The sequence below is a fragment of the Atractosteus spatula genome, chromosome 17 (genome assembly GCF_055471065.1).
Source record: "Atractosteus spatula isolate fAtrSpa1 chromosome 17, fAtrSpa1.hap1, whole genome shotgun sequence".
Taxonomy (NCBI): Eukaryota; Metazoa; Chordata; class Actinopteri; order Semionotiformes; family Lepisosteidae; genus Atractosteus; species Atractosteus spatula.
The window spans coordinates 11702847-11991204 of record NC_142722.1 but is presented as its reverse complement, the minus strand read 5'-3'; the positions used below and the strand labels follow the sequence as shown (position 1 = coordinate 11991204).

The 288358-nt window shown below is 39.2% G+C and overlaps 6 protein-coding genes, 1 long non-coding RNA gene and 2 other non-coding genes across 21 annotated transcripts; 8 read left to right on the top strand and 1 right to left on the bottom strand.

The window, feature by feature from the left end:
- The first annotated feature begins 3362 nt into the window (after positions 1-3362).
- sfswap (splicing factor SWAP) lies at positions 3363-76424 on the top strand. 4 transcript variants are annotated; one of them, XM_088935542.1, is made up of 18 exons: positions 3363-3659; positions 5761-5924; positions 7171-7302; positions 9162-9238; positions 11513-11738; positions 13490-13590; positions 15839-15998; positions 21861-22107; positions 23248-23385; positions 24398-24491; positions 35168-35306; positions 36078-36290; positions 40501-40691; positions 55241-55509; positions 61276-61416; positions 67486-67659; positions 69729-69801; positions 75591-76424. In XM_088935542.1, the coding sequence occupies exons 1-18, from the start codon at positions 3472-3474 to the stop codon at positions 75654-75656; spliced, it is 2793 nt and encodes a 930-aa protein (XP_088791668.1). In that variant the 5' UTR covers positions 3363-3471; the 3' UTR covers positions 75657-76424. The 4 variants fall into 4 exon arrangements, with proteins under 4 accessions (XP_088791668.1, XP_088791666.1, XP_088791669.1 ...); XM_088935540.1 differs by having other exon boundaries at positions 3364-5335; XM_088935541.1 differs by lacking the exon at positions 3363-3659 and adding an exon at positions 4953-5335 and having other exon boundaries at positions 21864-22107.
- Positions 76425-119353: 42929 nt separating this feature from the next.
- On the top strand, positions 119354-178762 carry mmp17a (matrix metallopeptidase 17a). The gene is made up of 10 exons (XM_088935906.1): positions 119354-119450; positions 151562-151694; positions 152739-152874; positions 159349-159635; positions 167515-167691; positions 170414-170513; positions 171486-171568; positions 173276-173428; positions 174777-175034; positions 176500-178762. The coding sequence occupies exons 2-10, from the start codon at positions 151655-151657 to the stop codon at positions 176820-176822; spliced, it is 1557 nt and encodes a 518-aa protein (XP_088792032.1). The 5' UTR covers positions 119354-119450; positions 151562-151654; the 3' UTR covers positions 176823-178762.
- Positions 176856-185193, bottom strand: LOC148819131 (uncharacterized). The gene is made up of 4 exons (XR_016094351.1): positions 185092-185193; positions 182572-182624; positions 177242-177399; positions 176856-176989 (listed from the first exon to the last, which is right to left on the bottom strand). It is a non-coding gene; the product is annotated as an uncharacterized LOC148819131 (long non-coding RNA).
- Positions 185194-185737: 544 nt separating this feature from the next.
- LOC148819130 (serine/threonine-protein kinase ULK1-like) lies at positions 185738-228780 on the top strand. 3 transcript variants are annotated; one of them, XM_088935727.1, is made up of 28 exons: positions 185738-186386; positions 187096-187188; positions 187280-187321; positions 194219-194251; positions 195454-195490; positions 200093-200266; positions 202548-202621; positions 203604-203705; positions 205106-205164; positions 207653-207735; positions 208285-208335; positions 209553-209641; positions 210291-210444; positions 211181-211241; positions 211570-211659; positions 213043-213168; positions 213872-214026; positions 214599-214673; positions 216046-216284; positions 216886-217073; positions 218091-218206; positions 218878-219000; positions 220298-220485; positions 221517-221692; positions 222088-222206; positions 222724-222881; positions 223264-223399; positions 224884-228780. In XM_088935727.1, exons 1-28 carry the CDS (start codon positions 186297-186299, stop codon positions 224937-224939), a joined length of 3087 nt encoding a protein of 1028 aa, XP_088791853.1. In that variant the 5' UTR covers positions 185738-186296; the 3' UTR covers positions 224940-228780. The 3 variants fall into 3 exon arrangements, with proteins under 3 accessions (XP_088791853.1, XP_088791852.1, XP_088791855.1); XM_088935726.1 differs by having other exon boundaries at positions 210288-210444; XM_088935729.1 differs by lacking the exon at positions 211570-211659 and having other exon boundaries at positions 210288-210444.
- Positions 228781-232863: 4083 nt separating this feature from the next.
- On the top strand, positions 232864-237881 carry pus1 (pseudouridine synthase 1). Of its 2 annotated transcripts, none has more exons than XM_088935710.1 (6): positions 232864-232935; positions 234431-234690; positions 234829-234966; positions 235716-235818; positions 236222-236919; positions 237296-237881. In XM_088935710.1, the coding sequence occupies exons 2-6, from the start codon at positions 234475-234477 to the stop codon at positions 237329-237331; spliced, it is 1191 nt and encodes a 396-aa protein (XP_088791836.1). In that variant the 5' UTR covers positions 232864-232935; positions 234431-234474; the 3' UTR covers positions 237332-237881. The 2 variants fall into 2 exon arrangements, with proteins under 2 accessions (XP_088791836.1, XP_088791837.1); XM_088935711.1 differs by having other exon boundaries at positions 232887-233303; positions 237296-237877.
- A 1011-nt stretch (positions 237882-238892) lies between these two features.
- ep400 (E1A binding protein p400) lies at positions 238893-274976 on the top strand. 7 transcript variants are annotated; one of them, XM_088935507.1, is made up of 54 exons: positions 238902-239087; positions 240271-241595; positions 242306-242416; positions 243258-243339; positions 243549-243668; positions 245583-245833; positions 246625-246684; positions 247552-247737; positions 247868-248008; positions 248277-248355; positions 248631-248689; positions 248795-248852; positions 249230-249319; positions 249868-249969; positions 250312-250505; positions 250682-250859; positions 250948-251084; positions 251202-251371; positions 251639-251813; positions 252551-252687; positions 252786-252972; positions 253325-253494; positions 253905-254065; positions 254527-254832; positions 256183-256356; positions 256791-256955; positions 258251-258342; positions 259500-259798; positions 259894-260096; positions 260491-260660; positions 261115-261311; positions 261465-261576; positions 262155-262430; positions 262551-262640; positions 262888-263022; positions 263875-263919; positions 264020-264173; positions 264611-264846; positions 265130-265303; positions 265559-265606; positions 265745-265881; positions 266364-266420; positions 266506-266584; positions 266995-267222; positions 267510-267558; positions 267659-267768; positions 267895-268087; positions 268262-268377; positions 268685-268897; positions 270200-270353; positions 270698-270870; positions 271297-271464; positions 272765-272845; positions 273167-274976. In XM_088935507.1, the coding sequence occupies exons 2-54, from the start codon at positions 240300-240302 to the stop codon at positions 273443-273445; spliced, it is 9057 nt and encodes a 3018-aa protein (XP_088791633.1). In that variant the 5' UTR covers positions 238902-239087; positions 240271-240299; the 3' UTR covers positions 273446-274976. The 7 variants fall into 7 exon arrangements, with proteins under 7 accessions (XP_088791629.1, XP_088791631.1, XP_088791633.1 ...); XM_088935504.1 differs by having other exon boundaries at positions 246385-246684; XM_088935500.1 differs by having other exon boundaries at positions 245583-245992; positions 246385-246684.
- LOC148819128 (small nucleolar RNA SNORA49) lies at positions 257978-258112 on the top strand. The gene has a single exon (XR_016094380.1). It is a non-coding gene; the product is annotated as a small nucleolar RNA SNORA49 (small nucleolar RNA).
- LOC148819127 (small nucleolar RNA SNORA49) lies at positions 260702-260832 on the top strand. Its single transcript, XR_016094378.1, has one exon. It is a non-coding gene; the product is annotated as a small nucleolar RNA SNORA49 (small nucleolar RNA).
- A 1558-nt stretch (positions 274977-276534) lies between the features above and the next one.
- On the top strand, positions 276535-283856 carry noc4l (nucleolar complex associated 4 homolog). The gene is made up of 15 exons (XM_088935762.1): positions 276535-276700; positions 277077-277200; positions 277787-277893; positions 278331-278438; positions 279044-279193; positions 279522-279621; positions 279785-279819; positions 279905-279955; positions 280134-280245; positions 280548-280608; positions 280893-281003; positions 281378-281541; positions 281916-281998; positions 282706-282819; positions 283627-283856. The coding sequence occupies exons 1-15, from the start codon at positions 276545-276547 to the stop codon at positions 283741-283743; spliced, it is 1593 nt and encodes a 530-aa protein (XP_088791888.1). The 5' UTR covers positions 276535-276544; the 3' UTR covers positions 283744-283856.
- Positions 283857-288358: the final 4502 nt, after the last annotated feature.

The window sequence follows — 288358 nt, the reverse complement described above, 5'->3', positions numbered from 1 at the left end:
ATCTAATAGCAGCCTGTCAAACGAACCACAAAGCTGAACCAAGATGGAACTTATTCGTCGGGACAGAAAGGCCTGATTCCAAGTCTCAATTTTGATTTATTGGTGATAAATCTTGCTGCCATCTCCAGCACTGACAAATACAAATTGCCTCCCCCTGTCCAGTAAATGGGTAGTTACCTCTGTCATTTCCAATCCATAGCCTGTGTTCTACTGACGTCACTGTTCACTCTGAAGCTCAAGATGTCATATTACTCATAGGTTATTCATAGGGAGAAAAAAAATGCACATTCAGTAATTTAATCTCATCAATCCTTTCAGTCAACAACTGGCTGTATGCTGTGCACAGGTCATAAATAACATTCAAGTGGGACACAAGTTGAGTCTACATCTCAGCTCACAGCTGGAAGAATAAATGTCCCCTATTTCTTTTCTTTATTTCTTTAAATAATACAATTGACCTGCTTCTCTTGTCTGGCTTAAATATAATTGTCAGGGGACAACCGAATTGCTACATTGTGTTAGTTTAGATATTTATCATTACTTTATAATAGTCATTGTAAAAGCTTATTTTTTCAAAAATCTCTTCTTTTACTTTTCTACATGTGTTTGACAAAGTGTAAATACATTACTATTTTCTATTTAATGTACCATTTTTTCCCCAAGGCTGTAACAAAATGAAAAAATCAACATCAGTTTCTTCTTCTCCACTGCTCATAACCTTCCGGATTTTCTGAGTTCTTGATTTAGAAACTGAATTAATACATTATTCATTTAATTGAACCACTTTAACTACTGTAGTTTTAGAAATTTAAGGTGTTAATGCTGTGAAAGACTTTAGGACCTTGAACACTGAAGGCCAGAGATGAGAAAATGCAAGTGAAATCACTGCATTTTGAACTAGCTTAATTTATTAAAAGTGGACATTTTTAAAATTGACTTCATTTATTTTTTTCAATTAGATTATAAAACTGCTAAGATTTTTTTTTGTTTGTATCTTATTCCAGTGCTTTTCTTTTATTTATATTTTATTTATATTATATTTTTTGTCTCAAAAAAAAGATATATTTGCAGTTACTGCTGGAGTCGACCTTGTTTATTCCATTAAATAATTTATTCCTTAGTCATGTCTTAGCTAATCCATCTTCTGCTAAGACTAAGATGATTTAATCATTCTTCTGTCATAACCATTTGCCCTTTACTGAACTGCCTCCAAACTTTAAAAAACCCTTTTGTGGGTAGAACGGAATACTGTATTCCATATAAAAATCTATTGAGGACGATGTACAACCACAGTATAACCCTTCCTGACTTGAATCATTGCTTTATTATTGTTAGTTCTTCCCAATTTCTTTTGAACTTGTTGGCAGCAACATTCAGCCATTCATTTTCTAACAGCTTCATCCAACTCAGTGTTGTGGGGGACCCAGAGTCTATGCTGGAAAACAAAGGGTTCAAGGTGGGGTACACCCTGGACAGGATGCCAGTCCATCACAGGGCACACGTAGAAACAAACACACCCGGGATAATTTTCACAAAACCCAATTCACCAGCTTTGGACTGGTGGAAGGAAACTAGAGCACCCAGAAGAAAACCCATGCAAACTCCATGTAGGTAACACCCCAGGTCTGGAAGTGAACCCAGAGCCCCAGCCCTGCTGGCCCTGCTAGGGAGCAATGCTAACCTCTGCACCACTGTGCTGGCCCAGCAATAACATCACAAGGGTGAAATATTTTGTTTGTACTGGATGGTATAATATTAAGAATCAAACAATATATAACTCATAGTTTTATGTCATGTCATTTGCCAAACCACTTTATACCATATGGTGTCTTGGGAAGCCGGAGCCTATCCGGCAAGCAGCGAGCGCAAGGCAGGGTACACCCTGGACAGGACGCCAGTCCATCGCAGGGCCAGTGCAAGCCAATCATACACATGGACAATTTGGAGGCCATGGTAAAGGCTGAGGCGGGAAATTTGGCCCGGACACCAGGATAACTTCCTGCTCTTATTGGGAAATGCCCAGGGATCTTTAACGACCCCTGAGAGTCAGGACCTCAGTTTAACGTCTCATCTGAAAGATGGAGCCCACTACAGTATAGTGTCCCCACCACTATACTGGGGTATTAGGACCCACACAGACAGCAGGGTGGGCACCCCCCACTGGTCCCACTTACACCACTTCCAGCAGCAACCATAGCTTCCCAGGAGGTCTCCCATCCAGGTACTGACCAGGCTTAAACATGCTTAGCTTCAGTGGGTAGCCAGTTGAGATCTGTAGGGTGATATAGCTGCTGGCACTCATAGTTTTATTTCCAGCCTAAAATATCTTATATTAACTGATCATAATACTTTTGATTAATGTAATTGTGAAAAATAAATTCACAAAAGATGCATTCAATATTCATGTTGGGCTCAACGTGACCTTTCTACAACAGTATCTGTGGGTAATTCAGAATATTTTGTTTGCATTTTTCTTTGGAGTAAGCATAATGCAACTATTATTTTACTCTATGTCTGTCATAGAAGAATAGGCGCTTTTTAAACAACTCTGAATAACTCACCCCAGGATTCCTGCAAGGTTCATAATTAGGCCTATTGTATTTTACAATCATTTTCAAGAAACCTCTCTTTTCATTTGTTCAGAAAAGCAATAGGAAATTTGTGATTCAAAATAAGTAAACATAAAATACAACACTAAAAAGAAACTACTGCTGGTAGGAAAACAACTATCACAACTGTTACCACAGTATACAGTAGATATTTTATGATTGGTTACTATTCACATTTCTCCATTATGCACAGCAACATACATTTCTAGCTGTTCATACCCCTAAGGTATTTTACTTTTCTTACTTTAAGATGCTGTTTTTTAAAAATATGCGTTTATTAGTCTCCATATTTTGATATGAATTGAGTTGCAATGTGATGCCCACAATGGAAACTACTTAAAATGTAATTACCAGTTTTTTTACGTGAATATCATGTGACCACATGATATTCACATTCTTACAAATCAGTAATTTGGTTTAATATATGTCGCTTTAGTTAAAGACCTTAGCAGAATATCAATAAAAAGTACAAATAACGAAAAACCAAACAACAAAACCCACCCTATCAGAACTCAAAATTTACTACGCAAAAGTAACTAGTACCGATTTACCACAGCACTTTCAACACAAGAAAAAAATAGCTTACAAAACAAAATCAGAATATCTCTTTTTAAAATAATAAAATAAATAAATATGTAAGAACTAAAATAAAATCGTCAATAGTAAAAAGAACTTTAAATTAGATTATTTAGTATAGACGAATCTGCTTATCACAGCGTGGAATGAATATACGTATTCCGCCATATTGGTATGTACTGTGTGCTCACGAGTGGTTTCTGATATGGTTGTGGTGAAACGGTGCGTTTCCCTTTTAATAGAATAACGGACTTATTTTGTTAAATCTGCTGAATCCCCTCTGGAGATGTATCGCCGCGGTGCAACCAAGGAGTCCAAGGCAGCGAAGGAGGAGAGTGACAGCAATAAATACGCCGAGCTGCTGGTGTTTGGCTATGCCTGCAAGGTGTTCCGGGACGATGAGAGGGCTCTCTTCCACGAACAGGGCAAACATCTTATCCCATGGATGGGGGACAAGAAGATCATGATTGATAGGTCGGTTTAACAAACGCGAAAGGGAAACATTACCTAACCAACTAATGTCTTCCGAAGGGACCGCTTGGATTTTCTTTTGTTTTCTATTAATTCGAGAAGGGATTCTGTAATATAAACCACTTTGCAGCGGGCCAACTATACCAGTGTCTGGCCCTGGCTTTTAAACAGCCGAAGACGCAGTGCAATAATTACCCAAACGAAAATGTACTATCATCTTAAGATGCAGCGTCGTTTTCTATCTCTTTGAGCTACCGGGGTGACCTCCATAATGCCATCTCTCCTTGTTTTATTTTGGCCATGATAAAACTATCGCTGTGATTTCGGAGTTTTTTCTAAATTGGCACTCTAAGTTCAGAATATTTGTCCATTGTTTGAAAATGACTCTGCATCTTGCATCAAAAAATTTGCTCTGATAACATCAACATTAGCCCACCCTTAAATGTATTCGTATATCCGTTTTTCCTTATTATTTTCCTCCGTTTTTATTTCTAATACAAGGTGATTACAAGAATTTAATGTAAGAGGTTGCGTTTAAATAACGCCATCATATACTAAATAGAACACAGTAGACAGTATTGTCTGCAGCTTTTAAAAACCCTTTTATTCCACTTGAAGGCGTTTCCAAATACTTTATTTTTTTATTTTATTTTATTGGGCTGTGTTGAAATGTAACCAGATCAAATTTCCCAAAGAAATGTTTATGAAAACTGTAAATTAAGGTGGTTCACTGACATTGCAAATCTCACCTGAGGTGTCCATACACTGTGTTTGACTTTCAGTCAAGACAATGACACCCTTATCTGGTTCGCTCCAAAAGGCAAATGAACAGTTGCTCTGATGTCTGTGGCCAGTGATGCCTAAGTGCCGTATTAGAATGTATAAACATTTTTATTTGACTTGGCAGTTACCTACCAAAATCATCCTAAAGGTGTGCAAAAGACTGGCTCTTGTAGTTTGCCTGAATATTGATCATTCTTATTAAGTGTACAAACTTGTTTTCAATAAATCACTTCTGACAAAGTAATATTTTTTGCACAGGATACACTTTTCTTGCTCTTTTATAAGTTGGGTTTTGCATCTGAAAACCTCACTTGTTTCTTCCCTTGACTCTCTTGACTGCTCACTCGCAAGTTCTAGTATGACCCAAAACCTTTAGGACTGCTGGCACCAGGACTGGTTATTTGGTTGGTGCCAAAAATACCATTCGACAGGCCACTTGCTGTAGTGGCAGTTGCAGAAATTGTTTGCTATACCTGTAAGGTAAAGCTAAAGTCAGCGTACTCAAATCAGCTTGGCATTTTACACCACGACCTCATGACCGCACTTAAAACTCATACTGGCGCAAAGGGTTATGAAGTTGCATATAAATATAATAATGCAACGTTAGGGTCCAACAGATCAGCAGAAGTTTGAATGCTGTGTTGGAATTGTTTTCCCTTTACAGTAGTGAACCTTCTTAATCTGCATGGTCCTGTACCTGTTTCCAATGTGTATGTGTGTGTCTCTCTATCACATGATCCAGACCTTATTTCCTCAGCAAAATGGCTAGGGGTCCAGCCTAGCCCTGATTGCCACTCCAGCGCCTCCTACTTTCTTTTGGCGAAGAACTCTGGACTGAGAGGTGGAATAGCGGAGCGAACGCAGGAAAATTTCGTCCGTTTGGTTCTTACGGATAGGTATTTATGTGCTCGGGCTTGTGTGGATGTACATTTTTTCAGTGGTAGAGGAAAGAATATCAGTTGTCTCAAGTAAAACAGGAATGGTTGATTGAACCATGTAAGGTAAGAAGTGAGATGTTTTTTTATACAGGGTTACTGAAGGAAGCAGATTCTCTTAGAAGTCAGTTAATATTTTACCCCTACGACAGTAAATCGTACTATTCGCACTTGCTAATGTACTACTGGAATTCTGAAATTAGGTTTTCTGTCTTGCGCTTACAAGGGATTGAATCGTATGTATCTGTAACATCTATTTCGTTTGAAAGTCAGCTTATTTTAAGTGGTATTTTTCTCATTTGTTCTTTTAGGATTCCCTTAGGGTAAGTATGTCTCTTCTGAACCCGGATGGATTCCCATCGTTAACCCTTACATTCGTATTCCAGGTACGATGGGCGCGGTCATTTGCATGACCTGTCGGAGTACGATGCAGAATCCTGGAATCGGGACTACAAGCTGTCGGAAGAAGAGGCCAGGATCGAGGCTTTGTGTGACGAGGAGAGGTATTTAGCCTTGCATACGGACTTGCTTGAAGAAGAGGCAAGGCAAGGTACTACAATAAGAAATTAATTTCTTGCATGTCTTCTTTCCAGCAAGAGATTCATAAAAGTATTATGTTTCTTCATCTGTTTGTCATAGCATTGACTGATGTACTCACTTGTTTGTGATCTGTTAACAGTAGCCATTGGGAATGGGAAGGAGTCCTTGCAAATCCCAGTGGACATCAGGATTTTGTTTTTTAGGCAAAGCAAGCCCTCCTTCTGCTGTAGCAAGAAAAAGGGAGTGCTTTTGTATTAAATACTACTTATGATAATACGGTACTCCACATTTCTTTGTTTGACTAAACCTGTGCGGTAATAAGAACTGGTAAGCAAGAAAAATGGTGTTTAGATGTTTAACCTACCTGTACAGGATATCCAGAAGATGTAGGCAGGCTCTTTCTCAAGTCATATTGGTTCTTAGAATCTACTTCTAATTTCTCTGTTATGAACATGTTTTTTTTTCTCCAGTAGAATGGCAATAACTTACTACAAAGTAGAGAGAAACAGTCGAATCCATCAATAAGAAGTCTTATACCCACAACAAAGTTTCAATTAAAATAGCCTTTGTTTCTTAATGGCGATTGCGGGATGTTTTGACCTGTTTTCTCTTCTTGTAAAAGTCTTCGGCCTGTGTCGTTGAGTAAAAACAGTGGTGTTCCAACCTTTGTAGCTTATTTGCTTGATTCATCATGAAATATAACAAATATTTCCTGCATTTCAGGAAAAATCGCTCACTTGTACAAGAGGTTTGTTAAGCATTCTTAAAGTGAAGAACAGATGCATTTTTCCACGGAGCAAAAAAAAACTGCACAAAATGCAGTGAAGCTGAATACACACATGGCTTGTATTTCCATTTTGTATCATAACTTTGTGAAGCAAATGGGTTTTATAAACTCTGTTTCTGAACTGGCTTCTCTAATTAGGAAAAAAATATTTAATGGTTAGGTGTCTTACAAACGGGTGCCTCCATCACACTATGGAGTTTTGTAAAGGAGAATGCACTGATACTGAGCAGAGTAGCCATTTTCAACCTGGTATTTCCTTCAGGCCCACTTTGAGAAATGTCATTGCTCAGTCATTTATCAGCCTTAAAATAAATATTGGACTAAAATGTGGTGTCTAAATTTTATTCGGCAAGTTTTCTCAACACGTGAAAGACATTTTGAGCACTTTCCGTTTAAGTTGACCTTCCAGGTTGACTTTGTGAGTTGCTGGTTGAAGTTTCTGATGTTGATGTTTCCTTCTGATTTCAAGAGGAAGAATACAAACGTCTGAGTGAGGCCTTGGCTGACGAGGGCTCCTACAACGCAGTGGGCTTTCGGTATAGCGCCGATTACTACGATCCTTCACAGCCCACGGAAGAGGAGGAATCGTTAAAAGAAACAGGTTTGGAAAGCTATGAAATACACATACCCTCGCACTCTTATAGACTTTTGACTAATGACTTCAATACCCCTATCAGGTATCATCTTCACCGTTGCTTAAGAAGAGCTGGTGTTTTCTGCCCTTCCCATTTGTTCTAAGACTACTCTAAGTCTAGAAACAGTTTTCATTGTGAGTTACCATGCGGTAAAAGTACATACTATTTAGGGCATTTTAATACCTGAAATTCTATGAGAAAAATGCAGTGTTTTGTCAGGGACCGTATTTTATTATAAACCCATATTCACTGAACAATGTTGCATAATAGGGGAACCTTTATGAGATGGCTGGAAATCAGACGTTGATGGAGCAGCTGGACAAATGCCATCAACATAGAGATGGTTTTGGTTAAGCCATTCTTCGTTTGAATAAATATTGAATAGCTGCAGTAATTGACAAATGGGGGAAATTGTCAGTGTTTCTGAGATCTCGAAATAGGGATTAAAATTGTATTTTTGTTTCAGTAGCCTAGCTCACAGCTAATGTAATCATTGCACAACCAATAATGTGCATTTGTGCTAATTGAGGTATTAATTCTTGGATATTTTCTGAATAATTTGTAACTGATTTAAATAAGTAATATTCATTAGGACAATAAAAAGTCCCTTAAGAGCTATGAAGTAGAAACCTTTGACATATCTTGAGTCTTTTCATGGTATTTATTACTTTTGTGGTAGGTAATTAAAACTCAGTAAGCAGGATAAAATAAAGCTTTGTACGATTTGGGTTTTGGCATTTAGTGAATGTTATTTAAGTACAGGAGTAATGGACTTCTTCAAGCTTTTTGAATTTTGATATTTAAACAGCCTCCACAATCGCCATTAACGTTCACACAGTACGTCCTTCAGAATTTTTTGGCACTTATTTGAAGTAAGGTTCCCCCTGCCCCAGCAGCTGCCACCTGAAATTTTAATTTCCACCCATCTGACCTGTTTTGAGGTTTGGACAGGAAGAGTTTGTAGACAGTGACACTCGGGTTCCAGTCCAGGTCATGTCAGCAGTCCGCTGGCTGTGACTCCCCAAGCAGCAGCGCACCAAAGGGAGTACAGTGGGTGTGATCAGCCATGGCGCTCGCGAGCCTCGGCAGCACGGTGACCCCTGCACCCCTCCTGGAGGCTTGTTGTGCTGTTGGCAGTCGGCGCCGAACCTCCAGCACAGGGCTGTGCTACCTGTGTTTGACTGGCTTCATGGTGGGCCTGTCGGTCGGCTTTCGCTTCCTCATTCTCACGCGTGTTGGTTTGTCACTGGGCGAAAACCACAAAATTGGCCAAATCAAAAACCGGGCTGGGTGTAATAGAAATAATTGACAATTTTCTTTGATTGATACGTGAAAAGATATATGAAAAACGTCACAAACGCCTACCTAAAAATGTTTATACACGGGCCCATCACAGACATCTAGTCAGGTATTAAAATATGTATTTATTTATGATTTGCTAAAGGCTAACATTTGTTCTTATTAACATAAACTGTTGGATGTTTTTTTCCTTTTATTGTACATTTGGTTCTTAATGCTCTATTTGTGTAAAAATGCAGACAGACAGAGAGATTAGGACACAAAGAAACAGATCGAGTTTTGTGACATATCTGGATGAAACATAAGCATCCCTGCATTGGGATTGATGATTAAAAGTAGAAGAAGGAAGCAAAAAGAGAGAGAGAAGGAACAGGAAATTGTGCTACTGTGTAGGGAATAATCGTGGTGATAATGGTGGTGATGTTTTGATTGTATGCATGTGTTGTGTGCACTTGAAGTCGTGAGCAGACTTCCTTTTTTATGAGCAGTGTTGCTCAGCGAGTTGTTTGTGAACTTGTATCCACAGGGGAGGCCGACCAGCCGGAGAGTGAAGAGCCATTCGTTGCTCCCCCTGGGCTCAGTGTGCCCCCTGATGTGGAACTGGTGAGTGCCCGTTGGCTTTTAGTTCGATCTGCTTTTTTTCCCCACATTGCACATTCAAAGAGCTAAAGATATCGTCACGCAGTCTACATTCTGGCTTTTTTTAAAGAAAATATTCGGTGAATCTTGAATTTTCCTTCACTTGTCGTCGGTCTTTGTCTTTCCTTGGATTTCAGTCTCATTTAGGTTTTCAACAGGCATACCTTGGGACTGTCTAGCCATTCAGAAAAAAAGATACTGATAGTGGTGTTTCATTATTTCGAAACAAAAGTCCTTGAGGTATTTGCCTCAAAACATAACTTTTATAAAAGGTTACAGTATTTTCTCCTAGTTCATTGTAACAAAATGATTTGTGGTTGTTTTACACAACAATTATGTATTATATTTCATTTGTTCCTGTCATGTTTTGAATAATCAGATGTAGAAAGGTGTTCCGTAGCCATAGCAAAAGCTATTGTGAAGTACATTTTCATTTTGTTTACAACGTTAGAACCTTAGTTAATTCACCCATTTTAGTTCCACAAACTTTGATCTTCGTCAGCTGAGCATATCAGGGAAGTGTTTTTCTTCAGTTGGTTAATATTTATTTTGGCAAACAGTGTGATCTTGTTCAGAAGATTTGAGGCCTTGGAAAACCTGTTTGTGTTTAATCTTCGCTGTGATTAGCTAGTGTAGCAATATTTATTAGGAAGGCAGTAAACAGCTGTGCTATCCCATCTCTCATAGGGCAGATGCAGAACCCTTTTATGCTCGATGTTCAATCCACAAATTAAAACGTGTAACAGAAAAGTAATCATAACGCATAAATAAAAAGTATCATATGTTTTACATTTGTGTTGAATAATTTTGGGTATATGAAATTAGGACCATAGGTTTGTGCAAATTATATGAAAAGTAATTAATCCTACATATTGTTAGAAATGTAATTGTCTTTATTCTAGTGTGGGGAGAAGTATTCCTGGGCCATTCATGCATGATAAATTAAAACTAATTGGTATATTTTTTATTTTTTATATTCTGAAACAAACCTTTATAATTTAGTTTATTAATCGTATATCATCATTAATAGTATATCCAATGTTTTTCTTCGTCCAACTCATGTCTGTGTTTTAGAAAAGTTGCTTAAATATTTATGGAAAGTCATACCTCTGTGTATAAATGATTTAAGGATGCCTTTATAGCCATTAATCCTGCTTCACCAACATTGTTGCATAAAGTTTGAGAAACCTATGACCATGTTCTTAAGGCATCTGCACCTTTATCACAGCACCATGTCGAATTTTATTTGTGGACTTTTCTCCATAAAGTTCAGGCCCACTTCTATCACCTTTGCAGTCAACCCAATTTCAGAACGCTAAACTGTGTGGAAATCTTCATGACAAAAAGCACACAAAGTAAACCATACTGCGATTTCATTTTTACTTTTGCTTGCTTGTTAGCTTTTCGTACCTGATCAAATTTAAATCTGGGATTTGCTAAATACACCCCAAGGGATCAGTCCTAAAGGAAATTTAAGCCTGAACTGTTGATCTTACCTGCAGTTCTTATAATGGGATTTTGATAGTAGCTGTAGCAACCTTCAATTGCCATACTTGAAACATCCAATTAGTAAAGCTGGTGAGATTCTTTAGATGTCTGCTATGAATTATTAATGTACAATTTTATAAGGCTTAGAATAAAGAGAAGCACAGGAATAAAAGATAAAACGGGTTGCACATTTTTATAATGAATAATGAAAAAGTATGGTTTCAGTATTTATCTTCTTAATTGTGAGGTAACAGGAGCTAGGATAGTAATACAAAGCCATGGCAGTCTGTGAATATAATCAAGGTTCCCGGCTACTTGAAAAAGACTGGGATTTTAACGTGGTGGTGTTTTTGAATCACTGTAATTCTGCACTTTTTCCAATGTCCTTCAAGGCCTGAATGAGTTTTGCTAAAGATGATTTGAAGTTAAGATTTTTGTGCCATCATATCAATATGGAAATACACTTTACCCATGTTTTTGTTTCATTCTGTGACACTTTTTCCTGGTTTAGTACAAGTTCAGCACAAGCCATTAGTTTATTTTTACAAGAAATAGTTAAGTGTAAATGGGCAATCATTTTATTTTGTTTAAGTAATCTCTGTCAGATGATCATTGCTGAAATAATTTCTTGTTGCTTATTTATATGTACTTTTTAGGCGGAAAAAATTTTAAGGTGATAACTTCAAGAAGTTAAAAAGTCGAACTTAAACATTTTTTAATTGTTTTTTTTTTGTTTTTCTCCTTTTATAGCCTGCAACAACGAAAACGCATGCCATCATTGAGCGTACAGCCAGCTTTGTGTGCAAGCAAGGGGCCCAGTTTGAGATCATGCTGAAAGCCAAACAGGCAAAGAATTCCCAGTTTGATTTCCTGCGCTTTGATCACTACCTGAATCCTTATTACAAACACATCCTTAAAGCCATGAAGGATGGCAAGTACACCTCTGTCTCTGAGGCTAAACCGGAGGACAAAGACAGTAAGTGTTTTTTCAGCTTTGGCTTGATGACTCATTCCTGCTACCCATCAGTAAAGCTGCCAATGAAACTTAATATTCAGCTTTTGTCTGTATTTTGTAATCCGTTGGCAGTCAGTTACACTTATTACAGTTGTGTCCTACATTGTGTTATCAGAGTGGTATACACAATCTGGTCAACACAACAGGTAATTTGTTCATCATTAGTTCCCCAGTATATATTATAAGCACATTTTACAGTTAAATTGTAGGTATTTTGATTAGAATGCATTGGAAAAAGTAATGATAGTTTTTTTTGTAAAATAAATACTATGTTCCAACATAGTATACTCAGGGTCTTAGGCATACCGTAGGTATTTAATAAAAGTAAAGCAGATATATATTTTTACACAGACAGGGTGCGTGAACTGACAGAAATAACAGAGAAAATCAAATAGTGTAAGTGCTTCATGTCAACAGTGCACAGAAAATTCAGCTTCTGAATGTGAGGAGAGCTTGTAGATGATGCTAAATGCCACAGCATGCCATCTGTTAAAGATGTTTTTCCCTGCTAACCAGACAGCGATTTAAGTCAGACCAGTCATTTAAAAGGTGTATTCCTTCACATTTTGAGACTAAGATGGTGTTTTATATGGCTTCAGCTATTCATTTGCACTTAGCCTTCTGCACATTTTTACATTTGCCTGTCAATGTGGCTCAGCAGAGAGAGTCCATTTTTCTCTCAGTGCTGTGTTAACATAATTACAAATAAAATCCCGCAACGCGTTGCGAAGAATAAAGAGGTAATTTTCTGCTGTGAATCTGTTTGATTATTGAAAGAATTTTGCTTCGCTGCAGTGTTAAATCATATAGCGTATGTCGCTGCGATGTCTATTAAAATGTCATAGGTTTTTAATTGTTTCTGAAATTGTCGCTGTACACTTTTTAAATATGATACAAAGATATGACAAAAGCAAGGAAAATTTCTCCATAGTCTTTTGTCTGCGATACAAAATACTTTAAGATTTTTGTTTTTTTGTACAGTCATGTAATTATGAATAAATGTAACAGTTTAAAAATAGCTACTTATTACACTTCAGGCGTCCTTGTTCATATCAAATAGGATTTTGTCCGTTGATTAAAAAGTAAAAATCATAGCGTACTCAGCATGCACGATGAGAAGTATTTTCTGTGATTTAAAAAACCCTGGAAGGACTGGCAGCATACTTGCTTAAAAGCAAATTGGCATACCATTGGAAATAGGAGCTCTACATGGTCACTGCCACTACAACAAATAAGATTTTCTAGGAATTTAATAGTGCTGTCATGGGGAAAGAGTCCTCTCTAGTTTAATTAAGATATGAGACAAACAGGGAAACAATACGGTTCTGTCACTTGTGCATATACCAGATGATGTTGGCTAAATTTCAAAAATGAGTTTGATTGAATTTTGTCAATTGCTTGACAGTTATTTTTATAAAGTGTCATCCAGTTTCACTGTATTGTCACACAAAAGAACTGCACATTGAGAAGTTCTAATATCTGCTTTTAAATAGGCTTTTTTGCCCTACTGATGTTACTGAGAGTGGAGGCATTCTTTTCTGTTTTCTTGTTCTTACGTGTTATTTTTTAACATGGTAAAACTTACTCAGTGTATTCTCTTTTGGCAATAATGCACTTAATTTATATGTAAACTAATGTAAAAGTCTTTAATTTTAATAGTGATCTACATTTATATAAAACCTTTTGTGATTTATCTCTTTAAAAAAAAAAAGATTCTGGATCAGAAGATTCGGATGAAGATAATGATGGAAATTATCTTCACCCCAGCCTGTTTGCCACCAAGAAGAGTAGCAGGCTAGAAGAACTCATGAAGGTAACGAATTGAGTTAACTTCAATTACCTCTCTTTGGATTCCTGCTAGTAGTGTAATAATTCATCAGTATGCATTGCATCATCTTCATGGATCTCTCTTACATATCAGCATACATTGCATTGTGAGTCTAACAATACATCAAAAAGGAAGTGTGGGATGCATTGTGATACAAACAAAAGCAGTTAAATGATCCCCTTTTTGATATTCTTTTGATATTCATTTCTTATTTTGCATTTTAATTTCAGTAAATTAAGCATCCAGTTTGTCCTTATTATAATAGTGAACATATTTTTCAAAGAACAACACAACTTCATGTAGCACTGTGTCCTGCTGTTTTAAAACACTTCCCTACTTTAATGTATACCTGTCATATTGACCACAGCCTTTTATGACTTAAATAGATATTTTTGTAAAGCAAAAAATAATTTCTGACACTTCTTTTTAATGCCTTTTTAATTTTAAGTTCTTTAATATTTTGTGGACTTTAGTTTTAGAATTTATTGAAATCACATTAAGTTGCAGGTCAAGCTAGATATTTTCTGTTGGTTTTAGTGTATAGCAAAGATTGTACCTTATCCTGTACCATGTCCTGTGCTAAATAATACTGCCATGCATGGTATCTCTTACAATATAGGACAACTGACTCTTAACTGCAGCAAACAATGGTCGATTATTTTTTTTCTTGTAGTCCGTCCTGGCACTTTTGGTGTCACAATCTAAAACATTGACTTAAAAAAAAAAACTGGGATGAACAACCTGCTTTGGAATACAATAATCCAGATAAATGAAATAGGTTTAAAAAGATAATACTACGAGTAATAAACCATAACAAACCATAACTGCCTGTTAGTGTGACATTTCATTTTTAAATTATATTTTAAAACAGTTTTGGAGAATGTGGAGTTATTTGAATTGGGTGGAATGTTATATAGCAATGTACAGTGATGTGAAAAATAAATGTGCGATTCTATGGTTTCACATATTAAGACGTATCTGACCTTTATCTAATCCTCATCAAGTCCTAACAGTAGATAAATCCAACCTTATGTAACCGATAACACTCAAATTTTGCCTTTTCATAATTTATCAAACAAAACAATCAGCCTACATTCAGTAGCCTTGTGTGAAAAAGTGCGTCATTACTGCTTCCATGTCATGTAAGAAGGTAATGAGAATCAGGTGCTGCTACACAAGTGCACATGATTAGTTGATCATTAGGAAGGGTGTACTTTCTTTTTCACATCACCATAGATTCATCAAATAATTTGATCAGGTGAATACTTGAAATCAGTATATATTTAGAGTGGTTTTTTTCTCCCTTGCTGTATGCTGTCTGAGACATTGACTTACAAACCTGTGGTACTTAAACAATTTTGTTGAGGGTTGCAATAAAAATAGTGCTCTCCATTTTTCCTGAAAAGTGCAGTTTGACTTTTTAGATGAGAGGTATAAATGATTAATGTCTGTGTTTTGTTAAATGTGGCAGTAGAGTTTTTTTTAGTAGACATTTCTGAACATGTGATTTTTTTTCTTGCTACTGTTGCCTTTTTATGACATGTACATAGCATGATGTGTGTTTTAACACCACACTTGTACTATGATAAAAGTATCGCAGTCAGGCAGGCAACATATCTTTCTTGCCTCCATTGTAACATCCTAATGATTTATAGTCCTTTAAGTAGTCCTTATAGTCCTTTAAATAGTTGTATTGCTTAGTATCGTTAAGCCTAAAATCAAGCAGGATTACATCATAAAACCTCCTTTTGGTGAATATAAGCTGCAGTCAGGTCTCAATGACATTTTTGTGCTTTTAATAGGCAACAAAAGTTTTAATTCATGTCATTTAAGGATGCTCTTGTGCAACTAAAAAAAAAACTTAACTTGGTTTGAAAATGTTCAGAAACTCTCCTTTTCATACTTTTTGTCAGCTGTAAATCTTGAAGGAATCTGTATGATATGCTTATTAGCTTTTTGGACACTTTTTAGAGTTTAAACTAAATCTTCAAGTTTCCATCAATCTACATTTTAAGACCTTCTCAAATTGTATCGAATTGTTTATTTCAGGGTACTTAGTTTATGGACAAGGGATAAACTTGATGGCAATTCTTACGGTTGTAGGATTTTTACCCGTCAGAATAGTAGGGTGTACATTTAAGTGAACAATCTTAAAAAAATTACCAATTTTGACATTTTTGTCCCAATACTGGATCTTCGGCAAGTAACACGTACATATTGCATGTATTTTTAGCCTTTGCAAGTAATGGATCCAGATCACCCTCTGGCAGCGCTGGTCCGGAAAGTCCAGCTGGATAACAGAGCAGCAACCAAGAAGGTAGAAGATAGTCTAGCAACCGGAACTCCATCTGCTACATCAACCTCTGCAGCAGCAACAGAACACCCCACGGATAGTAAGTGCCTCATTGTTAACTTGCCCAGCCGGAGGATGCAAAAGAGATGCAATCGATAAAAATATCTAGTCTTCTTCAAAGAGCAAACCTTTTTTGAACCATTTTGATAGTATATTTACTTGTAGGAAAGTTGTGAAGGAAAAACTTACTTTTATTAAGTTGCAGTTTTCTCACACTGGTATAATATAGACAGACACCTCCCGGTTGTCATCATTTTTGTAGCACTATCACCATCTAGATTTTAATTTTTTTTGTCCAGTAGCGTTTTGTAGCTTTTTTAATTGATCAAAATGTATAAACATGATGTATGTTTGAATCTTTAATTGATTGAATGTCGTAGTATTTGTGATTTTGTTTGTTTGGTCTCCTATTCCTTATTCTTATCAGAAATCACAGATCTAACATTTGGTTGTGTCTCAGTAGCATTATACAGACAGTAATTTATAATGTTATACAGTCCTCTAACCTGGAATTAATTTAAATTATTAGATACCTGAGGCTTACATTTAAGTTTATAGCTATTTTCAATCTTTTCTTTTTGTAGTTGTCCTTTGTGTTTTAAATTGAGTTAATTACTTGAAAAGACTCTTCTATTATGTATGAAACTGTCAAATTGGTGCTCCTCAGAGAGGTAAGAAAAAGCTGGACAAAACAAGATGATGAAATTTTTACTTTCAAGCTGGATCAATTTGATTTTGCTTTGCCTGGTCCTTTTATGAACTAGGATTGATTTTTTTTTTCCTCCCTTCTAAAAATCAGTGACTGTGCAGAATGTCTTGCCTGATTGCAGCCAGTATGAACCCACCACAGGCACAGTGAAATAGCTTTGCAGAGATTTTAGAGCATTAAGAATATTGCTTTTTTTTCTATCAGTGGTTTCTTGAACAACAGACTTCCATTTATGAAGGTATAAATATGAAATGCTCACTATGGGTTAATTCATCTAGAAAATCCAAATCTGCTCATACCACTGGATTTTGATGTGAGACCTGTAAACATTTTTAAATGAGCATGTGTAATCCATACATTTCAAATTTATGTAATCTAAAAAAGCTTTTTTTCCCCACTAGTCTTCATAGTTGATTTTCAAAATTTGTGGCTGACAGGTTTTTTATGAGATATAAATTGAATCTTTAGGCTTAAATATGAAAGTAATGCACATTAATCAAACCGCAGATTTAAGTGGGACCAAGAAATGTTTAAAACCAAAGTGGCAATACACTAAAGAAAAAAAAAAACGTAATAGTTTAACCTGTGAAATTTGTCAAACAGGACTATATGAGGAAGTTCTTCTTAATAGAAATAATTTAATGCAAGTTTGAAAAAGCAGATCTTGAGGTAACTACATAATGCCTTCATCCTTAAGGGTGGTTGCTCTCAATGGAGGGTGGGTCTGATTCAGATACTGTGAATTGAAGCTGTGCCTGGGATTCTCTTAAGCAGCAGTCCACAGTTTGCAAAGGGCCTGTCAGCTGTGTGATTGTGGTTAGTTGTCCAGGGCCGTCTGTGCTTTCCAGTGAACAGTGACACTTGCAGGCTTGCAGTGATGGCAACAAGAGACGCACCATCTGTACAGTGTGGCTCTGTGGAGCTGATGGCTCGATGGGTCGGCAGGGTCCGAGCCGCATGTCTGGGCAGTACAAGAGTTGTTACTGTGAGCCAAGACTTAAAGAAGTAATCTGCAGCTCCAAACCACGTGTCTGTAAAAATAAAAAAATAAAAATCAGCAGCATTTGTTGCTTAACAGGCCCAAACATCCCATAGGATGCTGATATACCATTTCACAAATATACTCAAGCTATTATTCCAAATATTCTTAAATCTTTGCTTTTTAAAAAAAAACTTTTTGGAAGTCATTTCTTGAGTGTTGTCCAACTTATGGAATTATTTTGTGCTTAAAATGTTTGAAACTGATTTACAAAATTATTACATAATGTATATAATATACATAATATTTTGTTTTTCTATTGGGAGGACTTAGCTTAAGTCTTCTTTGCAAAGATTTTCAAAAACTCTTAAGATGGATTGTTGGATTGCTCAACACAAAAGAAAAGCTTAACATGCTCTTTTATCCATATGTTAATATATTGATTCCTCCCTAGAAATGTCATCACCTAAATGGTAATTGAAAAGACAGAAAGTTATTTGCAAGTGATTATCTTTATTGCAGTTTTTAAATGACAAATTCTAAATTAATTCTCATACATAGGAGGAGTTTTAAGGCGTGTGAGATTTAGCTTGTGATAGTGTCTTTAGTCAGAGCTCTGCTATAAACATGTCCCAAGATAATGATAAAATCTTTGTTTTAGTCTTGCAAAACTGATTTGCCTTCTAGTGCTGTGGAAAATGATTCCATGAATTTTAAATCCAAAGGGTGTTGATCTAAATTTCTAATTGAGGCCCTGCAAATTTTTATCTGGTGCTGAGAAACATCTTAAGTTTTGATTTCTTCTGAGATCATAACCAATGTCTTAATGCGTGTCTTATCCTTCCTGTACACAAAAACAAAGTGGGGAAAAAAACAAGTAAGCAAAACACAGATAACATGTTTACCCGTTTTGGTTTGTCATGCAGTGACATTATTGTTTCATGTATGAACTATATTACGAGCTGCTTTATTTTTATTGAAACATTTATTTTATTGAAACTTATTTTTCTGAACTTACTGTATCTCATCCTTTGAATGAGGCATGAAAATAAATAGCGGGGGTTTTAACCCCCGTGCCCTGGCTAAATTTCTCTCTAGGCCGCGGTTTCATCTAGTTAAAGCCTCCCCCTCATTTAAATTAATTTCTCTCACGTCTCTGCTTCAGTTGCTGTATTGTGTGGGTGCTGTTCTTCAGTGGTGGGTGAAGTGGGTCCCCTCCTACATGTGATCATTTTGTGATTCTTTGGGATGGAAAACACTATACAAATGCACACAAATTATTGTACAGGTTAAAGAGAGGTATTTGCTAGCCTTTGTACCAGTTGTTCCAATAGAAGCAGTCAGCCAGTTAAAGTTATTCAAGTCTGAAATAGACATTTTTTAAGAGCAGCTGCCCTTGGAGGGCTGATTTTGCTGATTTTTCCAGAATTCAGTAGTGCAGCAGACTTTTTTTTTGTAAAAGTAAGAATAGTTTAACTGAGAGCTCAGTATTGAAAGGTTCTTTTGGCTTGTTAAGGTGTGAATTTTCTGCTGCTGCTTTAAACACTTTTTCTGTTTGTACAGTGAAATGTATGACAAATGACTCTAACAGAGGAGTCAGATAATAGTCAGCAGCATTTAAACATACTGGGCTGTTCACAAGCATTCCTGCTGTTGTAAATGAAAAAACAAACACGTTTTTATCATAACTGTCAAATGGTAATAGTAAATGAAATCGCAAACATCAGACATTGTAAATCCGCAAAGACTTTGTTAAAATGGAAAATGCTGAAATGATTTGAGTCTTCTGTGTCAGCCTTTGAATCCCATTTTCTTTCTTTTTCTTAAACATCACTTGAGATAAGTAGCCCCTGGAGAGCAGGCTTCGGCCTGTCTTGAACGGTGCAACATGATTTTAATGGTGGCTTACCAAAATAAGTTGGCGATGTGCTTTGCATCCTACAGTGCCTGAGCTCCCGCTCTTGACAATGTGACATTGTATTTCTGTACTTAGCAAATTTGATATCGATCTATTTTGTATTAAAACCAGCTGCTCTTTTCATCACTTCATTGATTAAGGTAGATTGCCTAAACATGTTGAATACAATCTCTATAAAAGTCATTCTTCAAAATCTGTATGTAATAGGAAACGCAAATTTCTCATTGCATTTACATTTGCAGCAATTCCCAGGGTATATTTTGAAAGCTCTTTCTACAAAACTGGTTAATTAAATCATTTGAGACAACAGATGATTTGTTTTCATGTTATTATGGCTGCTTATTATAGTTTATTGCAGAGCCTGTAACTTTTGGAACCCTAAATAATGAATTTATTTTCTTAAATATTGAGAAGCAAATGAGCAATGCAGAATCCCCATGATCGCAGATGTGGGCTTGAATGACAATCACTCTATCTTGGAGCATTAGAGGTTGATGTCAGTCAGCACAGTTTGTGTTCCAGAAAGATTTCCATCAAGCTTAAAAATAGCCATCAAATATCAATCCTAAAGTGAAAGTAAAATATTATATTTTTTTTATAATATTTTGAGAATTGAAATGCAACAATTTTTTTTTTTAGGTTAAATGGCATGAAGGGAATAGACCTTGACAAAAAAGGTTACCACTTTAATGAGGCATGAATGATGACTTGGAAGCCCATTTAATTAGTTATCCAAAAGGAAACTGCATTTGATTTAAGCAGGTTACGATCTTTGTCTTTGCAGTTCTAGACTTTAGTATTTCTTATACCAAGATATTTGGTACGTAACTTGAGACGCCGGAAAGTAACCTGAAAATATTTTGTTTTTTTGTCCTTTAAATGGACACACACAATGAAATTAATTCCCTTTGAGGCTTATTTTGGCCAGACAAGCTTGATCGATTGAAACCCAGAGAAGCCAGGCGTGACTGACATGATTCTTGAGCTGTGACGTGTAAAGGTGAGAATCATCCTGTGCAGAAAGAAATAGATTGAGATTCTTACAATGATTTTAAATTTGTATAACTATCAATTCTCTATACTAAGAAACTGCATTTATTTTGCTATTTATTTTTCGCAAGCCTAGGTATAATGAATTACTTGAATAGTCTGGATGTTAGAAGCTACAGAAGCTTTACTGAAAATATTCCTTTTCATTTTTCAGCACAGAAATAAAACATAGATTTTATAGGCTTAATAGATTTCACTAGCAAAAATAACATCCATTTTTTCTTTCATGTATTACAGCTTTATAGTTGGCGGTGCTGTTGGTTATATTGTCCCTCAAAACCTTTTCTGATGAGGTTTAATGTGCATTACCACATGAATAATCAGGAGAGCTATTGGTGTGATTGTTCTATCACTTTAATGTGTTTTTTTTCACATTTGCAGTAAGGGCCAGTTTACCCTTCTTGCAGACATCTGTTCTGTTTGGTTTTCATTATCATTGTTGCCTTTTAATAAACCCAGTTTTTGTCATTAACATGCAAAGGTTTAATGCCCTTGCCTCTGGAGGGGAGCTTTTAACATATCTCAGAGGTATTGCACTGGTAACATTTTGTTTTCTGATAAACTCTTGGATATACGTGCCTTTAGTTAACCTTTATTAATTGGATAAGATGTCTGGAATGTCTGTATTTGGACAATGTTCATGAAATACTGTTTTGCAAATAAGCACTGCACTGACTAATATCACCTACTGCTTGTCAGAATGTATTGGCATAAACTGCTTCTGTAGATGGATCAAATCTGTATTCTACTGTGCTTTGTAAGATACCATAGCGGTAAATGTCAAATAAGATCAAACATTTATTCATATTTATTAATGAACTCAAGTAATGAATCTTAATTAACTGATTTCTTATTCAGATTCATAATCATTAATCTTCTGCTTTGCCACTCCTCTGCATTTAATTTTATCCCATTATTGATGTTGGTTTATTTTTTACCAAAGTCTCTCATCAGGCTTCTCATTTAAAGCAGCCTTATGGTATTTGTTGAAGTTTGGAAAATAAGCTGATATTTTATAAGGTTTTGTATTTTTTACTGCTTAAATATTCTTTAAAATATTTCCCATTCATTTTATTTATTTTATTATATTATAATTTTTATATTATTTATTATTTAATAATAAATTATTTAAATTTTACATGGACACATATTGTGTGTTTTACTTTCTTAATTATTATTATTTGCTCCTTTGCAACTCTTGCTCAGTCTACTTGCTCCTAAAAATGATGGTTTTGGTATTTTCCAGCAGCCGTGTCTACAGTGTATTACGGTTACTACATGCTGCCTGATGGGACCTACTGTCTAGCTCCGCCTCCCCCAGGGATTGATGCCAACGCCTACTACAGCTCCTTGCCCTCTGGGATATTGCCCACCGCCACTGGTGCAGCTGCCCCGCCCCCTCCTGGGACCACCCCCCCACCAGCGTCAGAGGCAGCCAGCAGCTCTAGCAGCCAGGGGTCTACTGCAGCAGGAACCACCACCACCACCACAAGGTGTGTCACTGGGAGGGCAGGGAGCACGAGCACTGCAGGGGGCAGCCAGCACTGCCTTTGCTCAAGAGAGAAAAATAGAGAAGCTTGCTTCTGGAGAAGGACAAGAAGACAAAGCCCTTGCAGGTCTTTAGATAGATAGATACTTTATTGATCCCGTGAGGGAAATTAATCTAGGTGCAATTGGAATTACTGTATCTGTAAGAGTTCTGTTCCTCTTATTGGTGTGAAATAACATGGCTCACATTTTTATCATTGACATACAGCAGACCGTCTTGGAAGCTTGAAATTTTTGTACGCATGTTGACATCGCATAAATCAATCAAATCAAGTCACCATCTTAATCTAAACACTATCTTTCCTTGAGTGAAATGACCTTATCAAGAGGCTACAGCACAGGGCAAAAATTAAACAGTATTTGTTTTATTATGGCATTTTTAAAATTCTATTGATGATGCGTTAAGGAACCCTTTTAATTCTGTTTAGTTCTATAGTGTATTTTGCTAAGATTCTTTTTTCTGCACGGGTCATGTGAATCACATATACAATCTCAAAATTCTTTAGAGCTAAAGTTTTGCTTTCTCTACTGGAAAAAATAAAAAAGGCACCAATGATTTTTGGAATCTTGTAGAAAAACTTCTGCCTTATAACTACAATAGGCATAAATATGTTAGCATGGCTTTGGAGGTGAGGAAAACTGACTTGAGGAGCAGTGCCCTTGTTCAGTGATAGCTGACACGAAAAGGTTCACAGATAAACTAAAGAGCTTTTTAAGCAGATTCAGAAAAAGATCTGTCCATCTCTGGGGAAATCTTTGTGCCAAATTTTTCTGAGGTTGTAATAATCCACTTTGAGACACTAGGTACTCTCAAAACAGCATGTTTAGTTTGGCAGTTAAATTCAGCACCACTTGAAAAAGGTCAGTGTTTTTAAAATATAATTTAGGGCCTCATTTTCGAAACATCAGATATTGATGTTTCCAAAAACATCAGATATGGATGAACACTGAGAATGTTATAAACACTTGTGGAAAGAGATCGGTAATGACATTCATGGACTGAATGTATGTATAAATTCATGAGATACAATTGGTGCTGTTATCATACTTATCCCTATTTCTTTTCCATCTATTTGTGTCCTTAGTTCCCATTCTCAAGTTCCTGTTGCTACAATTATTCCTCCACCTCCAGACATCCAGCCTGTCATTGACAAGCTAGCTGAGTACGTTGCTAGAAATGGAATAAAATTTGAGACAAGTGTCCGTGCCAAGAATGATCCAAGGTAAGGATAACGTTTGTCCGTTTGTAAATACTTCTTTTTCTCTAATGGCAGTTCAAGAACTGGGGGGGGTGGTAAACAACTCCCTTTCTCGATTTGCAAACAGGAGCATTCTCATTGACCATAAATATTGCTCAATGCCAAACAACTGTTTCTTTACTGCCAGTTTTGGCAGTAGTTTTTCTACTCCTGTATTAGTGATCAGTGCTGTTGTGTAAGTGTGTTTGCTAAATTTATATATTGCAAAAAAATATTTGCAGCACTGGAGTCCCACTTAAACATAATTAGAAGGCAAAGGGCCATGAGATTTTTGTCAGAAGATGATTCTTAAACACACAGATGGATATTTCAGGAAGGTTTCCTTTCAAAGGGCATCAGTGCCTTTCCTTTTTTATTTTAGCAAGGGAAAAGCATCCGTACTATGAATCGTTTATCAGAACTCTTATGTAAACAGTAGCTCTAAAACTGAGCATTATAGTGTTACTAACTGCAAAGCCACTTGTTAATGTTATACTAAGATTTTTTTAATGAAAATTTACACTCTTGTTTATCCTACAGAATTTATTTTATAAGGAGTATGTAGTCAATCTTGGTAGTGTACCATTCATTTTAGCTCTAGTTTTGCAGTCACTTCATTGTAACTGTGATTAAAGTTCATTGGTAAAAGGATTTAGATGTCATTGGATGCTTTTAGCACCTTTAATCTATACCATGCTGTATTTAAAGTCAGTGTTACCAGTTAATAATTGATGGCCTCTTGCTCACAAACTGTCACATTTTGCAATCTGTGTAATGTTGAAAATCGGATTGATATTCTTATTGCACTTATTGTAATAATTGCTTATTTGCATCCTGTTTTTTTAATTAAAATGTATTCACTTTTGGGCGATTTATGGAAATGAATTCTGGATATTGTTCTTTCCATGAAGAAAACCTGAGCCTTCAGGAATTAGCCCTGTTCTACACGACAAGCTTTTTCAGAGGCTTCACACTATTCTTTTTTGTCTTTCCTTAGGTTTGACTTCCTGCAGTCCTGGCACCAGTACAATGCCTATTATGAATTCAAGAAGCAGTATTTTGTACAGAAGGATGGAGGCACCATCGCAGAGGTATGATCAATTTTATTTCTTTGTGTTATCAGTTTCGCTGTGTCTTGCCTTGCTAAGGGAAACGTGTAAGTGGTTCTGTCTCCGAGCACCTCACTCGCATCAAGTAGGATCAGTGCTTTTTCCTTATGTGTGTTATAATTATGTTGCAGACTTGTAATCCTAGCCCCCTAAGATACACAGCCACTTAGATACACTGGAATATGGTTAGTATAATCTTTTGCATAAACCCGTCATGGCCATGGATGCAGAATTTGTTAATTTTACTTGGGGAGGTGAAAACCATCCGGTGCTGATTTGGCCCCTAGGACAATTTTATCTGTTTTATTTTTGTAATTTTCAGTATTAAATGTTAAAGCTTTTGTGTGAAACCTTGATAATTATCTAATTACATCTGTGCACACTCTCATTGTTCAGAGTCTCTCGCAGTACAAAAATAATACAGCACTGTAAATTCCAGTTCTTATCCTTCTGCTTCATATTGTTATTGCTGTCTTTACTTTCATGCATCATGCCTTCTTCAAATTAAACAAGACAAATGGATTATTTTAAGATTTTATTTACACGGCTGTATTTTGGATAAAGCAGTTAGAATATGGATGGAATTAAATTTGTGATGTGTCGTGGGGCATTTAGTGCAGAATGGCTGTACCATGTCACCCAGCATGTGGGTGAAGTGTTTCCTTTCCTATAGTGTAAAGAGCTTTGAGATATTTTGGAATGACAAATGCTATACAAATGCAAGGGATAATCTTACAAGCTCTGGGAACATTTGATAAAAACGGTACATAACCGGTGATTTCCCTTCATCTGTTTGGATTCAAAGATTTGGGTACCTAGGTTTAACTTTATAGTTCTGTGCTACCGCTCTGGAGTTAAAACTTCATTTTCAGTACCATTTTTTTCATATGATTCTGGTATTCTGTGTACTATTTTTTACTGCATATATAGGAAGGCTTTTACTGCCTTTACAGGCTTATTTTTATTTTTCTAAAAAAATAGAAATGTTAGGTATTAGATATGTTTTTAGTAACATATAGAGCTGTCCAATGTATTGCTGTAGGGCAATGTTAATGCATGACAAACAAAATGTAGGCATTATTAACTTTTGTCAACTTTTTATTTTGCCAGTAGGATTTTGTTTTCCATTGTAGAAGTGCCTTATTCAGTTCTGTAAAATGTATTGACAGTGTTGGTCATCAGAGCCATGTCATTAAAGTCTCATTTTTAAAGGAACCCTTTTATTACTTATAAAACAAGAAAGGCTGTTATTATACTTGTAAAAGAAAATAAATACTGTACGCTACAGTATGGGGAAAGATATTGTTTAAGCTCTTTTGTGAACTGCAGTAAATGACTGTATTTTTCTTATAAGGAGTAAAAGAACAATTGGGCCTATAAATGTAACTGTGAGCAAACTTCCATAAAAAGAGATCTGCTAATGTAAGCAGTTTTGTTTTACAATTTTTTAACTTTGAAAATATAAACTCAACACTGCATAATTAAATAAACTAATTCAAAGATTTCAACATTCCTTACAAAGACATGAAAATACCATTAGGAGTATCAGCAACAGGAACTGAATGGCAGACAAATGGTAATGACTGGCTCTTATCAAATTTGTAAGAGCACCTGCAAGGAAGGATTAATCTAGTTTATTCAGTCAAGACTGAAACTGGACAATAGAGGGGACTTAACTATTAGGGAACTGTGATCAAAACAGTGTGCTTTGAGGTATATTTTAAAACTGTAAAGGTAGAATTACCTATTACTACAAAGTCTTGTAACTGTAAACTGAAAGTTTATTAAAACAATAATTAGAATTAAAGTCCTAGGAGACAGTCAGTGTGCTCTGAGAAGAGATAGTCTTCTATAGATAGCAATGGACATGCACAGAGAATACACTGTATTTTAAGCTTCAGAAGCTTTGAAAAAGTTCCTAATAAAATAATAATTCTAAAATTGCAGACAGTAGCCATTCAGGGTAATGTGTGTGTTTGGGTTGAGTGGTCAATGGACAGAAAACGGAGAGTACAGATAAGGGGCAAAAGCTCTGGTTGGAGTGATATAGATCCTGTAGTAGGACCACGGCTCTTCTTAATATACTGTATATCAATTGATCTACATTCTGGTAAAGTTGGAAACCTACTGAAGTTTGCAGATCTCAAAATACGAGGATTAGTTAATACTGAGGAAGCAGCAACTGAACTTTAAAAAGATACAGAATTAACAACTGGACTGGGCAGTTTGAATTTATGTGGTGAGCAATGTGGCACAAATAGTTTGTTGCTAAGCATATCTTTACTTGCTAGATTATTTACCTGTTAAGTTGTGGAGTTTGACTTCAAAGAATGTCAGCACAGTGGCATCATTTTCAGTCATAAGGGAATATGTTAAACAACCATATTTTTTCATCTGTCTAGCTTGCTACGCTTTCAAGATACAAAGCCTGTAAAAATCTTTTGCACTTTAGCATTTCCTTTAACACAAATCAAGACCTTTGCATAAGAATTTGAACAATTTTGCCTAAAATGCACAATTTCATGTAAATTATTTTAGACTTCTATTCACCTCTATACATTAATACATTTGACAGAACAGTTCTATTTCAGCCCAGGTGCAGAAAATGTGCACAAGACCATGTTTTTTAATAATGGCAGCAGATTCCACCACCTTCATTTGACATTTTATTCATAAGTTATGTTTTTTTCAGGAGATCAAGGAAAGCTTTCATGTGATCTCTCAGGTAATTGGAAGTGAATTCTTGAACTAGAACCATAATAATCTTGTTCCCCGTTTGAGGGTTAATCATACAGTGTATTGCTCTGGGCTCTTTAGAGCTTTTTGTCCCCTCTAGGATATTCTAGACCTCAGGGGAAGAAAACATTACCTTATCAGCTGCACTTCAGATGCACATTTCTTATTTTCTCTCTGATTGTAATTCTGGATTAATTTTCTAAGCTGTTTTCTATACCTTCACACCTCTTGCCGAAATGCACTTGATCTATAACCAAAACCTTTCCTATAGTTAGAACCCCCAAAAACCCTTCGTTCTGATTCTTAATGGTCTGATTTATATTTCCTGCTAGTTTGGTTTTCAGTAAATGTCAGCCTCGAATGTATTATCTTCTTTTATTCTTGTTTATCTGTGGGGTTTGAAATACGAATTATATGTCTGAATGATCACCAGTTTCATCAGAGGAGATGCATTCCCCTTTTTTGTAATGTTTGTAATTGTTCCTTTTTTAAATGAACAAGCTATTCGTGTTCTGCTGAAATTGGTAATTTTCCTCCCGATCAGGGCATTTATAGCCTAATGCTCACAATTAGCTAATTAATTTTGAATGCCTCTAAACTTTAATTAAGCATCCAGTTCAATTAAGTGATGTGTCAACTGGATACCAATCATGCAGTTAGTTTGATTCATAGTACCTATCCTCTGGCTGCTTTGTCTTCCTTTGAGGTTTGAAAGATTGTTTATTGGCTTATTAAAGTAATGAGTTCAGCTTTTATTTGGAAATTCAGTTGCAGTTGTAGATTCCCGGAATACTGTACAAGTACTATGCTCCAAACATTTGTTTGATAGGAATGGAATTTGTTTGGGAATCACGTGGATTCTGTCAGGTTATATTAGCTATGTGTTTTTGGATTCAGTAATAAAAATATTCCATGGGTGTATTGGGTGATGGTTTTAATGGGAAGTAAAAGGTACAGGACTCCAAACACGGAGGTGTTTGTTAATGTATTTTGGAAAACATCAAATTGTTCCCCAAACTGAAGGGTAGCTATCAGGGTTTATTTTTCCCTTTTAACTCCTTATATTTTTTATAGGTAATTTTATTATTACCTTTATATGTAATAGTAGGTGTCCTGAAATCTTTTTCTTGCTAAACCTTGTGGTATTTAATGCACCTGTGGCAAATGTATTCTCCAAAACTAATCTTTTTGTTGAAATGTTGCATTAAGATCTAATGTCAGTCCTTACATTGTAGAAGTAGTGCTTAGATCAGCCACCAGACAGGGAAGAAAGATCAAGGCCACGGTTGCCTAGAAAATGTTCTCTTTGAGGTGATGAAGTAGCACTACAAGCCATTACAACCAGAAGGCACAGAAACTGAAAAGGTAGAAAATTTATAGGTTTCCATTTACTATTGACACATCTGTACTAGAAACAAAAGCCACCAGAGACAGAAGGACAAAATCACTGACCTTTGACACCCAGTAAAGAAGAAGGATCTCGGTACGTTATTTCAATTGATTGAAGCTTGGAATTCATTTGGTTTCTCAGGAAGTTTTCTTTTCTGATGACACTCTCAGATTAAATTGTTTCTATTTCTGGTCATTTCTGGAAGACTGCCTTAAATTCGTATTATAACTGCCATGCAATTGTTTTCCAGGGCTTTTACCTTCAAAATTGATTGGTTTGTTAGAACTGGATGGACTCGATTTAAGGGATTCGTTCTCACGAGGGAGTGGATTTTGTCTAAAGGTGACTGTTTAGGCCTTCGAAGTGTTGTTCTGTTATGGAACTTGTGCAGAGAAATCTCGTTTTATTGTATGACTGCAGTGTATATGTTGTTGCTAAGTAACGGGAAGGCCCTTGCACTGGATCATAGAATAACAATTGTCAAAAACGGTGCTTCCATTACGAGTGATACATAAATTAAACTCATGAGTATTTAAGTATTTTTGGTGGGTTTCAGCAATGTTATTAAGTGGGCTTCAGTGTTTTGTATGAGACTGATAACTACGGCTACCAGTTATGGCTCACATTATAACTTATGCCTAGAGCCTTGTATAAATTATATTTCTGAGGTTCTGGGCTTTTGCAGTTTAGTATCAGTAAGGGCAAAGTAAGTAGACGTGGACAGGTACTGTTAAAGTTATTTAATTAAACGGCTTCTGCATTCCAGGGTTAAGCACACAACCTCAGCCCCCTCCTTTTCGGAAATATAATGTCGGTCTTTCCGAAAGGATTTTCTTATTTGCATTTCCTGCAAGTAAGAAACAAATTGTTTGTCATCCTTCTCTCCTTCCAGTTAGATTTATACATGGTTGGGGATGATGTAGGAGAAATCGCATTTCATACTAAAATGAAAAATAAAATTATTAAGCTGTTTGATGCTTTTTAAAGCACCAAAAAATAGTGAGTATATTTTTTTCAAAAATTGAAATGAGGTGAATAATATGAAATCACAGTAATTTGATGGTTGTCATTAGGATATGGAGTACTGTTTTTTTTAGATTTTAGTAGTTTTTCTGACACTATTACCCAGAAGTATGTTCACAGTCTGACATATTTTGTATTGTTTTAGTGATTGCTTACTTCTTTCTAGAGAAGCTGCTTGGAAGAAAGAACTAGAAAAAAAGTTCACATTAAAGCATAATACTAAAATCTGAATGTTTTGTTTAACAAGCTTTTTAGATGTATTTGGAAATACAGCTGTAAAGTAGATATCTCTTGGGGTATATTACCATCTCAAGAGCTTGGATTTATTATAAAATGAATATAATTATGCTAAATCTTTTTGGAGGTTCTGCCTCAGAAAATGTACTTTTCTCGTTCTTTGTAAGCTTGTGCTTTGCTTTGTTTTCCTTAATTATCATTTATTCGCTCTGCACCTCTCTTGGAATGATAAAAGGATCATCTGCTCGGATTAATTCATTTTTGAGAACCGTACAGTGTATGCTAACATTTCACCATTTTGAAGAACCGAGCTGGAGTTCTCTGTTAAGCCGACCTTATCCCAACGCTAGTGTTACAAAAGGAAGGGCTATCTTAAGGCCAAATCTGGCATAGCAGAATAATGTTATTAGTACAGACAACCAGAGCAGATCAGCATTCACAATATGACAGAAGCAGTTGCTTGGAACACCATTGCTGTCAATGCATTGATCTCCAGAATGGAGGCGGTGCAAGTTTCAGACATGTTGTGAATTTGTTATTGTTGTTTTAAAAAAAAGCCATCAATAGAAGAAATTGAGAACTTGCTACATGAAACCGAGATCAACTAAGCATTCAAATATGGCTTCTGTACTCTTAATAGAACATATTTGCTTTGGTCCATCCCTGGAAAGATTCCAAATCCAAGTTTTTCCACCTCATTTGATGATTTGCATTTGAAAAAGTACCATTTTATTGCTAATAATGCCAGTTTACTGGGTATATCATTATTATTTAATAAAGATAAAGCCCTTATTCACTAATTTCATTTAAGATTATTCACTATACTTACAGGGCTTAGAAATGCTGCTTATGAGCTCCTTTTTAATTTGAGCTGCTGCTCCTCACTTTCTTTTGGCATTTCATCAAAATTATAAAGCAGTTCTCCCATTTGCCATTAGCCTCTAATGCAGGATTAACTCAGAAAGGGAAAGTCTTCTACTTTGTTACTGCTGCAGGTTTCCTGTTTTCGTTATCTGAGAAATCTTGTTTGTCACCTGGGCTGTCTCTTAAAAAAATTAAAATTTGAGAGTGTTCTTCACAAAAACTATATTTTTAGTATTGAATATGTTTGTGGCTTTCCCTCATCAAAGTGGTCCCTTTTTTTTTAGCACAGCATCTTACTTGTCTTCAATGACTTCGGACAACCTAAAGATTATTAAATTGCATTTCTTCTAGGATCTATCATGAAATTGAATTGTTCCTGCAAAAACTTAGATTTTTTTAACCACTTTCATTAAAAATATTTGTTTTTTTCACTCCAAATGCAGTGTAGTACCCTCCTGAATTACAGACAGATGTTAACTTTCAGTTTCTGTTCCAGGGAGAGAGATTAAGGTCCCTTGTGGTTAACAAATATGCAATATGCCATGCTGATAATCACTTCATTAATGTAAATAATTATAGGAATATGGGGCCTTCAGCAAAACATTTTGGTTTATTATGTACAGCAAGTAATAGCAAATCAGTCTGTTTTTATTACTATTTTAATGGATTTTTTAAACATATTGTTAGGTAATAAGTGGTTTTGGCCTTAAAGGTAAGGCACTGCTTTGAGCCTTCTGATATTGCTTCTATAAGTCTTTTTTTACAGCACTTTTCGAAAACAAGTTGTGGTTCACATTTAGTTTTTTGTTCCGCCTCATTGTCTCTTTTCCTATCTTTTGTATTGTTTATTGTCTATTTTTTTTGTTTTTTTTGGCCTGTTTTTTAGTTCTTTTTATCTTGGGATTTATTTGCTTGATTAAGTGTTGTGTTTGAGTTGTTTGTTGAACAGAAGATAAAGAAAAAAAAGACTTTATAGTCTATCAGAAATAGTTATGGTTCACATATCACCAGAAATACACAAGTCGGTTTCAGTTCGAAGGTTCATTTGTTGTCTTGTGTAAAAGTGATTGTTGGGGGTGGTATATTTGTCAGAGTTTCTACCAAACATTGTTTATTAACAGCTTATAAGGAGGTATGTGGTAAAATCTGAAAATTCAGCCATTTCTGTACTCTGAAAGTAAAAACTGGTTATGTTGGGTAAACAAAAATCAATCTGGCATAATCATGAGACCATCACAATTCTGGATCTGGATGATTGTTGTAAAGAGTCTGAGAAGACTTGTATCACATCAAGCCACTAGAAATCTTTTAAGGGTTGTCAGTGAGGATTCCATTGTATTCCCTTCTAAGTGACTGGAGGGTTGCTTTCGTCAGCTGTTTCAACTGGCATAGCACTTTTATGCAATATATAAAACATTATTTCGTCTTAAGAATGAACTGCTATGAATATTTTTTTTTTCCATAAAATAAAAAACTGTTCAAAGAGTGAAATAAATACAGCAAAGCACAATACCTTGGCAGATAGTGATGTTGGCTTATAGCTCTTGGGTCCAGAATTTGATTCCTGAGTGAATTTTACACGTTATCCCCGTGCCCATGTCCAAGTTTTCTCTGGGGGCTCCACTTTCCTCTCACATGCTGACTAGCTTAAATGGTATTTGTAAATTGCATCTGGGTGATTGTGTCTGCCCCCAGAGATTGACAAGCATCCCTGTCCATGGTATAGTCCAGCCTTGCACTCTTTTCCTCAGGGAAGGCTTTGGGTTTTTGCAACCCTATCCAGGAAGAAGCAACTTTCCGATAATAGATGAACGGATTAATTAAATGTCCACTTATATATTGCTTAATTGTTGTAAATTGTTAAAATGTTGGAAGGGTATGAGGTTAGTGAATGATATTTAAAAGGAAATAGATAAATGCTTACTAATTAGTACCATCTGATATTTTAAACTGAAGATTCAGGCTGAAAATGTGAGATTAGTTAATTTTTTTCATGATGCTACTTTTGTGGTTTGACTTCTCCCACACAGAATTACAGTAAAGGTAGCCTACTGGAAAACTGCTTAATAAATCTAATTTTTATTTGGTGGGAGTAGGGGGTGGTTTTGTACAAGCTTTGAAAATCTTGTATAAAATGAGTCACATCTCTACAAAAAAATTCCATAATGTTCCTTGTTCCAAAGTAAAAACAATGCAGTAGTTATTAGGGTGAAAAATCAGGAGTAGTGACAATGCCAGTGACAGCAATGGTATTTTTAAATTGTGTTTGTGATGTAATATTTCGTGATGGTTAACAAGAGAATTAATGTTTAGCAGGACCTGCATTATGGAGTTCTACACAAAAAGCAAAATGGGAATGGGTTAAGCAAGTTATTTCTGTAATGTTCAGGGTGTGCCTTCGAGAAAGGAAGAACTGATATCTTTTATGTTGAGAATAATCAGTTGCATGCTGCCTTTCACTGCTTGAGAAAAGCCTTATTCATGGAAGATGCAGGGTTGTCCTGTTACTTATCCAAGGTTGGCAGATTAAATGGAAATTAAATTAAAGCTTATACAAATGCTGCTCAAGTCAATTGTCAGATCCTGTAATTCTCATAATTCCCATGACATTGTGTTTCTCAGAAGGTCACTGAGACATTGGCTATTGCTTGTAGAGCACTGGGCATTTCTTATGCCAAAACGAATGAAGAATCATGTTTTTTCCAGAATCCTTTGTTTTTTCTTATGATAGAGAAAGATCTGTAATGCATAAGATCATCAATGGAGCCTGGGAGAAAAATCCAATGCATTATTTTGCACATTGGCTTATTTAAAAAGCAATTTAGCAACATAGAAGTAATTATCATTTTTTAAAATGTACATAATTTGTCCCTGTGTCATGGTGTTTTTTGGCTATTTTCCCAATACTAACCCACATTTTTATGGAAACTTTCTAGAATTTGTGGCCTGGATTCACTAATGAGTCTATAAATCCGATCAAACTTTTTTTTTATCCTTTACCTGGGTATTTATGAAATTATGATAAGTTTCCTTAAAGCCTTTTTTGCTCTCTGTGTGAGAGATTTAGGCCATTTGGTGGATTGCTCCTTTTACAGAAATCACACTTTTAAATGTTCTTACAATATCATAGGCCTTAAGGAATATAGAAATAGTGTGCAATCTGCTTTGCATTTTCAAATTCATTGATGTATGTGAACAGTTTATCAGTGTGCAAAATCACTTAGGCAGCTGGCACAGTTATTGCTGTATTTGTTGCTTCTACAACTAAACTTTAAACTCTGCAAGCGTGCCACTTGAAGTCTTTCACTGTATCAGACTTTTCATGGTATCATTCCCTTCATTGGCTGAGTGACTGGGATTTTGTGTGAAAAGGCTAGATATGTACTAAAAAGTATTTCTGAAAAGGTTCGTCCTGCATTGTCTTTTAACATGAAGATTAAGTGTGAAAACTGTTGTGTTATCTAAAATGGGCTGTGTAATGGTTTAGTGGTATCAAGACACAGAAGTACGATGATGTACCTGCATTTTTGCAGCTCTGAAATGAAAGAATTTTGAACTTGATAAAGCGATTCCTATGTTATTAAGTTTTATAGGACCTTATATAATGTGTGCAAGGGTTTTTTAAAGACTGTCCAGAATTTTTGAGAAAAGGTATAAAATCATCAGAAGACATTTTAATGAATAGAATAATACTAATAACTTTCACTAATAAAACTGAAAACTCTTCTTTCTCACTGTCCTTATTAAAAGTGCTTATTTGCTCTGGTCATACTTTAGTAGCCACTGAGGAATTGTTTACAAAGGTATGTTTATAGAATATTATGTTATATATTGCATATGCAGAATCGATTTTCATATCATGCATAACATTTTACATTAACTGATGAGCCATCATAATTTTTAAATTAATTTCTTGCAACCACAAAGTGCTTTGAATGTTGAGTACTTTGCGAAACTAAGACAGCGATACTCAATTCACTATCCATCTTTTTTCAGTTGGCTTCTCTTCCATCCTTGCTATACACAAAAAATCAAGACTTGAACAGGCAGTGGTTCTCAGTTCGAAAAGCACATCACATTTTCGGTGCAGCAAATCTTTTTACAATTACACTCATCAATCAGTGTCTGTGTTGAATGATGTGCAGGCAAGAAAAGTCTTCATTGTTTATTGAATTCAAATTAGCAAGCAACAGTACAGATGGAGAAAGTTCCACATAACTCAAACCACATTCAAACTGGAATAAGTTCTCAGAAAGTTAACTTTTCGTTTACGAATGTCAACTTTGTTAGTGATGCATTAGGTATCCTAAAATGTACATCTTAGTACTTAAAAGCACTTCGTTATTTGTCTAATCTGATTTTTTCTTTTTTGTATGTGGTATTGACAAGCAATGTCTTAATTTTCCAGAATCTGTCTTCTTCAGAAGCCGGAAAAACAAATGATATGACTGCTGTGTCTCAGGGTTCCTCAGAAACGGAAACCTTGATAACTGAGGCAGCAAACAGCTCCTCTGACAATCCTCTAAATGAAGGCAGACTAATTAAAGGTAAGAATGTGAAGTTTTATTTGAAAACTCCATAGTGTGACTTACTTTCAAAAGTTTTTAGTCCTGCATTTTATCAATGTTTTTAACAATGTAGGATATCCATCTTCTCTTTTCATTTCACTGTCATTTATCAAAACAACCTTTCGGTTTTTTGTAGACACATCCTAATAAAACGTTTCTGAATGCTATTTAATCTTTGATATAACATGCTGTGGTCTTACTTTGTTTTCAGTTGCACTTTGTAAATTTTGAAATAAAATTCTTAACAGCTTTCATTTGATCAAGACGCAAGTATGTTTGAGTACCCAGTCCAAACAACTAAGATTAAGTGAATCTCACATTGGCTTGGTGTGGTTATTCTGATTAAATTGCTATTTGCACATATGTTCATTACTTGAATTTTTGTTGGCTTAAATATTTTTTAAACGTTAATTTTTGGTGGGATAGATCCTAATTTTAACATATTTTTAAAACAAATGTTATTCTTGCGGTCTCCCACCTGTTTTATTGTTAGCTTTTTCAATTCAGCTTTTGTTTTTGTTCTGCAATTACACTTCTTTTTAACTACTTACGTCAGAGACAAAGTTTTAACTTTGAAGTACACTGCCAGTACTCTATTGGATCTGCCTCACTTAATGATTTTGTAGTTGGAAATATTGACATTAAGGTACACATAATTCATCACGTTGTTTCAGAAAGTAGCTTTTTTGAAGCAGACTCGTACAAAATATAGGTGCACTGTTGATACGTTTTTTTTTCCGTTTCTTGTAGCTTCCTTTGCCCCAATTTGTTTTGCGATCAGAGCGAAAGAGAATGACCTCCTTCCTCTGGAAAAGAACCGTGTGAAGCTGGATGACGACACGGATGAGGAGGAGAGGGAAGATGAGGAGAGTACTAGCAGTGTTGCAGTCAAGGAGGCTGTGGCCCCAGTGCCTGAGGAAAAGAAGCCCCAACTGACTCAGGAGGAGCTGGAGGCAAAGCAGGGTAAATAATGAGAGCTTATACTGTCATATCCTGAGCACTGTGCCAGATATAGTTTCTGTGAACACAGGGAATTATAAGTGTACCAGCTTACCCGCCACTGGTGTGGAAGTCCTTCCAAAGATGATCCGGTGGTTTGGATTCCTTCCAGTGCCTGGTATTTGAAGGCTAGAAGGAACAAGTCTTCATATTTTCCTAAGAGCCTTTGTGCTGTTTTGAAGTGATTTGGGTGGAGATGAAAGAATTACATAATGTTCTTAGGAAAAGCCATTCTTTTCATTCTTCAGTACTCATCATGGTAGTTTGTTAGGGTCAGGTAGACACTCCAGCTTAATTATTTAGGTCTGCAGTAAGACGTATAAACATTTCACTGTAGTGATGCTACATTTTCACATTTTTTTTCTTAACGGACAATGAGAATAAGGCAACTGAGATCAAGAAAGTTGTTTTATCTTGTCTTGAAAGTAATCCCTAGTGTTCTGAAAACAAGTTCCGCAGGGAAATCATACAAAGTCTTTTCTGTTCAGTAATTGGAACTTGCTATGCTGTGACCTGCTACCAGCCACGACTTCAAAAGGGGACTTGTGGCATTTTTTATACAATTTTGTTTTGTTCTGCTCAGACATATACAAACCTTGTAAATCCACTGCTTATCTGATTTTCCTTCCCCTAGAAAAGTCTTTGGGATGTCTGTTTAGATGAGTGATGAATATCTTCCTTTCTGCAGAAAAACTTGAATTCAAATTAGCCTAACAAGTTAGCACTCAGTACCTCTTTAAGGTAGTGCTGTGAATATCACTTTAATGTAAGTATGTGATAGTTGCATATTTTTCTTGGAAAACAAAAGGGGTGCAATCGCAAATTTCACTAGTCTCATTCACAATGGTATTGTGCAATTACAGATATGATTAACAGACTTTGGGGGTATCTTATTATTTTTAGGTTAGCATGAAAGAATGTATTTCCTAGATAAGCCCTGATCACAGATCCCTATAAAACACCAAATTACTGAGCAGTTTGATTTCATTGAACACTGAAAGTTATCATCCACCAAACTGGAAATAAAAAAACATTGGTTATTAGAAAAGATGGATAACTCATATAATGCTTTAAATCTTAATTTTGTAGATGATCAGTTTATTTTAAAATACATTAACAATCGAAATGATATTGATGCAAGGTATTTTCCACATTTCTCTCTGTAATTACAAAAACTTGCCATGTTTCTTACTTCATTTTTTAAAACCGTAATTTAGATTTGATTTCTAGAATAGGTATTTATTTCTTTTTCTTTCACTGTCAAAGATTAGAATAAAAGTACAACATTCATTTGTTCTTTTTGTTATTGATTTGAGCATAGCTCAGTGAATATCCCATTAATCATTTTCTGACTGGATATGTACACTTGATATTAAAAAATCAGGAATAAAACCTAGCTGTTTTTGTTTTTAGCGATGCTTGTAAAAATGCAATTCTTATTGCTTTATTTTAACCCTTGTAATTCATCATGGATGTTAGCTAAATACATCAACAGTAATGTGACTAACAATAAAATATGCATTGGAATAACTTGAGCTCCCACCATACAGTACAGTAATTGAATGCTGTATACCTGGAGAAGAAAACAAGTACCAGCATAGTGTATGCACAATGCAAAGAAATAAATACTCTTGGCAGCTTTTTTCTTATTCATAAATGTGCCATAGCTGATCACACATCACCTGTGAAGTACCTTATTAATCTCCTAGAGGCAGGCAGTGTGTGGGCAATGGTAGAATATCACAGCACTAAATGCTGAGGTGAAAAATATTGAATCATTCTGTTCCTCTGGGTACAGGCATTATGGTAAGACTATAGATATTATATTTTGGTATATTATTGTTACTTGTCGTAGTATTGCTAATAATGTGTAAGTTAGAAATGTGAATTTTGCACTTGTCTCGTGCAAAGTTTAAAATGTGTTTTTGTCATATTGAAACGTTTTCTACGTAGTAGAACCGACACAACTCTGGATCTTTATTATTAAATAAGTGGAAAGACATTGAATTTCATAGCAGATTGATATTATCATTAGTTAATTATAATTGCTGTGTTCTTAATGAAGGGATTAGCTTAACATTTATTTTTTAGGGAAAAATATTTAAGAAGAAATATATATTTAAAAACAAACTTAACACTTTTAGTAAACTGATTGTCACTTTTTGATGTGAATAATATCAAAACATCTATGCAGTTAGAATGATAAAATGAGACAAAGTAAAGGACCTCAATACCTAAAATAAATAGCATTGCGGCAGTCATTTACTCACTAACTCAATTAGATTGTGTGGTATTGATCCAGGACCCAAAATCTAATCTGTATTGATGGAGTTTAAAAGGATTAGAGGTGCTTGTTGTGATTACAGATGCACTTTTGCTTTGATATAACGAAGACTCTTAATTCAAATGTTGACCAGATGGCCTTTTTACCCCCACTACAAAGACATGGTGGGCTGTATTATGTAGGCTATCCATCAATTAAATATGCTTCACTCACTATAGGAATATCTTAAAATTAAATTGCTTCTGTGTCTCCTAAAAGCATGTTCTTCCTTAGAGTTACAGGGATACTTGCTCCAGTACAGTAAATCTGTCTTAAAGGTTGGAAATTTTCATTGTTATAGTAGAGAATATGGGTTGCTGTCTAATTAATGTAATGGCTTGCCAAGACTTCCTGTGACCCACTTTGATTAAGTTGTCTACCAGTTCCTCTCTGTCTAAAATGACAAAGCATAAAACGGTGATCTCTTAAAAATGCAGTGGACTGTCTAGTCACCTTGAGATGTAGACCCCTGACTCTTGAAAATAAGGTCCATTTAGATAAATTGCAGTAAATCAATGTAGACTTGTAGTTTAAAAAACATCCTACAGATCTGTTTTAGTTAGTATTTTTGTCACTCTACATTTTCCCTTCCTGTAGTGGTACTGGTGAATGCTGTATATTTTGTAATACAAGTTGTGATGACAAATTTTGATAGTTTCATCACTGGTTACTTTGTACAATATGGCTGGGGAAGCTCCTATGAAAACTTTTATGATGTTTTTTTTAATTCACAAGTGAGTACACAACCTCTCATTACTGAAGTACATTGCTAATAACAGATTAGAAAGGAGACAGCTTTGCTTGTATTTCTTGGCACAATATCCAAGTAATGTAGTTATAATTTAAATAGAGGTACCTGCAGCCAAGCCAACCCAGTGTGTTTGCTTGCTCAATAATCAATTTGTTGCCAGTTTTGAATCTAGCTTGATAATTGCTTAGAAACCTACAGAATATTATTAAATATATATATATATGTATACTGACAGATGGACAGCTTGCAGTAATAGAAAGTTCTAACAAGACCTTGAATGAGTCAAAATCTCATTGTGTTCGTTAATGATTGTCTCAGGATAAAGAAACTTTACTTTTTTAAATTAGAAGAATAAATAGCATTTGACTGTAAGAATACCACAACAGTAATCAAATCTAAGCATTAAGATCTCAAATGTATATTGTGATGGTGATTAGTCTGTAATGCTGAAATAGTTCCCACTTACTGCAGTGATTAGCAATTCTGTCTAATGTACATGAGGTGTTGAACTAAGTGGTAAATTGTGCTCTTGCATAGATTTTATAGATTTCTGATATTTTTGTATGTGCCCCTTCCACCTAAATGAACGGTCTTTATCTCCAGTATATTTTTAGTGGTTAATCCATGTGTTCCTTTTCTAAGAAAAAAGATCTTTGGAGTTTGAGGCGTAAGGGAATTTCTCTATGACCTCTTCACAGCACATCATGTCAAACTAAAGAAACAGCACTTGGCCTAAAGGCCTACCACAGTATTCACCCTCAGAATTTTTTTCAGCCATAATTATGTTAATTGTGTTAAATGTTTTTTTTATTTCTGAGGATGAGATGAGTTCCACTGGGCAGAGGTGTGAAACATGAACACACAGTAGAGTTTTGCAGGCATATTTCACAGAAAGCGTCGTGTTGATAAGTGGGTCATGATGACTAATAATGGCTTCAGTAGTTGGCTGTATGGGATCCTGTTGTCCAACTGTGTGTGAAATGAGTTTGCCACACTGAAGCCAAGCAAAAAAGCCTGCAAGGTTTCTCAGCAATGCTTTGTTCTAGTCTGAGTTGTCAGCGCAGTCATAATAAATAACAAATCATGTGTTCTTGGTGTAGCTAAACAGAAGCTGGAAGACAGGCTGGCGGCTGCGGCCAGGGAAAAGCTAGCCCAGGCCTCCAAGGAGTCGAAGGAGAAGCAGCTGCAGGCGGAACGCAAGAGGAAAGCAGCTCTCTTCTTGCAGAACCTCAAACACCCGCTGGGGGAGGCGGAAGCCAAGAAACTGGAAGAGATGCCTTCTCAATCAGAGGTACCAGATCCCTTGCTTTTGGGCTTTAGATGCTCAGCTGCAGTGCTTTCACCTCTCACCATCAATCCACCTCTTATTCTAAGCACCCATGGGTTAAGCAACTACAGAAAAAAAAAACAGTAACCAGACCCCTTTCATTACATAGTTTTATACTAGTTGATAACAAAACCTGTCAAATGTCTCCTGGGCATTAAAGCCTAATATGAGTTATTCTAACACATTATTGCCAAGGGGAGCTTTTAACAAATACCTCTATATTTCCTTTGCAAGCTGTAGGCCTGTATCTGGTTTGTTAAGTTTGAATTCTGTAACCTGCTGCTTTAGGTGAGGAGGAAACTGTTCTGTGAGGAACACGGTTTGCCTTTGCGTTTTAGGGAGTTGAATGTGGAAAAGGTAAGTCTGACACTAAATGAAACGCTGTAAAGTTTTTAGCTGCTATTTGTGGAGAACGTTGACTGTAAGTCTTTCTATACCTCTGTTGTACAAGGAAAATAATGGAGTATTGATCTCCAAAGAGCAGGGCATCCGGACAGAGAGTGATGGTGATCAGCATCTATATTGTCTTCATCCACCTTAAGGCAATGAATTGTATTTTTTTATGTCAATGCAAACCCAAACTAGACTCTTCTGAATTTGGCAGGATTCTCCGATGGTGTGTTTCTGATCGATTTAAGCTAAGTATCAAATTGGGATAATTTTTTTAATAAGTTTTAAAAAAAGTTTTAATAAGTTTCTAAATGAAAGTTGCCGGCAGTATAATTTAGAACATTTATATGTGCAATATCTTCTATTTTGGTCAACATATGAACATTTATTGTGGGTGTATACATCTAAAAAGTGAAAATCATTTCTGAAACCCATAATACATATACATATTTTCATGCTCAATGAATTATTCTTTGCATTGATTTGGAAGGTACTAGGAGCCATTAAATTTGGTCAAGATGATGTTGTCTTAAATTGTCTCTTTATTGGCTAAAACAATTGAATTGATTTTGTCCTTTACTGCCGATTTATAATTGCCTTTGAAACGTGGAAATGTATTGCCATCTCTTCTCCTGGGAAACCTCCCTGGAAAGTCAACAAAAAAACTAACTTTTCATGTATTTCAGTGACTCGTGAATCCTATTAATTCCAACTGAATTATAAACATCTAAAAAAACAACTATCTTTTCTATATTCATGCATTTAAGGGTTCATCATACGTCAGATTAGCTGGGTTTTTTTGGTCTCAGTATAAAGCTTTCACTTGTCCTTGTCCACATGCTACTTGAAACAGAATCAAGGAAGTGAATGAGGCACCTCATAGAAACATGGTAAATGAACAGTGTTGAGGTACAAATATTTTGCTCATTGTGTAAGTAGTTTATCTTCTGCTCACAGCTGTCATGCAATATGTTATATCCTGTCTTTTTGCTGTAGGGAGTGCAGACTTGTCGTTGAAAATTATTGGAAAGTTGAGTGTTTTATGAAGACGATTCATGTGTGTTTTTTAAAGCACTTATTTGATGTTTTATTTAATTCACAGAGGGAAAACTTACAGTGCTTCTCTGTAATGTAAATTATTGAGAAGTATACTATTGCAAATCAAGATTTTTTAAAACCATTTCCCAATAAAATATTTTATTAGTGATTTTTTTATTTGTTCCAAGAAGATAATCATCTCTATGGGGATCTGCATATAAAACATGGTTATTAGGAAAACAGTTATAAGACAGATTTAAATTAAAATCATCGGCAACTTAAAATTCTATCATAAAATGTTTCACTGACTATAAATAATGCTAATGTATTATCAGATAATTTAAATGTACTGCATCTTTGCTATGTTGCTGACACCACCAGTTATTATCAGTACCTCTTCAAATTGTACTGTTGTATCTTGTAAAAAGCATTTTAGAAGACATTAGAAGTTGTTAGTAATACAGAGCCTGTAAAATTGATGTTTCAAACTTAACTTCTATAGTCTTTGACTATTTTGGTGTCAACTGATAAATGTTTTGCAAACTCCCCCCCCATTTACTATGACTTAATCTTATGGAAAAAATAAAACCATTATTACACCCATTTTTTGCATTTTCATAGTGAGCTTCTTTTGGTTTTGTGTTCATAGCGATCATTTTTGCCTAGAAGAATAAAAAAAGTTAAAAGTTGATAAAACTAGGGTGGAACATACATCTGGGATTTAAGTCAAACAGGATGTTGACAAAAACTCAGAAATTAACTTTTATTTGAAAAGACTTTGCAGATTAAATAGTGCAATCTGTTATGGAAAATCTGTCCTGTTGGTTCCTTACAGGATAAAGCAGCTGTGGCAGATAAGACCTCTTTTAAGTGGAAATAAGATTCAGAGAAGCTGTTTGAAGTCTATCATCTTGTCTGGCACTTTTAATGGCATTGTCAGGTCTTTCATATGTGTTCCTAAACTTCTGACTCCCGCCTTACTGTTCAGATGAGGTATAGCCAATTAATCTTTCAACAGATGTAAGGAATGGACCTTTTCTGCATATTTCAGTTTATAAAAGATTTTAAACTGTTATGATAACAAACATTTGAATCTACTGTTCCAACTCCTGAAAGCTGCATTACTGTGGCAAAGGCACAGTTAGTGGACAAAGGATTTTACATTGGCATTTAAATTTAGTTAATAGAACATTCAACCATTAGGTGTGGCCAGTATGGCCTATGTATGCTGTCTACAAACATGTTATAGTATGCCACTGTGTCATAATTTACCAACATGTATAGTTATGTAGGTGGATGCATTTTTCCACAAGAATCTCAGTCACTCACACAATGGAGTGGAAAGTCCTGTCTTAGGTGTTGTATCCCATAAATACTTGATTAGGTTCAGATCTGGTGAGGTGATGGAGAAGACCATTGTATATGGATGACATTTGTGTCATGCTCGACAAACCATTGGGCGACCACATATGCTCTATAAATGGGGGCATTATCATCTGGGAAGATAACCCTCTCTGCAGGAAAGAAATGCCAAAGATGACGAAATTGTGCAGATGATCACTTATTCTCTTGGAAGGCAATGTTAATGCTTGCTACTTAATGATACTAAGTGCATGCAAACCATGACAGGAAAATACACCTGACGATTAATGGAACCACCAGAATCCTCAGTGAAGACATGTTGAAGGATGATTCATCTAACCATACTGCATTTCTCATGAAAATGGTCTGTCTTGCCCCTGGTTGCTTGGTTTCTCATGCCCCAGGTTGAAATTTGCAGTCTATTGCCTGTTTTACTTTCAACTTTGAATTAATGCTCAGATATCACAGTCTTGGAGGATGCGCTTTCCCTCACTGTTGTCCCTGGTCTTTCTCGCAGGGTTTCGTGCTGACATCACCTCAGACTTTGCTGCTTGTGAAAGATCAGCAGGTTGATCACTGAATCCTTGCAGATTTGCCTCAACAATTACCCCTCTTTCAAGGGTCAAAGAGATCTCCAGTAGCTATGCTAACCACAATTACCAAGTGAAACCAAGTGTCACTGTTTTATATGTGACAAGTACACCAGGATGTTATTTGTTTAATTAATGCATGAGTAGCACTTCCTTCACTTACCTACAGTAGGTATTTGCATCTTTTTGTATCCTACCTATACCATTATATGATCCAAGCAAAAGACTAACAGTCATCTTTATAATTTGACCACAGCGGGTTGCTTGTATATATGCAGACAACACTGCTTATTTAGTGCAAATAAGTATTTCTGTTATTATTGGTGTTCATTTAGTTCCTAGACTTTTGGGAGTGTAAAATGGTAAAGCTAAATATATTTCTGCATTGATTTCTCTCAATCCCATTATCTCAGAACTCAGTTTTTTTAATTAAATGAAGATAATTAAAATGTTTAATCAGTGTAGTTAAAAGTCCTGTGTGCTAAATGAGTCATTGTACATTGCAGTATCTATGGAATTCAGCATGAGTTCAGTGAGGCTGAGAAAGGAAAATATGTGTAATTAGGATGTGTATCAGAGCTATGATTTTTTTTTCCCTTTGTAATGAGAGTTAAAGTATTGCTGAATGACAATTCTGAATGCTGCTGGACTTTCAGATTGTAGAATTCTTCCACATCGCATTCTGGTAAATTGTATTTGTAGATTAAATGAAACAGTTACATCTGAGTCAAATAGTCTGTGTTCATAATGATTTCATAGTTTTTTCCCTTTTACCCTATTACCTTTTAGCTTCTCCCCACCTTTATGTGTATATACAGCAGTAATGTAGAGGAAATGTACAGTAATTCACTACTTAACTAGAAACTCTACAGAGGAGAATAATTCCAGTGGATTTATTTCACTATCTGGGAGAACTGTTCTGCAGCACTATGTTTGCTAGAACTTTGGGAGAAGACTTAAGTTATTTGAAAACGGTCAAGAGAGTATTTCTGGTAATGGCCTAATTATAACTTCTGTTTCAGTGGATCTGAATTTCTCTACTTTTATCCTGAACTTCCTTTGAACTTGGGAGAAACTGCAACATGTTTACAGGGCATTAGAAGTCCAGAATTGTAATACAGGGTTTTGCCCCTCTATTTACACTTATTAATTTAGTAGGCTTTTATCTAATGTGACTTAAATCACATTTAGAAAAGATGCAAAGGGTACAGTAGCTTAAAACCACAGAACACGGTTAAATATTTGACATTTACAGGATAATAGATAACCTTTGTATTTTCTGTTCATTTACTTGTTTAAACGTTTCTTGGGTCAAGGAATGTATGGACATTTTATCTTCCAAGCAAAGATCTGTAACAAATGATTGTTTTCTTTTATCTTTTTAATGTGGGTTACTGCATTTTATTAATAAACTAAACTAGCTCTGTCATGTTTCTCAGAACTTTAATTATCAGAGTTTATTTTTTATTTTTGAAGCACCACTTTTCTATAGACTTTTTTGTGGTTATGTTTGCTTCTATCCAGAAATTGAGGATTGCTGCTTGTTAGAACACAAAGCTTGAAATGCCAGCAGCCATATCACCCTGCAACTCATGACTCATGGCAACCCACTGAAGCTAAGTGGGTGTGAGCCTGGTCAGTACCTGGATGGGAGACCTCCTGGGAAAAACTAAGGTTGCTGCTGGAACAGGTGTTAGTGGGGCCAGCAGGGGGCGCTCACCCTGCGGTCCATGTGGGTCCTAATGCCCCAGTTTAGTGACGGGGACACTATACTGTAAACAGGTACCGTCCTTCGGATGAGACGTAAAACCGAGGTCCTGACTCTTTGTGGTCATTAAAAATCCCAAGGCGTTTCTCGAAAAGAGTAGGGGTGTAACCCCAGCGTCCTGGCCACATTTCCCATTGGCCCTTACCAATCACGGCCTCCTAGTAATCCCCATCTATGAATTGGCTTCATTACTTTACTCTCCTCCCCACTGATATCTGATGTGTAGTGGATCCAGGTGGATGCTGCACATTGGTGGTGGTGGTGGAGGGGAGTCCCCATTACCTGTAAAGCGCTTTGAGTGGAGTGTCCAGAAAAGCGCTGTATAAGTGTAAGCAATTATTATTATTGAAAGCATGAATAATTTGACATGATGATAAAGAGCTTTCAAAGTATCTCAAAACTTTACATACAAGCACACAGCTGAAGTGCAATACCCACCAGGATGCCACACAACAGTCATTACGATCCAGCTGCCCAAAAACACAGTACATTGCAGGAAAAGTAAGAAATTGTTTCACTGATTGAATTAAAGGAGACCTCTTGTGTGTAACCTAAAACAGAACACCAGGGTTCTCACCCCTACTTTTCCAAAGTCGCGTTGCTTGTTCCTAAATCTTATGGTACTAAAGTTACTAAGACTAATCATACCTTATTGTATACTTTATTTAATATTTTTTTCCTGAGACAAAAAGGTTTCTCTGCTAGGTAGTATACTTTTGGTGACATTTTTGGAACGAGAGCTGCAGAAGCTAAGTTTGAGAGATATACATGAGATGCTCACAAGAAACCGTAGGAAGAAGATACTTCATTTAGTATCTTTCAAAGGCCAGGTTTTGTAATTATTCTTTTTTTTCCTCTTTTTTACAATGTGTAGGAGTTTGGGGAATGAATTATGATTCTTCTTATTGATGTATTTTTTTCTGACTTTTATCTTGAAAAAGACATTGCAATTAGATATATTCCATGCCTAGCAGCACTTATTTTTGTTTAAAACTATTTAACAATGTCTGTGCTCAGTAGTCAAACCAGAATTAAAAACGCATTGCATTAATTTGCAATCTAGGATCTTTTAACAATATTTGAATCATGTTAAAATATTAAAAACAGACATAAAAACCCAAAATGGGAGCTCACAAGAAACCAGAAAAATGGATTTATTGGATATTTTGAAGATGAGAGAAAACGCTGTCATTGTTTTGCCACTTGCTAAATGTATTCTAGCCCTATTTCTGTTAAGAATCCAATTTCTGCAAATGAATGCAGCCAAGTACAGTTTAAGGTGCATTCCCCTCTTCTCCCAGCCTTGTAAATAGATTTCTAGTTAGACCCGCAAACAAAAGACAAGGTGCCTGAAATCGAAGACTTGGTGGTGTAGTCAAAAATATCTTGTCAGATGGCTGTTGACTTTGAAAACAGTTGACTTTGCTCCAGGAGACTAATGAGTTTTTGAGGATTGGGTGGATTGGAAGGAAACTAGTCCTGCTGTTGGGAGTGGAAAATAATAGATCCTGGAATAATCGGCTTAAGAAGCATTTCTTCAGTTGCTCATTGTGAAGTGATACCAGCCAATACAAAATTAGGAAAGACCAGCCCTCCAAAAGCTTAATAGTGTTTTATGTTTGTCAGTCAAATCTCCGTTTGGCTATTCCTCCAAATGGAGCTAGTTATCATAGTCTGTTTGTTGAAGGTATTGTGGTGGGAGTGATCATACTCGCATTAAATCTGATGAAATTTAGGTGAGATTTTAACATACAAATAAGTGTTGTAATCATTTTCCTGAAAAATAAGGTATATTTCAAATGATAATCCCAGTAAAATGCATCTTTGCATATTGTATTTTTTATTTACTTTATAGAAAAAACTGAAAGAACTGTGTAAGCTTAATGTTCCATCTTTAAAGATTAAAAGATGTGATTTCCTTTTTTACAGAAATGTAAATTACATTTTGCTGGTCACATCAAAGGGTCATTACAGTAATTACAATCTCTAGCATCCGGTTTTCGTACTATAGCTTTAACCTTTAACCTTTGCTTTAATCCAAACCAATTTATCTGTCAAATCAGTCACTGTGAAAATCTACTGTAAGACATGGAACTATGTGCAAATTGCAGAGATTGTCAGAAAAAATCATAAAAAAACCTTTCATTTTAAAGTAGCAAAGCTGTTTCCCAACACCTCCTAAAAGGCATTTTTATTTAACGGTAGTTCCAGACTGTCATGTTTCCCCGTGGTGATTGCCATCTATGTCATAATCTTCAATAATGCCCATGTTAACCACAGGCTTAACAAGGATTGAAGACTTTAGCACAGATTACAATTAAAAACCATTCCCTCAGACTTCCTGTTGGAAGGAAAATGGCCCAGGAAAGAAAATCACTAAGTACTCTTTCACTAAAAGCTGTTTTAAATTAAAAAAATCTCCATTCAGTGAACCTAGAATAAAAAAAAAACATGTCAGTTTTATTGCAGATAGAGGGGATCATTTTCATTAGACACTAAAAGAAAAAAAACTAGCTTTATTTTGAAAATTGAAAAGAAAATGTGTTTTTCATTAGCAATGGGAAGTGCATTTCTATAAAAGGGACCATAAATTCTTATAAGCTTGAAAGTGCACAGTGTTTCATGAGAGAACGTTGTAATTACATCAGATTCACCGAGAAATTCTGTAAATGTTTAAATACATGTGGTGGTACAGCAAAATATAAGTGTTCATTGTTTCATACCACAATTGAAGAGGTCTGCAGTAGAATGAACTGTAAGCAATTCCTCGTCTCAAATACACCTCACCTATTTGTAAAACGCTCAGAATGAATATCTGTACCTCTCCAAAAAGTATTTTTTGAATTTTGAAAACAGAACAAAGCTGTTGAATAGCACTAGACCCGAGCCTTCAGATATCCATACAAAAGTGTTTTTAGTCAGTTGCCTGAAGAGGTTACTTGAACCTTGTACCTCTGCATAAGTAGAATAGCATCAACAATATTCATTGTAAATAAATTAATTGTGTTCATGTTTAAGACTTTGAATATTTTTAGGAAGAGCAGATCTTGCTTATCATTTAAATTTATGTTCTGGATTTAAGGTTCCTTACTAAAGAGGCAGCAGGTGCACAGCAGACCTGGCTCTGCTTAAAGCCTGCGCAGCTTCTCTCATTCCTGGTTTGATGGAAGTAAATAGCCTGTGTGCTGTGAACCCCTCACCTGTCTCCTGTTGACCTGGCTCTGACAGCCTGATGAAGAGCAGTAACATCAACCTACAGAGGGAAACATTAGAGGAAATGAAGTGAGGCTTTGTCTTCCAGGTGTCTCCACACAAGTAATCAAGGGGATAGCTCCCTTGTGAATATACCAATTAGCACAATATCACAGGATTGGAGACATGTGACGGTTGCTTCTGTGGTTTTCTTCCGACATTCTGACAAGTGTTTTTTTTTTTAATTCAATGTAATTTTTTTTTTTTTATATATATATACACATTTTACATTTTGCGTGCACGTGTGTGTATAGTGTATTCACATGGTTGCCTTTGAATGGAAGCTTATGATCTGGAACTAATACATTTTTAAACTTTTTCGTATTTTAAAGGTCTTTCAGTTAAAGTCAAGTTACCTGAAATCTGAATCTCTTCACCATTCTGAGATGCAGAACTACATACGTCACTAAAATATAATGACAGAATAGAGATTTTTTTAAACGAATGGAGGAAATGCAAGAAATGTAGCCATTTTCTGAGTGGCTGATCTTCACAGTGAGGTAGAAAATAACTGTCAAGCATTTCAAGGCCTGCTGGTTTATTTTGATGTCAGCTCTTGCATTGACTTCCCCAATTGCCGGAAGCAAAACCCGTTTTTGTGTGCTTTTATTTTGTTGTGCTATATAATTGATTTAGGTCTTTTGTCTTAGAATCGCCAAGTTACTTTTAAATGTAGTTCCTCTAGTGAGCTTTTTTCTTCTCATATCATTTGGTTAAATGGCAAATAGACAACTTTTTTTTCCTCAGCTGGGTAGCGAATGGGAGAAAAAAATACCCTTTTCAAAATCTATTATATTTTCTATGTGTGTTATGAACACTGCAGTGTCTGAGCCTATTTAATCTTTACAAGGTTAACTATTTTTTTAGAACCGCAGACCATTTCATAATATTTTGATTAGTGCTTTGTATTGTAATTTGCTTCACAGAATTAAAAGCAGAAACTTCTCGCGCTTTTGTTAAAGCAGTGTTCCCCTGTGGAGATGTTTTAATAGCTAATTTCTTCTATTACACATAGGTAATTTTAATACAGCAAAGAAAGCTTAATAATCCGTGCCACTTTCTTTTATCTCCTTTTCTATTTTAAACGCGTTTTAGTGAAGGATAATGTACATGTTATTTAATACTAGAGTAGTAATGAGAAATCAGTATTCCTTTGGATTTAGCATATTATTAATGGCTATTGAATCCTGGTATGTGTTGTGTTATCTTACTGGATTTATATCCAACTGGAATATTAAACTACTTAAACATGAGTATAGTCCTTTTAAAATAGAATGCAGAAACAAAAATAAGTCTTATTGTCCTTTTGTTGTGGAAAAGCATTTTGATCCATTGACTTTAATTGCTTCACAAGTACAAGCAACTTTAAATCTTTAATGATTTCCCTGTTTTACTGTATAATTTTACTTAATTGTACTCAAGCCTGCATGTAGAAATAGCTCACAAACTTTCAATTTTTCCAATTGCTTTGCAATTGGATTTTAATTACAGCTATTACTTTTCCAAAGCTCTTATTGAATTTATGTAGATATTGCACCACAGGAAATTCTTACTGTTTGTGTTGTCCTCTTTTTTCATATTTTAAAGGGATCTAAAATAAGATTGTATTACAGTACAGAGAGGTTGAACTGTCATCGGTGAAGCATTTACCTATCAAACTAAGCAAGCACCATTAATTTATGTTGCTTGTTTAGCTGTGATTTTTGCATTCCTTTCCCCATTTTCTGGGATGCTGCTCAACCTTGAGCTAAGAGATCTGCCAATTGCTTTGAACCTTTTTGTCCAGTGGACATCCTGTTCAGTGCCCCATGAATGTCCTGAATATCTGAAAGTTTGCACGGTGTGACATGTCAGATTCTACATGCCAGCTACGCATTTCGCCAGTTCAGCCAAGAAAACCACAGAAGACCTTCCCAATAAAAAAGGTGGGTGTTCAGCTGTCCGTGTGAGCTTTAGGTAACATTTCTACAAAAACTGGCTGCTGAAATAAATTGATAGTTATATAATAGCTGAACTTATTAATGAAGTCCGTGACTCAAAGAGAATTTTAAGAGGGTTTCCTCTGTGTCTTAAATGACAGTCTTCTTAGATTCTCTCTGCCTACTCCAAAAAAGATCTTGCAACACAAGCTTGGACCTGCTGATTCGAAACAGGAATTTTGTAATTCTGGTATTGGACCATATGCACAGTAATGGAAGTTTAACATGCAAGCTTTCAAGACCCTGCAAATCCCTTCGTCATCTGGCGCTCTAACTTAACACGTGTCCCATTCCAGAGAATAATATCCTAATATTCCGAGTTAAAACCAGATGAGATTAAGCTCTCAGTGCTGTCTTTTATTTGTAACAGGTCAAAGAATGATCTGTCTAAATGCCTGACCAAATTTGTGGCTCTTGCCAGGTGCAGAGAAGAAATGCTTATGAAAGTCAAATAAGATGATGTAATCTTATTCAGTGTTTTGCTGCTTCAGCTCCAAAGTACATCTAATATATTTTTGTAAAGCCCTATTCGTTTTCTGGACACTTAATATGTGATGGTAAAAGAGTTAATGTAATGTGTCTTTGTGCAATGCTATAGGAGGAGATGCATTCCTGCAGTGGTATTCGAAAGATTGGCAAGGCTGCATGCTTTCTGGTATTATACTGTTGTGGTTGACTTGTTTCAGAGTTAGATTGGCAGCTGTGCAGGTCACAGTCCAAATCCCAGGGCAGAAGAGCTGGAGTCTTAAGGAGAGGCAGTAATGAAATTATGGAATCAGTTCTGATAACACGGGTCAGTTCTGGTGCAGAGGAGAGGTTTTGAAATCAGGGAAGCCGACATAGCAAAGAAGAATAAAGATTAGTTCCCTCTTGAATGCATTTCATAATGCAAAATGAAGCACTTTTTTTCAGACGTTTCAGGAATATATTCAGAAGTCTAGGTAAGGTCTTTTTAAAAGGAATATAAATTTCAAAAGCTCATAGCTATCTTCCGAGTTCTTACTTCACAATGTATGCAGAAACATTTTAATGTGCTTTAGACATTTATTTTCCAGGAAGAGAGTTGCATCAATTTACTTTAAGCCTTTTAATATCACATACTTTATAATGTAAAAAAAAATAGTGGAGAATGCAGCAGATGAATTCTCTCTGCATTGCACAATGAAGGGAGAAAATATTAAATCAAGTCTTTTGGGCTTTTGTGCTTTGTCCTTTGTCTGGTTTGGTTCAGCTCTCATTGGAGTGCTGAGAGACAAAATGAGATGGTCTTAGCTTAGTTCCCAGTGGGCATTCCTCATCCTTTTTTTTAACTTTAGAAGCAAAGAAACTGGTAAAAGAAGAAAAAGCCATACAGTTTAACAGGTAGATGCATCGTTACAAATTCGCCGCCACACTCTTCCTCACCCCTTGGCCATTTCAGCAGTTTGTGTTGGTAGATACCGAGACCAAGTGCAGGAGTTGAGTACTCACGGCCTCTCCTGGTGCGATTCCCAGCTGTAGTCAGTCACTGTTCTTGAACAGAAGATTCCCTTCCACTCAACTCGGTAGCACTTACCAGAAGAATGTTGAACACTGTGTGTTCCAGGCATTGCAGGAGCCCTGCATTGCAGCGACTGATCCCAGGGGTAGCTCCTGCCTCTGAATAGTTTTGATGACCTTGGATATCTTGCACAGCCACCCTGCAAAGTGTCCTCATTTGCCAAGTCAATAGTGAGGCTGTAGCAAACTGAGAAAGATAATGATAAATTAAAATGATTCAAATTGAAGATATTTTTACATACTGTTGATTTTTTCCCCTAAATTGGCATACTTTGTTTAATATTTAATTACTTTTACTCTTTCCATGACAAGTGGTTTATGTATATTTGTCAGTTTTGAGAGACCTGCAGTAAACTTTAATTTTTCTGTACAATCAATTTCTGTACATCCATTATGTATTTTATTTTAAAGATGCATTTATGTAGTTAATTTCAGAACTTTAGTCCTTAACAGTGTGTAAGCTTAGAGGCTTGAAGAGTCTTCTAGCTTGTGCAAGTACTGTATTTCTCAGGTTAGAGTATTTAATTAGCTCTTTAGTCAAAGAGTCCTCCTAGTGCTGTGTTCTTCAAGTGTTTTCATGTGAATGGGATTAAATACATGCAGAGTCATGGTCTAAACCTGAGTCCGTACTGTAGCTCATGAAATGTCAGATTGATGCTGTACATAATAACTTACCACCCAGACTTTCGTCTTCAGTGCTGTAACTGAGTATTACTCTTTGTAGGGTTTTTTTTCATATTGCCTTCATGAATCTTATGTTAAGAAGGTAAGAGCTGGTGGATTCAGATATCTCATCTGAACAGATGTGGGGAATCAACATGTTTCCTATAGCCTCAGGGATAAGCCTGACAGTCTTTACAGTTATTTTTAACTGAAAGCTTTTAAAATTGAGGCTCAATTATCTGCTTTAAAACCTATATAGAATATGGAGAATATGAGAGCTGTTGTAAAAGAAAAGTTTTCCAGAAAACAGATAGCGTTTTTCTTCCTATTTTTTGCAGTATAGCACTGTTAATGTGTCACATGGGGAAGATGAAGTCATTCCCACTACGATATGTGAACTGTGTGAAAATTTAATTGGGACAAATGTTAAAAATCCAGCGTGGCAGAATAGTACTGTAAGTTGGGACTCACGGGAGAACTTACAAGTGCTATGAGAAAATTGCTCGCCTTTGACATTTAACAGTATTTCTTTTCCTTGTTAAGATGATTTACAAAATGAAAAATTATGTTTAGTTGTTTCTTAAGTTACTTAAGTCCTGCTTGTCACAGAACACTAGCTCTGTGAGAAATCCTTAACCTTAACACTTAACCTGTTTGCTCACAATAAATGTCAGATAAACACAAAAGATTGCAAAATGTGTGTTTGATTCTCGCATAAAAAAAATAATAATACCCCCTGAAGGGAGTATCTGCCTTGCTGCCTGCTGGATAAAGCAACCAGAGATTGTCTGATGATGTCTGAACCACATAAATGCGAAAGGTTCTTCTCATGCAATGTCTTCCAGGGTTGGAAGAGTGAAAGGAGATAAAAGAAGGGATTCGCAGAAGAGTACAGAATCTAATTTGGGTGCTTTTCCTCAGTAGAAAAATGGTTCAGTTATTCACTTCAGTAGTTTATGGAACTGTATAAGACCTGTAAATGTTTCATTAGCTACAAACATGGAAACAGTGGTAAACTCTCCTCCCTACGGAGGCCTCCCAAGTGGTTCGGTTGGTGAAGGTTGATCACGAGTTTGAGCCTGGGTCTCGCACTGGCCAGCACCTGGCAAGGGTGCTATCGAGGTGCTGTTGAGGGCCGGATGTGGTTAGTTGCCCCTGGGCCTCGCCACTCTGCGACCCCTGTGGCTTCCCACGCGCTTGCGTGCATTGCAGTGCTGTGGGTGAGGGGCTCAGTCGGCTCCAAACCTCCGCTGCGTAGCCCATGACGCGTTAAAAAGACAAACGGCTCAAAGGTGGGCCGAGAGGAAGAGTCTGTCTCCACTTCCTCGGTCAAGGGGTTTGTAGCTGTGAGCCAAGACATGTCAAACACACAACTGACTATTGCACACTGGGGTGTATATTAAATGTTGATCCTAAATTTAGAAGAATTGTGTATATACACTGCCCCATAGATAAAATATTGCCAAGCGTGTGATGGATATTTTCCTAACATGAATGTATTAATACCTAAGTTAGCACATATTCTTAGATACTACACAGTTACTGTGTTCTGGTGGGTGAATTGGGATTACATAGTAAATGTGCTATTCAAAGGACCTGTGATGTCTTTGAATGTTTTGCGGGTAAGTTAAATTGGTAAACCAGCAAACGTTTCGCCTTTTTTCACATGTACAGTGTTAGAACTCTTCTGTACAGTTAGGTTTGCTGGAGCAGCCTAGGTAAATTGTTTGTGTAGCAGCAATTTTTGAACCTTTGATCCTTGAGTAAGGGCTCTGGAGCCTTGGCCACAGTTCCTCACTTCTTATAATAAATCCCAATATTCTGACAGAGTATGTTTTCTGCAATTTCCTTCAATACACATGTAGGTTAATCCCTGTTTGTTTTTGAACTGAGCTCTAAAATTGAATTTCATGTCTCTTGTTTCTTCGCCAGTTGCCCGAGATCAGCATTGTGCCTACTGCCACACCTGTCACCTCAAAGGTATCCACAGTCTTTGAGTCAAAGGCCTCTGAAAAATCAGCAAGCAAAAGCCGCGAGTCTTCCGATGCCCACGACAGGGAGAAGAAAAAGAAGAAGCACAAGAAAAGGTCCCGTTCTCGGTCGAGGTCCCGTACGCGGCATCACTCCAGATCTCGATCCTGTTCACGCTCCAAAGCCAAACACGCCCTCCCCAGCGCCTACAGGACAGTCCGAAAGTCAAGGTGAGTCCAATTCCCCTCAAACTAGAGAGCCAGCTGAAGTTAAACTTCATCCTTTTCAGTTTTTTTCTAGGGGAGCTATCAGTGCACAGGTCCGTGCTCATCCATCATGCAGGAGACATTCAATCATCTTGTCTGCAAAGGGAGACTAACTCGTTTGTTTAGAATATATTCATTTTTGGTCAAGTGTTTAACATATGTATCAGGTGATAAAGCCGGAAGGCCTCACTCACACAGACGGCAAGCAACCTTGTCTTGACAAAGGATAAAGCAGATCTTGTTTGTATGAGGTCGCTCAAGGTCTTAAGCCTACAACAGTGACACCTTCTTGGGGATCCAACTGAGCTTTTAATGACTTAAGTGAATCAATTATATCAATTAATTGCTCGCTGTTCTTTCCTGTTTTGTTGAATACATAGTAGATGCTGACTTTTTTTTGTTGCGTTTTTGCTGCAATATTTTCACTCACACCATAATGTCAGATTCTGCTATGTCATAATATAGAGGGAAAGCCTTTTCTGGTAAGCTGGGATGTAGAAACTTGTTTTAGTTTATAATTGTGGGTTCATAATAGAGCTGAATGCGTTAATTTCAGAGTGAAATCCTATTTACTTTGAGCTAAATACCCCAACATTTATTTTTGTAATTTTTGCCATTTGCATTTAATTATGAACAAATATGCACACCTTAAACATACCTACTGTTGCTCCATTCTTCTGCTTGTGCTTTCAGCTCCTGTGCAGGATAGTGAGCAACAGTAGTGCGGACCTTATTCATATACTGTATCCGTCATGATGGACGCAGCTTGCCAGGGTAACAGTCCTGGCACTTCCATTGTTGTTCAACAGAATTCAACCATTTAGGTTGTTTTTGCTCACACCTGAGGGAAAAAAAAATCTGCTGTTTTTATTGTTTTCACTGCAGTGTATGTCGCAGAATGTTTAATTCCATAGATTGTCTTTGAGTGAGACTGGAGGGCCAAAAATACACCGCAGCTAAATGCAGCATCATGATATGCAAGCCTGTGCTTTTCCAGGAGCAGCAGTAAGGATCACTACACCATGAAATCCTGTTTGCACGATCATAGTTGTAGATCGATATTTGGTTCCTCCTTTTTTCATTATTTTTTCGTTCAGCTGCTAGAGAAGTGGTAATTATTCTGTGTATATATCAGCCCAACTGACTAAAATGTAATTTGCAAAGATTAAATTATTTCCTCTTTTTTGTTGCTTAAGTCACCTATGTAATTAAAAAAAGCTTAAATTGAAGTAGAATCTGTATCTGTTTCTGAGATAAGATTGAAATATTTTAGAGTGCTTAATGCATTTGCTTTCTGTGATATGGTCTGAATTTAATTGCAAGATGGAAAAAAAAAATTTGAATGGTGGTCTTCTCCATCTAGAAAAGCTGAAATGAATACCTTAATGATGGCAGGATACATTTTCCCCAATGGTACCTGTCAATATTTTGTGTTACTGCAGTGTCAATGCAGTAATCATAAATGACAGATGTTTTAGAGATTCTCCCAGAATCTTGTAAATAATTGGTTGAAGAACCATTAGGGATCAAGTGTTAGCTGGTGAGGATTTGATGAAGTCAGAAGGTTAGATTCCATCACAATCACTGATCCAGCATTTTACTTTTGTAGTACAGTAATTATTAATAAATGACAAGCTTTTGCACATATGATTCAAAGAACCCAAGCTTTATTTCTTCGAATTAGTATATCTAAATGCCTATATCATTTTCAGATTTGCCAGTAACCTAATTTCCATTTATAACCCAATTGTAGACTGTCATTTTTCAGCTGATTCTGCTTGATATTCATAACGTATTCATGCTGTTAAATTACATGTGGACTTTGTAGCCATCAAACTGAAGAGAAACACATTTCTTTTCATCCATGTTGGCACCTGGCTAATAGAAGCTTAAAGATGGTCATAATCTGAGAATTGTTCTCACATGCAACACTAAATGCTCAATTATTAACTTCAAGCAATAATAAGCAGGAATTCCTTAATCAATACAAAACACATGTTCTTGAGTGAAACCATAGCTCATTTTAAAAGATAAGCTAAGCTATTTTCAAACATGCTGACCTTGTGAAGTATGATTTAAAAAAAAAACATTTCTTTTTCTGTCTGTTATGACAAGCATTCTTGTTTATTTTCATTTATCTTTGCATTAAAGTGTACTTTACATAAACACTAAGAATAGCATTATACATGTTACAAAGCATCATTTTTCTTAAATTAACCTTTAATTTTCCTTCTGGCCTGGTAGTGTCTTGGAACTTTATTTCTTTTAAATCTTGATATCGAGAGACAGCCTCAAGATTAATGAGGGCACTGTAAAGACCATGACAGCTTCATATATTAATTGATCACGATGCAAACTTTGTCAAAAATACAGCATTACATCCCACGTTATGCTGACAGTGTGATAATGGATTTTTCAAGAAAGGGTCTTTGAACCCCATTTTCAAGGGTCAGTTTGGTTCAGGAGTATCTACAACTTGACTTTAATTTCTTAATATAAACCTCATAAATAATGACAGCCTTATAATGGCAACCTCTGCATATCCATTAGAAACCAGAGCTGTATTAAAATGTCGCGTCCTGTTCGGGTTTTATTGCTACGGGTTGCTCTTAGGCCAGCGTGCAATGATTAAAATTAACATGTAAAAGGGAAAACATCACGCACAGACAATAATGGAGTGGACTCAGTCACACGTGCAAACTGCTGAAGTACTGTAGGACAGGCTGACAGGATGCGAGTTGACCTGTCCTCTTTCAATATGAACATGTGAAGCATTTAGCTTGGATTTGGTTAAATATACATGTTGATTGTCAGTCTGAGTCATACATGGACTTGGCTTTTGGAATAAAGATTTTTTTGTATTAATTTAAGAACTAAATCAATTTTCCTTTCCTTTGGAAATTGTTTTAGTATAAAGGCAGCTCTGTTAAGTATGTTTAAGCACAGGGATGGTTTATGTGAAAGTACTGATTATTTTGTCATTTCCATGAAATAAGTGTACTTGGAGTAATTTTTTCAGCTGCCTTTGTCGGGTTTTTAATGTTGCCTTTGATACATTAGTGTGTAGTCCAGGGTCATTAATGTTTTTGGGCAGAGTGCCATTAAAAGGCACTGTCTGGTTTTTAAATTGTGCCTTGCTAAAGAAGGAGGTGTCATGTCAAATACACGGGGCTGCCTCAATAAACACTAGTTGAATCTTTCAAATATCTAACCCATATTTTTATTGACAATAATTAAGTACACATGTGCCAAACAACGTCTCCATGTGCCACACTCTGGCATGTGTGCCAGGGCTGCTGAACCTGTAGTAGTCGATCTCTTGCTCAAAGGTTTTTTTTTCTCCAAGTATTGCTTTGGAGTATTGCTTTGCTTTGAAGAAACGATAAGTTTGTTATACTATCATTTGTCATTGTTATCATTATGAAATATGAAAACTGAATATGGTACAGATGTTACCAAAAGCCTCTGAATCAGTGCTCAGTATTGCATGGTAGACAATTTAAGTTGAGTAGTTTAGAATCTGCATTGTGCAAATTCAAACTCCAGCGTGACTGAATGTCCAGTAGGCTACATCCTCACTCTGAGACGAGCGTTCACGCTCATGCAGGCTAAAGCTGTTGTGGTCAGGGTGCCTTTGTCATCTGTGTAATTCACTTAAGGTTTCTAAAATGCAAGTCACAGCTATGGCTCATGTGACCAAATGAAAAATGTCCCTTAGCCCATCTGATTAGGCATTTCAGTCCTGGAACTTCTTAGATCGGTCTCCGAGTCATCTTAGATCCCTATCCCCGTTCTACACTTTTGTTAGGAATAGTGTTAATCCTCTTTTTCCTGTCCTGTTGTTTCCTCCACTTCTTAACTTCGAGTCGCATATATCAAATATTGTAATATTATAACCCTGGTTTTCCTCTTCAGAACCTGGAGCACCTACAGCAGTGCTAGTGCTGAAGAGAGGCAAAGGGAGGTTGAACTAACAAGTTCACAGTTCACAGTTGTGGGAAGCCAGGGAGGTCACTCTGGATACAGGATAAGGATGCTATGATTGACCATATTGTCTGCTTCAGCTGCACACAGCCATTTATGCACTGCTGTTTGGGAAACCCTGGACACAGTCAGCTAGTGGCATAGCCCAGGCTCATTAAATATGAAAAAAAGAGGTTTGATCTGTCACAGATAATTGCGAAAAACCTCAATATGTAAATAAATTGTCCCGCCCCAAACTGCATTATGGAATCATTGAGGAAAAATATGAAATATTTTTAGATCAAGCAATGACAACAGTGGTAAATAAGTTTCTTATAGGAGAAGACCATGACTGTGTAAAATCTATAGAAAAATATCAACCCTCAAGCTTTTAAAAGAAACATAAATGAAAGATACTATAATTTAGTTTTGAAAGAACTAGGAGGAAGTACTCTTATTTATAAGTACACTATTTTACCTCACACCTTAGATAAGTGTTTTTCTCATTATAACCACATTGCAAAAGCTCCCATCTCAATTTATATAACCTTGAGTGATTGCAGGCACTTAAAAATAAATCTAAGCTTTAGCGGAAAACTGTTCATACAAAATAAGTTAGTTTATTTATATTCATCGCTAAACTAATACTTAAGGGAAGAAAATAAAAAAATGTTTTGCTGCAGAGATGACACTTAACCCTTTAGGTCCTGTTGGGACTTGAAGGTCTTGCCAGTAGAAAACCTCTCTGAGCTGAATGAATCTGGGCTTCTGCCCTGGCAGGACTGCAAAATGTCAGAAGACATGAGACTAAAGAATTGAGGTGGACAGTGGACAAAGTTTGTCTCCTAAAGTGAATTGTGGGACACTTACAAAATTTAATCTCAGCCACATTCATGATGAATGCTCTGTAAAGTTTTCCTTAGGGTAAATTTAAAAATAACTGATTTTTACATTGAGATATTGGTTATAGATGAATCATTACTTATGAATGTATTGCACTGATCATCCCTGGAAATAATAAAACAATCATTTGACGAGCTAATAACGTCAGAATATTCATGGGTACATTCAACACGGGAGCAGAGAGACACCTAATGGGACTTCAAAGTCCCACTGCCTGTAGATATTGTTATACAGCAATGAATAAATTTAGGATTAAGAAACAAGGGCATGTCACTTGGAAAATACATAACTCCAAGAAGAGCCACAGATTAAAAACTAAACACAGCATTACCATCTTCTAAATGATTTTGTCAAATCTTGGAAGCTCATCTAGGTTTGGCCTGGTGAGTACTGGTACTGGAGATCTCTAAGGAAAGCTAGGTTGCTGCCATAGCTCTGTAGTAAGGGGACAGTAGCACTGCGCTGTAGGAGGTGCAGTGGTTTGCATGAGATTAAATGGTTAAACTGAGGTCTTGGTTTGGTCAGACACAGATTGTAATTGTAGATATGTGAACCGCAGTGGCCTGGCTAAATTCCGCTCTGGGCTTCTACAGTTTGGCCTTCCTGATTTTTGCCTTAATTCAGGTGGTGATGTAATGTCTCACTTCTCCATCAAATCATCAGTACATTCGGGATGCTATCCATGCATAATGTACTTAAGTAATGGATGGCAGGGAGTCTCCTGTATGTGAGATTTTTTGACATCCTTGGGGATGAAATGCACTGTATGCAAATGATGTACATTTTTTTAGGAGGTTAAGGTGTTTGACATTGAACACGCCAGCCCAAGAAGTCAACAATTTCACTGTATATTTGTTTGATTAGATCTAGGTCGAGATCACCCAGCAGGAGACGAGCTCGTTCTCCAGAGCGAAGACGTGAGGAGAGGGAGAGAGAGCGCTATGTCCCAACTGCATATCGGATCAGTAACAACCCCAGCTTTAGTAAGAAACGGTCGAGGTCAAGGTAAAAAAAAAAGGCTTTTCCTTTTTTCATTACATTTTTGCAAAGCTGTGGTCTCCTTGGTATGGTCTTGCACATTTGACAGTACGTTCATCTGGGTTTTAGTTCCTTTTAGTACATAGCATCTATGACATTTTTTAAATCTTCATAGGACTGAAATGCTATAATGCTTTTGAAAATTTAATTCATTTGAAAATAAACTGAGACCTTTGTGAAAACTTAGTTTTTCATGAAGATATTTCACATGAAAACGCATGAAGAGTAAGTCCAAAACAGCAGAAAATGTAGACATGTTGAATAATGATTTTGCTATCTGTGCAACTTCAGTTATTCACCTGTGAAATTACTAGGAAGCACTTATTTTTAAACATTTTCACATCTCCTTTTTTCAGTGCTAATTGGGCTATAAATGGTCTTTGTGATGTGAATGCTAAAATGTACTTGTAAAGCTTGTTTTACGTCAGTTGAGACAAATGGATGCACATCGTAAGATCAGCACTGGGCTCACTAAATGAGATAAGGGCACTTGTTTTTCACTTATATGAACTTGCTATGACGTTATCTCTGTTTCAGTGGTGCACTGTGAAATGGATTTAAATCTAGAATTCTTGGAATTAGGAATTGATATCCCTAAGGATATCAGAGTATCACCTTCTCTGAGCACTTTCAAATCAAGACTCAAAACCTTCTTTTGAAGGGCTTTTATTTAATTGGTTCTGTGTCTGGCCCTTTATATTCCTACTGCATTTCAAATGCTGGTTGTAATTGTTACTTCTGCTGTCTTCCCTCCTTGTGTGCTTTGAGAAGCCACTTTAAAGGGTGCTACATGAAATAGTCTATTATTATTTATTACTAAACCATTACAGCTGACTAAGGGGCGGTTTTCTTGGTGCTTCTTAAAGTCTGATTCCCCCATGCCCATTCATGATATGAAGGCGTTGAACTAAATTAATTTTAATATGTGGAATTTCACAATTATCCCAATTATTTTATTATTGAATGACATTGACATGAATTTGTCAGAAAGTGTCCAATTATGGTAAACAATCTCTAAATATCAAAATTAGTTACAGATCTTTAGCAATGTGGTTTCTGTGATTGCACTATATAAAGCTTTTTCTAGACAATATTAGTTGGTTCTTAGTTTTAAGTTTCAGAGTGATTTTAAGTTTGTTTCAAATATCATATTATAAACCTATTATAGAGTGAGTGCTTCTCAAGATGAAGAATCCTCTTAATGGCCTAATTCACATTTTCTGTTTTGAACAGTGATTGAACAGGAGACTAAAGCAGGTCTCAGTGCAGGTCATGCTTCAGAAAGCTTCAAGCTTATCTGTAAAGAATTATTGCTGGCATTTAGAAAACGTCAGACAAGAAAATTATATGCATAGACTAACACATTTTGCTGTATACTGGGCCTGGGAGTAAAACCATAGAAGAGACTCATTGTAATCTCCAAAAGTAAAGATGAATGGTGCTGGGCGCCACTTTTCTCAATACTGAACAAACATAATGTATGTTTTCTCTACAGCATGTTTACTGGAAAGTCTATCAGTCCATTTTTTGAAGTCAGCTAAAGGTTGAATTTAGTTTTCTGTTTTCTTCGGATAGTTTGCGAGACAAAACAGCTAACTGGCAGACCAAAGAATGAAATCCTTCTTCTCTTGAACCTCAGAGCTTTCTGTGTCTGTTTAAAATAATGCTTCTTAATCTGTGCTTTAAAGCTAAACACCATCTTTCATGGTTCACGTGTCTTATGCATAGCTTATTAAGCTTTATTGTACCACGTTTAAGCAAATAAACGTTTCCAAACTCTGTTTTAAAGTTCATGTAAACCTTAGGATCTGTATTTCAGTTAGGGACATATTTCACTAACACAGGAGAACTCGTCGTAAAGCATTTAGCAAGGTTTTGTTTCCTGATGTACAAAAGAATGCAATTAACAGGTTTACAGGTTGTACTCAGAAAGCTTAACCTTTGCTTGGAACACAATACCTTCTTGAATAATATAAGCCAAAAAGCAGAGAAATTGATTTATAATAGTTGATTAATATATTATACTGATTATAATAGCTGATGTGTGGGCTGCCATTACACCATCCAGGTGGGGGCTGCTCATTGGTGCTAGTGGAGTGGAGTCCATATTACCAGTAAAGCGCTTTAAGTGGAGTGTCCAGCAGAATGCTATATAAGCGTAAGCAATTATTATTATAATATGTAGTCACTGCTCCCAGAAAGAACAATTCCACATAAAAGCTTTTACTTTTAAATGTATACATGCATGGTAAGAATTTTGAATGTATCCTTTCAAATTTGGGTGACTAGTATGTTTTGTATAGACACAGAACTATGTGGAACACGTATATATAGTACTTGATGTCTGACCCAGTTAGCAATGGAAAGGACCTGCAAAAAGGTTAATAATGTGAAAATATTCATTTTCAAACACTTATTTGTGTGTTTGATTCCTTAAATCCACTCAAGTCAATGATATTTATACCTGGACTATTTATGTTAAAGTGGGCTGTGGTCATTTCTTGATGCTAGAGCTTGCTTGCAAAGCAGTTCCATTTGACTGTTTACTCTTAAGAGAGGCTCTAATTGTGTGTTTCTAACTGAAATACTTTGTTGCCATTTCTGACAGGGTGTATAAAAAAAGCCTGAATTAATATCCAATATATGTGCTTGCAAACATTATATTTAAAAAAACAGGCTTTATTACAGCATCTTTTGGCTTGTGTTCCACACAGACGCTCACTAGCTGAGTTTCACCAATTGATTAGCAAAACAAATGTAGGTAGGTATCCATGATGAACAATTTCTTTTTATACCTACCTCAATGAAGTGCATCTTTTTTATTTCAGCTGTTAAAAGCCTTGGAAAATTACATAATATGGCTAATTGAGCTTGTAATTAGAACTAAACTCACTAAAAAAAACCATGTAGTCCTACAGGAAATGGTTTTGACACTGCTATATTTAATGTCTTATAAAAATAGAAATTTCAGGGTCCATTTCTTTCTGGCCTTTACTATTGCCGTAAGAACAATGTGTTGAGAAATTGGGTGAAAGTGTGTTGCGTCCCTGTTTTGAGTGACTTTGAAATGTGTTGGCTCGGGGCAAGGATCTGCGGAGAAGTTCAAAAACTTTCAAACAAGAGGGTATGCCCAACGAGGCCGGGGTCTGATCCTTTTTACAAGGAGCCAAAAACAGAGCAGCCTGGGGAACAGCAGTGTCAAAGCATCAGGTCATTAAATACTTATACCCAAGTCCGAGGACTACTGCATTAGGAGCCAAATACGAGAAACGATTCAGCCGCTTCAGGAAGAACAGAAAAGAACAGAATCTGCAGGAGATTAAATGCTGAAATTGGGATTACAGAAACACAGCCAGCCGAGAGTAATGGAGACAAATTCTACATCAGTGGATGCACAGCATTCCAAAGAGAAAGGAAAGATGGAAGAGATGCAAGCTTAGCTCTGTACACCCAAAAGCACATTTTAAGCACAGGACATTAATCTCAATGAATCTAGGGTCTCAGAATCCGGAAGGGTCGGACTTGCAGAAAAAATCCTTCAAAGGGCCTAGTGTTTGGGATCTGCTACAGACCATCAGATTCAGATATTAATTACAGTGCAGTCTTATAAAATGTAATACAGAACATATGTGTAAAGGAAGTGCTTATCGTTGTTTTTTTTCCCCATTGTAATAATGGAAAATCCATTGGGGATGTCAGTAGCTGAGACTGAAATGGTAGATATAGCTAACAACTGCTTCTTTCAGTTTGTCAGAGCACCTGCTAGAGGGAATGCCTGTATTGATCTAGTGTTTTGATACAAACAAGAAGATACAGGGAGGAAAGAAGAGGTGAGAGAACCTTCAGGGAACTGCGATCATAATATATGAGGTTTTGAGGTATATTTAGAAACTGTTCAAGTAGAATCTCAAACCATATAAGTTTATAATTTCAGGAAAACAGGCTATGAAGGAATGAAAGGGAGTTGAAGAGAAGTAGAATGGGATAGGATAAGTATGGATTTGTTAGAAAATGGATGGCAACATTATAAAGATGCTCTGCCTGAGGGAAAGACCAGATTCATTCCAGGGGTAAGTAAATACAATGATAGAAAGTGACCTGAATGGTTTAAGAAATCAGTTAAGAAAAATCAATGCAAAAAGATAGCACTTTTTAAAATGCCTAAAAAAGAATGGGATGCAGTCAAAGAAAATTAATATAATAAGGGCGGACATGGGTAAAAATCAAGACCAGGTGCAAAATAATGAATATTACAATACAGGCTAAAATATTTATTTCTGACACTAAAAAAGCAAGAGGACAATAAAGGATAAAGTGAAGCGTCTCAAATAAAAATGGGGAAGTTTTATGATGAGAAATGTCTGAAAAAATTACTTTTTAAATCTGATGAATACTAGCATCAAGAGGTAGAAGTGCTAAAATTATTAGAAACACTTGAATATCTTGGGCCCGGTAGTATTAAGAGGCAATTGTACTTAAATAGAACTAAGAGATGGTATTCGTAAGCCAGTTCTTACAGTCATTCAAGATAATGGTAGTAGCTATTGACAGCACAATTGCTAATATAGCACCCATCCTTAAAGGTTGTCAACTGAATCAAGCAATTATTCAGCAGTTAGTCATACTTCTGTTACGTTAAGACACCTGTGAAAGCTGAAATTGGGGGTAAACTAAAAGAGTGCACAAATTATCCCAAAATAGGGATTAGCTAACAGTACTGCTTCTGCAAAGGTCATTTTTGGTTTGGCAGAATACATTTAATATAAAAAGTGTATTACATGCAGGTAGTATATAGTAGAATCTAGAGTTCAGTTGTGGTCACCACCATCCAAAAAGTACAGCTATGCAGTGTTGCATTTAGACGTGAAAAATCTAAAACTAATTCTTTACACAAAAGGTTGTGGGAGTCTGGAATATGCCACTCAGCCATTTTATTTCTTATTGGAGCTAATACCATCAGTTCTTTCAAGAAACAGCTCTTTGAGATCCTCAGATAAGTTAGTTACCAACAGCTATGAAGTTGCATGTGCAGTAAACACAACTTACATAATTGTGCTATTACATAATTTCTGCTGTCTCTGAAGAGGAATGAATCCAATTGTTTAAATGATCAGAAAAATGGCACAGGTAGGTATTTTATTTGAAACGAGATGATGTAGGATGTCGCATCCCACATGCAGAAAATTCTGTCAGTGCCCCTGGAGGGTGGAGAAAAAAAGATTTGCATTGCAGTGTGTTGCTTGAGGTTTTCCTTCTCAATAAATGCTTTGTAAATCAAAGCAACGCAGTATGATGAGAAAAGTAAAATTCCTTCCGATAAGCCCTTTGTAATATGCCTGTTTTTCTTCAGTTGTTTTCCTCTCACAAAAGACATTAAAGTAAATGTCAATTTCTTCTTACAAGATACTGAATTGTTCTGAAAGTAATAGGGCATTGAATGGATCAGTGAATTCAGAACATGGTTGGGAACTTGTCATCTAAGGTGTAGGTACTCAGTTTATGAATGAGCTTTTTGGTGAAAAGACTAAATTAAAGGTGACAAGCTGTACCACAAATAAAAGGAGTATAATGTCATACTGTCTTAATATCTTTGGTTCTGATTGTCAATGTTAGCTTTGCAGTTCTTATTTTTATACATGTACGAAGGTCCACATTATCACTTTCTTTTAAATGCATTCATGTCATTCCTTGTGTTTGAAATTGGAAACAAGTGGGCACGATGGTGCTTCAGGATATGTGGCAGATGGAGAGAACTGTAAATTGCTTTGGACTTTAATGACTTTCATCATTCTGCTTAAGTATCTGATTTCTAGGAGTAATGTCCACATTTCACACACCTTGGAAATTCAACAGGCAGAGAGTCAAAATGTCCTTCATCTGGAGTGACAAGACATCAGAAACATTTATATTAATGCGCATGGTGAATTGACCATCAAGAATATAGCATTTTTGTCTTTAATGATTTGATGCTCATTCACAAGATTTTTTCCAAACTGCCTTAAGTTTAAAGCTTTTTTTCCCCCACCGTTTTATCAGATCTCCACATGAAAAGAAGAGAAAACGAAGTTCAAAATCTCAGATAAAATCTAAAGCCCAGTCCTGCTCACCTTCATCTTCACCTAATCAAGCTTCACACAAGAAGCCAGCATCAGCACGTTCCACCAGCATTTCTCCGGCAGGCAGCAGGGATTCCAGTCAGGAGCGATCCAGGTACAGCAGGAATCAGCCATTCTTTCCATCTTGAAATCACACAGGCATTTCTGAGATCTTCCATAGCTCCCAATCGTGCTGTAATTGTGGATCTTATTTCCCCCCTTAAGGCTTGAAATGTTTTTTCTTCAGCTTAGTGAATCTTATTAGCACCTTGTTATCTAATTTTCTCAGTTCTCTTGGAATTGAAGCTAGTACTGGGATAGGAGACCAGTAGGTGACACACTTCCCTCATGATCAGAATTTCTACACTGATGCCTCAGTGCCGTCCTGCAGAAGAGATGTTAAACCAAGACGTTGATGTACAGGTAGTAGATAAAAAAATGGAAACACTTGGGTAAATGAGGGACATCAAGTATATGGAAAGCAAGGGCTCCCACACAGGTATGGCTAATGTTATTTAAGCAAATAACATCCGAGCATACTTAGGGTCATATATAAAAATAATGGGCAAGCCTGGTTGCCTGCAATTTTATCTGGTATGGCAGCACTAGGAAACCTCAGTGACTTTAAACAAGGGATGATTTTTGGGGTATGTTTGGCAGAAATGTCAGTGACCAAGACAGATCAACTTGCATGTACTTCATAAGCAACTATCTTGAAGGTGATGGCAGCATAGAATACCGAGCCAAAGATAATCCTCAGCAAAGGGCAAGAGTGGATAGAATCACACACTCCAGGACTGTGCTTTTTGAGCATGAATTCTAAGAGCAAGGCAAAACAAGCGAGCCACCTGCAGATCGGTTTGCTGCATTTTTCACCGTGGCTAACCAGGAGCAAGTTTTATCAAAAATGGTCTGCCCAGATCCACAGGCTATGCGTACAGTGTACAAACTGTTCATCACAGCTGGCGCAAAGAGCACAGGTGGTGGACTGCTGAGCAGTGGAGAGATGATGGGATAGGGTCAGATGAATCATCCTTCAGCGTGTTCCTGGGGAACTCTGTAACCCCGTATGCATTTTTCCAGCAGTAAAGGGTTCTGTAATGTGGGGCCTGTTTTCCTGGCATGGCTTGAGTACCCTCATTCCTTTAGAAGTCAAGGTCAATGATCATTTATACTTAGTGATACCGGATGATCAAATTTACCCCACGTTGCAGCATTTGTTTCCTGCCAGGAGCAGTCTCTTCCGAGATGACAGTGTCCCCATCTACAGGTCAGGTGGTCTCTCAGTGGTTTGATGAGCAAGATGTTGATGCTTTCTGTGCGTCATGACATTCTCAGTCGCCAGATCCACTCCTGAGTGCTTTCCATTTCCACCAGCCAGGAATGAGTTAGTTGACTTTCTCAAGGAAGAATGGTGTCACATCCCTCCTGCCAACGTCCAGACACTTATGGATACTATGCCATCTGCAACGCCCTATTCAGTGATTTTACGTTAGTGTTTCCATATTTTTGTCCATGACCCGTACTTTGTCATTGGATCCCATGGTGCTATTCGGAACAGTAGAGGAGTCGTTCCTAAATCCAGGCTAAATTCCTCTTCAGGCTTGAATCATCTGACCTTCATTAAATTCCCTCCAGTGTAGTTGGAGAAGTCATTTCTCACTTTTCCACCTGATGTGCTATGCATTGGGGCTGTGCATTTCAGCAGTGGATGAAGTGGGTCTCCTCACACGTGTAAAGTCCTTTACAAGAAATTCTTAGTATAATTACCATTATTATTATAATTGCTATTATTAGTATATTATGTACAAAGCTTACAAATTAAAAAAAATGTATAATTTCAGAAACAGTAAGACATGGCCTTGTTGGATTCTTTAAAAAAAAAATGAACGTATATAACTTATCTGCACAAAATATCATTTTACATTGTCAGCATTCAGCGTAAAGAGATTAAATCGATGAAAACAAAACCCTGTGAATGTTAAAAATTATAGAGAGCATGCAAAATGTGTCCTTTCGTTCTTCCCCGTTATGTGCCCATGTTTAGACCTCAGTATGTCTGCTTTCAAGCCAGTTAACCAAATAGCATTTAGTTGTGAGTCATCTGTTTTTATTCCACGGTCGAGTGCTCAACATAAATAGTTCATGAAAATTCTTTTTGAAGTGTTTTTTTATTTTTTCTAGGGGAGGCTCTCGGGAAAAAGACAAACAAGTATCTTCCGCCATTGTCTCCTCGGTTCAAACAAAAATAACTCAGGTATGGAGGATGGATCTGACGGAACCATTGTATTCTGACAGAGGTGTTACATTGTTCAGTGTATTTGCTATAACAGGTTGCATCTATAACTGTGGTAATCTGAAAATCTATAGGGGTACTAATGACTGGTGGAATTATTTAATAGGTGCATTGATGCAAAGAGTAAGTTTAGATCCTGAGTGTTCCGAGTACAACTTTGTTGTGTTTTTAAGATAAAACTTTCTTCTCTATCCAAAAGGGTGGGAATATGTCTTTTTACAAAAGTAGAGAAGCTTGATTAAAGTAAATGTATCAAACCTGACAATTGATGGGCAAAACCAGAAGACAAACATAGCTTCCATTGGGTTACATGTTTTTCTTTGCTGTAGGCTGTTACCTTTATTAATCCACTGCCCTTGTAGCAGCAGGAATGCCGCAGTTATACGACCGTTCTGTGCAGCAGTTGAAATTCACAGTTAATTCATAGATGTGAATATTTGTTTTGCAGTGTCTGACTTGTATTATGATTCTTTGTACAGTTACCTACTGTATGATTCCAGAGCAGGTGCTGTTGTAAAGTGTTGCCACCAAATGAGTGGATGAATATAGCTAAGGTGCCTATGGTTAAAGATTTATTATAGCCTGTTTTCTTTCTTGAAAGAAGCCAGGTCACTGGCTTCAATAACATGGCTGCTCCAGACTCTCACCATCCTTAGGGTAAAGAAGTGCTTCCTCGGTTTTAAATGTACTTTCACATAGTTTCCACTTGTGTCCTCTATTTCGTGTTTCTGTTCTTCAGCTTGCTCTGAATTAAGCTGCTCAATTGACTTTGCCACTGCCTTTGGAGGATTTTGAATACTTGTATCACGTCCCCTCATACTCCTCCTTTTCAAGACTGAAAATGTTCGAGTCCTTCAAATTGCCAGTGTAAGACATTTCCTTTAGTCCCAGTTTGTACCTGGTTGTTCTTCTCTGGACTAATTCCAGTACAGCCATATGTTTTCTTTAACGTTGTAACAAACATTGTAAGGATTACAGTGTGCTGAGACCTACCCCAAATGGCCACGCAGTATTTATGAGTTTATTTTACAACACCAGTCCACTGTGGTGTTCTTTGTTTCATGCTCAGTTTCTCCTCTGATGTATAGAGCTAGTCACAGGGCTCTTCCCAGATGACTGCAGCAAGTGGAGGCTGAAGGCATTCCCGTTTCAGGTTTTTCAAAGAACGATAGGAACTTTTTGTAAGTTGTAAGATTTTGGATTCAACTTACTCATTGTCACAAACAACCTCAGAATGAAAAACAAATGCTCAAACAATTCTGAAAAGTAATTGCAAATGAAAATAGAGAAACGTGGTTTGGATAAGTGTATGTAGTAAGCTTGTTTTGTGATTTGGAAGGCTATTGGTTACTCCTGAGCTAATTGACAGTTGCTGTTACTGAGGAGTGTGTACACTTATCCAACCTTTTTTTCATTTTTAATTACTTTTCAGAATGTTTGAGCATTTGCTTGTCACTTGGAGAATGTGTGTTGCAATGTGTAAATAAAGGTCAAATAAATTCTGATTTAATTTGTAATGATTTTGGGCTGTTAGACTTTTTTTTTAGGTACCGTTAAGTGATTAGCAAAGTCTTCATCCACCATCACCATGAAGTACAGCTCAGTGCAGAAACACTTCAAATGCACTTCCCAGTGCAGTTTAGGATCCAATTTTTATTTGAGAAATTAGCCTTGCCTTACCTGGACATGTTTGCAGTGAACAGGTTCAGTTTCTGTTAAATGAGTATACAGGTTCAAAGATTTAGCACTACCTGGAGCATACGGAGGCTGGAGCAGTTAGATGTAAAAGTTGAAAACATTAGTGCTCGTTGCCTGCCAAAAATCAGTCAGGCATCCAGGTGGGCCTAAGGTTTTGTATGTGATTTAAGTACATTTGCCTTCATGGGATTAGAAACTAGCCATCAGCTATGCTGTAAGGCATCTCCTTGGCAAGCAAATGTGTTCAACTTTATAGTTCAATGTTTGCTTGAGGGAGTAGTACAAACTATTTTTCCCACTTAAGTTAAGATTCAGTAAGGGAGCTTTTTCCATAGATTTGGAAGTACACTATGACACATGACTGATAGTTTGACAGTTTAATTATTTAAGGTAACATCACATTTTCTCCCATTATTAATTTACCATTAGCTATCAAACTTATTGGTCACTTTTATTTTAAGTTTTCTTTAGCACATTGTGGGTCCACTTATAGAGATGTAGTGTAGATCCCATGTTCATTCACAGGTAAACTAGCATCTCCAATGCTTTGTATACAATAAAATCTACACTCGCTGATGGTATAAATCCCATTTATTTGAGACTTTATCTGCAGAAAAGGCAGGGAGCGATCTGATTAAAATGCTGTTAATATGATTAAAAGGTTTTGAAGCATAACACTTTTATCTCTGGACACATTCAGCATGTGTTCTTTAACTCGTTGCAACTGTGATACGGAGAGACGAAAATTTAAGATAAAGTTGGCCACAAGCTTTGACCACAGTTGTTTCACTTGCCTGAAGTACATAAAACAGCTGGTTTTCAGATTTCTTCAGTCACCAGTTTTCATTCGTGAACCTTATCCTAAAAGCTCAATATTGCAGCTGAGATAAAGTATTGACCTCAAGCAATGGATAAATCCCATTTCCAGCTGAAGAGCATAGAAAATTGGTGCAGTAACCTCTGAAAATCATCTCTAACTGTGAAGAGTGCTGGCATTTCATACTGAATAGTCTCTTGAAAACGTACAGTAAATATTCTTATTAAATCAGGATTACCATTGATCTCAAAACGGCCTTTTCTGGTATGCCTCTGCCCTACTCCCAGACGTAAAATAACATGATGATGACAAGGAAAGATTAATGTGAGATTCCCTCAAATGAAATTGCCTTTACAGTCCTTCTTTTTTCACAGATTATGTGATTACTGTATTTACGGTAATAGTTTTCCCTGTTCCTGTGGAATTGCTCACGTAGCTGTGGTTTATTTATATGATGTTTTTTAATTTTAATCCTGCATATCATAAATGGTCTCCATCATCTCGTGTGAAACAAATTTTATTTCCCATCATGAATATGCTACATTGATGCAAAGCCTCAATGCCTCAAGCCTCAAAGTTATATTCTTAGTCCCTTATGTTCTGTTTTTTTTTTTAGATTCTTTGATAATTGAATCGATGGTCTTCACAATGCTTGCAACATTATTTTATTTAAATAACATTCAAAAAAGGGAAAAAGATAGGCCTTTTCTTTATTTTGGACCATGGGACACAGTGATTTACTGTAAAAGCTAATAATTGAACTGCTATAGTTCACGGCATGTTATTTCACAACCATAGTAATTTGTAGGAATTCAAATGCAAGGCAGAAGGAATGAGCAGGCATTTCTGAATACTTAAAATGTTCGAAGTGTGCTCTTTCAGGCTCATAACTAGCGTGGCTGGGTAGTTAAAATCCCCTGAAATACTTTCATTTGTGGGCAGTCGCATGAGCTGTGTGTTAGTGTTTTAATGGTTCCCTCAAATGGCTTTATTACTGCTCGTTCCAATAAAACTGTTCAGAGGAGCATTAAAGAGTCACAACTGAACCTTTGTAAGTAGATACTCTTCTTGCTTTGCCAAGGAAGTATGTTTAGAGGTAGGTACCAAGTAAATTGCAGATAAATGTTAGTCACGCATATAAGAATGTGAATCATTTGAAGCTCACAGTTCTGTGGATGAAGGCAGTTTATTCCCGCTATTAACTGGAGGATTTATGCTCTCATTTACCTGGACCTGATATGTTTTAATGCTTTCATGGTTTAATTCAGTATTTGAGTATTTTCCGTTTCAGAGATTTTGGAGCATAGAGCAGATTTCTAAGGGTTTGTTTACATCTTTTGATTGTGATGAATTCTTGTTAAAGATGGCTTGACTCTTTTGCTTAGTTTAAGTACTAATTATATTCCTTGAATTGGATCAACAGGACCCAACAGCAATTTAAGGATATATGACACCACTGATTGATTTCCTTCCAAAAAATCCATATATGTGCAAATGTTCCTCACCAGTATCTTACAGTATGATTTGATTTCAGGGCGAAGGTTTCATTTTGCATTATGTCTTTCTGAAAGACTGAATATCTAACTAACAAGTGCTATCCCTAACTTGGAATTTTTCCAAAGTCAAACTACCCATCTAATGAGGCCTGTTGTATATGCCTGCTGTAAAAATGTTTCCTAAGCCTACTAGCATAAATAGTTGGAAATGCATTAAGCTGTCCACTACTGACAGATTTGAAAGATAACCCAATACCCGATTATGAGAAAAACTTTTTTTGGTACACATAAAATCTTGCAGTGTGTCATTGATGGATGATTCTAGGATTAACCCTCTAGAAAAATGAATGTTGCAGCTCTCTTTTCTTTAGATTTAAGATTAGCATATCTCTCCAGTGAAAAGCTGATGTAATATGGATTGCTTAAGGTCTGCTTTTCCTCATGTTGCTAAAGTGTAAAATCCTTGCGTCTCTATTTCCTGTCACACCGGTCTGTTATCATGCCTCTTAAAAAGACACTAATAACAGAATTAAACCAAGCCACAAGTTTCAGAGAATGTTTTTTTTTATGTTTAAAGTGAATTATGGTTTTACTTTGGATGTGTTTGAAATTAAAGCAAGTCTGTGTATTTTGTGGGTTGCAATGATGGCAGTTGTTCTTTACTTCTTCGATGATTCACAAATGTTAAATTAGAAGAAGTGGAGGCTCCATCCTCTTATCTATCACAGAACTCCCACTTGTGTACATATATAATACGTGGAACTGCTGTGTGGTCTTAAGGAAATATTAAGACTATTATATTGGGTTTTATTTTGACTTCTCTGTCCTGATTTAGAAGCTATTGTACAACATGCCGTTGTTTTTCTCTCAAGTACTGTTTAATAAACATGTAGATATGACATCACATTCAAAGCCATGATCTTCACATTGACAAATGTCTTGTTCCCTACCACATTGTCTTCTTGAACTAGCTTTTAAAATTGAAGTCTTGATCCTGTTGACTTAAGTAGGGTGGATGTTCATTTATACTTTTCAGAAAATAGATATGCTTATGTCAATGTCTTTCACATCTTGGACACAACTATGAGTTACAATGTATGTATGTTATAAGTATTAACAATTCAAAGCCTCCACTAAAAGTTTCCTTTATTAAAGCACTGTGGCTGTTCTTAATAGAGCTCAGAGTGGGTGAGAAGAAACGCTGCCATTTAGCAGTGCTTAATTCATTGATCAATTTATTTTATCTTCAGAAATTTCAATGCACCAACTCAAGATAAATTAAACATTAGCAGTCAATATGAAGTCTTCTTGTAGCTAATCCATCATATTTTCCGATCAAATTTAATTGACTCAACTTAATTGACTTGTCAGCTGTTCATCATTATTAATATCATTTGTTGCTCTCTACAAATCCATAAAGCTAAAGGCCTGAGCTTTGCAGTGCAGAATACATTTTTTCAGCATTAACTTTAAAATGAAAATAAAACGGCTAGAATTTCAGTATATCACCATAGAACTGCATAAAGAAGTAAAAACACACTTAATGTCTTTTACACAGAAATGTAAATCTCTCTTTGGCACTCACTTGATCTGTGGAGTGTCTACCTTGTGGGCTTTGTGTCTCGGTGAACCCTGGACCTGTGAAGCAAATCTAGAATCTTTTGAAAGCTGTTTTGGAAGGGTAAGGAACTTTTCTTTCCTCTTCAAAACGGATGTTCCCCTGTCTTTCTGTCTCCCAGGATTTGATGGCCAAAGTGCGAGCTATGCTGGCAGCTTCTAAAGGCCTGCAAACGAGCCCCTCCTGAGCAACTCTTCAGAAGGATCCCAAGGGAAAACGGTTATTAAACAACAACCTCGATCTGCCTCAACACTACAACAGAACGAATGCTAATTGTGTTGCAGTTCGTCAGGAACAAGCCGGTGCTTGTGGCAGATACTCTCAACATATGGTGACTGCCAGGTTGATGCGATGTTTTCTTTTCTTCCTTAATGCCAATAAAAAGTGTTTCCTTTGTTAAAAAAAAAACTGCATTGTATCTGTTAGGATTTTATATATGTAGACAATGAAAACTGAATCTGGCTTTGACTGTTTGCTTAAAATGTCTCGTGTGGTGCGAAGGACTAAAGAGACAGACTTGCAGATTTTCCAACACTCTCTGGATTTTAGCCATATACTGGAGCAATACAGGACGTTGAAAAAATAGGTAATACAAAGATTTTACACTAAATGAGATTACAAAATTAAGAAAGGATGAAAAATTAAGAATTCCATTTCAACTTAGAACACATCTATCGATTTGCTTCAAATCCTTAATTTATTTTTATGTGCCCTTTTTTGGTAATTTTGTAAAGGTTGCACTATTCGGTCATTTTAAGAGGTCAGATAGGAATATTTTTATCCTTCTGTGAAGGAATAATGCATTTGCTTTTTTTTTCCCCCCACTAACTCTGTTTTGTTCTGTTCTTTGCGAGCTAAATTGTTGACTGCCTTCACACTCTTGTTTGTAAGATTGTACAGGACTTGTGAGTGTGCTGCTTTATAGACCTTGTCAATAAATTTGAATTACAGTGTATTACTTGTGCTTTGTTTTTGTTCCATTAAATGAATGTGTTAGAACTGAAGAAGAAGTACAGCTGCCGCTCAGATCACATGAAGCACATGAAGGGCATTATATTAGTGTCACTGCATGCAAAATCACATCTTGCAGTTTTTTTTCAAAACTGGTGCAAACACAATGTCAAGATAACACATACACAAGCTGTAGAGATATAATTTAGATCTTTGAGTCACTAGTGTTTTCCTATGTTTTTTTATAAAAGAGCTTATAAAATGCTGTACTATCATTCAGGGAAAATCATACATCTTGGCAGCTTCAAACGGCACCACTGCAAATGAGCAGAACTGGAAAACTTTTAAATTGATGGGAACAAACATGTTTATCTGTGAACAGCTGCTGTTCTATCTACATTCTGTGCTGTGATATGTGTTTTGGTTTTATTTGCTTTTTTTAAGCTTAAGAACATGTATGATTTGTGAAGTGTTAAAAAGAACCACCCAGAGCTACATTATTTTTCTTGTCCTTAGATGAGCAATCTTAGAACATACTTGAATGTACTTGCAAGTCCTTTTTGTAATAAGCTATTCTTCAATGTACAATTGGAGGCATGCTTGTCTGTTTCTTTGGAATGTGGGTGCTGCTCTTTTCAAACTGTCATATGCATTCAGAAGGGTATTTCAGTTCTCAAAGCCTCTGCAGAGCAGGCAAATTTCCTAAAATACTAAGTGCCTCTAAATATTAAGGGTTTTAGTAAAATGGAGTAATGATAAAGGTTTTAGACAAAAAAGGAAATTTTTGTCTAAAACTGGCAGGAGTTTTAAGAGCTCTGGCAGGAGTTTTAAGAGCAGAACCATGCTAATCAAGTAGCAAAGTATAATGAAATGTTTTTTTGAGCCACATTTGATTCAGTAATGGAATCTTTTTATTTTGTTACGAGTTTTAGAGGCTGTGAATAGTAATACAGGTATATGCCTAAGCTATCTTTAGAGACGGTGAAGACTGATGCATGGATAGAGGAAGCGTCTGAACTGGGGTGGTAGGTACAGTAGGAAAGAAGACATAATTCCCTCAGTGCTAGAGTAGTAGTCTCAAATCTTGGTGGAGGACATGCAGAGATGGTGCCGGTATGTGTTGCTTTCAGCAGTTACAGTACCATACTGTATCTGGAGTGAAGGAAATGCCCATTTTTCTAAAATCTGGTTTTAGAGTGATTATGCTTAGCTACCCGATTTCCATGTAATAATTTTCCTGATTACAATGTGTTGTTTATTATTCCTTTTGAACTTTCGAGGTCAAGGTAATGAAAATTGGACACCCATTAGAATGGAGAAGGTTAGAAGAGAGGGCCATGGTTAACTTTTCAGTTCTTCTAACTTCTGCTGAAAGTCTACAGTGACAACCAAAAAGGCGATAGAACTGCTAAAACAGGCTGGTAGAGTCAATGATAAATTTCTAAATAGGTCTCGTGGTGTGCAGCTACAGTACTTGCTGCAATGCACGGTTCTAAGAAAGATGCTTCCCAGGCTGAAGCTGTGACTCAGCCTCCCAGATCTTTAACACATGAGTTCTGTTCTGCTGGTGACAGGTTGGCTTGCACTAAAATCATCTATTATCGTTGTAAACATTTATAGAGTACCAGTTTGCCCTTAATTAAAGTATTATGGGAAGCGAGCATCTTGCCAAAACGACAGGATTAGATGCTGTTATCACAATTAACGTGTCATATGTTGTTTACAATAGATTACTAAAAACATGAATCTGAAATACACCTTGCTTCAAAAAGAAAGAAAGATGTTCAAATATCTGGTGCAAAACAAAGCTCTTTACAGTGACTGGCAGAGGTGAGCTAATCTCCCAAATTGAAAATGTACTGTAGATCATAGTCGCTGAAAGCAATTGATTAGATCTGTTTTTCCCCGCTTGTTGGTTGGAGTTTTGCTGGAAGGGAATTTTATGGATATTGTTCCTCAGGGAACCTCGTATCCCTGCTGTGCATTGCATCTCAGTTCTGGCAAAGGAAAGTGAATGGTGGTGTTATTTCGTGCTTTACCCTAAGAGATCCTGCATTGCAATTATCCAACAATATGGTGTTCAAATTGTTTTTGGTCCAATTGAATTAGAAAACCTCTGCATGGGTGTCCCAGTGTTAAATTGAAGGACTGAAATTTGTTGGGAGTAGTGAGAATCCTCTCTGTGCCATTTGGCCACGCTTCTTGGCCAAAATGAAAATGGCTTGTATCAGATGGATGCAGACAGTAATGCACCATTTGATGCCTGTAGTCGTTAATCCGTCTGGTGGAGGTAGGGGAGTGCTTGATCAGCGCTGGGGAACACCAGCCATTACACATCCCTCAATAAGACAGTGAGCTCTTGTCTCTGGAGGATGTGGGGGGGCATCAGTCTTTCATACTTCACGGACTCTTAATTTCTCTGTTCAAGAAAAACAAAATGAGGCAAGTGTCTCTGCTCTACATCCCAGTAACAATTATATGGTGTGGCTGCAGGTAATGTAAACTTATAAAAAGCAGGCTGAACAATACCAGATTTTATTATTGACCCATGTTGAAAGCAAAGTAACTGCCTTTCAAATGACCATATGGCGCTGTCTTAGTAACAGTTTATCTTCAGATTTGAATTACTGCTCATTGGCTTTAAAAATATCGAGGATTGTGAATTTTTTTAGTCATTAAGCAAGTGTCCATTGTGTCATTTTTGTACTTTTATTCAGGCTCTGAAGGTCTTTAAGACATGACAGTGTAGCTAAGAAAAAAACATTTTGATTTTGTGTTTGGTCTGGTGTTTTATTAAAAATGTGTGGGGATTTCACATCAGTGTATCGATACGACTGTTGCTGTTAGATGCAACCCATGCAAAATAATTAAAATGTAATATGGGTTTCGGTTAACAGAATTTGAATTTCATTGAGCTCACAGGTCGATGCAGTAGATTTTGATGGCAATAATAAGGGATTTCAGGGTAGTAGAATATATGCAGGTGTGTTATTCATTTTGCTATGAAGTTAAGAGAAACCACCCCACCTGTATGCAGATCAGGCCTTCAGTCTGTTTGCACAGTGCATACATTTTCAAACACATCTCTGCGTACTCTATGCTAACCATGGGTGGAGCTAAGAATGATGTCCTACAGCAGAACAGAGAAAGATTTTGTATTTGAGAGAGATTGTACATACTGCAAGTCAGCTTCTAGAATTGATGTGACCTGTCACTCTTTGTTTAAAAATGGATGAAAAGTGGCATCAGTAAATGATTTAACTGTAGAGTCTTGATTACAGCTCTGGTAAGAAATTGTATTTAATTTTATTCTCAGTTACAGAAACAAATATGTATTTAAGTTCGAAGGCTGTAATATTAACTTTTTTTATCTGAAGAGTTTCACGGATTCAAAAATCCCCCGAAGAGAATCTGAGAATAATTTCCATTTTCTATCGCTCTTTGACCTTCAAAGAAATTGAATTTAATTAATTTAAGAGTTATGTACAAATGAAGCAGGTGAAGTGTACTGGATTATAACTGTTTATGAATACTCTTTCTTTGCAGAAGGAAAAGTCTGGTTTTTATGAATGATGTACAGAATTTAGAACTGTTACAGAACATCCCTTTCCAGGTACATTATAATCTGCTGATGCAAATCAAATCTGCCCATATACCCTGCATATTATTTAAATGGAGGTTAATATTATAACTGGTGACGTCTAAACAAAATATTAATTACACATTTGGCAAAAGCATGATGTTCTTTTACAATGGGAAACCTTGTAGCATTCTTTGTATTTAATACTACAGTATAGTGTATATCCAAGTGTATATCTGGATGTTTTTTCACATTGATGGTTGCTGATTTTCTAGTTTGTGATCTAATTAAGATGAAAGATGGTTTTACCATGAATGATCATACTGAATTGAATACAAATTTGAAATCTGTTTAATGCTTATTGGTACAGTAGGCTTTTTGTAATAAAACAGGATCCCTTGTTACCTGATAATGTATTGTAATGTAATGGTAATCCATTTAGTTAATAGTAGGGTCCTGGTACACATTGCACTTCCTGTTTAGGCACGTGTCTCACCACAGCACCTACGCATCGATTCTAGCAAAAATGCAATATCGGATTCTCCTGTGAAAACTGCCTGTGGTACTTTACCATTGACTACACAAACTTGTGCTGGGCAGGTGCTTCTTTAAAGCCCTAAATACAACAACCTCCCACCTACCACACCATTGACAATCTCAGGCGCTCCTGGCAGTGTGGCCTAGTGTTACCATGGAGCAGGATGACAGCCTGTCTTGACAAACCAGGCTTTTTTCAGCCAACAGCCTGCCATGGCCAGGCTAGTGAGCGACAGCAGCACTCGAGAGTTTGGCCACTTTCACAACAGGCTCGTCATCTTGAACGTCATGCTTGATATTGACCCAAACAGGTGGCGTGCTCCTAATGTTGAAGCCAACCATGATGGCACAGTGCTCTCCCTATTCAAACCTGCTGGGGCAACTTGTTTTCAACCAAGTTAACCATGTTAACTTATTTGAAATACTCCTGCATACTGTACATACTCTAGCGTACAGCATGCACATAATCACATATCACCAGGATTGTCTAGCTTGCCAGAAAAACGTAAAAAAGTTTACTTTTTTAACGCATCTACTGTTGCTGACATACAGCTCTGGTTTGTACCGTGTGGTGTTTTATACAGCTTGACATGAGCAACAAATTAAAATAAAATTATTTATTGTGGACAGCTGCCAGAAATTTGTAATATACTGAAGACTCATTTTTTGGGAGGGGGTGATACTACAGCACAGCTCATCTCCTGCATTTGCTAAAAGTGTCACAGTGATCATACCATTTAATGCCTTCCGTGAAATAGTCCAGTTCTTCTGAACCCCAGGCTGTTCAGTAACATCAAGCATAGTTGAATGGGGGCTATGCTTATTTCATCTAATGTAGGACCCAGGTCTAACCTTTGTTTATGTTAGCAGCTAGCAGCTAGTAAACACTGGAATCACAATGTGGAAGCAAAGTCATTAAAGTATTTAAGAGGCTTCGCTTTTGAATATAATTGTAATTATCATCAGCTTTGAGAATGCTGACTCTCTTAAAGTCTGTTTAAAGAAGGAAAATAGATTACATTTAAATTCCCCCGAAAAGGAAAGCCTGGAGAACTGAATTACTTAACTCAATTACTTTGATAGCTTTTTCTGTTTTCTCTCAAAGTGAAATACAGTATCTTAAAAAAACAGACTTGCCCTTATCTAGTACAACAACATTGAAAAAACTATCTCCGTGCATTATGCTGCAAAATGATATGATATGATAATTTAATTGCTTTTCCGTAAGGGCTTAAATAAACACATTCACTATAGCTACTCAAATCCTTAGTCAGAATTGCTGCAGAACAAATTATTGCTGTATTGGTAAAATGCATGAAACTCCAGTTCACCTTATATGTTTTAGTTCAGTTTCTTACAATCAATCTAGAGCAGGAGTGTGCCGCTCTGATCCTAGAGAGCCACAGGGTTGTTCAGAAAGGTTCTAATGTGACTGGAAGCCTGGGTGCTTGGTGAAATGCTGTATTCACAGACCATGAAATGAAGCATTCGAAAGCCTTGCACATGCGTTGAGACTTTGAAGACCTTGAACACACTAAATGCACAGTAATGAATGCAAGTGGTGCGAAATGAGAAATAATGAGAGTAATAATGTATAGCACTGAAAACAAACTTTCACTACAGGGCACGTCTGGCTTGGATGCACATCTACACGAATGGAAAGCAGGTGTAACGAGCTGAGATCCTTCTTATCAAAAGCTGCTGTGCAGCATGACTGGTTTATCTCAAGTTACAGAAGAGAGGAAAAAGACAGGCTCAGATCCCTAGGCATAGTGATATCCAGAATATTAAATGTTTCAGAATGTTTTCTAATGTAGTCTCCAAAAAAAACAGCGATACTCTTCCACATGCTGTCTCTTCCACACGTCTCCTCACATTCTCAGTCTGCACTTTATCACTGCGTCGCCCATTATCTTGGAGTGCTCCTTCTGATATTGACTTCTCATATGACCTGCGCTTAAGTTATTAGTGCTCTTTACTTTGATGAATGCAGCTGATATGATATGCAAAAGACTTCCATTGCATGTTTCTACATAACGGGCACTCACCTATATGAACTGACTTATAAGGTTATTATACTGTGTATCTCACAGAATACTGGCTGTATGCATCTTTTGTAGATATTTGCTACAGTGCATTTGTGATTGAAGCCCTTTTTGGTTTTCTTTCCAGCTAAGCTTTGAATTACTTAATTGGATAAATTGGTTGCTTGATTAACAAACATTAACATGTCAGATCTCTGCATGCTGATCTTTTTGATCTATAGAACATGTAGAAATATGGTTCCCTGGAACCAGAGTTTGACACCTTAAAATTAGATTGAGTGAAAAAATATACTCTACGTATTATTAATATACTTAATATAAATATATAACTTCTAATAAGTCGTGAATAGTGGCACATAGCAGTGTACTGTATGTTAATTATGTTAAATAACGTTACATTTCCTTCTCATTTTGCTGTGGCTGTTTTAGAATCCTGCTCAGGATGAGTTAAGTGGTGTGGCAAGGTTACTCAGCTCAGTTGATAGGTCTAGTTTCAGAGCTGTTTTTGAGTTCAGTAGCTCAGTAATTGAGGCTGCTTGCTGTAGAAAGGAACCATACTGGAGAACTTGAATGGTGAAAGTTGGAGTTTGCACTTCAGTAACAAACTGAGCAGTGAGTGCAGAGCAGAAGCAATCAAGGAAAGTCCTTCGCTGTTGATAAGACACCATGCCTGCTTGAAGACTACTAACAGCAGGAACACTCATTAAAAAGCACTTAGACTTTTTGATGAAAGAATTTGTATATTTTTCTAGGTCTCACCTGCTTATCCAGCAGCCATTCTTCCGAATGTTAAAACATCAATGTAGCACTGCATGCATTGTGTTTTAGTGAAGATTGTTACGTGCTTGGTTACTGTCTCTGGTCTTGTTTATCTGTCATCTCTAAAGCAGATTATTTTGGTGGATTTGTTTTTTGCATCAGCATATGGGAAATAGTAGAAAGATATCTGAATATGTTCAATCTAACTCCTTAAAAGCATGTTGTCAGTAATACACATTGCGGAGTGTAGAGTATTGTTTGTGCAGTTGGCTTCTCTTTCACTGTTTAACACTCCCTTTAGCTTTCATGCGATGCTAAATTGTCAGCCAGCTTTGAATCATTACCGAAGAGCTATCATAGAGGAGAAATAGATCATCCTGCCCAAAATTAATATGTCGAGTTACAAGAAAATAAAACATTGTGAACATACAAAGTGTATTCCTTCTAAATTAAATTCAACAAAGGAACACAAACAATTATATCATCTGTTTCATGCCTTTGCCAGCACATCTGTGTAATAGGAATTCAACCTTTGCAAAAGAGTTTATGGCACCGATGTGTGCAGTAATATCAGATTTAGTCAGCGATCTATTTTTATTTTACAAATCACTTTAAATGTTTTTTTTTGTTGTTCCATATTTTAAAGGCTATTTTCAGTAACTGCTTTATCCTTAGATGGTCTTGGTGAGTTGGAGACTAATCCAGCAGGCACAAGGTGTGAGGTAGCACTGATGGCCAGATACACACATGCACATAGGAAGTGGGACATTTAGAGACTCCAGTCAACAGGACAGAATGGCATAGAATTGTGGGAAGAAGTTTGAACACCCAGAGAATACCAATGTGGACACCATGCAAGCTCCATACAGATGGTACTCCAAGATCCAGGAGCTGTGATCCTGCAGCCCTAATCACCATGCCACCCTATATTGTACACTGTACATGTACAGGAAATTATTCACTTCTTTATTCTAAGCCTAGGGAGGAGCATGTTTCTGAGCTGTCTCGAAGCCTGGTTAAAAAAATCTATTACTAAGGAAAAATAACAACAAAGAAAAGAAGTTTTATATAGTCCCTACCATGTATATCAGTTCAGTTGTGTTGTACAAGTGTAACAGAATCAATATCAATTTGGCAACTTTATTTTTGTACCTTTTAAATAGGTGTGTTTTTTCCTTATTTAAAAAGAAACATGACTGCTGTTTAGAAACTGTTGAATCAGCAGAAGGCTGAAGAAATTGGTATTGCTTGCTGTACCCTTAGGTGAATTTTCTTCGGGTTTGTTGCAATCACGGCTGCTATGTGAGCTCTTTATTAATTACCGTGTTTCACACAATGCTGTGGTTTTGTCTTTCAATGGGCCCTGCTCAGAGAAACTGTGTCACCGGCATGTAGCTTTGGCTCCGTATCAAACCCTTTTCCTCCAGTGTACACTTCACCTTCTCTCCAAGAATCCTGAGGTAATTACTTTGACATGCGGTTGGTGATTTTAGATTAAATCTAAATACTTTTAGTAGGTGATTTTAGAGTAAATCTAAAATACTTAAGTATTTTTTCCCATGTTTGTACATATGTGTTTCTGCTTAGAAACGTTTGTGCTGTAGACTTGGACATCTCTGAGATCAGAGGGACGAGCTTCACTGTATAGGAACAAAACAAAATGCCAAGAAGGAGTTACTTGAAATTCTGCTCATGACAGGCCAAGCAAACTCCAATGCAATCTGCACATCTCGCAAAAACTCCGCTTACTGCATTTTGGGAGCTGGCTAGACTTAGGTTTATTTTGTTTTTGCTTGCTCTTTTTTTAATGACCTTTTCGGAGCAATTGAACAACACTTCCTCTGTGATATTCTCAGTATCTTTCTCCAGCTTGGGGGAGAATGGGGAGGTTAATAGATATTCCTTTTGCTAAACTGGCATCTTCATCAGCGGAGTCTGACCTCAGACAGTCAGAGTTATCCATGTTCTCGTGCTGCCTCATGGGAAGAATGTGAAATCACCACAGGACTCCTCTGAAGCCTATGCTGTGATTTCTTTTTTTAAGTCATTGAAAATCTGGGTTTCTCATGAACGCCAGACTCCGGAAGTCATGTGGGGAAAAGCAGCTATCCCCTTATGTTACACTCATCAGGACAAATTAAAGAGAAGAGAGTGAAACCACAGATTAAGTTTTACAGTCAAGTGAGGACACATTAATTGTTACTGGTGATCTGGGAAATCCAGTATTTGCAATAGAACAAGTAAAGCTTTATTGCATATAAAACAAACACAACGTTTCAGCTGTGGAGCCTTCTTCAAGTGTAGGGTCTTCTTCAGAAGGCTCCACAGCCGAAATGTTGTGTTTCTTTTCTTTGCTTTTCAGCATGGAATAAACCTTTACTTGTTCCTTTGCAGCCTACACATGCTGACGCAACTACCTACTTGAACTGCTTTAGTATTTGCAATGTCCAGTTCCAAAGGTGTGTCTGCTGGCTCAAACCTAACCCTTTCAGGTTGGCACCAGAAGTTAATTGTTTTTATATACTGACTCTTTTCATTCCTTCTTTTTTCTCTTGATTATTGAAGTTTATTTTATTAAACAGCCATCAGAACTGGACCAAAAATTCCTCCCAGAAGTACTGATAACTACTAATGGTTTAAAAATGGCACATGATAAGACAATAATGACCTCAAATGTAAAAACAAAACTGCAAACACATTGTGGTAATTTCTGGTTTTCACTATAAGTGATTATATCTTTCTTTTAGTACATCCTTTAACAATTCTTTTAGAAAGTGCAATTATGCACAGTTTTCCAGAGCTACAGTAATTATCCATTTTCTGGAATGCGATAATTTGTTTTCAGAAGTGCATTGACAGTTATACTCTTAGTAGAAACAGAAAAAGAAGATTCACTTTTTAACACTAAGACCATGCTCGGCATTAGGTTTCAAACGTGTTACAATACACCTGTCATGTTGTTTTTCTTTTTCTGAGTAGATGCTGTTTTTGGTCCAGTGTTGTTTTGCAATAATAGGTTACAGCAGTTAGGCCTTTCATTCTTTCAAACAAGTCAGACATAGTTTCCTGCCACCCAGGGCTGAAAACATTGTGTAATCTGACATTTTAAATACTTACAGCTTGCCAAAGTATACTATCTACATAACATGCAGAAATCTCATCAGGGCTGCATAATTTATTCTGTATATGAGAGTAAATTTCAACAGCTTTTATTACCTACTACATTTCCAGTAGCCTTTCAGGTAGCATTTAATACACTGTAATTATGACATGCATTATATGAATTTACTCCTGCAATATCTCATTACATGCAGTTTTTTTATATCTGGCTCTTATTAATAGTTTTGCACATTGGAATCATTTGGCATGTACTGTATAATGAAATTGTTCATGTTTCTCTTTTCATCTATTTGTTGTGTTGCCTACCATGTGTGTGTAGCTGATCTTGGAGAAGGAGACAAAAAATAATAGAAATTTATAGAATGGAAGGGGCCATATCCTTTTAATACAGTTTTTTTTTAAAAAAGCCAAAGCAATAGAAACTCAATGCCAAGTCACATTCATCTTGTTTCTTCAATACCAGTACAAAAGACAGAGGGTTATAGCTCAAAGGAATCAGTTTCCCTGATAACGTGCACCAGAGTTCCTGTACTTTGCATGGCTGTTGTGTTTGTAATCTGTTTACAGGTACATATACACGATTTGTACTTGGTGGAAATGAAAACCTTTTCACAAACGGATACTTTGTCTTCCTCAACTGTATGCCCAGATCAAGCCAGTACCACATGCGATAGGACATCCTCAGAAAGTCAAAGAAAGCCTGTAGTACGATTTTTCATTCTGCTGCCCAGAAAGATGGAATGTGCAAAACCCTTTCACCCTTGCCTCAAAACAAAAAGAAAGTAAAAATGTGCTCATTAATACCACCAGCTGGCTTCCTTTTTAACCATGATTTTTTTTTTGAGTGTTTGTTTTTGCTGTTGAGATGAAACGGACAGAATAAGATTTCCCAAAGAAAATGTACATCTGCAGTCAGCGCATCCTCAAATTAAAGTCTCTGTTTCTTTTCTTAATGAGCACTGCACTAACCCATGATTGCCTTGTTCCCTCAGGACCACAGGCTCCATATGGCTAGAGTCTCAGTCCTAGATGCATTAAATTTTGAGGTGTGTGGGGGAGTGTGAGTAAAAAAATCCATTTAATTGGCTATTGTTTGTTATTTTTATGTGAGTGTGTTTGTTTGAGAGAAAATCCCAAAAGAGCAGATGTGAAAATGCTTTTGTTCTTATATTGCAGTGTTAGTACTTTACAGGATCGCTTGGACCGGCTTCTGGCTTTTGTTCAGCAAAGTTCAGAATATAACACCAAACACTGGGTTTACAGCGGTTTTGGCAAATTACTCCTTTAGATTTTAGCATTTTTTTCATTGTAAAACATATCTTAAATCACAGACATGGTGTGGTAGCTTCTTAAACCAAAGCTATTTCCCTTCTGATGGAGGGCTGCAGGTTATGTTCCTACCTCTGAATTTCTCATTCAGTGTCCTCCCTGTGTCCTTCTTTTTGTTTTCCTTATTTCTACATCATATTTTCCTTGTGCATTAGCAAATTGCCCAGACGTTAGCAGTCCAAATTTTGATCATATTGAGCAGTCAGCTCAGAGCTGTAAAATGTCCACATCACAGTGCACACACTTTAGTACGTAAGATATATAAAACCTTTCTTTTGCAATGTTCACCTGTTCAAAAGCATTGTCATTGCAGGAAAGATTTTTTATGGCACACATTGAGGATAAATTGATTACTATTTTATATAGAAATATAATATACATTACATTTACCTGTATATGCGCCTAATAGGGAGTAACATTGTATAATATCAACAGTAACCAAGAGAGATTTCCAGGAATATATTCCCTTTACAAGGCCTGCTTAGAAAACCACAAGCAATAATAACAGGGAACCAAAGTCTTTAGATATGAAAGGGCGCAAGTTAATGAAAATTAAGCACGAGTATAGAGAATGTTTGTGGAAAATTAAAGTAATGTACCCACAAATGCACAATGGTCTTTAAGCTTCACTATGCAATGTGTTTGACATTCATCCATTATGCTTTACTGTCTAATACCTTAATACAAAACCATGTTTTTCAAGCATGCGCTAAAAGTTATGCGGCATGATATATACGTAGTTTCAAAACTGCCATGCAGTATACAAATACTTTTCTTTATCACATAAATTTTCAGGTAGTCATGTATTTGTCAACAGATCTAGAGGGAGGACAATTAATTGTCAGCAGAAAAAATGTTATAACAGACTTTTCATGCTCTGTTAATAATGAGCTGCTCCCTGACTGTGCTACAGAGAATGAAGCCAACCCTAAGTTTGAGTAACAGGGTGATTTGTGATGCTATTTTAAATTGTTGCTACTATTTTATCCCACCACATTATTTGTTCTGCCTCTAGATGGTAATTATATATGAATTATAATTATTTAATTATAACTAAAATAAGTAATTTCTTCATAACTCAGACACAAAAGTGTTAAAATGTTAAATCAATCCAAACTATCATTTAAGATGCCATGTAACAGATATTTACTGAACAGGCTCGCTCACTTTAATTAAGAAAATAATGAGAATGTTTAATAATGTAATATGTAAAATAACTTAAAGTGAGCTACTGATATTTTGACAAAATCATTTTTGTTTCCATGTGTTAAAAGGTAAATTCTAGAAATGCCTTAATCTAGAATTTAATTCCCATTTACTCTTAGCCCCAGGCACTTGCTGTCGACCTTTGACCCCAAAATTTACAGTGACTCCCTTGGGGCTTAAGGATGAGATTCAAGGACCATGTGACCAAGAATGTGCTCCATGGTGCTCATTCTTTCACCTTACAAAATTAAAACACTAAGCCCTGGTTTTCTTCTCAGTCCCACTGCATATTACCATCAAGAGAAAACTCTTTTCGTCCGAGTGTCTGCTGTTTTTGCAAGAGCAAACCATTCCCTGGATCTCCTTCATAGAGTTTTTAACCGTGGCGTGTAGGCCAGCGAATGTAAAAAAACACACAACTCATTTAACCTTAATTGAAAGGTCTAATTAGGTTTGTCATATCCCTCCACCCAAAACTCTGATGAACTTGAAATCCTTATGTAAACAGCACAGAAATAAATCTGGTAATTCTACTACTCTTAACAATCATTATGTAATCAATAATACAAAACAAGATATGTAATATATGCAAATAATTCCAATAACACTATCGATTTCTGGGGCCTCATACCTGTCCTCTCTGAAAAGAAATCAGGGCAGTGTGGAGCTTTTAGAGAGCAGACAGGAGGCAGCATTAAAATCAGCTTCTGTGTCAGTGATCAAACAGGTTCACATTAGTCCTAGCTTTGAATGCTTTGAAGAAGACAGCCTTTCAAAACACCTGTCACATTTATTTTACATTTCCATTATAATGGAAAAAATATAATATTATACTGTATAATAAAAACATAATAACATTATGTATTATTATTAAATGATATTTAAATATGGCTAACATATTTACCATTCCTCACCTCACACAAATACCCCTCACTTTCAGTGGTACTGCTCTCCACGTTTCTACTTCAGGGGTCCCTAAAATAGGGTTAAACAGCTACAGCAGAACTGCAATAAGGTGCTCTAAGCTCCTTCCATAATCAGAAAGAAATGCAGTAGTGCTACAAGCTTCTGTCATCCTTTTATTAGCCACCATAGATACAAGCCCTCAAAGGTTTCATCTGCATAATGTCAAGACAGGCCAGAATCCCACGATGCTCGGACAGGGCATGTGGAGGCTCCCCACAAAGCACCAACACCCTTTTAGCTGCAGTCAGACCAGCCAGCCATGAATTCAACAGATTCATTGTTGAATCTGTGAGAGGACCAGAGAAGAGTCATTACCAGCCAGAGAACTGAATGTAAGCAGGGAATATCCCTGTTTAAAATAATGGACAAACCAGATGGGACATGACTGCAGAACTGCCATCTATGCCATCTATGAGGGCCAGATACACTCTGTGAAGTAAATCCAAGTGAATCATCCACATGGGTGGATGTGGATGCAGAATTTGTATTTTCCCAAACATTTGCGACGTTCATTCCTATTATTCCTATTATAGTAGCCACTGTTTAGGGATAATCAGAAGCCTTGTATTATAAAAAATCAGAAATAAAGGACACCATACCCTTTTTTACCCCTGTTATCACAAGGATTATGCCCTGGGCATGTAAAGAACCTTGCCCTCCAGGCGGCAATATACTGTAGATACACTCTGCAGAAATGAGATGTAAGTATAGAAAGGAGGAAGAGCCCGGAAGCTTGTATTGCAATTGCAAATCCTGGAATGAGAAAACTAATATGCATTACAAATATCTGTAAGAATGCAAACTCCTTTGTTTCCGCCGTGGAGCCTTCTTCAGGTGTGAACCCCACACAAGGCTCCACGGCTGAAACATTGTGTTTTCTTTCTTCTTTTTTTCAGCGTGGAATAAACCCATTACTTGTTCCTTTGCAGCCTACGCATGCTGACGCAGCCCCCCACCTGAACTCCTTTGTTACCTAGTAAGTAGTTTATGATTGTTAAAAGTAAAAAAAACAGGCATTATGTTGAATTGTAGGGCCAAAATATAGTCCATAAGATATTATGTAAGAGGTACCCTTATGAAATCAGATTTTAATTCTGCATCTTGAGACCAAACTTTCTTCAAGTGGATGCTAAGGTACAGAATTATCAGGGTCCGACCAAACAGACAATGAATGTATAACAAAAAGTATAGAAATAAAATGGAAGATCTCCTAAAACTAGATCTCCTGCAGACCTCCCACACTGTAGAGTGGAAAATTATTCTTCAGCCGCTTTCCATATCAATTCCAAAGCTCTAGAATGCAGTCTGTCGCTGTAGCTGAGGGGAAAAGAGGAATCATAGAACTAAAAAACTGGAAGCAGATTTATTTTTATTATGGAGCTTGAAGAAAATTAGGGGAAGAGGTCTGTCTGCTCAAGAGAGTATCTACTTATTAAAAAAGTTTTTCATGATAGCATGCGTTGCATGGAAGAATACAAACTTTCTGAAATAATGTGTATTTTCTGACTAGGCGTGCTAAAAATATAGGTCACTTGCTAGAATAGTATCATTGGATTGCTCCTGCAATCCAAACTGACAAAGCTGTCAACTCACTTGCAAACAACATCTTAACCAGTAAAATTGTTTTGTGTCTTTGTCTTAGTCTTTGGTTTACAGTATGTGAAATAGTATTTATACTGTACTGCAATGTTCTAGCACTGATTAGCCTCCACATAAAAATAATGGATTCAGTTGACTATCAAGATGTATTGTTATGTATATTGTTTGACTTTTTTATAGGACATAAAAAAAACATGAAAATACCAAGCTTTTATTTATTGTTTAATTGGTACATCTTAATTTGCATTTGCTAATACATCTTAATGTCCATTTTGCATTTAACAAACGCCCGCAAACTACACTAATAACAGGAATCTTGGCATCATTACATAAGGCCATTTTTTCATGTCTCTCGTCTTCATTATACAGAAGACAGTGCTTAGTTTCATGACAGAAAAAAATCTTGAGTTGGGCGGCATTTAAAATAATGCATGAAAATGTGTCTGTAGGCGAAGTGAAGGAATTGAACCAAATTAACATTAAAGAACTGAATTTCCTGGCACAGTATTTTAAAGTGGAATAGGATCTAACTTTCCAGCTTTTCTTTAACATCATTTAGACAGTCTCATAAAGCCATTCAACTAAGGTAAGAACTGTGAACAAGAAAAATGGTTCTTTGATTTCTATCGGATTCAATCTGATCAAGGTTATTTGAGAGAAAGGTATGCAAAGGCAAAGTTTAGAAAAGTAGACCTCTGTCACATGTGCAATTCTGATCATCTTCATGAGAAACCTGTTTTTCACTGCATATGAGGAAACGTCCAGTTCCAGTACACTTCAGAAATGCTGCACGGTCATTTGCACAGGGATTGAATTTCAATATTTTAAAAGGACAAATCTTTATGAGTTTTGGATGTGATTTTTTTTTCCAGGGAGGCTTTTTATGTGTCCTGCATTAACTAAGTAATCCTGTTGCTTGGCTTTTTAATGCCCTACAGTTTTTCAATACATTGTCGTGTTGTTGTTTATTAAATTTAACAAGGGTTGGCAAAAGAGCAGCTATTAAAGCACTGGAAAATATAAATCTGCTTTTCTTTCCTGTACCACACTGCCTCAGGAGATATGCTTTGTAGCTGAGGTCTTATAGGTTATTGTTATTAGCAGTTTTTATAGAGCAGCCCCAACAGCTTTGTATTGTACTATCCAGTAGAAAAGAAGGACTAATTTACAGGTCTGACTTCTAGCTGAGATTGCCCCATTGTACTGGCTGTTAAGTGCTTAAACTGCTTCTCTGCCACATAGCATTAATCATTTTATGGGTGAGACTTTGCATATGTAATCATATCCAGGTTTTCTAAAAAGAATTGTGTGGTTTGGCAAAATAGAAGTTTTTTTTTTTTAGTTTTGTCAATGAACCAAAGAAAAGTCCATCACAGACATACATCGGGCTCTGAATTCAACTTGATATGTTCTTCCTTTCAGTATACAGTAGGTGCACACACTGGGTAGGAAAGTCAACTGTTATTTCTGAATGTGGTTTAGAACTAGCAATGATCCACGAAACACTTTCATTGAGAAAATATGATTTTGAGTTTGTTTGTTTGTTTGTTTGTTTGTTTGTTTGTTTGTTGTTATACTCTAGTTCTTTCCAAAAAGCTGACATCTGACACCACCATGGCTATTTCTTTGTACAGTAATTTCACTGTAAGTGCCTGCTTGTCTGCTTCATCTCAGTAACGGACACTCCAATAATGAACTGCTGAAACACACAGTACAATAAAAATCAATTGTCATCTGTTTTTAAGTTAAGCAGGCTTAGAGAAGAATTTGTAAACCTTCAATTATTTGTTGCTGCATTTCTGTATTTTAAGAATAATTAAGTAATTGCACTGATCTTGAAAATAGGGTGTGGTATAGCGGCACACCCTATTATAGCATAGTGGTTTTTTGCACTGCGTCCTCACAGTTCTTGAGTCCTGAGTTTCAAACTGGGGGACTCAAACTTTAGATTGGAGTTTCCAGGTTCTCCTCATTTTTGAATGGCCCTATGTTTGGTGTCCCTTTGTCAGTGGCCCTGCAATTGATTGGTCTCTCATCAGTCATGTGTTCTCAGTTCAGCCTTGTGCCCTCTGATTTCAGGATAGGCTCCGGGTTGCCACCACACCATTACCAGATGTAGCTTTCTGATAATGAATGGGTGGATCTTTAAGGTAAAATGTTTTTGGAAAATCATTGAGACAGAGATCAGGAATGACATACAAACTGGACATGTAAAAATACTTGGGTAGCTTATTCAACACTATCTGTCAAACCAGGTGTTTTGACAGTCCCCTCCATTACAAGCAGGAAGTCAAACCAAAACCTTGTGGAAAAGATTGTTTTATCTGAATAAAAACAAAATTGGTATGCTTTTCACAGTGGGGAAAAAACTTTCAAAACCTTCTGCTTCGCTTCGCCCTACAATTTAGCTTTACACCTCAGATTAAATTGCCCTGAATTACCTGTCTGCCCACTGGAGCTCAGATGACACCTCTCAATCTATTTCAGTTGGGACTCAAGTTCACTATAAGCCACTGCATGGAGAGGCACAAGCTTGCAAATTGCTGTAGTCCAGAGATTCACCCACATTCTGCATTAAAAGCTCCCTCTCTTTACAATTTGTGCCTGATTGTGTCAGAGCCCCGTGATTCAGATTGAGTTCAGCAATTCAATTCCATCTTTCACGTCTGCTTTATCAAAATCTCTGTAGGCAGGTGCCATCTACTACCTAACATTTACACCCTGGGCACAAGGGGTTGTAGACCTGCACTTTGGCTTGTTAAATCCTGTTAACAACTTGCATGTACTGTATTTAACGTGCTGTTTTACCAGATTTTATAGGAACATATTGCACCTGACAGAGTATTCTAATAGTCAAATTCTCTGCAAAATGTGACTTTTCCCACATCACTTATTCCTTTGTTGTAGTTGAATTTCAGCCTACAGTATAGCCCATTTATACTGCAGGCTCAATACCTACGTGGGGCAGTGAAAAAAGGGGGTTGATGCTAGGACTCCCAGTATCGTCATTCTTGGTGGTTCAGCAGAATACAATAACGTATTTCAAGGTTAGTTTCTAAAGTTAACCCACTTATGTTTACTATTGTACTCCTGCATTTGAAGCTTGTATTTGTACTGTGTACAAAATATACTAAAAGTACTTTATGTGTACACCAGTTAGAATTCCATCAGTCCATTCTGTTAGGTATGATTAACAATGAGATGCAATTGTTTGCTTTTACAGTATATATAACTCTTTAAGGCCAGTTTGGCACTGGGATGCTTTACAATATATCATTGGCCCAAGTCATCCAGCTCAGAAACCTTTGACCTGCTTTTCGAAACGAAGTATTGTTTATAAATGGCAGGGCAGTCCAGCTGTGCTGGTAGCATTTGTAGCATAAATAACAGCAAAACTACAGTTCAGTAATGTTTCTAACGAAAAGACCCTGCTGTGTCAAGGTCATTGCCATATCACTCATTTTGGCTGAAAGCTGAAGCTTAGAAACTAGAGCGGTTTCCATTGGGCCCGCATTCCTATTTAGACCAGTGATGGAATTTCAGAGGACAACACAGCATCTAAGGGTCTTCACCTCCATCCACCTTCAGTTGAAATCAATGAACATCTGACACTTCAAACTGTACGTCTGGCCCAGACATTGCATGTTGAAGCCTTTAGCCAATTGTAAATAGGATTTCCCGAGCAGTGGCTGAGAGTTTGCGGATTAGTAAACCCAGCTGTCTGAGATCCTCTTCCTGGTCTTCCTGATCGCCTGTGTCTGATTTCGGTGGGAGACACACCACTCTTCCAGTCTGAGCCCACTCTCCTGTAAATCACTGTGGAACTCTGAGGAGTGTCCCACAATGTATGGATCAGATGAGTGGGCTGGTCAGAGAAGCATGTCAGTCCATCCTCAGAAGCCCAATGAGGAGTTTTTAAGTATTTGAGCAAATCGACCCTTTCAGTTTGATGAAAAAGTTTGAGAAAGTCTAAAATGCTTAAGAGTTATAAAATCATAAGTAGAGAAGAAAGGCGCATGAATGTAATGTTATAAGCAACTTTGATACATGGCACTTTTCTAAATGGAAGAGTATGTTATGCTCTGAGTTCTGTGTTGTGTGTGTATGCGGTATGTGGTAGACTATTTGTTGTGTATTCAGTGATCATTTCTACCTACATACAATCCAAAATAATCAAGAAAAGAACAATTGATTACAAATTGCAATCTGCAAGAATTAGCTTGCCTTCAGCCAGCATTTCTGTTTCCTTTTTTTCTGTATGGCAGAAAGATCTAACACTCATTAGCATTTGTCAATAACATGTTTAGCTACAGGGCAACAAACTTCATTTTGTTGCTTTCTGTATTCCTTTTAAAAATGGAAATGCAATCCCAAAATAACAAACAGCCTCTTTTTTTGTTGTTGTTGTTATACAGCTGTGTACAGACACGCTAAAAAAATAGAAACTGCCTGAAAGAAGTGAAAGAAGGATTATGAAGTTGTTGTTTTTCCAGGCACTGTACCAAGGCTGTTTTCTTCAGCGATTATCTGTTATATTAATATTTTGTTTTATTCTAATGTTTTATGCAAAAATCAATGTCATCAGTATGGCAGAATGTAAAGAGGTACTGTAAATGCTAGTTCCTGTAAGGGAATTTCTTACAGGAATATTCACCTGTAGGTGGTTAGTCTTTATTGAAAACGTTTAAAATAAAGAATTAAGGCCCATGGTACAAATGATGATTTCTTGGCAATACCTGTAACTTAAATAGGTAGAAAAACACTCTCTTCATGGTATGTCCTTTTGTTACGAACTGAGGTACTGCCAAATCTTTTTGTGGTTCTATTGATGTTGCAGCTTAGGGTTAATGAGGCTGTAGTAATTCAGTGTGCAGGGCATTCAATTTTCACTGTGTTTTTCCAGAGCAAGGACAGGACTGAATTCCATTAGTATTTCTCTGGTAACGTTTTACTCTGAAAGGGTATACATTCCTGGCCGCATATTTGTCTCAGAGGCTTTGACAATCATGAGTACTATTAAGAAAACTTTAAGGGATTGTAACAAATCAATTGCATTTTTGCTGAATTACCTCAAGGTCTTTAATGGTCTTTCCCCTGAGTTCCACATAGACTTGGAAAAAAGATGTGATGAATGTTTCTCAAAACTGTAAAATGATATGTACAGTTTGTGTGTGTGTTATTACCACTCTGTGGAAAAATTTAGTATGTCTTTTGAAGAGGACACCTTGCTGTAGCAATATTATTAGGGAGTATTTATACAGTATATAATGATGTGAATAGTGCCATGCAAAATCTAACCTTCATAGCACAGAGTTTTCATTTTGACAGTTTAACTTAGTTCATTAATTAACTATTCCATATGAATTGTGGACACTTAGTAGCTTTGTCCTAAGGTGTTGCAATAAGGTGCAGATACAGGATTTTTTATGAATTGCAAACTGTACCTTAAATGATCATGCTCAATATTCTACTAAGTGATATGGCCAGTGTTTTGGGGCAGGTAAAGAACATTATTCAAAGTTGACAACACAATGAAGAAAGCATTAAATTGTGCATGTCCCACTTTTATTTCTGCTTAATGAAGACTACACTTGCCAGCAGGGCATGTTGTGTGTTGTGTTTGAAGCAAAATAAACAATATTTGTGATAACACACATGCTGAAACCAGACAACCTAGGCTATAAGGCTGTATTAAGACTTGTTATATATAAATATATCAGAGCTAGAATAAGTCCTCATCCCTCTGGCTAGCAAGGTCTTTACCTGAAAAGTGAAAATATTCAGAGGGAAAGGTGCCACCTCTCCTTTGTGCTGATATTAAGTCCCCTGGTACATCCGGGAGCAGCTTTCCCGTTGCCTTACTTTAATTTTATTACTTTGCCATGTGCATTTTGCACAGTACAGTTCTTTGAATTGGCCGACAGATTTCATAAGCAATTATAGATGAACAAAAATATTCTGAAAAGTACAGTATACCACACATAAAAAAGCAAAAGATATGCAAATGCAGATTCTAAGACAGGTTTGCACAACCTTCTACCCTTTGAAAATGTTTAACATACCATCATAGTACTACAGTTTATAGATTTTCTTCTCAACACACAGTGTTGATTACTCTGTTATGTTTGCATAAGTATTTCTGGGTGAATTATTTTGCCATTATAAGCATGAGCATGAAAAGCATGTAGATATTATTATTGAAAATGTTATTTTGTACTATGCAAAAGCTCCAAAAATCCTACAGTTCTCATTAATACCTAAGATCTTGTTGTATTTGGTAAAATATTCAAATTTGTAAAGCAAACTGTAAATGCACACAGTTTTTCCTTGTTTTCTAATAGATTTTTCTAAAACAGAGAAAAAAGCTCATTTAAAAGTAACAGATGGCTGCTGTCTTTTGTTTTTTGCTTTCCCGTGTTTTTTTCTTCTTCACAGCTACTAATTCAGGTGGCATGTGGTTAATTCTGTTTATGTTCTAGCATTTGTCGCTAAAGCTTCTTCATGTCCTGAAATAGAAGGAGACCCTAACCACAGCAATTAGGCTTAAACAGACACAATTAGTTGTTACACAGCAGAAATTCTTCATCTCAGTAAATTATTAGCAGTCACAGTGAGCAATCAACTATACAAAATGATACACAGAACCATCCTATAAATTCCACAAAATTCAAAACGAGGAATCTTTCAGTAGCTCTGTATAAAAGGCCTGATCCCTTTTATAAAGGTTTAGCAAACTATTTTCAGGCACATCAGCCCTTCACAAACTCTGCAAGCTTCATATCCTTTCAACTTTAAACACAGATCATTAAATTATCGTTCATTAATTTTATGGTTTCCTTGCATTGTGCAATTCATCTACAATGATTAAAAGAGCCCAAAACAAAGGACACATATATCATTGAAGTAAAAGGTTTTAAATTGCCATCCTTTAAAAAAGTAATTTTCCACAACATCCACAAATCAAAGGCACCAGGATGTGCAATTATAACACATGTACTTTTTGTTCTTAAACTCTACATCCATTGAACTGCAAAGATGCTGAATGTGCACATATACTCAAGATAGCATCCAATTCCCTCAGCATTGGTTTAATCAGAGGCTTTGCTGTGGGGATGAAGGCAAATTAATTTTGGTTTTCTTGAGGTCTCTCTATCTTGACAAGGTAAATCTTTCTTTTCTTCCTTCTTGTGATGTCTCTTAAGGATTAATTTAAGTTAATTAATTTAAATTAAGCAAACTGTAAACCAAAATCCACAGTTTTAGAAAACGTCCAGACAGGTCTCAGAAGCTAAGTGTGTTAGCTCTGGTCTGTACTGGGGGATGAGAGATGAGGTGGTGTAGGTGGTAGAGACTTAAATTGAACATATATGACTTGTTAGAGAAAGGGGTAATGTGATACCAGTGACAGCAGAACAAGGTATTCCTGGGTGTCAAACCCTTAGCCAAAGAAAGTCAGATCAGAGAAGCTGATGAATTACTGAATATTGGCCTTATTCCCTTACCCACCTTAAGACATAAAGTTTCAGTGCCATTTTGGGTAAACAAAATGGTAAATGTATAAAATTGGGTGAACAATATAATTCCATCCATTCATTTTTTACCTGTTTCATCCAAATCAGTTTGGCAAGGCCAGGGCCTGTCCTTGGCAACCAACGCGAGCAAGGCAGGACACACACAGAAGTAGTTCAGGTGGGTAGCTGCGTCAGCATGAGTAGGCTGCAAAGGAACAAGTAATGGTTTATTCCACGCTGAAAATAGAAGAAAAGAAACAACATTTTTTAGCTGTGGAGCCTTCTTCTTGACACCTGTAGAAGGCTCCGCAGCCGAAACCTCGTGTTTCTTTTCTCCTCTTTTCAGTGTGGAATAAACCTTTACTTGTTCCTTCACACATACTGTAGAAGTAGACAGACACTCAGGCCAGGGCCGGTTTTCAGAGAAGCAAATTAACCAACCAGAGTGTGTTTGGATGATGGGAGCAAATTGGTACACGCAGAGGAAACCAACACTAACTGTGGGAGAACATACAAACTCCACACAGATAGCCCCTCTAGATCCAAAATCGAACCCAGGTCCCCAGGATACAGGGAGCAATAATAACCATTGCATCCTCATCCCACTCTTGAATCTTCTCTATGGCTCAACCAGTGGCACCATAATAATAATAATGGTAATAATTGTTGTTGTTGTCTCTCATTATCGATGCATGGTTTTCAAAATAACAAGATCCGTGCAAAGCAGTAATTAAAACTGTGCTGCTTTGGTCACAGTCTGCTGTTCCCCACAAACACAGCTGCTGCTGACAGAAACACTGAGGATATCTAAGTGTAATCCATTCCTATGCTTCCATCAAGGTTTTTTTTCCTACTAATGATTAATATTGGTGAGCAAAAACTAAGTGGGATGAGTCACTTTTTTTTCAGGCTGCCAAACCAGCAATGTATCTGCCTTAATGTCACACACACTTTGCTCTGGAATTCATTTCTGTAGAAGGTAAGCAAGCAATAGCTTGGGATGAAATATGACATTTTAGGCTTCATTTGTGTACCCAGGTTCTGCTTGTGGGGTAACACTGCAGTCTTCAGAAAAGGCATGAAGAGTGAGTCACTACATGTCACTACAGTGCAAATTTGAAATGAAGTATTGATCAGTGTTGGCACAGACTGCTTTAAGGGGCAGACAGAAACATACAGTACTTCCTTGTGGTTTTGACCAGCTTGACCATCATATTTGTAAAATAGTCTGAAGCCCCTCTGGGTTTTTATTTACTGGTTTCACTGGCCACTGAATCATGTGAAGGGCTATTCAGCCTGTTAGATTTTACCGTAATCAATATTAACTCATTTATGTACTTGGAGATGATAATTGGCAGAGGCTTGAGTGTTTGTTGTACCTCCATTCCCTCCTGTAATTTTAAACGGATAAGACTTCAATGTAAATCATACAGTATCTGAAGGTCAGAAGGTCGATCCATAGTTTTTCCAAGTGGAACATTCCCTCCAGACTTCTTTAGAAAAATCGTGAATAACTCAAGCATGTCCAAAATGAAACAAAGGAAATACTGTCATTCAGGAATTCTTAGAAAGGCAATGTGGTCTGTCTTTTGGGTATTCTGGGATTTTTTCAGACACATATACCCACTGACTGTAACATCAGGTCTTTAATGATCAAATCTTATACCCCTGTTTCATTTTGCCCTGTAGTTTGGGCTCAAGGCCCAAGAGTACAACATCAATAAATATCAAATCAAGTTCTTAGTGGGATTGTTCACCCACTTATAGGGAACGTGAGCTGGGATTAGACCATCGTGAGACAGGTTAGTTTTACCCTACTGATGATGTGTTGTTGCAATAGTACGCATGTTGGGTTCTCTGAAGAACCCCCCATTTCTCTTAAGACAACAGGATTCTGAAAGTAAAGGGGAGCCTCCTTAATTTTTCTTAGGAATTCCACCTTGTGAATTCCTGAAAATAATCTAAAATAAAACAACACCAGAGTGCTTGTAACATAAATACAAACTGAAAAAAGAGAATAAGATAACAAAGAAGAAAAAGCATGAAAGGATAGAATCTTTTGATCACCCAACCCGCCCTCTTGAAATGGGCAGAGTATATTGAAATACCAGCAATCAAGGGAAAAGCTCCACAACATCCTCTAATAAATCTGGCTGGTAATTAACGGAGTGCTTCTAAAGGGTTACTTACTGGTCCACAGGGAGATATAAATCAAGATCTCTGTAAACCGCAGCTATGGAAACTGGGATTGTGCTGTTGTTAGATCTGAGGATCTAAACAGAGACAGGCCTTTAGAGTGTTTACATTAGAGATTTCATTGAAGATTGCCTTGGTTATTAGAAAAATGGATATGGATATTGTAGAGGCTGAGGGAGCCAACAGCTCTGCTCCCCAGCCATTTTAAAATGAAAACCAAAGTAGGTCTTCAAATAATAAGCCTGTGGCATATACTGTACAACATGTATATAATGTAATAGTAAAATGTTCTCATAAGGTCTGTAATGTTTTCTTAATTATGTTAAAAATCAGCATTTCAGGAACCTTTAAATGGTTCCACCAGTACGTGTGCTTTTCAGAGCTTTGTCTGAACCTGAAATACGTCTTGGGTCAAGAATGGCCCAGATACCCAAAGCTGCAGGTTGTGCCAGGTTTGATGGGCTTGAGTCAGTGGGCGGTATGCTCTGCCGGGCCTCTGAGACCTCCTGGGTGCTATATTAGCCCTCCTAACTGGGCTTCCAGCACCATGGGGGTTGATGTTTGAAAAGAGATGGTCGGCGAGCTCTTCTGCGGGTTTCACAGGAAATCACGCATGTTCTTTATCCATCACCTGGCTCAAGAATAATCGATATAAGGGCCCACTGGAGGATAGCTGATGACTTGAAAAAAAATACAGTCACATAAACGTAAGGAAAAACCCTTCCTTAGTGACAAACTGTTTTTCGTGTGGAATCGCATCACCCAGTTAGAGAATGCATTTAGCTATGTTTCTAGAGACATTAGGCAACATTTTGGATTAACCTGCTTGACTGACCTACAGGCCAACCACCTGGCCATAGGACAAGGCAGTTAGGACCCCCGTACAGAGTGAGCAATGGTTACCAAAGGGCAGCTGCAGAGGTGAGGAAGGGGTGGAGAGGGGATGCAGAAAAATGAATGCGAGAACAATGGGCTTACTGAGGTATTGATAGCTTTTGGGGCATTAACACCACAGAGTAGCAGAGGTGGACAAAGAGACCTTGGTTGCTGTCATCCCTCCCGAACCGTCATTAACAAGTCCATTAAGGTATCATTGATAGCTTCCCATTACTAATATTGCCCTAGAGAAGAAGTATTTGCAATTTTAATATATTTGACTTAACATTCTTAGCTCATTTTAAAAAATATTTAAAAGAAACGGGCTCTTTCACAGATCTTTATACCTGCCTTTCTCCCTGTTTTATTCATGTAAGGAGTGACCGAGATGACAGAATGACAAATGGTCCCCAATGCAGTTCCCTTTATGGCACTCATGAGACTGCCCAACGCATCCCCATATATGAGACTTCCAGCAGAGCAACTAAAGCACATTGGAACGCTGCCATAAACCTTGAAGATGATTAAATACAACACCCATTAACTATTCTGTATAATGTGACAGCCAGCAAAGTATATGCTTAGGATAATACTTAAAAACACAATACACAAAGAAGCCACTCTTGTGAAATTATCTCAATTATCTATATCATTTGGTGACACCTGTCACAGATGTATTCAGGGTTTTAGTTGTAGTTATTTTTATAAGGGAAGACTGGAGTCCCTTCTGACATCAACCCGATTAGAAGTGGATATCCTATTGCTGGCGTTATTTATTACTCCAATGGGAGAGGCTAGGTGGCTGAAAAAGCAGAGACTTCCTATATTGTAATTCTGAGCCATTGCAGCTCCAGACAGCCGTAAGTCATTATTTGCAATAATAAGATTCACGGTAATGTCACAGTCAATTCAGACCATGCTGGATTGCAACATGTATTTGGACAAAACGTTAGCACTTAGGGTTTCTACAAAACAAAGTACTGTGGTTGCTTTTGAGTTTTTTTGTTTACTTTCACAATTTCTTATAAATTTGTATTCTGATTTATCCCTTAGAAAAGTTACATTTCTTTCTTTACATTTATTGAGATTCTCTTTTTTGTACCTTCCACTATGTTAGCAATATGCTTACTAACAATAAACAGGGAGTGCCTTAGGGAACCTTACATTTCCTAATGTAAAAATGTAGAAAATGTAAATAGAAAAAACTTAAAAGTGCTTTTTTCCAGTCCGTAGGACACCTGAGTATGCTGTCACACTACATTGCAAACTCCTTTTTTGCAAATATGCAAATGAACGGTTAAATGGTGCAGCATTATTCTGAAGAAGAGTGGACAGGTTTCCTTTTCCACTACTAGATTGCATTTTTATTCAAATGCAGTCTCGTTGTTTGCGAAAATCCTTGGGGCTGATTGACTGAAGCCACCACATTGATTTATTATTCTCTTTGCATATTTGCCTGGTGCATGTTTGTGCACCTGCTGAGCTCCTTCTAAATAGTTTGTGTTTTGAACGTCTTTCTCTGAAGTCTGAGTTAATGCAGCCTTTGTCAATAAATTCAATTACCTTATTAAATAAAGTTTCAAATGAAACTTAGATTTCCTCGGTATGGGATTTCAGCTCAGAACAGGGGAGATTAATGCTATGCAGCCTCGGTTTAAACTTGGGGATATACACGGATGAAGTCTTCCCAATGAGAAAAGCTAAGCAGCATTTTTGTGCCTCGTAGTGCTTATACACATGGCAAACCAAATGTGAAGCTAAGAAAAGATCTGGCCACTCTGATAGGAGCAAATGTTTTTAGACAGGAAACTTAAAAGCCCTGAAAGAACTCGCAAATTCCCTTTGTCCAACAGAAGAAATTGCTTTGCCAAATTAAAAAAAATGATTTACTGATATAAAATTTGCTTTCAAATTTAAGACCCTGATAACAGTATCTGTCATTTTAATGAAATGAATTCTTATACACAGGTACACTGGTCTTTGTTTGATATGACAAAAATGAACCATCATCAAAATCCTTATTGTGGTTAGCTCTGTGGCTACAGGAGGTTTTTTTCCTGTTTTCTATATATTTATTAGTAAAAACGTAATTTATTTTCAGTCCCAATGAAAAAGACTACAAGACTAAGTAACTATTTAAATTGCATATACTGTATTAATTTATTCAATTCGAGGGTTAAGTTCCAGTATACAGTATGCCCGTCTCTGTTTTTGGAAAGGAATAGTAGCGGAGAGAAAAACAGCAATTCAATGACACATTTTCTCTGCTTAATGTCTCTAAAAGAGAACAAACTGATTTTAGAAACACTCACAGCCCTCTACTGGATGGTGATCAGCTGTGTTTTACTTCAAGAAGGCCTAACATACTTCAGCCTCCCAGCTTCACAGAGCATTTAATTTACTAGTTTGTTACAAATCGGTGATCAATGGAGTAACAGTGTGAGTCAATGGAGTGCGGAGCAAGAGGAATATCTGTTTTCTTGTAGCCAGGAGTTCCTTTTCCTTTAATCACACCTTTACCATGAAGTTGCCATGCAGAGGATTAAAGCAGAAAAACAAATGATGCCTGAAAATCTTAAATATACATCAATGGTGATTTTAAGTTTTCCACAACAGGTCATTATGGATTGTGCCACAGCTAAAAGTCATCAATGTCTTTTGCAGGAATCACAAGGCTCTGAACGGAACATATTGCTTATAAAAACATGGACAGTTATTAAAGTTGAAAATGAAAAACAACACTGGTTTACTCAATGTTACACAGTTCCTCCATCCATTTATTAACCACTTCATCAAATTCAGGGTCGCAGGGCAGCCAGAGCAAGTAACGGGCACAAGACATCCTGAATAGAATGCAAGTCCATCGCAAAACAAATGCAGCCGCAGACCCAGAAGCAAGCTCACCTTTACACCAGAGTCAGTTTCCGCAGAAGCCATTTAACTTACCAGTATGTCGGTGGGAGGAATGTTACCTAGTCTGAAGCAATAATTTACAATTTTGCATTTTAAAATGTCATATCCATTTCCCTTGTTAAAACGAAACTTCAGATTTCCATTTATTGTGAAATTCTAAATGGAAAATGGCCATTTGTGGAGTGAGTAGTGTAGTGTAGTGATTTTAATCTGTGTTTATACTGTATGCTGTTTCACATACTAATGTCCAAACCTAAAAGATCTTACTAGGTCCAGCAAAGCCCACAGCCTTTATGAACTGCACCCACAGTGTCAGGGAATATGAGCAGTCCGTTCTTTTCAATAACTTTTAACAAAAACAAAACTTTTTCAAAACAAAATAATAAAATAGCTACAGTCGTGCGTTGAGTGTCATAGATACCACAGAAAAAGTGTGACCTGTAACTGCATGACTTGTCAGCATCAGTACAGTAAAAAGGAATGTGATGGCCATGTTTTAATTAGCCTCACAACAGAGAGAATTTATGATTTAAGCGAAGATCTCTGTAAGGGTCTTCAAATTGTCCCTGAATGCACTTTCACACAGCCCTGCAATCTTCACTGCTATTCTTTCCCTGGCAGGGGTGAGCTAGTTGTGTCACATCATGGCTTTCTGGCTTTCCTACACCAGTTGCAAAGAAAAGCGGAGCACCTGGAGACTCGAACTCCTGGAATGGGTTCAGGGCCATGCCCTGGGCAGGTGTCTCTGACAGTGCATACAGTAAATGGATCCGACAGAGATTGTGGTTTGACACGATCCCCTCGAGCATGGCCTCTGTGTGTCCCTAGCCTTGCTCCAGCATGCATTTTGCTTATCTGTGTTTTGATCTCTGCTTGCTTGTTATTTGCTAGCCTCCTGGATTCCCTGATGCCTACGGTTTGGTATCCTCTCATCTTTCTGGTTCCCCATGGTTTGGTTTTTGTCTTAACTCTCGGATTCCCTAGAGCTTCTTACCTCCCCGGGTCTACTCGGCTCTGAGCCTGGATGGATCACTCGGACGTGACTCCTGGATCAGCCTGGCGCTGCAGTCCGAGCTCCTGTGGTTCCCTGGCTAGACCGGGTTCCGAGTCTGTTTGTGTGCGTGGCAGCTTGGCACTCCCGGCGGCTGGCGGCCTGCCACTCTCTCTCCGACAGCGTGTTCTCCATCTCGCCCGGTCTCAGGGAATGCCTGTCTCTGGAACTGGGAGAGCTGGGTGGCCGTGCATGTGTGTGGGGTGGGCACGCTGCTGCGGTCAGCTGTAGAGCCCGACCCGGCTGCCCTTCGCCCAGCAAGCGGGTTCTCTCTCGTTCCGGGAACGCGTTCCATGTTCCTCCACAGCACCGCATTATCACATTCGTGGACTGAGGACAAGCATTGACTGGAAAATGAAAACCGTCAAAAGTCAGGAAACAGCTCCACAGGAGGATGTTACTCCTGTGCAAAATACTTACACATCAAAAATAAATAGATTTCCTCCGTGTGAAACACCGACAACACAAACCACAGGGTTATAGCAAACGAAGCAAACATGACAATCATGTGGCACTGAAGGGCTGACCAGGGCCCAGGGAGCTCTGGAAGGCCAGGCTCCCTCATCAGTCTTGAGATCTGGAAACAGGCAGCGAGTGAAACCAGCAGAGCCAAGCGCTGTCATATTTCTTAAGGCTGAAAGAAAAGATTTAATCTTTAAATAACAGTCAGGATGTTATGTCATGGTTGTTTTAGGAGCGTTCTTAGTTTGGCTACATAAATGTTTGATATCCAAGGAATAAACCACAGATGAAAATGTCACAAAACTATCTCCGTTCAGTTTAATTAAAATGACTGAGGTCATTTCAGGCGCTGAATGTGCAAAAGGCAATGCTCTGTTGACATAATTAGATTTAGTTTTACTGTACCTTAGGCACATATTCCATGGAGTATAGCAAATTCTGCAAGACAGCAATTAACTAGATAAGTAAGGAGCTATTAACCCCTTTGGTCTTATGGTGTTGAGTTCTATTTTTAGACCGTCTAATTCACTTTAATAGAGTACTGTTGCCTTTTTATATGGTCAGTAATGCCCAGCAGTATGCACAAGCATTGATGCAATTAGCTTTTTGCAAGATAGCACCAGTATATCAAATCTACAACTTAGACTCTGGCCAGAATAAAATCAGTAAAGTGCTTAAGTCTTTCAGTGTCAAGGGGCAGCTGCCCAGTTAGGCTGATTCATTTTTTCTTTGTTTTTGAAGTGGCTTTTCAAACTGGTTTGGTTCATTTTTGTGCTCTTGGGTCAAGAACGGACAGGATGCCCTAAGCTGAGCTGCAGGTTGTGTCAGGTTTGATGGGCTTGAGTCAGTGGAGGTACCCTCTGCCGGGCCTCTGAGACCTCCTGGGTGCTATATCAGCCCTCCTAACTGGGCTTCCAGCACCATGGGGCCAGAGATGGGTGGCGAGCTCTGTTGGCACATTTCACAGGAAAGCATGCACGTTCTTTATCCATCTCTTGGATAAAGAAGAACCAATACAAGGCCCGAACAAGGAACAGCTGGTGATTCCTGACTAGGGCTACTTGAAATTTTACAAAACACTCCCTTAGTTACCCGAACAGTTTCATGAGGAACAACTGCCTCAAACTGAAAAAGTGCTGTCCAGGACAGATTGATCACCAAGCCTCAAAGGTGTAGAGCACATCATCTGCTTTTTGTGCTCATTTAATTTTCTAGTGCGTTAGGAAAACAAATTGAACTTGTGCATTCATATCAGTAGAAACAATTAGATAATTTCTTTTAACATTATTCATTTGGTTTCCAGACATATCAACGTGAGAAATTGTCTTCATCAGAAGCTCCTTAATTGTTTTCATAGAGACTTGTTTCACATGCTGTAACTGGTGTTCCCTGTGTCTCTCTGCCATTATTATTTGTCATAGTAGCAAACCATTCTAGCATTAAGAAATGTCTCAAAGTTGCCTGAGAGGATATGTCAGGAGGTAATATTTCTGTATTGCACCACCAATGGGGAAAAAGCAAAGTGGCACACTAATTAGCTTCCTATGTAACTAGAAAGGAATGCAAATAATACCAATTTTTGTTGAAGTCACGAGCCGAAAACAGTGTTAAATTGGTTCAGCATAGAACTAAATCTTGATGGTGTCTGTGCAATCGTATTGATGATGTTTTAATGATTGTTAAAAACACTCCCTTGCTGAAAGAAATTTCTTTTTAATTAGGAATGAATATGCCTTGGAAATATCAATTAAACTTAATTTCAATTTTTGGAATACAAGCATTATCTATGCAAATATATTTTAGGATCCTATACAAATATGAGATATACTTATGTAAATTATAGCACCCATTGTGGCATATTGGGACACTTTTATCTGTATAATTATAATGTTAATATAATACTTGTGGTATATTTGTGGTATTTGTGGAACCATATGCATATACTGATAACTGTAACTGTACTGCATTTCTTCAGTGTAAGTAATTATCTGATGTTTATGATTACTTGGAGCAAATAATACATTTAACTTGTTTGCTGTTGGATTGTTAATATTGGTAGATGGATTGCTTACATTTAATTTCTGAAAAACTGTTGTGAAATCATCTGCTGTTAGGAAAGAATAAAAAGTTATGATGTCAGCTGTCATAATAAACAGAGATTCTTCGGTAAACTCAGCAATTGAATTTTAACATAGAAATCAAATTTTTAATCTTTAATTTAACCAGATCAGTGGAGCACAATTCAACCAGATCTAGCCAGTCAATCGAGAACAAATTCTTATTCTAAATTGATGACCTGTTTAATGATCAGCTGTTTATAAAGCAGGGCATTTAGTGGAGCAATGTGGGTGAAGAACTTTGCTCAAGGGTACAATAGCAAAGGAACACCTAGAACTTCTGATCAGGAGTCTGGAGTCCCTAAGCACTATTCTATTGTTCCTCTGTTCCACATCGCTGCTTAAATAAGTTATGCTCTCTTAAAATTTGGAATTACTTTTTTAAATATGCAGCATCTCTGGAGCTATGGACGTCTATGAATAGAAACAGTGTTTAATAATAAATTTTACAGTGCTGAGGGCCACATTGCATTACTAAGACGGGGCCCGTACTGGCTGTAGAATTACAGGAATAACATCTGCAATTCCCTCTTCTCATGTCAGTTGTCAGATAATCCACAGGATCACCCTGTACTGTAAAACAGAAATAATTCTAGATACAGACAGGAAATCACTGAGGAATATTAAACCCTTAAAGCCCTAGCACTGACAATAATTTACAGTATGATTCGTTTAACTTGTGAACTTGAATTAAAAATGGAAAAATCCCCTGTAATTCATGACCTGGCACTAGGAAACTGAATAACTGTATAACAAGCCTGACACATTGATCACTTGTGTCTGAAGTTAGATCCAGTTCCTTCTCGGGCTGTCATGCTTATTAAGGAGCCGCGGATGGATCTGAAACTCTGGAATCAGCACAGTGCAGAAAAGCATGTGCAGCATTGTTCCGTTTCCTTAGAACTGTCAAGGATCAGCTTTTCAAGATTCATGAGGAATGAGAACAACCTTGATCTTCTTCATGTTGCTCACTGGGCTATGAAGGAAGGTGGGTGTAAGACTCAGTACATAATGTAAATCAATGAACGGAAGGGCTTTTAAATTGTTTCTCTGCTGCCCTCTCTTTTACCTCACTCAACTTATTTGGTTTGTGCTGCATTTCGTGGAGTTCTTCCTTCTCTTGTTTTATGCAATGGGTAGTGATTGACCTTTTCCTGCCTTGTGTGAACTAAATGGCTTTTATTAGATACTGAATTTCCAGGCAACCCCATTTAAAAGTCACCTTGCTCCTCAATGGATGTTGTTATGCAGCTCTGGACCTGACAAAGATCTTCCTGCAATGACTGGCATATTGATTTTTCATATACTTTATCATATCACTATTAAAAGGTTCCTGGTCCACCTCAACAGCAATTACATACACATATACAGAGTGTGCAAAAACTGCAATTTATGTGAAGTCTCCCCTCAAATGCAGTTCTGTTGTAAATTAAATGCAGAAACTCTGCTGCCAGCATATTTTCTTTGTTTTTTCCACTGCAGGTTCCCTAGAGGAATATCATTTCACAACTGTACAATGAGGTTAAACCTTTTTTGGCACACTGATAGTGCCCTCAAAGGAAGAAGAAGGTTTAATTGAAATTATGAGTATGGTTATGACACACTTTCACACTAAGAAGGTGATTCACACTCCTGTCGGTCTGTATAATAAATATGCTTTTTAAAAGATGACCTCAAATATTCCCTAATTAAATCTTTAAAAGTGCCGGGTGAAGCACTGTGATCTTCAGACAGTGCGATGAGGCCTGAAAGCTAAGCAGACAAAAAAGGTTTCCTTGCAGATCAGAGAAGAGCTACTGTACGATCACAGTCCTGACAGGTGTATTAGAATCAGCAAGCAGCTGATCTATAACAGATCCTTACAGATCTCTTATAACTTGACTTCTTTGTCAAATAACAAATAATCTAGTAATGTTAGAACCCCAGTAGGTAAATTATAAAAGTTGGTGGGCATAATTAATTAGTGAATCAGTGCTCTTCCCAGTGTATTGCATTAAAACAGTGGACTGTGCAGAATCTCAGAAATGACATGCAAGACATACAGTTCATAATACAGCACACAAACATGGGCTACTGAGATATTTTTGCTTTCAAATAAAATAATGGGGTTAGCCATCATTTGAGCTAGTTTGGTTTTTAGGTTCTGGAGTCTGAGTAAAAGCATATGGCTGCCTTTTTTTTTCTTGTTAGAGGTCTGACAGAAATGACAGATGACATTGAAAAGGAGAAAGTTTGTGCTTAAGTAACTGCGTGCATTAACATAACAATAAATCAGAAACCTTTTGCAGGCAGAACAAGGACCTGCATTACAAACGCTGTCGTTTCTCCTTCAGACAAACATGAGATTGTTAAGGGCTTCCTTAGTTTCAACTATGATGACATTTTATAACCTCTTTTTTTCTGTTGAAACGTACAATCTTGTTTTCCTCAAAGGCGGTTTAAGGAATTTTCATTTAAGGCTTGAATATTGCCAGAGATTAGCAGGGGGACTTCAAAGCATAAAGATCCTTTTTCATTTTCTTGTGTATTTAGTTATATTTTATTCTAGTATGCTTTTGTTCTGTAAGTGGAACTTGCCAGGAGGTCTGTGACAGATAGCATTTGCAGCTGCAAACAAGGAATCGTCATTAACAGATGCTGGCCGAATGAGAAATCTTAGGAACCATCCATAACACCTCCTGTCCTAATTCTGCCTGTCATTCCTTCAGTCTTTTTTTTCCTATCGCCTTCTTGATCAATAGCTATTTTTTTTCTTTCCAGTCTAATGGTCCTGTAAAACTCCATTAGATGAAACACTTTTCCCTTTAATTCTTCAATAAGGTCTCCATTTATATAATGAAATGTCTTTCTTCCATTAAGTTTAAATCTGACATAGTACCAAAGGTCTACATCTATTAAGTGAAAAGTTGCTGCTGTGAGAAAATTGAAAATCTATTAATACTGCATACAAAGATTACATTCCGAGATATAATGTGACCTACTGCAAGTCTGGATAAACAATTAACCTACTATTTCTTTATTCAAGAAAAGAAATAACTGCTTTACACATGGTTCTCGTTAAAGATGTAAGACTTTGGGAATTTATTTTGGCATATGAAATATTGTGCAGATATTAAGATAAAGAACTGCTTTAAGACATACAAAAGCAGGTCCAAGAATGTTGTAATAATGAACTAAAACTAAAACTGGTGAATGTTTTGCTCTAGATTAGATTATACAAGCGAATAAATCTCATGGACACACATTGATAACTCAGAAATTACATTAATTTTTCTATGCGCAGCACTTTAGTTATTTATTTATCACGATTTTAAGCTCAGTGGAGCTTAGCACAGCTGAAAAAATTACCTCTCAGTCATGTCTATCACTGAAAGGACTGAAGATAATCTGACTGCAACCTCTTGTTGAATGTAAATGTATTTTTTTTATTTCAGTTTAAAAATAAGAATAAATACAAGATGTCTGTCCATTTTTTAAGACAATTTGCATTTTTTTCATACAAATAAAGCCATGACATTACATTGTCTGGAATAGAAATACCGAAAGAAGTCAAATTACTGTCACAATACCCAAAGAGCAGGTAGCTAAATCTGTGCCGTCTTGCCAAAGGATGCTGTTTTTTTGTGGATAAATATTTTAAAACTTTAATTTAATGCTACACAATATTTAGTGTCATTTTATGGCTAGTGCAGCTGTTAATGGGATTAAACATTAACTGTGCAGAAATTAATTTAAATGTTTTCCTTGGGTGACCAGTAACATGATGCGTGCCTCTTTATGGTAGGTCTGAGGAATGTGGATGTTTTGGCATGCAGGCTTTCCTGTTTTTTTAATTTGGAATCACCAATTACTATATTTTATTATTATGCTTAGCAGATGCCCTTATCTAGGGTGACATATAGTGCTTACAAAGTGTTACATTAATTGTAGGTTCAAAGGAAACAATAGATGTGAATACAGACAGGTAACATAAAAATAAGGCAAGTACAGCAAGGCTGGCAAGAAACACACAGAAAATGAAGCTACAGCTATTAAAACATTGGCCAGTACAGTATATACAGGTAGTATACTGTAGCTACACTGCAGTAATTTGTAGGATTTCCAGAACATGTTCAACATGTAAATTATATTGCAATGTTTATACAGACATACCACTACATTTGGAATTATTGTCATTTAGCTCTGCCCTTCCTCCCCTCACATCCTATGAAACATGCATAGGTGCACTACACCTCTTTTCACACCTTTCAGCTCTACAGCCCCTACAGTAGAGGTTGCTCTGCCGACTCACATGTTCTTGCAAGGACCACTGCTGTGAGGCCATTTAAGTCTGCACTGGGCATCTTCCACCCCAGTGCTGCTCTGCCAATCGCGTATCACAGCTTGAGGAATCCTGTTCACAGCTGACCATGACATGCTCTTGTCTCACACTCACAATATCTTCATCATGCAAGTCTCTATTCCTGCCTTAAAACATTCAAATTAAGGGCCTATTATTTGTAATTGTCAGCTAATATCAAATTAAGGTTTAAACAGTTTTAAGAATATGACTAAGAATTTCTAGTTTCTTGCCTTAAGTAGTTAGCAGACAAAGTTCAGTCATACAGTCTTTTTCATCTACTCTATACTGTATATGTCTGCAGGCTTATAGCCACCTGTCTAAAAACTATGTTTGTGGTCGTTGTTTTTTTTACTTTTGATGGGTGGGAGAACAAATAAATAAAAAAATACAACTCCCATTACTACCCATTGTATGTTTCTGTATTATGTTGTGCATGATAGTCGGTTGTCTATGGGATAGACTGTCAATTTTTACTGTTTTGTAATGTATTGTGCGGTTTGTGTATTGTACTGTGCACATCCAGAAAGAACAGCACAAATACCAGCCCCAATGTACATAAACACATGGCTAGTAAACTCCTTTCTCTCTCTCATGGTCTCCTCCCCCCTCCCCAAAACAGTTCCTGGATGATCAAATCCCTTTCCTCCAATTCCATCACCCCTTCCCAAGTGGCAATCCCTTCTTCCCCAACAACAGAGGACCCCAAAAATCCCCCCCTGACCCCGTGAACGTGCCCAATGGAGAGCTCTATGGACACACACCCTTTACAGTATACATTTCTGTCTCTAAAATCTCCACAGTATAAAAGTTAGGAAAGTCCTTGTAGGAACTAAGATCATTTTCCGAGTCAGCATCAGATAATGGTGACATTCAGTTTCCAGCAACCTTGACGGGAATTGAAATTTTGACCTTGACGATAAAGCCCACATATTTGCTCAACAAATCATTCAGCTGCTTTCCTCGACGATTAAGAACAAATGCACCTGCCTGTGCACAAAGAGCAGACAGCACAGCGAATGTACTGTACTTGTATCCTCTGCTGGCAACAGGACCCAGCACTTTTCATTAATTACATTTGTGCCTTCATGTACAGTAGGTATCAAACAGCTAATGGAATGATAATGTGACTGTTTCTGCTATTCTGTGGGTCCCATTTAGCAGAGTTGAAGGGGAGGAGCCAATCTGCAGAAAGATGACCTTTTTGTCAGCACTCACATCCAGAGGAAGAATATAAAAGCATTTCCTTCAGTAGCTGCTTCCATTCACACCTGGAAATGACTGCAGTGCTCTTAATGCTTTTTTTAAAATAAAATGTGTATTAGTTCTTACATCCACAGCTAAGTGCCTCGGTGACCGCATACAAGATGAACTAGAGTGAACAGAAAATTAATTACAACCCGGCTCATTTTTAAGATAGTTTTCATTTACCTAGTAGGATTGCTTATTAGGATATACAGCATCACAATTTGAGGCGAGTGCAAATGAAATATAAAACAGGATAAACAGAAACAGCTGGAGCTCACATTGCGAATGGAGTCTCTGTGGGGCATCTGATACGAATTGGAAAAAAGCTTCAGTCATGAAAAAAGATGCATGTTCAGAAGTTGCCTGTGTCATTGCAATTTCTAGTTTAATCTCCTCCTTTAAAATCCAGGTTTTCAGTCTCCTTATAATTTTGAGGCCGGGTTGACTGATTTGCTCTTTAATGCTGACTGAATGGTTATAAAAAAGGAATCATATGTAGCAGCAGTGATACAACTGACCTTCTTTTAGCATCTGTGTTTGAGTTATCAGGAGCAAAGTAAGGTGATCACAGCAAACAGGTTTTACTCAATTACTTTACATCAATCTACAGGAGACTAATAATAGGTAACCACAGTCAGGAACTAAACGGATACACGTAATAGAATGTTCTATTAGTTGGTAAACCAACACACAACTCAGATCAATACACTAAACTCCAAAATAATTCAATTTATAATGCTGCACTAAGTATGGGGTATCAGTAGCTTTTGATTTGTGTTAGGGATATTTCTGAGATTGGCTCAGGTGATTTAGTTCCTGTTGCACACTCAGATTTTAAAATATACGTTGCAACTCCAAATAAATGATTGGCAAATATCCATGTGAGGTAGGCAGGTTTCATTTTCATTTGTGTCAAGCAAGAAAGATGCATATTTACTACATTTGAAGAAATATAATCTGCATTTCACAGGCATATGAAATCTTTTCAGTCGAAGAAATGTGCTTCTGGCTATGAATATATATTTAATTTGCTGTCAGTTTGCTTTCCAAACATGTGCTTGTATATTTATCTTCTATGGCACTTAAAATCCTAAGAAATTGGTAACACTTCTTTGGGTAGTTAAGGAAGACTTTGATTTATTAATTTATGTATACAGGGAGGCATTAAAATGCAACAGTTGAGTTTTGGAACCAGTAGCATTTGTTATGTTTTTAATGTCTCTCTGTAATTGTATTTATTTTTATGCTCTTTAAATGTTACAAAGAAACTATAGCAAAATGTATTAGATGTTAAGTATGTTTAAACTTTCTTAGCCTTCATTTTAATTATTTCTGTCTGTGTCTTTGGTACAAGTTCAGCGGTTGTGACTCATGCATTTGATTATGGCATGTATAAACCTGACAACGGAAGAGTCACTGTGTACATGTTGTGGATTTTTTCCTGTTAACACAAAGCCTCCAACTAAGTGAAACGAAGGTCTGTCATTTTTTTTCTGGATGTTTTATTGCTTTCCTGAAATGTTACACACAAGAGCAAAAGCTTTACAAGTACTGCATCAGGGACTTGTTATGAGAGGATTTCTGTTTTGTTTCGGATTTTTCTAATCCTCTAGTTACCACACTCGCAATGTCAAATGCTTGGGTGCACCTTTTCTGCATTTTCAAACAAAGAGGCATAAGTGCTGACTTTCAGTTTTTTTTTTTCAGAAGATGTGCGTCAACATCATGAGGTTGAAAAATGATCAAAATAAAACTCTTGCGCTATAAAACAACTTGGTTTCACTTCAGCTTGCTGCTAGATGATGCAAATTAAACCTATCGGCTTGGGGAAGGTGAGATAACATGTTTGAAATTCTATTGACAACTTTTGTAATAACATCTGACCCACTGCAGCTGTCTGACACCTGATCATCAATTCATGGATTAGAGTGTTATGGATGAACTGCTGCAGGATCATTCTTTCATGTGGGGACTTGTAGCTGTATACGTGTGACACTCTTTCACTCTACTATTTTCATATTCAGCACTACTGTTACTGTATTTTAATGTTGTTAAGACACCGCACTTCAAAATGATGCCAATGAGAAGATTGTTTCTCCTACCCTTTTCTTCTTCTCTTACCTTAGTTGTCAAGTCACATGGGGACATATTTTTTCACTCCCAAATAACAGCATTGTGAAGATTTTCAATTGCAGTATCTGGCAGTAGGCAAATGCCAGCTATCCCACCATAAAATAGAAAATCACCCCCATCACCTGCCTTCCCATCTGTTTGTCTTTAAAGGAAAAATAAATAACAATCTCTATCTTATTTGTTTTTTCAAGGTAATGAGTGTTAGAATGCTTTTTGCCATCTGAAACATGTCACCCACCTTGGAAAAAAAACTAGCAAGCTGGCTTAATTGGCAAATCTTGATAGACACTCTTTTTTGTGATAACACTAATTTTGCAATGTAGTCTCAGTAACACCTTTGTAGTTCATCATGTGAATTTCTAAGGCTTAATTAAAGATTCGGCTCTCAAGTCTGCCGAAGTTCAGGCGATACTAGACACTTGGTAACACCTTAGTCACTTGTTAATTTTATACAGTGAGTCATGGATGTTCACAAGCAACAAAAGGTTTTTTTTTAATTCCAGTGGAAACATAAGGATCACAAAATCATATTGTTAGAAGAATTGAGTAATCTTTTAATTTTAAAAAAGGTAATCAAACAAAACGCACATAATCATGATCAAGTCATAAAGCAATCATGTACTGTATGCTGAAAATGCAGTCACAAAGCTTTTTTTTTTTAAAGTCAATATTCCAGAAAGACATAATACTAGACTTTACCCCTGGTTCCAGACCACACCAGTCCTTCAGTTGTATAAGAATGCCTACCTGTCATATTCATATTTACTAATTAAGCTACTGTTCCAGTAGCTAAGTTACAGTAAATGATCTAATTAAACTGATAATTGAAGTCCTACTGAACTGACTTTTAAATCTTGACTGTGTATTTTTATACAGGTATGCAGTTATTTGTATGTAGAATTATCAAATTTTACAGACATAGAAGGTAAGTAGTTTATAACCACTTGTATATTTTTTAAACTGCAGCATCTCCTTAATGGCCAGATACAACATAAGGTGTTTTCCATCTACTGTATATGAATGATTTCAGTAAAAGGGGAGATTTTCTCAACAACAACAAAATGTAAGTACACAACACTCGTGACAAGGCAGCAGCTGCTGAAGAGGCTTTTGGTGTCACATCAGTCTCAAATCTTTTACAGAACATCCATTAATCTTTTTCCACCTCCACATTTCCACCCCCCTTCCTTAAATGTTGTTTTTCATTACAGAGGTTTCAAAGCTAAAGGCAGATCTATCAGACCCAGTCACTTGAAGTGTGACTCTGCATTCAGGCTAAAGCAGGTAGGTGTTTTCATGTTTTATAACAGCCCTGTCCTTTAATTCAAGTTTCTTTACTTGTTTTAGAGAAATTTCATTCCAATGGTCTCCAGCCCTGATCCTAAGTACCTGCAGCACTTCAGGCTTTATATCTGTATTCAGTCAACATCAAGGAATCATGGGGACACTGACTAATTAATACTGTTGAGGCCATTTAGGGTTACCTACTGTATAACACTGGCTGGACTGGGGCTCTCCAGGCCCACAGTATGTGACCTCCGATTTAATACACACATTTTTTGAAGATGATGATAACAAAAAATAATCCACTGTTACAAAGGAAAATGGAAATGTTGTTAACGCAAGTCTTTCGTTGACATCAGGAAACATCGGACCGGCGAGAAAAGGTTAGGATAATATAAGAAAATGTTTTTTCAGTAAAAAGACTGAAGTCTGAGGAACCACTTTCATCCATTTTCTAGGTGCTTCTCTCAACACGGGGTCACAGGGTGAGCAGGAGGCTATCCCAGCGAGCAACGGGCACAAGATAGGACACACCCTGGCCGGGTCAACAGTCTATTGCAGAGCAAACACCAGGGCCAGTTTTCCCAGAAGCCAGTTGAGCTGCCGGTATGTTTTTGAAGTGTGAAAAGAAACTGGAGGAACCCCACGCAAACTTGGGGAGAACATACAAACTCCATACAGATTGTGCCCCAAGGCAGCAAAGCTAACCACTGTGCCATATCTATTGTTTTTCACTCCAAGTGGACCCTTAATCGCCAGTTCTAAACAGGGCTGTAACTGACTGCTTGCTTGTTCAGATTTTTCTTGCTGCACTCGGGCCTCAGGATAAATAACACTGCTAGTAAAGTACTGTATATGATTTCCAGCAACTTCAGCATCCAGAACTTTGTACACCCTCTCCTCGGCTTGCTAATTAAGAATTTGCTCCATTATATCTGACTAGAAAGGTCTGAATGGGTGACCAGTTTATGATGAGCAGCTGCAGGTGGGAGTGACAATGTATCACATACTCCCACAGTGTGTCAGTCTTTTTCTTTCTGCAAGTCCAATTGGTCACATGTCAGCTAACACACCTGAAACAGGGCATCTCTGAAACTCAATAATTACTACAAGGTTGATACCAATTACAAATCCCATTTGTGTTTTTAAGAGCTGAAGGCAGATTTCGAAATAGGCCTTAAATAGAAAATTGAAATCAATTAGTCTGTCATTAAAAACCTGGCTGGAGAAAACATGTGAAGAGATAGAGGTCTCCCAGGACCAAGACTGAGAACTACTGAGCCTGGTCAACGAAGGTCACAACCTGGCAAGATTCACAGGTCAGGGGCTCCCCATTCTTGTCCTCCCACAATCAAAATGAACAGACAGTTCAATTAATGAATAAAGAGATTCATCAAGGCAGAAATAACCCCAGAAGTAACCCTTCAGAAGCTTGAACAATACTGATGTTCTGATGTGTGAATATAAATGATGTCTATATACAGCAGGTATTGTTTTTGACTGTAAAATAAACTGATTATACAACAATATTTTTTCAGCCAGTAATTCATTCTAATTATACTAATAATGAATACAAATAACAAAAGAAGCATAACTTTAAGAGGTTGTGCTCCCCTTTCTCTGCACAATGTTTCTAAAGCATCGATTTGTTGTTTACTCCAGGAGAAATGGAAAAAGGAATGAAAATCCATCACCAACCCAGCAGATGGAGACAAGTTGGTGATTTCATAGACTGCAGAACGACTCTGACACCAAGAAAGTAAGAGATGGTTCTTTACAGTATCTGTTCCAAAGCCTGCTCTGATGTGTACAGTAGATGCGTTTATAAAAAAAAGCTGTGTCCACAGCTGGATGAAATAGTGACTTGGCAGTGATCTAAATTTTTATTTTGAATGTGGCTTATTTTATATAACTATTTTCAATGAGCCGCTTTTAAACAGGTCAGTAACATCGAAAAAAAAAGTGTCCGTGTTATTTTACAAGCTATCTGCTGTATAACAATAATGGAAGGAAAACTCACCCTACGTTATATGTAGTCGTGTATTAAAAAGATCGTGAACTTTTAAAGGGTCTTTAACTAAACAGCTGTCTGGAGACCATTCTAAGTCCTCATAGACATTAGTAAGACAAGATGTATTGGGGAAACTGAGACTCCTTAGTTCCATTAAGAAACCGCAACTAAATTTGCAGTCTGCGTGTTTTTCCCTTGTAAAGAAAAGAAACAGCTTACGCTTGTCTTTAGTGGTTTCACATAAGAAGAACCAGACTAATTCCTTGATTAACTAATACCCATTTCTGTGGACCACGTGTACACGTACAGTATAGTGCGTCAGTTAGCTTCCTAAAAGCATGCAATGTTTTATGAAACCCTAAGGGACAGAACTGTCGACCCTAACTAAAAAGCCCGGGTATTCGTGCAGGCTTTGTACTTTGGAATTACGTATAAACTACTAGAAGTAAAAAGTGTGAATCTACTGTTTTTCCTGTTCTAATTTATTTTGTGGATTTGTTTCGTCTCCAAAATATATAGAGATGTTTTAATTTTCTTGAAACTACAGACCACCTAAGCTGGAGATCCAGTTTTGTTTTGTTCGTGCAAGTCTGTTTTACGACGCGTGACGATGGTTTCAGTAAAAATCACATTTACCTTTTTTATGTGGATGTTAGCGTAAATCTGAATGTGAGATGTTGTATGATTCGAAACGTCAGGATGGTTATATTTGACAACAGATAAGATGAATTTCAGAGGGAATTTATGTGAAAAAAAAAAAAGATTTTCTCGGTTCCAGTGACAAGAAAGCTTCAAACGCCTCTCTGGAGAATACGCACCTGCACTCTTCAGCTCCTTCAAATAGTCTCTTAGAGAGATTTTCTTCTCTGAATAGCTCTGTAAAAAGTCAGTTTTGTAACATTTTACTGTCCCTGGAGGAGATTTTTGTTCTTTCTTCACTGAAGGATATCTGAAACGCCTTTTATTGGGTTAAAAAGACGGCTAGCCGTAAGAAACATCACTTCGGAGGTATAAACGCTGAAACACAAATAGCATAATTATATTGATTATTCAGTTCGATCGATCAAAGTAGATAAAATAGAAAACTTATTGCACGAATCAATACTGCTTATGTCATGATCACAGTATACGGCTGTTGACTGGGTCTATTCTTTACTTTCTAGGACAATTTAGCAAGGTTGCATTTAAAACAGTCTGTTTCCATAAAGATGACCTATAAAAAAAAACCTTAGTTATAACCTATTTTGAAGCGTTTCATCTTGTGCTGCTATGCGTTACACAAAGGTACAGTTTTTTAAACTGGGCACTACCACTAATAATCTGTTGCATTTACTTTCTATAGGTGATGTTAAATAGAAGAACAACATCCTCCTGGTGATGCGAAATTTCGTGCGTTGCGTCTCTAATGACACCATATGCACGAAGCTTTTTTTAAAAAAAAAGCTACAGCCTGTAGCGGCGAGCAACAGATCATAGAAAGCAATTATCCATTCTCCAAGAAAAAGCTTCGTCTCCGTGTCAATCACTCCATGCAAATTTATTAGGGGGGAAGATCTTTTTTTTCCAATTCCCGAAACAGCGACTGTAAAGCGCCTAACATGTTTAATACCTTGGGGGCTCTGTTGTAACAGTACCGAAAGCCATCTCCCCTCCCGCTCCTGCACCGAGTCAGTTCTTCCCAATGCGTCTTACTCCAGTGTAGCTCTGGAAACTACAGCTGCGAGTGCTGGGCGCTCCTGCCCTTTAAGAACAGTTGCAAGGGATAGGGTGGGATTGTAATCCATCCAGTGGTATCTTAATTCACAGAAAGGGAGACTCGCCACCGGGCTGTCTCGGGTTTTGGAAGGAAAGCGTCGTCGATGCAGATTCACGCGATTTCCAGCCTTTAAATCGCGCCATGGATGAAATGCTCAATCGGGAGTCGAATTTGCGGGGAGAATAAGTTCTTATACATAGCCTATACATCTCATTTCATGAGAGTGCATGGTGCTCTACCTTTCGGCGTGCAGTAGTAGACAAGCCGTTTGGTCACACCGATGGAAATTTGGTTTCATGTGTGCTCTGCAAAGGATTGGGATTTTATGATTTATATTGTGAAGGCGGAGACATAAGGCAGTTTCAGAACACATGCAGCACGCCGAGTTAAGGGAACAATTTTCCTGAAATTTCGGAACTGGAGGTCTAGGTGTTTTTGGATTATTTCCTTAGAAATGATTCTGGTTCCAGTTCTTTGGTTTTTATCAGAGACTTTCGCTGCGCCGTCACTTACAGCTGAGCAGATTAACATGGGGGTGGTAAGTACTTCAGAAACCGAGCATCTTTTCTGTTTGGTTTTTATCCATATTTGCCTCGACGGTGCACCAGATGTGCTGAATTTCTTTTACAAGAAGAGTTGTTTTCGGGACATGATGTGTAGCAATAAAAGTTCTTAATCATCTGCTTTGTCCTCTCTTGTATTTATAATTCAGTCTTTCAAATCGAGGAGTGAAAAAAAACAAGTGAGATTTTTAATACCACACTCTTAACATACTGTACAAAGTAATTATCCTTTTCTTCACAACTGCGTTTCTGCTACTTTCTGTGCAAATTCCAGGTTGTGTGAATGTTTTTGTAAAGCTGTGTGTAATGTCTGTTCAAATGATAACTAGAGTACGTGAAATTAATTTTCATTGAATTTCACAAAGTATTTTTCCACAAAGAAGAACCAGCTGGAATCAGATCACTATTTTTTATAATATAGTAAATCGTTTAGATTTACAGCATATTCGAAACAGTGTTATATACTGTTATATACTACAGTGTATACTGTATACTGCAACAGTCGTGGGTAATGGAAATTGAAAATAGAATTGAATATCAATATACAATTCTGATCACATTGATATGAGCAGATAACGGATTGAATTTGTAGGCTAATTTAGATTGTGGCAGTACAGTGCAGCCGATGTTGTGGTGTATTGTGTGTTATGTTGTGGTATATTGTACTGCTGTTTAATTTCACTTAGCAGAATGTTAGCTCTGACTGCGATTGAAGCATATTGTTCTCAATCCCTTACCCAGAGCTTTACAATAGCTCCCGCAAGGACTTCCCGTGGACATCGTTGTCAGCTGAGGTTTCTTCCTTGTGTCGTTCCTGGGGTGCTTTGTATTTTTTTTAAATAGGTTTAAGCTCATTTTTAACATCGCCCGAATTAATGCATGCAAGTACGTAGCTTGAATGGGAGGGGGGTTTCCTTTAATTCCTAAAACACAATTCACCACAATTCGAAATAGGTTGGGTTCGTTTGCAAAAGAGGGTGAGGGTGAAAGTTTAGAATACGCCTGGTCGGGTGTTCAGCTAGCCCATCGTTCATTAACGCAATTCCTAATTGTTCTTTAAATTGGTAGAGAGCTACATGAACGTAAAGAAGGCACATAATTCCAGACAGGCACCGGTACTTGGAGAGGTCTGTGCTTTCTTGAACAGGAGTTACCCGCTTCCAAGTGAACAGTTGTTGAAGTAGTAGGAACCATCTCGCCAAATACATTTAACGTGAGAATAACGCACAAAATACCTACAAAACTAAATGCATTTTTATTATTGAATCTTGAAAGAGACTGATCGGATTCGAGACATCTTGCGAATTGTTTAAATGCGCTGCGCAAAGATGCAAAGAGGAGACTTTCTAATGTGGGGAGTATTTTATCCTACGAGTTGTTGCTCAGATTAAGAGCCTTAGCGCTCTTTCAAGATCGAAAGGCAACTCCTATAAATTATCGAGCCGCGCACAGTCAACAGAGCATCGGATCGCTGTAGATTGTCTTGTGGGTAATGTATGGCGCATCAGCCTGGAAAACCTGAGTTATTTCTACATGCTCTCTTAGTCAATTCATTTAAGACAAAAACAGTTCTGATTACTCGGACTTTTTGGGTTTATTAAATGAAGTAATCACAGATTACTTAAGGGGCTTTAGTATATACTGTAGCGTCCAACAAACAGCTTTAATTAGAAACAAATGCACTGCAGTCTTTGGATGATCTACAGTAACTAACAGCTGGGAGTTAAAATACCTAATAATGTGGACTGCAGTTGTAGGTATTGTGAATTTCGCAAGGAAACGGTATCAGCTGTGTATAGAAAATATATTTGGTGTTTCATTAATCTGCACAGATCTCTCTCCCCCCCCAATTTAAGTTTACAAATGCTTTCTCTGCTAAAAGGATGCAGCTGTTTCTGTTGCAATCTCATTGGTTGGGAAAGCTGGGTGATAATTTTGGTACCAAAGGGGATTTTATCCAGCTGTGCTCACAAGTTTAAAAACAGTTAAAAGAGCAGTAGCAATTTTTTGGGGAAAAAAACCCTTTTAACTTCTTTTCTTTCTTTACATTTAATAGAATATAAATATTTTTTTAAAGCCTTGCTCTGTGACAGTGGGGAAATTTCATCTGTGCTGAGGCAGTCCCTTCTTGTGACCCAATATAATTTAGTATTTTACTGTTACTGATCAATAGTATATGGATTAAGTCATTTCAGATTTAATCAAAGAGCATAATATATTTAGCTAATTATTCTTCCACTTGATATAGAGCTTCATTATCTAAAGAGTGATGTAAAACAATCAGCAGTACTGAGATATCTTCAACCACAGCAAATCAGAATTCTAATGGATATTGCCTTTTTTCCCTCTTGAGATCTGGTGTGCCAAAAAGTTGTCCTAAATTTAACAGGATGGCCTGTTTCTTTCCTGGAATGTTCAAACTAATTAGCTGGTTCAGTGTCATTTTTAAGGTTATTGTCCTGGATATTCTAGTGCACGTCAATCCCCATTCTTCCCTGCCCTGTTTCCAGAGGAATGGGTTTCTCAGTCACCTGGAAGCCCGCATGTCTGTGATTCTGCTGCAGAGTTGTGAGCATATGTTTAGAAGGCAGAAGAAACAACAGCTTGTGAAATTTCATTCACAGGTGCCAGTTGAAATGCTTAGTCTAACGTATGATAGTGTTTCTCTGCTGGGAATCCAGGACAAGGTATTGTGCCACATAATAACAGGTTTTTTGCCTTGTGAAGCAAAACCTATCATTGTCCTTTTTTAATCTTGCCCACTTATTTTAAGAAGGCTTAGATGCTTGAAATGATATTGAATTAGCGACAGTATCCATGTGGACATGTGTATAAAATGCATCTGTCAGTAACAGTCAGCCTGAATCCTCAGGGATCATATTGGAAATCGAGGCATTTTACTTTTAGTGTGCTTCTCCTGCACATGATCTTAACTGAAATATACAGGGAATACTTTTTAATCTTTCATGGTCCTTTCACCATAGTCCAATCTGTCCCTTGTGTAGTAGCTTTGAACCTTAGCAACACACATAACAAACATCAGCGAACAGCTCCCTTCTTTTTCTTGATGACTGGTTTTATTTAAAAAACACTTTTCCAAAGGTTCCAATAGCTGTACTAATAAGAAGAAAAGAAAAGCAAGAGGATATTTGCCCTGTAGCTGGGAAAGTCAGTGTCCTGTACATTATGGTAATGAAAGCATCATCTGGGCACAGTTCTGCTTTGTGATGCTAACATTTTATCATTTGTAATATTGTCTCCAATTCTTTCTTTATAATCCAATCCAGTCTCAGAACTTTTTCTTCAGAAGGGTTTTTACTTAATGGTTCTGTCTGCCATTTGCATCTTCTGTATTCTAAATGCCTGCTTTTTTCACTTGTGCTAATTCTGTTACCTCTTTTAACTCTTTAAGCACTTACTTTTAAAGGTACTTACTAAAATAAACGTTATTATTATAACCAAACATTTGGTAACTGACTTACTCGGATGCATACTAAAAACAGACTAGAGTTAGTGTATAAAAAATGAGAATAATAGTAGTAATCTGAAACAAATATGCGTTTAGTCCTGACAGGAGCTTTTTTTGCATTTGTGGCAGTTGCACATACAGTAGGGTTCGTTGTAAATGCTTTAATTCAATTTTAATTGCATTGAAACCTTGACAGTGTGGTTTGGTCCCACAGGTTAAAATATAACTCATTTTTGACAGTTGAAGGGGAAATTAAAGAACTGCAGGAAAGGCAGGAATTGGTATTGGTAGAAATAACAAGAAACGGCAGAGCAGGAAATAAAGGATCACATAAAATCAATACATTTTCTCCAAACCATCAAATGAGCCATCGCATTAGTTTAGTATCCTGAAAAGAAGAACATTAGAAGACAAGAAAACAAATAAGTTTGCTTAGTAAAGATTTTGGAAATAATTCAATTTAAGTGTCCGTTTATTGGATGGATCTGTAAAACAGAAATTAAACCTGTTTTTCAGTTGTTCTCTTGTTTAATTAAGTATATAATTTATGAAAAAATGTTTTGATGTGCCAGCCCAATGACATTCAGAGAGAGAGTAAATTAAAAATTCTGACACAGTGCTCTAGTTTACCACCTTGAGATCTTTGATTGTTTTCTTTGTTTCATTTAACCTACAAAACAGTACAATAATGGCTATGAATAATGGGAGTACTTTCATATCAAGACAGAATCATGATGAGTGTTGATTGTGATGCTGTCGTGGAAAAAAACTCTCTTCACTTACTGTAGGTGATCTACAGAAATATTCTCCTCTTCCTTCTTTGTCCATCTGTGTTGTGGTTTGTTTTAACTTCCACAGCTTACAAAATGGAGTGATTCTGGATTAAGCTGATTTAGTGGAGAGGCGGAATTTTGATTCTCTTTAAAAATCATGTTCATTCACAAATTTTAGCTCAATGTCTTGCATTGTTTCAAAGTGTCTCAGGGATTACATCATGCAGAAAAAAGAATTTCAATACTATATAATATGGCATTTCTGATTCATTTCCCTATGACTTAAATTACAATTAATTTGACATTTCCTTTTTATAAAGGAATTTTGTGGTTTGAATGATTTCAACGTAAACGTCGAATAGGCATTTATGAATACTTCAGGTGTTCAGGTGGATTCATATAAATGATGAACATCTTGAAGCTTATAAACATCTCAGATAGAATCAGTGAAATGTTATTCTCCAGAAATTAGTACAATTATTTGGTTGTCCACACAAGAGTGAGCAAGTGAAATTTTCCATGAGCCCCTGAACAATATGGGAGTATTTGGGGGTCATTTGATATATATTATAATATATAATAATTATAATATAAAATATTAGTCTCTCCAGTTCTCTGAAGTAGAATGTGTCAAAATCCAGCTGTGAGTGTTCTTCATCTGAGTACAAGCACAGGATATTTTAACTGCTTTAAAACTGCATTAGTAGGACTTGCTTTAAACTACTGACAGAAAGCACTTGCCTACAGATATCCGAGAGCATACAAACTTAGCAGATAGAAGTAACAGAAGAATGAGCGTGGCCTCTTGCCAAGTTTACAACAGATTGTTTAACACAATCTCATTTACAGATGGAAATAGAACAGAATTTTCAAGGTTGACTTCTGTACAGTTTCCCTACTGTTTAGTACAAATGTCTTAATGGGTGACCCAAAAAATCTGATTCCATTTCTTCTGTGAAAGCCTGTTATGATTTGTACAAGAGTACAAGAGCACACATTTCCTACAATTTGGAATCCATTTGTACTAATCCACTAATTTGTAGAAAGCTGTGTATAATACTGTGCTATATCACAAGCAACTGGGAAAAGGAATCTTCTACAGTGACATTTGTTCTATGGTTACCAGTTTATGATACCTGTAGTAGTCATTTGTGCAGTGTTTGGGGTTGTTAGTGCGGCTGTTGAAGTCTGCATTTCATTATTGGTTTGTTTTTGCAGGGAAATCCTCAACTCAGTATTGAAATAAAATCCACATGGTCTCTGACATTATTTTAAGAAAAGTTAAAAGGAAGTTTCTCCCTCCCCCCCAAGCCCCAAAGCAAAAAAAAAACAACCACATGCAATTACTGGAGTTTTGGTTCAAAACTTTAAAATGTTGTCATAGCAGAAAATAACCATATACTGTTTCAGAGAATATGAGAATTGCACATTACAGAGAGTGTCCTCCTAAAATAGTTGAAAATATTCTCTCTGATCCAAACATTCCTCCCATCTTGAAATAAATGCCACAGAAATCCTGGAAGTGAAACAGACCTCTGTCAGAATTTCTTCAGAAATGTTCATCTTTGCACAGACATTGAAAGTCTGTTTTCTTTAATGAGAAGTGGCAAATTATTTAAAAGCCCATCACTGATTCCTCCGACAGCCTGTAGCCTTTAATAAGTTTGTTCATTTTCCAGGTCTTGCAGAAACCTGAGCAAGTTTTCCTCAGTCATTTGTCCCTCATTTGCATTTCATAGATCTTAAAAAATAATTTTTTGGATGCAGGCCAAGCTGAAGGAGTCCCGGAAATGGCTATTTGATGTGCAGAGTAGAGTAAACTTCTGCCTCAGAAGCGACGCTTCTGCCAGCACCTTGTTTTAGGGACATGTTCACTTAATATGCACACAAGCGAATGCACTTGACTTAAGAAAGAGAAAAAAATAGTTTTTATAAAGCCACATTTGCATTAAATAAACATTTTTGGAACATTGTGAAGGTCTCTAGCTACTTTTTATGGTAATATTTCTTTTTCAGAAAACAAAAAAAGATTATACGTATGTTTACTATATTGTATCACATGCGTTTATAAAGTATTTTTATTGGATCATTCCTAAGTGCATTTATGTGCCTAAAGTTTTGGGGACCTCCTTCTTGATATATAGCCTTCAAAGGTTTTCTGTCTTTTACTGTACAGAACGTTGCGCTTATTCCTGCATAGCGCAATGCCTATTCATTGTCATTAATTGCTGTCAGTGTGGGTGCATTAATCTGTTAAACTTGCTGATGTTCCTTTGCAATTAAAAGCTCCCTTGACACTTCAGCGGCAGGGGTGACAGGCATCTTGATTCCTGCATCAGGCAGGCATGGGTGTCTGTGTACCTGGAGGCTGATGGCCTGCCAGCGTACCGTGTGCTTGCCCAACATCAGTCCGGCCATGCTGAGGCTGTGCCGCTGGATTCTCCTCGCAACATCAAGCCACCTTCTCCCCTTAATCCCGTCCATCTGCCGCACACAGCTGGCTGCTCCATGTGCTTTGCAAGGCTTGCTTTCCCTTTTGCCATCCTCTGCTGAAGAAGGAGAGCATGCTTGGGGCAAAACGCTTGAGTATGGGAGGGTGCTGCGTTAGCAGCCATCTGTGTGGTGCAGTCAGAAAGGGCTGCTGAAGGAGGCTTTTCCCTAGCTGTGGCAGTAAGATAATGCAGGGGCGTCATGCCCAGCTCAATCCCGTTTTGTGATGAAATTGTCGGAGCCCTACACCGCCAAAGACCCTTGAAATTCCCCTCATTTTGTTCCTCCGATATCTTTATTCCTTACCATTTTAGAGTGCTGATTTAAGTCCCAGCAGACTTCCTTTTTTAGAATTGCTTTTCCTCACACAAGAAAGGGCTGTAAAACGTAGCACTGTAGAAAAACAGCTTTACACCGAATCTCTGCAAGGATTTTTTTTTCTTTTTTTAGTCCATCCTGTGTTCAGTCATCTTGGTATTGTCATTTGTTTAGTGGAAATGTCTGAACTGGCGACCTTCCCTCTCTAGGCCACAGCTGGGCGACTTTCATTATTGAACAATGTGTCTTTTAGCCTTGGCATACTAAATGGTCTCAACTGCAACTGCCTGTGTGTTGTCAAGCAACAGCTCAAGGACGTATGTTCAGGTGACCCTTTCCAAAGTCTCCTTCATGCCACGAGCAGCATGTGTTTTTTGTTAAGAAGTGCCCTGAAAGTCATGCTTGTTTAGCTAATTGTATTTTTATTTTTTAGGGCAGCAGTCAGGTCAATTGTGCACCTGAAAATTAAGTCGCTCAGGGACAAAAATGCCAAATGTAGGAAAACAATCTGTTCAAAATGTCAGAAAAAAATCAGGCAGAAGAACTGCGTGATTGTTTGCGAAACCATTTTTGAAGTGTCACCTTCACTAAGTCTGAGCTGAATTCATAAGCAGCCGTTAAAAAATGAAAAAAAGTCAATGCAAGAATACTTCTGCCTTTTCTATTAATTTCTTTTGCACAAGTAGTGGTTAGCCAGTTAAAAGAATAAAGGCCTGTGCCGTGAAACAGACAGCCATGTCAAACAAATGCCCTATAATGGGAAAGCACATGTTCGTCCTCAGTGGTTTCTCTGTGTCATGCGGAGGTCTGCGCAGAGGTGAAACAGTCTGTCCTGCTCTCTGTCAGAGACCTGACGTGGTGTGCTGGTACTGTATGAGCCTGTGAAGCCTGTAATGAGTTGTTAGATGTGGTTTTAACCTTATAGCAAAGCATGGAAAAAATATTTTAAGTCCTGCAATTTAAACAATTTTTGTTGTGTTGACTAATGTAAAATTCTGTATATTTTTTAAAATGAGTCACAAAGTTGACATTAAAGAGATGGAAAATCTCAGCATCTTTGTTCTCAGGCAAGAAATGTGGTATTATCAGGTTTCTTTTTACCAACATGAAATTCCTTTGCTTCTGTGATTTGCTTCTATTTCAAATGTTTTAAATTTATTGGACTGTCTAGTGAGTTGATCATTTTCTTTAAATTTAATTGCCTCATTTCACTCAGGGCAGGGGCTACACCAGCTATGTGAGGCCTCAGTGAGGTGAGAGGTTCCTTACACGTCCCTGGGCAGATGATGTTTCGTTGTCTTGGTAAGGCAGCTCAATGCTTTTGAGTTTTTTTGGAAAAGGGCGTCTTTCCCTTAAACTGTGGGTGCTATTCCCCAAGACTTATGGCAGAACTCCACTGCTGCTTGATGGAAACTGGCGCAGCAGGAAAATCAGTATTTCCATACCACAGCGAGAGAGAAAAACTGGAAATGAGATCAACAAGTGTAGATCTTTATTGAAAAAAATGCAAGTTTAGTCAAAGAAAGTGTCTCCAAAATGAGCAAAAAGCAATAGGTGTTCATGTGCAGCAGAAATGGTTGTGTTTTGCACTATACCATCGCTCCAGTTGCCCAGTTATGCTGTCTCTCCTCACACATCGTCAGCTTATTTAGTCTTGTCTTTTAAAGAGATGGGCAGTTCTGCATAGTGAGGTGGAGGGTATCTGCTGTTTGGAAAGTGCTCAGGATTGTCAAACAACAGGTCAGATTATGTAACCTGAATGTCAGAGAATACATTTTCATTATATCCTGTGAAAAATGAAGACAAAGCCTGATCCTTTGTTTCATGTTGCAAATAAAAATATCGGCGCTAGAGAAGATTTTGCAACGACATGTTCCACTGGCAATAAGGATGGGGCTTATGGAATTTTGTAACAGGATTTATATTTGGAACGTGCTATTTTTTAGAGGCAAATTCCTAAAGCCTAGATCAGCTAGCTATGTTTTAAAGTGGTAAAACTTTAAACAATTATCAGTATGCTTTAATTTTGCATTTAAACTGGGAGAGTGAGGCACAGGACATAAGTCTGGTCAAACAGTGTGTAAGCATGTTCAAAATAGAAAAGCTAGAAAAATAGATGCACTTATTTGTAGAAGATATCTTTACCAAAGGGACATTTTGCTGATTTGAGTCTGCAAGATGCAAGGAACTATATTCTTAATATGCTTATTTGCCATAATATGTATACCTTTATATCCTACTAAACCAGCAGTGTGATTACATAACCGTCAGATACATTTTTCAGGATGGTGATTCAGAACCCCCAATTGAACAAACCATTTTTTTCACTCTATAGTGTGGTAAACCTAGTATGGTTAATGAACAGGACTCATGAAACCAACATAGGATTGAAAAGATTCTTATTTTTAAAAAGGGCTTTGATGGTCAATTGTCTCACCTGGTTAAATAAAAAAAAAGCATTTGGAAAAAGATCTGGGGGGATTGAGGACTGGCGACTATCGTTTTCCAAGGAGTGACGCACGACTGGCCGAGAGCTGTGAGCATGAAGTCGGCCAGGCTTTCCACTAGCAGCAAGCAGCCCCTGTGGTTTCGCGGGCACCTGTGACTGCGGCAGTGTTATCAGCGAGCGCTGTGTCACTACAGCGTTATTAGAGACTGCAGCTGGCACTCTGAGGCTTGTAGTGCGAAATGAAATGGATGGCCTGACAGTCCATGTCACACAGCACGCAGGCATGTTGTGCTCATTTCGGACGTGCAGGTATAAAGGAGAGTGGCCAGGTTTGTTAGATTTTCGGCGGGCATCAATTAAAACACGAGTGTTGTCTGTTTCCGTACGTGAAGGTGCACTGTTGGTAGACTGCTGCCAGGGTAGGGTTGGTTTTAGTCAGCTCCCTAGTAAACTGTAACCCTTGTCACTTCCTGTTTGCCTGCAGGATTTTGATTCCTGCCAGGCCCTGAATGTTGAAAGATGAAAAGATGATTTCTCTTTCGCGTTGAACAGACAAGTGCACAAGGGCCCTAATCCAAGCTTTCAAAATCCTTGAACAGGCTAATGTTGACAAAGTCAGCCCAGCAGACTCCTTCAGGATCAACACAGAAATATCGTATGACCTCAAGGACATGTGGAAGTGCCTTTAAAACTAAGGGTACCTTACACAAAGGATTGTGGGAGTATGGAACATGCTATGTGTTGCTGCAGGCTTTACTCTGGCTTCTCTTAAGAAACAGATGGATGGGATCCTTGGATAAAAAAACTAAAGAGCGAGATGGGGCAAATGATCTTCTCTTGCAAATGGTTTGAAGAATAAGCAGGTACAAAAACACAGTCTGCATTTCTTCGTTCTCTTTGTGAAAGTAAGGAGTCATTGCTTTGAGCTGAGACATAAAAGCAACAGCAGCTAATTACAACCTGGGTTGGGGAAAAAATAAATTGAATGTATTTTTTTTAAAGTAGGCTGTACAAAAGTTTGAGAAAAACAGGAAATCTCTTAAAATGTTGAAAATGTGGAGTTTCCAGTCTTATAGATTAATAAAGAATTTGCTCAAGGGATAGAACATCTATTGCATTGTCATTCTTTATGTTCTTCTAAATTTATTTTTAATGTTGTTTGATAAGGGTGGCATGGTGACTCAGTGGTTAACATTACTGCCTTATAGCACCTAGGCCCTGGGTTCAATTCTGGACCTGGGGTACTATCTGTGTGGGGTTTGTGTGTTCTCCACCACATCTCCCTGGGTTTCCTCTCGGTGCTCCAGTTTCCTCCCACTGTCAATAGACATACTGTACAGTACTGGTAGATTAATTGGCTTCTAGGAAAATTGGCCCTGGTGTGAATGTGTGCCTGTGTGCCCTGTGATGGAGCAGTGTTCCATCCAGAGTCTATCCCACCTTGCGCCCATTGTTTGCCAAGACAGGCTCCAGCTCCCCTGCAACCCTGCATTGGATAAAGCAGTTAGAAGATGAATGGATGGATGTCATTTGATCTCTGAAAAATGGTGTTCAAGAGCACTGTAGCTCCTGTAACAGTGCTGCTCTCAGGACCTTGCAGTCATTTTTTACACCGAGGTTTTCTGTACCATTATGAGCACCAAGGTTGAAACAGCCTTTAAAAGGGTGCGTATGAAAGACTTACACCTGTTAGACTTGCAAACATTTGGTTTCACAGGCTTTGTTATTTTTTGGTATTTTTCACTTTTACAGTTTCCAGAAGAATGGGTTTCTAAGCGACATGCACCTGAGCTTATTATTACCTCAGTTGCACTGCCTAAATGGTGCATGATCATCATGTTTTCAAATCCAAACCCTGAATTGCTGAATACTAATCACAGGCATGTGGCTCATATATTGATAAAATTGTACAATGAGGGAGGGAAAGGAAATCAGAGTGATTTTATTTTTAATAACGAGTAATAAATTCATATTTCCTCTATGCTTTTTTTTTTACAAAACCTGCATTATCCATTTGTAGTCTGCTTTTCCTGACAAGAGTCAAGAATATCTACAGTACCTCAAAGTAGAACTTAGACTCTTTGTAGTATAGTACATGCACATAGCAGGTGAAATCAAGGTGTCCATATTTGTGGAAATTTCCAATAAACCTCTTGTGCATACGTCTTGATTGCTGTATGGGTTTCTGGGCAAATATATCCATGTTGTATCCAAGTGAGAGTGCAGTGTTTCCCGTTGCCCTGAGCTGGAACTGTATTCACGTCCCATTCGCTATACTGATGTGAAACCCAAACTGATTTTATTTGTAGTATCAGGAGCAACATGCATCCAATTTCTGAATGCTTTGAAATAGTAGTTTTATATTAAACCTTGAGTGTGAAATGCACATTTAGCCTTCCATTTGTTTTTATACCACCTTTTTAACACGATAGACTCTGAGGTATATACGGTACAGTATTGTTTGTGGCTTACAGATATAAAAGGACAGTGAAGTGTCTTAATTGTCACAAGTTATACTGAACTTGGGGTCTATAGAAGTATGCATTTCTGTGAATGTCTCAAAGCGTTCTTGGCAGAATTGTTTCTTCTAGATCCATGTAGCTAGATTGAAGCAGGAGCTAGAAATATGGGATGTCAAGTACAACACAAAAAAGTAGAATACACGACCAGCAAGTGATGAAGTAATACTGCTGATATAAACTGCTCCCATAAAATGGCTCCTGTTCTACATGATTGATCATTTCATTGCTGTAATATCCTTGCTTTTTGTAAGTCCTTTTATCATCACTGTAAACTTGAAGGGCTTGGGAATGGATGGAAGAATTTATAATCCAGACATAGCCCAAGAAAGTGACAGCAGTGTCCCACTGCTGAAATGTCTGTCCTCCCTGGATTTGATATTAAAAACTTAGATTTTGGCTGTAGTGTTAGCAGAACAATTAATGAAGTTAAGTAAAATTAGAGTGTATGACACTGCAGGTCTGAAGTGTCTCCAGTATTGTCCTGTTCACCCAGGAGCCAGGAAAGCCATATCAAAGACATATTCAAACCACTGGTGTGTGATGTAAAGTCGAGCCTTTCTCTTTTTGCTTTCCCCAGCAAAGACAGTTTTGTATTTCCCTGTGTGGCGGAAGAGTAGCCATGTAAAGCCAGTCCCTGGAGGTAAAAACGGTCCATGAAACTGGTAAAAAGGAGATTAACGCAACTAAGAGTTTAATTCAGGAATTTAGAGCTCAGTTGGAAGATAAGACAGAAAATCTGCCTGTCTTACAGCCCTCAAAACACACCTCATAGTTAACCTACAGACCCTTACATTTAGTTATGTAAATTGTTCTAAGTTCTTTATTTTTTTCTCAGTGATTTGGACTCATTTGCAGGAGTTTTTTTTTTTCACTGGAGACTTCTACATGACTTGAATTAAGGTTGCTAAAGGAGCTAACTTTTCCAAAATGCCAGAAATATTTAAACCTCAGATCTTGAGCATGGCTTGCATCTACAAAAGAAAAGGGAGCGCTGTATTTTTGGCTGACAGTGCTGTTCAAGTCCTAGCAGAGTAGACATCGTCTTCAATGAAATATGACACCACTGGTTAATCCTGGTTAAATGATATTGTCTGATAGACTGCCATCTGTCAGAGATACTTCTGAGATCCACTGTAAAATGTTTGTAATCCTATATAAAGAAAACTGCTGATATCAGAAACCTACTTGTGAACTATTGATGTTCAAATATTACATTATGGTGTCAATTTGAATCAAATGAAGCAATCAATGAAGTATGGTCATAGCCTCACAAATATGAATATTCATGACATGACAACCACAATGCAGTTGAATGAGAAGTGCTTGTTCCAGGTGACAATTATTAACCCTTACCCTCTCTCATGCTTCCTATTGTTGGATGCATTTAGAAAGTCGGACATATGTATTGCGTGTGCGTGTAAACGCTGTGGTTTACTTGCTGAACACAGCCAAATGTGAAATGCATTTTAAGCTTGATTGTGCAGCCCTAGGCATATTAAAACAAAAAATATGTCAAATATATGGCCATACAGTGTATATATAATTTGTTTTTAATTTGTATTGTCTTATAAAGAATATCAGAAAATATTTACCACTTGGTATTTTCAACCCAGATGTTTATATAGTTTTACATATTGTATGTCTAAATATGTAGGCTTGTATTTCTGCTGTTTAGAAATACTAATTTCTAATACTAATACTAATAAACTAATATTTTAGACTTATACATTTTTATTTTACAATGCTGCTGAGGTTGCTGGTATTACATTTCTGAGAGACACGTCACATCACAGAGCTATCAACAAGGTGTCTGTTTTTATATCAGAAATGAAGTATGTGTCCTAACTTGCCATATATTCTGCTATGATGCTTGTTCTATTCTTTTTTTCCTTTCCATCTTTGTTCTGCTCTCGCTGCAGAGAGATAAGTGGTAATTAATGTTTATCAGTGAAAGCGGCCGACAATTAGAAGACACTACAGGGGACACCTTAACAGTGCAGATCTGAGGAAATTCTGATGGATAAACAGTTCCTCTTATCTTGTGATCTTGTGAGCTCTGTGGCCTCATGTGGACAAGAAAATATTTTAAGCAAATTCCTAGTAAAGCGAGAAATATATGTTAGAATGGCAAACAACAAGTTACTTTTGCTCACAGTTTCATAAGAAACATACTGCCACCCTTATATGAATTGTAGTTTTGGTACAGCATGTGAAATGCATAGTAAAGCTCAGGAAAATGACTGCTTAAACTTTCCTCAGAGGCAGATTGAGGTATATTATAGCATAGTACGTGCTATGGGAGGCTACACAATAAGAAAAGTAAGTGCATGACTTACTCATGGTCCCGAGATAAACATTTTCTTACAAAAATAAACCGAGTCTTGCCTTGTTGAGTGCTCCAAAAATGTACATGCCACATAAATCAGTAAGTAATTAAATGCAATTATGCTTTTTTCTTGAGTTGTGTAGGAAGCTCACAGGATTCTAAATGGAGATTTAGTTTGTGAACATAAGTATTTTGGGGGCATGTTTAGAGTGAACTACCGTTATGAGGTGGCATCACTGCCAAGAGGCGACAAATAACCTCACTGCTTCTCCTCTGGAAAGCTGGCACCCATTGGACATTGCTAAATTTACTGGGATGCTTTCCCGTGAAGTCTGCACTGTTAGGAGAAACCTCAGTTATATCCAGTGTCTGTATCTGTTATGTCATTTAGTTTTAAATGAGAAATCCTTTGAAGCAACACAGGAGTGGTTAGCACGGCTGCCTTGCAGTGCTGGGGTGCTGGGGCCCTGGGTTAAATTCAGGACCTGGAGAGCTGTCTGCATAGGTGTGTGTGTTCTCCCTGTGTTCCACTGGGTTTCTTCTGGTTATGTACTCCAGTTTCTTCCTACAGTCCAAATACTGGTAGGTTAATTGGCTTCTGGGAAAATTGGCCCTGGTGTGAGTGTGTGTATGTCTGGGACAATTTGTCATATTTTAAAAAGGGAAATTTCAGTTTAGGTGCTTTTGGGTTTTTTATCCTTAATATATAGACTGAATCTACAAATATTAGTAATTTTGTGTTTTTCTTATTGATTACTGCATGTTCATCTGGAGGTGAAACATGACAGTACATCCTAGCAATCCTGACTTCAGTGAAACCTTCGCTCTTTTGCAAATTTTAGATGCAGCATTCAGAGTCTAGCTTTTGTAGCTTTTTAGTGAAATGCCTTTATTCGTCAGGTTTCCAAGCTTTATGTATTGAACAGCGTGCCGCAAGCTTATTTGCAAGTGATTTGAAATATTAATGTTTCACTTGGAACTTTTCTTGTTTTCTTGCCATTCTTGATCTTCTGTGGTCCCTCTTTCAAGATCGCAGAAAGCGACACTTGAAAAGATTGCTGTTCTGAACGTATATGCTGTCTATTGATACTGGCTGGTTAAAATATGCTGAAAACTATACAGTATTTTAAAAGAATCTGGCATTAAAAAAGACATTGCTTCATTGTAAAGTGTGCTTTATTTTATTGTAATTACCATTTATAACATCTTTGTCACTTACTAAGAATGTACAGTAGAATGTCATTAATACTCTTAATTAATGTGTTTTTCACTTTCCCATTTTCTTCCAGGGAGATTCAATTGTAAAGGCCTTTGTCGATTAAGATTCATTCTTGTACATTCAGAACTTGTTTCAGCTGAATCTCGTTATTGCTGGTTGGTATACAATACATCCCCACCTCATATAATATACCGCTGTCAAATAATGAGGAAGAATTACCCAGCTGTGGGTGCCGCTTTGTAAATCATATTGTAAAAATGCACATGAAAAATTGTATCTGGAAATGGAACGATGAAATGGGAAAATTAAAATAAGTAGATCATTCAGCGGCATTGTCAGATTTATTTAAAATGCATCACTGTGAGGCCAATGCTCTTTACATTTTTATACTTTATCCAAATACATTGGCCAGAAAGTTCCATTTGGGAGGTCATGGGAATGTTTGGATGTGTATTGCATGTAAAATTTGATTTCCTTCACTGTTAACTGTGCTGCACAGTGGGTTTTAGTTTCCTTCCGATGTGAGAGCAGAGTAACATGTGCATTGTGAAAGAAACAAAGCTGACCATTCACTGTTTGATATCTTAGACACGTCTGAAGGAGCCTTCTGTGTATCCTCAGTTGGTGGTCTCCTTATAAAAGCATTCACCAAAGATCTCTCAAAGAGATCAGGCTCCAAAAAATCCTAGGTGCAAAAAAGGAGCCGATCCCCTATGACATGGAAGTCATAGGGCAGACATTCCTGATTTTAGCTGCCAGCAGACTTTCTCTCCATATTGGGAATGAGATGGTACATGTTGTTCAGTTGCTCATCATTTCCCGGCCTATCTACTTCATACTGCCGGGAGTAAAAGGCTTCTGTCTTTGGCAGAACTCAGACACTTTGAAAAACTACAAAGGCTGCAGAAATGCATGCCTTGACAGTCTGCACAAAATATATGATCCAGTGGCAAAATCTACCCTACAGTGCTGCGGATTTGACATAGAGCCTGATTGCTTTCTTGAGGGCCATACTGGACTGCTATTCTGGCATGAAGATTTGTGTTTTCCTTTGTTAAACTGTGTCACAAAGACAGAGGATACAGCTTACCTTTGAATCCACGTAAATGTATAGAGAACAATTATGTGATGTGTGTTTCCTCAGGAATTCTGCATCAGATCTTAAGTTTCATTCCTTGAGCAATACACAGATCAAAACATAATTGTAACTTGCAGTTTTTAAGCAATAAACAGCCTGTGCAATTCTGACTTTTGTTTTTAATTAAACACACACAAGAACAGTGGTAGTTCTTTACCTGGTAACGTATCTCAGCTCTTTAAGCTGCTTTTTATTTATTGTCATTTATTAACCTCAGGAATTGGCATCCAGGTGTGTCTCTAAGCTTTTAAATGGGTATCATCGATCAGCGGGTCTGAAAATAAATTGTGGCAAGAGCTAAATACAAGACAGCAATTTTCTACTCTGGCGGGTGGCTGTCTGACTTTGTTACGATCCTGTTTTAAGTTGACCATGCAGGGAGCCAGAGGTAATCCAGACTCACACTGAGCCTTTTTCAGTAGCTCCTGTTTACATGTTAATTGAGCAGGGAAGCTAGTGGCAGAACTCCCTTTGTAAGTACAGTTCTGTATTAAATGTCTGAAACGACAAATACTGTATTCTCCTTTTATGACCTTTTATGTCACAGCATCTGAGCCATATGCTGTTTTGTTGTAAAGAAAACATTCATTTGGATTTTTTAATTACTTCAAACCGAGTCTTGTTTTCATTCTCTGTAAGGACCCTTTTGTCATTGCTGTGGTTGAGTGTCTTTGCCCATTTAATTTGTGCCGTCCTCTAGCGTGCTATGATGGAGCAAGTTATAAAGGTGATCACAGACTGCTGCTGTGCATGTGTTGTGTTTTATTTTGTGGTGTTTTTCAATTTGTCAAGCTCCTTTGAGAAAAACAAACTGAATTGCGTTACACAATTAGGAGGCTTCCTGAGATTTCAATCAGCCCATTGTTCAGTTTGAAAGTGATCATTTCCAAAGGCTAACTGGATTGCCACAAATATTTGGAAACCCAGCTAAATGTTGTTTACGTGATTGAGGCCAACGCTCAAGATTTTCCACATCTAAGTTTGAACAGATTTATTTAAAAAAAGGTTTGACCTTGATGGTCTTATTCAGCTAGCATTGAATTGAGTATAATTATATTCTTTTTCACTTGTTGAAAATGTTTGACCCTATCCACTAAGAAAAAAAGATAAATCTCCATGATACTGAAGGCAGCAGCAAAATGCACTAAAATATTTCATATGAATGCATGAATAGTGCAGGATTTATTTCTGAAAGGGGAGGCACGAACTCAGTCTATTATTTTGCGGGTCCACAGACCACCAAAACCTTTTCACATTGCGTTTTTGGAACTGTGAGAGTGCTCTGATATCACTGTAAGGGAGTTCTGCAAGGTTTGGCCTCATTTCTGTTTGCAAATTGGAATTTCATATTTCATAAGACAGCCTGGAACAAGGAAAGGCCATCTGCCTTACCTGTGGCAGCTCACTTATTGAGAGTCGGATCCATCAGCATTCAGGAGAGGATCTGAAAGCCCCTAATACAGTACATAAAAAAGCTAAAGGAATCTGGGGATAGAGAGGTCTCACTTTCTCTGGGCAGGCTGGCTGAGGGTCTTGTAGAGAACGGTCAACCTCATCCGTTGCAAAATTCTGAAAAAAAAAAGGCTACCCAGCCTGAAAAATTTTTCGCCAGCTAATTATAGGATATAGGAAGCAATATGGAAAAAAAAAACTCTATCTTTGTTGCTGGAGGGGAATGAAAATGAGTACAATGGCCTTTATTAAATCTGAAATCTGGCAGAGAGTGGTAGCTTATCTCTTTCTAGGGCTTTCACGGCTATGGCTTTCAAGTGCCTTCTCCCGTTCTTTAGCGTCCTCTCTCCAAGTTGCGCTGCCCTTGCGATGAAAGTTTCACCTTCTACTTAACCGGCTAATGTACGTTGGGCACCACTGAGGAGGGCGACTGCTAAATGAATGCTTTATGGTTGGATTCAAAGAGGTCTTGTATCAAGTTTCAGAGGACTGTCCTGGAGAAGTATTGATTGGTTTTTAACGTTTTTAATTAAATCCACACGAATACATTAAGAGCACTCATTTAGAATATGGTGGCTATTAGCATCTGACCACTGACGCACACCAGGCTATTTATAAAGGAGTGCCATGCTTATGTGGTACTTTTGCTTTGTCATTTAATTTTCTCCTTGCCCATGTTTTAAGATCGTGTACTGACGATTCTGTAGGATACTGTCATTCTATTTCATAAAAGGCCTGCTCTTCAAACTTTTGGCACTTGCCTAGCAATCACACACAGTATTATGTAGATCAGAGTGTGTGTTCTCTCAGCAGTTTAAACTAAGTGACCGACCTGTCAAGCTGTTCTTTAATCCAGTGCACGAGACAATGCTTTCCCCTGAAACAGATTGTCCAAACCAAACATCTCACAGGGTTTTTTTATCCCGCAAAACCACACCAGATACCTCAACCGGCAAGCTGTGACATGTAGCCTGTTTATTACGGCTTGCTTGGGAGTAAACGTGGTGATATTGTATAAAACTGTGGGATGGCATCTTATAAGTTGGATTTATGGTGTTGTGCTTGAGTAGCACTGGACTTCATAAAGCATAAAAAGAAGAATTGTTGATTTCCACATTGGATCACAAATAGAATCCCTCAGGCACTTGTAATAACCAGCAACATTCCAGCTTTTACTTGACACATGGCCATACAGGACATAGTATGCTTTATGATGCGTTGAGCAGATGGAAAAAGCAGTGTCTTGCTGACAGGCTGAAGAATCCCGTTTCTAGGCTTGGAGGCAGACGAATGGTGATGGGGATAGCCAAGGCAGGACGGAGAGCGGTAGACCGGACTCATCTGTGAATGAAGGCGGGCGCCGCCATGCGGATTGCAGACGGGAGGTTTGGAAACATGCCGCTGGTCCGGTGCTTGGCTGGAAACGAAAGGGTGCGAATAGACAGGCAGAGCAGGTTCAGGACGGACAGGGATTCTCTCGGCAGGATTCAAGCTGACTGTCCTTCTGAGACGCAGGTTAGTAATGCTGAGAGCACTACCTAGGTCAGAAGGTAGCTCATTGACAGAGCACTTGATCAGTGTCTGATCAGGGCTTTGATGAGATTATCACCGTTAACTGGAGGAAGGGTAGGTGGTTGGGGCAATCAGCCCCAGTGAGTCCGAACAGCCCCTGGAGGTGTTCAACTCCTCGTGCAAATGCACCCGGTTACCAAAGACACTGAGGGCTGCGATCTTGGGCTGGCCTGGGCATAAGAGTATGTAGATAACATGTAGGACATTGTTTCCTATTAACCAACAGGTATTCTTCTTTGTTCCAAATCTTGTCCAAATTTCTGACTGCTCCTTTCTCAAAACATTTTTCCTTTACCCAAATACTGTTTTCAAAATAATGTCTGAATGGGTTGTGATCTGTTTTCTTTTATGCTAATATTAAGTGTCACATAAATGTATGAAACTGCTTCTTCCTGACACCTTTGGATTCTGAGACGGCTTACTGAGCACTGAAACATCTTATGAGCTGTCGGTCATTAACCACAACAAGCAAGACATTAAGTGGCCATAAAACCTGTAGACATACACTAGCATCCCAGGGGGTCATACGTAATGGATGTCTCAAAAGCCCAAACAGCAAATGCATGACATGAGCAGGTCAGCCTGTATTTGGATCTTGTCCTTCTGCTATAGTGAGCCACTTACACAATAAATCAACTTGGATTCCCAAATCACCATCTGTGCATGGAGTTTAAAGGAATGCGCACTTCAGACATCTGATGCTGTAAAGCCACAGTCATTCTTCATCTTTTATTTAAAATGGAATCGACATATCAAATCTGGCATCAAATGAGAAATGTGCTTAGCGTGGCACACGCAGAGGGGTTGTGTTGCAAGGCTGCCCTCTAGTGGCAGAATTTTCTACGCAGCCTTTTTGTTGTTTTGTTGGACCTGGGGCGATTAGGCCAGGCGATAAGGCTGTCATGGGTAACTGGGATTCAGAACTCCTTGAGAAAGGTTTGTGCTTCTGTACAGCTTGCATTAATCTACTATTAGAACAGCTGAGAGAAGCAGATCTTGTAATGTGCTAGAAGCACCAAAAAGAAGAACAGCTCCCTTTTGAAGTTGTAACACTTGTACTAAAACGCTGTGTGATTTATGTTGAGGAGCACAGGAGTTTTTGTTTGTAGCATTACCAGGATTTGTTTTTGTTCCCATGAATATGATGCATCCTACACTGTAAAATGAAAGGATCTTAGGAATGTCCCCCTTGAGTACAGGAGGATTGCTAAGAGTCTCTTTTGCGTAGTACGATTTAATAGAGCACTCTCTGTAGCCATCCCTCTTGAACATTACTTCCTGTGAAGTTCCTGGGCAAGACGTTAATTGACTCACAGTATCTGACAGAAGGAGCAGGGCTTAGCAGCCTCTGGTTGGTAGTGTAGTGTCTCTGATCACTACTTGTAACCTTTGTGAAATCAGATTTTAAAGTACCCATGAGCCTTGTTCCTGTCAGAATAGTAATTTTTATCTTCTTGCTTCTTCCAAGGATAGCCTCTTATCATACCTGCTTAATATTTACAACAGACCTGTGTTGCTTTTTTTTTTTAGTAATTGGTTTGGGTTGTGAGGTTGCATGGGCAGTGGTTATAGGAGCAGAATGCATCAGACAGCATCCCTAGCAAACACCGAGCAGGGTTCTATTAAGGAATCACACACTTGGAAGGCTGGTTGACTCACACAGCTCTGAAGGAGGTTGAGAGTGCTGTAAGAACTGCAGGGAAGGTCAAGGGGAAGATCCTGTTGCTGGTGGCGAGCGCCTGATGTTCCGGTTGACCTCCCAGTATCTCTGAAGACCTCAGCATGTTCAACAGAAATTGGCTGAAACCCACAAGTGGTCATGTTTGGCAGCCCTTGAATAGAACTGCCAGCGTTGCAAGCAACAACATGAGTTAATGAGATGTCTGCTTTCAAGACCCCAGTAAATTGGTAAGGCTAAGAGGAGGTTGCGGTTCTTATAATTTTAAGGAAGGATAATGGTGAGGAACACCGCAATGGAAAGTCTTGCATAACCAAGTTAGCAGCATACTAATATGTTTTTGTGTGGTTTCCCAGACAACGGCCTTGCATCTGCATTCATCACATCCTGAGCTAATGGGTAAAGATTGAAAAGGGCACCATGCAGGCGACCGCTGCGAATTGAGCCTGTGTACCAAGAGTACGCAGCACACAAAATAGCCCCACGATGAACACTGTATGAACTGAAACCTTTTAGAAATAGAAGAGGAACACAGGTATGCTAGGGAAAAATTAGTGATCAAAACAGCAGACTTTTTAACTCAAGGGATGGGACTGGATATGCTCTGAGCAGAATGGATTACTTTTGCCATTCTTTAGGCACAGGTCTTGGCCAGTATTCCTGTAGCAAGACACACAGGTGTCAGCCAGAATAAGCAGCCATGTCTCAGGGCAGAGAGACACCAGTGGGGTGTTAATGAGGTTAGCAACACAGCAAGACAAGTTGTAGCAACCTGCCCACGGCACACTTTCAGCTGAAGTCACAGGAACAGTAATTTTGTGCAGAGAGAGAGAGAAATGCACATCTTTAGTAAATATGTGCCTTCACAGAATCACAGGATTTTAAAAAAAGAAGGACACTTTCACCTTATAATTTTTAGAGTTTGTCCTTTTTGTAGTTAAATGTAGTTTTGTTCTCGGTGTTCCTTTAATTACTTTTTCTTTTAAAAAAATGGTCTGCCTATAAACGAAGTTTTTTCTGTAATGATGTAGTATACCTTTGAATCCATCCCCCCCTTAGAATATTTTTTAAATAATTTGAACCAGCAGGCTTTTTTTTATCTTTTATGCCGTTTGTGTCCGTTTTCCATTATGCTGTTTTGAATTTGTTATCGTGTTTTTCTTCTACCACAATTGTAGTAACATGGCAAGTAATTACATATCCCAATCATTATCATAAGATAGTGCCATCAAACGCTGCATTTCACAAGTACTTTATTTTGAGCCTAAAAGACTGAACTGAATACTCACATGTAGTTTCGGTTGCTTTTCAGCTTAATCTTAAAGTGAGACCGTATGGCTAGGTGTTCACTGAGGTGAAAATGTTATGCAGTGTGAACAGCTGAACATTGTTGCCAATTTATTCAAAGGTGACTGTTTGGCTTAGGTTTTATAGAGATCAGTGTAACATACTTACTACCACATTTATTTTTTTAGGTACAATTTTAGAATCCCAACATGTCTCAGGGTGACCAAATGTTCAGTGAGACACTTCTTAATCTTTTTACTCAAACAGCTGTCTGATTAGCGATTGCTATCGATTATCGATTGTATTGCTGAAAATGGCCTTAACATAATACTATGAAGCAAGGACCCATGAATCCGAAAGAAATATGCAGATGAGTTAAGCCTCTGTACAATATTCTTACACATGTCTGTGGGTACTCTCTCTCCTTGGGAGCCAGTCTGTTTGCTAAAGGTAACATTCTGGAAACTGACCCAGCTATTTCTAGAATATCCCACAGATCCCCAACTTCAGTATCATAGTTGGGTGGTTTTTCTGTTGAATTTTTTGGTATCTTTTAGGTTGTTCAGAGTGGTCAAAAGAGACTGGTGTGCAGCTGTGCTTCCAGTTCTCTTATTTTTCTTAATTCTGGGCTGTGTATCAATTAGTATGTCTTCTGTGAAAAAAGACAGAATATAGTGATGAACATTGAAAGAAACATTGTTTAGTTATTGTATACTCTCTGTATAGACTAATTTTATCATCACTTACCTGGAGTGCACTCATTGTGTATTATCAATTACACACTAGATTGTTTTAGAGAGAATGGTATGTATTTTGGGTTTTTGCTTTATTGTCATTTTGTATAAATCATCCCTTTGCTAAACCAAAAGTGTCTATATGGGATTTTTTTTGACAGAAGAATTTGGAGGAAATAGGCCTACAAATTCTTTTGGTCATATTCAATATTCCGTGTCAGTTTTCTTGTCAAAAACGTATATTTTTGGTCAAAGCTGTGAAAGGTTCGAAACAAGTTACATAATTTAGGAAAGTGGGGTGAATTTCATAGGAGAAAGGCTATACCTAAGGAGGACTACGTGCTCAAAGCACTAATACAAAATATGAAAGCTTTCCTGTTTTTTGTTTTCCGGTATAACAGTAACTGTGCTGTCCAGATGGCTGCTCTGGGATCTGATTTCCAAAACCTCAACCAAGGATAAGGAATTTGCATAAGGAACACAAGTGCTTTGATGACAGAATTTTCTTTAATCATTAATAAAAGCAAAGAACATTTGAACAAAAGCAGTAGCCAACAACAAGTCCCTACCTGATCTCTCGCCTTAAATTGAGGAACTTCAGAACATGCATTAATCTGCACTTTGCGATTGCTTAATCCACGGTGAATCTTCCGCAGAGATAAAAAAAGGAGATCTTGAATGATTAGAGCTTTATCCACATCAAATTTTCATGTTCGTTTTTTTACCATAGTCATTGTGTTTTGTGATGTAACTCATCTGTTAGCAAAGTCGTGTTGCTACTGTATTGTTTTGTATTCACAAATTTTTTACATGTTTCAGTCCGGGAGTTTCCTACCCTTGAGAACTTGAGTAAAAATGTATTGTTTGCATAATTACATCTGAACTGTTAATTCCCACAACATCTTATGTCACTTACTTGTTGAAACAATGCTCCTTTCACAAATATGAATAGCTGCGCAAAGGCATTGGAAATGACACGTGATTGTGTGGCACTTCAGCTATCAGGTGCAGTTTGTAACCATGTTTCAGCGCTGAATGGTGAAGAAAGTTCTGATGATCTCCCAACGTCTTGTGTAGAAGGAAACTTCCATCAATTGTCACCCACGGCACACCAGGTTCCACAGCATTGCGGAGTGTGTTAAGATGCTAAGGGTATTCTCCTGATTTCCTTCTTTTCTTCAGATTGTGTCATGGTATTACAGTAGCTTTTGCAGAGAGCTACGTTCAGCTGAGTAAACCTCCTCACGCTGTTAAAGAAGGGGGCTCTCGGTCAAAGCTCATTACACGGCATAACTTATTTCCTGTCCTTTCAGGCACAGAGGGCCTTTCTTGATGGTTGGGTCGGACAGTTGGAAGCATTGTCATGATTTATGAAATGCTGCAGAGTGGAGACAAAGCTTCTTTCATGTGGCTGTGTGGTATATGGTGCTCAGATGACCCATTGAGTCTTTTTTGCTGAAAGTGGAAGTGGACACTCAACCTTTAAACTTCAGCTTAACCTCTTGTGATACCATTGAAGAGGCTCCTTTGTTGCTTTCGTTCTTCAGCAGTCATGAGAAGCTTTGACGTCACTTAATGCAGCATGTTCATTTTATACTGAGAATGCAGTCTAAGTCAGGTGCAATGTCTCAAGGCACACTTGTTTTAGATTTCCAGGGCCCTTGTACTGATCTTTGGTGGGAAACCTGTTTTAATTGATGTTCTTTATTCTAGCTTACCTATATTGCTCTTCTGTGGTGACGACTGTAATTGACAAATCTTTTGAAATATTAAAAAATAATTTTATACCGCTGGTTTTAAGTTCAAGTGATTTCTTATGATGTATTCAAAAAGTTAGGATTATACCATAAGTCGGGCTAGACATTCAAATAAGATCTTATTGAAAAACACACACACATTCCAAAGATGGGAGTGAAACAGTTTAGCTTTGCAGTTTCAGAAATGACATCAATAGCACAAGCCTATGATCTGCGTGACACTCAAAAGGTTAGAGAGATTACATGTTTCTTGGATGTTTCTACCAGTGAATCCTTTAATGTGTGTAAAAGGGTTTGGAGTTCTCGGGACTACAAAAATGTTTCTGTTTCCTAGAGTTCCTACAGGGAAAAAAAATCTAAGAGGTTTGCTTCTTAGAATAAGCCATAGAGGTCCAACATAAGCTATGCAGGATGTAATACAGACATGTCTGTAAAAGCAAAGCTGTTGATTTCATTCTGTTCATCTCAACTAAGAGAAGCGGATCTACATTGTGTCAATGCAGAGTGGGGCCCTTGTTGAAGTAATGTGCTTATTTTGCTTTGAGGTGAGTGAGCTGAATGAAAAACCATTGAATTCTCGATGTGTCATTTTTGTCTCATGTCAGCACTCTCGGCTGTGAGATGAATCATTTGTTTTTAGCCGTTAGCTATATCAATTTAAGTGAAAGCAAATCTGTACATGAGTGTATGAGAAGGGTGGGGTAGAGGGTTCTTTTAGTGAAATGGACTGGTGTCTTCATCCTTATGCTTCTGCGAAAGGCTTCAGGGTGCATTGACCCTTTCCAGAACAAGCAGCTTTCTGATGATGAGGTGGATATCATTGAATATAATGAATGTTCAACAGAATAAAGCAAAGAAAGCAGACCTTTTACAGCAACAAAGGTGTGGTAGACGCTTTTTTATATAGATAAGTCAAGACATACAGTGGCATTGATCTTCCTTTTCTTTGCTCCTATTACGTCAGTAACTGAACTCGTGTGGATCTTGGGGGAACAGTCGTGTCAAGCTGGCTGAGATGATTGACACTTTTTTTTATCTGCAGTGTAGCGTTTCTTTAAAAAAAAAGGTTGAAGGAGCTTGTCTTCCTAGACAAGCAGGTCTTTCTGAATCTGCTGCAGGTGCTTCCTAGCACCATATCTTAGATTGCAGGTTTGCCTTTTTTGTTTGAGGCCAAAGGAATAGGTTAAAAAAAATCTGATGTTGATCTGAACCTTGTGTGGTCCATGCGAGATGTGAACTTAAAACTGAAAAGGCGTTTCTATTAGCTTTTTATTATTGTAGTCATTATCTTTTTCCCAAAGAGCCCACCTATTTGGCTGTATATTGCCTGTGGTTATCACACTCTCATCTGGTAAGCAGTTAGACACAGTGTTGTAGTAAACCATACAGATTACAGTATTCTGCCTGAAGAAAATACAGATAAACTCCAAGACTGAGAGTACCAATTTTTTATGTTGGCAATCTTAACAGGTTTGCTGAATACTTGGAGAATGACCCCCTTTTCTGTGTTTTCGAAAGCCCTTTCCTGAAAAGCCTGAGGCATTCCGATTTTGTTTTTTTCCCCTTTCAGACATCTTCTATGTCTTTAAGAGACTTTGTGCTGCCACCAACCTTGGTGTTATGAGCAGCCAAATTAAGGTTCATGCTGTTTTTCCTTTAAAGGTTAGCCAATTTTCTTTGGCATGGAGGGCTTAAGGGTCAAAGTTCAGCTTCATTCATGTCAGTTCAGAATAGCAGGAAAATACCCAGTACATTGGACAGTTATTGATTGATGACCTGGTTTATGGCGACAGTAATAGAAAAATAGCCATGGCAGCTCCTAATAAGACATTTCATTTATGTGTGTAGCCAACATGACAGCTTGTGCAGTATATATAGGATGTGTTTTAAGAACAGCAGGAAGATTTTTTTTATTTCAAAATCCTTGTCAGCCTTCTGTAGAACACTGGATTGTGTTTTGCTTCTTTCTCAATGTTGTGCTCGATGTGATAATATGGCAGGTTCAGACAAGATAACAGCTGCTGTCTAAAACACATTCCCCAGAACGCTGGCGGGGAATGACCTGCCATCCTCAGTCCATTGTCCAGTTGGTGGAAGACAATGGGGTGGGTGAAATTCAAAACCAGTTTTCCAGTGGTCTGTCAGATCTGTTGTCCAAAAAAGAGAGCAGATCCTCTGTTACACCAGGGTAAGAGAAGATAGGAAGCCTCCATTTTTCTCGACTGAAATCTCAGCTTCAGCATGTAAGATGGGCTTTAGATGGTAAAGACATGACATCCATTGTGGCTTATTGGGCATCTGTGGGATTTTGGTGTCCTCAATTAGAGATCTGTCGGTCCTCCAATCAACACTAATTCAACCGCTGGTGCTATGGGGCTCACAGTGTAAGGAAACAGGCAAACAGCTCAGAGACGCTCATTCTAGAAGGCGTGTGAATGTGATCTTCACTTCCATACCAATACAAGTCTTACAACTGGAAGCAGAGCTGATTTACAACTGGCAATTCAGGTTTGGAAGAGGATATAAAAAGAAGAGATTCTGAAGATCTGAGTAAAGGTAGATGTTGTCTGTGCCAAGTAGTTTTGGGGGTTCTGGACTCCTCAGAGCAAGGGGTTTTACCCAGGATGTGCCAGCAATCTGCTGTATAAATAAATACCCATCTATATGTATAAAATAGGTAATTGTAATCTCCGTTAGTTCACTATTATAAATAATAACATGATAGCACTCCAAAATATTTGCTCTACTCCCTGGAGTGTCCCTTAAAGGGAGGGAGAGGAGTCGTGCACAGTAGTCTGCTTAACGCTACAGAAACAAGGATGAGTTCTGGCCCTCTGTGGCCTTGGCCTTTGAAGAGCTGAGCAAACAGTTAATACAATTTGTTTTTCCCCACAAATGCTTTAGCAGTTCGAGACTGTATGGTGAGACTTTTGCCAAGTTTTTAAATAACTGGTGTTGAAATGTCAGAGCATCAGAACAGTTTGACGGGGTTGGCTTGTGAGGCAGCAGCATATGCTGTTTGTTTTCAGTATTGCAGTGAGGTGAATACCCATCTTCTGTGCAATGTTGTACCGAGAGCTAACATAGCAGTAAAGAACTGCAACTCCATATAATTGATGGAGATGTATTATGCAAGGGTTGACCGCTGTATTTCAGTGAACAGCTGCAGGATGTTTTCATGTCTGTGCTAATGAATAAAGATAGTAACACACCAGATGCAAAATCCATGATCTCCATCATTAAATTCTCTTTGAATCCTTGCCTGATTAATCACAAATAAAAGGCTGGCCAAATCCCCCAGTGCCTTACCACACTGAGCAGTTTATCACAAAAGATTCTTTCTAACTGGGGGCATTCCACCACTGCAGAGAATCAATACCTACTGTATTGTAGGTTCTTAAAATTCCAGAAATGCGTTTCTTTAAAAACTGTTTTAACAGTACACACCTTTATGTATTTAATTTATATATGCAATGCACAAATAACGTAATCGGGCATTTGCTGTTGAATCTCATGTGCAGGCAAAAAAAAAAAGGTCACGTACTAGAGTTGACAAATGGCTAAGGACCCACAAACGGAGATAAAAGTTAAGTCACGTATGTTGAAACTGGCTCTGGAACAAGACTCTGCAAAGGTAAACCGCCTGTGTCTCTATTACATGTATGTCTCCTTGCTTCAAACTGGGTCCCTGAGTTATGGCTGTCATGTGTCAAAGAGTTGATGCTGGAACCTTTGATGTAAATGCACAAGAGCAACATTTATTGTGAATATATTCCAAGCCAGACCTGGCCTGTGAGCTGCTTGTTTTTGTTGTCTTTATCATCGCCCCAGGTGTGCATTGTAATGCTGTCACTGTTCAGATAGTTTAATTCTCTTATCTGCATTATCACGCTTACACAGGATTGTTTGGTTTGTTATGTGCTTATAGGATTTTTCTTTCCAAAACGTGGCTATGAGAGGGGTTTTGTGAAACTGGTGTATTTTTAGTCATTCAATATGTCAGTCTGGAGTCCAGAACAATTCGCAGATTACAAAATACAAGAATATGAGGTCCCTTAAGTTATGTTATTTTCAACCTTTCAGACCGAGGAGACATTTTTGCAGTTGGTTTCATTTGAATCATTATTCTCTTGTGCATACCTAAACAACAGAAGGCTGTTGTGTAAAAAAGTGTCAGCTTACAAATAACTTTGAATTGTACTTAAAACTGAGCTTCTCGTATACTTTTTTCTCAGTACTTTCTCATTTTTATTTGTACTTATGCTTGGGGGCCATTTTAGAAGCAAAGGCAAGGTTGGTATATAGCCTGAGGTTAAATACATCAACACAGGTAATTTTTCCCTCTTCTCTGTGCAGGACTGGCTGAGCAAGTTTGGTTATCTCCCACCGCCAGATTCAGTAACTGGACAGCTTCAGACCAAGGAGGCGCTCACTGAAGCCATCAAAGCCATGCAGAAGTTCGGAGGCTTGGAAGAGACAGGAGTTCTAGGTCTGTGTGTGTTGCTGTGCAAAAAGTGGCAAGGTTTGGCTAATTAAATATTAGGGACACTCTGAAGAAGCAGATTAGAAGCACTCCAGCCTCTCTAAAGGCTGCGCCTCTATTCTGTGCGTAGTGTAACTTTAGGAACTCTGACAGGGTCCAGAAAAACGCAAATGTCACCAGACATCCCCAGCAAGTTTGAGTCTGTAACTCCTAATCACTTTCAATTTCAGGTGAGTTATAGCTGTAAAAGGCCTAGTGGTAGCCTAGTTTATTTCACCTGGATTCAGTGTCATGTTGAGCTTTGAAATCTTTATACAAATAGTTTTACAGGATTATCTGTGAATGGGGATACACAGGGAACATCATTGCTTAATCGTTTGTTTGATGTTGATGGCGAAGCAGTGCAGGCTTCACCAATGTATGTCATCTAACAAATATATTTTGGCATGTACCAGAGACTCTGGTGAATTAATATTGAACATTTCTGCCACTTGATATCAAACAAATGTTTAATTAGAGCAAAGCCCCCCCCATGCCAGTTTGCAGCTATTACTGAATTGTTTTTTTATGATTCATAGCCAAGTAAAGAGAAGCACAGCAGGCTATCTTTGGGCATTTCGGTGGATTTTAACTCAATGTGAATTGAAAGCTTAGGGATGATAGACACACTACACCCCATGCTTTGAATTAAATGGTTCTGTTAAGTGAAGACCTTAAAGGAAACAGTTCATGAACATTATATCATTATATCTAAAGCAAGTTAGATTTGCACCCATTTATTCAGTTGGTATTTTACTGCAACAATTCAGGTGAAGCACCTTGCTCAACAATTACAAATAGAAGTTTCACTTGGGATTTGAACCTTTCAGTTACAGTATGTATCCAGAACCCTAACCCATTGCTCCACACTATGCTTTTCCTGTAACATCACATTGATGCACTTCTAGTGTTTTCAGTGAGTTTCGTGCTTTACCCTCTGTAGTGGTCTCTTGTCCTCCTGAGCATGTCCTGAGTAGCTAATTGTTTCTGTTTTCTTGGTTTGGAGTCCAGATGAAGCCACGCTGGTACTGATGAAGACCCCACGCTGCTCCCTCCCAGACATGTCCGATGCAGAGATGGACTCTGGGAGGCAGAAACGTGCAGCCTCTAGCCCGACAAAGTGGTACAAAAGACACCTGTCCTGGAGGTACATGCGTCTCAGAATGAGGGGAGGCTTGATGAGTAGCTTAGAGCTCAGAGATTGACATTCATTCACCAGAGAATTTAGAAACTACAGTCTTTTTTAATGAGCAGTGTCAGAGCTATACATTCTTACTTAAGGCATACATTTACACTTAATTATGCAGCAGAAACGTACCTGTCAGCTTTGTGATGAAAAGTAACTTGGCAATAATGAAACTTTTAGAATATAGGAGAAAGTCAATCACTTATGAGAGAAATCACAGAGAGCTGACAGATAGAGGCTAGAAATCCCCTTAAAGCTTCATAATCTTACAGGAATCTGTGGTTAATCTCAGAAGGATGTTGTGTCACTCCAAGAAACAAGAGATGCTATTTTTTCTCGTCCTTCTACAATATCTACCAGGGCAGCAAACACTTCCTATTACAAAATGGCTTTATATATCTAAGCAGAAATGTTCGGGATAAAAATAAGTGAAAACATTTATGCATGTTTAAACATGTCTTTAAAATAGGACACTAACCTTTCATTTTCCATGTATTAAAATGTTTAGTCTTCTTGTGTGATTATATCTGTACAACACAACACAACACCAATCATAGAATAGAGCAGACACTTCCACTGGCGTGTCTTGTAGCTTGACTTTGTGATTTGTAATGCAGACATTCAGTCACAGGACCCATATTTGTGGCACTGTAGTGGAAGCATTTCGGGAAATGCAGAAAATTCTGCAATGTTTGAAGCATGTTCTGAACACCCCTTCATGAGTTACAGAGTTAATTCCAAGGAATTAGCTTGTGATTTATTTCTTAAAATATGAGGCTGTAAGCAAGTGCAGTTCGAAAATCTGACCTAGTGTCAGGTTGGTAGTGGTTATTTAATAATGTTATTTGAAAACTGATAATTGTTATTTTGTGTTCAGCAAACCGGATAATGGGTGATGAAGTCAGAGCATCAGACCACCCTGAGAAAGAATGTATGTGGTTAAGCCTGTAGGAAAAGCTCTTAGGCTTTCTGTCTTTTCCTCTGTATATCAAGAGTCTTCCCAGGAAATCTGTGGATTATGCCATCATTACAGTAGAAGGAACTTGTTACTTGTGACTTAACTTTGTCATTAAGATCCATAGAGATTTAATTGTTTCTTTAACTTGCTCACATATTAAGAAATTAAATTTATATTAGGGTATGACCACATTTCAAAGAAAAGCATGGTTTGAACATGAATTGTAGTATTTCCCACACAAAAACTTTTTTTCTTTTATCTTCATTTTTTTATATTTTGACACACTGTATCTGCTGACTTGGTCACCTTTCATGGTCACAGATCCAGACTGTGAATATAAAACAGAAAGAAAAAAGAGGAAAGTTGCATCCAAATGTGCTATTTTTCATACTTGAAATTTTGCATACGGCCAATGTCTCTGAAGCAGATAGATATGATTGAGACTGACATTGCTAGAAGCACTTTGGAGCGCTGTGAGATAAGCTGCTGAATGATGAGAGCAAGTTCCTTTGCTCACATTATTAAACTGTGTTACTGTAGGTCTCCTTGTAATATGTCAGATTGTAGTGACTGTCCTTTCATTCCCCTTTTACCTTTTAACTTTAGGTCAGACGATCTGCTTAATATAATGATCGAGCTTGTATGCTGTCACATGCTTAATTGGTTTAGACCACTAGTGCACAAGATACACTGTCTGTAGTAAATAAATACACATCAGCCACATCACCTTAATCTTGACCAGTCGCAGTTGTACTGCAGTGTGCATTTCTTGTTATCTTGCACAGAAAAGATTCTCAAAGTCACCTCCTTTGACACTCGATAAATGGATGCCACAAATCCCATTTTACAGTGGGTTTTTGCATCACCCTAGCAAAAGTTCTAGGAAGATTCCAAATCTAAACCCATTGCTTTGTAAGGTTAACGTGCCATTTTTTAAAGTTTAAAGATTAGTGTTGTGTTGACAGTATCACCCAGGTAATCACAGTAGTACCTGTCAACAAACAAGCAGTTATACTGCTGTGTGTTGCTACAGTTTTTAATTTAACATGCCAGTACATTTTATTTCCTAACACTTTTTTTATTTCCATCTTTGTTCGGGTTTCTGCACGTAGTCTGTGATGTTATCTCCTAGTGAATCTTTCTAATATCCCCTTCCTACTTGTTGGAGCCATCTTTCTTAATCGCTAAAGTCCTATGACAGCTACGCATTCTCATTCATTCCACTTTGTGCTCTAAAAGTACACAGCACTTTCTGTTTTTAAATTATGCAGGCTACCCCCTACCAAAGAAAGCAGCTGGCACAGAAGGAAATCCTTGCATCCAAACTGCTTTCACTAGTATGCCCGGTCAGTTGCTTCTTCTGTGCTTTCAATGCAATGTGTCAGACATTAATAAAGTAATTTGCTTAAAATGACACTTTGGTTTTGTGTGAGGCAACAGTGCCAGGGAGTTTGGCTACTCATCTTTTAGACATCTGTGATTAAATATTTAGTTAATGTTTCCTGAGGTTAATATATGCACCAGTTAACATTCAAATAAGAGGCATTTTTATGTGGCGCTGAATGTGAAAGAATAAAAATAGTAGCAAATGCATTTTCACAAAACACAGTTGCATTTAGATGTGCTACTAACACTTGGCTGTGAACAACTTGCGTTCGTTTCAGCATGTGTAAGGTTGTAATGATTACTTAGCCCATCTAGAAGAGTCTGTAGTTATGCTCTTTGTATCTTAAAATTCAATAACCAGTTTGTCAAGGAACTAATACATAAAATTAATATCCGAATAAAGTTGAATTGCCCGTCAAAAGTAGCAGCCAGGTTTTAAATATAATTAGTATTGATTAGTTGAAAAATCTGCAATATCTTATTGTTTCTAATCATTCGTTGCATTGATTAGATGTTAATGAAGTGGGGAATCCTTTTGTAGTTATTTTGAAGCATTTTCCAACTAGGAAATTCAGTGTAGCGCTTTTAATATTTCCCATTCATCTCTTTGTGGAATTTGGCAGCATTTATGTAAATACCTAAAAAGTCTGGCACCTGCCAGGTTGATTGTATTAGATATCTGCATTCCAGTTTTTAGTGAACCTGCTCCAGTTTTTCCAAAGTAGCTTATGGAGGACTAGGCTTCAACAATTGCTGCCACAGAGTCAGAGTCGGGCCTCACATTTCATGAAGGGGTTCGGAAACTCTCTCAGGGTGCCGCACAGCGAGGTCATTAGCTGATCCAGGGCTTGCTCCTCCTGGTAACAAGCCCTGTCCTTTGATGGTCGCCTAAATCCTGCACTTGTGCCTGTTTGCTTTGCCCTCACATGAAACACAGTCACTCAGTGAAGTCAGAATAGAGGTGACGAGTATTGAGTTACTGGCTCCTGTCGTGATTTTGTGGTGATACTGATGCTCGCAGACGCATGTTCATATGGGTAGCTCAATCCAATCTGTGCCCCATAATGCTGTCTTGTAAAAGTGACACTAGATGAAAACACAAATGGAAGAGAAGCGGCAAATGCACCCTTAATCGAGCACTTAACCTTCGTACAGGGAGATACAGAACAACTATTGTGGTGTTTAGCTTGCCTTGGTAGCCAAGAACATACGGGGAAGAAAACCAGAGAATTGTGTGCTCATCTACCAAACAAAACGTTTTCCTTCTAAGACTGCCAAAAGAGATAGATTCACAGTTATTATACAGCAGGTTTTCAATGGCAAAGAAATCTCAGTCTTAAAGGCTTAAGGAATTACTTTTGGCTGACTTGTTACACTTGCTAACGCTGGGTGAGTCCCGGTTCATTAGACATCCCTTTTACAGCATCTGTAGGATCATAGGCTCCTCTAAATGGAGTAAGTGGAGAAACTTGTGAAGATTCACAGCATATTTGACAGGAAGGGATTTGTTCAAAGTTGATGTTTTTTGTGTGTCAAATATGTTTCACTTTATTTAACATTAAAATTGTCACTACTGATTTTGGTCTCCTTGGAGATTTTAAGGCATATTGGACATTCCGTCAAGATAATTTCGGCATTTCATTTCCATGTGTGAACAATCGGAAGGTTATTTAGATTAAAAACAAGAGTTTAAAGTAAAATATATATGGTTTGAGCTTTTGCAGTTTTAGTTGTCAGGTTAATCCAACTCACAAGAATAAGAGCAAATTAGGGGCGACAGACTCAGCCTAAAGAAAACTTGTAATGGCCTAACCTCCATTGCATTAGATCTTTTTCTTGCCAGCCTCTAAATATTCATTAGGAAACCTTTTTAAATTTAAAAAAGGTGATTTTAATCATCCTTTAAATAGTACAATCAATCCAAAAATAATCACACAATAAAAGTAGCAGAGCTACAGATGCAGCCATTCAAAATGCGCGGGCGATACCGCATTATTTTGCGGTACGCTGTACGCAGTCTACCGCAAGCTACCGGTAAATACCGCGAGTTACCGTAAATTCTCCTATAATACGACAAGCAAAATAATAGTATCCGGAATTTCCGCAAGGTGGAGCTAATAAAGCTCAACCTCTCATGTTTGAGCTGTGGCCATCAAAGTCTTTAATGAAGATATTACTAATAGTATTAATAATCAATGACCTTGGACAAGCTGTAAGTGTAAACTCAAAGTATTGCCCTGGTCAACACTTTTCGTCTCTCTTAACTGCTACATATGCTACAGTATATCCTTATGTTATGCTATATGTTATGAAGTAAAAAGTCCAGTTTCCTCTCCCACAATATATCCAAAAACTTGTTCTGTTTTAAGGAAGATGCTGACAATGGGATTTACTTTGACTTTTTCCACAGACGTAAGTTTCATTAGGTTCATTTCTTCCTTTGAAGATTTGATATTCAAATTTCACTTGGTCTTAGTCCAGTAGTAAAAAATGAGTAAAGAACATTTATAAAGAACATTCAAGTCAGTCATTTAATTGCCAGGTCAGTTAATTGCCAAGAGCAGTTTAATTTAGACAAAGTTGATACTATAAGCCAAAGTCCTCTGAGGCAGTTTTCTTGAGACACGTGGTGTGTCGCCTCAAGCATTAACTTGGGGTGCTTGCTTGCACGCAAATACACCAGACACATCATGCCTGTATCTTGTGGAACCACGAACTGTGAATTTTATCTCGCACTCCCCGTTGGTCTTTCAATTTCTAATGCCTTGCCGAGGAGCAAATTTGGGCTTATATGTAATTTGACAGCAGGCAGCAGCAGGGAAGAGAATATCACATTGAGCAGTGAGGCTTTGACAGCATTCGTCCCACTGTTCTTTTCAAGAAGTCCTCCTCCCTTCCCCCCGCCCCTCACCCCCTCCCCACCGTGAAACGTTTCCAGTCATGGGGAGAACGCTGTGTGATCCCGCTACAGCTGGCATATAACAACTCACTTTCATGACTGGGATGAAAACCCAGTTTCTGACAGCCATGATGATGATTGGCAGTTGTTGAAAGATCCTAGCAGTTTAGTGACAGCTGGGATGGTGTGTTGGAAGTTGAGCTGCAAAGCGGCAGCTATCAGGGAGAGCACAGGTGAAGGCCGGCATTATTCTGCAAGATGGATTTTTTCCATGTATTGGTTTTCCTACTGGCATTCTTCTAATACATTCTTTGCAGTGGATGTGTCCTCAGGTCTGGGGCAGAAAATGAATTCCCAAAAGGCAGTAGGTTGCTCACTGCTCAGCTCCTTTTCCCCTATTGTGTGTGGATTTCTCCCACCTGAGGTCTCCTATTTGTGAATCCCATGTCAGCCTTGGCTTAGCAGATCTGAGTGTTGTCAAGCACTGGGTTGCCAGGTAACCAGAACTGAAGTCACAGTTTCATTTTTGCTTAATGTCAGCAAAGCTGAACGGTGCCGGTAAGTCTATTAAGTGTGTCTAGCTGTGGAAGATAAATTAATCCTAGACAAAGAGTAAAGCTCTTCTTTTTTTTTTTACTTGACGTTTTGAGTGTCCTGAATTATTCTTAATCTCTATTCACTGATGGAGAACTTCAATTGCAATTTAAGCAGGAGAAAAAGCATTGCACTTGTTTGTATTGTGTTTTTGAGGATAGCATTTCACCCTCTGCATAGTAACAGCCTCAGGCCCTATTATGTTAATTCACACCTTGATAGCTTTCAGGAATGAGAATACGCTTACGCACTCTCCAATTTAAAATATTTGGATTGGTATTATGTACTCATAGGACATAAGAAGGGTTATAAATGAGAAGAGGACATTCAGCCCATCCAGCTTAGTTGCTATTTTTAAAAATTTCATCCCGCTGTTGATTGAAAGAAACCAGAGCATTAATCTGACAATTTTGACAACATTGCTGGGCAGCTTGTTCCAGACTCCCACAAACCTTTTTGTATAAAAAACTGACAAAAAGTGGGGTTTGTTTGCTTTTTTAAATTTATTATTAGACTATAGAGATTCGGGGATAAACCCATGCTGCAGAGTCAGCAACCCTTCTTTCATACCTGGGGCGTGCATGTGCTCCTTCGGCAGGGTCCGGAAGTTTCCGAAGGAGTCCCACCTCCTGGGCCACGACACCGTGCGCGCGCTCATGTACTACGCCCTCAAGGTGTGGAGCGACATCGCGCCGCTCAACTTCCACGAGGTGGCCGGCAGCGAGGCGGACATCCAGATCGACTTCACCAAGGCCGACCACGACGACGGCTACCCCTTCGACGGGCCGGGGGGCACCGTGGCCCACGCCTTCTTCCCCGGGGACAGCTACGCAGCCGGAGACACCCACTTCGACGACGACGAGTCGTGGACTTTCCGGTCCCCAGGTCAGTCCTGCCTCATGAGCCCTGGAGGACACAACCCTGCTCTCACCACTCCCATCAGACCAGGGGTTTCCGGTCCTGATCCAGGTCCTGGTGCCGGTCCAGGTTTTCAAGGTGTTTTTAAGGCGGCGGCACCTGAAGAGCTGGGAGGAGCCATTCAATTGGGCCAGTTAAGCCAGTAACCAGCTCGTTTAGCTCGTCAAGAGTTGGAATGAAAACCCCCACATTAGGCCCTTCAGGACCAGGACTGGACACCCCCGCTGGACATTTTGTTTTGGTCCAGATACTGTTTTCCATGATAGAATGGTGGGGGGGGGGGGAGGGAGGGTAGGGGACCTTCTGACAATGTAAAAAATGTGTAGGAGGTAAGTCTGCAAGGTTAAGTATTATTGTAGGAAACCTCTGAAGATAACTTGTGTCTCTGCCCGATGTCCCCACACGCCACTCTGAAAAAAAGTACAGTCGACTCGCTTAAACTGACACAGTTGGCCCTGGAAGATACAAAATATCGAAAAAATGCTTTGTTCTTGGTCGGACTTTAGTATGAAAGCTTGCCCCCCCCCCCCCAAACAAAGTTTCATTTAGAGTTATTGACAGAGGCAAAGGCGTCCAGGATTTCTTCTTTCGTTGCACTTTTGTATTTCCACATGGCAGTTGTACAGATGAGACTGAGCGCATTAAAGGCACTTGTGACTGAGCACTGTAGGTTGTGATGTGGATTTGCCATCTGTAATGTTGATTTGCTGTGTTGCCATTTCCCACAGTGCTGCTGAGAAGTGCTTTACTTTATCGCTTAGAGGTGTCAATCCATATGCTCCTCAATTTGAGCTCATTTTGCTTCGGTTCGAGCATTCGTTCCTGGCACAATGCAATTACCAGCTGTTAAGATCCAGCTCTGGAGCAGTATTTATAGGATCTGGCCAAAGAGCAGTGTGCCAGATGGAAAACATGACAGTGGTGAAAGCGAAACGGAAAAACTCTGTCTTCCCATCAGAGACACACTGTGATTGATGCTTCATTTCTCATTCATAATTTCTGTTTTTCTCCACTATCGCCTTTGAGGCCCAGGCTGCCTTTATCATCAACATTGATGGACAGACAATTTCTATTTTCAATGCCATTTCCATTACGCTTAAAGATACTTTTAGTTTCCTGATCTGTTTTTATCATTTTTTTTATTTCTGATATTATAATTTTAATGTATATTTATCGTCAAACATGCACTACAGCATTAGCAGATAGCTTCCATATCTGAGCCATATGGTTGCTTTAGCATTAGGTGGACTGGAGAGCATGTGACTCCCAGCTTCCACCTGGATTGGACACCAGTTCATCACAGGAATCACCTGCACCAATGCTGGTCTCCACTAATACAGCTGGGTGAACTGGGGCAACTGGGTAAAATATCTCACTCAAGGTACAACAGCAGTGACTTAAAACAACAACCCACCAGTTAAGTGTGTTACCCACTATGCTAAGCTGCCTTATACAACAATAGCATTAAGGAAAAAACTTAAACGCTTAATCATATCTTCTATTTCAAATAGATGGAAGTCCACAAAATCAGTCTCATAATCCATATGATTTAAGGTACTGCATTCAGTGTTTTTTTATTTCTGTACATATGCAGATTTTTAAGGAATTGTGAAATGATTTTCCTGGAACTGTCATTTTTGTGGGAATGCTTCTGCCATGTTTCAGAAAAGCAATAATCTTTAGATAACTTTCAAGGACAGCGTGCTCTTCAGCTACGAACAAATGTGTTATCTGAGTGGAGTACGTGCTTAAACCACTTGAGAAGACATATCTCGCAAGAAGATGAATATTATAATTCATTTTTTTCTGTTTTGTTCATTGCTTGGATTGCTATTTGTTTCTCCATACGGAAAGTTGAGGCAATTCTTATGCTTGACATGGAAAGGCATGCTGGAATCAAAGGCTCTGAATATGCTGCCTGAATTATGATGTTTAATCCAACTCTGTGCAACCTGATTCCCCAGAGGGGGGTATTAATATGAACGAACATGACGTATTCCATTATAGTTCATAAACCGCACCCTGCTGGTTAATTGAAGAAAAAAATGCATCTAAAAAAAGTCCCTTTCACTTTATCTACCCTTCCAGTAAATAAGCAGACCGCATTCTACAGAGGTCATCAGATAGTTGCTGCAATGATTATATTTGCGACGCCAGTGATTTTGCTTTTGTTAATTACCTATTTGTCAAGGTGGCTAATGCAGGCTGATTATTTTGGCTGAAACTGCGCACACTGGACTCATTAAATGAATGCATTTTGATGACTTGCACAGTATTTGGAGCGCGCGCGTCAGACTGACGGTAGAGCACAAAGAATTCATGCCCGCCCATCATAACAGTGTGGCTGCAGTCCCGCGGCAGCCTCATTAGCAACCGCTGAGTGCATTGTCGCACAAACTCGGCGTATTCAGAGGGCTTATTAAGGTTCCCCCCTTGAGTGGCTGCATATGAGGACAGGGAGGTTGTTTATGTACCCACCACCTTAGGCAACAATCTGTGATTGGCTTTATCTCTCGGAGTGCCATCTTAACTTCAGACCTTGAGGGAAGGCTTGACATCCCAGAGGCGGCAGCAATGTGACCTTCACCTGCGCCTTCTCTTCCATAGCTGTGCTACATTTTGAAAAGCTACACGCGCCTGTTACACAGATAGTTCCCTCTTGAGAGCGAGCCAGGTACAGTATGTCAGCAGAGTGGCAAAGAGACGTGCCGTTTCAAATTGGCCCGTGTCTGCCAGCTGGTCCGGCACGTGCTCCTTCACCAAGGTGAGCCTGGCGAGCTGCAGATATGTTCGGCTTTGACTGAAACAAAGTGAATGTTTGATTTAAGCCAAATTGCGTTACCTGATTACACTACTAAAATAATCCCATTAATCAAGCAATCAGCTTTTTTCGGCCCTTAAGCAAATAAGGGCTGTAAAGATTTGTGGAATGTCAATGCAAGCAAATTTCTTGCAGTCTCAGGGAAGCACATTTAACACGCACTGTAGGAGTGCGGTCCAATCCAGGCTTTACGAGCTACAGCCCCACGTCCTGATGAGCCATGAAAGTGAGAAGATAATATGGATTTCTGTCAATGTCAATACCCAGGGGAATTACGGGAAAGGAAGTGGGTGTGTATTGGGTCAGACACTTGGGTTGAGATTAAAGGGATTGTTACTCCTGTAACTTGAACAGAAGATGCAGAGTGCCGCATTTTAGAGAAAGGGCAGATGCAGATGGCTACTAGCAAAATATAAGCAAAAATATATACAGTAACGACATCAACAGTAACCCTCCCCAAGAAGGTTGTATAGCCTATATATAATTTGGTGGTAAATTGTAACTTAACAAAATACTTGATTGAACTGAAAAACAGTAATTGTGATGATATCTATCTTGGACATACAGGTATATAAATATTCATTATAAGTAGTGTTTTATAAATGAGGCACTCAGGTTGTAGGTTTAAATCCAAGACTTTTACCGCATTTTAAATATGTCCTTTAAGCTAAAAAGGAAATAATTCACAGCATACATTTTTAATTTCCAAAACCCCAGTTCATTTCGCTATCCTCTCTCTGGTATTACCCCTCAGGCATTATTTTCAGGTGTTCTTAAAAACAGGAGGTAACCTGAGGCAAAACAAAACCTGCATATTTAGCTCTTCAGACCAGCTTTTCTGTTCACATATTTTTAATACAAGTAATCTTGGACATAAGTGTTATGCGGTTACAAACCTAACAGCAAAACTAGAAAAATACAAGTGAGGGAAAATAACATCAATGCAGAATCCCAGTATTTGCCCTCAAGCTTTACTTTGTACATCTATCATAAAAATTAGAATATCAACAGAGAGCCTCTGACCTTCAGCTCAAATGGGTATCAGGCAATTACTCTGACATTGATTCTAATTAATTTAATTTACATAAGGCTTTTACGTGAAGGATCCCAAAATGCTTTATGTATAAGAAAGTATGCACTTCATCCACCATTGAAGTGGGAGAACCTAACCTGTCTCTACAGGACAGCAAATCAGTTAGAGAAATGAGGAATTGCTTCACCAATTGAATTAAGGGAACATTCTAGGGTGGTGTAAAAGCCTAGAGTGCAATTTGGGACTTGGACACTGGAGTAACACCCCAGCTCCTACAAATCTCTATAATGACAGAGTGGTTTGGGTTAACATCTCATCCAAAAGATGAAAATATTAGCACTGACTAGCCAGATTCCAGTGTTCTTTAACTCCACACATCTGTCATTGAGAATTTCCTCACAGTAAGACACCACATGTGACATATTCAACATCTGGTGTTGGCAGATGTTAGTTCCAGCACTGTGTAAAACCTGAAATGGACACAGTTGCTATGCAGTAGGAGATTTGTGCTTCCTCATGCCCCATTTAATGAACCAAACCCTGGACATATGAAGCATCATCAACATTTTGACTTTTCTACCTTGTTGCACAGACATGTCATCTTTCCTATACGTTTCCTATGATCTGTAGAAATCCCCTGCTTTAGTAGGATATTCATATGAGGAGAGATGAAAATTCAGTTTCAAAGAAGATAATATTCTCTTTCTCTGAATAATGACTGAAACTTTCAGGAAGTTTGTCACCAGGGAACTGTGGTATGGTGGGTTACGATTTAGTATAATTTTAGATGTGCTTTTTTAATTGGCTTTTTTCCTGCTTAAGCTGTTGTTTTTCACTGTCACACAGCAGAGAGCTAGAAGCATGGTGCAGCATTCCTTAAGAGCTGGAAGAGAACATAGATGAATACCTTTTTTCAGTACCTGAAAGTTGGCACTTCTTCAGGCACTAACAGCTTTTAATTTTAGGACTTGGAGGAGAGCACAGCAGAATTATTATTTTGGTTGTAGGAGTTGAGTTTTTAAAGCCACAGATTCTTCAATTTTGCCCCCTGTGGCCTCAGAGGCAGCCACTGTAACTTAAAAACCGGGTGTCTGGATATTTCTCTTTCTCATTTTGGCTTATCATTCTCAGCAGTCTCCGCCTCCACCAGCTGTTGTGGCAAATTTGTGATACAGCAAAAAAGTTGCCACCTGTCATAAGCACTCCTGTTTGCCACCTCCTCTTGAGTGCAGATGAAAACAAAGAACTTAAAAGAAATCAATTACCCGCCTGTAGAATTGTGCCAACAGGAGGGCAGCACCAAAACCACAGCCTTGAGACCAGCTCAGCTCGTCCCGGGTGCTCAACTGCCACTCCCTTCTCATTGTATTGGTGTTGCTGTCACATTCCTTTTGTGAATGTGAACCTTTTTTTTTTCCTCTGATGACCTGGCTGGAGTGTAAATGTGTTTTTCTGATTTATACAAAAGAAGCAAAATCTCAGGGAAGACTCTGTGGAGGCTGATGCAAGTCAAGCCCCAAATGGTCGCTCCTTTAATCTGCTGTCTTTAAGACTGGATTTAGGGATATGCAGTATGTCCAACAAAAGCATACATTTTTAATAAACATGCGCAAACAGTCTTTCCAGTCACAGACAACTCTGCAATATTACTTTATAGGAATTTATTCCTCTCACACTCACTACCTTTCGGTCGGTTTAACCCTGCGTTAAATAAATCCCCCTAATTTGCCTGACTAATTGACCATTAACAATCTATTCATCTTTTCCTTGTGTGACTTTTTTGACAGATGAATTACCCAGTTAAGCTTAATGTGTTAAAATACACTCTGCAGTACTTAAATTGTGGTAGAGACTATAATACTTGTGAAAGAAGATGTTTTAGAGCTTCTAATTCATCTTATGACATTAGACTAAAACAATCCTTAACAGACTACTGTTGTAATTCTGTTAACGTATTAGTTACTGACAGGAGTGAGAAGAGGTTATTTTATATTCATAGCAAAATGTTCCTATATAATATGTATGGATTTCAACAAGAACAGTTTATTTGTGAAATATTTTTTTTCTTCAGATACTCCTTATCCCAATTTAGATTCTTCAATTTTCAATCATATAATCGTATATTGATCTGACATATTGTAGTAACCCTTCAAATTTGGGATTGCACATGCCATGAACTAATATTTCTGATACCGTATTTATAAAACATTTGCAGATTGCCAGAAATGTGATAATAACTAACGTCTACTGTAGATTTATTTTATGTTAGCAACTGTCTGTAATCCTAATCATAGTATGAGGCAGAGGATTTGAATAATGTTTTATAACATCACTAACAGCAGGCTGGGCGGCACAGTGACAGAGTGGTGCGCCAGTTTCCCCCCCCCAGTCCAAAAAGATACTGAGCAAGACTGGCCCTGGCGTACGTGTGTACCTCCATCTGTATGAGTGTCCTGTCATGGCCTGGTGTCCCATCGAGCTGTACCTTGCCTTGTGCCTGTTGCTTGTTGGGATAGGCTCCGGCACTACCACAGCCCCAATTTGGAAGAAGTAGTTAGAGGACAGTAGCAGATTTGCAGGTACTTTAGGGCCTGTTACATTAATAATCCTTACACTCACAGTAAATATCGCTTTTCTGGACATTCCCTTATTGCGCTTTACAGGTAATGGGGACTCCCCTCCACCACCACCAATACACCAGTACACCAGTACGCTCACCACACACCAGCTGTTAGTGGGTAGGAGAACAGAATAATGAAGCCAATTGATGGGGTTTATTAGGAGGCCATGATGGATAAAGATCAGTGGGGGAAATTCGTCCAGGACACCAGCGTAACACCCCTACTCTTTTTGAGAAATGCCCCATTTTTTTTTAATGACCACAAAGAGTCAGGACTTTGTTTTTAACGTCTCATCCAAAGGATGGCGCCTTTCTTTACAGTATAGTTTCTCTGCCACTGTAGTGGGGCATTAGGACCCACACAGACCGAAGGGTGAGCACCGGTCCCGATTACTGGTCCCACTAACAAATACCCAAACTAAAGTGTCAACAAGGGGGATAGTGGGAAAAGGGCATGCGTTCTGAAATGTCAGAGTTACCAGTGTTTATGCTGTGAGTCTCCCGTAGGAATGATGCACTGCTCTCAGAGGTCAGACAAACCTGCTGGACAGCTCAAACACTGCCAAACCTGTTGACATTATATAGATTATGTGCCACTGCTTGGGGATTCCCAGATACACCCAGTCAGTACATAACACATCCAGATTCGAACCAGAGATGCTTATGCTTACAACTGACTGAGGCACTCGGGATTCTACTATTTTGATTTGTTTATTTTTTAAGATTATCCTAAATGGAAAAAAAATGGTGAGGATAGGCATATTTATCTGGCAGGGAGAGTACATTCCCAGAGCAGATGTAACAGTGTCAGCTCCCTCCAATGAGAGTCCCCTGATGCTTGTTAATAGCTGTTAGGCCTAGATATGTTTTGTATCTCAGAGGAGTTCCCTCTGATTACTGCCACTGAATTGGTTTTATTTCTGGTGTCTCTCAATATTAACCAAGCTGATTGTCTCAAATCAGTAAGGAGAAGCAAACTGGAGCAACTGCCAATTTTGTTTTATATTATAAAAAGCTTTTGTAGCAGTGTGAACTAATTTGGATTTATCTTATGAAAGAAGTCTGAATTGGGTCACAAAGTACAGAATTGTAAACTTTAAACAACATGGGGAAAATGGGAATAGAATAACAGGACAACTCAAAAATTATATTAAATAGAAATGTAATACAGTTAAGTGTCAAAGAGGTAGTTTTTAATAAAACAGACTTCTTTTTAAAGGCTTTTTTATCATTTGCAAGAGCTGATGTTTCTCAAATTGAATGTCGCTTGTTTTGTTATTTGTTTCAAAGAAACCAACTGTCATTGGAGGGGAACATATGGGTCGATTTCCAGAAATACACCTTAAAAATTTTGTTTTGTTTGTCTTTCAAGATTCCCATGGAATGGACCTGTTTGCTGTTGCAGTGCATGAGTTTGGTCACGCCATTGGTCTGGCTCATACTTCAGCCAAAAAGTCCATCATGATGCCTTACTACCAAGGTCCTGTGGGAGACCCCCTCAAATACAACCTGCCCTATGAAGACAAAGTCCATATCTGGCAGCTCTATGGTAATGTTTTTGTCATTATGCAAACTTGAAGCAAATGTAAAGTTGATGATGATGATATGATTGTTTCTGTTTAAATCCTGTAAGGATACAAGTGACACCTTGCATTTATACCGCTCTGTTTATCCCAAACATTCCCAGAACACTTCACAAGGAGTAAAATGGAGAATTCAGTACATCTGAAGGTCTGGGAGGTCTGTGTATGTGGACCATTCCGTAGCGGAACCTCATTATTAAGGAAGGTGGGAAAAAAAAGAGGAATAGCCTGCCCAGTTAAATTGGAGAAGGGGTTGAATAAACGCTCATAATTGTCAGCTGCTTATAACCTACCAAGCTGTGTTCATGAGGTCTTATGGAACGTTGCAAAATGCAATGTATAACACTGATACAAACTGAGAGAACTATTTTATTATCATTGCACAGATGTCTGCCCCAATATATCACATAATCCATTAAAAAATCAATGAAAATTGTCAGTGAAAAAATGTAGTCTAGTTTGAGAATGCTTCAGCTGGAATTCACTCAGGGGACTATAATTTGCAACTCCACCTACAGTATTTCATCTGACTGTTATGCTCTCAGGCTGACATTACTGTAATTTATACTAAAAAAAGAGTCTCTGTATGCTACCCACCCTAGTCTGCTAACTTAAGGTGGGGTCATAAATCTAAGAAGGTCCAATTTGTGACAACTTCTTCAAAGGTTTCCTTGCAGTACCCAGCTATCCCTAAAAAGGGCTGATACTGGCTTGTGTTCAGTAAAAAGCTGACTGTCAGACTTCATGCTCAGATCCTATTTGATTAGTAAAGTCAATGCAAATCTTATATGTTTGAATAAGAAGCGAGTATTGATTTCAATCCAGTGTAACTTTCATACACTCGTTCATCAGAAAAGTTAGTTTTCTCTTCCCATATTTGGGTATTTTCTTCAGAGATTTTTTGAATGAAAACAATTACCAGGAGTAATTCTTACCTGTCACGTGCTGGTTGTTGTTGTTGGAATTCAGTGGTTAAAGCTCTACTTCATTTTCTTGGCTGTGCTGGCTGGAAGGCAAATATCCTTTACAAATCGGCAGCACTGGCAAGTATTAACAGTGTGTCCCAGCAGGGTTTATACCCGAGTGCTTAGAAATCAATTTGTTTCTCACCAGTGAGTGTGTGAGATGAATCCACAGTAGCAGTAGGGGACACACATCACGGATTAGATTCCCTGAACAGGGCTTGCCACCTTAAAACAAAAATTCAGGGGAGAAGCAATTTGCAATAGAAAAGTCTAATAACAAGATTTCTAAGGCTCATATAATGATGTAAAATCAAGATAATTAAATCTGTCCTCACCCTTTTAAGTGTTTAATGCATTGCAATGTGATGAGCCAATTCTGAATGATAACTATTGACATTGTGTTGACTGTTCAAAGTATTGTGGATTGACAGGAGGAGATGTGGGGAGGAAATAAAGTGGGCACTTCTTTCATTTGCATTATCCTTTGCCCTGTATTCCTAATGCCATACATGTTTATCTGTTTGCATGCTTTGGGGAATGGGCTGGAAATTGGTGATTATGCTTGTATGTGTTTTTGAGAGCTCCAGATAAGAGACTTTTGTGTGCGTTGTGTTCTATAATGATGAGACCCCCTCCAGTCCACCTCCAGCTCCACAGAAATGGGCATCTGATAATGAGACAGTGCTGTACACATCATTATCTCAATTTTACCCACATTCTGCGGTTTTTGCCTGCTAAAACACATACTTGTATCATGTCAAAAACAGTGAAGGCAGCAGTAATGTGAATGTGTTTTCAGCCTGAGAAAACCCTTTGTTTTTAATCTTAAGTGGAAGTGGGATTTAAGTCCCACTGTTGGTGGGATTTGTTTTAAACAGAGGTGTGTGAATGAAACTTTTTATTTTTAATTGCTTTTCCTATTACTTTGTGGCTGCTTATCATCGTTCAGCATGCCAGAGAGAAGCAAATTTATTACCACCGCTCATTAAAAAACATGGAGCCTGTTAATGCCTGTAAGCCTGCATTAAGCAACATTGATCCATCCATTTTCAGTAGTTGCTTTATCTGTGAGAGTATCGCAATGGGCCACCGCCAAAGCCAGCAGGCACAGGGCACATGGTGGGACCACATGTTAGAGGGGACACTTGCTCATCAAAGGCTGCACATACACAAACCTGTGGGGTATTTTAGAGACTCCTAGTGTATGGGAGGATTTTAGGACCTGAAGAAAACAAATGTGAACACAGGCAGAGCATGCAAACTCCAGATTCAAACCCAAGAGCCACAGTACTACCAATGCTGCCCGCTATAGGGATCAGCCGTGTACACTGTAATTCACGTGGAACTGTGTACAAAATAACCAGTCTAGTATTGTGATTTAAAAATGTTTACATGGGCCTACAATCTGTAATTTATAGCATTGCTTGTACAATGTTTTGTATTGCACATTGCATGTTCTTGGGTGTTCCTAACCCTACCCAATCTGCAGCCAATGTTATTTTATAATCTCTGCATCACTGTATACTGTATGTTGTGCCCAATACACTTCCCATATTTTGGTAGGTAGAGTTTGTGATTATTTTATGTACACACAAGCATAGATTTCAAAACAAGGTCTTGCTTGCCTCAGATACATGGAAGAAAATGGTAGGTTATTAGGGAAGGAGAGGTTTGAAAAAATCACTGTCGGGGGGGTGGAGTAAAAGTGGTTTCTCTGCCCCAGGTGTGCGAGATTCTGTGTCCCATACTGCTCGCCCAGATGTGTCCAGGACTGACGACCCCCCTGTCCTGCTGGACCTTCCTGAAAACAGATCAACTGTCCCGTAAGTAAGAGCCTTTCATTGCTATCTGTTGGATTCTATGTGTATCTACTGTGCAGCCTGTACGGTACTACAAATACTGCCAATGCTAAAGTACTGATGTGATTTTCAGAGAGGATTCTCTCAGATATGTTATATCTGTAATTTGCAATAAGCCTCAGATCTCATTTCTTCACCCCTCACATGTCAATAAAAATGCAGGCAGGGGTTTCTTTCACCCAGTTGGTGATTGTAAGGAAATGCTGTGAAAAAGAAAAGTGTTCTGTCCCTGTCCTCCAATGAGGAGAATTGGATTTTCCTGTTTTCATCTTTTTCAGAGGATTTAAAGGGAAAAGATAATCGGCACCTCTCTACCCCCCACACACTCTCACCCAAAAGTGTCATGGAGACTGTTTTATCCATCCATTCTCTTTATCCAGTACAGAGTCACAGGGGAGCTAGAGACTATCCCAGCAAGCAGTGGGTGCAGGGACACACAGACACAAACATGAACACAAAAAAGAGACAATTTTCCCAGAAGCCAGTTAACCTAGCACTATGTCTTTGTACTGTAGGAGGAAAACAGAGCATGTGAACACAGGGTGAACCTACAGTAAAAGCTCCATGCAGATAGTTCCCCAGGAATAGAACCCAGGGCCCCAGCACTGGTTGGCAGAAATGCTAACCACTGCACCGCCCTTGAGCTGTTTTAGATTTTACCTTAAATATACATTATATATATTTCAACACATACAGTACACACATAAAATGCAATACGTCAAATTCAGGCAGGTCTCCCTAATTCTGTTATTAATACTGGAAAAGCATGGAGCAGAGTCCTCATTAGGTGTGCTGATACCATCTGCCTAGCTGCTTGCAAGTTTGATTTTTTGCAGAACAAACATGTGCGCTGCGAATTAGGGCCCAGCGCAGGTCAGTGTGTTGTGACGGCAGAAGCTGTGATGCGTCAGTACCTTTCTTCTCCACTCTTGTCAGGCCCGCTCAAGACGCTCCGGACAGGTGTAACACGCACTTTGACGCAGTGGCTCAGATCCGAGGGGAGGCTTTCTTTTTCAAAGGTACAGGCTGTGCGCAACGCTGCATGCCGGGGGAGCTAAGATTTCAAAAGGAGAATAATAACTACTTCAGAACATCTAGAATTACTGTGCACTTGATCTTGGAAACTAATAGGTTTCGGTGTGATACATTTGGTTTGGGTTGTTTCCTTTGCACTGACTTTCCATGCCATTTTAGAGATGGTCCGAATAGTCGTGGGTCAGGTAATGCTGTGACCACTGGAAATATAATTTCTAATAAGCTTGATTTTAAAAATGACTATAAATTAATGCAAAATAAAATTGAATTAATTGCAAAGGGAAAAATGTTTTCTTGGAACATGAAAAAATTGATCTCCATTTATTAGATTTTTTTACTTTAAAATACCTATATAACATATAATAAAGGTATACAGTATATATTTTAAACCCCGGAGTTTGCTGTTCTGAATATGATCATCTTTAGAATTCTTGGAAAGGTGATGATGACTTTCACTCTAAGGTTTCCTTTTTCTGGTTCACAGAACCTCAATACATATTACTTTTCACTGCATTCATTCTGCATTAATCATATATTTATACCACATCCATCGATCTAAGTGCTTCATCCAATTTAGGGTAGCGGGGAGGCCAGAGTTTACCCTAGAAAGCAACATGAACAAAACAGGATACACCCTGGACAGGATGCCAGCCCATCGCAGGACACACACAGACAGATACACTCTCAGCAGGGCCAATTTTCCCAGAAGCCAGTTAACTTACCAGAATGTTTTTGGACTGTGGGAGGAAACTGAAGCACGCAGCAAAAACCCTTATGAACATGGGGAGAACATCACAACAGCATCACAGGAATTTAACCCAGGGCCCCAGTACTGTGCCAAACCAAAACACATCATATATGTAGGTATTCAATAGATGTAAGTCACAGTTAGCTGAATACCTATAAAATTCTCTTAACTTTTCTTTTTTCAAAGCCCACCCCTGGTTATGTGTGATACAGCTATATATCTCTTAATCTCACTCTCTCCGTCCATATACACACAGAGAAAGATACATTACTAGATTCAGTTTACAAACAGTGCCTTTTTGAAATATTTATATTGCTTTTTTCATTGTTCTTCATAGTTTATCTGTATGGCCTTGTAAAGTCTTGTAAAAGTGAGAATGTGCCCTTTTTGCAAAGAGTCTGGTGTATAAATTTTTTAGAAAATATCAGCAGTATATGAAAACCCTTGTCTTTCAACAAAAGAAGGTCAGCAGATGTCTGGCTGAGATCATAGATGTTTTTGGAAAGGAAAGGTTATTCTGGTTCAGCGATCATTCTGGGCAGTTCTTCATTGAATTCCTGTCCTTCTTCCTTCTTTTGTTTCCAAATCCAACACCCTCATATTTCTCCAAGAAAAGAAAAAAAAACACCCCTTCTGTCATAACCTTCAATGTGGTGTAGTTTCAATAGCTTGGTTGTCTGTGAAGTTGCATATTTTTGAAAATTTTCTGTTTTTCTACTATTAGTTGTTAAGTCAAGGGTGGCACAGTAAGCAGTTGTTAGCATTGCTGCCTCGCAGAGCAGGGGCCCTGGGTTCAATTCCTGGGATGTTATGTGAATATACAGTAGTTTGTTTATTGTGTTTGTTGCTTGCTGGGATACGCTCCGGCTCCCCCATGACCTGTATTTGATAAATGGACCAGATGGGTTGTTAAACACAGAAATGATTGTGCCCTTTTTCTTAGGAAAGTATTTTTGGCGTCTGACCAGAGAAAAACACCTTGTCTCACTGCGACCTGCTCAGATTCATCGGTTCTGGAGAGGCCTGCCCTTAAACCTGGACAGTGTGGATGCAGTCTACGAGAGACCCAGCGATCACAAGATTGTCTTTTTCAAAGGTACTGCGCTATTGATGCAGCCCTGAGTTTTGAGAGTTATGCTCTTCACTCACACACCAAATATAATCTACCAAGGAGCAAGTAAAGGTTAGTACCAAGCTGAGAACTAGGAAGAAGAAACAAGTTAATATTATTCCCAGGCAAGCCAGAGCTCGCAACCCCCGGTCTCCACAGCAACCGGCCTCGTTCACTTGAGGAATCAAACACCTCCAGGTGCCGTAAGAACACAATCAGGGTGGCTGTCAGTGCCTCCTATCCCTGCTTAACAGATAATTACCTCGTCAGCTCCAAGATACTTTAGCCCTGCCCTGTTCTCAGTCAGATACTCTGTCATTGAGTTTCCTACTCACTTATGGAAGAGTTCCTCTTACTAACCAGTCTGCTGGCAAGATTTCAAGGACTCTGCCTGAATAACTCTGACTTACCGAGCACGATCTCAAGACACAACCCAACAGCCAGCCGGATCCCTGCCTGTCTCCTATTTGCTACACGTCTGTGGGCGGCATCCTAGAACCCAACCTGACCTGTCTTGTTGCACATTTTCCCTGTTTAGTCCTGCACAGCTGTGCCATATGTTCCCTGTTCTATTAAGCCCAGCTGCACTGTGCAGCTTCCCTGTGCTGTTCTACCTGGCTGTGCTGTCCACTCCCTCTTCCGTCCACCTCCTGTCTGCCTCTCCATTGCATCCCTAGCTCTCGCCCGTCAGCTCGCCTTCACTGGGACCCAGAGAGTGGATTCCTCAGTGTTATACAGATACGCATTCAACTGTCGCAGTTTCTTCTTTCTACTTTTTAGCATTGCATTACGTGCTCACCCTGTTCATTTGCAGAAAACGCACACTGATGCAAATCCTTACTCAAATGTCTTCAAGATGTAATATGCATTCTTTTAAGCATAGCCTCTCTTTGTAGAATTTTGCTAGCAGCAGCTGAAAATACTAAATGACGGTAGCACTCTGCAGTGATCACCGTAAACTTTTCTATATGTGTGGAGCAGCGTTTAGGACTCAATGCCTGACTATAAGGTTGTGAAATCAGATTCCACTGGGGACAGTCCTACTGCGCCCTTGAACAAGTTGCTTTACCCAGAATACTCCAGCAAACCCAGCAGTATAACTTGGTATTACACGTAGTGTGGACATTGTTGTAGGTGGAACCATTAGCCAAATTCATTCAAAAGATTTTAAAGCTTTCAAGGTATCTTTGTACTTGAAAAAAAAATTCTTCCTTGTGTCCCACTCTTTTTAAAGTTGAGCTGATGAAATATTGGCTTGTAGATCTGCTTATTGTTGTCAGACTGTGCTCCCTCTCCCTCAGGACTTCACAACCCTGTTTTGCTTTCGCCTCAGGAGAGAAGTACTGGGTGTTTAAGGACAACAATGTAGAGGAGGGATACCCAAGGCTAACCAGTGACTTCGGCCTGCCCCTTGAAGGAGTGGACGCTGCCTTTGTTTGGCCACACAATGACAAGACCTATTTCTTCAAGGACAGACGCTACTGGAGGTATGATGACCATCTACGGCGGATGGACCTGGGGTACCCAAAGGACACTATGCTATGGAAAGGAGTTCCGACACTTCTCGATGACGCCATGCGGTGGTCTGACGGTGAGTAGCCCATGACGGAACAGTTTGTCATCTACAGTATGTATCACAGAAAAGGAAAGGGATGGGGAGGAGGCGGCTGTGGAAGCTGCAAAGCCTTTAAGTCGTAGCCTTAGTGTGAAAAGAAGTGGTTGTTATTTGGGATTATTTTCTCAGCAGGCATTGAGTTTTGAGACTAAGAGAAACTGGAGCAAGTGGGGTTTCAGAAGGATTATGCTTGTTGTTGCTGCAAAGTGCAGGGTTCTGCAGCGATGTGTAGCTTACACTACTTACTGTTGTTCAGTTCTGTACCTGTCAATCCCTTTAGTGAGGTGATGTCAAAATGATGGCTGAGTTTTACCAAACTTTTCCAATAGTTAAGAGTCTCAGAAAGTCATAATTTTGCCTGGAGCAAAAGCACCAGCTCAAAGCAGGGGCCAAATGTGCTTAACTGAGAAACTAGACAGAATTGCATGTATTTATCCTCTGCATTGACATCACTTCTTCCTGTAGGGTGAATCTAATGACTCCTTTTTAATTGGCCTTTGATGAAGGTAGCTAAGGAGATGAAGAATTAACACAATTTCCCAGTTTTGACATAACATTGAGAGAGGCAGCATTAGTCTTCCTGAGGTTGTTGAGCAGTGGGCTGCTCGAATTGGACTTATGAATCCTGACTGTTTCAGTCTCGCTGCACTTCAATATAAATGCAATGAAAGCAATTTGAGACTGTTGAAGCTTTGTATTTAATGGCACTCTGTCAGCTGCTCTGGCACACACCTCACGTTAAGACACTACTTTCGTGAATTGTCATGGCACTTTTCATCTGTAATTACTGCTTCTATGGAGGAGCCTGACTTGCAATAAAGACAAAATTAAAACATTCTTTATGGCAAGGTTTTATGAATAAAGTCTATGAAATACCTCAAAGGAGAAATTTGCTGGTTAACATTTCAATATGGGTCAGAAAATACAGTGATAATAATCAGGATCAATACTAATGATTAAGCCTGAAATATGTTGAGAGGCATTAAAAATTATTTTGCTTCCAATATTTGCCCAAAAGTATGTGTTAAAAAATTATCAGTAAAAAGCATTTCGTTTTGAATCATTCAGATATTGAACTGTTGATCAAATTAAAAAACTCTTTTTGGTCATTTCATGTTATTAATAGATCATATATGCTAGAATGGTTTGCAAAAATGCAAATGTGGATGGGAGCATGGATCTTGTGTTTGATTTCCGGTTTGTTTTCTCTCCACACCGCTGTGTTCTCTTTGCAAGACTGACACTGTTTAAACCTTTAGGACTGCAGTCCTACTCGTATGAAAATGAACTAAGGAAAATGCACAAGACCACAAATAGAATAGCCATTTTGTATCTTGTAATTGGATAAAGTGGTTACAGTGCTGTATGTGTTAGCAGTGAATAACATTAATGCATCACTCAGTGTTAAATAACAGTAATGGTGGCTTCCCCTCCTCCACAGGCTCCTCATACTTCTTCAAAGGGAAGGAGTACTGGCGGGTACAGGGCAGCGATATGGAGGTGGAAGTGGGATACCCCCGATCCATCGGCAAGGACTGGCTGGCATGTAGAGAGATGCAGTCGGACTCTCCAGCCGCGGACGGCAACAGCACGGAGACGCGCTCCCAGGGGCAGCACCACGTCAGTCACGCGGAGAACGGCTACGAGGTCTGCTCCTGCACCTCGGCCGCTGCGCCCCGTCGCCCCCTCTCCCGGACACGCGTCGGGCGGCTCCTCCCCCTCTGGCCATGGACCCTCGCAGTCGTGCTGACCGCGCCGCTATGATAATGGCACAGGAGGGACAGGAGCGACCGTCTGGGCCGAAGGACAAGAGAAGTCTGGGCCGAAGGACAAGAGATGAAGACACTGGTGGCTGGGGCTGGTCTCACCCATCGTGTCCGCCTCACAGCGATGCACTCCTGGGAGCAAGTAGAGGCGAATTCCATGCTGAACTGAAAAACAAAAGAAAAAAAACACGATGAAGAACCCTCCACAGCTGAAACATTGTTTTCTCTTTTTGACTTTTCAGCGTGGAGTTCACCTCTATTTGATTCTTGTCAGTCTGCACTCTGGCACAGCTTCCCAATCAAACCTCTTCAAACTACTGCCCGGTAATACCTGTCAGATTACTTGTTACAACAAGCAAAACATGGGATTTTAGATGATGATGAAGATTATTATTAGTGCTGAAATTATAGGCCTACCTGAAATCTCTGAAATCTCATCTTCGAAACCCTTGTTTCCAGATGTGTCACTTCCTATTCTCCAGGGGCTCATTGAATCTTCCCATGCCACCAGGTATTTCCTGTGGAACTTGTGACTGACAGATGGATTGGACGCTTCCTTGAATCAAGACCTGTATCTGTTTAAGAACAAAATGAACTGCAGCCCAGGCTTTAAAACACAATGCTAAAGGAATGATTTATTTTTTGTACCTTTTACCGTCTTCAGTTTTCAAGGGATTCTGCAAAGATCTGATTGTATAATAAGAAACATAATTTAGCCACAGCAAAATTGACCAAATGCAGATTTGCTGTTTGAAGTACAGAAGATGAATGTCTGTACAAGTTGGTAAGGGGAAAAGCTCCCTTTATTGAGTTACCATGACTCTTAAGTTTATTAAGAGATATGGTTTTTAAGAAATTGGCATTTCCTATTTTGTAAAATCCTACAAGTCATAATACTTCTTTGCAGGATCTAATGTAGGATAAATGCTATATAACTTATCCTAAATTGACTGCACAGACTTACGACGCCACTTCTTTTGAAACAGAGTCCCAGCTTGTTCTCGTTTTGTGCACTATTGAGATATACCTGCTGACAGCACAATGTGTGCGCTACAGTATATTCTGTAAGATTTTATTAGAATTTTTTTTTTGCTATGCTCAGCAGCACCCCCCCCCCCCTCAGTTGTAAGAATGAGCAAAGCTTTTTGAACTGAAAATGATCAGGCATGAACAGGAAATGTATAGAAACCCTTTTCACACTGCCTAGATGATGCACAGCCATCACATTTTGCAAACAGGACTGAATGAAGTGAATGGCAATTACTTTGTTTCTTTTCTGAACTTGCACTGCTTTGGGTAGTGTCAATAGGCATATATCCTTTGAAACCTTATCCAGTCTTGAGGAATCTGATAAATAACACCAATTAAATGGGATTCAAGGAATGGGAATGGTTAATAGGTTCAAGGGATATATGCATTTTCAAACAATGTTCAGTTTCACCCAAGGTTATAGGCCTGTATCACTACTGAAGAACTTTAAAATTGAATGGAAATTTGTACTGATATTAATTCAAAAAGTGTCAAATATTCAACACATACAGTTTATAAATATATATATTTATACAGTATATATTTTAGGAGAATAATGTGGTGGTTGAAATGTAGGAATCATAAGCCAGTGGTTTTCTAATTTATGAAATATTTTCATACACAATGATGGAAATAAAATCCATTGTATTATGAAGAAAAATGTCTGGATGTTAAGTTTGGAAGCATACCCAAGAAACATCAGTGGAAATCTAAAGAGTTACTTTAAATGATGGAGTAAATATAAACAAAGTGTTTCAGCTTGGTCTTATTTCTGATGCACAGCAACAAGGAAATGTGCTTTGCCTTTATGTTCTCCATTAAAATGAAAACAAATAGTAGTGTGTATTTCCAATGGCAATGCAAATTGTTTTTTGTTGCTTTAAATATACAACAAATATTGGTAAATTGGGACATTCTTTAACATCTCATCTTATTTCTCTCTTTTTACTGAGAAATATTGTGCTCTTTCAGTAACGTGCTCCACTGTTAATTTAAATTTGTTTTTATAAAACTGAAATAGTTATATATTATACAAGGGCTTTTTCATATTTTAGTGTGGTTATCACATTGGGTTTGGACACCTTGTCTGGAAAAATTGTTCCTGGATCAAAATTCAGCAAACCTGGCTGGTGTTTTGTTCTTTTAGTTTGTTAGAAACTATAAGAATACAGTTATAGAAATCAGCTGGTTGTGACTGAGTTTCAGAGTCTCAAAGAATTTGTTTTCCATGTGGCTGCAGAAAAATTAGTTTTGATGTCTTTAATTTTTTTCCAGCCCTCTCCCACTTCACCCATGAAACACTGGAATCCTGACCATCTTATCTCCAGAATGCTAAATAGAAAATCCAGAATACTAAGCAGGCTAGAAGAGATATCAACTGGCCAAAGTGACTGTTTTCCAGTCTCTGTCAGCCTCAATTCCTCACTTCAGAAACATGACATCATGACTGTCCTTTTGAAATGAATAATGTTTTCCGCCAATTGTTCTGAAAGGTACTGTAGAGGGTATAATGATTTCCTATGGGTGCTCATTAAAAGGTCTTCTGCTTTATGAGGGACAGATCTTTTGTAGCCCAAAGCTTCTTGCCTCTAATTCTTCCAACCAGCTGCTTTGGGAAATTCCTGTCTGACTGGCAGGACTGTGTCTGCTCACTTGTGAGTAGCTCATAAGAACCTGTCTGAATTCAAGTCACACTGGCTTTCCACAGCTGTCGGCGAACAATGATTCTCAGTCACTCTCAGGGTCCCTGCTGTATCTTAGCCTGGGTCACAGAGCAGTCAATAAAGGCAGAGAGCACGTTCACAAGCCATTTGACATTTTTGAATATAACGTAGAGATGGTTTAATATCCTGCAAAGTTATTTCTGCTGGACGTTTTTTGAAACATCCAGACCTGAGAGACTCAGAGGGGGGGCACAGCGTTAAGGAAAACATCTATGGAAAGCCGGAGAGCTCATTTTATTCCTGAAAAGTGCAAATACATTAAATACAGATAAAACAATAAACCTTTTTATGATGATGTTCAATTGAATTAGTACGCTACTGATATCTATTTTTGTTAGTGAAGAGAAGCTTCGGTTCAAGGTTTGGGCTGAGCTCTTCCTCGAATACTGTATATCATTAAACATTTTCCAGGAAACCTCAGGAGTCTATACAAATACCAGTTTGGAAACCACATGGGCAGGAACGTGGCTGTAGATGCCACTAATGTGTAACAAGCAACATTTCTTTCTCGTTATATTGTTTCAATAAATTATTGGTATATTTTAATCAACCCTTTTTTTCTTGAACAAATGACCTTTTATTTCTTTTGATAAGAAATGTTTGTACTTCCGCGATTACATTTCAGCTAAGAACACAAAAACTTTTGATTTGTGACCTGTGCATTAGATTTTTAAAGGATGGGACTATTTACTCTAAATGGTGTCTGGATGTTATTGCAGGTGGTTTTCATTCTTATGGAGAGTGTAAGGAATCAAACATTTTTAGCGTTTAGGTGCAAATCTACAGAGGTGTCCCAAGTTATGAATAGGGAACAGTCTGACTTCTTTCTAGCTCTGTTATATTAGCATCTTTTCATTATGTAAATTTGTCACGAAGAGTGCCTCTTCACTGTGTGCACCATCTAAAATCACTTTACTGCAAGCACGTTATGAACAGGGCATTGAGAAATGAACAGTACAAATGTCAGAGAATTTATAGAGTTTTTCCTGTTCATGTTTCTCCCTGTTAAAATTTCTAACTTTGGAAGACAGCCAAATATTAAGATGAGACTTTAGCCAGACATTGTCTTCAGGTTTTGTATTAAATTAACCACCTTTTAATGGAGTCGTAGAACATAGAAGAGCATATCCTTTTAAATCTGTGTCTGAAGAGTCTGAAGAGAATACAAATAATCTTTAATTCTTTATAGTATTTATTTCTCTCATACATTGGATTAGTATCAATATGTTTTGAGTCCCATACTTAAGGCATTTCATATCACATCATCACATCACTTTCAATAACTGCTTATGTAATTCAGGGTAAGCCTATCCCAGCGAGCATTAGGCACAAGACAGGAGACACCCTGGCTGGTGTGTGTTGAGAAAGACAGGGAAATTACAAGGACGTGCAGTTAAGACTGAGATCTGGGGAAACGCAAAGAGCTATTGATCCTTTTGTTGTGGGTCTGCAAAAAACATCTGCATGTGCTTTGCAGGCAGGTAAAAGACATCACCACACAACTCACCACACTTTCCATTTATTTCCATCAGACTCACCACACAACACATTTAATACAACTTGAACCCATTAAGGAATAATAGACATACATATGATGAGAAACAAATATATACTGTATATTACTGAAGTATACAATCAATTGTCCATTAATAATCGTGGGAATAAAGGATAACTTAGCCCAATTGTACTTGAATCTAGACATGTCTAAATTGACACCCAGATGGAAGGAGCTCAGAATTACTGTGATCATGACAGTCAAAGATTTTATTGGCTTTCTGCACTATTTGTTTGACATAGATGTCTGACAGCTGTAGCTGTTGTGCACCAATAATTTTGCTGGCTGCCTTCACTGTCCTGTTCAGTCTGTTTTTTTTATTATGTGTTAAAGGTTAATGTCTTTTACATCTGGAAATCTGCTTTCTAATTCTTATCAGGTCAACAATGCTCTGCAGTACTCAATATGCAGAACGAAACACTTTTTTCAATACACAAACATAACTTTCATGATAAGTATGCACCTCAATTGTTACACTACACCTCATTTCATTTTTTGTCATTTATAAATGCTGTGCTAGTGCTGATGTATTTAATATATGCATTCTTAAACCCAAACTTTGTTTTTTCACACAAAACAAATGCCTTACATTGCACACACTGTAAAACGCCCTCTGAAAAGTTAATCTGGGCTAGCGAGAAAAGAAACAGGCAAAATAAACTTGCTCAATGATGATGTTCATAACACTTGACAGGTACATATGGGAAATTGCTGTACACTGAAATTGTATCATTGATTCTTTTACATACTAGCCAATATCATTTAAGCCTCCTTTTGTGGTTGCAGGCTGTTAACAAGGTTCTTAGACAAATCCATTGCACAGCTAGAGCTGTCAGTAACTCACTAACAGTCTCTGTAGGCACAATCTCATAAACTTTAAAAATGGGCAAAAAATTGAAGGGCTGGAAACTGCCACATCTTTATTATTATTTGTATTTTTTACACTGCTTGAGGACCCAGGATGAAGTCTGCACTTAAGCTTGGAAGCAGCCATTTGGTGTCATTACCCACCCACTAATCTCCTGGCAAATCCTTACAATCAACTCTGACCAAGTGACCCAAATGTAGCAAACACACGGGTGACCCCAATCTTACCTGAAACATCATGGGCTTTTCCACACAGCTTTTTTTTCCTTAATCACGGGTTTGAAACGAGAGAGCCTTACTTACTGAAATCACCACTTACAGGTTCCTTAACCTAACGTCCACCTGGAATTGATCTGTGTTACTTCCAAAAGAGTGGTGAAGTTACTACAAGCACTCTAGTACCCACTAGAGATTTCTGCTGTTGTGAAGCAGTGGATGAGAGGCATGAGGGAGTATTAGTTTATGGCCCCTAATATTAACAATAAGTTGACATTGTAACTTGAAATAAATAGACAAAGGATGATAGCAGCACTTGATGATAACTTGACCAAGTGAATAATAAACTGATTTACCAGGTCTTCGATCATTATGTATCCAAACTGGTCTTGTCCAGTTGTTCTCTGTCCTGTGAAAGAAATGACAAAAATGACTGTAATCTTAGTCTGGCATAGACATCTTTATAGTTCTTTCACCATCTTCTTTCACTTCAGCATCTGTGTTAGTCATGACTGCCCCTACAAGACACACTGTGTTATACTGCTCCTTAGGTTAGCTCTCCACCCATCTGCTAATCCAGATGGTGGAGGCTCTTCAGCATAGGGTATCATAGACACTTGCTTGGGATTTTCTTAACACTAAAACTTTACTTGCAGTGTGGAAATCCACCACTCAGTGGCAGCAGTAGCATTTCCCAGAGGGAAATGGACTAAGCTCCGTGCATAACCTGCTTCATGAATGCTTGGAAAATCTAAGGCCAGGACGATACAACATATCAAACTTTAGTGATTCATACTCTGTGAGAAACAGTGTAGCTAATATAAGCCACGTGTCTGCAGGATATTTTCAAGCAAGGTATTCACACATTTAACCACTTCAACATCAAAACAAAGGCAAGAGAATTTATTTGTGTTTCAGTAAGCAAAGGCTATATACACAGCTGCAGTTTCCTTGACATGTGGTCTTAAAGCAGGCTGAAACAATAACCAGCCATTGCAATGCTTGGAAAACGTCTACATAATGAGCACTTTCAGCTAAACACCAGGGAGACCACGGAGACTGCTTTGGAGCCAATACTGGGGGGGGGGGGGGGGGACTTTTGAGTGTCCTCAGAAACAACAGAATATGCTTCATCCAAGAAATAAGAGCTGATCTCTTCTTACAACAATCACAGCAGATATCCTCGCAGAAAATGTTGGTTACTCATGTCCTGTACATTTGGGGGTTTCCAATACTTGTCCAGGGAGCCCACACCCCTGCTGGTTTTCATTCCAGTTGAGCTTAATTACTTAATTGGAGCCTTAATTGAGCTAATATGTGCCATCAGTGCTACTTTTTTTCCAGTTCAAAAGTTTAGCATTTGACGTTACTTATGAAATGCAATAATTAAAAGGCAGCCTCCAACATGTTTATAGGAGCCGAAAACAATCAGTTCAAGTGAATCCTATTATTCACATAAGTCAATTAAGGGTTTGTTTGTGTATCTGAGAGCATGCCTGGAACAAAAAAGCACTTATATGGGCCTGGATTGGGAAATTCTGCTGTATACCACAACTTCACTGCATTTTTTATCGATGTGCTCTTGGAAGACAGGTTTGATGCAGCCTGTGAGTTGGTGTGAGCACAGTCACCTTCTGTCGGGATATATGAAGAAAGACTTCAGCTTTTCAGGAAATGCCTTATCTAATTACAACACTACTGCCGTCTGAAAAAAAGGAATACATTTGCCTAAATCAAATTAATTATGCGTGCATCCCAGCAGAGGGCACTGTGGCCTTCAAAGGACGTAGCACGTTTCTCGCGTTACAAATTTGCGACCTACTGGTGGTAATGCCAATGATAGGGTATTACAAACCCTGTTCAGAGACTGTGGAAAATATAAGTCAGCAATCGAAATAACGTGAGATGATAAATATCTGCAACGCGAAAATACAAATACGTTAAAGTCAGATTCCTGATATCGCTAGCTAACTGTAAAACCTGAAACCCTAGGAGCGCATAAAATGTTAATGGTAAGATTTGAATAGGAGCCCCTCGTGGTATTCCATCATAATACAGTACATCTTTAACATGGGTCACATATTAAGTGGTGTGTACCACTGTAACATTTTTACTAAAGTCCAATGCAAATAGTGATTGACTTTTCAAAAAGTAACAAAGCATTTTATAAGTGAAACACCCATTTGAATTTATAAGTCCTTACTCCATCCATTTACCTTCCTACTGGAAAAAACATAACAGCCATATTCACATAAGTATGACTAACTGTCCTTAAATGAAACATTTTTATGCTATAAAAGTAGAAAATAAGTATATTAGATTACTTAGGTAAATATGTATGTACATTAATCAATATAATGCTTCAGTTTTCTTGTTGGGGATAGCTTTGAATCGTTTTCAAACACATTTTGAATGCTGTTTATTCATTAATTTGGTCTGATATAAAAAATTAAATGCTGCAATTGATTATCTTCAAAATTATCTCTCTTAGATAATATACATTCAAACGTGCATGGTCAAAATAAATTTAAAGATCAAACATAATAAATCAAATATATCATATAAATGTGATATAGCCTGCTGCTGCTATATCACCCTGCAACTCACAGCTGGCAGCCCACTGAAGCTCAGCAGGTGTGAGTCTGGCCAGTACCTGGATGGCAGACCTCCTGGGAAAAACTAAGGGTCCTGCTGGAAAGGTATCAGTGGGACCAGTAGGGGGTCTGCGATCTGTGTGGGTCCTAATGCCCCCAGTATAGTGACGGGGACATTATAGTGTAAAAATTGTCCTGCGATTGAGACGTAAAACTAAGTTTCAGAATCTCCGTGGTCATTTAAAATCCCAGCGTGTTTCTAAAAACAAATAGGGGGATTACCTGGACAAATTTCCCCCTCTGGTCTTCAGCAATCATGGCCTCCTAATAAGCCCCATCTCTGAGCTGGCTTCATCACTCTGCTCTCCTCCCCACTGAGAGCTGGTGTGTGGGGAGAGTACTGGCGCACTTTGGCTGCCGTCGCATCATCCAGGTGGTGTTGGAGGGGAGTTCCGTTTACCCGTGAAGCATTTCGATTGAAGTGCCTAGAAAAGCTATATACAGTAAGTGTAGAGTTATTATTATTATATTTACGATTATCGTTTTGTATATTGGAGATATAGTTTTATATCATAAATGGCTATAGTATTGTACTCTGCTATTATCATTGAACCGTTAATTAGTTTATCTATGCTTTTCCTGTGACAAACACTTTAAAGGATGCGTCAAATATATTTCCTTGTGCATTGAAAAGGTATTTCTATAATGAAACAACAATTTTAAAAGTAGATAGTTTGAAATAGTCATCTACTTATTTTCTCTTTAATTGTATGTGCACTTAAATGTCCATCGCACGGGTACCAATTTAAGGTCCATGATCATTAAAAATTGTGTGAATAATTTAAATTCCCCGGTCTCATGAATGAGTAATTAAAGGTACTGTATTTCCTCTGACATCAGCTGTAGAAAAAGTCTCGCGCATGCGCACGGGCACCCACATAAAGGAAAGCTTGGACCGAGGTCTTTGTTTGGTCCTGGAGACGATTTCTGTCAAAACAAATTGATTTCACGAACACAGTTGTCAGAAAAGGAAACAGATCTGTCAAACGGATTTTTGGAACATACAACCCAGGCTAGAAGCGCCTTTATCTTTTTGCATGCAAGTTATTTAACGACTGGAAGATAACATTGAGACTTCCTTTTGTATACAAACACAGCGTTCTGGTGTTTTTAAGGTGGACTTCGAGAGTTAGGGATTCTCTGCTGTTCTGAAGTCTCGTCAACAAGATGGTGTTGAAAGCCATGGCAGAAGATCGTCGCTAAAAAAAAAAGGAGAGATCCCCCTTCATGATCTCAAGCGCGAACATGACTGAAGAAGGTTATTTTTTTAGCGAAAGGCAGCCCATGGCATTGGGAGGAATAGGGCGACTTTCTAGCTGCCGGGAGTTTAACAGCCGAGAAGAGCGGGTCGACTCGCAAGAGAGCCCAAGATCCTGATTTTATTTCATTCCTCACCGAGCTGTCAGAAGCGCAGAGAGCTGGTAGAGATGGAGAGCGTGGGGAAATTCGAGTTCTACAGGAAGGACCTCATTGGACATGGCGCATTCGCGGTGGTGTTCAAAGGAAGGCACAAAGAGGTAAAAAAAAACAGACTTCCAGGGGACTAGATAGTTTGTTGCATGCCTTTGAAACTGTCTGGTGTCCCTGGACGTGTTTCGGGGGTGTATTCGTGCTTTTTATTTTGAAATAACGCGGCGTTTGCACAACCTGGTGAGGTAGTTCTTTAAAAAAATACCTCCTTAAGGAGAGGCCTAGAAGAGTCCTGTATAGTGACAGTTTGATGGGAAAACAACAAAAAAAAATGATAGTTTTACGAGGCACAAAACTAGGATTTATTTCACCGACTCTTCAGAGTTAACTGAGAATGGTTGGCACTCCTCTGCCCATAACTAAAACGATAAAGGTGTGGACAGATTTGATCTTATTCCCGGCAAAGGGCTTGTGTCGTTTTTAGTGAGGGATTTCAAAAAGGCATGTCATTTGTACTGATGTTCTGATAATAAGGTAAAAAGAACGCGATTATATTTATAAAAGTATTTTAGTAACGTAATATGCAAGTGTGCTGTCTAGTTTTCCATTACAAGGCATAAGGCGTTCCGTGACCTGTTTCTCAAGCCCATCAATTTAGGGGACACCGGACGGAGCAAGTTTGGGCATGTACTGTAGTTCTTTGTAGCGTACAATTCATTGCAATAATCTTGGCACAGACGCAATTTAAAATTATAATGTTTAAAACGTAATTAATACCCAAGGTTTCTTACATGTTATCATATCATTTTTTCCCAGAAACATGACTGGGAAGTGGCTGTCAAATGCATAAACAAGAAAAATTTGGCGAAATCCCAGACTCTTTTGGGAAAAGAGATTAAGATTTTAAAGGTAAGAACATCCCGTAACGATTGCCACTTTTAACGTCAGTTGCATTTGCCCCGTGACAAAGTCTTGACAACTTTTTTTTTCTTTGTTAAAGGAGCTGAAACATGAAAATATTGTTGCACTGCACGACTTCCAGGTAAAGCACATTTTTAAGCCGTGTTCTCCAAGGACAACCCAAAACATAAGAATTAGGAATGCGTGAAGTGCAGGGGAAGAAAGCACAAGAAATTAATTTTAACTACAACTTGATGATTTGTTTATGGGCTATATAATACTGCGTGGTGTCTCCACACCCTGCAAAATGCCTCCACACCCTGCCTCCCTCTTTTAATTTTTGGTTTCAAAGTTATTTCTGAGTAATTTTGAAATGTATTATACGGCTTCTGTTTGACCTACATCCAGTTAGCATTACTTTTCCTGCCCAGGATTATAGAGAACGTATTTGCAGTATTTAGGTACCGCCATCTGGTTTTCCTGCTGTGTGCACGCAGTCTGCCCCCATAACTTTGTTTTGCTCTGGCACGCTGTGATCACGTGCTCTGCTGTTGACATTCCATGTGCCAGAGATCTGATTGGTTGGTGGGAGGAAGCTCCAGGCAACGGAACAGAGGTTCCTGGGAGTTGTAGTCAACTATTTTTAATTTATTCATTAAAAGCTGAGGAGAAGAGCTTGCTTTTAAACTACATTGTCCAGCGCAGTTGGTCGGTTTTGGTTAAAGAGATACGATGTGGTTTCACACACGTCAAATCGAATGATTCTGTGCTGGATGGCTTGAATGTAAAATTCTGTCATTTTGACATTGGGTCTTCAATTATCCTATTGTTTATTTAATACTTGAAAAAAAAATGGTGTAGTTCGTTTCAAGGTTGTTTTTGTGATGTTAATCTTTCCGCTGTAGCGTTCCAAAAAGACTGAGGCCACAATTTCCTGGCAGCTTTAATAAAACGGTTTCAAAGGTTTTGAAATAAGGCTTTTCAAACAACACACCAGACCGTTTCAGACGGTTTGAGAAATATGAAAGAAGCATTGTTAGTACAAAAAGGATGTTGCACTACAGTATTCTTGAAAGGGTGTTATGAAGCTTCTACTTTTGTAATTACATACTGTATATAGTTGTATTTACTGATGCTACCCTAAAATATGAAAAGGAAATGTTCATAGATAATAAAGTCCATCCTTTGAATTTCAGCCCTTGGCACTGCACTTTTAGGGCTCAGTTTTTAAGTGTTTTTCACTCTGCTGTAGCTCAATGGTAGAGCTTAGAAGCAGCGTGAAGGATTGCATGCCCGAAAGTTGTGTGTGGGATCTACAATCCTTAATAAGTAGGAAGTGCACTAAAGTTGTCTGCTTTAGTCATGCTATGCATGTTTAGCAGTTACATCATTGTTGCATTTGATTAGTGGGTGGGGATGTGGTGAAGGTAGCGAAACACTATTTGTTGCATTACACATCACTATTGTATCTCTCAGAAATACAGCAGTACTTTAGGGTTATTTATATACATGAAATTAGCATAATTTAGGTGATTGTGTGAGGGCATTTTCTTGCTGTCTTGCATAATTTATGGGTAGCTTAAAAACTGTTGTGGAGTGCATTGAAAGCTGTAGCCGTGCACTGGTGCACTGTGTAATATGAAACTTAATCCTCTACTCCTTGCAGTTAAGTTTGTGCATTGAAGTTTTGTTCCTGGTGTTGCTAAACAATGAAGCTGAAAAACTTTCCAGTGTGTGAGATCGAGTTTTAATTCCATGCTCAAGCCTTATGAGAGAAGTAAAGTTCATCAGTATATCTAAAAATCTGTACATCAACACTACTTATAAGTGGTAAAACAGCAGAAAGGTTTCAATTTTAATGTACAAAGCTACACAGTAATGTGAATCAGAGGTTCACGTGAAGACCCTAAAGGTTCAGTATGTGGGTTTTTTGTGCTGAATTATATTATTTAGGGTGTGACAGCATCTCAGCTGGAATCGCATTTAAAACAATGACACTTTGTTTTGTTGTGCCTTGAATGAAGCTGAACTGATCATTTTATCATACCTGTCTTCTAGCATTGTTGAAAGATAAGCAAAGCAGTGGCACATCTTAAGAGATACCTCAAGAGAATCGCCCGTCTGTCCTGCCAGGCAGTTTTTCATTGCCAGAGTTAAACTTCAGCAGGAGAATTTAATCTGTTTCAATGGGCTCTTTATTACCTCAAGGTGTAGGTTTAATATGAATTTTTACTTGAGATCTGGAAGAAAAGCAGTAAGGTTCTTGTCACAGGGAATTGAGCAATGCTGCCTTGGTTACTGCAGCTGGAGTTGCAAAAGATGTTTAGACTCGGGAGCTAGCCAGTCACTTGAAGGTGTTCATGACAGATGGCCACTGAGCATTCTGCAGAAGACAGGAGCTCCAGGTGTCTCCTTGGTATCGGAAATGTTCCTTATCTGAAGCATGACTGTGCTGTGTCCTGCCCGATACTGTCAAAGCTTTGATCTTTAAGCAACTGGAGTGATGGAAAGTGGTACACTCTCTGCTGCCGTGACAGAATTAAACCAGTCACATGGCTTTGTTTTTCAATAGCTTTCCACGGTTCTGTTATATTTTAAAGTGAAACTTGACCAAGTGCTCGGTTTGTGGACAGTGCATTGCGACTGTGCAAAAGTTGACAATTGTGCCCACACCATCACACTTGGAATCAATAAAGTCGCTGCACCTGCTACAGAAACAATAGTCACAAAGTTATAGAGTGACAGTGTTTGTCGTAAACAATGTTTCTTTTGGTGCTTGGAGTATTTTCTGTTAGATTGAAGAAGGTCGATGAACGACCATTTTATTATTATTGTTATAAATTCTGAAATCCAGAAGGTGTAGCATTTTTAAAATATTAAAAGTTCACACCACCGTCGGCTTTATAGTGAAACAATCTTTTACGAATTGTTAATTTCCTGTTCAGACACTTAACATTAAATGACCACAAGTTGGTTAAGCACAAAAAGTTTTTGAAACCGTCTGTTTGGCTGCAATTGTGTGGTGAAAGTTTTTTGTAGTTATTTTTAGACAATCCCTTCAACAGAGGGCTTTAAAGCCCTGTCTGCTTATTTTGACTGTTTAAGTATACATTTCAGAAATATACCATAGGCACAATTTCACACATAGGAGGTCAGTTGATCGTGTTTCAGCTCTGCAAAGCATGCAAGTTTGGGCCAGGTATCAGTTTACTGGCTGCTAACTGTGACCATTTCTAATATCAGCAGAGATGGTAGCAGAAATGGTTAGGTGATGTTTTTTACCCTTTTTGCTGTTGTTTCTTCAGTGCTTCTATGGCCTGTCTTCAATGTATTGAGCAAATCTTTTTTTAGAAATTGCTTTGAAAATATAAAATGCATAATCAAAATTCAGTCTCGCCATTGGATTTATCCTTGTGTCTCAAATGTTTTATTCGTTTTAAACAATGTCTATACGTTTTCATTATGCTGAAAGCCAGCTTTTAAGTATTTGTCCTGCTGAAAGCTGTGCCTTAAGGAAAAGATACTGAGGAGTAGGTCACAGTGTTAAGTGTTGCAGATTAATGTTCTCAATATCACGGTTTTCTATAAAGGCTTTAAAGACATTTCAGATAGACCTTTTCATTATCATGAGCTAGCTTGGTAATTTCAGATGCCTCTTTCTTAATTAACATGCCTGGAGATCCATCTAGAAATTGGTGGTTGGGTGACAAGAGATTACGTTGTAGGCCATAAGCGAAACTGTGCCAGGCAGTCAGCAGTAACTAAATCTGCCTGGTTACAAGGACAATGGAAAACAGATGGCCTGTGCTGCTCCTTATCCAGTCAATAGCAAAAGGAAAAAATCCCTTAGTCAGCAGCAGCTGGCCCTGGGAACTGCCAGTCAACCTAACTGATAGGCTGATTTGCATGAGGTGTCATCTGTTACTAGGTGATAAGGGATACCATGAGTGTGCAGCCCATTGTGGTTTAGAGGTTTTTCTTTGTAGGTATACAAAAAAGATGAGGAGAATAGCAGGAGGGGTATGGTGGGGGAGGTCTTGAACTAAAACTCCTTTACTGATGCCTGAGTTTACAATGGGTTTGGAAAGTTTTAGGTCACTCCTGAAAGACCTAATGTCTGTTTTCTTCTAAAGCATCTGTAGTTTTATTTCATCGCAACATTTGTCAAAGTTGAATCCTTACTGTTGATAGTAGTGCACTACCAGATGAGTTGTACTGTATCTACTGTTATTTTGCCATTGATGCCTTCTACAATAAAAGCTTATATCTAGAGTATGAAGCACCTTCTCTGTTAAAAGTAGCACGTGTTCACGTAAGCAACACTTTAGAAATATGCAAATTCCCTTTTGTATCTGTGAAAATATTTTTTCAGATGACAGATTCTTGAATTATGTTCATATAATTCATTTCCCTCCCAAGCATTCCTTGTGACTTTTTCAGTGTGTTTTATGTAGTAGAATATACATTCTGAATGCTCAGCTTGTATGTAGCAGAATTTCTCCAATTCCATGTTTATAAAATATTCTTTTTAAATCGCTAACCATGGCTTGCTTCCCACCACAGACTAGCATGATTGTGAACATTGGTGTGTGATTTACCCATGTTTTTTTTTTCCTGTGGAGGTTTGTTTTCATATTTTTAACAATTGACTGCTTTACTTTTGATATTTCGTAAGACAAGCCTCAAGTTCTTTCAAATTCCACTTGGTGTACTTCCGTACAGTGTGTTCACGGTGTTGGTGTTCAACAGTGTGTTGTATTGTATTATCTTTTCTGTAATTGGGACAGTAAAAGGAGGTAAGCAAAATAACCTCTTTTGCTGGTGCTAATGAGCACATCTCTTCCGAGCCAAATGGTACACCTGGATGCTTGCTGGTCTTTTCATATGGGTAATAGTGATCGCTCCTACAGCCTCTCTTTGAAGATGGTTTCTTTGCACTGCAGTCTCATGTTTTATTTAATTTCCACTGGAAGATTTTTTTAGTTCTGATTGAAGTAAAATGGCTTCTAGCAACCTGTTTGATACAGGGCTCTGGTGACTGAAACATATCACTAGCTTCCAAATGAGCTTGATGAGCTCTCATATGTAACCTTGTGAAAGTTAAGGTATGGATGCCTTACTCAGTAGACTTGAGCCCCAATGATCTTTTTTAAGGATGAGCTTGGATAACCTGTGGAATCTAGAGCTCAGAATACAGTGATTAGACAGCGTTTTTTCCAGACTGTATGAGAGGATCGGGACAGAATATCTCGGCATGCATGACGGATGTACAGCTTTCAGCATTGGTCACACGTTACAAGCCTGTGACTTTAGCAGTAGACATCCAGTTGATGATGAATGATAATTGCGTAATCAATTTAAGTCATGTATAGTCGATAAAATCTCACTGTAAATTTGTTGCAGTTATTATTATGAAAAAAGTACAAACGCAAAATGGGCAGAATAGCACACATTACTTTCTGGTCTTCTTGAAATGTCTTTCTACTGATGGAGAAATTAGAGCGGTTTAAAAAGGTAGATGGGGATTTCAATAAAGAGTTATTGATTCTTTTTGTACTTTTATTACAGTTGTAATTTTTTGCAACTTTTATGTGGTAAATTTCTGCAATCAAGAATGGTTTGTCAGAGGAAGTCTCCTAAGGGAACATTTTAATAAAACAGATCTAGTTGTATCCAGTGAACTTTATCTGACATGTTTAATACACGACCTATTTCACTTTTCTCCAGCCTGGATCCCCATTGACAGTTTTGGTTTCCATTTGATGAAGCTGAAGCGATCATTACTTTGTGAAATAAATAGGAACATTTTTCCTAGAGGAAAAATGCATTTATTGTGTGTATATGATATAGTACAAACATCTAGCATGTAATCGCATACTAGATGGATTCCTGGATTTACATTTGGAGGTCATTAGAGGTTATGCTTTGTAGAAGAAGAGAATTTTGGGTTGGTTTGAAATTGTGCCAGTGAAACATACAGTATTTAATTATTTGTTTTTTTTTTCCCCTGTTCCCAATTATTTTGAATGCACAAGAAATCTTTGGGCTCTGTGGAATAGTGAGCCATTCATTTTATAGGTTCATCACCAGTCCTTTTCTGAGACAAACAAAACTGTAAAACAAAAGTCTTACAGCTGACACTCCAATGGCCTGGCCTGAACTCTGTACTGCAGTAGCTGCAGTTCGCAGTACCATCACCATGAGGTGCTTTGCTGGTTATCCGAACTGTAACTCTGGAATATTGTTGGTATGTTGATTTTTGTTTTCAAAGCTGATAAAAGGTAGAAACCCTCGCTGATCCATCCTTTCATAACATTATTCTACAAGACAAGTGAAGTATGCTTATCTGAAACAATAAGGTACTGATCTCCTTGAAATGTGTTTTGACTTTCCTTTGTTCTGTTCAACATCACGTTTTTTTTTTCTTGGTATTGTCAGCCTCAATTATGGATATCATATTGCTGGCAAGTGTGTTCATGGCACCAGCTTTATAACAGCCTTTATATAATTGCACAGTTTCAGTACTAAGCAACTGGAAGTATTACATATAATCCGCTAGCAAGAGCGAGCAAGGGTAACGCATTCACTTCTGGAACATCATAGACAGCCTCTACATAAGCACACAAATACATTTTGAATCAAAATCTAATCTGTAAAGGTTTAGGAAAGTCTTGTTTCTTTTCAGAGTGGATGTCAAATGAACCCTTTAGAACACAAGGCTATAATAACGCTTCAAGTGGGGAGCTGTGAGGGGGAATGAGGAGCCATTCATTTCATGCTGTAAAGTAAAAACAAAAATAGGAAACAAATCATGACATTTCAGGCCCAAGAGCGGAAATTTGAGGCGAAGGGGGTACAATGGGCAACATGAAAGAAAATGGGGGGAGGGCTGGGTGGAGGTCTAAAGACCACAGTTTCTATATGAATAGACAGGTTAGCTGATTGAGTACTGGGAGGATGTGTGAGCGAAGTCTAAGGATAATTCTGGCTTCTGAATTAAAACTGACTTACGTCCCATTTTCTTTGTTTCTGTTTTCAGGAAATGGCTAGCTGTGTTTATCTGGTCATGGAGGTAAGTTAGTTGCCGTGCTGTCGATTTTGTTACAGCGTTTTCCTTATTACCAGAGTGTAGATTTCTGATTTGAGACAAAAGACTGGTTTGCATTTGATGTGAATTAGGCCAAAGTGAGTGTTTAGATGACTGTATTTAACAAGGGAGCTGCCTATTTGGTCTGGGTAGAGCAATGAATCAAAGAGCATGCACAGTTCTAAGAAACCTATAATGCCACATACAGAACAAATGCACAAGAGATATGGAACACTTACAAACCTGTGTAACTGTTTGATAAAAGCATTAAATTGCCCTATCCAGATAATGAGGCACTTTCACTTAGTTTGTATTGTAGTTCAGGGTAACATTACAAGAGAAATTCATCTCATCTGAAGGTTTTCTCACCAACAGTTGTGGGGGAGCACCTGTGTCCATCTCCCACACTCAGAACATGGTCTGGCTATTGCTTAGCTTTGGAAATTTTGAATCATAAGCTATTTCTGCAGGCCTAGTGAATAAATTTGGAAAATTATGCTATCATTTGTAGTACAATATGAGCCAGGTATGGGCGGCGGTCCTTGAAGGGCCAGGTTGTTGCAAGTTTTTTAGTGATTAAGATCAAGTTGAAACGGGCAATTTGACTGATCCAAGTACTTGATTCAGTCAAGGTGTAATGGGGTGGGGGAAGGGCAACTGTTTGTCTAGATCTCATGTTTCCCATGCTTGATTACATGCAGTAAAAACAGAAAATGTACAACAAGTAGGATTTAACAAAACCGTGATGCAAGTAGCAGTGTTCTTCAAAAGCAGCATGTTCTTCCAGAGAGATGTTTGGATACGATTTACTTTTATTAGTACCAGTGGTACCAATTTAATGCTTTTTCCATGTTATAAGGCAGTTGTAGTTATAAAAGACTAAAGGTAAACCTTCCCTGAAATAAAGTAGCAGAAGAAAACTGAGAAACAAGGTGCTCGCCTTGTGATATAAATCATTAATTATTGCCTTTCTAAGATGTGCTATTATGGAATTAAACATGACAAGAAGCACAGGAAAACAATCTGAGACTGTGAAGTCTGATGTTTGTGTGTTACGAATTTCAGGTAGTGATGGATTCCCAGCTGTTTCTCTGACATGTTCCCCCTCCATGTTTGATGAATTATTCAGCTGAGCTGTCTGCTACGTAGGGATTTAACCTTCTTCTGTTTTATCTTGGTTTTTCTAGTACTGCAATGGGGGAGACCTTGCTGATTACCTCCACTGTAAGTTTACGGTTTTCATGTTTCACTTCAAACATCTCGAAACCCTGAGTGCTCTGCAGTGGAGAGGTTCTTGTTTTAACTGTTTACTTTCAAATCGTCCCCTCCACTTCCTTTCTTCAATCTGAAGTGTAATGTCCTTGAAAATCCATCTTTTTTTTTGTGTGAAAAATATATATTATCAGGAAGGGTTTGTTTTGAACTTGACAAGAACAGTAACAATGTGATTACAAAGGAGTCTTAATAGTGTAAACATTTTTTCGAGATGTCCTAGTTTCCCTTTTTTCACCTGGAAATTACATTCTAAAAAACTCCCTTTTGACCTAAAGGATCACCATATGAAGTCATTTGTTGGTTAGATTATTTGTAAAATGTCAAAATCTAGTCCCATAGAGTCACTATTTGACCAAAATAATTAGTTGCATAAATGGTCACATTATTTTTTCCACATCTTAGAGCTGGCAGAACCAGGAAGGTTCTGTACTTTGACACCTCTGGTTTAATTAAAAGCCTGTTTAATTTGAGTGATTCAAAAGTGATCACAAGCATCGCAAGAATTCATTTTTTTGTTCTGGTTTTCTGTCTGGGATGGTGTGCACTGTCTTTCGTGTCCTTTTCTTGAAACGATAATGGACATTGTAATAAATGGATAAAGAGCTAAGGTAAGACCAGCCAGGGCAGCAGAAAAAGAGTGAGTAAGGTTTTGACACATTAGTCATGCAAGCTGAATAATAACCCAGGTTTCTTGGCATTGCATCATCTAGATTCTTGCCAGTCACAACCAGCAAGAAAATCGCTTAACAAGAGCCAAGTTAGCATTGAGAGAGGTCCAAACATTACTGTCCAAGAGCATTTAAATTTGCCAAGGCTTTGCAGAGGAAAAGTGGCCATTGTTGCTAAGTCTCTAAGAGGTTTGAGGCTGCCCTTAGAGCAGAAAAGGACTTTGTTTCATTAGTACGCTGCTTGGGACCGCAAAGGGAAAATCTTGCTGTTATATGTAGATGTCTAAGTATCTGGAGCTGGGAAAACATTGTTTGGCCACTGTGGCTGTGAGCCTTTTGATTTTTAAATTGTATGTTGTTTTGTGTGCGGTATAAACCCAATAGCATGGAAAACTAGTTTATTTTTCTTTCTTTAACTTCCTTTTCACTTTTTTCATGTGAAAACAGTAGGAGGGATTTGTTTTTTCTAAGAAAGTGGGGTAAACATGACATAAAAAGACCACAAAAACAGTGTATCACCACAGACTAACCTATGCAGCGTAAGCACAGACACCGCACAACACATGATATAACCTCAAAGCTTTTTCCAGCACAGTTGTTGAAGGAACATTTATGTAACTGGGATGTTTGTGAGGCTAACACCTTCAGAGTATGCTGCAAGATTCACTGTGGGGTCAACATTTGTTTAGCTTTACAGAGGCTTCACTTGGTCCACTGATCAACTGATCCTGAATCTATAACTGAAGTCTGTCTTCTCCCTGGAAAGCACTATGTGAACTTCGGATCCCCTGTTCCCAAGTTTGCTTTTGTTGGATTCTGTGTATCTCTTTGAGGCTGTTCTGTGACTCAGTTCTGTAATGATGGCTGCCTTTCCTGGTCTGTGGTTGACAACGGAGGAGACGGACACCTGCCTCAGCCAGGAAGAGAGTGAAGCTGCTGAGCCTGAAGCCAAGCCTCTTGTTTTTCCTTCCTGGTCAAAGACGCACACATTTCCTCTGAACAGAGGCTACCGCCCTTGTGTTGCTGGCAAAGCAGAATCAAAAACTGCTTTCTTAAAATGATTTATTGTGCCCGAGGAATTTATTTCATTAAAATACACTTTTCTTTTTTCTGAATTGAATTCCTTGAAACATATCCTCAGGTCACTAGGGAGCACACGTTCGGTGTGTGTGAGTGGGAGAATGAAGTGTCTTTGTGGTTTTAATTGAAACCACATCCCCTTATGCATTCTCAGCGACCTAATGGTATTGGGCTTGTCAGCTTACATTTAACATCTGTCCTAAAATAACTACTTTGCCACACTTTGATCCTTCCTGCATTCAGTTATCTTAGGTTACTAATAACTGGCATGTTCAATAAAAATGTCGCGCTGAATGTGTAATAGCATACGAAGTCTTTTTAAAGAAGTTCTTCGCAGAACTGCAAAGTGCAGGTTTCTCATATATGAGGTGGTGTCCTGCCCTGTGATACAGTTCTTGGAGACCTAGGATTTTTTTTTGACAAATGAAACAAACGTGGTGGAGTTGAAGAGGTTAATTTTGGGTTGAAGCTCGGGAAGCTTGGAGCCTCATGGATATACTGCTCCCGACAAAAATGGAAGGAAAGGGTGGAGCAGGTTATTTTGATTTCGTAAACATTTGCAACACTGTTTGGCTTTATGAATCTGTATACTAAATATAGAGCACCTGCAAAAGGTTTGTTAGCCTTTGCCTCTGACACAGCAAATGTCTGCATTAGGGCAAGGACATAGCCTATCGCTGTTATGTTAATGCCTTTTGTTTTATAGTTTGCTATTTGTCCACTGTAAATATGGGATATTAAAGCATTCATTCAAAATGGTTGTCAGTTTTAAAACTTATGGGATTTTTTGGGGAAAGCATCTCGAACGTTATTAACTGTATGATATGAAGCCATAAAAGAAAAATCACAAACAATAAAATGCCAGTCAGTCAATAAAACATACTTCTCGGTTTCAGTTTTTAATAGCAAATAAGCACTTACAAGTCTTGGTTGAACATATAAAGCACTTACAAGTGTTTGAACATATATTCCTTTAAATCTCTCCTTGTCCAGAAATGGATAACTGCAGTCTTTGATGGGCGCCAGGTCCTCCAGTTAAAAAATGATAAATTAAATCAGCTTAATGAATGGCTAATTGGGGGAAAAAAAACAAATGTATAAGCCATAGGAATCTGGGCTTCAATTGAAGTTGCTCACTCCCCTGTATTAAGGCATACAATAGATACAATATGATATGATTTAAAAAGTCACGGCTGCCAGTGTGTATGAGTGGTCACTATTGCTGCATTGGGCCTGGTTTAACAACAAAGAACAGTTCAATGACCTCATTCACAATTTAAAGAAGGATCGCATGATGGTGAAGCTGGTTACTGCTTGCAATCTAGGCGCATCACACAATAACGGGGATTAAAAAAGGATTTTGAGCCTAATGCATCCAGTTTGCACGCAGAATCTTGCATGTTAATCTGTGCTTTTTTTCTGCAGTCTTATTTTTTATAACTTGCAACAGTGTTCCTCAGTTTCATTTTCAAGAGAAGGCCACCTGGCCATGGAGGACTGGATTTGAGCTGCTCTGTCCTACAGTTTCCCATCCTGCTTCAGTTGGGCACTATTCCATCTGGTTAAAGCACGCATGTTCTATATTAAACTCCGGTCAGTGTTTCCCTGGAAGTAATCAGGGTACTCCAAGTGCTGTAAATAAACAACAGGGATAACATTTCTATCTTACGAAAGAGAGGAAAGGGAGAACTGTTCTAGAGACAGCCAGGGTGAGATGCATAGCTTCACGCTGGGGGTTTCTTCCAAGAAATGTCAGGGAGACAGTCCAGGTGACACAACTTTTATTATTCCATGAAAAAGTTTGTGTACACCATTTTATTTAGAAAACTTTAGGTGGTGTGTAACATGGACTTCTTTTCTGTAGTTGACCTTAGATCCACTGTGTTTGTGGAATTGAGAAGTTATGCTTTCACTGAGCGTAATATTTACAAATGCAAGGGGCTGCTGGCCACTCGTGCCTGTTTGTTGCGTTTTCAATCCCCAAATATTTGAGGACTTTTTAAAAATAGTTCAGTGTCCTGTTTGCCCTCTGTTTAGGGTATACAAAGCAATTACTATTGTTCAAACTAAATTCAGAGGCCTTGAACAGACTGCTCTGATTTTATTTATACTGAACCGAAAGGACTATCTTTCAATGAACCTAGACTTGTTGTCACTAGTTATGCTCCCACCAAGTCTGCGATTGCCAGCTGCATCTTGGCATCTTGACTCACAGCAGTGACCCTTGTGCCCGCATGTGGAGAATCCGGAAGTGCGGGCGGGCTCTTCTGGCCTGCCCATCGCTCAAGCCAGGGATTTTCTGGCGGAGGGGCACTGACCGAAACGCTGGCCAGTTACTCGCTGATTTTGCTGCAAGCCTGCATGTGTCTGGGGAGTTGCAGGACTTGCGCTTGCGGCTGTGAGCCGAGAGAGCCCTGGCCAATTAAACTCAACCCCTCCCTCGGCGGTACGGGGCCACTCGTATTTTGCATAAAGTAGTGGAGTGCAAAGTACGTAATATTAGTGCAAATCTAAAACAGCTGTAGTTTTGTCTCGCTATGCATGATCTTCTGTTAAAAGGCTGATATGAGTACTAGAGGTACACAGGTGTATGTGTGTAGTAGGTGGTAAACTAATAATAATGAATAATGAATACTGCAGTTAAGAAAGTGCCAATGACTAGGAAACGGGGAAGACATGAGAGGCTAACTCATCGGATACCATTCAGCAGACCAGTCACGCCGTCTTGACTGAATGATTCTTCATTCGTAGCCTAAGGAGCTGACAGCTTTTTGTGTTGTTGTTCTTTCCTTCCTGCTAACAGCCAAGGGGACCCTGAGCGAGGACACAATCCGCCTGTTCCTGCAGCAGATCGCGGGCGCCATGAAGGTCCTGAAGGCCAAAGGAATCATCCACCGAGATCTGAAACCCCAGAACATCCTGCTCTCGCACACGGGGGGGCGGAAGTCCAACCCCAACAACACCCGCATCAAGATAGGTGTGCTTTCCGTGTGTGCTCACAGTCTCAGAGTGTGCTTGAGGCCTGTGAATGAGTGTGCTTTCCTGGAGGGCTGCAGAGTCTACCTGATCCGAAGACACTCTTGACTTCATTGTCTAGAATGGCATAGTAATCCCAGCAAGGCTGGAGCTTTTTGGGGACCAGAAATGAGAATCTGTGATTTTAAGGATTAAATCTTATGTTCTCTCTAAAGGTTTTAACAGCTTCCTTGTAAAAAAAATTCCATTCATTTTCGCTCTTTTGGTTACAGATTGTTTTTGCACAAATACATTTTTACGTTCAGGTGTGCAGTTTTATCAACACATTTTCAAAGCTTAAAATCAAAGCTCAGGCAAGTCTGCATCACTTCGTTGTAACACGATACTGAATACAGAAGTTCAGATGCATATCGAAATAAATCAGTTAAAAATATTCCCTATTTTCCCTGTTGGCGGACTCTGTAGTAGTAATTCAACAAGACAGGCACACTGAGCCTAAGGCTTTTATTCTTTTAAAAAACATAATACAATACTAGCAGTAGCAATATATTTATACTGTAAGTGGCTTACAAATCTATTTTTTTTGCAGTGGCTGCATGAATAATTGGTTTTGTTTCTGTACACCTTGTACTTGTTTTTCAGCAGCAGACTCATCATATTTAAAAACAAGGGCACACTGACACAGTAATCCTCCTGGATTTCAAAGATGCCATGCACAAAGAAATTAAAACGTGACTCGATAGTGTTCTATAAATATAAAACTGTGGAGTGCGTTACTGTTTTAGGACAAGGTCCAGTAAGAGGGAAGAAAACTGCAGTTGCAGACATGTTGTTTGAAAGCGAGGCACAAATTGGAATGATGGTTCTGTGTTCTTTTATAATTACTGTAGTACAGTTCTCAATTTTGTGCAGGTGAAGCTCAGAATTATCTGAAATGCAAAGTACATTGAGATATATAAAGTGAAGATCGTCAGAGAGTGAATATGGATAAAACAACTTAAACTTAAACTTGGAGGTTTAAGTTAACTAAAGTGCACACAGTTCATTGAAACAGAAGCTCACTCAACAAATGCAATGGGTAATTTGAAACTTTTGAGGATTAAAATTGAGGCTTGGGAAAGGACACCTCATGAAGTTCGTGGCTCAAAAATATGCTGATTCTTTTGAAGAATGTACACTACCTAAAGATGCTATCTATAGAGACCAAAGCAGTTTTAATTAAAACTGTGATTATGAAAAAAAGTTTTCTTTAAACTGTTTAAACTGAACCCCTGTAGAAAATATCTCCATTCACCAATCCCAGGTCATCCAAACTGAACTGTGGCCCTCAGTTAGACAAACTGGGCTGTCCAGCATTCATATAACAACACTGATAACCCTTTTTTTCCCAGCTGCCTTCTCTGGCCACTAACAGCTGTTAACCACAAAACACTCGAAACACAGAATATCATACAGTTGTGATCACCAAGATACAAGAACCAAACTGCTGTTGTACAATCAGTTAAGAGAAGAGCAGCCAGAAGTGTCCTGCACTGACAGGCAGCAGTTAAATAAAGTGCTGTTGCGGTTGTATGGCAGCACTGTTTTTTCAAGGGGTCAGTTAGTGTCCTTGGCAGTAAGTAAATGCATGATTTTCCTAGACACCTTAACAAATCATTTCAATTCTTAGGTCGAAGGCAGTTTGATTAGAAGCACAAATGAGTCAGATGTTGCTGAAATAAATATTGAAGACATTTTGTACCAACCTCTGCTCTTCTACAATATTTCATAATGGGAACTTTTGTTTTTGTGGTTGTCATTTAGGGCACTTCCTTTTTTGCTATCAGTATTCACTCCTTTTTAACCTTAAAGCCACATACTGTGCTATTTCATGACAAGAGAACTTTCTTGGAAGCTGTCAAAACTATATCTGGTTTCTTAAATTCTACTTCCAAGGCCCTTCGAACAACAGCTTCACAAGGTTCCCAGTCTGTACTTGTCACACGGCGCTTGTAAAGATACAAAGACCTGTCACAATGTCGATGTGGGGAAAGTAACTTCCCCAAGTGGCGCTTAAAACACACCAGTCAGGCTTTCCTTTTAGGCAGCTGAGCTGTGAAGAAAATTACTCCCCAGCTGATCACTTAAAACCAGCATTATTGCAAGAGGGTGAGAGTGAAAGAAGTGGATTATATATCACATGAATAGACAGTTCTAGCTGTCCTGTAAGTAGTGAATGGAAGTTGTGTGACAGACTTGGCAGTAGTTGGACAGTTAAAAATGATTTTCACTTTTCTTTCCAGCTGACTTTGGTTTTGCCAGGTATCTGCAAAACAATACGATGGCAGCTACACTGTGTGGTTCCCCCATGTACATGGTGAGTGCCCCACCAGTCACCAGTCTGCAGTTATTTACCTTTTTCGATTGAGACGTAAACTTGTCTTTTTATTACCTGCTCAGGATCACAAAAATCCTCTGATAAAAAGCACCACAGGGAAAAGCTATATCATGATGCTGACACAGACAAAGCTGAATTATTGCATTAAATAATTCACGTCTTTGTTTAGGGATTCTCCGTAAAAAGTGTTCTGGTTTTTCTTCAGCCTTCCATATTTGTTGATCAGCCTGAGGTGTATTATTGTATCGTAGGGGGAAGGGAAAGAGCCCACATACAGCTATTCCAAGAAATTAAATCATTGACACTTGAGTCTGGCTTCAATAAGATTAACAGCTGTGTTAAAATCAAGAAATTATATTGTAAGTGTTAATGTTTATGAGCTGGGTTTAGGAATTTGCTTTTTGGAGAAAAAAAAGTTAACACCCTGCCTGCAACTCTACTGTCTTTAAAGCAGACTTTCAAGTCCTGTCCAAATGTCAGTTTAGGAAAAGCATTTTACTTTTCCAGGAACAAGCCGTTTGCTATCCTCCGTCTCCCTAATCGTAGCTCGCTCTGCTCCCTCTTGTCCGGAATGAGCCAACAGCAAGTGTTCTGACTTGCAGGCATTCAGTCATATTTTCAGTCATATTCTGTCACATTATATGTCTGAAATGGCAGCTCTGGTCATACTGAGCAAGATTATAAAACTAAGCCACTTCGTGACAGACTAAACCCAGCTTGTGTTTCATTTTATTGGATGAACGGCCCCAGCACTTTATGAATTCCCCTTCACTAGCTACCTGGTGATAAAGATCGTCTAATCAAATTCACATTTATCGTCCCACCCATAGGCTCCTCTTTTGCATGGCAAATGTATTGTTGTTGTGTGAATCTCCTAAAATTAGGTTTAAACTAAAAAAAAAACACATTTCTGATTACCAGATAGATGTGACTTTGTCCGATGCCTTTTGTTTGGCCTTAGGCTCCTGAGGTGATCATGTCCCAGACTTATGATGCCAAGGCAGACCTGTGGAGCATAGGAACCATTGTGTATCAGTGTCTGACTGGGAAGGCTCCATTTCAGGTGAGCACCAGCCTGCCCAGATCTTCCCCTGTCTTTCATGACTTTTTCCACCTGTCGTGTTGGGGTGGCGACCCATGGTTTAGGAGCATTGCAATGAGGGAAGAGGGGCTAGCTCATCTTTTTTTTCTCCCTAAACACACAAAACCTGACTAAATCGTACTGTTTCCTTGGGCGTTTCACAAATGTGATTTTTCCAAATGCAGTTTGGTTGAAATTGCCTAAAGCTGTTAAATTGCAGCCATGACAGACTTTTTTTTGCAGCTGGTAAATCAGTACCTTCTGATTTTTACTTTTATGCTCAGTGACTGCTGTTCGTATTTCACTTTTTTACTGTTTCTTTGGTTTTTAGTAATTGGTTGTACTTTAGCCTTTTGAATAAAGCCAGCTCACCTTATTAAACAAAGCACAAAACATCTGTCATGACAGCTGGAACATATTCTTGTAAATAAAGCCACAGATTAGACAGGGTAGTGTGAAGTCCGCTCTCTTCTAGAACCTATTCCTATTTTTAAACAGGATTACCCTCCTCCTACACACCCCCTTCCCAGGCTTGTTTGTCACACAGATGAGCACTTGGCTGGCTGGCTGGAGACCCTATCCAGGGACTATTGATTGGTCTGTGGCCTTGAGCCAGCGTGTTCCTGCGTACCTGAACACCAGTGCTGGGATATGTCTGCACACGCAAGCGTTCAGCGAAACAGCCCTTTGAGATATTACTTAATAGGTTATTTATACTGTGGAAACAACATGTGCCATCAGCCAACCCCCCCGTACGTCTCTGAGTGACTGCTCAGCACAGGCAGTGCTGCGGAGGGAGGAGAGCAGTGCCGGGACCATTGCAGTCCTGCAATGGGAAAAAAAAGACCTGAACCAACTGTGTTTACCGGAACAGACAGCTGATGTGAAAAATTGGCTTTGGTTTCATCATGAGACCTTGCAAAAATAAACTGGGCCTTTCAAGAAAGGCAGTGTCCTTACGTTTTACTGCATTTTGTTTTTATAAAGAAGACTTTGATCTGGGAAGTTGAATGCTGATCTGTATAAGAGAAAAGGACGTTTCTCTTAAAGATCTGTAAAGCGCAGTCATATGGATTTTCCATATTCTTTAGCTGATCTCAGATATACAGTGTTAAACTGAGAATGACAGATTCTCTAAATACTATACTTCTAGATGAAAAGAATCTATAAATCCTGTTAATTTCCCCATAAATATTCTATAGCCACATAGGGTTCTTTGAAGCCTAATAGTAAACCAGTCAAGCTTGATTAGTGGCATTTATTTTTGCGTTATTTAGAAAAATATCTGGGTGTCGTGTATTATTGTATCAGCTGCATTGAGCAGCTAGAGACCAGAGGAGGTTCAAGGTCTACGTACTTCATGCCTCGTCTTGTTCCAACAGGCCAGCAGCCCCCAGGACCTCCGTCTGTTCTATGAAAAAAACAAAAGCCTTGTTCCTAAGTAAGTATCCCCACTTGGGGTGCTGCACTATTTACAGTCTCTGTGGACAACGACTGAATGTGACCTGTGTTCTGCTTCATAGAATTGGATGGCCTTTTCTCTGCCTGTTTCGTATACTTCATGACTTTTGTAATGGGAATAATTGTAATGTACTCCGGACAGCATAGGCATAGGCATCCTAATTTAAAATGCTTGACGGTCTCAGGTCCACTTCCAACACTGGTCACCGTGGTTTGTGGCTGCAGTGCATTTATGAAATAAAGCATTGTAGTTGTTTATGTAACTCTAATGTTTTGGGGGGAGGGGGGTTCTGTCTGCAGTGAATTAATGATGGCATTACATTGGACGAGGAGTCTGATTTTACTGTCTTTTGCTTAAAAGATAAAAAATAAGTGTGACACACATTCCACCGATAGTAAAGTATTCAAAGGTCCGGTCACTGTTGAAACTAGTCCTCTGGTGTCTAAGTATGTTAACCGTATCTATCTGTTGCTGTCACTTTGTTTTTTTATACTCCATGGACTCTATGGCCACATATTGAACCATGTGTTTCTTAATAAACTGACTTCCCTGCAAAAGAAACTCATGTTCTACAAAGTAACACTCTCAGCCAACATGCTTGTTAATAGTGATTAAAGAAGCAGCTGTATTAATTTTTTTTGCTTGGAAAGTTCTGCTGTTAGATGTCTGTAATGAAGCACGCTTTAGTAATTTTGGAAGGCTGTGAAGATGGAGCTGAAGTTACTGCTCGCTAGAAGAAGTTGACTGATTGCCAGACTCTGTCCATTTTAATTAGATCCACTTGACACAAGGCGCTTAAGGCTTTATTAATGCCTGGTTTAACTCCCTCTGATCAGATTTCGCACTTGAGCTGTAAGTTTTATTGCTTTGATTGGATTGTTAAGGAGTTTATCAGACATTTGAATATTGCTGTTGAAAAATATAGCTCATCAAGGTTGAAGACCTAGTGGAATTTACTCTGTGCTGTACGGTGCTTTGTGATGGTTCTCATGTATGTATAATTATATGTTTAATTACATATATACCCATTGCAATTTAATTTCTCAAGATTGACTAAATAAAAAGATTAACAAATCTATTAGGACATATATAAGAGAAATCAGTTTATAAAATGATTTAAACACAGGATCCAGTTAAAAGAAAAGTAAATATTTGCAAGACAGGTCTAAAGGATATTCAGAAGGCCAAGATAATTACGGAACTGAATATTACAATGGAACATAAAATAAATAATCATGCATTCTTTAAATATACCCCGTACAATAATGGGAAAGTCTAAATAATAAAGGGGAAATGACTGATATATTTAATGAATATTTCACACAGGTATTCACTAAGGAGGATGTTAAAAGCATGCCTCAGGCAGTGGAAGAACAGTGTTCTTTATTAAATAGTATTTACATGGAAGAAGTGGAGCTGGTTCAGGTACTTGAATCACTCCAGTTTAATGAATCTCCAGGACCAGTGTTTTCTACCAATTTACTTAGAGAAACCTTTATCCATAAGCAACTGAAGTAACTTCCAACAGCTGCTCAAAACAGGAATAGTACCCATGGCCTGGATACAAAACCGAATCAAGTAACTGCAGACTAGTTTGTCTGTCTTCTATTATGTGTAAGATTATAGAAACAACTATTAGAACTAAATTAGAGAATCACCTACTGTATAGGGAAGTAAGATCCAAGTGATTAGTCAATGTGGATTTAGAAAATGTTAGTACAAATTTGTTAGACCTAGTTGAACAAGCAGCAACAATAATGAACATAGTATACATGGTGACTTTTGATTATAAAGTTTTTTTATAAAGTTTCTGAAAATATTAATTCTGTAATTACAGGGAATGTGCATTCAGGGAGATGTTTGTTGAGTTGAGAATTAGTTCTTAGAAAACCAGAGTGCTGATAAGAGGTGAATGCTCAGGCTGCAGGTGACTTGACTGTTGGCGTACCAAAGGCATTGTGCTGGGACTGTGACTGTACTTAATTCGTCTTGATGATCTAGATTCTGGTATAGTTGTTAAACTACTCACATCTGCAGACACCACAAAAATAGCAGGATTTTGAATTGAGTTTTGAGGTAAGATCTCATTTAGAATATTTAGGCACTTCTTCTTTCAACAAAGGGTTGTGGGAGTGTGGCGCAAGCTACCCAACCGTGCTATTGAAGCTGATACTCTGGCATCTTTCAGGAATAACTAACTACCAGACAGGTTGCTTATAATGGGTCTTTGGTATGTAATGGCATAAGTCATTTTTTTAGGATGTTTCCTTTAAATTTTACTTCATACATGCTATACACCTGTTTATACCTGGTATATACCTATTTTAAACCCCTGCTCAAGCAGCCAAGTTCATTTGACCATTTCAACATGTAATAAAAACTGCAAAAGCTTTAGTACCTGTTTGTTTTTCTTTTGAGGAGTGGGGGAAGGGGAAATTGAGAATTTCTATGGCTTTATTTTTCCCAGCATTCCGAGGGAGACATCCGCCCAGCTTCGTCAGCTGCTGCTGGGCCTGCTGCAGCGCAGTCCGCGGGACCGCATGAGCTTCGGTGAGCGGCCTCTCCCTGCTACTGCGGCTGCCCGCCCGCCTCTGGCTTCCAGGGCCTGGAGGAGTCGCATATTCCAGCTTTCAGGAGACTGAACTCTGTTATCTTTTTAACTACCCAGTACTGGGTCACCGGGTAGGCTGGAGCCTATCCCGGCAAGCCATGGGCACAAGGCAGGATACACCCTGGGTGGGACACCGGTCCGTCACAGGGCACACACAGACATGTACACACTCACACCAGGTCCAGTTTTTCCTAGAAGCCAATTAATGTACCAGTATTTTTGAAGGAAACTGGAACACCTATAGGATACCCACGAAAACAGGGAGATCTGATCACTCCTTTGTGCATTGCTGTGTTCACCACAGACGCTGGGCCCACAAAGACACAGACGTGCACACATTTACACTAGGGCCAGTTTGTTCGAGAAGTCAGTTAATGTACCGGTGTACATGCTGATGTATTTCAAGCTCATAGTATATTCCATTTTACCATTGGTTCAGTTTGTTGCCAGTCTTCACCAGCTTTCTAACCGAGTGTGTTTCCTTACAGATGAATTTTTCCAACATCCCTTCTTGGAAGGGAGCTCATCCATGAAGAAATGTAAGTGAATCATAGCATAGAAAAAGGACTGGTTTGCCCTGTTTATTCAAAAACATGCTTCTGGTTAACATACAGCACAGCCTGCATCGACACTAGATCTTAAGGTGAATTCCGAGAAAATCTAGTCATTTGCCTCTTTAACGTTTAAAGTGGGGAAAATTACTGGAATGCGCTGAAATAGCAGATTTGTGATGGCTTGCATGTGGCGCAATCAACAAATAGCAAGGTTCTTAATAAATCTGCTGATTAAAACTAATCCCTGCCTTTCACTGTTGCTAAGTCGTTTATCACATGTCCTTCTTTTTATGACCACTTTGATTTCATCCTTGGATAGTTTGAATCGATTAAGAACAATGGTGCCACCTTGGTTTAAAAGAAAAAAAAATGAAACATTGAAAAACTCACAGGTAGTACAGGTAGTCTCCTGAGTATATCCTGCAAGTTTTACTTTCTTCTTTGCTTCAAATGCATTCTCTGATTTTTATGTTAGGAGCCAATGGGACTTTTAAAGCCTGAAATGGACAGAAGAAAATTAAATTCCCACTAAAAAAAAATACTTTTTTAAAATTTCTCAGGTGTATTGAATAACTCTAAACAGGCTAGCTGTTAGGCAGTGTTATGGCTTGACAGACTTTTATAAAGCCTATCCAGGGGCTATCCTGGAGTCCTGGCACTGTCTTACTATCAGGTTTCATGTCAACTTTAATATCTCCATGCTCACCTGTTACAGTCTGTGGCCTTTCTGACTTACTGTCTTCCTACTCCCCACCTTGCAACCTTCATTCCTCTGACTCTGGTCTCTTCTCTGTCCCCCAAGCCCATCTATACTCTATGGCTGACAGGACCTTCTCCTGTTATGCCCAAAGCTCTGGAATTCTATCCCTATTTATATCAGAGAGTCATCTTCCCTACACACTTTCAAATCAAGACTCAAAACCTTCTTCTTTAGAAAGACTTTTATTTAATTGGTTCGATGACTGCACCTTTGCTTTCCTACTATATCCTAAGCCCTTGCTGGAATTGTGTAACTCTGCTGTCTCCTTTCATTGTGTTTTTTTTCTTATTGTAGAGCACTTTGAGAAGCCACCTGTAAAGACACTAAATAAAGCATACTTTATTAACATTAATATTATGATGGTAAGGTGTCAGTGGACGTCATTGAAACTGCACAAGCCCTTTCCCCAGTCACTCAGCCCATGCGTTTGCGTTGTTTTCAGCTGCTCCTGTGCCGATGCCCTCCTACCCCAGCTCAGGATCCGCCAGCTCCTGCAGCAGCTCGTCCACGTCCCACCTTGCTTCTCCTCCCGTGAGTCACGACAGCGGCACGAGCCTCTAACTGCTGTTACTAGAGATGGGGGGTGGAGCATGGGTGCAGAAGCCTTTCACGTTTACACATGCTGCTTGTCCAATGAGCGTGGAGCCTCCAGCTCCTTCAGCTGCAGTTTGATGAGAACATCAGAAAGGTTACCAAAGAGAGGGGGCCACTCAGTCCCTCAAGCTCGTTTTGATCCAGCCATCTCTTGAAAGATGTCAAGGTATCGGCTTTGACAGCATGCCTGTGTAGCTCCAAACTCACACACACCCTCTGGGTACATAAGAGCCTCATGTGCTCAGTTTTTAATGCTCTTTACTTACATTCTTTTCGGAACAAATTCTGTTTTGTTCTGAAAGCAGCGAACTGAAAGCAGCAGACCTTGAGTGGGTTGTTTACAGAAAATGTGTTGCTATTTGATTTAGTAAAGTTCATTGTTTCTCTGGCCAGTTCTTCACTTTAGGAAAAGATAAGAGTAAGTAAGCGCCAGCCAAGCTTTCAAGCAAGGAAGTTTCTGGTCAAATGTTTTATTTATAGTCCAGTTAAAGGCGTAGCATGCCAGTCTGGCCAGCGCTTTGCAGACAAGCTTCTGCACCTGCAGTCCAGTGAATGATTGCTGTGACGTGTCCTCCTCCTGCAGCAGTCTGTGGCAGAGATGCAGCAGCTACGCACCAAGACCCTGGCTTCTCCTACCCAGGATTCCCCAGGCTTCCTGCTGAAGGATTCTGCAGGAAGCAGCAGCAAAAACTCCTCCTGTGATACCGATGACTTTGTCATGGTGCCGGCGCAGTTCCCCAGTAAGGACAGCTGCCTTTTCTTACTCACAAAGGGGAGCTTGATCCAGCATAGAACAGGCTTCTCTCAGAGTGGGGGCAGGGGGGAATGCTTGCTGTCTTTCACCTCAGACGTACCAATTAGCCCCTGCACTGCTGAATTCCAAAAACACCAGACAAAAAATAATCAGGCATTAGGGAGCTGTTCACTAATCTAAAGCCTGCTATTTTGAAGCAGATGAAACTGACACTAACGCTCTAGCCTGGTCTATATTTAGAGAGCTGTAGAAAATATCTATATTAGTTTTGGAAGGGAGCACTTTTTAGTGTCTGCAGAATGACGTTCTCATTCTGAGTCTGAGACAGGACCTTGCTGTTCTGCAGTGAATAGTTCATTATTTGTTTTAAGTCCGTGGCCTCTTAAAAAGTGCTGAGCAGTCGTTTCATCTTTCTCCTTTATCCAGTGTAACTGTCCAAAAGGGTGTGAGCAATATAGGAATGTCAAAATGTGGGTCTGTCTCTGTGTTTGCTTTTGCCTTTTGTCTGTTGTGTTGGTTTTGTAGTACATTTCTTTGTAGCTAGAGAATGTACCTCTTACTGAAGAACATTTTTGAAATGACACCTCTCTTTTACTATTTTATTTTCAAATTGTCAGAAATGGGTTTATGCAGAGTTTACTAGTGGTGTTTTCCCAAATGGCATTGCAGAAGGGTTTCTCTTAAAGTCTTTTTCCTTCTCTGCTGTTCCTCCCTCTTTTCAGGCGAAATCACCAGTGAAGGCCCAGTGGGGAGGCCGGTTCAGGATAGTCTGATGTACAGCGGGTGAGTTATCCTGGGATAAAACCCTAAAATCCCAAGCATTTCTGGCCCATATAAACAGAATTATATTTTGTGTTAGTGTACTTCAGTAATACACATACAGTCCTGCAATAAGCAGTTGAAGTGTTCTTTCATGCTCTTGTAACTTTATTGTTCATTCCATTAGATGTAAATAGAATTATTTTGAGACCAAAAGAACAAGAGAGCATTTAGCAATATTTGAGCGGAGGTCCTTTTCATCATTAAGCTGCGAGGGTGGAGCACAGTGTCAAGCAGAGTCAAGTAGCCTGTTCTGCTGATGAATGGTATTGTTTTTGCCCACTGTGATTAGGAGCTCTCTGCTGACCTCTGCTGGTCTGGGGAGTCAGGGCAAGACACCGTCCCCTTCACCTTCCTTCACCAGCTCTCCCAGTCCCTCCGGGTAAGGAACTGCTAGCAACACTGTAGGAGGGAGTCTCACGTTCCAGGTCAGGCTGCAGAGGCCTGTGACAAGCCTGTTGCTCCACTTGACAGCAGTGTCTTTCACAGCAGGGTGAAGTTCTACCTAATAAAACTGAAACGCAACTTTAAATAGCCCTTGAATCTCACTCTTGGTTTTTGCTTAAAACCACTTTGTCTTTTTCAAGTTTCACCTTGTAATAATGGGCACAATACATAATAAATACATAATAGATGTAGTGTAGACTATTTCTTACATTCTGCTGCAGGATTACATTCTTTTATCATTTTAAAACAATTATGCGCTTTCTTAGATCTGCTCCAAAAAAATAACTTCTTTGCAAATTTAAGGCCTTCCGTTTAGTATTGTTAAGTCATTCTAAAGCTGTCACATATGTGAAGCATAATGGTGTGAAAGAAGAGCTATGCAGCATTAAAATCCATTTAATCAGTTTAAAAAATGAGCTAATTGCTATAGTCATCTGCAGTTAATTAGCTTTCCATGGTCCTTAAAGAGCTAACAATCAAGTCATTTCTTCTTAAGACGTGACAGCTGTATATTAGCCATGTGAACGTAGTGTGATCCCTTACTTTTTATATACATTTAAAGTAACCAGCTATTTCTAATTAAATGTCTGCCAAATTTAAATTAATTTTCTTTGTCTCAGCAAACAGCAACCACCCATGTATTCATATACAGTTCAGTATTCTATACTTTATTGCCATCATAACTAGTTGTAGGGATTTTGGTTTGGAGATACAAACCAAATCTACAACATAAAGCCACTAATAGCATTTTAAACACACACCAGTATTGGAAAAACTAACAAATGTGGAATAGCACTGAATCTTGCAGAGAGAATGAGAAGGCGTAGACAGGCTCCATTGACCTGCCCACCTACCGAGTCTTTTCTCTTTGACACGCTTCAGGCTGTAAAGCGATGTGTGGGAGGCTCGTTGCCAATTGGAAGACCGGCGTGTTCTTTGCCGGCTACACCACAAGCTTCCTAGTGTCCAGGAAGTGGCATGGGTCACTGTTTCGCTGAGATCTGTATAGTCCCATCCCTGCCCCTGGTGGTGCGATTCCTCCACCTGGGGAATCTCAGGCACGCTGGACTAGGTATCACACAGTATTGAACTTCTGGGCCTGTGGTCAGAAATGGCACTTTTACTGATTGAGCCACTTGGCAATCCCCACAGCTGTTTCATAATCTTTATAATACCTGGACTGGCCCGCAGGGAAATAATGCAGTTCTGTAACAAGAGAGGTGAGGCACAAAGCTAAAGTTCACCCAAATGAAGAGAGGGTAGTGGTTTTCTTATGCCCTCGAGGCCACTGACGTTAATGTGTTCTCTTCTCCTGCAGCCGGCCTGTTGAGTTTTCAGCCAGCAGCTACAACCAGTCTGTGCCGATCCCCGTTCCTACCCAGATTCACAACTACCAGCGTATCGAACAGAACCTGCAGTCGCCTGGCCAGAACAGCTCCCTCAGGTCAGCACCACTTCTCTCTCGGTACTTTCTCCTTCTTTAAACATTGCACTGTAAGGTTTCAGTTTCATCTAATACCGCGCAGAGATATGATCATGTTTGAAAGTTACAGATGAAGTTCCTCCCCACTGATAGCTGATGTGTGGTAAGTGAACTGGCACCTGGATGGGAGACCTCCTGGGAAAGCTCCTGGAAGAGGTGTTAGTGGGACCAGTCAGGGCGCGCACCCTGCTGTCTATGTGGGTCCTAACGCCCTGGTATAGTGATGGGGATGCTATACTTTAAAAATGGCACTGTCCATTGAATGAGACATAAAACCAAGGTCCTGACACTCTGTGGTCATTAAAAATTCCAGTGCGTTTCTTGAAAAGAGTAGGGGTGTTAACTAGTGTCCTGGCCAAATTTCCCCCTCTGGTCTTTACCTATCATGGCCTCCTAATAATCCCCCTCTCTGAACTGGCTTCATCACTCTGCTCTCCTCCCCACTGAGAGCTGGTGTGTGGGGAGCGTTCTGGCGCATCATCCAGGTGGGGCTGCACACTGGTGGTGGTGGAGGGGATCCCCGTTACCTGTAAAGCACTTTGAGTGGAGAGTCCAGAAAAGCGCTATAGAAGTGTAAGGGTTATTGTTATTGTGCTGTGCGGGGGGCGAGCTGAGCTGGTGACGGTTTTTTAGAAGATTTCTCCTGGTCCATCTCCTTCCACAGGCCAGGCCCGCCGGCGCGGAGGTGCAGCAGCGGCAGCCCTCTGGGATACGGGAGGACTGGAGCGTCACCCCCCTTCCCAGGAGACCCGGGAGCGGCCGTCAGCTCCCGCCGGCTCTCCCTCGGGGGGTCTAAACCCTATCAACCTTCTCCTCAAGGTAGGGGCTCGGTTCTGTGGGCGCACGAACAGGCCCTGGTGACCGAGCCTGCCGACACCCGCCAGCTCCGTTTAGGTGCTGTAAAAAAGACAGCTGGTGCAAGTCAAGAGCAGTTTCCTCATTTCCAAAGAAACGCATGTGTAGTATGGCCAAGTTCTCTTAACTTAATTAAGCACTGATCTTGCGAGATATTGACAATTAGCAGCATTAGGAAATAACCCCAAACTCTCCTGGCGATATTGATTGCATTTAGCGCCTATAGAAAGCTCACCAGAGCATGAAAAAAGCACGACTTTAGAATGTGCTGTGCTGAGTGCCGGAGTGGATTATGATGATTAACTGTCATGGAGGGTGCAGAAATCGGGTGAGTGGCAACCTGCTTCATCAGAATCGTATTGGCAGGCTTTGTCGTGAGAGAGGCCAGCTTACGCTGAAGAGTATCGATTATAAAACGTTGAATCTCTGGGTATGTTTTACAATCAAATCTTCAGTTTTATTTTTTGGAGGTCAGGACTCTTGGAAGATGCAACGCACGCAATTTTATCTATTTTTTCTCTTCCTCTCTTCCAAAGTGGGCACCATCCCAGAGTTGCCGGGTCAGACTGGTCTTCTGGACACAAATCCTGACAGCGGCATGCGGGGCAGAGGTAAGCACTGGACGTCCCTGAAGACTGTCCATCTTGCAGTCCATCCATTTCACTCCACTCTTGTGAAAACGTCCGCCTCACTACCCAGGCTTTGATTTACATTATTTTTATGCATGAAGAACATATCAATTATTTTATCTTGTCTTTTGTTCCTTTGAAATACTTATAATTAGTCATTCTCTTTGTTGTAAACTAGCCTTGCAGAATTGCCAGGGATTCAATTATCCCTAGTACCTCGTTAATAGGCCCAGATATTCAAGTATATATGTATATAAACTTGGGCATCCTGTGGTAAGAGCCTCACATGCTGCCTTAAAATAGGAAAGAAATTACACCATTTCTTGCATTTATGTGGGTTTATAAAAAGTATTTCAAGAGCAGTGACAGAACTATTCCTTTTTCATTTATTTCCTACAGTATATATGCAGTTAATACTGCAGTGTAGTCATCCTGTGGGTTTGTGCTTATTTTCACTGCCTCATTTTGTTTAGGCTGTTAATGATCTGTCTGATTTGACACCGTGTGCTGATGGAGTTTTCACTTGGCTCAGTCTCTTTTGAGTCATTTGGCTTACTGTTCAGATTCCAGCCCTGTTTGTCTGACTCAGCACTGAACGGCATAGCTCCAGTGACGTTAAGTCTGTGCTTGTGCAGTGCTTCATCCAAGTGTGAACCTGACTATGTTTATGTTACTTATGAGCTGGTATGGTGGCTTTTTTCCCTCTCCTTCATCCAGCACGCCATCCAGCCTCTTTGTCTTCCAGAGAGACCGGTTTTCTTTTTATAAATACCAATAAACAAATGCCAGTTTTCCTCTCCTAGTTTTTATAAGTACAACTGTCGAGAAAAAATTGCGACCCCTCCCCCCCATGTTGGTCCATATACAGATATGGTTAAGACCTAAAACATGATTTGATCTTCATGAAAGCCATATTAAAAGGAATATATAATGAAGGTAGTCTGATTAAATGTACAAACCAAAGATGACAGAAATATTTGGATAATTAACAAAATAGTCCAAATGTACATACTGTACCCTTGTATGAATAAGTACTGTATGTTAAAGCCTAAGAACAGCGGTCACTTCTGTCTGTGTATCAGACAGATACGCAGATGCTTTTTGAATTTTGGCTCATTCCTCCTTGCAGAACTGCTTGAAGTTGGTCACGTTTAAGAAAAGACTGGTTTCGAACAATCACGGGTCTCATGGTAAATTCTAACTTTCAGAATTATATTGGGGCTTCACAAACCTTTTTCCCTTCACGTTCTAAGTGTGAATGCACTTGAAGCAGTTCACCGCGCAGAGGCTGGATATCTCCGCTTGACTCCCCTGTCGCTGTTGAGCGAGCCTCCTCTTGCATGTGTCCCTGCAGGGCCGCCTGTGCCAGGGGCCGCGCCAAGCCACGGCATGGGCTCCCGGCTCCACAGCGCCCCCGGCCTGCTGGAAGGGGCCCACACCTGCAGGCAGAAGATAAAGAAACAGCACTCTGACCCCGTGGTGCCTCAGCAGATGACCCCCATTCAGCCGGCCCGCCCCCTGCGGTCCTCCCCCAAGCTCAGTGAGCTCATGCAGAGGAGCCCCCTGCCCACCATCCTGGGCTCTCCGACCAAGGTGAGGAGCGCGCGCCCCTGCGCTGGGTCCTCCTGTCTGTCGTTTCAAAATGAAGGCTGTGTTACTGCGTCTTGACATAGGCATGGGGGATCTATCAATTAATGGAAAACCAAGGCAGGTTGCACTAAACAATAAGTGTGGAGTTTTCCCATAGACGACAACATCTCTTCTAATCGGCTGTGATATTCAACACTCACTTTATTTTTTATTGATTAATTTTTTTATTTTAAAGAACAGAACAAAACCATTTTACATATAAACCACCACTATTCAGCCTTACTTTTACAAGTGGGTAGCTGCGTCAGCATGCGTAGGCTGCAAAGGAACAATAGGTTTGTTCCATGCTGAAAAAAAGAAGAAAGAGAACACAACGTTTCGGCCGTGGAGCCTTCTTCACACCTGAAGAAGGCTCCACGGCCGAAACGTTGTGTTCTCTTTCTTCTTTATTCAGCATGGAATAAACCTATTACTTGTTCCCTTATTTTTACAATACACTTTCGACTATACAGTACATCACAAGCAAAACTTGTCTATTCCTGTTTGTTCCCCTAGTATTTCACTCAACGCTCACTTTAAGTGCCATGCTTGTCTCCTTATCCAGGCCATACCCCCCTTTGAGTTTCCCAGACCGCCCAGCTCGCAGAACCTGGTCACCTTCCTTGCCCAGGTCGTGACCCCGAGCCGCAACAGAACTGTACCAGACCTGAAAGACCTGGGGCTGTGCCCCGGGCAGCAGTCCAGCGCGGCTACCAGGCCCTCCATTGAGGACAACAAAGGAGACTTTGGCAGGTATGAGCAAAACTTTTTTCATGTTCTTATGTTAACATATGGAGAAAGACGCAAAAGGCAACTGTTCCTATTGGGTTTCATTACAATGAATGGACTTCAAATCTTGAAAACTCACACGATCCTTCAGAAATAGAATTGGATTCCCTTACTTGTTCTCCTTCTGTTTTGTAATGCTAAGGTTGTCATTTGCAAAAAAAAAAATTGACCACACTGTTAGACATTGAGGAAGAGAAGTATAGTGGAAATAACCACTGACTCTACCTTTTGTTTTTGTTCTAAGACACAGTGTTTATGAGCCCTAACTTAGACCTACTTCAGTCTGTTTCCCATTCAAGCGATCATTCAGACTGGTCTGGCTCTGTGTGCTTTCGATTGTTTAGTAAATTTAGATGACCCTTAATAACAGCACAAAAACAAAAACCCACACTGTTCTTCAGCAGATTGTATAGTTATACAACTGTGACGGAGTTCCTTCAGTGCACTGGAGGAGGCCTTCATGCAGGTGCTGTGTTTGCTCAGTACTTTGCTATTTGCTCAGTCACCCCCTTTGACAGCACATTCTGTGTGTTTCCACTTCTCGGTTGTCAGCCCCTGTCACATTGGGTTGAAAACCTCCTGACCTCACCATCCACCACATACTGAACTTACATTACAAATGTCCAAGCCAACAGGCTTTGACAGCTGAGTAGCTTTTGTAACAAGAGCAGTAATTAACTGGAATATGCCGTATGCTTGTACCTCCGGGGGTGGCGGTGGGTGTAGGAGTAAGAGGCCCAGCTGTGGACGTGCAGGATGATTGTGAATTACAGTGCAATTACAGAGTGGCGTGGTTAATAAATCACATCATAACGCACGTGCACAGCAAGCCTGGCTGAGAAGTGACTCTTCCCCCGCCTTCTGCAGATTGAGTGGCGAGAGGGTATGGGTGGGCCATGTCAGCTTGTTTGCTACACTCTATATTGAGCGACTGTAGACATTGTCCTGTTAATAAGATAACCCCTCTGCTTGCACCGGCAGGTCTCTGAGTGCGGGTAGGCTGTCGGACATTCTGCTGAAAGCAGCTTTTGGAGGCCAGCTGCTGGATGGTGGAAGCAGTGAGAGCTTAAACGCAGAGAGACCTATGGATACAACGGGTATTTTTAACTATTCGTCATCTCATTCTTCACTTTCACATCTTTCTTTTTCTAAACGGCAGATCAGCGATTCTCCAGTGCCCTGGGGGGGGGGGGGGGGGTCACTGGAAGTTCAAAATCGCCAGATGATTGCATTTGGAGATTTTAGATCACATTATTTTCCACATTCTTTTATAACATTGTGTTTCTGTGTATAGGTGTTTGGAAGTTTTTTGCTTTAGGGTTAAGTCTGTAACTATAAAAAGTTATAGATAAAGCATGGAGTACTTCGAAACACTGAAAAACTACATTTAAACTGCAGCATAGCAGAAACAGTGCACATTAATTCAGATCATTTACTGCAGTACTGTTAAATGAAAAAGTAAACATTGTAAATACTTTCAGTGAATTGGCCCATGACTGCCAGATAGTGTTGGAAGCTGGATTATTTGTTGCTGAAAAATCTGCGAAGTACTACTTGCGAAGATGAGAAGCGTAAAAAGTAGTTAAAAGCCTGATCCTTTTCAGAATTTTCCACTTTAGAAAGCAGCCCCTTACTTTCCAGGAGTCCAGCCAGTGAAGCACTGTGTTAACCTGTCTGATCTAAATGTAGGGAATGTAGGAAATGTAGAAGCAGGCTTATCGGTGGAACTGGGGGGTTCGCGGGAATAACTGTTTTTTTGTGCCTTCAGCGCCCCCTGGTGGTGGAGTGATAGCTGGGGGCTCAGGCAGTCCAGCACAGGTGGTCTTCACTGTGGGTTCCCCTCCCAGTGGTAGCACCCCTCCACAGACCACCCGGACGAGGATGTTCTCAGGTACATGACTGCATTTTCATCAGCAAGACCGCTTTAATGCCCATTGAGATAAGTGTGCAAGCTAATGCAGGTCTAGAATGTTGACAGACAGTGGAATGAGACTGCACTGAGCTGCCTGGTTTTATTTGAAAAGTATTAGTTTGACATGATTTGTGCTGTTGGATCTGTGAGGATGAGGGGACATTTCTTATATTTATGGTGAATATCCGCGCGGAATTGGATTCCTTTACGTAATGAAAGATACACTTCAGAAATAAAGAGCCATTTTCCCCGTCTTGTTGATTTGATTGCTCATAGCTCACTGATGCTGGTAAAATGATCATGTTTGAAGTTAGTGATGAGCTACGATGTTCTGTGTTCACCTCCATTTAAACAGTTGGGAATATATTGATTTAATAGCATGCAAGCTAATCTTTTTTTGTTCTGGACTGTAATGAGGCAGAGCTCACTGATGTAGAAAAGTCTCTTAAGATCTGGGATTTCGAAATGTTTATACCATGCAGTCTGCTGTATACACTCGGGGGTAGGACATGGTGCATGACAGCACATAATTTGTGGGGTCAACAGTAAAGCATTTAGTTGCAATGCAGGCTGTACGTGGTTTTCAGTTGTTTCCTGGAATTCTTCATTTTTTAGACGGTACTTGTTCTGTTTAAGATCTTGAGTTGTGTTCGAAATGTTGTGACACTGCTTCAGTGTGAAGAAAATACTACTGTAAAAATACATACTCATTTGTCTAATATAGATGGCATCCCATCTATTTTAGGAAGTTTGTGTTCCAGTATGCCTGTTGTATGCTCGTGACACCATGAACCATAATGCAGAAGGAAGTAGTAAAAGGGACTCAAGTTAATCTGCTTAAATGTCACTTACAAATATTCAGGAATCTAGCATACACTGAAAATATTAAGTCATCAGAATCAGAATTGCTTTTATTCCTCAGTACGTGTCAGGTACGGGAATTTGCCTTGGTACATTTGGAACCAGTTCAACACAAAACCCACACAGGTGCAAAAGGAGCATTAACATTACTGACATAGTTACATTGGGCAATATACAAAAGATGGGGGGTCACAACACAGTCACAATATGTGCTCGCGGTACTGAACATGTAGACATTACAGTATATATCGGACACATGCACATTGACATTTGAAAAATAACAGACACATGATTAGGGACCAAACAACCGTGGCTGCCCTAGTCGGCGCCATCTTTAAATAATGCTAAAGCCATGAGAAGTTTTCTTAGCACTCAGTGTTTGGCACGGTTTCCTTTTATTCTTTTTCTCCTACAGTGGGCTCATCTAGCTCTATAAGCTCAGGTGGCTCGTTCAGCAGTCGACAAGCCCTGACAGGCATGTGTGTGGACGGCTGTGAGGGACCTTCCTTCCTGCGGTTTGGGTACAGTGACCCCATAGCCGCACAGCTAGAAGGAGCCGTGACCTTCGAGGCTCCTGAGCTACCTGAGGAGACCCTGATGGAGGTGAGCAGGGTGATCTTTTATAATCTAATACTGATTTTAAAACAATACTGAAAACATTTTTAAAATTACTTCAAGGCACTTGTTGAGTAACATTTGTCCTTTGTGGATTTCTGCCTGGACAGGGGTAAAACAAGCGCAGAGAATAGGTTTACAGGTGATACAAGACGAGAATCAAAAAAGGTCAGGAGCGCTCACCAAAAAATGTAACGATAGACAAATCTATCATGGCTCATGCCTTCAAACGGCCAAGAAGAAAATATTACTCCAGGAATTGGGCTCGGGAAGAGATCATATTAAGCTGAAGGGAGAAAGGACTGTTGCTTTGACTGTTAAAAGCAGTCTCTCTTTCCCCTGCTAGGGTGAGTCAGCCTTGCTGCTCAGTTTTGAGAACCCCAACCAAGAGGCATTAAGCTGCTGCCAATAATTAACTTCAGCAAAGTGTTCCCTTTTCTCCAAACCAGGAATACATCTGTTATATTTCCTGATTCAAGCTGGCATACATTTTAGCTGATGATCACGGTTTATTTAGATCATTGGATATGTCTGCTTTTTAGTTCAAAATCAGGTGATGCAGTATCATCCAGAAATAGACCTTGAGGTTCTCTTCTCATAATGCACCACCCCAGTACCCCCCGAGCCTCATGACAACGGCTGCTGTACTGGCAATTAAAATTACTGAGAACTGTAATAACGATTACAAAGGAGAGTAGGTCATTAACAGTTTAAACTAGTAACGGTTTAACAGTTGAACTAACAGTTGAAATTAACAGTTGGACTAATAAAAAGAAGAAAAGGGTTAAGTTTTGCAGTTGCACTGTATCAAGAATAAGATAAAACAAACAATCAAGCCGTTTATGAGAGTGAGTTGTTCGCATTTATCATTCAAATTGTTTGGTTTTATCAATTTTATCTAGAGCATGTCCTAGAGGCAGGCGTGCTAGCTTAGGCCTTAGACTGCTGGTTTGTGAGAAGAAATCCCTATATTCAGAGATCTGTAATCCCTGGGTGCTCTTTCTGTTTGTTCATTGCAGCAGGAACACACCGAGACTCTGCGCAGCCTGCGGTTTATGCTGGCTTTCATTTACTGTGTGATGGAGATCGCGAGCGCCAAGGGCAGCACGTTTGAGAGCTCCTCCGACTCCTCCTCCTTCCGGCAGCAGGAGAGCATGGTGGCCGACCAGATAAGCCTCCTCAGCAGGGAGTGGAGGTGAGGGGCAGAAAAACAGGTGGTACCTATCCTTCTCACATAGACTACACATCAGCCATCATCAACAGAGTTTCCACATGGAGTGGTGGTCCTGAGCAGTCAAAGCATCTTAACAAAAATAGATGCATTTACTGACTTTCCCAAAGCATCCTGTAGCCCACAAATGAGGGGCTCCAGTTATGAAGGGTTAATATCCAGTTTCAGTTATCTCTCAGCAAACATAGCATGATAGAAATGAATGAGTTTAGCACAAAATTAGCTTAATCAAGCAGTTGAAACCTGTGAACTGGAGGACTGGAAAGGTCCATGCATTCTCCACTCCATGAAGTTGCGACCCAGTGTGTTGCTAAATGAAGACACCGGTATTCTGTTTGAACCCCGATGTCTTGCTGCAGCTACGCGGAGCAGCTGGTGCTGTACATGAAGACTGCAGAGCTGCTGTCGTCTGCCTTGCAGTCTGCCATGGAGAGAATCGGACAGGGGAAGCTGTGTCCCTCCACAACTGTCAAGCAAGGTCAGGAGGCATTGTGGTCCTCAATCAAGCTGTTCGCACAGCAAAAGATTGAGTAAAAAACGGGTTGAAACTCAGTTTGATTTCAGAAAAACTAACCATTCCTTCGGAAATAAGTCCTTTGACCTGAAACTGGTGAATTTTCTTCACAATTCAGTTTAGGCCCACACTTTGCCCTTCAGAGGTTTAAGCCCTAAGACACATTAAGTATAAGCACATTTGAACGATGGGAGATATTATTGAATAAAATTACAGTGTTAGAAGTCCTTTACATGCCTGCCCTTTACATAAGGGAGATACAGGCTTCTGATATGTCTTTTTCCTCTTGAAATTCATGTTATTCTTTTGTTCAAGTAGAATGAGCTGGTACATATGATCTCATTTTGAGCACCGGATGATTTTTATATTGAAGCCTCTTTTTGGTATCCCAGGTCACAGCTATAGAGTTGCTTGCCTACCTGACGTCCCTCATTTCCCAGACACTGTGTCCTAACTGCACTGTCCCTGCTCTTTCCCTCAGTGGTGAAGAAGATGAACGAGCTGTATAAAACTAGCGTGATGTCCTGTCGTCACTTGAACACCCGATTGCAGCGCTTCTTCTACGACAAGCAGAGGCTGATGGACCGCATCAACAGCATCACGGCTGAGAAGCTGGTCTACAGTCACACCGTCCAAATGGTACAAGTCTGCTTCTACCTTGTTTATGGGTTGTAGAGCTATCCTAGCATTGATTAGCGGTTTGTTGCCTTGTAGCACGGTGTAGATATTGCCAAACAGAATGCTAGCACTAGAAGTCCTCTTTTACATGAGTGCGAAGCTGGTGCGTATAGATCCTGAATTGATTTAGTACTGGGATCAAGCGCTGGCTGAATTATGTGGAAGTCATTGGACACCTGGATGAAGAGGGAGAGAGATGTGGAAAAGAAAAACAGCACCACCAAGAGCTGTAGTTCGCTAGCTGTGTTTCCTGTGGTTTCTGGCTTGTGTGTCACAGTGGGGATGTGAGGTGATCGGATGAGTGCGGACCAGGTAGGTGACAGTGTTGGTGTTGTTGACGCAGGTCCAGACAGCAGCGCTGGACGAAATGTTCCACCATGGAGAGGCGTCCATCCAGAGGTACCACAAGGCTCTTCTGTTGATGGAGGGACTCTCCCTCCTCATCACTGACCAGGCAGACATAGAAAACATCAGCAAATGTGAGTAGGAGAGTTCTCTCACCGCCACCTTCTGTTCCAGCTGCAGGATTTGGATTCAAGTTATTGACTGTAATTCTGCTGCTTCATTTATTTGTTCTGAACAAAACACGTCAGATATTCCTTATATACATTTCTATACATGCATTCTATGGTTCTAAATATACATTTTTTTATGGTTATGAGTTCTGAACATACAGTACATTACAGCATTGGCAGATGTTTGCTTTCCTGTAGTTCTGAGGGGGTTGAATTTTTTTTTTAAGAATCTGATTTCGATGACCTCATCATGAGGTCAGCGAGCTTTATCTTCTTCGGCTCTGGAGAATGGAGCCCCTTCTTTTGTCCTGAATGGATTTCAGTGAACTCTGAAAGGTGCCCAAGTTAAACTCTCTCATCGGGCTGAGGAGTACAAAGTGTTCTTGAATCCTCTAATCTGATGAGAGAAGCCACTGACTTTGAATGGCTTAGCTTTTGGCAGGTAGTCATTATACGCAGCATGGCTGTTGTTTGTTCCCCAGCATAGTGTCTGCATTCTGTTCGCGAAAGCACATTTGCTTGAGTGAGCCCAGTAGTAGAAGCCATATAGTATATAATATGTTTTACATTTACAAATGTAGTGTAACTTCAAAGCAATTACACCATGTGCTGTCTTATGTGCTGAAAGCAGTATCGATCCTTGTGGTTGGCAGGCCTTGCCTCTGTGGGTTCGTTAACACTGAACAGCAGTCACCCAAGACTCATCAGGAACAAAAAAAGGAAAATACTTTTTGATCCTTTTTAAGAACCAAGCACAGAGTAATTCTGTGCACAGCCTGGAGGAGAGAGCTCTGATCCTCAAAGTCCCCAGGGTTCTTTATGATACTTCGGCGATCCCGTGCTAATTTCAGTAGCAGTGGTCCAACATCAAGACCTTTGACTCTTTAGATATCCAAAGCAGTGAATACAGGATGTAAGTAGCCATCAGTGACATGAACTACATCAACTTTTCTGGATTACTTGGTGTATATATTTCTCTCTGTTCATCAATCCAAACCTTTTATGAATGTCCAGATAACCTGTCCATTACAGCACAGAAAGCAGGCCTGGATGATCTTTGCTTTTTCACGATGATTCAAATTTGAAGATATTGATTGCATTAAGTGAGCCCATGTTAAGACTGGTGAAGTATTTTGGAGCTGTTAGCAATATATTTCATTTTGGAGGGTAACATTGGAGTGACCAGACCATATTGTGTCATGCTGGCTGAAGTCTACAGAGTGTAGTGGTTTTCACTCCTGTAAATTAATGTGTAAACCGTTGTAGTTGTCATTTTTCAAAGTTGTGATTATCTTCAAAGTATAAGACATTACAAGGGCTGTGTTTGAGCATGGTGATTTAAGAAATTCAGCAAAGGAGTAGTCATCCATTAAGGCTTATTTCTAATATGTTTTTTCCCCACAGTTGACTTTTCCCTTACTAATAATGAGTGTTCTGTTTCTCTGCAGGTAAGACATGTATCGAAAGAAGGCTTTCCGCATTGCATTCAGGACTTTGTGCTTGATGCCCTCTGGCTTCCTGAAGTGGTGACCACACTAGAGTTTTCAGCACCCAGCTGTGAGCACCCTGAAACAGCGCCTCCTCTCTCGATCTCTCTCCATTTGTTTGCTCTCTCTTAATCTTCGCCTCTTCCTCAGACTCTGTGAGGTGTATCCAATCCTGTGCCGCAGGTGAAGAGCAGAAACAGTCTGACCTCTTTTCTTTGGAGAGCGCGTTGTCCCCATTAAAGCCTGCGTGCGCTGTGGTGAGGGGAGAGTGCCTGAGACAAATGAGAGGAGACTGGGTCTGCACCACAGCCCTTAATTGAGGCAACTCAGATGGCTTTCTGCTTTCATGTCTGTAGGAAGGACCATGAAGACTGAGATACTCATGTTTCTTTTACTCTGTCTCACTGTAACAAAAGGCTACTGGCTAAATGTGTGACAGTATAAATAATACTGTGTACATCTCTGAAGTGTCGCCTTTTAAAATGTTCTGTTTTGACAGTTAAAAACAGACATGAAAACAGAACTAGGTGTGTGGTGGGTTTCAGCCAAAGCACGCGTAAGCCTGAAGCTTTACTGTTAAGGTCTCAGAGGGAAGGAGGTCGGTGTGTATTCAAACCCAGAGCGTACTGTGGCGTGAAGCAAACTGAAGTCGGACTTAGACAGAGGCAAAAATTATTATACACAGTATGATGTCAAAAAAGCAATTCATAAGACAAGTGAGCCGCCATGCTCTGTCCAGTAGTGTCTGACAGACTGTGTGACTTTGGTTTGTCTTCACCTTATATTCTCAATCAAAAGCTGCCTTGAAGCACTTTCCTCACACTCTTTATTTTCTCCACTCTGCTGTTAAGAGAACAACTAATTCCACTTTCTGTTTTGAAATGTAACACGTTTGTCATTTTTTCCCCTTCTCTCTGGGCTCCTTCCTCTTGTGTGCCCTTATGTTGTGAGTTGGATTAAGAAAAGCCTTACCTCCTAACATCATAACATGAGGAATTAAAAATATCACAGAGGAGTATTTATTGAATTATGTTCCTCCAAAAGTGATGTAATCAAGGCCTTTCCTTTACTGCTAAATATGGGCATTCGTTAGCTTATTTGTTTCAGAAGAGCAGCACGTTTTTATTTTTTAATCACAGGAAATTAGAAATCATTTAATTATAGGATACAGTTAGTCTGATGCTATATCAAGTAATTAGCTTTTTAGACCTGCTGTCTTGCTGAAAAATCATGTGAATTGCCATCTTCCCAGACATGGAAATACAAATACCGGATTTCAATTTCTGTCCTATATTTTCACAATGTTCTGCTGTTTTTCTAAATTAGTTTACAACAGGCAGTAGCAGCAAAGTGATGCAAATGTCGTTAACTAGAAACTGCAGCACATGTAGCATCAGGATATGTATAACCAAAATTCAGAAAAGAGGAAATGTGGCAACTGTCTTGGGAAAAAAAAACGTATGTGAGCTAGTGAGGGCTTCTGATTTCTGGCAGTGCAATGTGAATATTATTCTGGTAGTTTTCAAGAAGGTCAATGTGCAGTTCAACAGCAGATTAACTTTTTTAATAATCGCGTTCAGACAATGTAGTATTCCTTGGTTTAGTGCTGTGGCTCATTGGCATGCTGTAGTCGCTGGCTGAACATTTCTTTTTCACATCACAGCTGTTGTCTCTGTTTCTCATCTCTTGAGGAATGAGTTCAACAGAATAAATGGTATATTAGTGAACTGCTAAAAAGATACCAAATGAGAGAGGCTATTTAACATGTTGCAGTTTTTTACATTTAAATCCCAGATGAAACACTAAGCTAGTTTACTAATAGAAGAGCACTTTAATGTTTTTTCATTGTAGCCCAAAATAAATGCACCACAGAGCACAAATTGGATATATGCAGTTTATCTGTATTCCCCCCAAAATTTACAATAATTACCTTTTTCTGTTCCTTTGTGGGTCACCTCAAAAGTAATTTATTTTCTCACCAGCAGAATAACCTTCAGTACATTATTGCTTGAGTGTAGAGCCGCAGTTGAGTCCTTGAGGTGTCCAGCAAACAACATACTGTCCATTGCAGTCATTGAGTAGGTTGAAATCTCTCCATATTGTCAGACACAATGTCTTTCAAGCAACCTTAAGAAATGTGATAATCATTTAAATAATCTGCAGGTTTACTGCTTCCGTTGTTGTGAGGTAAGGGAATCAGTTCTAGACTTGCACAGGATTGAAGAAATCCAAGATGAGTGCTTTATATGAGACTAGATTGAAACCAAAGTCTGTACATCCCTTCTGGCCCATGTACTGCAGAAAGAAAGAGAGGGCAGGCTTGTGGGTTATGCCTCAGAATGGGTGGCAGACAGCGAGCATTTAGCACGTCCTGCTTTCTTGTTATCCTCAGAGGACTACAAAAAGTATCTTATTTCTCCCCTCCCGCTATGCATAATCGAGATCCACAAGGGTCTCCTAAAAGCCAACACATTTCTGTGCCTGGGGTAGTGTGATGATGCTGGGTGGCATTCTGCCTGTTACTGCATGTGGTGCCATACCAGCAGACTAGGAACTCACGACTAGTGCATTGAGTGGTAGATCGTGCTCCTCAATTTTGTTGCACTACTAGTAAATGAATCAGTACTGTATGTTGATCACCTAGCAGTATGTACAGACCTAAAACATCTATGTCCCGTTTGTTTAGAGCAAAATGTGTTTTAGAATATTTTTTCTCTCACCATTCATACAGATGGTGTGTGTGTGTGTGGTGTTTATAAGCGTGTGCAATTCTTTTTTTGTCATTGTTTCTGTTTGTTATATTTTTAAGGAGCTGTTTGTTGTCCATATTTGGGACAGATAAGCTATAGTGCTTTCGAAAGCATTCAATGAAACTAAATTTCTACACTGCAAAAAAAAATGTAGTTTTTACAATGTCATTTGTATTTTATTAAGTGTATCAAGTTTTGGGGGTGTATTTTGTTTTGTTTTTTCTTTTTTGTCATGAAACAGAGCAGCCAAATTGGGGTGAATGATTGTGCAGAATTGTGGTTTTGCATGTAAAAAGCTTGAATGTTCAGAGAAATGGCTGTTGTGATTTACAAAGTGGTAGTTATAAAACTGGTGGAGTGTGTGTGTGAGAGAGAGCTGGGCAAATGTATTCCTCAACAACAAAAAGAATGATGAAGAAACTTATGTTTGAGGTTTTGCGAGTTTGGAAGAGTCAGCTGAATTTGTTTGACACGTGCCACGTTGCTGTGTTCAAAGAGAACAACAGTGGCAGAAGAGACAGCCGTTTGAAAATCAAGCTTCCTGTGCTTGATGCAAGTGTTTAATGTTCCAGTTAATGGCACTTTGTCACCTTTACCAGCATCAGCTGAAGGTATCCAGCCACTGTGGCTGTGAGAAATGAATGTAAAAGGAATGCTCGCATCAAGATGAACACCTCCTGTAAGCAGTTTACAGTTCACCAAACCAATGTATGTTTTTCGTAGTACTTGAAAGATTTGCTACTGTGCTTACAAATATATATAAATATATATACACAAAACAATTCTTTTGCCATCATTTAATCATATATTTTATCTTAACCTTACCATATAGCTTGTAAATAATTTATGTAAATTAGTATTTATTGCTTTATAGATATAAGGAATGCTTTAAAAAAAAACTTTTACATGTACTGCATCTGAAATATTTTGTTGCAAGGTTGGTGTAGCATCTTTTAATAAAATCCTATAAATATAATTTGCAATGTTGTATGTGTTACGCATCTTTGAAGACGAAGCTTGACATTTTTTAAAAAATTTTGTCCGTGTGCTGTACTTTTTGTTTTCTTTGCTTTGAATTGTGCAACACAAATAAAGAGGTGAAAAATAAGTTTTGGAAGGTGATTTTGTTACTGTTAGCATATGAATTCTACAATGAGGCCAGATGTGTGGATGTTTTCGGAAAGTTATCAAGTTGGTACTACAAAGCAAACGACATTCTCCATCCAAACTGTAATCAAAACCAAATATCTCTGTAATCAAGCACTATGTTTTATAAAATAATTCCTATACAGCAGGCTTTTACAGTTGATTGCTAGCTTTCAATCACCTGTAGTGGTGAAGCAAACTATGTGCAAGTGTCCTAGATGCTCAGTTCACAAACTGTTTACATTACAGCTTGGCTGCTGCACGGTCCCGTTATTTTTTCCCATCATGTACACCCATGACCTGCTTCCATAAGGAATGAGCGAGTGGAGTTGTTCCATTGAGAGCGAGACTTTACAGTAGTGGGTTCTTGGATCTCTCTGTGGTCAGTCTGCCTTCTGCCAAGCCAGTGAACCTTGCGGTTCAAGATGGCTTATGCAGCCCATCTTGGCAGAGTTGAGTCACCGTGAGATAATGGCGAAGACTTGTTACACCATGCAGCTTGAATACCAGGCAACCTTGATCCAAATCCCGCCTGCTCTGATGGGATTTTGTTAAAGGTGCAGATAAACTGCTCGACATTGCACGTCCTAGGCTATGCTACGTCGAAACCCGATTGTGAGTGGGTTTTCCCCAGGTGGCAGCAAATAACAGAACTCCTTCAGAGGTGGGGTTTGGAATTAGTCAGGCTTAGTCAGAAAAATAGTGACTAAGACTGTCCAGGTGCCGGAGGACTTCAGTGTGTACAAAGATAAATGACCACACAGACTCGTTTGTACAACTCATGAAGTGTACAAAACGGACAGTATACTGTAAATGCACAATATTAGGTGGCTCTGGGACACACACTAAGGATATTTTGAAACAAAAGAGCTCTGGAATTTATCAATGAAAACTCCGTCTTGCCGGAGTCCGTTCTCTCCCATGCACTATGGTTTGGTTTTTGTTTGCATGGTATCCCAGACGGACGTGTCTTCTCAGTGCCTGGTTGTTAAACTGCATCTTCCTTGCCATCGGCGCACTGAGCTTTTGCAGCACAAGGCAGAAAGACGTCCCTCTGAGGAGGCTTATAGTCTCTCTGCTGGCCTGCCTAGCAGTTGACACGCGTGACCTCGCAGAGCAGGGCTGAGTTGCGCCTGAACAGCGGCACGGAAACCTAACATCTGTGAAATCCCCAAAAAGCAGGAGGCAGATCATTGCATTCCAAAGGTCTCCCCCTTGCCCGTGTCTGGCAGCTCCACCTGATCAGCTTCAAAGCGCAGATGTTCTTACAAATAAGAATTAGAGCAAGTCCAGCTCAATTTGCCATCTGTCTGATGAAAGTTCGTGCACCGAGATGATCTGTTTCCATTCAGTTTCATGAGTTACAGATCAGTAGAAACTACTTGGTTTCTGATCAATAGAAACTTGGTTTCTCTGTTAAACTAATGCATTGTGTTTCTGAGCGTTATAAGCATTCACTTTAACTAACCAGCTCTCAAAGCTTCATTTTTGCCACCCTTGCAAGCCATTCGTCTTTTGTACTGTAACTTCACTTTGAGTGAAGGTTACATTAATCTTGACTAAGCTGGTGGCTAGATCCGTTAAGTCACTGGGGACTGTGCAGCAGTGAAAGCCATATGTACCCTGAAGCTCACCAGGACCGGGATTCTTCCCAGTGACAGAAGAGAAAGAAATATCGGCACAAGTTAAAGATGCTGAACAGTGCTGAGTGATTCAAGAAGAAAAAAAGATTTTAAGATCAATTAAATATGTAATTGAAAGCCAATACAGAGACAATACATGAGTGACAGTATATGTGCTCTTTTTATTCTAATAAGGGCTCTTTAAGTTGAATTTCTTAGAAGCTGTGAAAGTTTAAGGCCTTTTCAAATGTGCCTATATTGACTGTTCGTATCTTTAATACTGTATATAACGTCATGGTTAAAGGTTGGTCACACCCCAGAGTTCTAATAATTCATCTTCATGTCAGCACACAAATACAAAAGCAGCCCACCAGCCTGATGATGTTTTGTGTAGAACCAGTGATTCCTGCACTACTTCCAGTTTGTAAAAATAGTTACTTGTTTGACCCTTCAAAAAGACAGGATTCAGATTCCTCCAAAAGTTTTATTAATGCGACCTCTGTAGAAATAAAACATTTTATTTCTATTAATCGCTGAAGAATATGCATATTGAAATATTTGTGCTTTCAGTAGGCCTTATGCAATATTACTGAAGGTACAAGGCTTGTCAACAAGAAGCATTTTAATTTCCCTTCTTTTCAATTTTAATATTTCTTGCCGTTTTCCCCTTTCTGCCAAATTACCTCTCTCTCTCCTGTTCCCGCAGTGTGACAGAGTGTTTCCCTGATCTTGCATAATTCACAATCTTCCATTTGTAATACGTTAACATATTAAAAGCATAGGACTAGCTTTTTTGTGCAGTTATGGTTATAGAGAACCTAATTCCTCTTCTCAGTCTCTGTTACTCCCACATGCTCCTATACTTTTTTAGTTTCTTTGGGACTCCTGTCGGATCAGAAAGGTCAGAGAGGCCCAGCAGGAGCTGTTGTTGTCTCCAAGCATCATGCTCTAGATTAGTCAAAGTCCATCCATGTCTAACCTCATCCCGACTGCACTTCATCTCCGGCCTTTCTTCTTTGTATTCCCAGGATACCCCTGCCAGACCTCAGCTGCTCGGAAAAGGGAGGACTGAAGGGTGTATGAATGTTGTGGCACACTGAACCACACTCTTGCGTGTCTCGTATCAATAAAAAAAAACACTTACATCAATGTGGACACTGCTATTTCTTTAAACCCAGTCCAGCAGACTTCATGTGCAACCCTTGAATGAAATAAATCTAAAACAGGTTGTGCCGATACAACAAATTGAAAATCACAAAACAATACAGAAAACAACATAAACAGTAGATTATAAGAGTGTAGTTCATTACAAGACTGCCTTCATGTAACAAATCATTTTCCAGCCCTTTTCCCCAAACTTACTCCTGGTACTGTATATTTCCTTTATCGTTGTTTTAAGGTAATAACTGTTTTGCACTTTTCCACCTAGACACAATGGGTTTCTAACACTGGAGCTCTTATGCGCCGCTGTGACGCTTCCTTCGGACTGAATTGCCCCCCATGTGGTGTCGCCTTATCTTTGATGTGGAATGTCGCTATATTGACAATACTCCGTTTTCACAATTATGGAATGAAGCAATAATGAATTTAGTTAAGTTTCTATATGAAGGGGGGTTTAGGCCCGTGGTTTCATTTTTTTCCCCCAGAAGCAAACAAAACAACTTCAGCAACATAAGACGAAATTTGCATTTCGTTTTGCATTTGCTAGGAGAGTGCTTTGAGCCGTTACATAATCACCGAGCCAAGTCTGTCACAATTAAAAAGGGAATGCTGCCCTCTAGTGTAATACAAACAGCGAAACAAGACCGTCAAGTTCCAACTGTACTTAAAATGTATTTTATACAGTGCATAGGTGTAGTGTATATAGTGCATAGGTATAAAAATGAATGTGCTCGTGCATAACATACACATTGTAAAGCATATAGATAAGTCCTACATCAGAAATATATCCCATGTACCTATGTTCGTGCTATAGTGTCATCATAATGTTAGTCACAAAAATTGACACTACGTGATGTTGAAATTTCATCTGATCAGCTATAAGAAAAGACAGCAGTGAAAAATGTTCAAACTTATAAAATAACATCGTTTCTTCACAGATAACTAAAGATATTGTAACGCTTACGGCCTGAACCCTGTTGCGTTACAATATTCTTATCTTTATTTTTCAATCCTCGTGTAGGACGAAAAACATACATGGGAGAAGATCACTTAAATATAACATAGTATTTAATACATTCTATGTTTATAAATTTAAAAAGGGAAAGACCATGAGCAACATTACTGTTGAATCAAGCCGTAATCATAACACAGACACAATTTAAACAGCCGTGCGAAACAAACTCTACTTCCTTTCTCATTCTCGCCATCGTGTTCTGCTGTCGCGAGGATTGCTGCAGAAGAGAAGGTCAGGGGTCATCGAGGTTACTATCCACGTGGGTTTTACTGCAGCTCCGGGAAGGAAGATAGCCGAGCCTGGGAGTTCCTTTGACAGGGTAAAAATCAAAGTGTTTCTTTTATTTTTGAACGCAGTTTCATTTTATAACGCAGTTATTTTAAAATACATTCCCGTGTTTTAGCCCAGGATCTTTTTTATTTAATCTGAGTAGGGCTTTACGAGAACAGTTAGCTAAAATGAGAGGCATTTCGTTAATGCTGCAAACTTAACAGGATCTTAACTGGCTGCTAATTCTACGTACTAACTGTATTCGCAATCGTATCTCTATGGGCGGTTTAAAATAAAAAAAATAAAGCCGTATAAAAACGACGGAAGCCGGAAACATTGCCAAACCAGTAAAGAAAATGCTAAAATTACGACTGATTTTGAATAAATTAAGAAGTCCCCCTATTGCGTGTGTTAAAGGTAAGTTTGTAGAGATTTATTTCCGTGCGTTGGGCAGATAAATGCACAACCATGCGTTTTCAAGCAATGCAGGCTATTTTAGATAGGTGGGGCTTTGACAGGGGTATGTGTATTCATTGGATATTGTTGACGCGTTGTTACTTGAATTATAATTTGAAGTACGTTGTTTCATTCGAGGATTTATTGTTTTATAACATACAAACTTATAAGACTTTGCAGTTTTATCTGAAATGCGCAATTACCGAATATTCTGTTAATACTTTAGGATTTACTTCAGCGATCTTGTGCCATTAATCATGATGATATTTTGCAAATGTTCCTGTGCGTTGTAAAATGTACTAAAATACTACACGGCTTTTTCTGTTTTCTCAGTCCGGTGGTACTAGTCCTGTTATGCGCATTAATTCTGTGATGGTACAATCCCATCCTGTGCGTTAAAAGACTACTCTTCTACGAACTGTGCTGGCACCTGCCCTGCAGAAATACGAACGATGGTTATTATTAGGACGAGTTCAATATATACAGGATAAATCAGTGATGAGTTGGGATTATTTGGGGTATAGAGGTTTCCTTTGTATATGTTACTATAACAGAATTCCTAGGATATTCTGATTATGTACAGTATAGGTAGTAATTTACAGAAGGGACTGTGGTATTTCTGTAGTATTGTTGTTCCTGTGTTGCTGTGCTAATTTTCCACAAATAATTTTGTAGTATTCCTTATGTATTTCTGCTGCGTATAATTTCTACAGGATTATCACAGGAAACCACAGCATATTTTCATAAAAGCGTCACTGAGGTGATTTTGTAAATTCTCTAACCCTTATTCTCTATTATTCATTATTAATATAACGCATAATACTTATAATACAGTATCTTTGTTACCATTGCATCTTTCCAAACAATATACTTATGCAACTTGTGCAATATTCCTTTTCTGAGAAAAACATGTACAAGTGACTTCGTTTTCTCAGTAATATTTTCACAATGCCCTGTAGTATTATTCAGCAGGTTTACTCTTTGTACAAGGATTGCAGTCTATAAGGTAGGACTGTGGGCAAAAAATATTAAATTAATGTGCATTATTTCATTTATATAGCAGTACTTTTCTTATTGCATTTTTGTAGGCTGGGCTGATACGAGCATCCGTTTATTTCAAACATCTTGCAAAATGAGTGAGGAACTGCATCTGAAGGAGATTCCTGCAGAGGCTAATGAGACACTCAAACGAACTGCTGAGGGGAAAGATGATCATGGAGATATTGGCCATGTGGATAAAAAATTCAAACCAAATGCAGAAGACACTAATGAGGAGCAGAAGAAGCTTCCTAAAAGAAAGGTTGTTTTACTGATGGCATATTCTGGCAAAGGCTATCATGGTATGCAGGTAGGTGGTATGTCATATAGATGTCATCCCAAACTAATGCATTTGACATGGGTTTTCTGGGTTTTGTATTTTTCTTAAGATAAAAAGTTTGATATGTAGCTTGGTTAACAATTCACTGTTGTTTTTTTGCTTGTTAAGAGAAATCCGGGCTCATCACAATTCAAAACTATAGAAGATGAGTTAGTCACAGCTCTGGTCAAGTCAGGGTGTATACCAGAAAACCATGGCACTGATATGAAGAAAATGTCATTCCAGAGATGTGCAAGGACTGACAAGGTACTGTACCTGAGAATGGAGTGATCTTTTCAGTAATGATACCTGAAAATCGCACAATTGTTCTGAGCAAATAATGGGTCATTTGACATTACTAGTGTGAGAGACCAATTTGTGGTCCCAGGGATCTACACACAAGTGGACAAAGTAAGTGCAGGAGACTTTGTTGGAGTTTTTTTTCCTGTCTTCCAACAAAGACTCCATGAAAAACCTCAATCACTAGTAACATGCATGCTCTTTATATACCAGAGAACCACTGATTACATCCATGTGAGAATCTGCTTTTCTCCACCTCTCACAAATGAGTTAATGAAATGACATGGTGTTTGCATGTTCTCCAGTACTTGCATGGCTTTTCGCTGGGTTTCCCAATCTCCTCACATAATCCAAAGACTTACTGGTAGGTTAAATTGGCTTCTGGGAAAAACTGGACCTGGTGTCCCTGTGTCCATGCCTGTGCCCTGCGCTAGACTGCCCTCCCGTCCAGGTGTGTCCCGCCTTGTGCCCGCTGCTTGCCAGTAGTGGACAGGCTCCGGCTGTGACCCTGTACTGGATAAAGCGATTAGATGGGTGAATCACTGGATGTGTCTACAATAACTAGAGGTTGCTTGGCAGACTCTAGTGGCAAATGTGTTGCAACTGCAGTCCCTTCACCTACTGGCCTAAAGACAATTGAAATTGAAAGATAATTGACATTTATGACTGGTTCGTGAACATTCTTTGAGAAAAAACATTCTCTGATATATTTACAGGGTGTCTCTGCAGCAGGTCAGGTTGTCTCTCTCAAGCTTTGGCTGATAGATGATATTTTAGAAAAAATCAACAGACACTTGCCTTCACAAATCAAAGTTTTAGGTAAGTTCAAAGAACTTCTATGATTAAGTTTCCAAACTGGGGGAATCAAGAAGGTTACATGTATGGATTTCACTGGGGCAGGTGTAGCTGCTCAGACATTAATTTTTTGGGGGGGTGTTAGTCACTGCTATTTCTTTCAGTGCCTTTAGAAATAGTGTGCACAGTTTTGTAGAAAATGATAAAGGCTTGGATACAGGCATTCCTGCAACAGGTAAAAGAATGAACATTTCTAATTCTGAAGCCATTCTGACATGATTATTGTATCAGCTTTGGCTGAATGGCCTCCTCATTTGCTGCATCCTTCTTTATAATATCAGTTATTATAGACTCAAATTCACGTTGAGTGGATTTCTGCCCAAAACTGCAGTGTGTTGAAAGGTGAATCCATCTGTTTGGTTCATAGGGCTCAAGCGGGTGACTGGTGGTTTTAATTCGAAGAACAAGTGTGATGCCAGGACTTACTCCTACATGCTACCAACTGTGGCCTTTGCACACAAAGACAAGGACCAGCAGGACAGCAGCTATCGGCTTAGCAAAGAGACTCTGGAGAGGGCGAACAGACTGTTTTCCTGCTACAAAGGAACTCACAACTTCCACAACTTCACCTCTCAGAAGGGCCCAAGGGACCCCAGTGCCCGCCGTTACATCATGGAAATGTTCTGTGAGGAGCCCTTCGTCCGGCAGGGCTTGGAGTTCGCGGTCATCAAGGTGAAGGGTCAGAGCTTCATGATGCACCAGATCCGGAAGATGATCGGCCTGGTCATCGCAGTGGTGAGGGGCTACGCAGGCGAGGACACCCTGGAGAGGAGCTGGGGTGAGAAGAAGGTGGACATCCCCAAGGCCCCCGGCCTGGGGCTGGTTCTCGAGCAGGTCCACTTCGAAAAGTACAACAAGCGCTTCGGAAGCGACGGCCTCCATGAGCCCCTGGACTGGAGAGAGCAGGAGGCCAAAATCGCAGCTTTCAAAGAAGAGCACATCTACCCCACCATCATCCAGACGGAGCAGGAAGAGAAGTCCATGCTGAACTGGTTAAGCACCCTGCCTATCCACGACTTCGAAGCCACTGTTTCGGGGGTTCAGAACAGCGGAGCGGGAGCTCAGGTAGGTGAATTCCTGAATACAAGATTGTAGTGAGAGATGGAGCCAACAGTGTCTTTCAAGATTTATTCCCTTTTCCACTGCCATAATGCAACAATGGACAAGTTTTGTCTTTAATGAGCAAAGCTGTTTCCTTCACTTTCATTGCTCATTTCAGAAGTCAGATTTGATCATATCTGGTATCGAAGTATTTATGCATGTCTTTTTGTTTGGTGAATATAAAAACAAGACCAATATATGAAAATTAGATTTTTTAAAAGTTTTTTAAATGCATTTTCTGTTCATGACTTTGATTTCACAGAAGACGACCCCCTTTACCCACTTAAGAATCTATCGTTTATTACTGTTTATTTTAAAGAATCTTTTTTTTTATTGTCAGGATGATGAAGACGATGAAGGGAATGACTCTGACTGACCTGTGTTTGAATGAATCTGAAACCATTCTTTCTGCTGCTACCTGCAAAGAGGTCATCTCTTTAAATGGTGATGTGAAACCAACCAAATATTAAAACCTTCCCATCACTTCCAGGAAATAAAGGATTTTCTATGTTTAGTATATCAATGTTAAATGATGTTGCTTCTCTCAGAAATGGAAATTCATCAAATCTTTTCCATCCAAATAAGAGTTCTTTCATTTAAAACAGGAGATGTTGTTGCCGAGAATATTGATATCAATTATTTTTCTTAACTGATCATTGATTTTGCTCCTAAACAGTATGAATTCAAAGCTGTTTTTACTTTTTTTAAGGACTATTTTAATATGCTTAATATTCAACAAGCATATATCATTACAGTTTTCAAGATGGAATATCTAAAAACAAGCATTTTAGGTGCTTTCAGGAAAAGGATATTTGTGATTTTTATTTCCTTTGCAGCAAAAATGTAGACAGACATAAAAAGACTTGCTTGTGTAAACATGGTAATTATGATTTTGTCAGGTTTTTTTAATAAAGTGAATTGCTCTGGATGAATTGCTTCATGTTCATTTCTTCCATTCTATTTAACGAGATAGCTAAACGTAACTTTTAATCACTAGAACTACAGTAAACTTTGCACATAAAAATGGTAGCTTAGTGGATGCAGCAACAAAAAGTGTGTATTTTGGCAATAAAACATTTATACCCAAAGGGGATCTTTTTAACTTTACATCTGACACAAACCCAACATAGTGCATCACTCAGTCAGTACCATCCCTACTGTCAAGCATGTTTTTTTCCCAGTCAAACTCCTGACTTGCACCCTGCTGAGAATTTGTGAAAATATTTTAAAATTGCTCTTCATAAGTGATCACCACCCAGCTTGAAAAATATTGAAAAATATTTGCTGCTGTAATTTTCCAAAGGTGTTTTCCCCAGATATTGAGTTCACAAGTCTGAAATACTTAAGTGTTATTTTTACTGTATCTTACCTTTTATAAGTCTTTGGTTTGAACGTGCATACTTAGTAAAAAGTTACAAGTGTGTTATTTATAAAACAAAATGGGACACGATAGGAAGGGTCTGAATACTTTTGCATGGCAGTACATATTTATATATTTGCAGGAAAATGGATGAATTGGCTACAAAAGTACAGAATTGATAAGCTGAAAGGAAATAGCAAACGGGGCCATAACTAAGCGTTCTGTAATATTACAGAACTACACAACTATACCTTATCAAGAAAAAATTAATTTACATTCGATTAATAAACGTTTTATATACTTTGTCTAACGTAATTGAAAGTCTGTCTTCTATATTCATATACATATTCAGATTGTTTTCTAAAATCTAGAAAAATAAAATCCTACACTTCAAATAACATATCAGATGCTCATTCTAATGCAAAGACAGCTAACTTTTCCACCGAGGGGGCGGATCCCCTTTTCTCATTGGTCCGAAAAGGCCAGGTTCTCAGTTTGATTGGTTGCTTCTCCTGCCGGTCTTCGGGGTGAATCGACGTGACGTCTGCCTCCTCTAAGAGAAACATCGAAGTACTTCCGGTTCTTCGGGAACAACAGAAGAGAAAAAAAGGGGAATGGCCGCCATGTTACTGAATGGAGGATCTCGCAAGCTTTGTGTCTAATTACGGGGTTTTCCCCTGCAATACCAGATCCAGGATATCTCATTTTTATTCGCGGGGTTTTAAGGGAGCCTTACGAGTGGATGAAGCGTCCTGCGGTGTTCCATTTTGTGGTAAGTTATTTAAAAACGCAGGAAGCTGTTTTTGGTCTTGCGAAGCGCTACCGGGCGCAGTGGGAGAGGCGCATGTCTGCGCGCGTTCCCAGCGCAGGGGGTATCTGGGGGAGCGCGCCCCGGTGTAGATCCGGAGGAAAACAACCTTTGTGCCCGCTTTGGGGTCTCACCTGGTTGTGAGATCAAAGATACGAACATAACAGTCGCCTTACTACTCTTGCGTGCGCTTGCAAGCCCAGGCCTAGCTCACTGCTTGTTCGCTTGAGATGGGCGGTCCTGTGCAGTTAGCGGTACCGAGAATGGGTAGCTTAGTATGAATGGCAGCGTTCACGGAACAGAAGTGCTCGCAGCACGTACTGTTTGTTTGTGTTTTTTTTGCACAAAAAAAAGTTTCAAAACTTATTTTCGATGTCCTCAAGCTGTCCTCTCTACTCTTTCTGTTTTTAAAGCTGTCATGTGTGTTTGCTTCCCCTCCAAACGCCGATGTGTACGAGAGGGAGGTTGTATCGTTGCGTGCTTGGCAGTGGGCTAATTCATTTTTAAGCTAAAGCAATCCACCGACAAGCAGTTTGCCTGTTTAACGTTCAAGATTCCTGCTTTCTTCGCCCGACACCCCTTTCACGACAGCAAGAACAAGCCATCCTGTTTTGACAGCTTCCGCCTGAAGTGTGTAAAATATTATGTGCTGTTCCTAATTCTGTCGCCCGCCTGGGTATTTAAATTGTGACCTTAACTAAACGAACCTTTATCGAGATTTACAAGTCGTGTCTAAGTCGATCAAGTTGCCGTTTCACATTGTACCATAATATTTTGTGAAAGTGTAAATTCTTCACCCTTTGTACATATTTTCCGGCGGTAGATGTGATTTTCAGAATGAACACAAGTTACACTGTAAATAAACTACTCTGCAGCCCCTTTAAAGAAGTGACTTTAGCTGCGCGTCATATGCAGTCGTCTTACAAAATCAATCATGTTTGAGAAATCTAACATCGATTAATATTCTTTTGTGGTTACTTCCGATTTTTCTCAGGGTTCAATAAAAAATCAGGAATGGTGTCTGTAATATCCTATTTTGTAAATTGGAAGAGAATTTTTTTGGAAAACTTGCATGCATGCCAGTCTTCCTTTTCGCCTCTTATTTTTGCCTTTTCTGACTTTGTCGAACTCCTGCTGTCTCCCACAGGTAGGTGTTTGATACTGTAACTGGGGACAATGCACCATGGGAGTGGAGCACAGGGTGTCCAGAGGCAGCTCCAGAGGTCCAAGTCCTTCACCGGGCCCGAGGCAGAGGAGCAGCAATCGCAGCAGCAACCGGCCACCCTCCCTCAGTCCCCAGTGACCTCCTTCGCCCCCGCCGCCAGCCCGTCAGCCCCACAGTCCCCCAACTACCAGATCATCATGAGCCGCAGCCCCGTCACGGGTCAGAACATGAACATCACGCTGCAGAACGTCGGGCAGATGGTGGCGGGCAACCCGCAGATCACTCTCACCACTCTCCCCCTCCAGAGCCCGGCGTCGCCGGGGTTCCAGCACAGCGCCCCGCAGTGGCGGTTCGAGCACGGCTCGCCTTCCTACATCCAGGTGACGTCGCCTCTGCCCCAGCAGGTCCAGCCGCAGAGCCCCACCCAGCACAGCCCGGTGCCCCTGCCGGGGGTGCAGAGATCGGTCGCCCCGGCGGCGGGCATTGGCATGTGCGGGCAGAGCCCCACCCGCTTTGTGGACGCGGGCATGCTGGTCCGGCCGTTTAGCCTGGGCGGCTCATCGAACAGCGGGCATTTTGTCTACCAGGATGGGACGGGGTTGCCCCAGCTGGCCTCCACCACCGCGGGGCAGGTGCAGCTGGCCTCCCCCGGGGCGCCGGGGTCCGTGCGCGAGCGCAGGCTTTCTCAGACCCACTCTCAGACCGGAGGCACCATTCACCACCTGGGGCCCCAGAGCCCAGCGGGCAGCGGGGCTTCGTCTCAGACTCTGGGAAGCCCCGGCCACATTACCACCTCCAACCTGCCTCCTCAGATCAGCAGCATCATCCAGGGCCAGCTGGCCAGGCCCCCGGCCGTGTTTTTGGAGAAGAGCTCCCAAGTCGTCGTGGCGGGGGTGGGGGGTCCGGCCACCTCTTTCGGGATTTCCTCCGCCCTGCCTCCCTCCAGCCCGTCCCGCGCCAACCCCCCCCAGGGACTGCCGAACCCGCCGCTCACCCCCACTGGCTCCTCCGGCTCGGTGAAGAAGCAGCTGAAGAAGCTGGAGGAGATCGCCCCCGCCACCCCCGAGATCGCCAAGCTGAGGAAACAGTGCCTGGAGCACCACACCAAGAAGATGGAGGGCTTGAAGGAAGTCTTCAAGGACTACCTGATCGAGCTGTTCTTCCTGCAGCACCTGCAGGGCAACATGATGGATTTCCTGGCCTTCAAGAAGAAGCCCTGCGTTCCCCTCTACACCTACCTGCGGCAAAACGACCTCGACCTCGAGGAGGAAGAGGAGGAGGAGCAGTCCGAAGTCATCAACGATGAGGTAAGTCAGCTTTTGGGGGGCATGAAAGCCGCAGAGAGTTTTGGTTGGAGTTATTTTAGATTCTCACTTTTAGCAGGTTAGCAGCTGAGGCTCGGTTGCGTAGACAGTTCAGCAAGCAACTACTCCACTTTTTTAAAGATATTACGTATTTAAGGGGGAACACAAACTAAAACTAAACTTTGCAAAGTTTGTGTAACTTTTAGTTTTCTAGTATTTTAGTTGTCTTTTTTGACCTTGATTGATTTTTGACTAATTCAAGGTGAACCCAATGTCTGTTGGAAGAATGTTTTATTTATTGGATTGATTGTTTTGTCAATATTTCAGATGTTAAATTTACAAATAAATGTCATCATGCAACTGTATTTTTGCAGCTTTTGAACACATATTCCTATACATTATTATATTTTATCCTAGATATTATTATTTTTTAATTTGCCAGTTAAAATTATTCTGAGATTGTTGGGGGAAAAAAAGAGGCAAGGATTTTAGAATTTCCTCTTTGTTAGGGATTTTTCTGATTTTCTGAACAATGACCTGTGTTTTTGTGAGTCTGTGCTGGAAGTGAAGATAATTTAAGTTATAAGAGGAGAGAGGACTACCGTAAATGCTGTTTACGTTGTCAGTGAACCACACTTAATATAAATAATGTTATTGCCACATTACAAAAATGATTAGAAATGAGTTTTCAATAGTAAATTTTTCTTTTAAAGGTTAAGGTGGTAACAGGAAAGGATGGTCAGACTGGTACACCTGTTGCCATAGCAACACAGCTTCCTCCCAATGTCTCTGCTGCTTTTTCAGTGCAGCATCAGCAGTTTCAGGTAAAAGTGTTGGACAGCGCCACATACAGCTTCACCACTTGAGATTTTAAAAACCCAGGAAACATGAGGAGAAAAAACCCCCAAAGAGATTTAAAAACATAATTGGGATCATTCTGATTCTTATTTTTAAAGCTGTTGCATGCACAGACAGGATCCTGAATTTCACAGTTTGCAGCACAACTATTAAAGATACTATTGCTAAATAGTGTTTATCATTACGTTTTCCTGAAGTTTACAGGCTTCTGAAGTTTAAATTCTTTGCAATTAACCGTTTTTTAAAGACGCCATGTGTGTTCAAAGGCACAGGCATCCAGATATCCATTTATAGTTTTTGGTCTAATCCCTAAATGACATTAATAAGGGCTGTCAGGCTCAACTGGTTGTCATCTAGTGTCGACCCCATCTTGGTCACTGTTATTTCATTGGCTGCAAGGTGTTTTATGACTTGAATGTGAATTCAATATTTTGACTAATCAACTATAAGGGTAAGAAGAAAAGTGTAAGAAAAACAGTTTCAGTTTCTGTTGGGTTCATTGTTTAATTGACAGCTCAAGGTGGCAAAAAATGTAAAAGACTTTGGACCCGTGAATGAAATGAGAGTGAACCAGGTGGCAAACATCGGCGCCAGCTGTAATGAGGACAGAGAAATGATTGAGCACCACACTTTATCTGTCCATGATCTGCACCTTGGGCATTGTTCACCATTTTTATTGCCCATGACAGAAGAAAAAATTATACGAGAGAATTTCGCTTTCCCCTGACGGACTGTTTTAATGGTGTAGAGGTGTCTGTGTGGAGCAGTTCCTCTTCCTTTAATCATGTGCTTTATTTACCTCTGCAGGCGCATCAGGGTACGTCAACTGCTGGCATTGCAAACACGGTAGAGATCGAAGCCTTAAAGAGACAGGTTTCGCAGCAAACAGGTAGGGCGGGGGTATTTTGGTTTTTGATGTGTTTTCTTTGTTTTCGTTTTCCGTTTCTTTCTTCCCCAAATTGCTTCTGCTTTTAGATATTCGGCATCTTCTAGCGCTTTGTAGCTGTAAAACCGTGAAGGGAGCGGATGGTTTGTAGACGGTCATTGCTTTATGCCAAGTGTTTGCGTTATCAGGGTATTGTGTGTTTTAAATCCCAGATCAGGCTAAGAGGCCCCGGATTGAAGTTGGTCGCCATGGGATGGTTTTCCAGCATCCTGGTGTAGCACCTTTAGGATCTCCTGGGGTTCCTCTTCAACAGCTTATGCCAACAGTGCAAGGTAGGAGTGCTAATATGAGGCAGTTCTGTGTTCTGTTCGATGCTGCTGGAAGTATTTCAACCAAGAATCGAATCAGACATTACAGAATGCCAGGTACCATCATTGGGTATCACGGAATCCTGTGCAGCATCGTTGGCAGCAGAAATCTAGCACTTAGTCATTGAAGGAAGTGGAGGACTTGGTAGATGGCATGAGCTGTGAGAGTGCAGAGCAGGGACCGGTGCAGGAAGAGGGAGATGGCACGTGTTTGTTTCCTTTGATCCGTTGACCATTCATCCATTTCGGTTTGGTTTCCTTTGTCGGTGTTGTGCATCTTGACGGGTAGTGTTTTCTGGGCCACGCTTTGGTTCTAGAAAGGCAAGGGAGTGCTTTCAGTCTGCGCGTCACGTTGTTGGTTTGTTTTCCCTTTTCCATGCATCGTATCGAGAAACGCTCTGGAGGTTTCTCTCCATCTGCCATTTGTCTGACGTTAAGCCCATTGTTTTCTGGCCGCTGTCATCGCATCTGTTCAGAGACCTCGTTTTTTTTTAAGGCATTAGGGAATGGCTTGCCGTGGGTTGGTGAGGTTATTGCTGAGGGGGAGTTTGCGTTCCTGTCGGTCCGGTTGATGTTGGCGCGGGAAGGCTGGTGGTTCCAGTGCAGGAGGTCAGATCGCTAGTGCAGGGAGTTTCCCCACTTCTCCAGTGTCTGCAGCTCTGCGCAGTCTGCCCTGTGAAAACCAATGTCTGCTCTGCTGATTTCATCTGCTTCGCAAACTGTGTTTTGTGCACCACTGTCTTAAGACTTTAAATGCTCCTTTCCAGCAAGAATGAGTCTGCTACTGCATGCTGAACATGTGATGTTTTGTAATAGTGCTGAATGTTTTTTTTTTAATTTACTTTTAAATCCAACAGCGGCCTGTTTTCATTTTAAGCTGTGCTGCTGAAGGTGTTGGTTGCATGTGTTTTTGAAATCTAACTGCATAACACTTTTGTGGTGAATGCTTTATTCTAGATGTTATTGGGAAAAAAACAAAAAGAATGTTTGCCTTGAATAAAATACATTTTTCAATAAATATTTTATGACCTCTCGCAGTTTGGAATTGTTTGAATGCATCTGTTTTTCTCGGGGGATATTACCCCTGGAAAGAGAGCAACACATGCACAGGAGCAGTGATGTTACCATACTACAATTTTAATGTCATGATGTGTACTGTAGTTTTATTAACATTTTATAGCATAGTCCTAATTATTGCAAAACATTGCCAATAACGGATAATTTTCACTTGTAAAAGTGTTAAATTGTAGGTACTGAGAGAGTGTATAGAAAATTAATACATTTTGTTCTTCCTTACAAGGAGTATCCAGATCCTCTGACTCTCTTCCTTAGTTTTGATTGCTTAATATGGGAAAGGCTTCTACTTAATGTTAGCTTGTCCCATTCAAGTTATATGACATAGTAGCAAATTAACAAATAAACAAATGGAAATATTTATGTATGTTTGTTTTTATATCTGGTTTTCATAACCATGATTAAGTTTATCTTCAGCATCTTTCTCCCTTTTAATAATGTTGTTTCCGCAGGAATACCTGAGTATCTCTTTTGTAAAACAGTGCTTTCTTTTTAAGAACTGATACAGACTAACAAAAACCAAGCATGCAGGCTTTCTTAAAGCCGTGTTCCAGGCACTTTTAAAGCTTTTCGATTTTACTTTTAGGCCTTTTTTTTGCAGTCTCCTCTTCTCTAATCCCGAAGCAAGGACACGGCTCCAGTAGTGGGAGAGGATTGCAGAGAAGAGCGCTCCTCAGTTTGTGTGATACTCTGAAATGCTTGAGTAGGCACATGAACGATCCTCTTTGGTGTGACCCCTCAGATGACTCTTTGGGGAAAAATGCTGAACAATTTGGTTTTATTTTTTTTATTTCCTCTTTCCAGGAGGGATGCCTCCAACTCCTCAGGCTGTTCAGATTGCTGGGCAAAAGCAGATTCAGCAGAAGTATGACCCGTCCAAGGGGCCTCCCGTCCAGAATGCGGCAAGTCTGCACACTCCTCCTCCCCAGTTACCTGGTCGTCTGCAGCCCACTAACATCCCTCTGAACACGCTTCCTGCTACCATGCAATTGGCACAGCAGCAGCAGCCTTTAGTGGAGGCCCAGGTCCAGCAGTCGGCTCAGCTCGCATCCCAGGTGAAAGTCCAGCAGCAGGGGCCTGTGCCCATCGCCGCCAACCCTCAGACTCAGCTTCAGGCTCAGCTGCAGCAGCACATACAATCAGGGCTTCACATTCAGATACAGGCCACACAACAGCTACCACAGACTCAGCCCCTGCTACCGCAGGGTCAGACGGTAAGTTTGCAGTCAACCTACATCTTGTTCTGATTAAATGCACTTTGTTTACTAATAGCAATCTAAGAAATGTTGGAGTTTTTGTTTTCTCAAGCAGTTTGGATGTTAGTGCAATGTTTTTTTTTCCATTTTCTGATTTTGATTTTCATTTGTCCTGGCTGTGTTCATTTTAATTTGTAGATGCTCTGAAATAGTCTCTAAGTCTGACCCGGGTAATAATTCTGATATGGTTTCTCTGGCTTGATGACATAAAGGTTGAATGTGCTTGTGGACATCTTGTTAGTCATGAGTAGTGAGTCATGTTCATGTTTTGGAAGTGCTGTCTAATGCTGGCATGCATTTATAGTGTATCTGCATTGTGATTTAGCTCTTTTCTTCTCCCTTTATAATAGACTGTAACTTTGATGCGACCTGCTTCAGAATCAACCCAGGCATGCCAGAGACTTGTGGCAAATGCCATACCTACCTCTTCAATTTCACCAGCAACACTAGCAGCAACAGCGTCACCTTCTATCACTTACCCAGTGCTGGCGAACAGGCCCGCCTCAGGCTTGAGCACGTCGTCCGTTTCCCAGACCAAGCTGACTGGTGTGAACGTCTCTTCTCTTCCTAAAATGTCTGTCTCGGCGCAGGGGGTTACTCCGGCAACGCAGGAGAGCTCTCAAGACAAGCAAGCAGAGCAAGCCAAACTGGTAAGGAAGGTCATGGTGCATTTGCAGAAATCACCTGCCGCTACTTTCTTTTAATGTTGGGAAAGGAATGTTTTGGACCGCTCTTGTTACGCGTGACGATTATCTGTGATATCCTCAAAGAGGAGAGCTGTGATTGGATGGAGGTATAGAACCACAGTGTCCATGTGCATGTGTCCAAGAATGTTACAGTAGCATGATCAAGTGTGGCTATTAGCGTGGGCTATGCATGCTTAGAGAAGGTTCAGACTGAATACTGGTCAGTGACTCTGACTGCACCTGCCACGTGGGCTGGACTCAGCCCACTAACCATATGATTAACACCCTAGCATTACACGGATTGAAGAGAAATTTGGCAGATTTCATAAGCAACAAGAACTACAGTTTGCCCTTCAAGTTGTTGTGGTAAACTACCACTGTTATAGATTTGTGGCTCTTTTGTGACTTTGCTGTGTGCACATGCTACTTAGATTATAATATTACATTTTCACAATTTAAAACGAGACCTATTTTCCAGTCTGTAAAATGGTTATTAGACTTCTTGTTCAAATGTATTAAGTAATCTAGTATATGAATTCACTTGTAACTGTAATCGATTTTGACCTCAGACCCCCAAGCTTGTAAGGTGTTATTCTATTTCATCCTTAGTTGCCTAGCACTCCTGTCACACTGTTAGAATAGCAGGGTAAGGTTTTGCTTAGAAGTCTTCAAACTTGATGACAGATTTTCTAGTCCTGTGTCAAGTTTATTTAAAACTACAGCTATACCCGTAGCTAAAATCTAACATGCTTAAACCCTTGCCAAGATGTAATTAGATTTTGTTAGTAAAAACTTGACCGAGTGCCCATCGAATGGATGTCTCCCCCACAGGAGAACCAGGTGCACCAGCGGGTAGCAGAACTGCGGAAAGAGGGCCTGTGGTCCCTGAGCCGGCTGCCAAAACTGCAGGAAGCCCCACGTCCCAAATCTCAGTGGGATTATCTACTGGAAGAGATGCAGTGGATGGCAGCCGATTTTGCTCAGGAGAGGAGGTGGAAGATGGCTGCTGCTAAGAAGGTAATTTTGTTGTACCAGAGGAAGTGATCCTAAGACTTTTCCTCCACCTCCCCTTGGCCCACACGATTTACCAGTTCAGGAGGCATTTTCATTCTGGTTGTGACTGGAATGAGTCTCTTGTCATTTTTAGCTCGTCAGAACCTGTGCTCGTTACCACGATGAACAAAAACAGGTTGAAGAAAGGATGAAGAAGGAAGAGGAGGCAAGACTCAGACGTATTGCATGTACGATCGCAAGGGAGGTGGAGTTCTTCTGGTCTAATATTGAACAGGTGAGCTTTGCAGTTGCCGCTGGGCATTCCCACACCTGTCGGCTCTTCCCACTTTGCGGTATAACTGTTTTCTTGGGATTCTGTTTGAGGATTGGTGGAGTGGATTGGAGAGGCCTGTCAAGAGCATGTTCTTTTTAATCATGGTTTTTATAGAATGGTTTAGAATTCTGTTTTAAAGAAGTGGCAATTAAATTGGTTTGCCAGGATTCATGAACAACTACTGTAGATATGTGAATTGACTGCTGGTGGTCATGTTTTCTTTTTCAAGGTTGTTGAAATCAAACTTCAGATTGAGATCTACGAGAAAAGAAGAAAAGCGCTTAGTCTGCAAAGAGGGAAAAACAAAGGTAATTTTTCAAAAGTATACCATGTGTGTTGATGAACCCTGTCAGACGTTGAGCTCTTCAGTCCATTTTTCAGAAGAATTCTGTTGTTGGCTTGCTGAACTTGAATGAAGTTCAGAGCTGTCTTATCAGCATATTCATGTAAATGTCTGTAAATACCGGCCAGGGTGTCTTTTTACTTCAGTCATTTTGGTTTTAATTGTTTTTCACAATTTAGAAAACAGCAGTGTGAAACTGCATTTTGATGAGTCCTAATGAAGTTTTAAATATTGCTTCAGGGCGACATGGAAAACCTGTTCACCACACAGGGGAGAAGTCAGAAAGAGCTGGCACCATGGTAAGAACCTTTTTTAGAAGGAATTTCAGTGGTTTTCAAATAGTGAAAAGTAGTTACTTAACTCAACTTTTTGCCTTGACTTTTGTATATTTGTTTTTTCTGTAGCAGTTATCACCTTCTGGAAGAAAGAGAAAAGTGAGTGCTGCAGTTGCTGATGGCGAAGGTAAGTCATTTTACAATTGGATGGGTGACTGTTGTTTGTTGCTATTCCTGAATAAGTATGATGTGAAGTAAGATATCACAGATCATGGATTCAGGCTTCTTCTGGTCCAGATTAATACAGTAAACGAACTCTTCCAATACTTAGTGACAGAGATGGAGAGGGGATATTGCAGTTAAAGTCCTTTTAAATATGACACCCAAGAACTCTCTAATTGCTGAAGTTTGGTGGATCGAACTACCATGCTGTCTTGTTAATTCTGATTTATGCGGTTCTATGAGCAAAAAGATTCTCGTAATGAAAAGCAGCTTAGGCCACATGACCGTGTTCTAGCACATTGCCATAGGATGTAACATCCCTTTTCAATTTCTCTCTTCAAGTTGAAGATGAGGAGAGCACTATAGAAGAGCAGGAAGCTGCTGAAGGGGCCGCAGACCACAAGACTGAGCTTGCCGAGCTGGCTAAAGAAGGTATGGTTATGTACAAAAAGCAGTCATTTTGCAAATGAAGATGCGCTTCACTTCATTTTAACCCCCCAACTATATTCGTTTCTTCATTTTATGTACACTGTTTTTATCTGAATCCTGCCTCTGATGGCTTTCAACCAGTTCTGTTGCTTGGGAGATCATTTATTGCTCTGATTCAAGTTCAGAGAATCATAGAGCTCAATCTGTGTTCTGAGCAAGCACCTTCATTGGTTGATCCATTAGCTCACTGTTTCCTTAATTGAATAGACTTAATTGAGAGCAGCAGTAACAAGCATGTGATTACTGTGCAAAAAAGGAATGGGAGTGTATGCTTAAGGACAGTGCTTCTATGAGCTTTCAGTTATAATATGTTAAACTTTACATATTTAAGCACTAAAGAATTGAGTAGATGAAGAGCCAGAAATGATCATGCATTGTTTTATTCAATAGTGAAATACAACACACTTTCCTTTACCAATCCTTTAATCCCAGAGTATGTTTTTTTTTGTTTTTCTGTACTTTGTATTTGACTTCATTGTCCCCATTTTCAGCTGAAATGCCTTTGGACTCCCTGATGAAGCAGTACGCTGGTGCCTATGCTGAGAGCTTTGAGTGGCCTCGTCCCAGCTCTCAGAGTGAAGATGAAGACCGAGGTACATGAAAAAAGAATATTGTGGGCACACAAACATTGTAGAGGAGTATCACAGCAGACACAGTTATGGGATGTCTTTGAGCCACTTAGGGAAGAAGCTTTGAATAGTCTAGGTTTTGCTTCTCTCCTCAACAGGGGAGACGCTGGCTGAATTGTCCTCTATCCATTTCATTGTTAATGAAACTTGGAAAACATTTAAGTCATTAGCAGTTAATATAATTGGGGAACAGTCTCTTGAATTTGATCGTCATTACCTCTTACAAATGTATAATCTATATGCTGAAAGCGCCTAGTTAATCATGTAATTAAAAAGTTGCTCTGCTGATTCTCAATTGTTTTACAGAGATGGAGGTGGCTTTTTCAGACAGCCCTCAAGAGGAAATCCTCATAGACTCGCTGCTCAGCATGGAGCAGTACAGAGGTGCTGAGAAAATCGCCACCTCCCAGCCTGATGGAAAACCAAGGAAAGACATTACTGAAGTAGCTGCTGCCACTGAACTGATTCTTCCTAAAGGACTTGCCCGAGCCAATGCAATAGTAAGACTTTTCCCCAATCTTTACTCCAGCTTTTCTACAGCTTACTGTAATTTTTACATTGGTCCAAGTAAACCGTTGGGTGGTTTCTAATGTTCAGTGTTGGCGTAAACATTTTGGCAGCTTTTCATGATTTGTCTTATGAGAGTGTGTTTTTAACCCACTTAACTGTTTCCCAGGTCCGGAATCCAGCACCGTTTCTGCTCCATGGATCTCTACGAGAATATCAGCAAATTGGTGTTGACTGGCTGGGGAGCCTGTATAAGAAAAGACTCAATGGTATCCTGGCCGATGAGACTGGCTTGGGCAAGACTGTGCAGACAGTGGCTTTCCTAGCACATTTAGCTGGCCATGAAGGTATGAGTTCACATCTTGTGAGGTTGCTAAGGTCACTTTTATATTCCATGGGAACCCGAAAGAAAGATATATGTTTCTCCTCTTGCAGGAAATTGGGGACCCCACCTTGTTGTGGTGCGAACCTGTAAAATCCTGAGCTGGGAGCTGGAGTTCAAACGCTGGTGTCCTGGATTAAAAATTCTCCTTTATCTTGGCAACAAAAAAGAACGGAAAATAAAAAGAACGGTAATTTTGTAGATTCTTTTTTATAGTTCTAGCTGCCATTTGTGTTCTCCATCCTTTGGAATTTTATTATTTCTCAGCCTTTTTTGATATGGTTTATTTTTTTATTTTCCTCTATAGCTATGGTCAGAATCAAACAGTTTCCATGTATGTCTGACCTCCTACAAACTGCTGCTGAAGGATCAGAAGGACTTTCTGAGAAAGAGATGGAAACACCTGGTGCTGGATGAGGTTCAGTTGATTAAAAACATGACCGAGAAACATTGGGATACAGTCTTTTCGTTGAAAAGGTTTGGTTTGAAAGTTATTTTTCATTGTAGGTACTTAAACACTAGTCACATAACACACACTAGCCAGTGTGCCTAATGAGGTCTGTTTTGTTTGGAAAAGCGCCATGTTTTGTGTTTGGTTGTAAGATAAAAACAGACTAGGGTGATCAAGAATAGGACTCAGTGTAAATGTAGTAAAAAATGTACAGGGTACTCTAAATTAACATTTAGAAAAATATTTTAAGAATATTTAAGAAAACCCTTTAAGTGGAGTGTTTGTCATTGCAGTCAACAGAGGCTCCTGCTTATTAACACACCTCTTCAGAACACGTTGAAAGAGCTGTGGACCATGATACACTTCCTGCTGCCTGGTATAACGAGACCCTATCTGGATTTCCCTGTCAAACCAGGCACTGATGAAAACCAGGAGTACTGCCACAAACTTGTCATCCGCCTACACAGGGTGTGTGGAGAGCCCAGTTAAACATGTCTACAACTTTGCATGTTATTTTAAAGTGAATATGAGAGCATTAGTATGTACAATGCAGGCTAGAATGTGAAGAATCCTGCGTCAAATTGTTTTGACACGATCAGCGTAGTATGAAATGTTTTTTGCAACATACTTTTCCTACATACAGATAGGATATGTTTTCGAATGGCCAGTTATTTTTTTTGTAATACCCAAATGTTTTTTTCCAAGTCTGGGTTGGCAGCTACAAACTATATGACTCCAACCTTGGTAGCCTTTGAGCCACTCGTCTTTTAACACATCACAGACACCGTAGTCATGTACTGGACATTTAATGCTTATTGGAGAGGAGGCACACCCCGCATCAACAGCACCACTTTCCTATAGGTGCCCAGGAGACTGTGGGGTTGTGCGTCACTGAGGGCTTAGGAGCCTTGACCAATGAATCCCATCTCATCCTTGGTGGATGTGTAATCACTAGGGACATAGTGGCATGACCTAAGCTTAAACCCATGATCATCACTTGGGTGACTGAGGCACTTGGCGTACCTCCAGCAATGATTGTTTTTGGAGTGTCTGTGTTGCAATGTTTGTTAAAAGCTAACCTTTGATATTGTGGAAGAGTCTTTTCCCTCCCAAGATATTCAGTTTTGGAGTGAGTCACAAAATTAAAATAATTATTTGGATCTCATTTTTAACTTGTCCTAAGTGTGGTGTGCTTCCTTCTACAGATGATTCAGCCCTTCATTCTGCGGCGTTCGAAAAGAGATGTCGAAAAGCAGCTGCCAAAGAAATACGAGCACATTCTCAAGTGCCGTTTGTCAAACAGACAGAAGCTCCTCTATGAAGATGTAATGACCCAGACTGGGTGAGGGAGTGTTTTTTGTGGTTAAAATAATTTGCCGCTTGCCTGTTTTTAAATTACTGGCTTAAGATTGAATTTTATTTGACCTTTTCTATTCCCAGAGCACAGGAGGCCCTGAAGACAGGTCACTTTGTCAGTGTTCTTCAGGTGCTGATGCAGCTACAGAGGATTTGTAACCATCCTGATCTTATACATCCAAGATCCACTCAGACAGCCTATGTGTCCAAGGCACTGCAATATACAGTACCATCCTTAGTACTGAGTGCTTTTGAACACAGTCTTTGGAAGGTATGTGATGGTTTTGTAACCTTGTTATTATCTGTTATCACCTATGATAGCCCTTTTTAAAGAATTCATATTTAACCCCTGTAAATGTAAAATAAGACAAATACAATATGAACGTGCTTAAGGAAAATCTGACTTTACATGTGTGATTGTTAAAAATCTATTCTCTTACTAATTTCAAAACTTTCAGTCTAGAAAATGTTACATCTTTGAAGCATAGCATAAGTTCAATGGTGAAATCAATATGTTTATATAACTGTGAAAAGTCTCTTTACTGTGATTTTAAGTGATCCCTTTTTGCATTATAGTGATTGTACTGTTTTACCATTTTCTTGTCATGTTTTCTTGTCACTAGACTGTTGACTTGTCCTTATTTGACTTGATTGGAAACGAGAAGAAACTAACTCAATATGAGGCAGAGGAAGCTTTGCCAAAGCTGAAAGTCTCCCGCAAGTTAATTGAAGAGATTTACAACTCCCCAGACCCTCCGGCCAGACCCAAGCCCTACAAAATAAAACCCATGAAGTACGTGTGCTTGTATTCATGAGCATTTAATCCCCAATATTAAACGCCTATCTGTAGTTTACTCGACTAGAAAAAAATTGTAAAGTATAAAGGCATTGTTGCAGTGTGAAATGTTTTATATAGCTATCAAATAATGTACTGTACAATCTGAAAAGAGCATCTCGCATAACCTACTTCCAGCAGTTTCAGAAGCAGGGTAGTTAACATTGACATGGTTTAACGCAAACATTGTTTCCAGTGTTTCTTTTGAGCATTTGTGGGACAGAATATTAAAAGAGAAGTAGCCATTGAATGGATTTGTAGTTCACGGAGTTCAGCCCAGTGGTGATCCGGTGCGTGAATGTGTTAGTGGTGAACTGTGGTAAAATTTCAAAGTAACCTTAACTGTGCTGAAACGTTTTGTCTGGCAGGCTGTTCCAGCCAGTGCAATATGGTCAGAAGCCTGAAGGACGCGCTGTTCCTCTCCCTGGGTCTCAGCCCCAGCGCACCTCCACTACTACAACAGTAACAGTGTCCCAGCAGGCCCAGGCCCGTGGGAAATCACCTGTCACCACTGTCCCCTCCACACAGGGTAAGAGCCAGCGAGACACGAACTTTCTGAGCCCTCCTCACCTGCCTGCCTGTTGAGATCCCCCCAAAGTACCATACTCTAAGGTCTTTTGCAGAAACGTATATTTGCCATGCACAGCTTGGTGGTGGTTCCTTTTGTGGATAGGGACACGAGAAGTATTAGAAAATAACCCATTCGACTGTCAAAAGGAGTGTTTCAGGAATTAAGGATGAAAGTTTTTTTTTATTTTTGAAATCGGCAGTCATAGGTATTTTGAATGAATTGATCATTCACATTTCAGGTTTTTGTGGTTGGCTCCCAAACTTCGGAAATGGAATTGCTCTAATTCCAGTGTATTCTAGAATAAAAATCTTGTAAAGAAAAAAAATCACCACTACTTGTGCGTTGACATAAACCTTACACAGTGGGTAACTTCACAGCACACCTAACAGCAAGCAAACCCCAACCCTTGTCCTTTGCAGTGGCAGGGATGGCATTTCAGAAAGCCCAGGCTACTACCACTGCTTCATCAGTCACCACTGCCTCTGGACAGCACACGGTTACGCCAGCGGCCTCCATCTCCGGCAGCACATCCTCCTCGACTGGCACAGTGAGCCAGGCTCTGAGCAGCCCTGCAAGTGGTGCTGTGCCCCAGCTAGGCCAGCCTGCACCTGTACAGGTTTCTAGGCCAGCTCAGGTCACAGCACAGGCCCCTACCCATGCCATCCAGCAGAGCCTGATGTCACAGAGGCTGGTACTCACCTCTCAGGCCCAGGCACGATTGCCTAGTAAGTGGCCTCCCCTCCCTTCCACATTTCCTCCCACTTCTGGCACAAAATTTAAAAAAAAGCGATTGTATTGGATGCTGCTAAACTGTCTGGTAAGCTTCTTACAGAATTATTAAATATTTTTAATGAGATTTATTTTATGGATCCTGTTGAAGATATAAGGAAAGGTTTTTTTATTAACAGCAAAACAAATCTTTTATAAGAAGGGGTTAAAGAAAAGTATGATCAATCCCTTTTTTACCTTTTTTGCTTTGTTTAATCATAACGTATATTGGGATCCTAATGTAAATGAATCGACCTTGGTCTCAACTTTAACTTCCTGTTCAAGAAGAAACTTCTGTTGATCACGCAGTGTTTCTTCCTGCTCGTCGCCATTTGCGCCTGGGCATTTGGTCTGTAAGTGCTGAAAGAATTGTAATTGTTTAGTGCTATCTGGTCCATTAGTGGATGTTTTAAATACATTACTGTATCTTTAGAAAACTTGAGTACTTGGAAGCAAAGGCACGTTAGCAGCATCCCTGCTCAACCTCTTTCTTTCTTTTCTGTTTCTGATATCTGCATGTTATGTTAGTCTCTCGCTGTGCGGACTCTCCTAAGGATCACGTTTGTTGCTAACCTTTTTTATTTTAAATGGTTTCTCCCATAAGGTACTAATCTATGCGCTTGTACAATCAGCCCAGCTGTCCGGTTGCAAGATGAAATGGGGAAAGGCGTCTGCTTTTTTCTTTTTTTGTTTGTGTTTGAACCCCAGAGCTGACACTCCCTTCCAGTAGGAGTGGACAGTTCTTGGGCACCCTTACATGTGCACTGGCGAGCATGTGGACTGGACTCCAAGCACTTCCCAGAAACACATCTTTTTAAATGCACAAACTGCCTTTTCAAGAGCAAGTGTTTTCTTAAGTCTGGATTTTTTAATTGAAGCTCTTTCCTTATTTAGCTGCGTGTGTAATTGTGGTATATATTCAAACGATTTTCTTCTAAACATTTTTATACCACACAGCAGTGCAGAGGATGGCTGAAACATTCTTGAAAGCCAGGATTTATTTGTAGTGAATGTTTGATTTCATTTCACAGCAATAACATTGCGGTCTTGAAAAGGCGGTAAAGTACAAATAATTGCTTAATTGAAATTGTATTTATTGCAGGGTACTGTTTTTTGTGAACATGTCTTTTTTTATGGGTTGGTAGGATGGGTCATTTCTTTTTCTTGGATTAAAGATGTTTCTCTGTGTTAACCACCCTATGATTCTGCATGTGTAGAGCTTTCCTCACCATCTTACTAACTAAAAGTACAAGGGATGCTGTGAAATGTTTATATCCATTTATCTTTTTTTCATCCTACTACTGAAGGTGGAGATGTTGTGAAGATCGCTCAGCTTTCATCGATTACTGGAAGCCAGAACAGGATCTCTCAGCCAGAGACTCCAGTCACTTTGCAGTTTCAGGGCAACAAGTTCACATTATCGCAGAGCCAGCTTCGCCAGCTGACAGCGGGGCAACCACTACAGCTACAAGGTGCTCTAGGTAACGTACAGCCAGTCCCAAAATCCGCCTTTACTTTCTCTTCTAGTCTTAGAATTTTTGTGTAGTTTATTTTTTGACTTGGTTCTCTTTGTTTTAATTGTCTCTTAATGGTGTGGTGACCAACATTGGTGTAACACCATTACCTATAAGTTTGTGGTAAAATGGGTTATAAATACTGAGCTAGTGAGCATTAACTAGTGCTAAAATGTTTGAAGAAGGCTTTGCTTGACATTTACGTTTATAAGTGCTCTTTGTTTTTGGATTCCAAACCTTTTCCAGAGCTGTTTATAGGTTGGTGTATTTTGAACATGATTAACATTCGAATTAAGGATTTAACACGGCTGAATCTGTAGGTGCTCACAGTACTTGTCAAAATCGAAATCTTAGTGAGTACCTATTTAATTTTTTGCAATTCTTTGGTTTAATTGTCACAGGCAATATTCTGCAGATTGTGTCGGCACCTGGCCAGCACCTTCTGAGACCTCAGGGCTCAGTGGTAATGCAGACAGTCCCCCAGACTCCGCCAGTCCAGAATCCTGCTGCTCCCCCTGCCAACCAGCCGCCCACCACTTCTGCTCCTGCGTCCATCACAGGGCAAGGTAAGGATAAGTGACTGAAGAGGAAGCCCATCGGCTGCTTTTCACATTTATTGAACTCCAGTGCACACTGACGAGAATCAACTGCTGGCACCTGCATAGTGGATTTTTATCCCAGAAGGACCTTGAACACCACTGAGGTACCACCACTGTTGGCGTGATGCATGGCAGCCATTCTCCACTAGCAGCTCAGCTGCACAACAGATCGGGAGGAGAAATGAGAAATGAGAAATTGGTTCAGTAGTTGAATTCAAGGTCAGTTATCGGAAGGCTAGAGTGTACGAGCCATGAGAGGATTTTAGCCAAGACGCTTGGGGTTAACACCCCTATTCTTGCAGTCAGTGCCGTGGCATCTTTAATGACCAGAGTAGTCAGGGCTTTAGTTTACTCTTTCATCCAAAGAACAGCACCTCCTACAGTACAGTGTCCTCTGGGCACCGCACTAGAGATTTCTGGCTTGAAGTTCTTGTTCAGAGATGGTGGTGCCACCTGCTTCTTTGCTGTTATCCCAGTGGCAACCAGGCCCAGCCTTGCTTAGCTTCTGAGATCTGATAAGATCATGCTACAAGGCGGTAATGCTGCTGTCAAAGACAAGTATACAGTATATTAGTTTAATCTTGCGTATCTCCTGCTCAACCTTGCGACCAGGCTTGAACTAGATAAGTACCATATCTAGTTCAAGCAGATAGCTGCATCAGCAAGCGTAGGCTGCAAGGGTACAAGTAAAGGTTAATTCCATGCTGAAAAGAGAAGAAAAGAAACGCAGCATTTCGGCTATGTGACACCTGATGCCTGAAGAAGGCTCCACAGCCGAAACGTTTGTTTTCTTCTCTCTTCAGCATGGAATAAACCTTTACTTGTTCCTAAGTACCATAAGGTAATTTTACAGTGTGTCTTTCAGTACTTGGTGGAGCTTTGAAATATATTTCATGTTGTTTTTATTGCTGTTAAATGTTTTTAGAATTCGTTGTAGCTTCAGCTTACCAGAATATTTTTTTTTACTTTAAAATCTGTGGTCATTGTGTATTCCCTTTCCTTACTCCAGGAACTGCAGTTGTCGTGCAGTGTCTTGGCATTGACTGGGGATAGAATAAAAGAAGCTCCTATACCTGTTTCTATGGATTGAATTTCCTTTAGAAACGGGCATGTGAGCTTACAGATGTGAGCTAAGCACTTTTTGTGTTGGTCACTTCAGTCTTCTCGACTATGTAGCTTGAGGATTTTTCATGTCCTCGGCTGGCTACTGCCGATTCGTTCCTCGCACTGTCTCACCTGTTTCCTGTCTTTGTTTATTTTAGCTGCTGGAGTAAAATCTGCTGTCACAGCTGTAACCTCTGGAGACCAAGCAGCAAATACAAAACCCCTTGCAGCTCCACCAGCTGTTTCTCAGGTAAGAAACTGAATACAGTCATACCCCGGTTTAAGAACATTGGGTATACAAATTTTTGCTAATCCAAACATGGAGAATTTGTGCCTTGTAATTCGTTATTCGTATTCGAATTCAAATTAAATTTCGCTAATCTGAACTTTGAAGTTCGAAAGTGACCGATTTTGGCTGAGAACCTTCTGAACACATTTGAATTCAGCGCCACTGAACAGTTGTTTGTTTCTGAGTGTGCGCAAGGCATTGTGGTTAAGGACGCAGTGCTTTGTTTACGTTTACAGCTAAATCTAGCTTTTGCTTCCATTTTCAAAGTGTTTTTTTGTTTGTTTTGTAGTTGCTGTTCATTATGGATCATCATTAAGAAAAAGATTCTTTAGCATAATAGTCTACAACAGTATGCACATTGTTCTAGCTGTTCTAGCCTTCTTAGTCAAGTGACCTACTGTCTCTAACAAAAGGTTTATGCTCTTAGATGTGAGCTAAGCACTGTTTGTGTTGGTCACTTCCATCTTCTAAAGTATGTGTAAGTCCTATGAGGATTATTCCTCATAGGTATGCAGACCTTCCTTCTGCATTCAGAAGTCCCCTTATTCCTCTTACTTTATTTTAACATGTCTACTTAAATTGGTCAGGTCTTGACGTGCAATTTTAACATTTGTGTTTTTGCGTATTTGCAATTTGAAATGGCTGGCAATGTCTTGGCTGAAAGGTGAGCAGAGTGGAATGAAATCGAGCCAAAGGTTGGATAGCGTAAAACTTCAAATTACCTATGACGCAGACTACAATTGTGAGATGAATCTTATTTACTAGCACCTGCTGAAGTACCCACTATGTAGCATCCACACGTTGGTGTGGTCTTGTTTTGTATTATAACGATTGTTCCTGGCCCTGTGATGGTAGCATGGGGAATGACAGGCTGGAGACGACTTTACAGTTTTTATTGTCTTTTTCATTACCGTGGAGCATAATAATCACCAAGTCTTCTCTTTTGTCGAGGCTTGTAGTCTGCTGCTGTCAAATTATTATTCTAAAGGAGAAGGTGTGATAAAGTATCTGCATACATACGTTGATTATTGCAGTTTGATTACCTGGGTGTTTAAATGGTGAAAAGTTACCTGCATGGAGCTGGACAGTATTTTCTGCAATGTATGTTTTCTTTGTAGGAGTCCTTTGAGGAAAAGAACCGCCTGACCAAAGATCGACTGAACAGGCTCTTCTTGGCCAATGAGAGACGTTGCAGTCGATCGGTCGTTTACGGCAAAGATCTGCTGGAGGCTTGCTCTGTTTTTGAGGTGGACTCTGTGCCAAAACCACTCACCCTGTCTTCTAACTGCTGGAGGTGGATCGGGAGGGACAGTTGCATGAGGGCTCAACAAACATGCATTTCTGTTGTGTCCCACCTGCAAAAGGCTTTAATCACAGCTGAACAGCGGCAAGAAGAGGAAAAAGACATGGCCAAGAGGTAATGCGTGCATTTTAATATTTCTATGTATGTTCCTCCAAAAATTGTTCTGCATTGCTGATCTAACTTCTTACCGCTTCTTGCCTTCCCATCAGATTTCTCTGTGTAGTTCCACCTGCAGTTGCTCAGCCTCCTCAGCTGTACTCCACAAATCCTCCTCCTCAGTATAGTTTGGGCCTGAAGATGTTTAGACATCGATTTCAACACGCAATGGCTCCCTACTCCACAGAGCTGCGGCGCCTGACTTCTACCAACCTCATAGAGTTTCCAGATCCTCAACTCTTGCAGATGGATTCAGGTTAGATGTTTAACTTTTTATATGTCTCCCCGATTCAAAGTTTTGGTTGTGTTGAAGACTTGAAATGTAGTACATCTGGAGCTATAATGAACTGGAGGCATAGATGGTCTTTGTATTGAAGACATGGACCTAACCCGTTCAGTTGTTTTTTACATACAGAAATTAACCTTGGTCAGCAGTATGTAACCCTTTCTGAACAATCGCTCTTGATTAGATTCTTATTTCTACTTTACATTTATTGTCTTATGCAGTAATTGCTAGTCTGATACAGATGTCTGACTTGAAATAATAAAACTCTGCTGTCAGAGTGTGGCAGGAGATATATCTGCCTCAGTAGATTCTTGCCTTCTCCACAGTTCATGAATTTAATTCTGCCCTATTCTTTTTCCTTCAGGGAAGCTAGAGGCTTTGGCTATTCTGCTTCATAAGCTGAAGTCGGAGAACCGGCGTGTTCTCATATTCACTCAGATGCTTAAAATGCTGGACATTTTGGAGATGTTCCTGAATTACCATCAGCTTACCTATGTCAGGGTTGATGAGAATGCCCCCCTGGAAGATCGACTGGTAAATATCCTTTTTTTTTCTTGTCACAGTCATGTCGAAGAATCCCCTCTCCTTACTCCAGGTGCTACCAGTGCTGTGTGGTGTCCTGGCATTGTGTGGGGATAGAGGACTAGGCTGTCTTCCCTCCCCAGCTGTAACTGTTATACCTGGGGCCTATAAGAGAGCCAACATGGCATAATTGTAAGTGCTTTGAGGTGATTGCATTAAAGGGTTCTATACAAATTCTATTATTATTATTAATTATTATGAAATGCATTGTATTTATTTTCTGGTGTTAGGTATATATCTTGTGCTGTGTAGAAATCTTTCTGGTCAAACAGTGTTTTGTAAGTTTTGTTTTATTACCCTGTTTACATCTGTTTCATTTAAAGGATGGCTTTTTAATGTGTGTGGTTTTAAAACCAGATCTTTACATAATCTCATTACAAAATATGGGGATTTTATTTCTTCTCAGGAGCAAATGAGGACCTTTAACAAAAACAAGCAGATATTTTGTACAATCCTTACAAACCGTTGCGGTTCGGCGGTGGGTAGTATCTTTGATGCAGACACCATCGTGTTTTATGACACCGATCTGAACCCCAGCATGGACTCAAAGACACAAGAATACTGTGACAAGATTGGCCGGTCTAAAGACATCCATATATACAGGTAATTAAGAAGTTGCATGAATGATGGAAGGCTTTGTAGGACATTGAAAACTTCCATACCCCATCAGTTACACTTAAGAAGTCTTTTTTTGTTGTTGGTAAACCTCGTCATTTTTCCTTCGGTGGTGGTTACAGTCTCATTTTATCCTTGCAGACTTGAAAGTGGTAACTCTATTGAGGAGAAGCTGCTGAAGAATGGAACAAAGGATTTAATCAGAGAAGTTGCTGCTCAAGGAACTGACTATACTCTTGCCTTTTTAACGCAGGTAATACATTTTAATGCAAGTTTCCACGGTCCTCTTCATTATCTAGGTATCCTGCTGCATTTATTAAATGTGCCAAGAAAACAAAATTGTACTGCCAGAAACTAAATTCTTCTAAATTCTCTAATTTAGCTAGCACATGGGCATACACAATGGCATGTTGTGTATCTTATAATATCTAAGCTTTATTTGACGTATTAAAATCACATTGTTTCTTTCATGTATTAAGATTTCTTTTAGGCTGTCCCCTTTTCTTACCATGATGTCTGCAGCTACGGTGCACTGTTCTGGCTTTGTTGATGGGTTGAACAGAAAGGCTCTGCTCTTACCTCACTGGACTGCTGTTAGTAGATTTTAGAAATGTAGTCAGATACACAGATTGCACTAAATTAAACGTAATGCTTTGTGTTCTACTTTTCTTTTCTTCACCAGCGGGCAGAGGAGATTATTTATATTAGCCAATCTTAGCTTTAGTTGTTTGTCTTCCAGATGTTACACAGCCAGGAACTATGTGAGTGTCCTTATTTTGTTCAGCTAAAACAAGCTGCTTTGAATGTCATATTGTGTTTTCTACGTTTTAGCGGACAATACAGGATCTGTTTGAAGTGGAGTCAGGTTCGGGAGAAAAAGTAGAAGAGTACGTTGTCCTGCACCAAGACCCGTCACCGTCGGAAACCATTTCTCCCCGCATAGCCCGTCCATACATACAGGCCCTGAACAGCATCAGTCACGATGGGGAATCGCAAGCACCAGGCAAAGTGGAGGATGTGTCCAGAACGGAAACGAGCGAGGATAACTTGGGACAGGATGAAGACGAACCCTCCCAGCTCGAGGAGCTGACAGCTGTCATGGAGCAAGTAAGCACCAGCACACTCGTTGGAATTAAGAGCGTGCTACACTCGTACGCATTATGAAAAATGGATTTTAGTTTCTGGATCTAAATCTCTTAAGTCGGCGTTCATGAATTTGTCTTTCAGCTTACACCGATTGAAAAATATGCCTTGCAGTATTTGGAATATCTTCGCTCGAATTCCAGTGGAATTGATGGAGTGGAAGGAAATGCTCAGGTAATAGAAATGCAGAATATAATTTTTTTACATTTTATTGAGGGATTTAAAAAAAACAACTGAATGTCCACTAAAAATCATTAAATAATTCAAATCCTATGGATTTTGAGCCTGTGCAACCTGCAGATTAATCTACAAGGTCACTTCTTCGACCTTCAAGTGGTTGTCAAACAGTAGATTCTCATAGATTCTCATTTTTAACTCAAGAAGGCAGCTTCTTAAGAACCAGAAGGACTTTCAATTTCAGGAGAAAATTCATTCTACTGCAAGAGACTGGGAGATGCAGCAGCTGCAGAATTTTAAGGCTGAGGAGGAGAAGAGACTAAAGCTGGAGGAAGAAGAGGATCTGTTCACATATACCAGAGAAGATGCCTACAACATGGTATATTTTTGTTTACAACAGTTTTTAAATGACAATTTCATGTTCTTTTTAAGAATGATGATTGTACGAGTTTTTTTTGGCAAAGTTGCACAGAAATGTTGATACTGAGAGGCCCTCTGTTCATTATTATGCATTCTCCTCATTCACATGAAGGAAATGAGAACGTTGACATTGTTTTTAATTTAGAATCAATTTTTGTTGTTGTTGGGAGCTCCAGTTGTATGTTTTTTCAAGTCTTGGCTCCCCCCCTTAACCAATGGAGGTGTGAATGAGAAAGTGTAGGCAGGCTCAGCCTCTCCACACCTCCTCTTACCACGTTGTAGGAAACGCAAACACTGTGCCTGAGGTTCAGTGCAGATTGGAGGAGAGACACGTCCCTCACCAACAGCACAGCAAACCTGCAAGCGGGGGGGGGGGGGGGTTTGGGGGCTTCTGGGGTCCCTGTCTTTGCAGAGAGCCATGAAAGACCTGGCCGCCTATCCCTACCTTATCATTGTCCACGTTGTGGCTATTGCTTGCCACAGCTTGGGAAATCCTGGTCACAGACCACTAGTGACAAGATCCGGTCATTTTGCTAAACCCGCATTCAGCCGTGCGCCCTTACAGGTTAAGCCATTTGGCAAGCCCCTCGAGCACCTTGAAATTTTAACACTTGGCAAATTGTTGGTGTCGGTGATTTTCCCAGTCCTGTTTTCAAACTAGCTCATCTTGGATTTGTATATTTTTTTATTAGATTGGAAAACGTCTCTTATTTAAACTTAAAGCATGAAACTCAGAGATTGTAGTTTATGCATCAGTGCATTGTTCCTTTGCAAGCTTACGTATTCACTGCTGTATTTTTTTCTCTTCTAGGAATATGTCTGTGAAGGTGCAGATGGGCAAGCAGAAATAATGCCGGTAATTGTGTCATTTTGATTTTCGATACGTTTCTCTCTTTTTTTTTTTTTACGTCTTGTCTTTTGGTTTCAACTAATTCTTGCTCTATCTGCGAATGCAGCTCTGGACCCCGCCAACGCCTCCCCAGGATGACAATGATGTCTACATTGACTCGGTGATCTGTCTGATGTATGATACGACTCCCATGCCAGAATCAAAGCTGCCGCCTGTTTATGTGAGGAAGGAACACAAGCGACTGAAGATGGATCCATCAGGTAAGGAGCTGGAGTAATAAGACTTTTCTGAGAATCTGAAACAAATCTTGCAAAAAGATCCATTAAATAGCTAAGCATAGTATGCTCTTAACCTGTATCTGACATATCTGAAATGTGCAGAACAGCTCTATGAGCAGCATGGTTAAGCATGAGTAGTGGGGATTGACAGCGTCTGGTGCTTCAGATGTGGGCATGACATAAGAGGTGGCTGGAAACTGTGACCCCTGACCTGGTTTTAGCAAACCTGGGCAGATATGGTGTGATGCCATTTCAGGGAATGATTTTGAAACCTGAGAACAAATGTGTTGAAAATGTAATAAAACCTATAACATACTGAGGGATGTATTTCATTAAAAAACTGAACATCATCATCCTGACTGAGAGAGGCCCCATCTCGGTTTCTCTCACTGTGAGTGTTGGCTGTTCCTATTTGCTAGCTGCAGGCAGGAAGAAGAAACAGCGTCATGGAGAGGCAGTAATCCCGCCCCGCTCGTTATTTGACAAGGCCAGCATGATTAAGGTGCGACGGGATGGCAAAGACCAGAAGAAGAACATCTCGCTCAAGCACCAGGCTCCTTTCGCCAAACCTCTGCCCTCCCTGGTCAAGCCTACAATGGAGGCAGGGCAGGACAATCCCGAGTGGCTCATTAGCGAGGACTGGGCACTGTTACAGGTAGGGTAACAGTTTGCCAAGAACGTGTCTTTTCACTGGGCTACCAAAGAGCTACATTTGAAGCAAGGTCTCATTTTTCTGGATGTGCATAGTGGAAAAAAATGGGTTATGTTTTGTGTGATACATTTGCAGTTTTTTTCCTCTTTTCCCTTTCATCGCCATAATCCTATTTTTGTTGAATTAGTAGAATGTAGAATGTCTCTATGCTCCTTATACGTACCAGAGGTTACAGATGTACAGTCTTATGTCAATGGGAAAGTGAACTTTGTGCTATTCCCCTCAGGCTGTGAAGCAACTATTGGAGCTTCCCCTGAATCTCACCATCGTCTCGCCGGCACACACCCCTAACTGGGACTTGGTCAGTGACGTGGTCAATTCCTGCAGCCGGATATACCGCTCTCCCAAACAGTGCCGCAACAGATACGAGAACGTCATCATCCCCAGGGAGGAAGGGAAGGTGAGTGTCTGTGCTCATGTTGGGGACGGGACCAGAAGAGCACGTCCTGTGGGGAGGTCTTGGGGATGGCGGTGCTCTTCAGCTTTTGATCAGCTGTGATCTGGAGAAGGCTTGATGCATACAGCCACCTTGTATAGGAAAGGCTTTAGTTTTTACCTTACTACCTCTCCAGACTGAACTGTGGTCATTTTCAAAACGGAGCATAGCTGTTTGTTTAAAATAAGTCCGTTATTAAATTGTTTTTTTTTATTGCAGCTGGTATACGAAGCAAATCCGAAGAAGAAAACAAAAAGCATTTATAAGGTATATTTATTCCTTAATGATGAATAGAATGTGCTGTATAATGCCGTTTGTCTGAACAATTTATCTTAACCTGTAAAGTTTAAAAAATCCCGTACTTCTGAGATTGACCTGATTCATTTTTTTCGGCTCTTCTTGCAGTCCAAAAACAGCCGGCCACTACGAACGTGCCAGATTTACACTCAGGACGACAATTCTACTCAGATACAGCTGTATAGCAGCCGGTTTGAATTGATGAAAATGATAGCCGGCAAGCGAAGTCCTCCTAGCAAGCCGCTGTAAGTATTTAAATTCTGGAGAATACTTGAATTTGAATTTGACAGTTGTTTCTCTTTAGATAAGATAACTTTATTGGCCATATACAATTTCTCGTATTAGGTATTTGTCGTTTCGCATACCCCAACTTGCTCTCCATCAGACAAATAGACAGGGAGAGAGAAGCTGGGGGTCAGAGCGCAGGGTCAGCCATTTATACGGCGCCCCTGGAGCAGCTGGGGTTAAGGGCCTTGCTCAGGGGCCCAACAGAGTAGGATTCCTCTGCCAGCGGGATACGAACTGGCAACCTTCCAGCCACAGGCGCAGATCCTGAGCCACAGTGCCACCACACCGCCCCATTTCTCATGCATTTCTCTGCAGTCAAAACCCATAGTTTAAAAAACAAATTGGACAATGAATTTCTAATATTAATCAGGAGATGTGGTTGTGTACGTTGTGTGTTTAAATGACTCAATCTTATTCTTTTATTTTTATTTTGCACCAGACTGGGTATGAATCCATTTCAAAAGAATCCAAAACACGCTTCAGTCCTGGCAGAGAGGTGGGTAGTTTTCTGATGAGAAAAAGTAAATGTTTTCCTTAAAGTATAAATAATCCGGCTAACTATTTTTTTTTCATTCCAAAAGTGGCATCAGCTATGATAAGCCGCTGCCTCCGATCCAAGTGGCTTCACAGCGTGCCGAGAGAATTGCAAAAGAGAAGAAGGTGTGTTCAACTTTTGTTTTTTTCACTGTTATAAATATTATAAAAAAATATTTAATTTTTTTTTCCGAACATGCTAGTTTATCTGGTAGATTGTTGTCTTTACATCAGGCTGCCATTTTTTCATTTTTTTTTTGTTTTGTGGTACTGATGGCAAGAATTTCTTATTAGCACACCAGTATTACTGTATTACAGAAAGCAGAAAGCCTTGCACATCTCCCATAGGACACAAGTAAACCAAGTGACCTGTGTAGGCTGTTGTGCAATAGATCAGATACAATATACCCCACCCCCCACCTTAAAATGCAAACTACTTAGTATGCAACTTTGTATACATCAGTATTTATATATTCAAAATGTGTTTAATGTGTTCCGTATACTTTAGCACGGATTCTTTGTTTTTGGATTTGCAGGCTCTGGCAGAGCAGCAGAGAGCTCAGCAGCTGGCCCAACAGCAGCAGCAGCAGCAGCAACAACAACAGCAACAGCAGCAGCAGCCAGGAACCCCACAGCAAGCTCAACAGCCAGCCCCTCAGCAGCCGCAGGTCCAGACACAGGGGTCCTCCCAGCCCCAGGGTGTGTCCCAGGCTCAGGCTGCTGCCCAGGCCACAGCCGGCGCTGTCCCCAGCACCGCATTACTGGTGAGGCTTGCGCACTGGCCGAGCAAGAGGGTCTTGTTTTGCAGCACTTAAGAAATCCCTTTTGTCGAATTTCAGCCATTAAAACAGGTGCAGAAACAAAAGCAGACGCCAGCAGGCTTTGTGATTACACTGTGATGTCCTCACTTCCAGAAACCTCTGCAGCTAGCTTCCTGTTTTTCACGGTTCAGTCCTGCTTTCGGACTTGGAGTCTGAAACGTTTCACTAAGAGACCTAGAAGTTTTTTTTTGACATTGCACAAATGTAAATAAGTTTGCAAATGTTTTCAGCAGGCTGGGGCAATCAAGACTGCGGCAGCTGGAACAAGTATACAGACAGGTAGAAGCTAATTGCCAGTAGATTTTTATAAAATTATTCCTGTTTGGTTCTTTTGGATTTTCTTCAATACTATTTTTTTCTGCCTCTTGTTTTTATCCAGCTGCTGTGAGCGGAAATGTGATTTTGAATACAGTAGCTGGAGTTCCTGCAAGCACCTTCCAGCCAGTCAACAAACGGTTGACCTCTCCAGTGATACCTGGCACCTTGGCAGTAAGTCCTGAGCTACTTGTGCATCTCCAAAACCACAGCTTTCTTGATGTCGGAAAATGATTGCTGCTGTTTAATTTCTAGTGATCTGACAGAATGGAGTGATAGCTCCTCTCATTTTCTTTTCAGGCAGCTGGAGGTGCTGCTGCTCAAGTTGTACATGCTCAACAGAGGGCTATCCCTGCTGCTGCAGGTCCCACTGAGATGGTCGCCATAGCAACCAGCCAGGGAGTCAGAACCGTTACCCCAGTAACTGCATCCTCAGTGGTTCCCACGACTCTAACTCCTGGCCAAACACAGACAAGAGCTTTGGTCACACAAGGTACATCCGATCAAAGGGTGGGTGGGTGGGGGGCTGTTGAAATTCATCTTTGTTTTCTTTTCACAACTGAGTCTCATAACTGACCAAATGTTTTATTTATGAAAAAAATCTGCTGTGAGATGGTATAAAGAGGGATTTCTCAGCAGTGTTTTGTTTTACTCCGTCTGTCCTTAGCCACAGCCACAGGAATGCAGTTGCCCGCAGGAAAACAAATCACCCAAGCTCAACTCAGTATCATGAGACCGCAGCTCGGCGGCTCTCCGCAGATGAAAGCCATGCCCAAAAATCAGGTACAGCCCGGCCTCTTGGGTGATTGGAATGATTCTGTTGTGGAAGAAAACTGAAGGCAAACCATTTACCACAATCTAAGACCTACACTGCCTTATAGCAGACATTTAGACTGTGGTGGAATCAAAATTAGTTATTTTTTCAGTCAGTGAAACATAAACTGTAGTATTTTTTTATTATTACTTGATACTTTTCAGATTTTGTGTGGCATCTGTCGAGACCTGAAAAATTCTTAATTCATATCCTTTAAACGCCATGGCTTTCTCCTATTGTGATTTTCCTCCCATTCAAATGATTGCCTGTTTGCAGGAGCTGCTAAAGGCACAGATGCAAAAGCAGAAAGTGCAGCTGGTGCAGCAGCAGCAACAGGCGACATTAGCTGCAGCTCAGCAACAGGGCCAGCAGCCGGGGCAGCAGCCTCAGCCCCAGCAAGCAAACCCCCAGCTCACTGCTGTTGCCACTTCCCGGCATGGGGCAGTGCTCGCCAGCACACCTGTCGCCAACCTGCAGGTCGCCCGCCTGGTGAGTGCCAGGATCAGAACCGAAAAAACATCATTCTTTTTGGGGAAAAATTGTAATGTTTCTCTTCTGCCCTACCACCTGTATTCCGTAACAGATTTATACCATTTCCTTTGCATATTTCTGAAGAAATTCTAATAAACACATTGCCACCGTCCTCTGTAGGGTCCTGGGTTTGGCTTCTGGCTTCTGTCATCTCTTAGGATTCATATTCAGCTCTTGTCTTTTTATATATATATACATCAGTTTCTTCCCACATGCCAACATCATGTGGGTTAGGTCTGCTAAACTATTACTGTTGCTCCTAATAATGTGTTTGGTTGACACTTCTCAAAAGGGACTTAAATCTGTCCTCATTTATACATGTGGGTATTTCACTGGAGCAATCGGGGTGAAGCATCCTGCTCAAGGGTACAGCAACAGCAGTGTCTCACCTGGGGTTTTAACACACGACTGTCCTGTTAAGGTTCTGGGCTCATAATTGTTGTTCCACACTGCTGACACTTTTTCAAGATTGTACTGTTCTCCCTGGTGCTGTGTTAGAACAGTTTCAGGATAGAACTTTGCTCTGGCTTACAGAGACCCACATCAGAAAAAGCAACTTTTTGATAACGCATATATTAAAATATGAACGGTGCGTTAGCCATCACAAGAGTGGAAAATGTTAGTATCATTAACATTACTATTCCTTGTAAAATAATGGACCTCATTTGTCTATCTTAAAATATTAGCAGCCATTCTTCACACACATTTTTGCACTCTTCTGCACTGTATAAAGTAATTTATTGAAAGTTTTTTTGTCTCTCTTATTGGCTTGGCAACATCTGGTTGGGAAAATTTGTGAAAATAAGTAGCAAAATACAGTCATTGAGGCAAATCAACTCAAATATCTTCTACTAAGTTTTGTAAAGAAGGCCAAGAGCATGATGGAGTGTGTGCCTAACCCCCTCCATTGTGAACTTGCCCTGCTCCCATCTGGGAGGCCCCCCTCTGTCCCCAGGGGTAAAAGTAATAGACTCGGGAAATCTTTCATCACAGCTGCAATATCTCTCTCAAACAATGTGAAGTAACTCTCTTACCTCCTATAAAAACTTTTGTACCATCTTCTCTGTTGGTAATATTTGTATTCCTTGCTGTATTGGACTGTGTCGTAAAACAAATTTTCCCCAGAGGATAATGAAGCTTGAATTGAATTCAGAAAAAGAGCCTTCGTTACCTTGAAAATTTAATATGCAAATGCATTTGTCACAGGAGTCTGTGATGTACTAGCCTCACATCCTCAGTGTCTCCTTCCTCCACTTGCAGACTCGCGTGTCTCAGGGGCAGATGCAGACCCAATCAGCTCCGCAGGTCGCCATCACCAAGCCTGTGGTGCCCATGCCCACCGTCGTGTCCTCCACCGCCCTGCCTGTCACCGTGGCTGGGATCAGTGTGGCAATAGCACAGCCGCCGAAAACAGGTGAGGTGTAGGAACCGGAAGGATACAACAAGGACCTGACCATGACGCTTAATGCGGCTGTGTGCAGTTAATGCATATCTGTTTAAAATTCAGTCTTTCACATCTTCAAGAAGATTGAAACCAGGTGAACTTTGAAGATTCTGTTTTCTTAATTGGATTATCAATGCATAAATTTAAGGTAGCTGGCTGTAACAAGTTTCCCTAGTGCAGTGTTTTTTATTAGGATGAAAATGATTAGTCCTGCTAAAGATGAAATATAAACCTTGCAAATGTTGTGTTCTGATAGTGGGGAAAACACATTCTTAGGCCTTTCTGCTGATGTGCTGTTTTGGTTTCTGGTGCAGGTGGCCAGGTGGTGACGCACTCCTTCCCACAGATGCAGGTGCAGCAGGTGCAGCAGATGCAGCAGATTTTGCAGCTGAAGAAACCACCGCAGGTAGCAGCCACTCAGGCAGCCGCCGTTGTACAGCAGAAAGCAGTACAGCCTCAGCAGGGACAGGCGACTGTACAGCAGAAGGTAATTATCTTTGACAGTTAGTGATCCAGTTACTAAAAGTATCTCAGCTTGAGTGATGGCACGTTTGAGGACATGGATATGTTGCATTTCAGGAAAAGCATAAAAATAGCTTTGCTAATTTTTGCTATCAGAATTCACAGAGACATTTTTTATATTTGTAAAGTCATGACTATTGCACTGGGAGGATTAAGCATCTGGGAACTTTTTAATTTAGTGGAAATTATCTTTCACCTCCCCACAAAGAAATTTTTTTCTCGGGTTTGGATTGAATATTCTCAAAGTGCATTAAAAGCGACATTCAGATTCTGGGTCTGTGGTTGGAGAAGGGTCTTTTGCTTAACCTTTTGTTGTTTTGATTTCCAGTAATAGAATCTATGGGGTGTGAGCCTTATGCTGTCCTGACTGACCGTTGCCTTACTGTTTCAGCTGGCGACTCAGCAAGTGACTGTCCAGGCACAGCAGCCTGCCCAGCAGCAACAGAAGGTTACCTACACAACAACCCAGCTCCAGCCGGCTATTAAGACCCAATATATCACACCTATGGCCCAGGCTCAGAAGCCAGCAGGAGCACAGCAAGTGCAGGGTCAGCTACAGGTAAACAGCTGTTTGTGTGCTCTTTATGGTCTGACTCCAGAGACCGTGATGAAAATGAACCAGGGCCTGACTTTCGGTTAGGTTCATTTCACTGAAATACAAGAGTCTGAATAGATCAAATGAGTTTTAAAGGCTTGAACGGAAACGCTTAAAAGATAAAAATGAGAAACAAATATATAGTCATTTTTCAGTGCTGCATTCATTTGTTTTAATTGCATCAGTAATCACAGGATAAGCCGCTGCAGTTCCTGAAGGTTGCCAGGTCCTCTGGTTTTTATTCAACCTGTAGATTTAGTTACTTAAACTGTTTACTTGAATTAAAAGTAAAAAAGGCATTTTTAAGGTGTTTATCATTTGATAATTAATAAACCTGTAATAATAACTTATGTATAACTTATTAACTTTGACCCTTGAGGATTGGAGTTCCCTACCCCTGAAACAGCATGTGTTATATGGGAACAAGTCCATTTAGTGCTACTGTTTCAATAATACTGTAGACCCTTGTCCAGTGCAGTTGTCATTTTCCTCCAAAAACATTGCATTATGTAAATCCGCTTTGGAGATATTTAAACATCTTGTGTAATGAATAGGGATACATAAACACAGCCGTAAAAGTAACATTAATACCCTACCTACCTATACTGATCTGTGTGTGAAATGAAAACATTATATATAGCACTAGAAAAGCATAAACACATATGCCATTTACTATGGTAAATAATTAATCTTTACTTATGAGCAGTGAAGGCTGAGAATGCTCATACGTTTGTGCAACTTATCCAGAATCATTACGTTTTCCTTTCATGTCATAACCTTAAAACCTTGCTTCTCTACACTGTCAGTTGTGCAAAGACCGCTATCTCAATACAGAAACGGTCAAAGAGTTTTTGACTGCGTCTTCATTGAACTTTTCTCGGTAAGACTGGGAGGAAGGAGGGTGTACTGTGGTGCAGAGTGTTGGATTAATTACTCCAACATTCTAGAGCAAGCATTACCATGGTCATTACATCTGTGAAATGTGAAAAGTTTGACTACGTATTTGTTCTCATTGATGTTTATTGCGAAACCACTGCTAACAATGCGGTTTACTGTAAATTCTCAGAGTGAATATTGTGGGCCGAGTATCTCAATAGTGTACAAATAAAGCCAGAGAGCGCTCATTGGCAATATCATTCTTTCATAATTATCATATACAAAGAAAGAGTAAAATGTTTGGAAAAATAGTAAGTTGCTGGCAAAATTTAAGACATAACATTACATGCACAGAAGCGGATTCTAAGACCTTTTTGTTCATTTCAAGGTTTCAACAAAGCTACCACAGATAGTCCAACAGCAAGCTGCTGTGGCCAATATTCAGCAAATGGTGTCAGCTCCACAGCAGGTGAGACAGCATTTTACAAACAAAAATGTTGCAAATTTAAAAAAAAAGATCTAAAAAAGTAGATTCTTTCTGCATCTCTTGAAATGTTTGCTTTCTGCAGTTATAATTCCATGCACAATTCAGCAATTTGATACATTGCTTCAGACTTTGCTAGAAGGAAAGCCAAAGCTTTTTAATATCCGTTTGTTCTATAGGCACATTTTTCAGCTCTTTGTTCACAAAAAGAGACTTGCTAGCTTAAGACCGTTTCAGATGCTTGGTAAATACCATCCCGTGTGCCGTAACCAACATTTTCTTTTCTTGTCTGTGCAACACAAAAAGATGCAGGGCCAGCCACAGACGGTGTCCTTATCCCAGGCCACCCCATCGGCCCCCCAGCAGGTGCAGGTGATCCCAGCAGCCACCGCCACGTCCCAGGTGCAGCAGAAACTGGTCCAGCCGCCTGTGGCAACAGCCGGCTCCCCGCAGATCCAGACCCCTCCCCCGCAGAGCCCCGCCCAGGCGCCGGCCAGCTCCGACGCACAGAGCCAGCAGCCGGCCAAGGTGCAGGTCAAGACGTCCCCAGCTGTGCGGGTCAAGGCGCCCAACAAGCCCAGTTAAAGGAGTCTGGGCACATACAGTAACTGCCTTTTCACAGGCTGCTGTCCTGATTGAACTGGGTGCTTTCCACGTGCATACACACAGACTCTGAGCACCTGTCCTCCTTGTCTTGTGCAGTAAAGGTGATGCAGAATATAAAAAATGATTTAAATTGTGTACAGTGAAGAGATTTTATCCCTACCTATGGACCGCAGTTGTTGGTATATGAAAGTTAGTCCCACACATGAATTGTAATCAACTTCAGCAGATGTTGGAAAAACAGCTGCAGAAATTGAAACATTGTGTTCAATGAAAATGTTTTACTGACTGTCTTTAATTCTGTCACTGAGGCATTATGAGAAGATGGTTTTATTCCTTGTATTACAGCTGACTGCTGGTGGTATTAAAAAATCCCACTGAAGGATTACTACCAGATTGTTTCAAATTTACTAAAATTGTTAGTTACTGTAGTATAAAAAGAAAACTGATATATTGTGGGTGTAAAAAAACAAAATGTGGTATTTCTAACATTCAGTCTTGTGAATTTCTACATCTCATTCATATTCATTAGGGGTGGGCTGAGGCTTAGATTTAGTCAGTGGGAAGTTGAGAAATTGATGTGAAACTGCTTGTAAAAGGTGTAATTTAATTTCTTTCCTGCTCCTCAGTATGTTTTTAAGTTTCATCATTCCATGAAATTTTGCCTTTTTTATTTTCTGTGCTGTGAAAATACTGAAATTTCCCTCAATAGTGAAACTGTCCAAGTTGTGGTATCTGTTTTTTTAATAGTACCACAAAAAATCTATTTCACCCATATGAGGTGGGAAACAGATTTTTTTTATCATCTGGAAGCTTAACATTTTAAGTGCTTAAAGAAAAATTTAAGGTTACCACAGCCTGAGGACTTTAGGAAATTGTATCTATATTTGTATGAATTGTTTGCAAATGTGTATGTTCATACAGTTCAAGCAGTGAAATATTTAAGGTGTAACTTGACACTGTGGGGGGTTCAATAAGAAATCAATTGAAGGATAGTCAACAGATGGTTTTTTTTCCAACCCCAAACAAGGAAGCTAAGTAATAGCTGAAATTACAATTAATTAACACCTTTATTTTGTGTTATGGCTGTACACTTACCAGAATTCTTCAGTTTCAATACTGAAACACGTCTTGTAAAAAATACCGGCACAGTACTTCATTTGGGGAGGGGGGGTCGGTCAAAAAAGGTGAACATGCAGTATTGATTTCTGCCCCAGCTTAATTCAGTCTTCAGGGTGGTTGTCATTTTAACATGCTGTAAAAAAAGAAAGCAAAATATATTTGTTTTTCCTATTGTTTAACCATTTAATTGGATATTTCTTTTATATTTTTGTAAATATTCATTGCTGAGGACAGATTCTTATATTTTCTGTTTTGACATTATAAGTGTATCTTGTTGCTTTATGGGACTTGTGTAAATAACCTGTGAAGATCAAAGTAACAGAATTTGTACTTGTAAAGTAGCATTTCCATTTTTTCCAGCCTAATTGTAATAAATTGTAAGTTTTTTTAATGTGTTCTGTTTTCATTATCAGATGGCCATGGGCCAATTAGATTACCTAATCTAGGGGATGACATTTTGTTTCATTACAGTCATATATCGCATATCATCCTTGTTACAATAAACAAGGGGAGAATAATTAGACTGAAATTCTCCATTGCATTAAAGACCACAGGGCATTCTGTATTACAGTGAAATTGGAGCAATAAATGAGACTTAGTTTTAATCAAATGCCAGTTTTATCTAAAGCATATGAACAGATAAGGCATGTCTTTTTTTTTTTCTTCACAAGAAAATATACTGAGCTTCAACTTATCACTATATACATATTTAGCAAGAAGTATAAGGATTCTCAATACTGGTAAAATGTTTCTGGTGTCATTTTGATTAATTGATCATTCCTGACAGTGATTCACTTGAGTGTTAATCAATGACAGGTCGAGGAATTGATGTGCGACTGCTTATAAAAGGTCTCATTTAATTTCCTGCTCCTCAGTATTTGACTGTCACATAATCAACTAAATTCTCCCATTAGAGACTTGATGGCCACTGCTGTTGAAGGTGATGTAATCTGGTTGAATGTCAAGCCTAGTGAAAATGAACAAAGTAAAATCGGAATGAGCCACTGTCCCCTGCTTGTAAAATAACAACCTGTAGAATGTCAGTATACTGAAGGCCAGACTAAGTCATTGTACTATCACTCATGATGTGGTCTGTTCATAGCCAGCAATTTCAATTTGGGAAAGGTGTTGGAGGCATTCTCAATGCTAGACCACACGTGTCAAGACCATGAGTCACAACACCTCACAAAGATGGATGTGGAGGTCTGTGTGTGATGAGCTGGGTAGGAGTGTCAACCTAACTGCAGGCAGGTACACTGATCTTGTCCTGGGTCACTTGCCTGCCGGTGGGCTCATCCTGACGCAGCCGCATTCCAGCTGGACAACACGTCTCCTCACACAGAAGTAGGATTAGTTGGGCTGACATGACCAGTCACATTCCTGTCCAGGCTTTACCAGAGGAATGAAACTGTATTCAAAGCATGCATTCCATATGTCAAATATTAAGTAGAACAATGAGTTAATCTATGTCATGTCTTTTCTAAAACATCAGTTTTATTTGTTGCAGTTATAAGTGATAAATTAGTGATGGTCATTATGCAATCTTGCAGTTGTTTGGCCCGGAAAGACTTGTTTTGTATAATTTACATCCCTGTTTGAGTGGCTCTTATTTAATTAGTGTTTGTGTCTGCTCCATTTTCTAATCTCTTTGTATGTTCAGCTGTTCCTCTATCTGCTTGTATTATATGCATAATGTCTATATAGTTTCTATGTATGTAGGGAAATAGTTTCCACTAGGGAACAATAAATACTTCTTATAACGTTTTTTTTTATTTTACACCTCTGTAAAGTGCAGTCAGATGCTATTATTATTTTTGTTTTGCTACTTTAGTATCAAGAGTAATCCTAAGAATCTCCACTACCTCGTGAATTTTTTTTAATCTTCCAACCAGTAGGAGGAGCTCCAGACAAAAGTCAACGACAGGAATTGACTCGCTTACGTCATATCGCGCTGTAAACATGGCGCCGTCCAGGGATCGCAACGTGAGATTGGGGGAATCTGACCAAGGAAAGAGCAAGAAATCGTCTAAAACAGAAATAAACAGTAAAGTAGATCTTGTTCTTGAGAGCAGGAAACACGCAAACGCCGTCTTTGATATTCTTGAGTATCTACAGGTATGAAAGACTGATCTTTCTGTTGAGAGCGTCTTACCTCGTCATCACACTTCTTACAAAACCAGCAACTGTTACGAAATTTAAATGTTCTGTTTTGTGTGTCTGAGATTTTAATTTACGTTGGTAGTGAGTCTAGCAATGATTTGCGATGAAAACGTTTTTGATCTGTATCTTTGAACGTTTGGTTTGAGTGTTGCAATTATTTTTTTTTGTCGGACAATAATGAAACTCCATGCCGTTTTCTGTTTAGTGTTCTTTAATTATTCTTCGTTTTTTAAAGTCTTTACACTATTATTGTGACGTTGAAACGTGAGAAGCATTTTTTTTACACTAACAATCCACACGGTTAGTTTAAGACAGTTTTGTTATCTCCTAGGCAGAGAAAGAAGATGAAGTTGTTTGTGCCGTCAATGCCTGTAACAGGATGTTTTGTGCCTTGTTGGAGAGAGGAGATCTTTTTATTGGTCAGTTACCGAAGGAGGAGGAAACGGTGGTGACAGGTAACGTGGTTTGAATTCTGGTGTGTTTTAAGCTGAATCTGGTTTATCTGCTATCTGTAAGAGTGCATTGAAAGCTTACGCTGTATTATCCAGTTGCATTACATCAGAAAAGACTTGCATTATAATAATAATAAACTTTATTTTATATAGCACCATTAAACGTGGCTTCTCAAGCCGCTTTACAGAGCAACAACAGAAGAAAATACACAGTTTGAGGAGACGGTAGATGGGGGTACTGAATACAGTAGGAGCAGAGGGGTAAAGAACAGAACCAGAGCTTTTGGGCATAACAGGTGAAGGTCCTGTCAACCATAGAGGGTAAACGGGCTTAGGGGACAGATGGGAGACCGAAATTGGTTCTATGTCAAAAATGAAAAGACATACTGGAAAATGTTAGTAAATAAGTTAATCCAAGGTATTAATTTAATGATTGTTCTTACTAAATCAGAGCTCTATAAATGCACAGGCTGGTTTCCTGCAGACAGATATCTGTTTTAGCTGTCACTGCAGGGAGCCATGTATCTAGGTTTTTGTAGCTTCTCCAATGGAGCACAAGAACCCCATTAATTATTCACTCTTGTCACAGCTAATTACAGTGCTGAAGAGAAGTACAAGATGTGGATGAGACACCGCTACAACAGCTGTGTGGAGCAGCTGCAAGATCTCATGATCCATGAAGCATACCGGGTCAGAGTAAGGAGTTTCAATCTGTAGAAAACAAGAGTGATACCATATGTGTGAAATTTCTAGTGTGACAGCCGTGTCATTCCAAATGGAAAGCTGTATAGGAGTGTGATCCTGCAATAGGTAGGACAAGCTGGCCTTGTGTGGGATCAGGTTCATTAAGATTTCCTGTGTTCCAGAAGATTAAGCTTTCTATTTGGTGTTCTTCTTTTAAACAAGTATTACTTGTTTTTAATTGAATGGCAGAATTGTTGTAAAAGGATCTTAAAAGCAGTAAGTAATAATGAAATTGAAAGCGTTGAGACTAACCTTTGCAATCTTTTTTAAAAAAAAATTTAAATGGATTTAAGACTTTTTCTCCTTTCGGTGTGTCTTCTAAAAATATAGTCTTTGTCTCAGGGAGGGAGAAAACTGCATGCTTCATTTGTGTCTTTGGCTCTCATTAGGAGTGTGCTCTGTGCACACTAATGAAGTTGGTAGAAAAAGAAGGCAAAACCCCATTAATTGCTGTAGACTGGGATGAACACTACAACTTCCCTCGGGAGCATTTGAAAGTAAGTCTCCAACATCTTTTACTGAGAAGAAAGTACCCAAGTATAAGAAAAGTGTGGCCGTGCTACCATGTTTGGAAATGTAAAGATGGGCTGTTTGTTTTGTCAACACTATTATAATGAAGGTAACCAAGACCCAAAGGACTCGAGTGGAAAGTAGTGGGAAGAGCATCTAAAATGTAGAGCAGAAGGCAGTCTACCTAAGGGTTTATTGGAGTCTGGAACAAGCTATCCTGCCATGTTATTGAAGCCGATACCGTGAATTTGGCTGGATTATAAACCAGGATCGGTTAACTACTAGTTTCTAGTCGAGCTACAGTAGATCAGCTGAATGGGCTCTCATAATGTCTCGTAATGGAAGACTTCTGGTAATCTTTCATATATTAAGTGTGTTAGAAGAATAAAAGTCCACGATAAGTTAATTGGAGATTATTTGAATTATGTCTTTTTTTAAAACAAAATGTTATACTTTGTGTATAGTTTTGTTTTAAATGCTAAATAACGGTATACAGTTTTTGATGCCAATTTGTCAGTGCGGCAGCTTGTAGTCTGCCGTGTGTCATCTGAGGCACAGCTATTTTTCATTCTGTACCTGTGTTGTGTTTCAGTCAGTTGTGGAACGGCTGTTGTCCGAAGAAGAGGACATGTCTCTCCTGATCTCCAGGTTTCAGGAATTCCTGGATTTTGAAGATGTGCGGTATTACGTCATGGGATTTGTCACTGAGAACGTGGCTAAAGTGATGCAGAAAGCAAAAGAGGTAAAAATGGCAGGTCAGCCCAACTCAGCATGAAAGTAGCACTGTTAATATTCAGATTTTACATGACCTCGGTAGAATTGTTATTTTTTCATATTCATGCAATATTTTGTTTAATTCAGAAATGTAAATGTCAGTCTTGCATGTCCACACTACAAAAGTCTTTGTTTATGCCTTGCCAGGAGTATTACTCTACTTCCAAAGTGTGTTGCTTATCCTTTTATTGGTCTTAACTCTGTGAGAATTTGAGAAAAGATAAAAAGTCTCAGAAGCAATCCTACTGTGTAATTTAGTATCAGACTGGATAATATGTGGTCCTCTTTGTTTCCAGGCAGTGCCACTATATCAGAACAATGTTTTCACCCTAATGACAAACATCACTATGCCCAGCCAGCAGACAGATTTGGTCAACTTCCTGGTAAAACAGGAAGGTGAGTCTGCATTCATCGACAATGAGCATCTCTTTTTACTTTTTTTCTTTCAGTATTAACAGACCAACTAAGCTGTTTTGACAATTTTGAAAATGTATAAGATATGAAACATTTTATCCATTACATTAATAATGTCTTTAATAATTTCTTTTTTGTGTTACAGCAAAACACGAGGACTGGAAAGCAGCAAAACTGAAAGTAGGTAGCAGTTCCTTCTTAGTGCGCTTCAGTGTGCAGTCCATTCCCTGTCTGATATTCACTGGCTGGCTTTCTCTCCTCCCAGGATCACAGACGGGTCTTTGAACGCATGTGGCTTGGCTTTTTGAAATACAAGGTAAGCATGCAAGAAAGATGATCTCCCTTTGAAGCAAAGAAACGAGAGGCTGGGCTGTTTTCTTGCCTGGCATGTTTTCACTTTTGAGCTGCCTGTTTTTTACTTCATAAATTCTGCCAGAGACGTTTGTCCTACCTCCCCCACAGCTTCATTTCCAGTTTTCTGTTTCCAATTTCAGTTGCCAAGCGGGATGTATAAAAAAGTCCTGGTCATACTCCATGACTCCATTCTGCCACACATGAGCAAGCCAGCCTTGATGATAGACTTCCTCACAGCGGCCTATGATGTTGGTGAGGGGTGCCAAGAGTGTCTCACTTTCTGTTTCCCATTGCAGTCTCAAGTCAATAACTTTTCTATTGACTCATACTAACTTGGATCTAAGCCAGGTGGTGACTCTTTATGAAGATTTTGTTAGTTTTCTTGGAGGATGGGATCATTGTGTCTTTTTTTTCTTACATCCAGTTTTGCTGTTATCAAGAAAATAACATTTTAAAGGTCCATTGTTTGTCATTTTAACTGTGGGAATTATGCCCTAGTTGTTATATATTGTACAATTTCCCCCTTTTGACATTTTTGTTTGTGGCTTTTTCAGGAGGAGCAATTAGTCTTCTGGCCTTAAATGGCTTGTTTGTCCTCATCCATGAGCACAACCTGTGAGTATTTCTGCTGTGTTGGTCTGTGTTGTGTACGTTTGAACATGCCTTCAGGGAACGGCTGCTAAACTAGGCCTCTGTTCTGCTATTGCTATCTGGTTGGGTGAACTATTGTCGTAAATTTAAAATGCTTCTTAACTACAGAAAACATGACGGAGAACAGCGTAGCTGACGGGGATAATCGTGTAAACAGTTATATTTCTCACGATGCTGTCACAACGACTCAATGCAGTAGTTGTCCCCGAGTTAACTAGCTGGATGTTGGTTTGTTTTTTTTATTTCAGAGACTACCCAGACTTTTACAAGAAGCTTTACAGTCTCTTGGAGCCATCCATATTCCACGTGAAGTACAGAGCACGTTTCTTCAATTTGGCCGACCTCTTTTTGTCCTCAAGGTGAGAGGCTTGCACATCGGTTTTATTTTTTTCATTAATTCCTGAATATAACATTGCGAGCCATGGGTGCAGTGGAACACCTGCTAGCAACAAAATAAGCGAGATAGACTGTATTTGTGTCCCGTTCTTTATAAGCGCCATGGGCTTCTGCTTTAAAGTTGGCTGGAGTTCCTGTCTCGGTGATGAAGCTCTTTTTGCTCAAAGAGCAGTGAATAACATGATCATTTCATGTGATAGGCGTGGAAATATTACTTTGTTTTTGTGTTCGCCTGTATGCGTTAGCATAGTTCCTTCCTATGCCAGGTTTCCATGTTAATGTCCTCCAGTTGGCTGGAGTTCCTGTCTCGGTGATGAAGCTCTTTTTGTCCCCCCAGTCACCTGCCAGTGTACCTGGTGGCGGCCTTCGTCAAGAGGCTGTCCCGCCTCGCGCTGACCGCGCCCCCCGCCGCCCTGCTCATGATCATCCCCTTCGTCTGTAATCTGATTCGCCGGCACCCCAGCTGTCGGGTCCTCATCCACCGGCCCAGCGCTGCGGAGGGTAGGCCCACTGTCCCCAATAACAAGGCCTTTTCTCTAGCCACTGCACAGCTCTCCTGCTGCGTCGCGTCAGGCAGTCGGGATCGTTGAGTTGCTTTACGCTCCACCCTTTTAGAAATCTGCTGGAGACGTTGTGCACTGATTGTATGTCCAGCTGAATCAGTAAGCTTACTGGGACATTCAGTCCAACCCCAAATAATGGAGTCCCTGCAACACTTCCATGTCATTTACAGAATAAATCAGTTTTCTGTGCCTTTCCTATTTGAAATGGAGATTTTCATGTTTAATTGTTAAATCTGAAACATTTGAACATGTGCCTAAAAGATCCAGGGGGGAGGGATATTAACCTGACTTTTGTTGTTTCTTCCGCACCAGCACCGTGTGAGGATCCTTATGTCATGGAGGAGACGGATCCAGTCCTGTGCCACGCCATGGAGAGCAGTCTTTGGGAACTGCAGGTGGGTGCCCGTGCCTTTTTCTTCAGACATCACAGGATGTTGTGCTGAAGATGGAGAGCGAGGCCAGGATTCCCACAAACATCCACTTCGCACACGGGGAGGGTGTGCTTGACCAAGCGCTCGGTCCCAGGCTGTGCTTTAGTGGTTATACACACATCTGTCCTCATGTGTATTACTTGGAATGTAATACATGTGAAATTTAATGTTGAAATTTCATCTCTGCGTGAAAAAGCAGAGGCTCCCAAGCCACAGACATATCCCGAAATTATACATCTAAAATTGCCTCTCAGAGCTGACCCGGCAGTGGTTGTCAAATGTTTCTTGGTAGTTCCCTTCATTTGCTCATTCCCTTCATTCTGCAAGTACAGAATGCTGTAGCTTTTGTTTACAATAGGGCTGCATTTAAAAACATAAGGAGAGACAGCAAGAAAATGAACCTTTCCTTAATACAGTCAACGATGCGTGGTCCTCAAACAGCCTCCTCATGGTAAACACCTCTACTCCTACTCTGTGTAACCTTTTTTCCCCACCTAGCAGGAGTTGAGCTGCAATTCAGAAGAAGTTTTATTATCCTCTACTACGTGTTACAAGCCCTGCAATCCATAAGGCCTATAATTAATTGAACTGAATATTTCAGACTGAGCCCCGCAGGGCAGGTGTCTGAAAACTCAAGTAATCTGTCTCTCCTTCTCCTGCCTCCTGCACAGACCCTGCAGAAGCACTATCACCCGGACGTAGCGAAAGCAGCTGCTGTGATCAGCAAGCCTCTGTCTGAGCTGGAGGACGACCTCAACGAGGTGCTGGAGTTGTCTGCATATGAGGTGATGGCACACTATTCGGAGGCTGTGACGAGGCCTCCTTGTCCTATTTTCATGCGCGTCTCCCAATTTCTCACCTGCCTACATATTTAGGGATGACCTTACAATATGTTTATTTTCCTCACTGAACTTCATTGCAATTTAACTATCATTTTGCACAGCAAACTTTACTCAAATGACTATGCCAGCCTGGTGACTGCTCATTAGTTTAAACCAGTGATTGCTTTTAGACCAATAGGAAGACTGTTTTGAGATTGCAGTGTATTCCATTATTTTAACACAGCCTGACTGAAAGCACCAGAGGCATTTCTCTTTTCCTTCCTTTTTCCGTCATTTTCTCCTGTTTTTATTATTTCAAATATGAGAGATTGCATATAAATAAGATGTTGATCCACAAGGAGTAGCAGGAAGTGTTGGAAGTGAATGTGGAATGTATTTTCTATGCTTTTGAAATAGTTGCGGCTCAATCCCACCCCACCCCATCCCATCCAATTCCTTCTTTCTCCTAAGGACATCCTTCAGTTGAGGCTGCTGTGTTGGTCATGGTGTATGGGAATGAACTGCATTTTCCATTAGGTCCACCATTGTCCAATAGAATTAAAATGAGGGGAGTGTTCTGGCTTTGGGAAAGTTGTGGGAATATGGATATTCTGTCTCCATATTCCCACTGTTGCCCCTGGTTAGTGTCTGTTCATGCAACTCCAGGCGCTCCGTTTTTGTAGTCTGCAGGTATGCATTCAGGTCTGTATTGGACAGTAACACCCTGCTTTTTGTAACCTGAGAATTAAACAGCGGCATGTATGCTTTCAGATCTTTGAGAGGGACCTGAAGGCCAAGGCCGGCCCTGTGCCACTGGAGTTTGAGCCAGCCAAGGAGCTCCTGAACAGGCCTGGGGAGGTTGTAGGGCAGCATTTCACTTTGGAATAGACATCGGCTTTTTTTTTTTTTAAAGTGCTTCAATTACTCTTCTAATAATACAGATCAGAAAGGACGACCATGTCAATTTTAGTGCTAAAATAAATTTGTAACAAAAAAATAAATTTGCGATGATCCTTACTTTTTTTTTTCTCCCCTAATAAACATGAAATGCTGAAGTAATGAATTAAAGGATGCACACCAATAAATCAAAGAAGAAACAGGAATATGAGAGAAACTAGTCCAGTTCAGAGAATAGTTCCGGGTGTGTACAATGAAAACTAGAAGCTTTCATTACATCGGGAGAGGTCCATGGGGTTTGTTGTTTTCTCTGATTTACAAAAATCAATGTAATATGGAAGCTGCATTGTCTTTTTAGGGTATCAGTAGAAAACTTGCATATTTTAACGTTTGTGTGCTTCTGTATTTTAAGACGTGGCAGGCAAGTCTTGCACAATTGTTCATGAAATATGTTTTTCTTCTTACTGTACATTTTCTGTCTCAGAATTTAGACATTTTTAAGTCCTCTTTTTTTCAGTTTCAGTAATCTGCATAACTGCTGTCTCCACTGGGCATATTTAATTATTTTTCTGAGAGAAAAATAGTTCAGTAATTTTTCTCAGGCGTCTTTTGTCTAGTTAATAAAAAACATAGACCAGTCATGCCAGTGGGCACCTGGGTAGACCAGTAAGAATCTGGGAACCTTGACATGGAAGCAGAAATGAAATCACAGCTTCGATTCCAGAATCTCTCAAGGGAGACTTCATTTTAAGATGCTCATTATTCCCATGTTCCCATATATGAGGGCAAGCACAAGGCTTATTTCTCATCGGTTTCCTGATCTTGGCAAGATGCAGGAAAGGGGCTGTTAATTTCAATTGGTCCAGTCCTTTTTTAGTTTATAGTGTGATTTCATGAGCATAAGTGTCTTTTTATAGATGCTATGTAGGCTAATATATAAATTGTATGTACCTATACAGCACATGTACTAAAATGGAAATTCTTCTCAGTGCCTGTAGTTTAAATATTTTAAAAACTTGAGCATTAAATATTCCTAAACTCCCTTTTAAAGAATATAATAGATATGGATGCTGGGCTACTAGAGCATCTGAACAGTTTAACACAGGACTTTTTCTGTCCTCATCAAGCTATCATTGGCTGAAGTGTGAGCTGCTCAACCCGGCCTCAGTAGATCACTGCTCTCACAACTATAGTAAAATAATGTAAATTCCATTATGTTTGCTTTCCTTTGTGTTCTGGGACACTGCTGGAAATTGGTGTTGTTGATGTTGCAGACTCCTATTTAGGCAGAAGCCACAACCCCTGACCAGCTTTGCAAACACAAGAAAGTTTAAGACAATCTGGGTTTTTAAAGACTACATAAGGGTTGCACTGAATCACCTTTATCACAGTAAGAGAAGTTTGTTTATTAGAATTTGATACACGCTACCAGTATATTAAAGGGTGAGGAAACTCTTGGGTGTAAAGTTATATATGGCATTGTGCAAGGGTTACCACTAGAGGGTGATGAGACCTTGAAAAGTTTTGTACATCTTGATTGTACAGTAGCAGCGCTCATCTCACTCTCCTTAAAAATATGTAGATGTAAAATTTTTGTAGATTTCTTTTATCGGATTAAATCTCTATTCTGTCTCAACAAAATTAGTTGAATGTCACAAATTGCCAGCTGACCTGTTGTCTATATATCAAAAAGCTCCATTTGTTCTTCCAGAAATAAATAGCCAAGCAGAAAATCTGTCAGCCAAACCATATAATGCTAATTATCTGAAGGACATTTAGCCACGTGTAATTCGTCATTATTACAGAAAATCTGAGAAGGAACATTAATATCGTGGTTCTGTATTAGGTGTTTGGTACGGGATTTGACATCTTGTTTCCATGCCCCCATACAGCTTTTCGGAGGCGGGCTGTGGAATGCTCTTTCAAATCCCCTGTAACTTTTCCCACAGTTCGTCCTGGTTTCCCGGTGGCCATTCTCAGCATCTGTGTAACCCCAGCCTCAGATGTTCCTATCAGGACTTTGTGCAGGACAATTCATCTTTCTGAGCCTCCTTAAATTCCAAAGAAATCCTTGCCACATTTAATGTGTGCTTGGAGTCATCGTTTTGTTGAAAGATGAATCTTGGCCCTGTGAACATAAGAAAGGAAATAAATGAGAGGAGGCCATTGGACCCGTCTAGCCCATTTAGTTGCTGGTAATGAATGAATCTGTGGACCTCAACCGCGGTGTCAGCTTCAGCCACGTGTTCGGGTAGCTGGTTTCATCCCTGCACCGCTGTCAGTGTAAAGAAGTACTGCCTCTCCGCAGTTTTCAAGGCACTTCACGTGACTTCCACACACTGCTTCGGGTTTCGCTGTCGTTTCTGAACAAGTTCGTTGGGTTGACTTTGTCATTGCGTTTGAGGATTTTGAACACTGATCCAGGTTCTCTTTGTAGTCTTCTCTATTCAAAACTGAAAGGTTTTCGTTTCTTTCATCCTGTCATTATGGATATTCCTTAGAGACCAGGAATGTTTCTAGTTGCTCTTCTTTTTATACCGCTTCCACAAGAGCAATTAATTTGGTGTAACGCGGTGACGACAGTTGCACACAATGTTCTAAGTGAAGTCTTACTGGTGCATTGTACAATTTTAACATGATGTACATCTGGCACTTTGAAGTAAGTGTTCAGAAGACAATGGGCCGTGAACATCACAGAAAAAAAAAACTAAAAATGTATGCGGTCTAAAATATGACAGACGAGTCATAAGAGGTCTACACCATTGTACATCACTTTAAAGGCTCTGTTTGTTTCTATGAAACATTGACTGCTACTATGTGGTGTCAAAGAGCTTCAGCTATGTCAATACACTGAAAGAGAAAAAAAACGTTAAGCCAGTTTACAGTATGTGGATCATGTTTTGTTCTACAAACAAATGACATCCGAAGAGATCTTTTAGCTTTTAAGTTTTAAAACCTTAATGAATTTTTTTCATTTCTCCATGGAAAATAATTTATTTCTCTAATCAGGCACTGATTAGGTAATGTGTCCTTGGCAAGTATAATGAAATCAGAGTGTTCTGTTCTTGGGGTGTCCTGAGAAACTCGGGGAAAAAAAGTTTTAATGAGGCTCCTTTGAGGCAAACAATCTGGATGCAGAATTGGGATAGTAAGGTCTAGAGAATGTACAGGATGTCAAACCAGAGATCATTTTCTCAGGCACAGATCTGCCCAGCACAGTTTCAAAGATGTTAAAATAATAAAATGTAAGTAAAGTCTGAAATGCACAAGACATAGTTCAAAAGATTGATCACAGTACAATTCTTTTATTGTCGCCCCATCTACTGTTAGACATAAAAACCCTTTTTGCCTACTAAATATACCTGCTAATGAAACAGGCATATGTTTTGGAATGTTGTTAAGAATTTTCCCACGACAAAATGCAAGAGCATTTCAAAAGGTACTCACCTAATACAGAATTGACAATGAAATCTGGACATATAATGTGAATTCTTGTGAGTTTAAAGTCACTGCACAAATTGTCTGTCTGCTCTTTCACTGAAGAATCTATGAATTGGCTTCATTACTCTGCTCTCCTCCCCACTGATAGCTTATGTGTGGTGAGCGTTCTGGCGCACTATGGCTGCCGTCGCATCATCCAGGTGGATGCTGCTCATTGGTGGTGGTGGAAGGGAGTCCCCATTACCTGTAAAGCACTTTGAGTGGAGTGTCCAGAAAAAGCGCTATATAAGTGTAAGCAATTATTATTATTATTATTATTATTATTAAGAAGAAAACTGGGAATCTAAAGAATATCCAAGAGTTTAAAACTGCAGTTAGGATGGCTCATTACTATCTGGGAAAAACTTTTCCTCAATATGTGCAGTCTTTAAAGTGTTGCTCACATTGGAGTGAGTGTCTCCTCCGTTTTGCAGACAATGGAAAGTTACTTAATATACCTCTCCACTCTTGCTTTTTGTATTTTTGTGTTAAAAGTTATTAAATAGTACATACTCAATTGATTTTGTTTCTCCTTGTTTTGGGGAATGTGTGCCACTTTATGCTATTTAAAAATGCAGCTGTGAATAGTAAGAAATTGTTTAACCGTAATCATTCAAGGATGATAATCCATGTGAGGCTGGAGATAAACTATGGCTTTTTCTGCATGGAGGAGATAAACATATTACTCTTAAGTATACTGTAAATGTAGGAGGGTTTCAAGACAGTACAGTATGGTTTACTGTAATAGCCATTGGAAATGTATAATCCAAGGAAAGACAGAAACTAGACTGTTGGATGTAGAAATTAATGTAGCCGTTTTTTAATAAATTGTAAGCCTGTGAATGTGATATTATGAATAGATTACAGAACCTGTTTTGATGGTGTAGTAGATAAAAGACTTCACTGCGACTAGTCAAGGTCTTTGCCTTGCACCCTACAGTAGGTGTGCGATTCTGAAGGTGATGTTTCTGTTCTAGGTGTGAGGCTATGGTTTCTGGGCTCCATACTGGATTGCCCTCCTGTTGGGCTACAGAATTTCAGGCTAGCATTTTCAATGAGGAAGTAATTCCAATTCTGTGCCTAAATCAGGAAGAGAAAGATTGAATGGGTTTCATTGCCATGCGAT

Coding starts and splice junctions, on each gene's coding strand:
- sfswap (XM_088935540.1), top strand. CDS start 5,073: ATGCTGTGTTGGAATTGTTTTCCCTTTACAGTAGTGAACCTTCTTAAT. Junction 11,739..13,489: donor TAAACCGGAGGACAAAGACA/GTAAGTGTTTTT, acceptor AAAAAAAAAAAG/ATTCTGGATCAGAAGATTCG. Junction 23,386..24,397: donor CGTGCCAAGAATGATCCAAG/GTAAGGATAACG, acceptor GTCTTTCCTTAG/GTTTGACTTCCTGCAGTCCT.
- noc4l (XM_088935762.1), top strand. CDS start 276,545: ATGGCGCCGTCCAGGGATCGCAACGTGAGATTGGGGGAATCTGACCAA. Junction 276,701..277,076: donor ATATTCTTGAGTATCTACAG/GTATGAAAGACT, acceptor GTTATCTCCTAG/GCAGAGAAAGAAGATGAAGT. Junction 281,542..281,915: donor CCGGCCCAGCGCTGCGGAGG/GTAGGCCCACTG, acceptor CTTCCGCACCAG/CACCGTGTGAGGATCCTTAT.
- LOC148819130 (XM_088935726.1), top strand. CDS start 186,297: ATGGAGAGCGTGGGGAAATTCGAGTTCTACAGGAAGGACCTCATTGGA. Junction 211,660..213,042: donor AGCTCTCCCAGTCCCTCCGG/GTAAGGAACTGC, acceptor CTTCTCCTGCAG/CCGGCCTGTTGAGTTTTCAG. Junction 222,882..223,263: donor ACAGTCACACCGTCCAAATG/GTACAAGTCTGC, acceptor TTGTTGACGCAG/GTCCAGACAGCAGCGCTGGA.
- mmp17a (XM_088935906.1), top strand. CDS start 151,655: ATGCAGAAGTTCGGAGGCTTGGAAGAGACAGGAGTTCTAG. Junction 152,875..159,348: donor AAAAGACACCTGTCCTGGAG/GTACATGCGTCT, acceptor CTCCTTCGGCAG/GGTCCGGAAGTTTCCGAAGG. Junction 170,514..171,485: donor GAAAACAGATCAACTGTCCC/GTAAGTAAGAGC, acceptor CACTCTTGTCAG/GCCCGCTCAAGACGCTCCGG.
- pus1 (XM_088935711.1), top strand. CDS start 233,243: ATGCTAAAATTACGACTGATTTTGAATAAATTAAGAAGTCCCCCTATT. Junction 234,691..234,828: donor AAGGCTATCATGGTATGCAG/GTAGGTGGTATG, acceptor TTGCTTGTTAAG/AGAAATCCGGGCTCATCACA. Junction 234,967..235,715: donor GATGTGCAAGGACTGACAAG/GTACTGTACCTG, acceptor ATATATTTACAG/GGTGTCTCTGCAGCAGGTCA.
- ep400 (XM_088935500.1), top strand. CDS start 240,300: ATGCACCATGGGAGTGGAGCACAGGGTGTCCAGAGGCAGCTCCAGAGG. Junction 251,814..252,550: donor TTGTCATCCGCCTACACAGG/GTGTGTGGAGAG, acceptor TTCCTTCTACAG/ATGATTCAGCCCTTCATTCT. Junction 267,223..267,509: donor TCCCCAGCACCGCATTACTG/GTGAGGCTTGCG, acceptor AAATGTTTTCAG/CAGGCTGGGGCAATCAAGAC.